Genomic DNA, 288358 nt, shown 5'->3' on the forward strand with positions numbered 1-288358 from the left:
TCAGATGATACAGATACTGGCAGTCCCTCTCACATTACTAGGATGTGAAGTATGATGCCCAGTCCTGTTCTCACGAAATCTGGTGCCAAACCTTTCATAAAATGTTATGAGAACAGGACTGGGCCTCAGAGTCTTAATTCCTTTCTCTGTGATGGCAATTAAAATAACATTAATTTCAGCAACAGAATTAGCAGGTGCCAGACTCTTCTTGTTATCTTCCATCTTCTGTGTTTGGTAAGGCATCTTTCTGACAGTAATTCCATTCATTGAGCTGATATATACAAAATATGGATTCTCCAGACTTTCCTTGGTGTGGAGCCCATGTTAAGAAAGAAAACTGAGGACCTCCCTTCAGTGTACAATCTGCCTTTCCACTTGTAATTGCAAAGCACTCCCATGGCAAGAACAATAGCTGCATAGATGGTTAAACAGTATTTGGGGCCTTTTACCTTTACTTGGTGTGAAGCATTTTGTCCTTTTCTAAAATGTTAATTACTGTCTGAAGTTGTTCCCTTTTTCAGCCGTACCCTACACTTCAGATAATTCTACCCTTTGGGTGAACATTGATATAAAGCACTCTGCACTTCCTTCAGAAATTGCAAATGAAGTTGGATCTTTGCAAGTTGTTTCATTGGAACTTACAACTGGTATTCTTGCATTAATATAATTAYCGTGGTGTCAGTATGCCCTAATAAATACGAGAGATAAAAACCCCGAAAGTTTTACTAGATTATTTATGCAAATGATTTTATCTCAAACTGAGAAACAAACACCAAATCAGATGTGTAGCCTCTTTGATGCATGCAGGGAAGAATTGCAGTGTGTTGTGAGATGCTCCATGATGCAGTCATGGAAGGCAGTACTGGTCATTCACTGGGAGGTAGCTGAGGCCTCTTTTCTCCACATTTGGAAATCTGCAGAATTTTCTGTCTTCCTCTGTCTTAATCCTGTAGTTTTCCTTCCTTTGCATTTCAAATTACAGAGCTGTGATGAAGGACAAGTTGTTTCTATGGATTGTCCTGATGGGAGTCAGCATGTGGCTTCACCCCATGTCTCCCGAGTTGTGGGGTCTCCCCTCGTGCTGAGCAGTGCCAGCAGCAACAGTTTTAGCSAAGAACTTCCTTTTATGATACAGAATCCTTCTGGCTTTCCTTCATAATATCTTTGCCATATGATTTCTGTAAACACAGGATAACTTCTAACATGCCAACCCATAGTTAACATTAATACAGGGAGCTGAAAAGGCCATATCCTACACACATAACCTTACAGATACATATAAACAAAAAGCCCCATTCCTCCCATGCATGCTAAGAATGCCATCAGCAAATGTCACTGAAGTGCATTCACGAGTTGAAAATTCTCCAGATAAATCATGTTGGTAATTATGTTCTGTGGCTCTGGGCAGGGGTGGTTGAATAGCCCTAATTTGGAAAGTATTTATTAGACTGTTCTGACAGAAAGTCAGCTTCAAGGAAGCAAGAGGGGCCTCACTTAGGGGCACCTTATAGAGGCAGCATTGCAGCGGTTAGGTCAGGAGGTTCTGTGTAGGTCACAGAAAATTAATGAATACAGATAACAGCAGAATTTGGACAAAGGAGTTTAACAATTTGTATCTGCTTCTATTTCAGCCAGTTAGAGACATGATTTTGGGAACAATATATAAATACAAAGCTATATAACCACACAAGTTGTCCATTTGCCTTACTGGCGCAGTGTGGCAGAGTAAATGTATATAATTCTCTAGTTCAGCCACTTCAGTGTCACAGRATCCAGACTCACTACTAAAAAACTGGTCTTCCTCTAAGATTTGCCTTTTGTTTTCTACTCCAACATTATTTGCTAAAAAGTGTTTGCAGTTTTTTTGCAGGTGTGCAAAGAACAACAAACCATGTTCTGCAGGACAAGAGGCTCTGTRAATTAACCCTTAAATGTGACCTGATAAGAGGCTATAAGATTTAGCCTTAGAAACACAATGTGTGTGMGGGCTTAAGAAATGCAGTGCAAGAGTCAGAATGGATTAGCTGCTAAATTCGCAAATGACTCCTCTCCTTCAAATATTTTGCTCTTTTCTTCTGTGATTGTTTAGAGYCTGCATCATTCCACAGTGTCACTGCTTTCATATATATATATTCTTCATGCTTTTCTATGCATTTCACCTGTGAAAGTTCATGGTTTCTATTGGCAAAAAGGGAGATTATGGTCAAAATGTATTTACAGGCCTTTGAATTTCTCCCATCACTTGGTAACTGCAGCTGCACATTCATTTTCAGAGGTATAATTAGTCATGAGAAAATAGCTTCAAGTATTATTAGTTACATTGACATTTTCACTTTATAAATGATCATGTCCAAGAAATGTTGTCATTTACCTTCCTATTGGAAGTGTCACAAGTAATGTCAATCTTCAGAGCTCCAGGTTTACATTTTCCTCCATGCCTCGGGGGCTATGAGGGTCTGACATGGATGTTTTCATAAGTCCACRAAATCATTCCCAGAGACCATTGAATAAGCAGGTAACCTACCTACATATTTGCAGAATCAAACCTAAATGAGTAAATGGCATCAATCTTAAGCCCATGCAATAGAAATGCACAATGTCACTGCTGTCCTCATGTGCCAAATATTCCTTATAATCGTTGACCCTTTTAGAAAAACATCCTGCTTCTGATGTAGAGTGGAAACTTCAGGAGTAATTCTCATTTTCCCCCTTGACTTAAAGGAAACATTCCCCATTAATTTGCTGCCCATTCCCAGACTTCCAAGCTGAAAGAGGAGCAGGCTGTCCCAGAACTTCCCATGTCTCCCTAGACAACTAGACTGGGTATCCTATGTTGTTTCTATCTTAAGGAATTTTGGGCTTCCAAAACATGGAACGGACTCCTACCTTACTGGCTATTTAAAAGAAATAATTCACCCTAACTTTCTGCTTTACCTCCCTTGCATCTTACCWGTGAAATGAAAGAGCAGGGAAGAGCCTGACTGGAAAGTATTATGTTTAATCATACATAGGACTGAGGTTCCAGGGGGTTTCATGGATTATATCTTCCCAAGTCATCTTTCTCTGCTCCCACTCATCTTGCTGCTTCTCGCATGGGGCGTGTCACTGCTCTTTGCASTTTCTAGGCCAAGAGCAAGATTTTTTCCCTGTTCTCACAAGCATTTTTATTATCTAAGCAGCTCAGCAAGCAGTGGCAAAATAATAATGAGTTTCCATGAGTTAGTCCAAATGGATTTTGACTCTGACTTAATGATTTGCAACAATGGAGTGCAAGATTCTGCTGTGTCAGCTACTGGATTAGAAAAGGAGCCATTCCYAGCACGTGCCTACAGAAACATCTCAAAGGCAAAATGTTTTAATCATTCCTCACACAAGCTGAGTAAACTGGACTCTGCAACRTGAGCAGAAAGCTAACAGCATTTTCCTGCTCAAGCACCATTGTCCCCAGCCCCAATACTTGCMTAACTTTTGAAAGAATTAAATTATAGAGATCGAGTGACTAAAGAATGTCTTGACAAGGTCCATTCTTCCTTTCTCCTTAACTAAGTTAAATTGTCAGTCCCTACAGAAGAMAGGAGGAAGGGATTTTTCCAGCTTTCATCCCTCCTGCAGTAATCCTCAGTTCTCATCAATTAAAGCCATTGACATAATGTTTCCTCTAGTGCCAGGATCCCCAGATGGGTTGGTCAAGCCTGTTTTGTCAGAATTGTCCCAGTTCTTTAATTTGGTCAGGTCCTACTCATACCTCATGGYCTGCATGAGATACTACCTGAAGAGGTAAAAATATATATTCTTTGCCCCACAGGACATCATTACAGTAATTCCATGGGATGTTCTCCATTCTCTGATGTGTGGGTTACTGTTAGAGACAGGGTGCTGAGATCAGCCAGAGACTATTATMACCTTTCTGGCCTGTCTGCTGAGCCCATTAGTATTATCTAAGAGCTTTCATTCAGCCAACCCCCTGACTTCCAGTGGCCATGAGTGCGCCTCCTCTAACTCCAGCTCAGTAGAATGGGATTGTCTCTGCTTAGCCAATGTTTACATCACACTCTCCAGTCTGGATTACACCTAGGGACAGCCCATCCCATCAAAAACCACCTCAGGCCATAAATGTTCCTTGGTTACCATGGGTTAACATGCCAGCCTGCTCCCACTGTCCAGGTGCCCACCCAGCCCTCTCCTCTCTTCACCAGCACAGCCAAGGAGACATCAGCTGAGTGGGCAGAGGTTGGGCAACGCAGGACAGTCACACCCTCTGCTTTGCCCGGTTTGGCATGATGACGTTATTTTCTGGGGCAGCAGGAAGATCTGTGGAGCACCTGTGGTTCMTGAGGGATGCAATCTCCAATTTTTTCTGCTGTTTTGGGTGCACTTCTGTGTGGTAATCTGCAGCGTGGGGATTACTGAGCTGACTCAGGTCATGGAAAACCTTCTTGCCTCATGACACTTGAAGGTTCCCACTGAGTCTGTGCTCAGGTTATACCAGGTTACACCAGGAGAACCTCTTTCTACATCATCCAGCAAACCAGTTTTTCTCCTAAGGAAGTACTCTTCCTATTTATCCCAACCTTCTGCCAAGCAATGAATGGTCTCTTGCTTACTTTGTCCTGACAGTCATCCCTTTTGTGGTGTGCACTGGCTAACATCTCTGCAATTCTACGGCACTCAGCAGTTTGGATGGTTTGGATTGTTTTTTTGGATAACATGGCCTGGCTACGATCTCCTACGGCTACAAACCTCCAGCCTCAGGGGTGTCCTCCCACTGYGGGTTCTGCCTTGCCATGTAGAGCAAAGAAGGGAGGCCACCCTTTGGAAACTGCCTTGCGCTCCTCCTTCCTTCACCCCATGCAGCAAAATGGTTTTCCTTCCACCTTCAGGATCTCCCATGGCTGCAAAGGAGGAAAGATTTGCCTCTTAGCCATGAAACCAGATTTGCTTTAATTGTAGATTATTCTCCATCTGGTGAAAACAGCCAGGAAATTTGCTTTGGACTATGGAGTTCAGCTTCTCTGCCCAAGATTTTCAGCTACTYATCTTGGCTGGGATTGGAGAGGTAGGGGAGATAGGAGAGACCATCAACTGAATGGAGCCACCAAAGTGCCTCTGACATAAAACATGAGAAAAATCCATAAGAAAGCCAAGTGAAGGGGCAGACACAAACATATCTTATACTGTGCTCTAGTTATCCATGTGGTCTTCTGCAAGGAGGTTAAAAAGACTAGAAAAAAGGGATGGGCAAATATGAAATGGGATTGACAACCATCAACATCATAACCAAAATGGACACTTAATAACACGTAGAAGAAGTGACTCAGATTTTGACGCTGTCTTTTAATTTAGGATCGATGCCTGTGTAGATTACATGGCACATTTGCAGGAGGAGTTCTCATAGAATATAGATGCTAATAGAGCAGGATAATTATTTCTGCTTTKTGCCAAACCAAAAGCCACATTATAGAAAAGTTTTAAATGCAAACTTAACAAAATTATTCAAATGCAGAAATGAGAACAGGAGGGTTGATCAGTGTGTAGGGGATGGTTCATATCAAAGGAAGACTGCTTCCTTTTTTATGTTAGGAGTATCAAATTTAACAAAGAAAATCCTTTAATGTCCTGGTGGTTTTCAACSAGGGCATGCAAATGCTTCAGCTATTGAGAAACCAGTGGTCTCCTGCACAGAAAGAATATGTAAATAGTCCCCACTGGGAATTTTGGAGGGCATTTAGCCACATCCCTGTTCTGGTGTTTCCTCAGGCTCCCTGCACATGATGGGGCTGCTGAAAGCAAGCTCCTTTCTGGGCTGTTTCCGTGTGCTGCAGGGCTGATGCATTGCCCTGAGGTGCTCAGGATATGAGGGGGAAGCAGGGTGCCTATGAAGCCTTTTAACTCTTCACAACCATAAACATTTCTGTTCAACTTCCAGAATCCCTCTTTCCTCAGGGGAAACTGCTGCTTATTTCTCTTTTTCCAGTGGATGTGAGAGCAGGCCTGTTGTCACTGGCACTCCCTTTCCATGCATGCATTTTTCTTGGTTTAAGAGTCTCTGAGTTTTTAAAAGGGAAACCTGAGACTTTTTTGTTAAAGCCTCCTGTATTTTATGTGAGCAGAGCAGTTTTYTGAGTGTGTTTTACATCATCAGGGCTTTGAGCATGAGGGACTCCTTCTTTATCCAGTACTTCATTTACAACTCTGCTCTTTCTTGAACCATGAAATAACCACACCAGTGAGAAAATAGAAGTAATTGCCTATCTATAAAACAAAATTAATAGTAAATTAGCAAAACAGAAGTAAAAGGCAGAGCTAAACAGCTGTTYTTYCCYKKTTTTTTTTATGAGAGATKAATCTTGCACTTAATATCCACATCCCAAAAGTAAGCAGGAAGGAAAGCTGCAAGACACAGATATCCAGAGGGTTTTGGATTGTCAGGTGCTTGTGTGATGATTCCCAGCACGGCCCACACCGTGCCAGGATCATCCTTGTCCAGCTGCCCAAGACCCAGTGCTGCAACTGCTAGAGGGTCTCACCTCCAGGAGAGCCCCTGCCTTCTTCTGGCATGCAGAGCCATGGCTTACACAGGCAGTTRCTGGGTCGGCAAAGGGACTGAAATCTGTGCCTCCAAAGCTCATGCCATGGACCATGCCACAAGCTAAGCAGGTGGAGAAAGTATTTTCTCATCTTGATGGTTTGCTGCCTGGAGTCACTCTGTCAAACACTGCCAAGACCTACCCTTACACTTCTGCTATTCCCTCRAGCAGCAGGATCCTATTCTATTTTCCTTTTCTTCTATATATTTTTTTTTTTTTTTAGAAATATTTGTCCTGAAAACAGCTTTACTGAAGTGGATACAAGCCAAACAAAGCCCAGGCTCTGAAATATCAGAATTTCCCCCATCTGTGAGGGCTCTCAGGTCCTCCCTGTGCTAAGCACTGGGCCCTCTGAGTCCATCTCATCAGCACTTAGTAGATCTCAGAGAGGGAATCAGACCAGCTTTTGTTCCACGTGCCTCTGTGGCTTTGTTGTGATGCATATCATCTCCTGTGCATCAACCCCATTGGGAATGCTGGAGTCTTCCAAACCCTTTTCGGAAATCACACATCTGCTTGGCTTCCCTGCCTTAACCCCGGAGAGCAAGTGTTCCCTGGGACTTTTCCTTGGGGGACTCTGTGGCATAAGGCAGGAAGGAGTCTTAGGGAAGAAAATTTGACATGAGCAACTAATGTGTGACCTGGACCTGTCTCTTCCCTCTTTGAAAAGTCAGGGCAATACTTTCGCCTTGGCATTGTCTGGCTGGGGGCTGCTGGTGCTGCTGAGATTCCAGACTGTTCTGGAGCACTCCGAGTCCTCATCCACAGCTCTTCTCCTGCAGGTCACAGTCTCCCAGGGTAAAATCATGGTACAGAACACCCAGATCCCTGTGGGCCTGGTGGAAAATTTGCAATAATTGAAAGAATAATGGCACACATCAGACATAAGCATGCTGARGAGGGAGTAAAGGAACTTACTGAAAAGAAACAAATCCTGACAAGTACAGGATATTAATTTTAAATAGTAATTCACACATTACTTAGTGCTCAAGGGCAAAAATCATGTTGTCTAAGATACTTTCCCAAGTTTGGCACGTAGGTACATTTTAATACTTTTCGTGTCCACAAAGACGTCTTTGTAACCCATACCACATCASATATCCACAAGGCAGCAGCATGATATGGGAATATATTTTAGTGTTGTAAAGGAGATCCCAGATGAGATTCCTTCCTGCTCTCCCTCCCTAAGGGGTCCAGGCTACCATCAACCACACTGAGCAAGAAGCAGGAGGAGATGTCATTAGCCCCTTAATTAAGTGCTGAGATGGCAGTCACAAGTCAGGGTGTGTCTAGARGAGCCAGATGAGCAACTGCAAAGAGCAGAACTCCCATTTGAATCCCACAGGGCTGTGGACAGTACCAGTGGTAACAACACTGAGTTTTGGTGCAGCTTTCCATTTCTGAAACTTAAAGGAGCTGAAGAAGCTGGTGATTAACCAGCTGAATCTGCCATCAGGAGGCAGAAATTTCTGTTTTGGAGCATGGAGGAGGCAACCTGAGTGCCCTAACATCAAGCAGCTGTCAGCACAGGGCAAGGAGGCAGGTTAAGGGCACCTTTGCCACAAGACCACTCAGGTTTTATCACCATTCTTTTTCCTTGTTTCCCAGTTACAAGCAAACTGTGATCATAAATTCTGCTGCTCTTTGTCCTGCCCAGAGCTATGTGCTGCAGGAGACCACAGTGGGGTTTATCCCACCCAATTTCCCTGCCAGGTACAACAAGGCTCATATGCAGAGATGGTGATGATCTACTAAGCTGTTGTTTTTAGCATCTTCTCCATAGCCTCCCACCAGGACATCAGGAGAACTTTGAACACCCTGGTTCATCACAATCCAAGTTCTCTTGAGGTCCTCACCAACAACCTYTCTCAGCATTAGCAGGAGCTAGATATGTGAGAAAGAAAAAAATCAAATATCTCAAAAATCAAATTATCATACAAATTAGAAGGMAAAGAATATATTGCATGAGATAAATCTCCCTGTATAGAACTGCCAATGGGCAAAAGTGAAACCAGTTCATTTTCTAGAAAACATTAGTGCAAATTTCAGACAACATTGAGAGTTCACCATCAGTTCTTTTCTACTCCCTTTATTTTTTTCTTTCCCATTTTCCCATCTAAATTTAATTTTGGTAAATATTTCTCCCTGCTCCTCAGATAACCATATCTGATTGCAGAGACTTGAAGCGTAACCGATGATGCAAGATGACCTGAGGGATATCGGTGTACACACACTACAGGGGCGTGGATATAAACCCCTGAAATATGCTGGCAGTATGACCAGAGTCGTTTTACCTGTAGGTTAAGTCAAGATAGGAACTTGCTTGATAGTTGCACTCACAGAATTAGACAAACCAATCCTTCATGCTTGTTAAAAATACACCAGGACTGTTGGCTTGAGATGGGRCTGAGCCTGCAGGTTGGGGGATCTGAGTGTCATGTGTCTTTTGACACAAAATTTCATGGCGACCCTTTATCCCAATGGTATGTCCCCAGCTGGGAGAGTGGGCTCAGGTTTCACACAGGAAAGAGATAATCGGAAAACACTGTTGCACTGCATGATCCGGTATTTCTCGCACTTCTTCCTCAGCACCTTCATACAGAACCGTCTTAAAAATCACTTACAAAGACCAAGCAAAGCTGAAGGCACAGCCATGCAAAGGTGGTCATGTGTTTGCAGGATTTTACAGGTGTTGGCTGATGATAGTTTCCCTCTTTGAAAAACCAGGGCTACTCAGATCACCTGGGGTGTATGAAGATCTCTGCAAAMAGCACAGGCAGGAGATGTCAAATCAAAACCTGCTCCCACACAGTGCACTTTTAATCTTGCAGATTGTGTATAGTGGAAAGAAAAAGTAATTTCAAAGTAGCCAAATGCTCTAATATGAAAGAACTTATAAACACCCCCCCGCACCCCCAAACTAATAAAAACAAATATAAAGTGTTCAGTCATAGCTCTGATTGTCAGRTGCTGGCAGTACTGGAGCAGTGTCAGGTGTGTGCAGCTGCTTTCTCATTACGCTGCTTCTCCAGCACAGCCCAGGCAGGGTCTGTCCTGCCCCACAGCGGCAGTGTGGACAGGCACACAGAGCATCTCTCCATGGATAGCTTGTGAGTCTGAGAGACTCRGGTGTCAAAGGGAACTCCCAGTGGGAAACTATGGCCAAAGATATGTTATTTTTAACACGCAAAAGCTATCTAATGTTTAATTCCTCAGTTCCTCTCTCTCTTCTGGTCTGCACCTCTGGCATTAATGCAGCTATTGTTCAGGTGTTTAAACTTTCCTTGCTATCAGTCAGCTCAGGAACTGTAAACACCCACACTATGGATCCATAATGACTGGCTCTCCATCAGGTATTAAGATGTCATGGGACAATTGCTGGGTGTTTTCAGACTTTTGGACCCATTTTTAATGCTGAAATGCTTTATGGTGMTGCTGTTGCTTGGGCTGTGCAGCAGGACAGCAGCATCATCTGCTGCCAGCAGTGACACAGATCGCAGGTCTCATCCACCAGAGCACTGTGCAGGGACTGCTGCTCTAAATGGGGCCATGTTTGTGCCACAGCAGTGGTTATGCACAGCAAGGGAAGGTTTTTTTTCCCTACAAACACGGGGCCAGGGCTTTGACCATAGCTTGTAGCTCCCTGGCTTAGGAAGGGAGCAGGGAGTGGAGGATGACTCACAGCCCAGCCCAGTCCTTCCCACCTGCCAGCCACAAGTGCTGGGCAGCAGATTTCAGAGAGGAAGAGAAGGACAAAGCCACTCATCAGCCACTCCGTGGCCTCCACTGATTCACTCTTTGCTCATCTTGACAAGGCTCAAAATAACAGCATGCAAAAGGAAGGGCAAGAGGTGCAGGTAGCCCAGGTGGGAGGTCTGAGCAGGCCAGAGTTTGGCTGGGATCACCACTGAGCCCTGTKTGGGCCACCCTGGCATGGCAGCAAATCAGTCTGAAGACTGGGAAAAGACACATTGTCTTCACTCCTCTTAAAACAGAAGTAAGCATTGATATGGAGAGATTTAATAAAAGCTAAAGATCTTTGAATAAATTAAGTGAAGTGTGGAGTCCTGGTCTGAAAACAGTACTTGCAGACCTGGACAAAGTGAGAAGCATTGAAGAAGTACAAAAATCAAAATAATTATATACCAAGGGATTCAAAAGGAAAAACATGGCTTATTTAGTCCAAAAAAAGAATATTAGGAACAGAGGTGGAAACAATCCTCCAACACATAAAGCCTTCTTGAGTAGATAATTGTTTTATATTATCTCTGTAGGCAAAGAGATGAAGAAATCAATTTTCCTTCTGCAACAAAGAGTGCTTTGACAACCTACTAGGGAACATTTCCAAGATGTACAAGGCGTGGAGTGTGGGGAGAGGCTGGAGAATCCCTTTYCAGAGAGATTTTTCAGGAGTCCTTAGACAAACCTCACTGTGATGTTTCCCTGCACTGAGAGCATGTGGCGGGGGTCCGGCAGGGTCCCTGGCAGAGGGGTGTCTCAGTGCAGAGGGGGAACCCAGCAATCCTGCCAGGTCTCTTCCTGGTTTGCATTTCGTCACCTCAAATGTGGCATTAAGTATTCTTGGCAAGGCTTGTGACTTGGCCTGAACAAGCACTTGATAAGATCCATAAAGCTAAACACAGATTACTGCTCTATAAGAAAGTGTTGAACAGCAAATATGACCAACTTTCTATGATCTAAACCACGTTAATTCTCTAAGCACAATTCATAACACATCTGGAGCCAACTATTTCTGTCTACTTATAGACAGTGTTAAGTGAGATACTGTTTTAATTTTACTGAGCCAGACAGAGATAATACCCCCAGGAAACAGTCTAAGTCTGTAAAAACTAAAAATGACAATGTAGGTTGCTGAGTGATAATGATTTGCAAAACATAAATACATACACAAAGGAAGTGATTAATTCAGGATGTTCTTTATATATCACGACTATAATCTTTTCAGATGCAGCCCATTATGTACCTTTATCTCACAGCATACTCACTTTGTTTACAACCAATCCTTTCAATCTGCCCAGTTTTTACAAATTTACATCTTTAATTTACCCAGCCTTTTGCCTGCTGCAGCCATCCTCACTCCATGGAATGACACCCATGGATCTGTCACACACAGGATTGGACACRTTTGCACTTGGACACCAAGGAGAGGTTCAAAGAATTGTTCCGTGTACCAGTGTCTGTCCAACACGGGTGGCTGAGCAAATCTCCACTCGTCATTGTCCATGTGGAATTTATGGTGCAGAGTCAATCTCCTGCAAACATGGCATCTATCTGTTATTTATTAATTCCTGCATGACAAAATGTTGCCCTTTGTCTCAGATGAAGACACTGGAGATGAGAGGCTGTAAATCTAAGGTGGAAGAACTGATGTTTGCAGGATGATGAAGGGTTTTGTCACCAATTTAAGTATGTCTGCTATTTGTACTGTCTTACATGCAGTGACTAAGGAACAGCATTCTGATCTTCCATGGGAATACCTCTCCCAGCCCCTGAAWGCCAAATTGTGGCTCAGGGAAATGAGAAGCACAGGAGCTCCACAACTCTTTGGCTGCCATTAGCACTTATCTCAGACAATGGCCTTGTTAGGAAAATTAATCCACAAGCACCAGAGGTTTATGTCCAAAAAGGAGACAGAGAAGTCCTGCAACTTTATTAATGAATAAAGGGAGAGGTAATGGACATTTCCCATGGGGTCTTTCAAATTCATAGAGAACGCAGCYTCTTTTTATCCTAATTTCCCAGATGCAGTTCCCTCTCTCTTTCCCCATTGGCTGAGGTACTTGAGAGGTACAGGTTCCCCAAAATGCCTGATGAAACCCCCCTTTCTATCATACATTGCCCCCTTTCAATATACATCTCTGTGTCTCTGCTCTTGTAGTCCATTAACATAGTCTGGGATAAGTCAATCAAAGGAATTCCTATGGAAATCCTTCCCATTGTTTCCTTCTATCTCCCAGTATCAGCCTTATCTTACCCCCAGAGTCAGTCTGTTTGTAAAGACACTCCCTTCTCATTCCTTTCAGCTTGAAGGTTTGCTAGTTCTTGAAAATCTGGAATCTTGTTGAAAACTTCATTTTGTTTTATGACATCGTTGTCATTTGAGTGTCTGCATGATGTTGTTTACTCTGTGAAGTGCAGCCTCCTGAAGCAGATGCCTCCTGCAAGAAATGAGCATGGCCAGCCCATGGCATCCCCAGATCCCTGCCCAGCTATTGAGGTTGACTGGCTCCTCCTTTYTCACTGCTGCCTTTAAACTGATGTGAATCCACTGACAACAACTTTGACCAAGGCTGCTTCCAAAACTGACTTCCATCATATCCCTAAGAAAGCACTGAGGTGACCTTCCACAAAATCAGGAAAGAGCAGTAAACCCTGCCAGTCAGTACCTATTTGCATTCTCCTAGTTTTGCAGATGTTTTCTGATGTTCCAGTGGCCTTTCCCCACTAATTTCACATCCATGTCCTGTTTCCCTCTTCTCTTACCTCATCCGTCACAGCCTCAGTGTTGACAGTGATTCCTCCTTCCCTGGTTATTTCAACAACCCTGTCTCTCAACTTTATTTCCTATTTCCTTCACAACTTCCCCTTTCTGAAAGTTATGAGTATCCGCTCTTGGGATTTCTTCATTGCTTTGTGCAATGGTGATGTCTCARCAGCCATAGCTTGCCATACCCTTCCGGAAATTATTGTATTATATATTGTTTGCATAGCTTTACTGTGTTTCTGGAATGCCCACCACCACTCTATCTTGGATTGCTTCCTTGAATATTTGTCCTGTTGTTTACAGTAAAGCTTGGGTTTGCATTTTTTTGTGGTTTTGGTTTGGGTTTTTTTTCTTTGTACAATGRCCTAAAATGCTCCCAAAATATCCTTTTGGAAACCACCTTCTCAGAGCTAGACTTCGCTTCCTGTGATCAAGTGTCACCCCGCCTTTCCCTTCATCTTCCTCTTGGTTTCTTTAGATAAACAAATTTGTGGCTGCATGACAATTGGGAGTATGCTTATATTAAGCATTAGGCAATGTTGGATATTTTAATTGTTTCTAATTTGCATGTTTGTAGGGATCAAGGATCTCTGATTTGTACTAACTATATATTCATCATGTCCAAGAGATGTGTATCAATCCTTTCCTAAAAGAACTCAAAGACCTATGCAACTGCTCTAAATAACTTTTTCAGTTGCTTAACTTACACTTGGGAAGACTTCTCAAAAAATCTAAGCTGCGGATCAAACTCTCATGACACTTATATTTGCAGCTGAGGTGAACTTCGCACAACCTTGTAAAAGCTTGAAAAATGTATTTTTAATCTATCTTATAAGCAGTGAGCGCAAGAGTGTAGATAAGTATGTGAAGATAGTCTCCATGCCCACAAAAAGGAGAAAAGCTCACAACCCAGCAAACAGTTAAAATATTTGTCAGCCCAAGTCATGGGCATCAGAAGGAGGAGATGTGGAAACCTGAGCAGCAGATTAATCTGCTTGGCCTCTCACCGTCTTAGGCTGACAGGGGATCGGATCCCAGTCAAGATTTTTTAACTTGCCGTGCTCAGGGCTGAGAACATGGCTTGAGTAAGTGACTTCTGCCGAGGTGCCGCCCTCAGATGAGACTCCTACATCGCTCTTGCAGCTGTTCCCTCTGCTRTCTCCAATCCTGTTCCCCTGGGAGGGAGCATCCCCAGAGCACTGCCAGCCTCCACTGAGGGAAAAATGGGAATGCAAAAGTGCAGTGAAGCATTAAGTRGGCAACTGGAAAATGAGGGAGATTGTAACCAAACTCCAAACAGGCATAGRTTAACAAAAATAAAAATATGGGGTAGTAGGGCAGAAACTGTATAAAGGTACAAATACAAAAAAAAAGGAGGTGCTAGGAAAAGGCACAAAGCAGAAAGAAACAGGGTGGGCCACGACCATTGYCTGTCTTCCTGGGCAATGAAGGGGGAGGCTGACACAGGTCCAAGGATCCCCAGTGCAGCCTTCTTCTGTCTGGGCTGTGCTCAGGGTGTTGTTCATCTCCGTGCTACCTGCTGTGCTGCCTATTAGATWATTGCCAAAGGTGAAACTATACTGTCATCAATTTCTCACTAATAAATTTTCTTTCATTAAGTTAGCTTCTATTTTAATTGTGGAGACAATATTTTCCACCCACACACCCACATATTGTGGTTTTCCCAGATAYGTAAACTGAGGATTTTAGACAAGGATGGGATTGTGTGAACTATAACTGATTCCATGCCAAGCCAAGAAAATATTCACCAAAGTAGAAGCATGTATTAGGTATTTCATAATTTCCTCACAAAAGGAATGGAAAAAGAAGAAGGGTTGTTGCTGATTTGSCATAGGAGCTTTCTCCAGGTGAAATTGTTTGATATACAACTAAAAAAACATGTGAAATTAATAGTTCAAGTAACTAAAACAGTAAGCTGTTCTTGAGAAAACCAAGACTAGAAGGACAATATTTGCCAAACRGGCCTGGAAACAGCAAATATGTATCCCATGGCTGAGGAATATAAAGAAAGAGTATGAAGTGAGAGCTGGAAGGAATGGGGGCTCAGAACAGCTACATCAGTGAGCACTGGCACATCCAACACACATCACCTGCGTGGGTCTCTGCTTCTCAGGGARGATGCAAGGAGTTGAAAAGGCAACAGGCATGAGCCAGGCATTGGAAGAGCTGCTCTACAAGGCTAAAAAGGGGATATAATGTCCCATATTACAGAGACTGTGCTGACCACAAGGGTCCTGCTTCTACTGCCTCGTGCCTTCCAGATCCAAACATAAAATCCCTGTGGCCTAAAAATGCCAATAACTTTGTTTTAAGGATCACAGAGCAGTTGATCACTAATAATCTCAGCAGGCACCAAGCTGACAAATAAATACTGAGTCAGACATCAAACAGGGAGCAGCTTCATCTTGAAACCAATCATGAGATTAAATTGGAGAAGTCAAATATCGCTGTCAACAGAGAGAATTAGGAGAAGGMTGTGTTTGGCACTCCAGTATTTGCAGCACACAGCACTGTCCTGGGAGAATGTGAGTCAGAGGAATTGTTGCCGATGGGCASCTGGGCTGTGCCTGGGGAACTGCAATGTGCTGCTGGGGAATGACCAAAACAGGCTCTTGAGACACCAGCCATGATGAAGCAGGGTCCAGATGGTCAGATCCAGAGTTTGGACCCCATCTACTGAGTGAAAATAATCAGAAGTCACCACAAAGAGATGCTTGCAGGGGAGTGGGAGGTTGGTAAAACATCTGGGTATCGATCTCCTTGTGTAGCTTTGAAATTAAAGATGATCCTCTGAGCAGCTGAGAAATATCAGTAATAGAGGGTCATCAGAAGGAGTGGACAATTCAAAGGAAAGCTAAAAAAAAGGAAAAAGAAGAAATACAACTAAGTGCAGAATATAACCACATGGCTACATGAGCTTGGAAATCATGCAAAGGATCATGTATTACACAAAAGAGGGCTGGAAAATAGAAGGTTCTGCTTCCCTCAGAGAAACCTCTTGAGGAAATTCACACTAGAAGGATGAGAAGCAATCAGAATAACACTCTTCCAATGCCACTTTATCGAAAATAAATTCACTGAGCGTTGTCAAAAGTAAGGGATGGCTGTGGTGTTAATGTTACATCAGTCTTCCCATGGTAGCTGAGTTTTATTCAGTTCTGGTCTTTGTGCTTTCCTGCTGTAAATAAGGTGTTGTTCTAGATGTCTCTCAATATTGCCTTAATTAGGCAGCTTCCAAACTTTCTGGTTCTTACAYTGCTCATAAATCATGAGCATGGCCATGTTCAAGCCCTTCTTGTAGGCTCTAACATCCAGTGGTGATCACCTCTGCCTTTTAACGTAACTTTCAGAGGCTTTGATATGACCACCAGAGGAGGGTCCTGCAACACCTTGGCAAAAGAGACCCTTGCTGCTGACAATTTGATGAATATTCATGGAAAGTTCTCAAGCTTTCCTCAGACTCAAGTAATGCCATCAGGAGGATGGCAGCTGGTGGCAACCCMCTGTAGGGAAAATGAACAGGGATCAGGTGAAAGAGAGCTGGGATCAACGCAGCACAGGGGCAGATTGATATCAGCTATTACAGGTGAACTATCATGGAAGGAAGAAATTTATTTTATAGGTGAGTAGCCCAAGTTTGTTACCCTGGAAAGTGGGTAAAGGAGGATGAGCTATTAACATCCATTTCTAGCTCTGCAGCAGGCTGTGGCTGGCTTCCCATGAGATGGRCAGACTGGCCCATTCAGGCAGTACAGCCAAGGCCCCTTTGCTGCAGAAACAGGGCACCGAGCCACACTGGAGGCCAGCAAAGACTGATCTGGCCCAAGAACTGGAACAAACCCCAGGACTGTGGGCAAGGCTGCCCACACTGCCTGTTCACTGACCTGCACCAGCATGGCCAGCAGCAGGGTGTTGGAGCAAAGTCCTTTTGGCAACAKACTAGAAATTCAGCAGCAGCTTACAGGAGAGGTGGCCACTGGAAATGACTCTTTCTTTTGCTCCTCATAGGCATGGGAACAGGGCTGCCAACAGGGTGGACATGGCAGTACTTACCCAAGCCTACAGTTAGTGGCCACTGTCTGGACAGCTGTCATGGCAAGTTTTATGGCAGGTCTCTCCAGAGGAGTCTGGACTGTAATTTTGGAAGAGACTTGAAACCAAAAGCTGTATTCAGATGCAGTAAGCACTGTTCACACRGTGTAACCAATACTGTATCTCAGTTTTACTGATGATTAAATATGTCTGCATTAATCCCTATCTACTGGTTTTCCTTTTAAACTATTAAGACACTAATACTACTATATAAACAATTAGGACACTAAGATCAGATTGAAATGTAAGATCYGTTTACTACCTAATTAAATCTGATTTTATTTGTAGTAATACAAATAATATCTGCATCTTGGAAACAAGCAGTTGTATTTCCTATTTTTCTCTGCAGTTATATCCTTATCTTTAAAACATTTTGTTTTGTAAACAACAGACAGGAATAGTATGAGATCTTGTCTCAGCAATTGAAGCTATATTCAGACTTCTATAATCACCCTTTACTATGCACTGATACAGATTTTGATTGAGGGGATATGATGTTTGTAGTTAACTTTTCTTTCTAAAAAGGAAAATCAAAAGCAAATGCAAGAAACATTTCTGTTTTGTAGAAGTACACAGTGGGACTTCATGCTACTCCATAAGCTTCAGTACAACATGGACCGGCCACAGGCACTGCTCATTCCATGAAATCACCTGGCAATTTTCTGTCCCCACTAGCCCCTAGTTTGAAAGGRCACAATTGCATCTTTCTATTTATGGCACAATTACATTTTTTCCACTGCTGCATGCCTTTGAAATTATATTGGTAAGTAATATCAGAAAATCTGGTTTTGTGGTTGCAAGATGCTCYGGAATGTGGAAAATGGCACTTCTGTGACCGCTGCCTTTGTGTGATATTGGCAATTCCAGTAATATACTTTTAACTACACAAAAATACTTYATTAGTACTAAGGACTTAGTATGCAAATTTCATCCATTAAATTTTTAGGTAGGGCTTAAAAAAAMCCCCAAATTCCACATCAAGACAGCTTGGAGTAAAGCTGACTAGTAAATGACAARCTCATTTCTTCAGTGATATCAGTCACAGTGAGGATCTTCCATCATTTTCTCCTTGGGTTGCTAAAAAAATGCCTGCATTGTATTCGTCAGGAGCATTACTTGTTTAAGCAGATCAAGAACAAGCAACTGTGGCTTCACGTGGAAAGTATGTACCATGATGGTATTGGAAAAACTAGTGCATGTTAAAGTTTAAACACATGGCCAATGTAAAGGAAGGTTTTCACAATGTTTTAAATTACAGAGCCTTTTTGATGTTTTGTATTGGGAAACATCTCCATTGTGGTAACRCAGAGGTGTTGGACACTTATGGAGGTCTTGGGCAGTCTGTTAAAACTACAACTATGTCATTATCTAGACTCAGAAACAGATCAAACATCCAATTTAGGGCAAATTTACAGCTCTTATGGTATAGAATCTTGTTAAAAGGGTAAGTTCAGCACAAAGCTTTCCTGYTATCCACGTGAAACTATTGACTCTTAACTTTTCCATGTTGGACTATGTTCTACTCACAGATAAAAGTTTCTGGATGATTCTGCATCTTACACATCTCTGTTTTTTGTGAAAACAGATGTGATATTCAAGTAGCTGGAAGACGTCTACCAAGCCACATGTTAAAATCTCCATTTCACACCCAGGTTCAAGGAGAAATCTCATGCACACTAAGTGCTGCTTTATTCCAAGCATCTCTCCATTWAAATGTTTGGGAAAGAGCAATCTATCCTTGCTGAAGGGACAAAGATCATCAGAGAGAGAAGGGAAAATGCTGAGGGATGTGCAACCCCATGGAGCATTTCTTTGAATATGTTAAGAAAATAAGTTATACTGTTCCCTAGCAAACTAGAAAACTGCTAGTTCCTTATGACCTATTTATAATAGAAGAGGTTTGTGTAGCCTTTCTAGAGAAGAAGTTTCTACCTGAACAATGAACTATAACAGGTATCAGTCCATAGGTAACTCCCTGTAAGTGATGTGCTGTAAGCTGCACTCTCGCTCAGTGCATGGCCCTGAGCATGCTGAAGGGAGCAACTCCTTTCTCCTTCTGAAATCGCACAAAAGAACAGAAGGAAATCTTTGGCTGTTGACTTGGTACATWCGAAGCCTTACCAAATCATRWGARMWYTYYYCMSRGGKSWSWKTTTKTSTYYYCMSWCTSYRMWAKMRCMCMCAYRTGYRYAYACACACACACACACACACACRCACACAYGCAAACATTGAAGYTTGAGGGAACAGAGCACATGAGMRGSMRSYWMWRSMAAMMWWWYYMWTTWMMMYWRKTTKSYTSWAMTWRWWYCMAAWTWATTTGTGAAACACTCCCTTTGAGCCTGGTAGGCTTTTGAAAGCAGAAGACCATTTGGTTTTCCTCCTGGCACTTCCAGATATTGTCAGGCTTACAGCTGCTGGGCTCCTCCTCTCATGGAGAGCTCCTATTCCCCGTATCTCCACTCCTGCAAAGGCACCAGTTACATGCTCTCAAACACCTTTTTGTAACTCCATACTATGGCAATGCAATCCTGGCCATGTTAACTATACAGGCACTGGCAGCAGATSTCATCTTCCAAGAAACTGAGACTGACAATGACATAATTTTGTCTCAAAAAGATTTTTTTCTCTTTTTATGCAACCATCACAARCACTTCTCCTGTTTCCCTAATGAAGCACAGTTCATTAGGGAAAAAAAGATGGTATAGATAGGATAACACARTTTAATACCATTTCAATTAGACAATAGTGCACTCAGAGAAATGCTCACATTTTAACTTTCAACCTTATCATGACTTAACAGAAGAATAGGGAAACAGCTACAGAATAGGGAAAGTAACTTAATACAGCTGCTTTGCAAGCTGCATAYTACTCCCATTACACTCAGAGATTTAGGAAACAGAGGTACTGGACTTCCCTCAGTGAAGCAGGTGAGTATTTCCCTGCATCTGTCCTTTCTTTCTATCTCATGCATAATAGATRGTTTATTTTTAATGGCATTAAATCAAAGGCTTTGGTATGAACACAGTGGACACTGCTTCCAAGAAGCAGCAGTAAATACATGGAATAAGGAAAACAAATATCAAGTTGGTGAAACAGAGAAAAACAGAGTGCAACAAAGGCAGTGCTTTGGAAAATTCCCCTAGGATTTTAAAATACACAATTGTACAAAAAAGAAACCACAATATAAATTATTCCAAAATATCTCATTGTCTGCCACAAAATAGTTGACTGAACATTTAGCTACTGCTCATTCTGCTGACAATGAAACAAATATTTGACTCTGTCTGGAGCAACATTTTTGATGCAAAATTATCCAAAATCAAATAAAACTTGGAATCAGAAAATGCAGGCTAGGAGGGAGTTTAGGAGGTCCCTGGTGTAACCTCCTGCAAGTCAGCTCTGAGGTCAGACCAGGCTCCTCAGGRCTTCATCCAGTCAGGACTTGAAAACCTCCAGGCTTGGAGACTACACCACCTCTGTGACCAACCTGTCCTCTGTCTGACTAATCCTCATGGGGCAAAAGTTCCTCCTGGAGACTGGAACTCCTATGCAAATGACAGCTAAGATATACTTTTTGTCAAGACTCTCCCCCCCTCCTCAACTTGTAGCTGTWAACCTGTGTGGGAACTGATGCTCCAAGATGAGATCTGTTGTAACCCTGTGGAACAGCTGCTCACTGGACACAAGTGCTCTGTCTCTAAAGCATCAATCACACTGGAGTGCACAAGTTAATACCTTTTTCATTGAAATATTTTATTAATAAGCAAATAATAAAGACAGCAGCAAATATTTCATACATGATCAAGTTTTAAAAAATCTCAGAGTAAACAGAAGCAATGCAAGTTAATTAGTTATGACAAGGTCATATRCCCACAATAAAAACAGGTCAAACTTCAAAAGTAATCAGAACCTTCTTCAGCTTTGTCTGAAATGCAAAGACTTACACTAAATGAGGAAATCAACCTCATAATTAATTTACTATTGCTTAGCAAGGCCTCAGGAGTGAGGACTGACCTCTCAGATATCTAAATGCAAGTTGAGCCAGTCGCTGTCGCAATAGAAAACAAGAGAATAAACTTGAAAATTTTAAGTCTACATTGGGATAAAATACTTTGAGCTTACAAAGTATTCTAAAAGTATTCTGTTCTCTCCACTGATTATAAAGAAGCACAGGACAACCTCAGCACTATGCCTCCCATCCTATGTTTTACATCCAGAGATGTGTTTTTGGCCCACCACTTGTGTTGAGCAATACAAATGATTTTATGTCTCTTTTACTGTGACCTAAGCACAAATAAGTGGGTTTGGTATGTTCATGCAGACATTTCTGCTCAAAATGATAACCAGTAAAGTCACAGCTTTACTAAACAACAGCTTATTTGTTTGTGTGCTGCATCCTCTACTAAAAACCCTTGAGAATTAGCAGAAGAACAGCCTAAAATTTCTGTATCTGTGCTGTGAAGTTACATGACCAGTTAGTACAAATTCAGAGCTGTATAACTTAAGCAGGGTGGATGCACTGCATTATTTCAAGTTATTCCTACTATCTGCATTAACAATAATGCCCCAAGGTTCCAGCTGAGATCAAAGTCCAACTGTATTACAGAGTACAGACATTCATTGCAACACTTTGTCTGCAGTGGACCAAAACCACTGCAGCACCTGAGCTTGATACTACTTCCAGGTGTATCCTGTGTCCTTGTATGTGGAGATGTTGTGTATCCTGAGGGAAGGGCAGCAGTAAAGCATAAATGCTCCATCTAAGCCACTGCATYTTTCCCTCTGTAGGGGACCAAAAGATCATGGAATCATCAGATTGGATGGGTTGGAAGGGAYCTTAAAGATCATCTAGTTCCAACTCAGATRTCTGGGTTCCTTCAGCTASAGCTGTTACATCCGGTAAAGCTGARTCCTAAAGAAGCAAATCTTGCTTCAGCTAATGTGTAAAACAAATGTGGCACCAGAGAAGTGTCCTGGTTTCCCAAGATCATTCAGAAGGTCATGGAGAAAGCCCAGACAGATGCAGTACGCCATAYTGTCTCCCAAATTAGCTACTATATCAAAAGCTCTTATTTCTCACAGACAAGTCTTAAAATTGAGCATCTACTTATGCAGCAATGCCAATGGCCAGCATCAAGCACTGGTGGGAGAGGCCATGGGCTCTCAAGTGCACAGTCTTGAAGACCAAACATGTCTCTGGCAAGTCTTACAGAACCAGGGGGAGGGCATGAAACGGGAATTCTGCTCTATTTACTCATATTTAGATTTCCATACAGGTACAGAAGTGCCAAGRGGAGGGAAAGGAGGAGCAGTTCTTTCCTTTACATTGTGAAACAGTAACAGATATGAACTCAAGTGACCCTTAACTGCTGCTGAGGTCTCAGTCACCAGCCAGTGAATCCACACTTTGCTCAAATACCACCTTCTCCTATCGGCAGTCAGTGCTTCATAAATTAACCTCACTGTCACAGTGACTGGCGGGGAGGGCTTATTTTCTCCAGTGACAAACAGCTGATGTTTGCCTGTTTCAGATCCCTGCATTAGCAAATATTGTTCAAGTGCTGAATTCCTAAGCAAGCTGAAAAATGCATTATTTAAATCATGACTGTGTTCTGGCATTGCACAATATTAATGCTGCTAAAGCTACTTAATGCTTACACATCTAATGCATTTATATAGCAATTTGATAAATTTTAACTGAACTTTTTAATATCWCTTTCTAGTCATTCATCAATTTGGCAAATTGGGACCAAATGTTTCATTGGTCTCTACTTGTGCACAGGTCATTGGTTGCCTATTCAGTCTTCTCTTCTGCATGACCAAAAATTTCTACTTTTTTATGAAGATCAGTTCTTCATTTTGTCTCTCCTGTTACACAAGGTACACCTCAGTTAGATTTCATTTGTGTTTTCAGTTTGGCAAGACCAGTGAGACATTCATCTCTCCATTTTCTCCTGGCATCCAGGACTTTTGGAACAACTGGAATTTTTTCAGACAGTGCCTGGAAGAAAAAAATTAAAATGATTTAAATTTCACATTCTGAGTGAAAAGTTTTTCACCAGCATTGTTTTCCTGCTTTCCCTGTGTCAGACCAAATCACCATCCACACAAATTATAATTTAGGCTATCACAAGAAACAGGTCACTAATTCTTTACATGAATGACTGGAAAGGAACCAACCTGTATGGAAGAAAAATGCTCCCACTTGGATAAGGTTATCCTGAATGTGGCAATGAAGATGAATACAGAAATAACAAAGCATCAGCCTCTTCCCACATTTTGCTCCACACAGTCACAGTCTAGTCTCTTTGATAATAATCTTTTATTAAGTAGAAAGGAGGCAACGTGGCCATTCATATTGCTGAAAATGTGTTCTGAACCAGATTCCTGTGTGTAGTTCCCCATAAATGCAATGAGGGATATCATGTTTATAAAAAACATTTTGTSTTAAGAATACTAGTTACAGTAAAAATGACAGGGGAAAAAAGTATTTCTGAGTGCACAATCAAAGCTGTCTTAGAAGTGCCAAAGAAAAGTTGTTTTGAGAGTGCACATAGAGACCACAAGGCCATCATTGCCAAAAAAAGTACCTGAGGTCTTAGGCTTAAAAGGCAAGTATTGAGAAATCAGGTAAAACCTGGACCTGCTTCCAATGACAGGCAAGTCACTCCAGAAAAAAATCAGAGGGAGGGACAGAGGAGTAAGATAAATGTTTAATGATTAACAGAGGACCCCTGCAAGCCCATCTTTGGCACTGAAGACTGAAGACAATAAAGAGACATAGAAAACAGATGTTGAAGTAGAACCCAGCCTTCCATAAAGCCAAACTGCTTCATACCAGTTAAAAGTTTCTGATTGTGAATGACTCCAAAATTATTATTGACTGTTATTATACTCAGTCTATGTTGCTTAAGCATCAAAGAATCTCTTTCCTTAAATTGCATTAACATAAATAGTAACATAAAATTCTATCTTCCAGATGGACTGTCTCCATATTTGGAATTAATCTYTGAGAGCTGATCAGAAATAATTCAACCCCTAGACATGTTCTTTAGTGAATCATTAAAAAAGCAACTTTGAAAAGGCAGAGTTAGGAAATTACTTCAGTTGATTCCTATGGTCATTCAAAGTGACTACAYAGTGAGTATAAACAAATTGAGGGCTTAGAAATGTTAACAGACAAACTAGATCCCAATCCAGAAACCACTTAAATATACATTATCTGTAAACATGCAAATAACCTTACCAGACTGCTCACATGCTTATCTTAAATGTGTATGTGCACACATTACAAACTGGAACTCTGGTTTGCAAAGTATGAGAAGAACACCCAGAAGAAAAAAGCTACAGGTTTATGCAGGAAGATGGAGTAGAGGAAGACACAGGCAGAACATTCATTCAGGAAAGGAGGCTGTGCACAATACAGTAAGAAGACACAGGAGAGAAGTGATAAGAAATAGCATGGAGGATTTACTCTAGTTATAATGTTACTGGTAATAAAGTGACTGCTAGGTCACTTGCCCATGATCAGTGTCCATGTACTTTCAAAAGGGACTCACATGCAGTGATTTTTTCCTTACAGTACACATTTACACAATAAATACCGACTACAGATACCTCCAGCAGTAAACTGAAATGGTACAAATGCTAAAATAAAGGCTAACATTTTTTGTTCTGAATGTCACTGTTTTTATCAGCTTCATATTTACCTGATTGATTTTCTGCACAGTTTCACCTGAAAATTCTGGAACTGGTCCAAAGGTGTTCAGAACAAGTTTCATTCCTTCAGCATATCTTTCACAATAATTTGAGACACCTGAAAATAAGAGTGAAAAGTTACATTTCAACCGAAATTCCTAGTTAAGGTTAATAATGCTGCCTGTGCTTATGCATTGTCTTAAATCAGAGACCCTAAAAATGGTCTGCTCTTATGATTAAGACACCTAATTGTCCTCAAGGAAAAGTGGATTCTATGCACTCCATTTCCATTAAGGTCCACAGATAATTAGRATGTGGCTGCATTGCAGGACCAATGAATGTCACACACCAGCAGGCAATGCCATGTGAGGGGTGTAGTGCACAACCACGACTATACCTGCGCTTTGTTACTTGTGACCAGAAACTTCCCTGACCACTGTCCAGGAGGAGAGCRCTCTGACCTTTTCTCTCTTCCTGGTCACTGTGTGTCACATCTGTTGAAGCATCCCTGCTGTTGTTTTTATTTATTAACCTGGAGTGTATCAAGAACAACATGGCTTAGGGGGAAATTTCAAAGGCATGGAGACACAGGTGGCTTCCAGTGAGGGAAAAAGGCTAAAGGAGGAACAGATGGATCCTGGAGAACAATTTCTCATAACCCCTACCTGGGGTTAGAGACAGGGATTTGGCTTTTACAACCCTCTCTTAATGGGYGAGCACTTCTAGGGAAAGACAGAGTCCACCTGACAAAGCGAAGAAAAGGCATCTTGCCAAAACCCTGGCCCATCTGGTGAGAAAAACTTGATATTATGAGCAACTGACTGTAGGGATTGTCRCACAACTGGAAAGAGACACACTGCAGGAAAGACAAGGAGGGGGGTGCTATCTCTGTAATGGGGCAGCTCAGATCTGTGGAGCTATTCCATGGGATGGACAACTGGSTGAGTGACAGCCTGTGGGTCAGCACCGGTGGAGAGACCAGTAAAGGACAGCATCCTCCAAGGGCGAGAAAAGTCCATCCTGATATTCAGGAAGACAAGTCCAYGTATCAAGATATTTGCTTGGATGAGCTCCAGTGCAAAAAGGGGTCATACAGGAGGTAGAAGCAGGGATAGGCTGTAAAGAAGAAGTTAAAACATACTGCCTAGGCATGTAGAAATAGTGTCAGGAAAGCCAAAGATCAGCTCCGGTTGAAACTTGCAAGGATGGACAACAAGGACAACAAGGACTTCTACTGTTAGTAACAGCCCTGCTGCTACTAGCATGCCCTTGCAAGTCTGCTTTCTACTGAAYTTCAAACATCATGTCAGTCAATGCACCAATGTCATCACTTGAGATCTTTAGATGACTGAGGGCAAATACTGCACCCATCTTCAAAAAAGGTCAGAAAAAAAACCCAGGTGGGATACTATAGGCCAATCAATCTCACTTCTGTCCCTGAAAAAATCCTCATGAAAYAAATTCCTGGACATAGGAATAAGAGAGTGTGACAAACAGCACATAGTCTCCAATGGGTCCAACATAGTGTAAAACATGTCTAACTGACCACGTTGCCTTCTGTGACTAAATAATTGTGAAAAATAGGAAAGTAGTAGATATCATTTACTTCATCTTTAGAAAGGCATCTGACATAGTCTTCTATGATACTCTTGTATCAAAGCTAGGAGATTAGGGTCAGTCTGTTTGGASAACTAGATGGACAAAAAAATGGGCTAGACATGTAGGCTCAGAGGGAGCAGTTAACAGACTGCCCTCCATCTAGAGGCCAGTAAAAATGGAGTATTGCAGGAATTTGCCTTTAGATTTATACTGCTTAACAAAACATGCTCAAAATGTTTGTGAATAGTATCAGATTGGGTAGGGGCTGGAGCTACACAGGTATGGATCAGCTGATACTTTGAAGGGCAGGACTGCCCTTRTAACAGTTGAAGGAATGAGCCAATATAAAACTTTAACAAGGACATATGCAAGATCCTGCACCTCAGAAAGAAGAGCTCCTTCCAACAACATAGGCTTGTGAACTCTAGGAACTTCTGATAGTGGCAGGCAGCAAGCTGCAAATAAACTAACAGTGTGCCCTGGCAGCAAAGARGGCTGTGTTAACAGATTGAAGTTAATTAACAGTAGACTGAAGGAAGTGATTAACATCCTTTTCTCAGCAYTCATTAGACTGCATCCAGAATACTGCATTCAGTTTGGGACTCCCCAGTACAAAAAACAAGTAACAAAATGGAGCAACTTCAGCAGAGGCCACCAAAATGGTGGGGCCTGGAGYACTTGTCCTATGAKGAAAGGCTGGGGGAGCTGGGTTTGTTCAGCCTGGAGGAGAGATKRTTTTGGGGGACCCTATCAGCAGCTCCCCAGTGCTGCAGCAGTGCCTATGGGAAGGTCAGTGAGGGAGCTCAGTCACACAGAGCCAGGCTCTTTACGGTTGGTGCATAGCAGAAGAACAAGGGACCACAGAAACAATTTGATATGAGGGGTTCAGACTGGATACTCGAGCACAGACACAGGTTGCCTACAGAGGTTGTGCAGTCTCCATCTCTGGTGCTTTTCAAGGATGAAACCCTGAGAGTTTGGTCTGACCTCAGGACTTGCTTTTAAGATTTTAAACATATGGTCAGAGAACCTGAGAACCAGCTAATTGGCAGTAACAGGTAGAACAGCAGTCAAGCAGACTTTGGCTGAATTAGAGAAAGACCCAGTTTCCATCAGCTCCAGTGATGGATTCAGATGAATCTCAAAAAAATTATTGCTGAAGAACTAGAGAGGAACAAAATCATACATGCAGCAAAAAGAGAAATCAGTCACTCAGCCAGACATACACATCTAACAGAGCTTTTAGTGCTATTAGCTACCACATAATCAAGAAAGGATAAGGCAGCTTTTCCCAATCAGGATGTCAGGAACTGCACCACAATAAGCAAGCTGACGCTGATAAGAATCACAGAATCAACTAGATTGGAAAACACTTTGAGCTCATTAAGCCCAACCTATGTGATTATCCTGATGATCACCCCAGATTTGAGAAGTTCTGGATGTCCACCAAAGGCTTCTGAGAAGCACTGAGACTGATGAATTTGCATCCTTAATTCTATTTTTATTAGCTAGTTATCAAAGCAAAGATGAGAAACATGCAAAAGACAAAGGCAAGCAGGTACAGTCACCAACTCTTTCACAAAGACTCAGGACATTATACATACTGAGAAGTATGAACAGGAATTGCTCATAGTCTTATCAAACCACAAAATGCAGGAAATATATGCGGGTGGGCCTGACCATCACACAAAAGAATGCAAATCAGGTCAAGAGTCATTAAGTGATCTCTTTCTTCAACAGTTCCCTGGAATGCAATACTTACTGTATGATATCAATACCTTATAAGTCACACCTGTCTAACCCTAAAATGGTTGAGGTTGAAATGAATGAATKGAAACCTCTGACTACTGCCAACTATGCATCATAATCAACAACACTTAGACTGCTCAACACGCCTGAAATCGCTGAAGTACAGGGTTTCTGAAAGGCCTCAGAGTGTCAGTRGGAACACTCTTGTTTCTGGGCCAAGGAAGAAGAACTTTCAAAGGACAAAGCTTCAAGGAAGTATTACATTCCTGCAGCACTCTGAAGTAATGATGACTGTCAGATAAACAGCTGAAAGGACTGAACAGGAGAACATGTCCATTGCATAAGAACAACGTGGKGAGATTTGAGAGTATTCAACTCTTAAAAATGGACCAGAAATATTCCCCAGGAAGGGGAGGAATCCAAAGGAAAGAGGAGGCTCTGAGAAAAACAGCAGCCTTGGTAAGTAGCTTGAACCTATATTTGGTCAAGTCAGTCTGCTTCCTTGTGTTATCTATCCATGCAGCATATGTGTTCCTAGAATACAAYCTGGCATGTTCTTATGTTCCCCAACACAAAAAGGAATGCCAGCTAGTCATACAGGTATATTGGTTCTCTAATTATACATAAAATTAGTATTTTGCTCAATTTTCTTGAATGACACACAGCCAGAAACCTCCAGATTGCCTAGTGSGCTTCAAAATATCCCTAGCAGGAAGTGAGATTCAGGATGAGAAGCATTACTGTGGGATGTGGAACAGGCCGTGATATCATCCTATCTCTTCACTGGGGGAAGAAGCAGAGACCACCACCCACTTCCATAAACACTCTGGAAAGAACCAMTGGTTATCAGGGCTTTCTGACCATACCCTGCCATTAGCATAAATGTTTGCCTATTACATTTTAACAGCTGGGCYCACAGACTTTGGCACCTGAAGCCAACCCAGACTGACCTACCCAGAAAAGAACCCAAGACAATGCTGGACGAGATTCATGCACCAGCCACAAGATAAAGATATAGGTACATTTCAACTTTGTCTTCCAACAGTCAGGAGTCTGAGCAAAAACGTCCCCACATCATGCAACATCACAGAATGTTCCCAGATCAGAAGTAGAAATGACTGAGGCAGAACAGTGCAGATTTATTATACCAGCAGCTGTTGCCAGCTGGGCAACGACAAAATAAAAAATGGCAACTCAGTCAAATGTAGCAATTCAAGCAAATCCCCATGAGCAATTGGCAACAGAAGGAATGGTAAAGAGAGCAGTGTCAGTTATCAGTTATTCTGGTGTTTACTCAGCTGACACAGGTCTATGGCACTTAGACCAAATAGTTTGGATTTGATAYTTTTCCAAAAGTCATCAGGAACCTTTCAAACATCTGGCAAGCTTGTGCAATAATACCATAGATCTGAGTAGTTTTGATTGTGGTAGTCAGAAGTAGGTAGAAGACTGTGCACCAGAAATCTTTTTATACAAGTGTCAAGCTGAAGAGATAACATTAGTATCTTGGGAAAGCTGAATACTTGGATACGGCCRAACTATTTCCCTGCTGAATATGAACTCCTGAGCTGGACATGGTCTTTAAAGCTCACTCAGCCAGCTAGACCTGGAAATCAAGCTCCTACGGGCAGTTCACCTACTGCTTGAATGAATCAGAACAATTTCTGTGTGGGTGTAGCTCATCACTGCAGCAGAGACGTGCCAAATGCAGGCTGCRTAGCACAATTCACCCACTGCATGTAATGTATGAATGAAAAGAAACCTTATGCAATGTCAGCAAGAGGAAAAGGTGCAAAAAAAGTTAGGGGTTTAGAGAAGAGCAGCAGCATTAGTAGAGTTGATGTCAACATTGTGGCTGAAATGGTAACACACAGGCATATATGCTGCATGCCAAACAGGGGGTGGGCATTGCAAAACCTTTCAAGTCTCAAGTGAAGGAAATAGACCAAAAGGTAGAACATACACACAGTCTCACAAGGATTAAAAAAATCAATAGTTCAAAATTAATAACTCAAGATAGTTCTTCCAGTGTGAAATTTTAATTTGGTTTTGATCATCAGGTTCAACTGTAGGCTGCCAGGTTCAAGAAGGCACTCAAGTAATGGGGAATATTGCTGAAAAAAATCACTTTGCTTTTCAACGCAAATTCAYAGCAAATATTTGACTCCAGGCTTTTAGACTTAGGAGTCCTTTGGTTCAAGGGTCAGGGCTATTGCAAGTGGATAAGAAGAGCCCTCAGCTGGAGCTTAGGGATAAGAAGAAGGAAAACAAATATGAGAGAATCCCTTTAWCTTTAATCTTTATTGATCCTACCCAGAGAGCAGCTTAAGCTCAAAGAATTAGCATCGGCAAACAGTGAGACAGAAAGGAGCACCTAGGAGATGGAAAAACAGCGAGATGGTAAATGGGGTTGATAAAAACAACCACCTCTCCTTATGTCCCACTGCTGTGCCCATGCTATCTCCCAYTGGAGAATAAAAATTACACAAGATGCATCTGGGACAGAGGAAGAGGATGATAGGTCCCTCTTGTCTATGTGGTTTGCTGGCTTCTTGCCTAAACTTTATCTTCCTTGCACACRCTTGCTCCGTCAAGGCTGGAGGAAAGAGGCCATGTTGCACGAAGGYAGATGTTGCAGCAGGCATCTGAGAACTGAACACAAAACAGGAACACCTCCAGAGAAGGTAGGAGTTTCCTGAAYCTTCCTTCCACCTCTTAATCACATCTATGGCAGGGAGTGAAAGAAGAGCAGTGAGTAACAGAAAGTTCTAAGGGAGCAGTGTATRCAGGATTACAGAGATGAAAAGGGAAATACTCTATCTTCCTTTAAAGTCTCAAGCACTCTCAGCATTTCTGACTCTTACAGTATAGTTACAGGAACATATTACCACAAGCTAGACAAAGGCATTGATTCAAGGGTCTTCAGCTGCCCATATGTATCTAGGACACACAAGGCTCCAATAATGGAATAAGCTGCTGCTTATTCAGTTTCAGTGAGAGTCCAGGCAGATTCCAAAATGACTGTCCCACAAAAATTGTTCTAATAACCATACTTAAGGTTTGCAGATCCTTACCTGAGGACTTGCACTGGTGTGGTGCAAACATGGTTACTGCTGYAATTCTTCTAGTTGCATCATCAAGGTGAACAAATTATTGATGAAGGAAAAAGAACACAGGGCAGATATTTAGCTYAGGAACATGCATAAAATGCTTCATTGCCCTGAGAAGTCACAAATGAAGCTCATAAAGAGAAAGATGACTGTAATAGTAGGAAAAGAGAAGTGAAAACACAGCAGTATAAAATGTAGTATATTCATGCATTACAGTTTGTAGGCATCTTGAAGTGTCTCAGCTCATTGTATGCTGCCTCATCCCTTTCTCTTCATAAGAAAGTCAAGAGGCATGAGGGCTGAAGGATGCAAGCAAACTCAGTAAACCAGCATGGCAAGGAGACAGCACATGGGGCAGAACAAGGAAAGCACTGAGACACTTGTGAGAGACAGCTGGAGTCAGGAGCAAGGGTTACTGGCATGGACATGGAACATGCCAAGGAGAGGGTGCTTCACGATAGTGAGCATTAACTTGATGACTTTCAACCTGATGAGCAGCATATTAAGATACTGTAATGACTCAAAGAGAGTAGGCAYGATGGTCAAGCCATTGATGCAATAGCATCAACAATTTGAAAAGATTGGGGTGGGGTTGACTTCAGCACATAAAATCTAAGATGCTGCAATGAAAGATGAGTRTGGATGAGAGCAGAAAAGAAGGTGTATTTAAAGGAACATCATGGAGGAATCTAACATGGCTAGATCATGTTCAGAGAAACTAAAGTCCCAAACTTTTTAACTGATAGAGGGATTACATTTCTAGACATTACAGCTCCAAGGGCAGCTTTCTAGATGCAATCCTGTCTTCATCAAGGGTGTGTCTGAACACAGATGCATGCTCTGAGTTAGGGTGTGAATTCACAGGATGTTTTGCACACTGCATTAATTCCCCTATGAATTCACCTAAGTCTCTAGTTGCACAAATACTTGCAACTACACTAAAACAGTGGTAGCACCAAAAAATTTTACTCTCACACCAGTGTTATCATCTCAACAGCAATGCACAAGTATTTCTGCAGGCCTGCTGTGAGCTGGATCAAGGAATTAAACTGAGTCATTATGAACTGCTTGTTTTGTTAGATCAGTTTCAAACCCAGGATGAATTCCTCRGTCTGAGCCACCTGGTGATCATATAAATTCTTTCATTACCATAAGGCAAAAGATGGGTTCTTTGGGACCCCTCTATAATGACTTGAGGAATAAAGCACTAAGAATTCCTGTGCAAAGCTGTGTTTTCCWTCCAGAAAGCAGAGGGAACTACTTTGCACCTGAGAGCCCATAGARGGAAACTGGTGCACAGCAGTCAGGGTCCTGAAAAATTCACATCTTAACCCACTGCATATAAAGTCTTCCATAAAGAAAACCCCTGCAGCTCCACAGAGGCAAACAGCAGCTCTAGACAGGCTACACACTGCTTTCTTCAGCCTACGGGGAAGGGAATTGAACACTTGTAAACACATATGAAATATATGGTGGGTTTATGRAAATTAAAAGGGTTTATATGATTATATATCACTGTAATACTTCATCTCCATAGTACCCTCTTACAAGTATCCTAAATTGGGTTGAAAATTTTATTATCCTATAACATAATACATAGGTTGGACAGAAAGAAGGCAATCTTCCTTTTCTTAGATGTTACTACCTTAGAGGTTCTCACACCTGCTGACCAGCTTGCAGTACAAAAGTTCCCAAACTGGGTTAAAGTTCCATTTGCTCCCTGTACAGCAGCACTGAAGTAGCGGCCAYAGCAATGGAAATAATCTCTGCTCTTGAGCCAGCCAGCACACCTGTTYAGAGTAATTCTTAGATACCACGCTTGGCTATGTCTCACCCAGCCAAACAAGAAAAATCTCCTCCCTTTGAACTATGACTTAYGATTCCCCACTCTATCCTTTTCATATTTTGTGCTTTTCACACAGCACAATCATTCTGCTCCTATCATCCAAAACCAACTCACCTGGCAGATGCTTCTAARATGAGCAACTATTCCCATTTTCAGTAAGAGAAACACAATTTTGATTATGAAGACTTATTCCTGGCTTACTGGATATTTGTACTTACTTTATGGGGACCATACATCAGCCCAATTTCCACACAACTCCTGTAGACACCTGTRTGAATACCCCAGTGAGTAACAGGAAGAATATAATCCTGGAATGGTGTTTACAAAAATGCAGGAGAGAAAACAGCAACAAAGATCCTTCAACCTTCCCCATCCTGCTCTTCTGCTAATACTGGCAGTTTAGATCAAGTTCCAATTATAGCTCACTAAATAACCTACTAATAAAAGAACTGATCTAAGCCAATTGTGAAACATATATGAAGAACTTTTGCTGCAAACCTGTAAAACACAGGATATGACAGTCTAGCCTCTGCTTCTACAGATGATTGACTGCAAGAGCTTAATAAAAAARGGAAGAAACAAGAGATTTCTCAAGAAACAAGAGATTCACGAGGTACAATCTTACTGAGGCTGGACCATCTTCACTATATTCACAGACTGCCTGGTACATGTACGATGGGATGTTGTGTCTGCTAATGTAATCCTACAATAGTAAACAGGCAGACAAAGTCTGAAACATATACCAACATTAATTTTATTTGCTGAAATCAACAATCAACTTCATAAYATTATTCAATTTGGATATGCTTTTTTCCTGCCTAGAGCAGTTTCCTTCCTGTCTGTTGCAATTCAGTTCTCRAACTGTTGTTGCTGTTTCTGCTCCTTTTAATAATTTGACGCTGTCATTTTATTCCAGGTTCAAGGCTGTTGGCYCACTGCCATGTAGTCAGCATTCCTAATACTCATGCAGTGACTGAATGGCAATCTAAAGTGGCCTAGATAATAGATTTGATAGGATGTTTTATGAATATGGAGGAAAGGATATAAGAACYAACACAGGCAAAAAGTGACCTTAGCCCATGGGAAGTTCATGGGAGGATCCTGATGTATGCATTCCCACAGGGAAAGAAGAAACACTGATCTCAGAAAAAAAGAATTAAAATAAATTTATTCAAATCCAAACAAAAATGTCACATCACCCAAACAAAACAAAACAWAACMAAACCAGAGACTCTCCCACAAATAACACTATTTTCTCTCACATGCTTCCTTCATCCTTACTATCCTTCCTCACTGATWAAAAAAGAATTTAAGACTTTGTGAACTAATATCTTATAGCTRTAAAAAAAGGCAGCACTYGATTCCTTCATCCAGATMATCAAYGAAGATATTAAAACRGARTGGGCCCAACACTGAACCCTGGGGGACACCACTAGTGACTGGTCCCCAGCTGAATGTAATTCCATTCCCACCACACTCTGGGCYTAGCCATCCAGGCAGTCTTTCACCCAGCGAGCAGCCAGTTTCTCCAGGAGAATGCTGTGGAAAATGGTGTCAAGGGCTGCACTAAAGTCCGGGAAGGCAACATCCTTTCCCTCCTCTAAGCAGATCATCTTGCTTTAGAAAGAGATCAGGCTAATCAAGCAAATCCTTGGCAAACAAGAGGAGGTCCATATTATTCCACATTATGTGAAGCAATACTGGGCAATCAAACAGAAGTTGGCACTGGCATGGAACTATGAACACAAGCCATCACATGTCCTGACATCAGCAGTTTTGATTAAACTGTCTCTGATGAGTGCAAGAGCCTGAGTCAGTCTGTGAGCACATAAACAGGAGCAGCTCCAGAGTCAGTGACAATGCATCTGCAAGGGCAGGAGTGAAGCAATCCCTCTCACGATCCAAGTTACTGAACAAGCCAACAAGGTGCTTTTGTGGAAGCGGTTCAGTGCAAAAGTGCACTGCAGCATTGCCTAAAAGATCCAGCAGAGCAGGAGCCTACCATGTCAGGGACCAAATAAAACCACAATAAAGACACAGCCCATAATATAAAGAACCAGTATTTAATGAATCTTAACTTGGAAGTTTTTGTGTTTTGTTAAAGTCTTTGCTCAAATCTCTGTGACACTGATCCATAATTTTTATTTTGTTTTATACAATTCACTTTTTATTTAGCTGGGATTTACATACAGTATTMCAAAAACATCTACAAATCTGTCTTAATTATGCAAGACAGATGTCAAACTGCTACTTGACTGCTTTGTCATGTCAACTTTGTATGCACAGGACTTTGCTGACAAAAGCAATTTTATTTCACTTAGGATCTAAGCTCGAAGCACAGCAGCTCCGGGAGTATTTACACTGAAGCTTTGCTACCAATTCAGCATCAGGGCGGCACTCATCTACGTRAAGTGATCTGTTGACACTAGATTATCAGCTTAACTTTTTCAAGAATTTTTTTCCTGAAACTCCAACAGTCCTGAACTGTGCATATAGCAATGTTATCAAAGTACTGGGATGACTCTTGGAAAAAAATACCATTACACAGTGCTTTAATGACTTGTCATCTTTCATGTAATAATTTATAACAGGATAGACAATGTCTATATCCTTCCACTGACCTCGTGTTTTAAATAAGTCTTYCTTTTCTTATCATTACAGTAAAAAAAGAGACAAGTCATAGTTGCAGCAATTCTAACCCAGTTTGTTACATGATATTTCCAGAGTCTTGTGCAATGCAAGCCTGCCCTTCATATTCATCACATTTTATGCTACCTACCTTCTGCATTAAGATGCATGGTTTCCAGAGGTCCAATAAATGCATATCTCATTCCCAATCCATCAGACATCACAAGGTCTAGATCAGTAGGAGATACTACTCCRTCCTAAGCAGCAAAAATACAACAGGAAGAAAGACTGGTGAATGTTTGCTTTTAATGTAAAATTTCCCATTTTTGTAAATAATAAAAAATTAGAGATGTAATAAAAACTAAGGCTAGAAACAGCAGTTAGATTGCAAAGAGAAACACACAGCTGTTTGCCAGAAATGTTCATCTACCATGCACGCCTTCCTATGGTTCAGTAGAAGCAGTCACTCATATCTCCAGGACTACGGTACTTCATAGTCCCAGAAACTGAGAATCAGAAAAGAAAGCAAGCATGACACTCTTAATAGCACATTACCAAAAGAGTTTATATCAMATCCAAGTACTATACCAACCCTTTTAAATACAGAAGTTTTGGCTAAATGTTAGATCTCTCTTCATGTTCCCTTAGTTTTGGATTTTTRGGCACAGTCCTAATCAGCAGAATGGTGGTGTACCAGGAGGTACTGCCCCTGAGGCCACCCACAAAAAAGGCTGGATCCAAACACAGAGRCAACACAGCTGCCACTCCCTCCCACAAAACTCCCTGAACAATCAACCTACCCAGCAGCAACTTGCCCAGGGCTCTCGAGTATATTGCCAGGCTCACACCTCAAGAGCTGGCAGGGTTCAGAGCAAGCAAAATGAAGCATTTCTTGTGAAAAAGATGAGCACTGCTATTCCACCCTCATGCAGCACTTACAAGAAAYCCTCCATCAGGTTGGGGCAAGCACAGAAAGGCTTGTAAAAAAGTTACTTACAGTTCTTTACCTTAACAGATTTACTTGAGAAAAAAACTATTTATCACATGAGGTTGTTCTCCACCTACTAGAAAAATATGAATTAATGAAGACTTGTTTTAACCACTTCCATCAGATAAAGCTTGGTCTCAAGAACTTGTCCTCTTTATTCCCAGAGACATGAAAACATTTCCTTCTGGTTAGAAAGGTGGAAGAGATGATGAACTGCTTCTAATTAGTGTTTTTACCTTACTTTGAGGTGCTCTCCCCACTCAGTGTCTCTTCCTTAACCAACCCCTTTGAGCTTCAGAATACAAGTACACAKACTCATCTGCTTGGCCAAAAATACATCATTTCTGTCTAATTTCTCTCTTGAAGGGCCCTGTCTGAATGCCCCTTTGTATCATTCAGTCATGGGCTAGAATTACAGGCATGCAGGACAGCTCTTCTCATCTGTGGTAGACATTGACATCTGAGCTAGACATCTAGACTCTTTAAAATCACCAGGGAGGAAAAAGAAATCAGCRTCCTAAAGCAGCCATGTAGAATAGGTGAGTTCTGTCCTAAAAGGGCCTAATTCTCCTCACCGATTGAAAGATGAGTAAGGACCTTAGATATGACTGTCTACGCTGTAGATATCCCATCTTAAATGAGCCCAATCTCACCCATAGTACCTTCCTRCGTCCATCACATCATCTACTGCTACTTTAAAAGAAGCTTATAAGCCATGAACTAATGTAACTTCTACAGCTGGCCACAGACATCGAGTTTCATCACCTCAGGCTYAAACTGAGACTTTTATAAGACAACCTCAAGCCTCAACCTTAGGCATTGTTAGCAGGCATTTTCCTATGAAAAACAAGCCTGTCTGAATCCCTGTTGCAGAACTCTGTCTTRAAAAGGAAACACTGACATAATTAAGATCTATGCACCATACATGGAGCTCACAGTTCGCCTAATAATTTAATTAGCCACAAAATGGCAGGGGTAACAAAGCATTATTTTCTTCAAATTAAAGGCAAAGCACAGACATGGTAAAGCAACTCATCTAGAGGCAGATAGAAAGGCCTGCATAAAGACAGAACTAAACAAAAACCTCAGACAGAATTCAGATTACAGACCAGCATCAGGGTAACTAACACAGGCACCATAGTTTCCATGAAAGCTTTTTCCCCTGACATGGCAACACAACTTCTCSGAACAACATCAGCAAAGTCAACAAAAGTGTTCTTCTGTTGGGAGTGCTTCATCCAAACAATGAGTTGTGCTGGTAAAGCTGTGCTTGATGAGTGGTTCCCCCCGGCCCCCTTGGTTGACATGGATTTRTGCACAAAAGACTAACCACAAATTCCAGACAAGCATTTAAACCACAGCAGCAGTTAAAAACTGTAAACATAATGTTAAAAGAGGCTCTTGAAGCACTTCAAAATCATGGCAAAATAATTTTCAAATTAAAAACCTGCTTTCTTTRGATACCATAGGCCTCAGCTATTATATTGACATTTGAAGACCAGGTGCCCTCAGAATCATGACAAGAGTGCTTTGCTCTTGGCCTTTTGATTATAGCTGCAATTTGATGTTTGCAGCTGCTAAAAGGCTAAAGTTATTGCTACCGGAAGGAAACCATGACAGATCCCTTCAGCTGAGGGATACAGTATTCYATACAAATGAGCTCAGCTTCTTCCTTTTAAAAAGACCCTCTTAAAGAAAAGCTTCTTCTTCTCTTCAGAAATTAAAAGCACATAAATGATAAACAAATTAGACCRTCCTCCCCTAGGGAATAACTCTACTCCCATTTATGATGAAACCATAAGTTGGTGGAATGATTCACCAGGGTGCAAGGGCAGCAAGGTGTTTTCCACAAGGATTGGTATTTATGCTAATAACGAAACAAGAAAGAGTTCCTATCCAGATTCATTGTCTAGGTATGAAATAATCTTCCCAGGAGGATTTTTCATCCTGGGTTACCCTTCTGGTAAGCCTTTGCCTCCAGCACTTTCTCACAGAGAGAAGAGGAGTATGTTAAGAGTTCAGTAGAAACTCTCATAACTACAGAACTAAGATTTAAAATAGATTCCACCAAAATCCTCAGTGATCCCAATGGCCAGTCAAATTTCAAAATCTAGACTATCTCAGRATCCTCCACACTTCTTACGACACTATTTATATACCACAATCTCATTTTCCTAGTGATTTTAACCTCCACTGATACCACAGGATTATCCTAATGAGCCTTTGGTATTTTATTAGGGCTTCTCCTTATGCAGGGACCCTTTTCACCTTTCCAGAAACCCTTGGTGGTTCTGCAGTCTCCACCTTTAGGCTCTGACCCAACCTGCCTGGTTTTAATCACCAGTCTTTCCATCTGTGAGTCACACCAACATCGCAACTTCTGTCACGGACTCTGTTTGTAATCATATCAAATGTAATGGCCAAAAAGCCCCACAATTGTACTTTTTTCTCATTCCACCAATTCATCATGCTCTCCTACTCACTCCAGCATCTATTACAAATTTGTTTTGGACTCCACTGCCTCCTGGACCACATACTTTCTGTCTGCAAATCTGATGCTTCCTCCTCTGTATCTCTCAAATCCAGTATTCTATTTTTTTTCTGATTGTCACTAATATATGCACTCTCTTTCAGCAGTACTTATTACACCCTTCTCATGACAATCACTTCAATCAAGTCCCTTCCATCCACATCCTGATGAGATCTTTTTCCAGTCCTGTMATTTTGAGCATATGACTTTTCTCCTATATCCCTCTAGCACGTCTGTCCATTTCATAATGTTTAAGAAACTTGTTGTCCTACACACTTGGCACCTCCTTGTTTTGTTGGCCTTTATCTTCCTTGTTCCATGGCACCCTCATTCACCTCACCCTGCAAGAAACACTCAGTATCAATACTATTTTTCTTCTTGTCCGTTTAAACTTCCTTTCTATGATATTCCCCTTTTTACGGGGCACTGTAACTAGATGTTTAATCCTCTACCTTATCTTCAATCTTTTGGAAAAGTCCTTTGAATAACAATGTAATATAATTGCTAGGAATTTGGACTTTAAAAAGTCTTGACAGCATTAAAGACTGCCAAGCTAGTCACAATAAAGTGTTGGTGAAACTAGTTGTTATTTTCTGGATTATGTCAACCAAAATTTTACCTTCAGAACAAGACAAAGTCAAGCTATTTAACCAACACTCCTTTGYAACATAATGCCACACTACTCTAGAATGTACTGGTACTGGTAAAAGTGCAGAAGTAATGACGTCTACAGTGCACAGTGTGCTCCCAGGCAAATGAAGGCAGGTAAGCTTCTGCTCCAAGAGTTATGAACAAAATCAGACACACCAATGACCACTGTCAATGGAGATGTGAGAAAGCAAACAAATGGTAACASAGAATAACAGAGAAAGCAGTTTGAGATATATTTCCCGTTACTGGCTAAAGGTTATTCTAATGGTTCCAAACTGGTAATATCATAATTTCGGCTTGATAAGAGACGACTAAGGATCTTCAACATCTCACAGTATATCTTTTACTCTCATCATTATCAGCTTTGCAACTTTTCTACCAGAGCCCTAAAAATTAAAAACATAAATARGAAACCTACATGAATGCCACTCTCAGACAGGCTGTGAGGTCCTACAGAATGTTACACCTCTGTAATGACATATTTAAGAAGAAWATCAAAACAAAGAAGSCACTCTTTTTTTCTAGCCAGAGAACAKGAGGAGGTGAAAACACATGAGGAGAACAGMATGGAGACACCAAGTGGAGAAGGAGCAGGAGGAGGTGCTCCAGGCTCCAGAGCTGGAATTCCTCTGCAGGCTGTGCTGCAGACCATGGTGGAGCAGCTGTGACCCTGCAGCCCATGGGGTCCAYGGGRGATGCAGAGATCCACCCGCAGCCCATGGGGGAGGTGCYCACACCATAGTAGGTGAATGCCTGGAGGAAGCTGTGATCCGGTGGGGGACCCGGTGGAGAGAGTGGGTCCAGCTTCTTGGAGCAGCCTGGCCTTGGAGGACTGCACCCTGTGGATGAGTGASCCAYGCCACAGCAGTTTTGGGAGGACTGATGCTTGTGAGATGGACACATGTTGGRGAGGTTCACAGAGAAGTGTCTCCTGTGGCAGGGACCCYATKGGGCAGCAGRGGAAGGACTCCTCTCCCTGAGGAGCGGAAGAAGATCTCGGTGATGAACTGACCAAAAACCCCTCGTCCTGTTCCCTGCACTGTCAGTGGGAAGAAAGGAGTGGTTGGAGGGAAGATTGGTGTTTTAAGGGCTTATTTTTACTTATCATCCTCCTCAGATTATGTTAGTAATAAATTCACTTTGTAACTTTCAGTTGAGCCTCTTTTGCCCTTGGAGTGTTTCCTCYAAGTCTTTATCTCAACTTATGACCCCTTCGTTTAATTCTTTTATTCTCTCCTCTGCCCAGCTGTGGCAGGGGAGAGTGAGTTTGTGGCTGTCGTGGGTGCCTTATGTTTGGCCAGCGTCTAAACCACGACAATTAGTATTTAATCAACTTCATAGATCAATTTATGATCCTTGGGTAAATTAAATTTCTCCTTCACAGTCATTTAGTCTTTCCTGCTTCAAAAATCTTGTTCTTAGCAAGACTTATTTTATATCAGATCTCTTCCTTTCATGGAAAGGTTACACTATGGGAACCTCTTTAACAGTGAATGTTGTAGTTCAGGAAGCTTTTTCCTCATGAACTTAACCTTCCTAACAATTTTTAGCAGTTTGTTTTACATTTTTATTCTTGAGGATATTTTTTCACCAGTGTTTTTATGGTTTCTAAAATAATTTACAGGCTAACTTAGATAGGGACAGACTCATCTGTGGTGCCCAGCAACARGACAAGAGGACAGGCACAAACTATAAATTCAGAAAGTTATTTCCGAATAGGAAGAAAAAAATCTTTACTTTGAGGGTAACAGAGCACTGGAGCAGGCTGTCCAATAAGGATTTTCTGAAGTTATTCAAAACCCACCTAGACAYGACCCTGTGCAACTTGCTGTAGTAGGGGGGTGGGACTATATGATCTCCMGAGGTCCCTTCCAACCCCAACTATTCTGTGAWYCTATGCTACTGTCTTTTCTATCCTGTGTCTTCCAACAYGACTACAGCTTTCTGAAGAGGTTTTTCTTATCATAAACCTGAGACTTTGTAATAAAAATCTAACTACAGAAGCCATTTTTAAAATTTAAACAAACATCTCCAGTAGCAGATCAGCTCCTTCCTCACAATGCTGCTTTACTTACTGTTACTCACTACCTCCTTTACATTGTTGTATTATGTCGCTAGTGAAAGATACAGGTAACCAAAATCAATTCAGCAGCTGTGTTTAAATACTTCTTTGGAAAAAAGTGTTGCTTTGTTTACAATAATATTACTTTAGTTTTAAGATCTTTACCTATATTTGTGTGCATGGTTGTTTTAAACAGCTTGAAAAATCAAGCYCATACAACACTCCCTACAACAAAAAAGTAAATCTATTAAAGCCCAGTTGAAACTCTTCTCAACACAAATAGCAACAGACTCAGAACTAGGCTGCTGCTGATGAAAGATCAGACTTTTCAGCACAGTAACTGTGGGAAAAGACGAAGGGACACAAACAAATGATTCTCATCTAGAAGTCTGAATGGGCAGGAGGAGGAGAAATCTGTCTTTACCTACAAATATCAAGTAACAGTTGAACCTACGAGTTCAGTTTGTGAAAGGCCACAGAGAAAACCATTTAAAATATTTTCATGACCTCTGTACAGTAGGCCAACAACACTGTGAAAATTATGAGAAGCCTACAAAAAAAMATTCCGTATTTTGATTCCTGTGCTTTTACGATTATTCTTTTGATTGTCCTGAAAATAACAGTATTCTGAAAAAAGAAAGCAGGACAAAGAATATTTGTTACAATTATGTATCACCTTGTTTGCCAGTCTTTGCTTTTTATAATTGACATCACTTCTTACTGGGTTTAATTTATATTTAAATATACATTTTATGTTCATAAGGGACAGCTTAACAAAGATGACACAAATTTACAGGAAGTTTAAATACACAATCTCACTTATCACATTTACAGAACTGACCAAGTACTAAAAAAAAAGATTTACATACATCCACAAGTCTCCAAGCTTCACTTATCACTGCATACTGTAGTCGATTCAGAACAAACCCTTCGATTTCTCTGTTYAGTTTGACAGGAGACTGACCAATCTTCTTCATCAGGGCATATGTCTTCTCTACAGTTGAAGGATCTGTTTCTGGATGAGGAACAATTTCAACCAATGGCACAAAGTAAGGTGGATTTACCTCAAGAAGAAACASAAAAGAAGAACATCAACCATCAACATAAAACATCTTTATAGCTGCCACTAGCTTGGATAATTTCCAGTGAACACAGTAAGCCTGATATTCAGACCTTGAAAGACTTCACCAGTCCAATAAAAGCTGGTGCARCATGAATTAATTTTTTTAAAAAACTAAACTTGCACTAAATCAAACTCTGTTTAACCCCAGTAAAATTAATGGAGATTCACTCAAACAGTACTAGAAGACTTTATATTGACTTCAGTAACTTTTCTCACTATTCAGGCTGCTTGTTGTTGTAAGACATGGTCACCACCTGTCTTCAAAATAAAGCAAGGCATTTCCTGTTACACAGTCSGGAGCTTTAAAACAAAAGTATTGCTAAACACCACCTGTAAGATGAAACACTTAACAGATAAGCTGCTACTGGCCCAAGCCTGTAAATATATGCTAAACACAGTAACAGATATGACATAAAACATACTTTGAAAATGTTGCAGAACAGGTTACCTTCAAACACTGTASTTAGAAAAAAAAATTACCTCTCCCTGACTCTTTCCAAATGTAATTTCTCATCAAGTCAAGACTCTTGTGTAATGTATTTTCAAAGTAAAAACCAAAAAAAACTAAAGAGCATCCTACAAACAGCTAAAAGTTCTTCGGGTCATAGTGYTACAGACAATATTGGATGCATGCCCTTTCCAAAGAGCATAACTGTCTTTCAGCTGTACTCTTAAAGGTGTTAAATTCAGCTCTCCATCTAGTTCCAGGCAATAGAAGGAACAAACATACAATAAATTTCTACCAGGAATAACACTAACATTTAAAGGATGATAATTAAGTCCTGATWTTTTCATCATGTTCCCTTATAGTCAATTACTCTCAATTGTGCTCCTGTAAATGCAAGTAGAGGACTTAGTGACAGCAATGTGCAAGCRACCTTTCCTCTCTGCACGATCTTTCTCTGCAGGATTTACATGGTTCCCTWTCCTGCAGGGTCTGACCAACACATAATCTGACATATGTCACATCTGCTCTAACTACTGATGTAACACACTTCGTTCCCTTTGGAGGCCCTTGTGTCCCAACACAGCCTCTCTCCCATCAGTCTCTTTGGCAGTTGCCACCACCAGTGCTGAGATCAGTGTGGCAGATGGACACCATTCAATGGTCCCAGGCAACTCAGCAAGACCCAAAACACAGCAAGCACCAAAGCACTGTCTGAGGTTTTTCTAACCCTTAAGTAGATCACAGGTTCCAGTCAGAAAGAAGACAAGTTAATTGTTGAGAGAGACTGAGTCTATTAAAAATTTCTTCAAAGATTAGCATTGACAGTGATCTTATTGAAATATTCCATTTCATTAATTTGGCACAGGGAGTACATGGGTATGTTCATACGCACACTGAGGAGACACAAGAAGAGAATTTTTTAGGAGTGAGATAACAGATGTAGGCAAAAAATGAAAGTGGTAGAACATAGATGAAATGGGGAATGAGGAAATTTTCTAAAAATGAGAAGTATATCAGGAAACAGAAGGTCACCTTAGTCTAACAAAGTGACAGCTAAGAAAGGAGACAACAAAGAAAACACCAAAACAAATTTAGTTGCACAAAAGCTGACAACAAACAGAAATATTAATTTTAATGGAATGTTAATAGACTGGAAAAAAATAAGAACACACAAACAATTTCTAACAGGAGTAGCGTAGTTAAAAAAAGTCTAACAGAGAGAGTTTAATACAGTTTTAAAGTAATTTGATTACAGGGTTTCCTGTACAACAGAGGACTCCAGTCAATGGCACAAATCTCCTCTAGCTCTACATTTCTAGTTGTGTGACCTACTGTACATGACAAGAGAACCATTCTGCAGTAGACCTCTACACTGCCTGAAACTGCCTTCAGAGAAGGGCTGTTTTTCATGGTAATATCTGTTTTGCAAGTATTGTGTGCATTTCTATCATGCATCTATGGGATTTCATTTCTTTTTTCTAATTTCTGAACCATGTTAAACAAAGGGATGAGCTACTTCTGCCCTGTGAGCACTTCATTTCCTTTCACCTCAACACCCTCACCTGCAGCAGAGGCTCTACAACTTTAGCTTTTAATTTTTCTGTCATTCAAATTCCACACTTGTTTTCAGTGTCTTCCAGAGCTGCTTGCTTCCTGCAGCCACCAAATCCTACTATTGTGTTCAAGATTTCAGTAAAAACCAAACCAAACAAAAAAAAAAAAAATAAAAAAAAACAAACCAGCACCCAAAGCCAACAACTCCTACAAACCAAGCATGTTTCCTGATGCAGATGCAGTAACGCCTCTGGAAGAGCACACTGGGTCACAGATTCTTTGGTACACTCAGTACAGCTAAGTAAAGCTGAGATTACTGAGAAAACACTCTCAGYTGGACTGCAAAGACATTTTGGAACAATTAGACATTTTAAGACACTCTAAAGAGTTTGCTTTGAAAAAATATATATCCTTGCAACAGCAAAGTAGAAAATGTTCATACAGAGACTAGCTACCTTTCCAGATCTGATAAAACCTGGTTTCAGGAGTGGATCCTATAAAGACTGCAGTTCAGACTAAACAAAGTCAACTGGTACAGACCAACATGGGAAAACAGTAACAAAGAGTACAGAAAAATCAAAGACTGACAGTCAAACAGGAACTGGTCGAAAAAAGAAATTGTATCATTACTTAATATAGAAATGTTATGAGACATTATATAGAAATATAGAAATGTTAAGACATATTATCTCTTCTCTTGCACTAGAGAAAATTACAACCCTGGAAATAAGAGCTAAGGAACTACTGAATTTTAGACTGGAGAAATGCTAGATCTAGGCACAGATACATACTTCGAAATTTTATTATTTTTATAACTGAAAGGGATTGAAAACTTACTATGAAGAAACAAACTAAACTAATCCTTTTCTTCCTCCTGCCACCCAGTCAACCCCAAGGCACAATGGTGGTGGTGGAGGAGAGGTCTCAGAAAGGCACTGACCAAATGCTTTGACACTACAGCATTTGGCTACAGGCAGCTGTAGAGACACTACACTAAAGTGCTCTTGAGCATGCCCAGGGAATTGATATTTGCTTTACACCCTGAGGGATGCCCTGGAGAGACACCATGCAGTTACCAAATTGCAGAGACCAGAGACTTGCTTCACCTTTCTTCAAACTGACCTTTTAGCTGATCAGTTGACCACAAACTAACACTGGGCTAACAAATTCATTAGCTTACTGAGTAGTGGAAAACAGAAGCAGTAAGAATTACAGTGATCAAGATAAAATGCTCTTTCATGTGATAAACTGCTGTCTGGCAGTTCCAAACAGACCTCTACAGAAGCTCACAAGTGCCCTTGACCATTCTGAGGTGCTGCTGCAACTTCTAGTCATTCCATTTTTGCATCACTGTCCTGTCCCAGTTGGTCACAAAGCATGCAGATTCATCTCCAAGTCCAATTTAGTCCCTTTCATCATTCCTTGATTCCTCTTTCAGGTATACTGCTTCTGCATCACAAGTCTAAAGAAACCAGAGTTTAAATTTCCTGTCTTTAATCAATATTACCTGACAAGCATGTGCAGTTCAGTGCTTGGATTCTTACTGCTACGCAGCACAAGCTGAAAAAGAATACTAGAAAAGGCTAACAATGACAGAAGAAGAAAGCAGCAGTGTTACGAGTTTGTACCCAAAACATAGAATTGCTACATTTTGAAAGCCAGTAGTGTGAGAAACACACAATATCAGCACAACAGCTCACACAGAACATATCTTGAGCCAATACTATGCAACATGCTACATCCTCTCAATTTTGTAGATTAGTGCTGCTGCTCATAGAATAACCAATCTACAAGTTTTTTTAAAAGTTGGCCCTTGCACACTAACTATGTCACACAAGTGCTCTAAACACTTCTCTGTGTCTTTCAGTTGGCAGGAAGGAGCTTGGGATGCAGTTTACACAAAAAGGAAACATGCCATCATACTTACAGGATGTGACACGATGCACTGCTTAACATGTTTAAGGCCWGTGAACAATTTGCTGGGTAAGAGACAAGAGGTCGAGCTGCTCAAGACAACATTGTCACCCACAATAAGATCTAGCTGACCAAAAATCTTCTTTTTCAGTTCCARGTTCTCTGGAGTACATTCCTGGAATAAAACAAACAAAAAAACCAAACAAACCAGTATTAGAAGTCATGCTGTTCAATAGCATCTATCCATAAATTTCAGACTTCAYTGATCCCACCTTGACACCCAGGAATTCAGCACAAACCATCTATTTTAATCAGCCTGGATATACCAATGACCATTAACACAAAAATATCKTTCAGCTAAAGAAATTGAAAGCCCAAGAGTTTATGTACAGCAGAAGATTGACGACCATACCCCACAGGAGATCTAACACAAATGCAAAGATTCTGTTTTGTCTAAAATAACACACTTTTACTCACACAGGGAGATAACAAAATACTGAGGAATAGGACCTGGTCTCCAATTCTTTTTTTGTTAAAGAGAATCTCACAGGATAAAAGTCAGTATTCTCTCTCAGACAAGTTGGAAATGAACAGGTGTATTTCAAAAGAAGACAAACTTACAATCTCCAGAACTATGGCAGGAGATTCCAAGGTACAGCTCTGCAATTTGTGCTGAAACAATTCYCAGAGTTGAAATGAATGAAGATACTTAAGCATTTTAAGTGTGAGGGTCACTGAGAAAGATTTCTGAAGTAGAATGGATGGTATCAAAACTTCTCCCAAAGCTATTGAGCACGTTCAGCTCTACATTATTGTGTGAAATTTCACATATAGGAGCCAAGACCCACAACTAGCAGTCTGCTAGATTTCCAAAATTATCTYCAGGAGCTGCCTGAAGGAGAGCATGAAAAGATCCACTAGTTTAGAAGGAGAAGGATGTGGGATAATAACTATAGTGGGTCCCACAAAAGACTTTGGTTTATGAGAAGAAAATGGAGGAACAAGGCCAGCTTGTTTTCTAGAGTTTTTGGCAGAGTTCTAAAAAATCCAAACAGGATCCCAAAGTTGCAAAACCTCAGCTTTCCCTTTAAAACACATAGAAAATACCTGTACTTTTCCAACTCTTACCTTCTCTCACTTGTTAGTCCTTGATTCTTTATGCTGAACTGCACATGGCAAGTTTAGGGAAAAAGACTGCATATTTGACACAATCAAAAATTTACATTTAATATTTTCAGCTTCAGACAGACTCTGTGGCAGGAATGCCCAGGGCCAGAGTTTTTAAATCAATAAATGGGTTAAAAGTAATTTGAAGTCTTAAAAAATAAGCTCCATGGAACAGTACTAAAGGTTCYATGATGCAGAAGAGATAAACAGGGTCATTTAAGAACTCCAGATAGAGCCCAAAGTATTAGATGGCCTTATCAAAACGAAATGATACTCTGCTGATAGTTCCAGAATCCCTGCTTGTTGGTTAGGTGTAAATGGTTTCTTTTAGTGAAGCCAAAGATGACGAGAACGCTRCAGATACTGTTCAAGCTAATAAAAGAGCTGCTCTGAATAGGTTTGTGAACTTGAAACTCTAAGCCTGCTCTCACATAAGATGATAATCAAAAAAGGCAAACTCAAATCTGCTGGAAACTCAAACCTGCCACGGTTACGTAAGGTTTCTGAATGGGCCATTTGCTTGGAGTTTCTTGTATAGTGTCACAATTGTATTCAGGTTGTTGGACCACTGCAATAAAGTTTCTGTTCTCAAGCATGCAATTATTTTCTCAGAGACACCAATTCCCAGAAGAACAGGAGGAAAATTAAGCTCTAAACAATCCATTAAACAGGAACCTCACTTGTTGTCAGTTATGGAGCCTGGAGAGGTCTGAAGCTATTCTGTTTACCCTGAGAAAGAGAAGATCAAACAGAGAGCAGATAAGATATGGGTTTAAAGCTACCACAGTTTCTCTCAAAGAATCAGTGCAAAAAGGTTAGCACGCACCAGTACACATTTTAAGTGACACTGTATATTCTGCGCCCTTTTCTTAGGGGAGATCATACTTCTCATTTGCAGTGAACAGTACACCTTTATTCCAAGGCTTGGTCACCTAAACAAGGTTGCTACTAATCTGACTTCCAATAAAACTTTACTAGACATCTCTTAACAGCTTAATTAGAATATGACAGCTGTTAATTTTTAAAACCCCATCTCCTGGAAGTCTTGTATTGAATTAAAGGCTTAAAGGCAACAGCAATTAAACTATTCAAATACATATTCAGAAAACACATAGCAGCTACTTAAACCAGTTTATGAACTCTTAAGGAACTACACAAAGATAAACACATACTAGACTCCCTCCCTAGCAAACTGATACACCACATGGTGACTGAGATCTAGTCACCCCTAATAAAGAAGTTACATTCACATGACACAACCCCTGAAATGCCAATACATGGAAAGCCAGTGAGCTTTACCTGTTTAAATCCAATGTCTCTGTGTTTTTGTATAGGCTTTTCTCACCATGTCATCCACCATCTGTGCTCCCACACGCATCCACGCTCATCTAAACGTACAACTTCATTTTCCTAGATTTAAATGCTGGCATCTACTGAGGTTCTTCCCATCTATTCTCAAATACACCAAAGTAGCAACTCCTCTGTACCTTCTAGGAAAATACTCCCCAAAACACTATCTTGCAAAACACCTTTTTCYTATACTATCAATGAGAATCACTACTAAGCAGTTTAGTACTGGGAGGCAAAAGAAACAAAACATGGCCTAAAGCAAAGCCCCGCAACACAGTGGTATGTGTAATAAGTAATAAATAAGTAAACATCCTACACAAGCAGTATAAGATGGCAGTATAAGATAAAAGCCAGATATTTTAACTAGCATGCAGAAGGTCAAAGATCAGCAACCACTCAGCAACAAGCAAGCCACTTTCTGTAAGATCATCTAGAGATGCTTTCACAGGGAGCACCAAGCCTTCCCAATAATGAGTATGAAGTCTGATGGTAGCCACCAGCATCAGGAATTGCTGAATAAAGTCCAAAAGCTACAGCTGCACAACAGTTAATTCCTGCCTCCTGACTACATGTTGTCTGCTGCAAATTCAAAACATAAAGAMGAAAGTATTTCTTCTCTGGCAATCTTAATATGAAGATTTATGATAATATACATTCCTGCAAGTGAAGATACACCCATCTTGAGCTGTCCTAGACCCCTCTTCGTTCTAGGACTGTATCCATATCATGGGATTCAGAAGGTCTTTTCTTCCTGATCAAGTGGTCCATAGCAGACATGTACGACAATTTCTCCCACACTGGTGGTCCTGCTATCCTGACCGATAGGTGTTCAACTGGCTCCTCAATTAATCTGAGAAATTGCACTGTGTGCCAGAGCACCCTAGGCAGCCATTCCCCCCCCAACCTTCATCTTGTACCACCTAATAACCCCCAAGAACTGCATTTCACTGACATCCTGCAGCTGCTACAGCAAGAGCACTCTGTGCCCTTGCCCAACCATAACTGAGGTAAAAAATTATTTTCAAGAATTCTGTGACTTCCCTTTTCCCAGTAAATTCAATAAGGTTTTAAGCAGCAGGTAAATTGTTTAGAAGCCATGACCACTTTGACTGCAACAAGAATGATCCTCATCTTCTGCAGTTAAGTGAGCRTCTCCAAATGTGCCACATGCCCCTGCTCTGTTTTACACACACATAAAACTTACAGCATTTTAAGGAGCCTCAGTTTGTCRATGCTGTGATTTAGCTGACATTTTTAAGGCACTCCTGCAGAACAGTTCCCAGAATCAAGCAAAAGCAATCCTCTCCTCTCATGGAATGAGGCTGTAGCAGCWGATTTCAAAGCACCAAACTATCCCACAAGCTAGACCCAGACTGTCAGCACTCCTGCAACAGGAACCACATTATGTCCAGCTTTTTGTGGGAATATAAAGAACTTCACAGGATTAAGGGACAAAGAGTTCTGCATCTCAGAAAAGGAGAATTTCTGAAAGCTTGGTACCTAATACGTTTCTACAAACACTTCCATTATCTTATCTAGTTATAATCCACTGGAAAAAGAACCTCTCAGAAAAGACAGGCTTAACTGTTTTACTTTCAATCTAATAAGTGACTTCAGAATGTTTTATTTCTAAAAGAAAGCCTGATTAACATAACACTACAAAAAGCTGGGACCTCTAGATTTTTATACACATAACCTGAATGCTGTTTAAGAGACATTAAAAACACCTGAAAAGCAGAGCTGCAAATTTAATTAAATGAAATAGAGATGTCATAATCATTATGACCATGTATAGATAGCAACTGCACAGTCAAATACACCTATTCCATAGAATTGTACCACATCTAAATATTACAATAAAGGATTCTTGTAAAAGACTCATTGAAAGAAGTATATGCTAAAATCAGCTCTCTGCAAATGAAACCATGCAATTTAACAACCAGTTATGTTTCCCCACTATCACTGGCCAAGTTGAGGTTACTGAAATTATTAAAACAAAATTCCATCTATTTGGTCCATCTTGCACACAGACTGCTGTTTCAGTCATTGCCACCATTTTATTGAATCCACATCTAATTATATTTTAAGCAAAAGAGTGTTTGAAATGCTCGCCACTATCATTAAGATTTCAGTCCTAACCATTATGGTTTCTGTTCAGGTTTTTGTGTTGACATGCTAGTTTGTTCTGCTCCTGCAGGGTTTAGGTGTGTATTTCCATTCTGGAAGAGTAAAGATCCACCTTCCACTAAGGAAACCTGAGCTTTTTTCTACTGTATTCCACGTCAGACGCTGAAGTGCACTCTACTCAGTAAACAAGAGTCACACACATGAACTGGGGAACTACGCCACCTGCAATTAAAAAACATCACATTTGGACTGCAGAGGCTGGAAGTTCACCTACTGAAACAAGCAGAGACATATCACTGTATTTTTAATATCAGAACAAGTTATTAAATCAGAGCATCAATTTTGCTTSTGATGTTACTTGGCTCAAACTTGGCTCAAATATCTATTTTTGCATACATTGAAGAGGTYTGATAGTTTCACAAAATTCAAAATCATTACATATTTAAAATACAAAAACTTGACTTCAAGTATTTTGGATTTTATCATCATGCTCCTCTAGAAAATAGTTTCAGATGCATATTCTGAGGCACTTTAGAGATGGATAGTGTGTGGATCTAACAGTATACCAAGACATTAATTAAGACAAGGTGACAAACAAAAAATAATTATTTCAAACTTCAAAGATAGTGGAGGGAAAACATATGTACTTCAGTTTYCTTTTATAAAGTGTTGCTTCCTTCCTTGAGGGTAAGGGCAGGGAGAGCAGCTGGGCAGGAGACACACGCAGTCCTGCATGGCTTTGGGATGAGACACACACACAGCTGTTACAGAAGGAGGCCCCAGGCTGTTGCACACCTTTCAGTGCAGTGTCAGGATTTTGAACACTTAAAATGAGAAACCAGAAAAAACCAAACCAAAACAAACCACCACAAAACCCCTCAAACACCTGGATGTGATGCAGAAACCAATCCAGTAGGATATACAGAAGCTTATCAGGCTGTCTGCCCCTTTCCCACAACAGATTCTCATTCCRCTAAATGGGTACACAACTTCCTCTGAGAGGGTTTCAAGTTCATAAGCAAATTCTAAATCATTAACAAAAATATCTTTGTCAACAAAAGCCTCCTTAGGTGTAAACCAGCTCTAGTTAGCCCAAAAACAAGCTACACAACCTTGTCAACCCTTGTCAACCTTCTCAATACTTTTATTTTGAACCTGAACTGCCTTTCTAAGTACTGCCATCCTGCAAGCCAAGGATAAGAAAGCATAAAGACAGCAACTCCTTTAACTGAAAAGGAAACTGGCCATTTGTCAGAAAAGGAATGGCAGGGCCACATTATCACCCTGTGATACAATTATAAAAATATTAATTAAATACAGGCATAGAGGCTTCACAACCCAGGCCTTCAGTTACAGACTTTCTATGGATTATGTATGCACTGGAGTAAAATGTTGAATGTGGGAGGAGAAGGAATCACACCACAAGAGAATTTCAAGAACAGGTTAACATATTGTTGACAGCTGTCTCGGTTTGACTGATCCTGCCTGACTTTGGCCTCATCAGTAGATGAGGAAGCTTCTTGTAAAAACAGTTGTAAAATCATCACTTTCAGGCTAATCTAATTAAAAAAAAATAATTTAGGGCTATAAATCACTTTAGATCTAGAGTGATGACTCCTTGTTTGTCTTGAACATATGAGCTCATAGGAGTGTGAAATCTGATGCTTCATAAATCACTACCTCTTGAATGACATGAAAGACTGTCRACCACATGATACTGCACAAGCAAACAACACTGAGGTGAAATACAGCATTTGGATGGAAACATTTTGTACTTTCCTACGTTTCATAAACATARTCTGTTAAAGAATCTGAGCAATAAAAATACCACGTTGCTGCCATTTTATACTGTTCAGAATTAATTACTGAATTCCAAGTGTCTGTTCAACCTTTAGTAGAAAAAAATCAGGATTTGCAAAGGTACTAGTATTCAGAACAAAATAGGTAGAAAATGTATGTTAGAAAATTTGAAAGGACCTAAGTCCTTTCAGCAGCAGTACCACTGCAGTGACGTTGGCAAGCTGTTTACCTAAACATCATGTCTCAGTTCAACTCAGACAGTGACTTCATAAAATGTTTTACAGCAAAGAGATCTGATTGTTTCAATCCCTAAAATTAGAAAGAAATTTTCTCAAAATGTCTACAAAGACAGCCAGTTAGGTCACATGCTTAAAACCTGTTCCCTCAGAATCCAAAACACAACTTTTGATGCTTCAGGCCAGCATTTAAGCTCAGTAGCGTAAAACTAGGCCTAAGGTTATATTTGCCCAGCTGAGAGCAAACAGACCCATGTTTGTCTGTCCAGGGCTCAATTCAGAAGAAGCCATGTTACTGCAATGCTTGCACACTCTGCCTGCCAGCAGTTTTGTTTATACACAGGTATGTGACTAACACAGCCTCCAAACCGGTATGGTCTTCCAGCCTATGAGCTCAGGGMAGCTGAAGACATCTTCACCACGGTCTGCAGACATGCCTTCATTCCCAGAACTAAAAGGGCTCTTGAAAGCTGTCAGGAAAGTCAAACAAAAGCTATGAGTAGAAACCAGTAACAGACAGTCAAAGACTAATTTTTATGACCAGAGACACAAGACACCTGTTGTCAAAGCTCCAAAACCAGTGCTAGTTTTGCACCCCGAGGCACCACCAAGCTTTTTGAAAGCTGTTAACACTTTTTTTTAAATTATGTCTAACTGGAAAAGATGAAAGAGCTAGCAAGATCTAAAAGATACCAGGTTGAAGATCTCTTAGTGTCATTATCACCAGATCAATAGKCTGTCTGCAGGTGTCTTTGGGAGGAAGAGGAGACAGGGCAGAATATCCTCTCTTTTTTAAGGGGTGGGCAGGAAATGAAGATACTGTTCTAAGGCTTTTAGGCAGAGTTCTTGTAAAAGTAAAAAGAATAAATACTTCAAAAGCACAAGGTGTAAGTTAAAAGCTTAACTTCACAGTCCTCTCTGTTCAATGCCACCACACAACAGAGGGGTTCAGAGATCACCTCTCTGTCACCTTTTGTGTCCACCTTCAACCAACCCAGCCAGTCCTCACAACTCACCAGAATACACAGCAGCTAAAGTGTCAAGAGTAACATCTTACCAATAGTTAGTCATCTTACCTTCCTCTGACAGCTAGTAAACTTTATTGTTCAGTTAGTAAATGATTCAATTAAAAAGGCTCTAGTTTTGTTTTACTAGTGCTGTGGTAAGAGCCCACACCAGTGTGCTGCACTGACTTCYACTCAGTTTATGTTATTTATGAACTAGAAGCATATCCACTCAAATCTGGTTTTAATATTCAAAGGAGTACTAAGATGTTTAATACCCAATAGCCACATAAGGACAGAAGACAAAAGTCATTATATATTTATGCAGGAAAAGCTAAAAGCACAGTAGTAAAAAACATTTAGCTCAGCCATGACAGTCCCATGCCAGGGAATTACAATACAAACATATCCAACAATTTATCTCCATGGAATTTTCAGCTAATGGGAAAGTTATTTCAGAGTTAAAGCTTTCAGTGATGTAGAAACTTSCAGTGTACATTCACCTAAATGCTACAGATTATGCACTTACTCTGAGTAGCATACGCAAGTTCTGAGAACTTGTGTGAATACTCAGGTTGAGAGCAAAATACGGACTGATTTTCTTCTGAAGCTTCCTTCTGATGCAAAGCACACTAATCAAGACAAGCTACTTCATGGAAATGCTCAGGAGAGGGAGTATATAACCTTTTAAAACTTCSAAGTTATGCCCTATGAAAATTACATAGAAGGCAACTGTCTGAAGAATTTACTCACGGAGAGCAAACATCAAAAGTTTTTTAAAGCTTTAAGTGGACTTACTCTACAATGGTCAAATTTGAAAAGAAGTTAAGGTTTAACCAACAGAAATCCAGGGTAAAGAAATGCAGTTCTCATGAAAATTTTCAAAYAAGCCAATCAGTAGGATATACCATTAAGCACGAAAATTGAGTCCTCTATAGTCAACTAACATCAATGCAACCAATATTTTATTTTCTAAGTAACTTACAGTCAGAACACTCACACTTGTAAGTTACAATTCATACATTTTATCCTTCCGGGTTTAAAGCTCCACTAAGCAACATTTCTTATGATTAATATGGTTCAGCAAGTCTGCTCATTGCTGAAATATGTCTGTGAGCTAGAATTAAGATTGTTTCATTCTATTCCACCACCYTTCTTTCAAGAGAAAATTAAAGTCTATTTAAAATAAGTTGCTGGCCCACTTCCACTGTGTATTTGCTAACACTTTGAATCAAATGGAACTTTAATGCTATGACTTGATAAGTTGATACAAATAGTGCTAACCATATATCACACATAAAAGTTGTTATCCATGGGCATACTGTAGCTATTTAGTTTATTTCTATTTATATACTAGAYAAATACATGCTCAGAGACATCAAGTGGGCTAAGGAACACAAAATGGCAGCAGAAAGCTGGAGTTACCCAGGTACCTTGTTGCTGTTTGGTGACAACCAACACAACACCACTGATTTCAACTACCTGAAAGGAACACACAGGCTCTCTGAGGTGCAGACTGGTAGGACAGAAGGCAAGAGACTGAAGTTGCGAGAAATTCCAATTAGACATGGGAGAAAAAGTTGCACAACAAGGGTAATCAAACATTTTAACAAGTTACCCAAAGAGAGCAGAAGTGTTTATCAAAACTCAACTGCACAAATTATGTGCAAGTTGGTCCTGCAATGGGTTGGGCCAGATGACATAAAGGTTCCTTCCAACATAAAATTATTTTGATTTTGCAACATTTGCCCAATGCCCATTTCAAAGATTCACTGATAGTGGCGGGGAAGGATGCAGCCCTTATTTAATCTGATGTGGCATGCAAGACCTTGCTCAAAAATCCTACTGCCAAAGAGCCTCTCTAGCAGGACCAATAGCACACTAAAACTCAACATCCCTGACAGCAACAAGAGCCAGGAATTCCATCACAGCCGTGTTCAGCTTTAAAAGAATATGGTAAAATAGAAGTCAAAATGCGAAAGAGATACAAAGTTGGCACTAAGAAGGATCATATCCTTACAGGTACCATACAGAGAAAGTAAAGACATTATACAGATATACCAGGTAGTAAGAAATGCTTGGAACAGCAAAAGAAGACAAGCAGAACTCCGAGAATACTGAAAACAAGAAGACAGCCTTCACAAAGTTGATGTGGTACTCAAATGAACATAGCCATGCAAGACTGTTAAATTTGTGAAAATAAGGCAAAGGAGACACCATCACCCCCTCACAATTTATAGATAGAATAATTAAAAAATTATTTCTCTTTCTTCAAAATGCTTAGAGAAGAATCCATAGGATCAAAAGATAAGAGTACAGAAGGATCATCTGGAAAACAAACACAGAACAGGGATTTCTTTTTACCTGCTCTGCTTTGCCTTCTCATCCTTGTAGGAAACTGAAGTCTAAAGTCTTGGAGACTGCCATGATTTGTCTGAAATTGAAGGAAGCTGAAGAACTCACAAAGCAGAGGAGAAGGGAAACAGAACTATGTAGTGAGGCATGTTTTGATATGGCTAAAATACCCAACACAGTAATAATAATACACAACCTCTCACTTGAAAAGAAATTGAATGTACACTGTTTAGGTACTAAAAAGAAGAGTGGCAATCATGATTCAACTTCTAAGGGAATTTCAGAAAAGATCTCAACAGTAAGCCTGTAAGCCTCATGTCTTTATTGAACAAGAGAAAAAGGTAGCTCCGAATGAGTATCACATAAATCAGAAGAATCAAAGGGAAGAAACATTAGGGAAGAAAAAAGCAACTTTACAGAGTGATTTCCCAACTCAGAGACCAAGTAGAATTCTYTAAAGGAAGAAACAAGCACAGGCATCATGCTGCTGATGCAGTTTGTGTGAATGCCTACAAGTACTGCAACAAAAGACTTCAGAAAGTTAACCAGGCACATGGCAGACAAACGATCCTTTCACAGACAGTAACTCGCAAAGAGAGAGCAAGTAGAAGGTAGGAAGAACAGTCAGTTCTTACTCACTGGAATAGGCTGGCCAGTGCTGTTTCATAGAYAGCTGTGCCTTTTGTTGCCTCCATTCCTAAATGACCTGAAAGTTAGCTCATACACTTTGAGTGGGCCATCATTATGACAACCATAAGCATTTGTAGAAGGACTTTACAGGACTGAGTGATTAGACAATAAATTTTCAAATTAAACTCAGTAGAAGTAGGAAATGCAATGAACACAAAACAGTGTAYCACTATAAAAATCTAGAGTACATTCACATTTTGTCTTCTGTGTGAGGCTTTGTCCTGCCTCCCATTCTCTTCTCCTCACTTAACCAAATTGGGAGGAAGAAAAGGTCTGGAAGTTTGTGCTCTTTGAGTTCAATTTGTTATTAGGGTTGTGTTGCARCTGATCAGACTGTGAGATTTACAGCCTGAAACAGTGTATGTTGAAAACTCTTGAGTACAGCACAAACACATACAGAGACAGGTAATGGTACAACACGGGAATAATACTGGGGAGCCATGTAGAGTAGAAGAYGCCAATCCTAATAAAAACTCATTCATACACWATCACAGAAATGGCCCCAGATTAGCCTATTCTCTGCACTATGTCCARTCCAGTGCTTAACTAAATAGTTGTTAAGCAGCCACAAACCATAAGGTAGTTCAGCTTGTTCCTCACTCAAATTTTACTTAGCAGCACAGRTTCCAAACCTGTGTATCAAACGCTGGTTTTAGTACTCTAACACTCTGGGATAGCTGTGTTTTGCTACAGCACTCCCTCAGTCAGAACAGAAGTCACTTCAGACATAGATTCCCTGTCTTCTCTAGGTACCCGGAGAGGAGAAAACACATTTTAGACCCAGCTCTACAGTATAAGGTGTTCCCTAAGCAATAATCTGGCATGCCCACCTTCACATCACATTCATCTTTCTAACAAGTACAGTCTTTCTATATGGAAATCAGCAATTCCCTCCCATCTTAGCTAACAGCCTCTCCCCAGAACTCAGAATAAACTTGCAARGGCTCTAGTGTAAGAAATCCTGCAAAGAGGCATGATCTCCCAAGTCAGGATACTAAGCTAGAAAGAGCAAGCACAACTACATCTTTATGGGGGTCAGGATGTTGAACTCTCCACTGCCCACCTACTGCATAGCACAGCTTTTGATCATCTTTCTAAACTGTTTGCTAAGAGTTGGCAAATGGCAAATCTTTACTTACCTGAATGAAAGTAGCACCCTCTACTGCTGCCTTCAGGTCTGTACAAACGCTAATGAGAGCCAACTGCTGTTCCGCACTCAAAGCTCCTTTCAGGAATCCCGACTTCTCCATCTCTTTCATTTGTTTGCTGACAGAAACAACACAGACACATTTAAACACTTTATCATTGTTAAGCCAATATTACTTAAAAAAACCTACTTCACAAACGAGGTACTACACTATTTGCCATGCTGCTGCACACATTTATATTCAAAAATACAAAGCTAATTTCAGTCATTTCTCCTTCCTCCCCCATCTTTTTTTTCCTCTTTTCAAGAACAGACAGCTCTAAGATTAACTCCTAGATGCAAGATGGTCACCACCTCAAACTTGTTTTAACTGGCGCACAATCAGCAAGAGTTTTTTTCTGTTCATATTTAATAGGAAGCAACGTCCCTTTAATRTATTTCATTGAGTTTTACAAACAGCTCTTTCGATACAAAGCCTCACTACAGGAACAGCTCTTTACCTGCACAGAAATAAATAAATACATTCAGTACAGCCAAGAGTCCTTCCTATAAACCCCACGCCACTACATTTTGGGGTTATTTAATGACAACAAAACAAGTGTCAAAAAATTCAAGTAGATACTAAACTTGAAATGAATGCTCAAGTACACACCACAGCTGGGACAGGACATGCCACTTTCTCAGAAAAGGTCTCTACAGATTGAAGCCCTTGAACATCCAGAAAAAACAAGCCATTTTTCAAAACCATTATAAGCCACTTAGAGGAACAATTTCCACAGAATTTAAGGGGGATTAAACTGTCTGATCACAATCAACCTAAAGCTCTTTTATGTAGCCATTATCACAGTTAAACCTGTTCAGTTACCTCAAGTCTTTCCTCTGAGCCTTTGGTTATTATTCAGCAAAAACTGCTCATCCTGAAGAAATGAGGAAATTGAGCTAATGAATAGCAGCAGGGAAAAAGAAATCCTTTCTTCTTCCTACTTGGCTTCATTAATGACACAACAAATGGATGGCTGAAAAGCACAGACTTCTACCTCTTAAGCAATCTGCATGGCAAGGAACAGGAAACAGGAATCCTCAGCTCCCTTTCCCAAGCTCACAGGGTATACACACCACAGCTTGCTGGGCAGAAACTTCATCTGGTGTTTAAGGTTTCTCGCAATAAAGGTGCCAGTGTTTCATATGTAAAGAAACAGGTGCACCTAAGCTAGAATATCCAAACTTCTGGCTCCCTCACACCTTGTGTGAGGCAAGATAAGGCACCAAGAAATCAAAAGGTCTTAACTATCTATTCATTAGAAGTTATCACTTCCTAGGTGCTCTTGCCCAAATCCAGCATATTCTTGCTCACAAGCTATATATATTGCTTAAGAAAAACCCAAACCAAACTAAAAACACCAAAAAAAGAGTTACATCCTTTGAAAAAGAGGGTGAAGTTCTTGTTCACTCTCATTGCAACACTACATTTGTCTCATCCTCCCTGGTTCTCCAAAATGACAGTACATGATTGGTAACTGAGAGATTAAAAAAAGCTAGAGTCATAAGAGACCTAGCTTCTTTTTTTCTTCCCCAAGTCTTACAGAAGTTTGCAGCACCCATCTCGTGTTTCATATCTTTCCTCCTCTGCCACTCATAACCATCCTGTCATTTTTGTTTCGCTGTCATAAACTATTAACAATACACYGTGCACTGAGAATACCATTTCCTAGTTAACCTGCAAAACTAACCATCTTCATCTTTGGAACTTGAAGCTGGATTGATTTTTTTTTTTTTTTTCCTTCCTAAACAGAAAATGTTCCTATTATCCTGACCACTCTCCATGTTTGCCATGTATTTAAATCAGTTAAAGCATGAAGTAGGGATTATGTGCACTACTTCAATTTTGGTCTTTCCTCCTGGGAAATTTTCATTTTTCACACCCTTTGCCAATTTACTAATTGTGGAAGTTTTATTCCACATATAAATGTTAAGTCTTTCAAATGCTGAACCATATTTATACTCCCCTGGGGTATTAGACTGCTACAGAACTGTGAGAAAACAGTGTTCCCTGATACTTACCATACATTAAGGCACAAAGGTTTGCACCCAGAGCAGTGCATCACTGACCTCTACTGGATGACTTTTTAGTCAAGGCAGCCTAAATTTTTAGGGGAATATCCCTGGGAAAACCCGAGACTGAGCTCATTGCAGCCATGTCCATAGCACACAGGGCTTCACTCAGCAGCTGTGCTGTGTGTGCRGCTCAGAGAGTTTCACTCAATACCTGTAAGGTCTTTAAAGAATGAAGAATTCATGTCCATAACAAAATACTATTTCCTCTTTGAGCCTATCTATCTCCAGAGTTTTACTGCTGTACTTGTCTGCCAACGTCAACACCACTCTGGAAACTGGGCTAGTATTTACTTCAGGATAAGGCATCCAACCTATGGGAACACTCCCAATCACAGAAAATGCCTGGAATGCTCCTGGTTACAAACTCTACTCTAAAAGTCTTTACAGAAGGACCCTGAAAACAATGCTGACAGTTAACTTGTTCACTCTCCACTTGCCTCACCTTTATCCGCAGCTACTGGGCAGCCCTTGTATTCAACACAGTTGCAAAAAGCAAATACTTACAACATTAAACACCCCTTAATCACAACCATATTGCCCACAGCAACAAGATGGGAAGAAAGAGAAGAAAACACCAATACTATTCTTCACAAGTTCAGACAGCACTGTAGCCCAAAAACTAGAATCTTTCACCAGTTACAGCATTACCATCTAGTGCTGGGTAGTTGAGGGCAGTTGGCCTGTAAGACAGCCTGGAAGAGTAAGCCAGCAAGCCTTGTAATTAACCAATCTTAATCAGCAGCATAATTATGTTCACAACAATAGCACAGTAACTACTTGAAAAAGTTTACACATTGTAAGAATCATAAATTTATTTTTGGCAGAGGGGCATGCACTAAAGCATTTCTGAATCCTATGTTTCAGGACTAAGTTCAGGAACAGGACACTTGTTTTTCTAATTCTCATTATTTCAAAACTTAGCAATCTTGCATTCAAACCAGAATCACACTGATGCAGAAAAAAGCATGCTGGATATGAAAAATTACATTTCTCAAGGCAGACTACTACAGCAYGCATTCAATAGATCCAGTGTGGTACAAAGGTGTTCACTAGTTTGTTTCTTCAACAGAASAGAAGGTTGTTCCATTAGAGCAGACGCTGGTTTGCCACATCACCGGTACATCCCGTTCAATGCAATGTGCAGTCATTCCACATGTCCAGGCACTGACTGCTACATGCTGCTCAAAGGGTAGATCAGTAGAGTAAATACATCTCACCACGTTAGATCTTAAGAAGCACACTCTCCTTTCTGCTTCTGGTCTAYTGATACTGTGGTAACATGACACGCATTTTCACTTGTTTCAGTAGATCCAAATTCCATACTGTAATCTTATCTTTTACCCATAACAAAGTGTTTCAAGTAAATTTACAAAGTACATTTCAGATTTTCCATACAGATATGTGTAGGTTTTCACAATGATCTTATGTMCATCTCAGACTCATTCCAGTCCTCTTGCAGGATTACACAGTCCTGCTGCCTACCTGCTGTTCTCTGAGGTATGAATTAATTAAGGAACCCYGAGTTGTTTTAAACTGATACAAAAGGCAATGAGTTATGAGTCAACTATATAATGTGCCTTTTAGTATGTTAAGTATAATTTCTGCCATCGAAGTATCATCTCCTTTCAGAAGTGAGTGTTGCTTACTACTCAAATCCCACTTTTCTTTTTTTTGGAAAAAGGAAACTACAAATAGTCATCTGTGCACTCCAGTTTCTCCTTAATAAGCAGTACCTCCATACASTAGAAGACTGTGGACTGCAGACTAGAGTGGAATAAATATGTTCCAATACTAAAACAAACYGAAGCACAAAACTCCTAAGCCTAAAAACTTCCCTAAAAGTATTTGCTGTTTGGAGGGAAAAAGGAAAGCAAATTACATCAAGCTCAGAGAAATAGTCACCAGCTCTATCAAACAGCTCCAACAGACATTCCCTTCTGCTCTCCCATGTGCCCACATTACCTACTCAAGCTCCAACTGTTACAGAARTATCATTTCAGTAACTCATGTGATTTACTGCAGGTTGTGTGCTATGTAATCAGTGCAAAGAGGTTTGAGCATATTTTGATAGATACAACTATTAAAATAGTGGTTGAAGAAATGGTGTAGTTTGTATTCTTATCACAAAAACTGTTTGCCTGAAACTAGGCTTTTTAACTGGAGTATCACAACAGACAAAATACACAAGTTAATTATAAATTAAGAACATCTTACATAAAAGGCAAAACCTGCCTTGAACTGAACTTGCCGTCAGTGACTTGGATGAAGGSGCAGATGCCTCCTCAGCACATTCACTGATGACACAAAGCTGGAAGGAGAGGCCAACACCCCAGAGGTCTGTGCAGTCCTTCAGACGGACCTTGACAAGTTGGAGAGATGGGCAGAGAGGAACTTGCTGAAATTCAGCAAAGGCAAATGCAGAGTTCTGCACCTGGGGAGAAATAGCCCCAGGCACCAGCACAGGCTGGGGCTGAACGGCTGGAAAACAGTTCTGCAGTAAAGGACCTGGGGGTGCTGGTGGACATCATGAGCACCAGCACTGTCCTTGTGGCCAAGAGAGCCAGTGGGATCCTGGGATGCATTAGGAAGAGCTTTGCCAGCAGGTTGAGGAAGGAGATCCTGCTCCTCTGCTCAGCCTCGGTGAGGCCACAGCTGGAGAGCTGTGTCCAGTTCTGGGCTCCTCAGTACAAGAGTGACATGGAGCTCCTGGAGCGGGTCCAACAGAGGACTATGAAGATGATTAAGAGACTGGAACATCTCTCTTACAAGGAAAGGCTGAGAGAGTTGAGCCAGTTCAGCCTCAAGAAGAGACAACAATATCTATCAGTATCTGAAGGCAGAGTGTCAAGAGGGTGGACCAGGCTCTTCTCAGTGATGCCAAGCAATAGGACAAGAGGYAACAGGCAGAAACTCGAATATGGGAAGTTCCATCTGAACACAAGGAAGAATTTCTTTACTGCAGTTAACTAAACACTGGAACAGGTTGCCCAGAACTCTAGGGAAACCTGCTTGAGCAGGAAGGTTGGACTTGATCACCCCCAGTGCTCCATTCCAATATGACCCGTTCAGTGATTCTGTGCACTCCTACAGAACACATGTAGGCACAGGACAGTACAAATCCACTCAAAAAGCACTCTATCCTATTACACATGACATTCTATGCTTCACGCTTTCAAGCTGAAAACCTTGTAAGGCTAAAATTCTCATTTTGCTGTTAGATAAAGAAAAAATTGGGACAAGTGCTGGCTTTTGTAATGAACACCATAAAACTGCCACCTAATAATCCAAGATTTCATCATGGCTACCACTRTGGCAGCAACTCTGAAGAAAACCCAAAAGTTTGTGTCATCTAGGTGATACAACAGAGATGTTTGGTCTGATTAACATCTATCCAAAAAATTTAAAATAAAACAAAACAAGATTTTCTCCGGCTTTTTTAATGAAGCATTTTTTAGCAAATCTAACTAGACATCACATCCTCTTTAACTTCTGAACCCCAACAAGTGAACTGACATACAAGGCTTTCTTGAAGTCACTCCTGTTTGCTTTAAGACTTGTTACAGAAAGCAATTAGGATGCAACACACTAAATCTTCTTTTAGGAGCACCTTACACCCTATACACCTGACACACAAACTGACATATGTCACTCCCAAGCATAATGAATGGAGAGCTGATGCATTTAGGTTGATGCTAATTGTGAAGTCATCTGAACTTCAGCATTAAATGCCAATACAGCAACCTAAAGTTGTGCACTGAATTGCTTTACAAGTGTACTTTCACCCTGTCTCACAGGCAGATAAAAGCTGTATTTCCATGCCCAGCAAGAAGAGGGTGCATAGCACCAAACACACATGTTCCTTCTAACACAAGAATTAGGGGTCAATCAAAGTAACTGAGGAGCCAGGTTCAAAACAAACACAAGGGAATGGCTGTTCACAAAGCGAGCAGTAAACCTGGAGAACACAAAGTCCTTTGGCAAAGAGGCCACAGAAGGATTTATATCACTTCAAGGGAAGGTTAGAGAAATACTTGGAAGAAATCTAGTTAAGAGTAATTTTACAGAAAATTAACTTGTAGGCATTGAAGGTTGGGGGAGGGGAGCAGACAGGCAAGACTTGAACTTGTGGCTCTTATAGTGCAAAAAGCATGAGGCTTTACTCMCAGTGCCATGGGCAACAGAAGAGGGCTGGAGGCCTGCTGGCCTCAACCAGTGCAAGTAATGTCATGTTCACACCGTCAAATTTGCACTCCTAAAGATTCTTCCCACTTCAACTATAACTGATCAGTCATTGCATCTTCAATGACATTAGCAAACTGTTCTTTCAGAACTCAAAAACAGCAGTATAAGGGTTTAAAAACTAGTTACAAAATACTAATAATTGTAGCAGTAATTCTCAGCAATCCATCTTAACCTAACTCCACTTTGAAAGAGACTTTCTTGCCTTTCTATGCAAAAACTCTTATGTTCATATATTTTAAACCTAGCCTATAAACAACCTAATGGTAGCAAGCATTATTTTAAAAGAAATTAATTTAAACTTAAGCTCTTGAATAAATTAAAAATTAAATTTCTCTTCAGAAGTGTCAGTGACACTTGGAAGCACAGTTCTTCTGATCTTAACAGGATCTGCACTTCTAAGTTAAAGACTTCTTCAAAGCTGAAAATCTGTGCTCCCTGAAATAACGAGATATGGCTATTCATTCATAATTACAAAAATCCCACCGTTTCATTCCAACCCCAGTTATTTCAAGTCAGGTGACCTACCGAATATTTTCCAGGGCACTTGTCAGCTGCTGTTGTGCAATATCATAAAGTTTCACTTTGAAGCCTCCAGCAGCAAACACCATGGCCCAGCTGCGACCAATGAGTCCACTGAAAAGAAAAACAAAAAAATCAACCAATTAATAAACCATCATTTAATTGGGGGAAGAAGTCTTRAAAGCATTGCAAAAATGAAAACAGAGCTTGGACTCTTTAATATTTGATAAAAAGATCAGTTACATATTGATAAGAAACAAATCTTTCAAACAGAGAAATCTCCTTTGTTGGCTGTRTGYAGCAGCTTCTCTGAGAGCTGARAGTAAGATAATGGGGAAGAAAAAAMCAAAACAAAACAGAAAAAGGAGCACAGAATTCAAACAGGAGGAACCCAACTTTGGGACACTGGACTCAATTACCATCAGTTTTGTCAGCCACAATCTTAACCTGGAGCTGGTRCATGGAATTACATTAAATAAAAGAAAAAAAATGAATAATTTGTTCAGTTCATAGTCTGAAGACAGTCTATGGCAGCAGTCCACTGGTCCGAGAGTGCAGGACACCATTTCAGAGATGATTAGAAAACCTAAGGCCTGGCTACTGAAGTCACAGGTCCTCAGCAATTCAGAAAATACCACAAGCACATGAAAAGGGAAAAAAATCTCAGAGCATGGGTTTGATACTATTTTTCCATCTAGCCATTTCTAGCACTACCTTTATTTTTAGATGAAGCACTTTATCATGCTGGATACACACAGGAACAGTCTGCCTACATCTTTTGGTGAAATCATATTATGGAGCACTACATASAAGAAATTTGTAGTAACTGACAATTTTATTAATTCTCTTAAAGCAATGCAGGTTTTAACTTCTACTAGATGTGCAGCAGACAGCAGTCTTTTCAAATGGAAGCACCAAGGCACAAGCTTAAGTGTCACAAGCTTTAGTAACCTGAAATCACAAAAAAAGGGGAAAAAGATCCATAACAGAGACAAGATCAGAACTCCATATCCACGACTATTTCGGTGAGGTTTTGATAATTACATGCATTTTCTGTCATTTCCAAGACAACAGTCATTGCAGCACTAAACTTTAAGTGATCTCTGGCAACTGAAAAATTCAAGGCAATTAGGGCATCAATAAAAGATTAAAAGGGGAGCAAAAGTCAGAGATACAATAATAGGGCAGATGAGAAAACAAGGAAGAAAAAAATAGGAACATGTTCAGCCTTTRGTTTCAGCATGCATTTTAAAAAAGGAACAAAACAGGAAGTTCCAGGAAATAGGAATCAGTGGAAATAATTCAGACCAAAAAAAGGGCAGTTTTATGAAGCAGATAGTAAGGCTTCCCTCAAAACGTATCATTTAAAAGTAAAAACACACGGCTTCTCTGTAGAAAGGCATAAAATCGGAGGCAAGCAACAGAACAAACTTGCAGAATAGGCATGGTCAAGGTTTGTTAGCTACTGTAGCCCCCTGGYTAACAAGTATTTATAAAATAAAAGCGTTTGAATCAATTAAACTGACATAAGCATATCTGAGCTACCGGTATCTTTATAAACTAGCATAATCTCTCTAAATTGCACTTTTAAATTAAATTTCCTTAAAACACACAAAAGAATTCTTGCACTTCAATACAGTTTTTTAGGATTGTAGGGTTTTTGTTTAGAACTACAGAGCACACAAAGTAAGTCGGCAGTAGGTATAAGACCTGCACAATTACTCCATTGTATACAACAGCATCATTACAACCTGTTAACCTGATGTTAGCATATTTRACCCAAGACAATGCTTTTTGACACTTTAAGCACTGTTCTTTCAGGCCCACCGATAGACAAAGTATTAACAACCAGATCTGCTCACACAACTTCTGCAGGTGCTACCAATACCAGGTTTTTTCCTTCAGTGCAATAGTGTCACAGCAGCCACAGTTGGCAGGCATCCAACTCTCCTGACCTTTCATACATACCTACAGTGAATAAAACTTCCTTAAGTGCCAACAGTAGGAGCCAGTTTGGTCCTTTGGTCTCTGTCACACAACAGCACCGAGACTCCCAGGCTGAGGCTTCAACTAGTCTCACTAAAGAAKTTTGCTACAGACAAAACTTGTAGTACCAAGGTACAGTGGTGCACAGGGGACTTTTACTGTCTGGCACGTATTTTCTGTCTCCTCCAGAACACTATTCAAGTAAAGAACTTTAGAACTGCTCAATGAGAGAATGAAGCAATGCATTCCCACACAAGCCAGAAATACTGAATTTTGTGGCAAGTAAATTATTAAAAAGTGTCTGAGATGAACTTAGCAGTTTTTTGACATAGTTGACAAACAGGACGGTAAGCTGTGCTTGGATTTTTCCACTGCTCTTGCACTTACACACACACAAGGCACAGCAATGAAAAGCGACAGCAGTCTTTCAGACCCAAAGGGTGATTTACTTCGGTAAAGATGTTTGTTTGCTGTTTGTTTTAAAGCAGCACAGAGCTGTCAAAGCAAAGGCACTCTAAGGAGCCGAACAGGTGCCTCTGCCCCACTTCCCAAGATCCAACAGCAGCACGCCCCCGAACTGCCCAAAACCCACGGCGTGCCCCGAGCCAGCACCTCGCTGACACATGCACCGGCTGCAGCAGCGGGGACCGACACGGTGTCCCCAAACCCCCTCCCCGCAGGCCGGGCCGAGCCGGGCGACGGCGACCGAGCCCCTTCGCACGCCGCGGGCATCCGTCCCACCCGCGCCGGGCTGGCACCTCCTCCGCGGGACGCTGCACCCGCCCGCGGCGACGAGRGGCTTTACCTGCCGATGATGGCAACCTGCGAGGGCTCCATGGCTGCGGGGCCGCGACCRGGAGATGCGGGATGGGCAGCGGAATGAGCCACCTCTGCCCTGTGCGGRCCCGCCCCTCCCGCGGCTCCCGCCATGTCACGGACACCCATTGGCTCCGCGGCCGCCACCGCCCCGGTGAGGCCGAGCCTGTCCCGGGGACGGGGCGGGGCCAGGAACGGGCGGGGCGGGGCCAGGAATGGGTGAGGCGAGGCCGGGGCGGGAGGGGCGGGGCCAGGAAAGGGAGGGGCGGGGCCGGGTTGGGGCCGCAGCTCTCGGGTGTCGCCCCCGCCGCTCCCGGGCATGGAGAGGTGTCCCAGCCGCTCATACCTAGGCTAAGAGCAGCTCACCTCTTCATTACCAGAAATACATCAAACCCCACTGCTTGTGACACGGACACAAATGGATTTCAAAGTCCAAATTTCAAAGCAATTCTCTCCTTTCATGTTAAGCAAAGCCCTATTATTCTTAAAAATACTCTCTAACTGAATGCTGAATTCATTTTTTTTTCTGTGCTTGGTGTCCATACAAACTCTTTTTAAAGTTGTGCCAAAATATGATGTTGCAATGTTAACATAATACTGTAAGCTGCTTTATGACATGTACTATAACTTTTGTCATGCTGCATTACACACTTTTTCCAATTTGGTGTAGTTCTTACTCATCTGCATATTGCTCTGCAATCATGCCAGATATTCCTGAAAAGAAACAAAACATTTTAAATGCTTCATTATTCTCAAAGATTACACTACTTTACTATCAATATAGCTGAGAAATACTTAGAAGTTTCTTTCCGGAAAAAAAAAAAAAAAATCAGTTTGATCCCAGAATAAAGGTTTAATAGTTACTGATCAAGTTCAGTTAACCTTTGTTTGGCTATCTTCTGAACCTTTGTTCAGCTTATCCTTTCTTCTAGTTTCCAAGAAAAACAATATATAAGGCCAACATAATCCTTTGGTACATCTGTCCCACTCACTGGCACTTCCAATCACATTCAACAACAAGATRGAGATGTCAAAATCATAAATTCCTGAAGGTTTTTGCTCAACGGATAGCAGGTGGAAAACCAAACTTGTATCTCTGTGGCTTCCTGACCTTAACATCACCACGTAACCTGAGATATGCCACTACCTGGGAAGTGTTAGTGGAGCAAAGTGCCGTTGATCTGGGCGATGGGAAGATTTAAGGCAGTGGGACAGAAGAGTGCAGGATGGTGTGCCAGTTCTGCTGGTCAGGGCTTGTGTAGGCTGGTTTAGAAAGCAGTGTTGCAAGATTTTAGTCGGTAAAAATTTTGCTTCTTTGAAGACAAATTCGAAATGGCATGTCTTGGCACATATTCTAAATACAAAGACCTTTGAMTAGACAGAGCATAACTGAAGAAAACAATGTATACCTATTTTGTGAACTCAGGTTTTTTACTTCAAAGAAAATAAAGATAAGTTCCTAGAACATAAAACTAATGTCACCTGGGCTTAAGAAAAATTATTTTCAGAACAACTTTACCATCACTTCAATTTTAAAGTGCTTATCAGTTATTTTAATAACTCTTTGACCTACTGAGATGTATATTTATACTTTATTTGTCATCAGCAATAGACTAAGAGACAAAAGCCTTTACAGATACACAAATGGATTCAGAGAATTAAAAGCTCAATTTAGGACAATTGCTTCAAGGGTTTGAGAGCTAATCACAGCTAAAAGCAATTATAAGGCCTTTTAGTTCTGGGGATGAACGAAACAAGTCGATGGCAATGAAATCTAAACATTATTATTATTATTATTATTGCTGTTGTTGTTGCTATTATTATTATTATTATTATTATTATTATTATTATTATTATTATTATTATTATTATTATTATTATTATCAAAGCCCTATGGCTCTGCATTACTTAATCAAAATTAGGGTATGACAGGAGCCATATTCCCCAGCATCTGCAGTGACCAGACACACTGTTGAGTCCAAATTAGATCAAAAGAAGAGAGAGAAATTTGCAAGAAGAAAGGAAAATATGGATGATTGAATTCTCAGAAGTGTAAGTCAAGGGAAGAAAATATGATTAAAAAAAAAAGTACAAGATTTATTTTTGTGCAATAGCGTAAGAGATTTACCCCCAGTTCTTGCAGCATCCACAAGTTAGGGATGGTGATTCTCCTCTTTTCTGCAATTAACATGGGAAGGACAGAAGGTGCTGTAAGCCCAGAAACATCATGTACAACCAACCAATAACAYTGTGAAAGGACTTGGGCTCCATAAGGGACTGAAAAGTAGGGCTTGTATGGTCAGCAGGAGAGGCCCAAGTGGAGCAAAAATGCACTCAACAGCATATATATTTTTTTCTTCAAAGTGAAATAAACATAGAGGCAGATTTGACTTGTGTTGGGAGCTGCAGTTGATCCCTCTAAGCCTCTTTTCTTGGAGTGTGCTCCTCTGCTGCCCCACATACAGAGCTGAAATCTGCTACAGAAGGCTGGATTTACTGCAGAAGAGAAGCAGGATGGTATGAAAGGTTCATGTAATAAGCAAGAGGAAATAATTCTCACTAACTCTGAGCCATGCAGAGGTGGAATATGAAGGAGATGTTAATTCCCCCTTAGAGAAAATAAAGGAAGGGTATGCTTTTAAATACAGAGAATTCTAGTCCGAGCTTTTAGTGTGTAACAAATAAGAGAGGCATAGTTCACATTTGTTAAGAATTAGATCTGTTTAATACATTACTTGTTCACCAGAGCAGCCAGAAAGCACATTTATTTGGTAATGTACTATGTTCTTAATGGTTCAAGAAGCATAATATCTTAAAATGATAGCTTTAATTAACAACTATATTGCTGTTCTGTAGAGTTCTAGCTAATGGTCTGCGTACTGTAGACCATTAGTGATTGTATTGAAATTACATTAATATTTTTAATTATTGTTAATAGTTTGTGCCATTAATTTGGGTGGTCTTTCAAAGTGCAGATGGCCTGATGCAAATACTACTGATATTGTTAAAATTGCTAAGGAAAAGATCTGCTGGAATCAGAAAGAAAATAATAATAAAATAGATATTACAAAAGCAAAACTAGATAGAATTATATACTTCAATAGTAAAAATACCTGTTAAGAAGATAAATTTCCTGTTGCAAATGCATTTTAAACCCCAACTATAACATATGATACAATATAGAAAGGCTATGGTGTGATTCTGGGGTGTCCCGTGCAGGGCAAAGAGCTGGACTTTGATGATCCTCATGGATCCCTTCCAATTCAGATATTCTATGATTTTATATGCATCATTTGCAACATATGTATCATTCATAATGAGGTTATTCCATTCATTTTCTTTTCAAATTGTATGCTGACAAGATGCATTACTTCCCCAAGGAGCAGTTAAATGCAGCTTCACTGTATGGCAGTCTAGCTACTTGAATGGTTTCTGCATGACAGCAGGAAATCCTGAAATTACTTTTTAAAAGATTATAATGGGAGAGTTACATTTTGAATTCAGGAAAACAACAGTGCCTGATCAGATGTACAGTTCAACTGACAGAGCAAGGATAAGGTACACACTAAAAGTGATTATAAAAAGTACACACTAACAGCAATTATAACAGGTAGACARTAGCCAGTAACCCCTGAACCCAAGTTAGTAGGTCCTGGAACAGCTTGTCTGAGTCCTTATTTGCAGAGTTACTCCTGCAAAAAGACAGATACACCATGTATTGAAAGAAAAATAAATTCTTATTTAAGAGTATAGATTAATGGTCTCCTTAATCTGTCCTAAGTTTTCACTGAATTCACTGGATCAGTACTTGAGTCTTGAATGGTAACTGAAGGAAAACCTCATCATATTAGCAGTTTGCTTCAGCTGCTTCTGGAGCCAGTCAGAGAACTGATGTGGGGCATTTAGTGATAGTCRTGGCTTAATCCAAATTAAAATGATCATGAATTTGCAACATACAATGCTACTTGGACCATATACTATCTAGGTTGCCCTCTGGATTTAGCCAATAAAGGCAATTACATCATCTTACACCATTACAGCATTTCTCCCTGCAGCATCATCATGTTATATGATGGCTTATAATCATAGCCCATGAGAAAGGCCCCGGTTGCCACAAAGGATCCTGAGATTTTGAGAGTTTGTGGGAAATCTTCATGCATTAAGGTCTATTTATACTTCATAGCACCAGAAAAAAGAAACCCCTGTAAACACAGCCTCATATTCTTGTGAGGATGTCAAAAGCAGTAGCTGAAATGTAGGGCCTCGGGACCTGGGCCAGGGCACGTTCCCAGTACGGTCAGAATCCATACAGGCCAGGGGCCACTTAAGTCTGAGTGTATACACTCAGTTTTGGAGGGTAAGGAAGTTTGGCAATACAAACATGGTCAGATTCCAGTGATGCTTTGGCACCACCTCATTTGCAAATTAGATGTGTTGCCTCCTTAACACAGTTCCCTCTTTCCACTGCCCTAGATATTTGGGCTGAAACATCAGAATAGTGCTGGGCACCAGTATGCCTGTATCCCTGATAAGGACAAGCTGGATAGCAGAGCTAGGTCTCTTGCCTGTTGCTAGGGTACCTATTAATGCCTCTGGGGTCAATGAGAAAAATCTAAAAACCATAGGTTCAATTATATCTGAGGAGTCACAGGCAGAAAAAGAGAGGCTAAAAATGTATAAATATTTCTTATGCTGAAGTTCATAATTTGTGGCTAGTAATGCACCTGAAAACTTTTCCCACTCTAAGTCTGTTATTAGGTCCCCAGAAAATTCAGGTATACTCTCATGTCCAAAGGTCTCAAATCTCAAGTTTCTGTGTGAAAGTGGTTCATGCATGGACCACGAACAGGTTACTGCAGGAAGTGATAATGTCTTAATACTTCTTTATGTTATCTTTGTTTCTCTTGTTGGGAGCCAGAGTAGAAAGACCTTTCACTCATATCCTGTGCACTTATCTCTTCAAAAAGGACTTTGAGGCAGAAAGGTGAGCAGCAGAGGACCCTGGCATTGCATAATGCACGTAAACCCTGACCATAAAGAGTATTCTGCCTGTACTGTATATTGCCTTTGCAGCCTTCTTATGCTGTTAGCATAAGGCAATAGGGCTAAGTTTCAACTGGTCTCAAAATGTTTTCTCTCTCAAAAATACTGTAGGGGTRTTCAGAGATGCCCTGCTCTCTTCTGTTTCCCATTTAGGCATAGGAAACTTTCCCCAGAGTGTAATCATTTGCTGTAGGCATATCAACCAACGCTTGTTCGGGTTTCCAAAATAACAAGAGAAAGTAGTAAAAACAGTAGGAGGAGTCATCTTTTTGAAAGACATTCAGGATTTTAATTTTTTTGTTTCAGAAACCATGGCATAAGGGAAGCTTTAACAACTTTTTTTTTTTTTAATTGAACCTTTCAGTTTTGAGAGCAGATTCTCAGCTTATTGTAAGAACGTTCTGCATTGCGACTGGGGAAATGCAGCGCGTATTGAGACACTTGACGGAGTTTTCCCGCTGTTTAATTTCCAGAGGCCCGCAGGGAGGGACTCTCCGTTCCCCCGAGGCCCAAGGCCCGGCCCGCCCCTCACGGCAGCTCCGCCCACCGGCGGTGGCTCCGGCAGCTCCCGGCCCCGCCCGCGGTGCATGCGCGGAGCTCCGCCGCGTCCCGAGCAACGCCGCCCGGCCCAGAGCGCGGAGCTCCGCCGCGTCCCGAGCAACGCCGCCCGGCCCAGAGCGCGGAGCGGGCCGCAGCCGCAGGCGAGCGAGGACGAGAATCCCATCCATGTCCTGAGCCGCCCCCGCTCCGGGGCGCATCTCCGGGCCCCGCTGGAGGAACCGCGCCGGGAGCGGCTCGGCCGCGGGGGCACCACGCACGGCGGGGGAGCGGCGGGGAACATCGTCCTCCTCCCGCTGCTGTTGCTGGAGAGGAACCGTGCGCTTCGTGCTGGCTGAGGCTTGCTTGCTGCAGGGCATGTACTTCATGTTATCCATGAAATCAAACGTTGCCTTCTTTAGGTTTTTATGAAAATACGTAGACAGGCAAAGAGAGATGACTTAGTGTCTGCCCTCCGTGAGGGAAAGGCCACCGGGTGAACGCGCCGTATTAGACAGGGAAATACTGGTGGACAGCGACTTTGGAACCCGGGCTTCTTTGATTCTAGCTTCTAAAAACCATTTGAATTGAAATGGCTTTGTAAGTGTAGCTATTTGATGTTAGAGTGCGGAAAGGGAGGAAAGGAAAATTCAAAGCGAGATGAAGTATCTTTCATTAGACTTACCACTGTGGTTTGGCCTATAAAGACTAACTTTAGAATATGAGTTATCTTACACCTGAGTTAGCTGAAARTGGAAAGATAGCATTCTAGAAATAGCAATGTGGTTACTGGTTATTATAATTTGGTTTTAATATCTTTAAAATAGTTTTCACAACTGGTCTAAGTACAAACAAAAAAATAAATTGGTGAAATGSTGCCATTAAATATTGTTCATAGGCGAGTCCTAGTTTTTATGACTAATCAAAYTAMTGCTGTTTRTATTTTGCATTTTKAAATATTTATGTAAAACCACCGAGATAACATTTGGCATGTGAATTATTTCACAGCAAAATGATGCAAAATGTGCATCTGGCTCCTGAGAATACTGAAGATGATYTATATTCTGGCTACAATGATTACAACCCCATGTTTGACACAGAGGTAAAATATTTRCTGTTTCCCACATTTCCCATACATAGAATTTTAACTTAGAAGTATAAGTTAAGAACTTACGGGTACAGTAACATACAAGTTTACAATTGCTTTGAAATGAAATTKATTTTATTTAGCAAGAAACATCTAAAGCTTCTCCAGGATCTTTTTAAATAGTTAATTCGTTGATAGTTTTCTATTCCAACTAAATACTTGTTCAGATCTCAACGTGCTTAATGTAATGCTTAGAATTTACAAAGTATAAAATCATAATTATAYGTAGGCACATTCAATGTGGTGTTTCCCAGGTTGTGTGCAGCAGCARGTTTTCTGACAGAGGAGGCTGCTGAGTGGCCAATAGGTCATTGATCCCCTACTGTGCTTCTGCTGGAGGAGCTTGCAGTAGAATGGAATCCTGCAGGTCTCTGTGCAATTGGGTAGAACATCTGGGATGTCTTAAAGTAGCTCTGCAGACCCMTTTTGGGTAACTGCTGGTGTGGTGGAATTGAGACAACGTGATGTCATGTTTGTCCAAACCCTCTAGCAGGACTTAGCATCCTGTGTGAAATCCCAATGCCCAATTCATGRGACGTGCTTCATGACCTGAGAGATAAGATTACTGTCTTGCATGGCAGTTGTAAATGTCAAAATTCAGAAACAGCATAAGTAGTAAGCATTTGGATGGAAAAAAATTCATGTTACATTTTATGATTTCGGCTCTGTTTCCTCTTTGTGTTTTTAGAAAATAATGAGGTTTTACATTTCATAATCTAAAATACCAAAAAAAAAGATAAATAATATCGTTGTCATATATTGTCAGTAAAACCTGTTGTTCAGTTATCTTCAGGTCAAGTATTTTGTGAAGGATTTTTGATTTTTTACCCATCTGCTCTCAGTAGTCTGAACGTTCTGGAACTGTGACTTTCCGTGTTACAGTTTTAAAAGGGTTGATGTCTTTATCTTATCTTTTCCAGGATTTAGAAAATGATGCAGCTTTTCAACAGGCAGCAAGAACAAGTCATGGAAGAAGACCCCCTGTAAGTATCTTGTAAAACACTTTGCATTAATGTAGTGTAGTATCTTATTATGTAGAAACACTAACAATTGACACATATGCTTTTTAATTGGCGGGGTTTTTTTGTTTGGTTCTCTTTTTTTTCCCACCCAGGTGACAGCCAAAATTCCTGGTACATCAAGTCCAAGACCTCTAGCTACTGGATTTGGGGCAGGTTTTTGTTCTGCTGTATCCTTAACTAAAATGTCATGTACCTAAAAATAAATGTACCATTTAATTCCATGCACAAAGTGAGCCCTTTTAAATTAAGGGTTTAATTTCAGTGAACTGCATCTATTCATTGATTTTAGTTCACTACTCTGCACTTGGTCAAGGCATGGTTGCTGGTTGTTTTTCTTTTCAGAAAGTAAATAGTAGTAAAACCAGTAAACAGTAGTGAACCATGTTGCAAATSTTCTATACTGCATAAGGCATTAGAATCCAAGGTATTAACCAGGTTCATTTGCAGGGAGAACTGAACAGGTTGTTATTTGGGCTTGGGAAWATTTTCTGGAAGATGAGGTGAAATCAAGTCCTGAAGAATATGGGCTCTGAAACACTCTATTTGAATCAGAAAAAGTTGGTTGTGTTTTTTGATATACTTAACCTATTTTAACTTTTAATAAACCAAATTAAAATGCCCAATATTCCAATAAATTTTATGTCTGTTAGCCTGATTCAGTAAAATTGGAAAAGCAATACTTTTTGGCTATAATGTTCCTTAAGTTTTATGATAAAAAAGGGACAACAAATGGCTGTAGTTCTCATGCAAGTTAKCTGGCTAACAATTTCAAGAACACCTAAATTCTATTATGTCACTGAAATACAACCATCACTCTGAACCTTCGGTGACCTGCTTTGAATGTATTAGAACCATGGAATAGTCCAGTCCCCCTGCAACRAACAGGGACATCTTCAAATAGATCAGGTTGCCCAGACTTTTGACATTGCATTTTGTTGGCAGTTATATTTACAGATGTTTAGCATAGTACAAAGCTGTAAGGGGAGAAGCTATCTTGTTAAATGRGTGCACAAAAGGCACTTCCTGGGGATAATAAAGACTGAGATGTTCATCTGCAAGAGCAAAGCTAGAAACTTCCRAAGCATTGTCCACTCCACAGCATTATATCTTTCACTCCATGGATTGTTTCTCCTACACAATAATCCTTGCTAATGTAGGTTCATCCTTAGCAATAAAAATGAAAAACCATCATGATGTGTGTGGATAGTGAATATAATAGTAAAGCACAGGCCTCTGAAAGGGAATTAGGGGAATAATTTTCATGGCATGGAACCCTATATATTGTATTGTATATTTGTAGCAAACATAAGCACTTACTAATAAATATTTCACATTTATTTCTTTACATTTTTATCCTTGACAAAGAAGGACAGTATGTGACATTCAGAAAATGGAAAAGATACCTGCTGGCAGTTAGAAAGTGTATCTGTATTTATAGATAAAATAAATCTGCTTGAAAATATAACTTAAAAGATTAATACAGATTTTATCAGGTTTACACAAAATATTACTAAAGTATTTTGTCTAAATTACTTGTTCAATTTAAAYGTAGCAATTTCAATAATTTAATAATATGAAGTACTGCTGTCTCAGATAATTTTCCATGTACTTCTTTCTAAAAGAGCTGACAAAAATATCCAAGTACATAAAAAACCTTTATTGTGAATTTGTGCTAACTGAAGTATTCAACATCTTTAAGTTTSCCAGGCACTGGCAGTATATTACATATGAGTAATATAAATGGGAACTTRTTATGAGTTTATGTGAGAGTTAGCTGAACTTTTAAAATTTAGTATTGAGAAGACCATACATTGGCTTCTTATGCTTAGTGAATGACAATTTCAAACAATTTACTTGTTTTTGTAGTCGAAGGCGACTTTACCTTCATCTATGGGAAGACCCATGACAGGAAGTATACAGGTAAAAGTTCCAATATTTACATTTTATATTCATTTGGAACAATGAATTTTTCTGGTAAGAGTTAAATACAAGTATTTAGAAGTTCATTGTATTAATACAAATTACTACACCTTTGTCTTTTTTTGAATATAGTACTGTCAGAAAGCRTGTGGTAGTGATGTGTATTTTATTTGAGCACAAAGTTGGAAGCAATAACAGTGTAGTACTTTCTAACACTGAAGTACAARTGAGTAATTTGTCAATAAAACAGTATGTATATAGAGTAAATAGAATATATAAAAATATATATTAAAATATATAATTATTTCTGTATTGCCTGTRATACAATTTTTAGTATGATATTTTAATGTATTTTCTTCTTTATTTGAGGATGGGGTTTCTCGACCAATGACAGCTGTGCAAGCTGCAGGTTACACTAAGGCAGCTGTGAGAGGTATGGTTTGTAGAAATCACCAGTTGCCACAGGGAGATGTTATTTTACAGTTTTCAGTACTCTGTTAATTTTGCAGGTTCTTCATTTGATCCTCTTGGCCAAGCAAGAGGTCCTGCTTCACCTCTGGAAAAGAAAACTTCAGACAGGTTTGTTCAGTTCTGCATTACATTCTTTCAAAGCATTAACAGCAGCCAAAAAACAACCATACACAGAGTTTAAAAACATCCAGGCAGTAACAAAACCTTGAGGGGCCAAACTCTGAACTTAGTGGAATGATGCCACAAACATTTGTACCTGTGGTTGACTGACTTGCTGGAGCAGTTGCTCTGACTCTCAGGAATATCTGATTTCAGTGATTTCTGGGTCTGACTAGCTCAGCAGCCTGGTGTAKCTGTGTTGCCTCACAAATGCTGTGATACTTACATAGAATGTGCAGGACCATGAAAGAGTGTGTTACTGGCAAGGAACACCRTGATTCTTGCAGCTCTTTGGGAAGAGCTGTGGGGAATTTGCCTGCTCTTTCTCCCTGTTTGCTCTGACCTTTGCACTTGAGCTGAAACTTGCACACTGGTGTGAAGGCTGTGAAGGTCACTGAGCAAGCTGTTGAGCTTTCCAATAGTAAAGTTGTGTTCCCCAGATATAGCTATATAGGAATAGGGAATCCTACTGAAATGTTGGGTTACTCAGCAGAGGAAAAGGTCTAGAAGAACCACAACTTTTTGCTATAATCTGCATTCACAAGCAATGCTTTAGAGTTATCTGTGCAAATAAAGGTTCACTTAATTGTTTTTAATGTGATATTTCACTTCATTAATGCTTGATATGAAAGTTCATCTGTTGTTTTGTCGTTACTTCTCCTGAACTAATTTGATTTGTTAAATTTGCCTATCTATACTTTTCTTGTCAGAGGATTTATTAGATCTCTGTTCTCAAATTAAAAATGTGAATGTGGTATCTTTGGACAATCTTCTCTAGGCATTTCACGCAATATTTTCTTTGATGGGAAGACCAGTTAGTTGTGACATCTGATATGTCATTATGTTGTTTTATTGAGAATATAAAACTTGTGTAGAAGCTTAGCATTTCCAGTTACATTACTAGCGTTAATCCTTTTCTTGTTATTTTTATTTTAGTTTAGAAGAGAAGATGAGGCAGTTGGAAAAAAAAGTGAATGAACTGGTTGAAGAAAGCTGTATTGCCAATAGCACTGGAGCCTTCAAATTGGTACTTTTTCTGGATTTCACTTCATTTCTGCTGTGAAGAAAAATTTGTATAGATAGATGTTTCAGACTGACTTGCGATCAAATGCTTACAGTTATTAAAATAATTTTCATTAGAACTTTGTTATGACTCTTCTAGTCTAGTGAAACCTTGCATTGCTGAAAGAAAATGTAGAGGTTGTGTTTCTGGCATATATATTTGTTAAGATTTCAATGTTACAAAAATTCCCCCTATCTCCATTGACCTCTTCAGATGGGTCTGATGAGTTGGTTGTACTGGCACAGTTTTGGCCCAGGCTAGCTAGCATTCAAAAGTTGTATATGATCAAAGGTTTCTATGGATAAGGAACTATTTCCAACAGACAGTTTGGATGTATTTGTTCTGTTACAGAGGATACTAAAGCATTGCTGTGCCAGTTAGTAGTGGCTAATTAACAGGCTCTAAATTTGATTTAAACCTAGTATAGATGTAATTCGAGAGCTCAAGCCATTTGGACTAGTTACCACTTTTCTTAAGTGTTGTCTTGACACAATATTTTTCTATCTCTACCCTGTTTCCGACTCTTTCAAATATCTCTTCAGGTCTTRTGAAACATACATTCAGCATAATTTTATCTTATTTTGGCTATCTTAATGTACTGGATCTGTTGAGAAGTTTACAGTCCATCTTGGGGTAGATCATCTTTGTTGAGATGTCTTTGCATTTGTCTAGAGTTCCTTCAGCTCAGGAACAGCACTGGACCCGGTGACAGTGAGAGCTTTCTTGTTTTGAAGGGACTTTTTGTTGTTTGGTGCTCTCTGCACACAGTGAGGGCCTCCTTTGCTCTCTTTTGCAAAGTGATACTGTGTACATGTTATATCCTTAGAATTTGTATTAGTTTCCAACAAGTCCAGCAGAATATCCRTTTTCCTGTGGAAGTCATCAAAGTTGCTAAGTCATTATCTATAAAATAGCCAGGTTGGATTTGTCTTCTATCATAGGGACTAGGACTCAAACTATATCTTGAAGTACTTCCTTCACCACTGGCTTCCAAATAGATGCATTGAGTAGTAACAATTACTTTCTTAAATCATTGCACCCTTGTGGAGGCCCACAGGACTGCTAATGGCACTTGYTAGGCCCAGAGCATTACTTGGACAAAGGATATTGACACCAATCTGCAGAAGATTATAATTGGGTACATAATTATACAGCTAAGCAGGCTTAGATAACTGTATGTCTGCTTGTTGCTAATTAAAATCTTTTGGTGGGTTATAGTGCTTTTTTCAGGCATTTGGTGCAGTCTGTGCATCTAAAGGAAATATAAATTAGTATATTCTCTTCATACTTCTTTTGGATGTATTTTTGTCATCATGAGTTATTAAGATTCAGGCACTGTTAAATTCTAGTACTTTGTTTAAGGCTCTGGAGAAAGCAAAAGAGGCTGGAAGACAGGAAAGAGAATTGTTGAGACAACGTGAACAAATTGCTCCTCCAGAAAATATCAACTTAGACCTCACTTACGCAGTAAGTGCTTAGAATTCTTCAACGACTGAAATACTGCTAAAAAACCTCCTGAACAGAAATGTCAGTGTTTCCTGAAGTATGCGTGTTGTTATGCTCCTGGCAATTACCTGAGGAGATCCATTATGTCATCGAGTCTATTCCTTTTCAATCTCAAGTACCAGAGAAACCACATAGTCTACATTAACTAGAGAAGAATTCATGTGAATATCTATTCTAGGTATTTACTCACATGTAAAACCTRCATATCAAAATATACCAGATGTAGACCCTGCACTTCAGAAATAAATAATCTATAGAATGTAATATGATGAGAGGAGAAATCAGGATAGATCAGATGCTGCCTTTAAATTGAACTGCAAAGTGACACAGGATATATTACATGAAATAGGATAAAGTAATATTCCTGAATCTTAAAGCAGGTATCTACATTTACACTCTGGTTTTCAAATGGTAAACTTTTTTTTTTTCAAAATAGGGTGCAATATGCATAAAAATACTGGAGTGATAATTCATACCCCAGGTAGTGCTGTAGAGACAATTATTAACAATTCAAATATTGAATTAGGCAAACCTGGTAATTTATTTTACAATGAAGGTCAGAGTAAAGCTGTGGAAAAAATGCACGGGTTTTTACCTGACACCAACAGAACTTCTGTTGTGAAACAGCAGTTTGGAAGAATTCTTACCTTCTAAACTGAGTAACCACAGGCATTAGGACCATTTTCCACATGTTGAGAGTCATAAATTGCAGTTTCTGAGAATTATSTTGCATGAATATTTTTTAATAACCTTGCATTATAACATTGAGTTTAGTTAGATTTAAAGCCCATGTAGCGTGACTTTGAATTCTAGTAATTTATGTACAAAAATAAAAGAATTACCTAGAATAAGTAGCTTTTAAACTTGTTTCCTTATATCAATGTGCAAGAACAAAGTAACATTAAAGATGGGAAGCTTACAACTGGTAAAGACAATAGTTCCAAGGTAAAATTAATTTGAAATTATGATCTGCTGTGAGTTCGAGTTTATTACTGTTTAGAGGACAGTGTATTTTCTTGTACCTGTAATTCTAATTTTTTATAGGTTCTTCTCAATCTGGCCAGTCAGTATGTTGCTAATGAAATGTATGCTGAAGCACTGACTACTTACCAAGTTATAGTGAAGAATAAGATGTTCAGCAATGGAGGTAGGTTATATTACAAAGTGGATTAAAACTGGTAGTCAGGCATTCAMAATAAGGTCTGTATCTGCATGGTGTTGATACACAGAGAGCTCTGCCCTCATGAGTGCCAGTCAGAGTGGGTGACATACTCACAGTCTCTTACTAGGAGAGCCGAACTACTTATACTGACTCATGAAGTCTTTTTCCATAGACTAAACATAAAGAGCTAAACATAAAGACAAATATATAATTTAATCATGCCACACTGTCCTGGTTTTGCTTGGTCCAGTTTTTTGGTGGTGGGGGGATGGGACCAAGAAACCACAAAGATGGCTCCTTTGACAAAGTTCTAGAACTTTTCTCCTTATTCTCCAGCAAAAGGAGCCCTGTGTTTCAGAACCAATCCATTGTGGCTCTGAGGTTGATGGACAGGCTCCTGGTCAGKCCTGGGCCAATTGCACAGGTTGGTTACACCTCTGTGATGACGTATGGTCTTGTACTTAAGAAGAATTCAAAACAAGATAGAGTGCAGCCRCCATTTAGTTTTTAGGTTGTTAGTATCACGCACCAGGGGAAGGACAGAGGAGGAGGGTGAGKAGATGTAGGAAAAATGGAGACCCAAGATCACAGTAAGGAAGAAGACAGGTACTCTTGCTGAGGTGCCCCACATGGAAAAAACAAGCTGTTCTTGAAATTACTATTCTTCAAAGGGAGACCTGTATAGAAAATAGAGGCCCTGCACCCAAGATAAAAACCTGGCCTATGAGGACTGGACTTAYCATAAGCCAAAAAGGGGAAGAGTCTTGGCCCCCCTCTCATGTCTGAAGCAAGTGGATGCTTAGAAGAAACTGTGCTCTGCCAGGAGATTTGAGAGAGTGGCCTTGGAGGAATGTTTTCTTTTCTCCCATGTGGTAAAGGAAAAAAAAATCCCATGCCATCAGCAGTTATACACTGACTGCTTCTTGGAAAAAGAACTTCCACAGCTTGGAGCTGTAAGGACTCTTCTCCTATGATGCTGGATGATAACTGTAATGAGTAGTTTGTTCTATGTTAAAACTTTCATCCCTGCCCACTTTGGGCACGGGAAGGCATGGAGGGGTGGGGAGGGACAACCTGAGAGACAGGTTCCCAGAAAGAATAACAGGTGTCTTAAAATGTCTGTTTTTATTTCTTCTCCTTGTAAATTTTCCCCTATCTCTGTTCCTCTCCCTGGTGCAGTAGKTTTTTRGTAGTTTTTAGTAATAAATCTGTTTTGCAGCTTAAGTTATTCAGCCTGTCTGACCATTTTCTGGAGCTTATATGTATCTTTCTCTCAGTTATGTTATGTTATCTAAAAGCCATAMATTTTGGTGTTAATTGGGCTTTTTCTCTCCCTTCTGCCTCTCTGGTGGCGGGGGGAAGGAACATCGTTTGGTGCTTTGGCTTTCGGCCAAGTTCAAACCATGACACACACACACACCATGTTGTCTTCTCTAGTGCTAATAATTTCTCTTTTGACTTGCCCTTTCCCTCTCCTGAAAGCTTCTTCTAGTATTTTGCTTATCTTTGAGACTCCWACAGAGTGTTTTTTCAGAAATGTTTATTTACAGGTGTCTTCCTGAAGAGCACTATAAATAATTTCTACTTCATCCCTCAATTCATTATCAAAATCAGAATGCATCTTAGATGAAAGTTCTTTTCTAGGTTTCATCACTACTTCATCTTTTTTCTCATCTTCTTGAGTTAAATTCACATGAAGCAGTTCTGTGCAATGCTGCTTTAAAAGTACACTATCCTGTAAGGAAGGCAAATTTGTTCTACTCTGTCACTTCAAAGCAATTTAGAAATGTTGTAACTCACTGACTTCTTTTGATAGGTATACTGAAGGTAAATATGGGAAATATATATTTGAAACAACGTAACTATTCCAAAGCTATCAAATTCTACCGTATGGCTCTAGACCAGATTACTAGTTCCCACAAACAGATGAGGTGAGTTTCTTCTTGAAGTTATGAAATAAAAGTTTTGGATACAATACARTTTGGTAGTTAAAAATATAATCTAAACTTGATTTCTTTACTTAGGATAAAAATAATGGAAAATATTGGAGTTGCATTTATCAAAACTGGCCAATATGTTGATGCCATTTCTTCATTTGAAGAAATAATGAGCATATCCCCAAACCTGAAGGCAGGCTTCAACCTGATCCTATGTTACCTTGCTATTGGAAATGGTGAGCAAATGAAGAAAGCCTTCAAAAACCTGATTGAAGTTCCCTTGGAAGTGGATTATGAGGAAAAATATATTTCATTAAATGTAAGTTAGAAAAAAATAAACTGTGTCTTTATATAGTAAATTGGGAGACAGAGAGAGAGAGACTGAACGCTTGGACTATACTAGATATGGAAATGGATGTGTATTTAAGTACATAAAATAACTTTTTTACCAGTATGCATTTGGTATGGCAATACTACTCAGATGTGTAAAATAATGAGAGAACATTTAAATCCTTTTCTCCTCACATGATGTACATAAAACCCACCGTACATGCTTGTCTTCTTAATGAGTGTGTTGAAATTCATTTGGGTTTACTTACGTAGCTCACTTACTGCTTCACCATCTTCATTTATTTAGAATTTTAATAAAATATTTATAAGGTAAAATAAAGGGAGCAAAGCAATGAGTGAGTTAATGTAAATTTCCTCAAGTGAAGACTAATAAAGCTTTTAATGATTTAGTGTTATTTTACAGAAGAAAATTGTAGTGACATTTTAGTTTATTAGATTTTGTTGGAAACTGGACTTGCTTTGACTTTCCATGATGCTAAGGAGAGGAAAAAAATAGTTAATAGGTTTAGGGTCTCTCTTAGAAAAATACTCTATAGAAAGATCAAGCCTTTTATCTTTTCCTAGCCATCTTTTTTTTTTTTCAGTGATGCAAAGTTTTCATTTTCAGTCCTAAAGATTAAATATGTAATTAATCTTCAAACTCTTTGCAGCTATAGAGTAGCTGTTGTTTCCTGCTCTTACAGCATAAGGGAATAAAATTTAATAGCTGAAACTTATAGATATATTTATTGATAAATATGTTTATATTTTAATAGATTTTATATAATGTCTTATATTAGAGACTATGTAAGAGTAAGGATCGTTAAGCCCTTGAATTAATTGAGGACTATGTAAGATCATTCATTGAAAGAAAGCCGTKAGACAGCGGAAGTTATTTCTAAGGGTAGGCAAGCTATAGTTTTAACAGACACTCCAAGTTCTCTATTTTTTTATGTAGAGGTCAGAGAAAAGATCATGATTTCCTTCTGGTCTTTATTTTGTATAAATCTCTAATCTGTCCCCAATAAATGAGGAAGGGGTGGCTACCCTGCCTTACTTCTTTTAGAGCTGTCAGAGATGTGATAGAATCATAAGATGATGGTGCAAATTATTGTAATGAGGAGGTAGCAGAAATACTTATCTGCTGAATACCACAGCAGTTCAGCAAATGCATATTTTTAAGCGTGAGAATATTCTCACTCTGCTCTCTCACCTTCCTGGTCCAATACATGACATGAACTACATCTGTTAACAAGCTTAATGTGAGCTCTGACAACATACATGAGGAGAAAAMCAGGACTGAAGTAGTTGTAATGCCAAATTTCAGATTAAAGGGTTGGAAAACTAGTTTAAACTGAAGCTAGCTTTTTCAAATGTGGCAAGTAAATAAGTGACATTATGAAGTATGTGTTTTGTAGTAATTTATGTTTGCAGTCATATTGTCTATAAAATAATTAAAATGTTTGTATACTGGCATAATATGCAGTTGTTTTGTCTCCCTCCAGGATGATCTACATACGAATCTACTGATTGAAGCCATTAAAAATGACAGCTTAAGTCAAATAGAACGTGAGAGGTAATGGTGGACTATTCTTTCTTGACTGTGGTACCTTGAATTTTAGGTCTTCAAAGGATTATCGGTCTTGTAACTGTCCACAGCTCTTGTTACAAAAGTGTCTTCTCAATTCTTGGGGAAGACTAAGCTCAGAAGAGTCAGTGTGATCACTCAGTTTAGTGTTCTGCCCTAAAGTAGAGTATCTACCCCAAATGTTATAAATTACATGGCTTAAAACTTGCAGCAATTGAGTATTTTTAAAAAAACACAGTGTGCAGTGACAGAGAAACAATAAAAATGAAGATATTAATCAAGATTCAGGAGAGTAGTGGTAGCAGGGAACTGGTTACATTGACTTCTGAGATTGCCCTGAGTGCAGGAAGAAGTAAGAACGTGTTTCATTGTGGTTTTTTTCTCTATAAGTGTTTTTTAAGTGGTGATGTAGAATCAAATGCAATCATAGAATGGTTTGGGTTGAAAGGGACTTTAAAGATTATGTGATTCCAACCTCCTGTGTCACGAGCATGGACACCTCCCACTAGACCAGGTTGCTCAGAGCCCCTCCAGCCTGGCCTTGAACACTTCCAGAGATGGGGCATCCATAACTTCACTSTTATGTCTTGACAGCCTGTTCTGCTGGCTCACTGCCCTCACAGTAATGAATTTCTTTCATATTTTTGTATTATGTTTTTGTGCGATTTTTTTTCTTTAGGAAGGCCTTGGCAGAAGAATACATCATGACAGCTGCTAAACTCATTGCACCAGCAATCGAGACATCTTTTGCAGTAGGCTATGACTGGTAAGAATCAAGTGGGGCTTCTTTTTGTCTAAACTGTATGTCAGTCTTGTGCTGGTCATGAAGACAGGTCACAGATGGAAGCAGCCTGGGAAACACTGTTCACTGTGTATCTCAAACACAGCATCGAGACTATTTTCGGATTACCCCCAAACAAAACAAAGCATGAGCATGTATTCTCTTTTGAAATGTAATTTATCATTGAAAGTCAACCCTTAATTATACGTTTTGCAGTGTTCTGAATTCACACAAAAAGAGCTTCYAAAGAGCTTCTAAAAGAGCTTCTTTTCAAAACCGAAAAGCTTTTAAAAGTCTCAGTAGGTGAATGCTATACAGAAGGCAATGATTGCTAGTCTTCACTGTAAGGTTGAAGATAACATTATGAAGACTTGGGGTGCCTAAGATGTTTTGATCACTCCATAGAGTCATTATATAAAACACTGGAATCTAAATTTTAAGAACAGTTTGTTTGAATCTACTGTTTCTTAAAACACTTATGCAAGTGTACACAGTGATAGGCTGCTGACTCATTTCATCATTTGGACTTTATTTTTCAATTTACAGCTTAGCTTTTGCTGTGGTATTTTCTTCTCTTTAAAATAATTCAAAATAGACACACTTTCTATAATGACAATATAAAAATTCGTCGTATAACTTCTCCAAAATTTAGTTTTTTTATTATAAGGGCTTGCTTTTATATTTTTTGTATTTTAATAACTTTGGAAAATAACATGTATGCCAATGAATGTTGTGTATTGCAGATACAATATTTCTAACATATATGTTAGTGTTTGGATAGTGAAGAGAGATTGATGGGAAAATAGGGCTGGCCTTTACCTGGGTTTTATGGCCTGTTAGGATTGTTCTCAAATTTTGCAAGACCTATAAGTATAATTTACTAAGAAAGCTGTTCATACTAACATGAAATAATCTCTCACACAGACATGTATTGTCTGTTAGAATCCACAAGGTGGTGTTTGATGTCTTAATAWTCATTATAATTTTATAATTTCCCTACTTCTGCCATTCAGAATTATCAGAACTTAAARAGTATGTCTTGTGAAAAATTAGGTTGTTGTTTTCCAGTTTGTCAGCATGAGGAAGTAAGATTTTTCTTTGCTCTGTGTCTTGTTTTTTGTTCAGAAAAACTGGAAAAACTGGAAAAGTTTGTCAGATACTCAGTTTCCTTAGTGTTACCCACAGAATACTTGCCATGAAGTAATACACTCTCATATCTGTTCTGGCTAATTGAACAACTTCTGCTGAGATGTGTGGGATTGTTTTTTTTGTGTAGCAGGATGGATTTACTCTTTGTTATTTTAGGCTGAAGTTTTCAAGCCCAGTGAAGAAGTTTAACCAGCATCTTGAGCTTAGTTTTTCAAATTATAAACTTTATGGGTTCTCTGAGTATTAAATGTATTTTTAATCAAATGTATTTTATTTAGAGAAATAAAGTGGGGACAAATAGTCTTCAGATTTCMTAACTTCTTACTTAGATTTTGTCATTTTTTATACAGAACAATTGGATAGTTAGATCTCATTCCGTTTTATGGTTAAAGGATGTTAAAAGTAAMAGTTAAAAATATGCTTTTTTGATGTTGCAAAGATGTCTGTAATAAAAGAAGAAATTACTATTTTTTTATTGTAACTTTTCCTCTAATATAAAATGCTTATCTAAAGACTGTCCATGTGCCAAACAGCAGGGAGTTTGTTAAACTAATGTTAAATAATGTTTGTTAAATAATGTTGGCAAAATAGCCAACTATTAGAAGGAAAAAAAGTGGTTTTCCACCAGTTAAAAAGTAGTCAGATTAAGGAGGCATCACACAAGTTGTTAATTGACTGTGCCTATTTTCCAAGTGTTTGAGAGAACAAGATATGCATACAATAAATAAAYGTCTTACTTCAAATGATCAGGCAGCTTAAAGTACACCACATGAAACCCTGGAAGACAGTGGCTGTGAATGAAGATCTGAACTGCCTGCTGCCTTCTGTTCTGCACTCTTGAAAAATTATTTTAGTCAGTTTTTGACACCAAGCATTGCTCAGTGATGGAAAATAAAGTGATATTTAGGCAACTGATTAAAAAAAAAAAGAAAGCAGAGATACTGTAATAAAGGTAGGTTAGGGGACTGAAATATTCTTATAAGTATTTTTAATCAGAGTGCTCTTTGCCACTATGAAGAAGGATTAGCTRGGAAAATTCAGTTCGGAAAGCAAATTACCTGAAAAAAAAATATATAACTTGGAGGCATTTGCACAGATGCATTTTGTTTATCTTTTTGACTTGCTTTCTTTTGCAGGTGTGTTGATGTGGTGAAATCTTCCCACTATGTAGAATTAGCCAATGATCTGGAAATAAATAAAGCCACTACTTACTTGAGGCAACAGAATTTTAACCAGGTATAGTAACTTTTCACATTAGTASTTTTTAATACTGTATTTGCAAAGATACCTTTGTTAACCACAGTGTTTTTTTTGGCAAAGTATGACTTATGCGAAGAACAATTATTTTGATGTTGCTCCATAAAGTAACTTTATAAAAACACTGCCAAGAGAGAAGTTTTATCTAACTGAAATAAATGAAATAAGTGGGAGTTAGAGTGAATGCAGTGCATTTCAAAATCAAAACACCTAAATTTAGTTATCTTCACTGCCATTGCAGTTAATGGAACTGAGGTCAGTACAGTCAACAGARCCTAGCAAGTCTATTGCTAATCAGTGTGGGGATGTTTTCATTGARTGTTTCTCTCAATTAGATTGACTATAGTGCCAGAATATATGGAACTGCACCTGCTATGGATAGTTACTGTTTATGCTCTGGTATTCTTGCTGTTCTGCATGTACTACACCATTCCCTAAAATACTATAAAWTGTCCTTGTACTATAGTTGACTCTTCTGTCGTTTCATTGAATAAAAGGCTTGTTTTGAAATGTGAGTAGTTAGAAAACAACTTCATCTGAAAAGAAACAAGCTCAGATACCTGACAGGATTTGACCAGTTTTCTTCTAATGTCCACTGGCTGGAATATGTGATAGGAATGCTTGATAAATAAGAAGGAATATAGCAATCCCCAGCTATGCAYGAGTGGCAAGAATTACAGGAGCTCATATACAGCAAAATTAGAATTGCAGCTGTGAATACCTGTCTTCTTCTAAGGTTATTCACCTTCCCACAGCTTGGAGGGATGCACACAGGGCCACATGCTTAACTTCAGCCTGCTTTTACTTCTCATATTTAAGCTTTTGTAGTTTTCTGAGMAGTTCTTGCTCCTCCTGTCTGTCTTGTTCTCCTTCCCTGTAGATACAGCAAGAGTTATCCTGTGTTATACTGCATGTCTCACTGTTGTGGTTTAGCCCCAAGTGGCAACTAAGCACCACACAATCACTCGCTTACTCCCTGCCCCACTGGGACAGAAGAGAGAATCAGAAGAGTGAAAGGGAGAACWCTCRTGGGCTGAGATAAAGGCAGTGTAATAGGYWGAGCAAAAGCTGTGCRCACAAGCAAAGCAAAAYCAAGGAATTCATTCACCACTCTCCAYKAATGGCAGGCAGGTGTTYAGCCATCCCCAGAAGAGCAGCACTCCACCATGCCTGASGGTGACTTGGAGAGACAGACACCRTCACTCCAAATGYCCCCTCTTCCTCCTTCTTCYCCCAGCTTTATATGCTGAGCTTGRCACCTTTTGRTCTGGGACATCCCTTTGGTCAGCTGGGGTCAGCTSTCATGGCTGTGTCCTGTCCCACTTYCTTGTGCACCCGCAGTCCACTCGCTTGTGGGGTGGGGTGAGAGGYAGAAAAGGCCTTGACTTTACTGTGAGGCCAGCTTAACTAAAACTGTTATCAGCAGTTTCCAGCAYAAATCCKAAATGGAGCCCCATACAAGTTATTATGAAAGAAATTAACWATCCCAGCCAAAACCAGCACACTGAAACCTTTTCCAAGGTCAGGAAGCAGCTTGAGAGTTTGCAAACTTATGGGCAAATCTGGTCGCTTAACTAATGATAGCTTCTGAAGGGTGAGAGTGTTATTTCAGGTAGGTAAAAAGTCTTATCTCAAGAATTTATTGTTTCAATGGTAATTTTTGTGATTCAGTTATGTTTACTATAGGTTAAAAAAACTAAAATCAGTTCTCAGAGATAAAATGAAATACAGAGATTGTTGGTCGTGTTTTCTGGAGTACTTCATTGGAGGGAGATGGAAGTGTGTTGGAAGTTAGGAGTAAGGGGAGAAGAATCTCTTTTTCTTTGGATTATGTGACAGAAGACCTCTAACCTGCACTGAAACCACTCAGTAGAGCATGACTGCAGGATGGTGATTGCAGAGCATCTTTAGGTTTGTTTTGTTCCAATAAAACTGCAGCTGACATTTACATCCATCCTGTCTGTCTGTTGTTCATACACTTGCTAACTGTCCACCTGTTCAACACACCTTTGGCTGAAGAACAAGGATGGAAACTTTTTGTAATACTCAGTTCCAAGGCTGAAGTTTTATTGTGTTTTTTAAAAAAAAATTACTGAACTAAAATAGATTTCTCTYGTTACTACAATGGGCTTAAGTATCAGTTCATGATAATGAATATGTTATTTTAAAACAGTCCATGCATATAAAAAATAGAATAAAATCAAGGGGTAACGTACCATGTTATGTTTAGTTTTGTGTGCTACATATTTTGGTTTTTTTTTTTAATATTAAAGAAAAGCTTTCATAATTAATTAAAAACCAAAAATCTGCAGGTTAACCAGGCAGTTCCTTARCATCTCTTGCACATTCTGCTAGAGTCAGGCAAGCTGCTTTGAAGTTTGACTTCTGTAAGCAAAAAACTTAGATGCACTGGAAGCAAGTCACAAAGAATAGTTTTGATAGTTTGTGTTTTTATTGTTGAATCTAAGTAATTGGTGTTGTTGGGATTAAAAAGTTAGAAGTTCTTTAGAAATATTTAAATGTAACTCATGATGCAGTGCTGCTTCACAAGGATGAAAGGAATATTGCTCTATTTTCATCCTAGGGCTCATAATTTCTGAAATGGTTCTAGAGACCTGCAACATAATTTACCAGTAAAGAGTCATATGAACTTTTCATTATACATGAGGAGGGCATTTTATTATCAAAGGTGCCATTTRGCAATATAAACAAAGGTAAATAAATCAGAGACAATGGGAAACTTTTCAGAAAGCAACTGAAAAGTACTGCGTCACTTTGAACTCTAAACTCAAAAACTCTAAACTCACTAAAAGTTAATTCTGTGAAGAGACAAATCTTTGCTCAAGACTAGAGTACCTCAGATACACTAGTGTTACATCWGGAAATATTTGGGATCATTCACTTTTTGGAGAAAGTCACAAAGATATATATATATAAAAATAAAATTATCATAGTTACAATTCTTACATTTCTGAGACCACAAAATCTAGAGCCKAACTTTTGAAATGCATTTTTTGATTGAAATTGGTGTATTTTTAAAGAATTTTCTATTATTATGAGAATATTAGGATMATTTGTAGTTCATAGTTCTTGGGTGCAATACAGTTGACTAAATCAATGAACTACATTTAGCTGTGTAGATTTTGTCATTTTACACATCATTAATACAGTTGTGGTTTTTGTGTAGAGTAACTGTGAGCGCTATGTATGAAAGTTAATTAAAACTACTCTTTATGTTTGTTTTGGCATTTGATATACAGTRTCATGCATTCGCTTTGATATGTAAACGGCAGCTTAAAGATTTCATGTAAAGGAGAAAGGAAGCTTTTGAATTGCTAATCTTGGTGGCTAAACTGTGGTTGCCACATGTGTGTTGTAATAGATGATGGAACTGGGCTCACTGTGATAGTCTAACAGTTTGTGTAGTTAATATAAATATTTAGCATAAAGAAGACAGATTTTCTTAATAATTTAGTCTGCAGTTACAAGTGTTATTCCTTAGTCAATGACAAGAAAAAGCTGCCTTTTATTTCAGCTTTTTCRTGATTCATTTGTTATAAATATGCTCAATTTTTGGCTATGAGTATCTTTATTTTTGAGTTTATGAAATTTAGTTTTCATGTAAAAGTTTTAAAAAAAAATCTGCCCTCATGCTTCCCATTTGAATACTTCCTGAACTTAGACAATTGTCATCATCTTATTAGACAAAATAAAGGCACATTGAAATCCAGTCCTACACCAAGAGGTGTATTTTTTTATATAGTGTTCTTTTTTAGCTATTTAATAAAGGTTTTAATGGCAACTCTTTTGTGTTCACTTAAAGAACTAGAAAAATAGGTATGAGAATTTTAATTAGTTGACTAGATTAAAAGCAAATCATTTAGCATTGTGTTTTGTATGTATAGAATTGTCAGATACCTGTAGTTCAGGGTAGCCTTATAATATGAGTTTTGGATAATATGAGTTTTGGATAGGTAATAAATAGCCAATATCATTGAAATTTTGTGATGGAAGTTAATATTTTATATAATACAGATACACTTTYGTGTGTACATGCTCACAAGTGTGTGTTACAAGTTGTAGTCATTATCATATATATAAATATATGAGTTGGTAATTTCAGCTGTTTGTTACTGTGTAGTTYATCAATGCTTTGTGAAAGGATTTTGAAATAAGCTCACTTCAGTGTGAAGTAAGTTGTTTCCAAATTATTTCCAGGCACTGGAGACTTTGAAAATGTTTGAAAAAAAGGATAGCAGAGTAAAGAGTGCAGCTGCAACAAACCTTTCATTCCTTTATTATTTGGTAAGTGTTTACTTCAACAGAACCAGTTCAGAGCTGCAGTCTATGTAGCAACCTCTGTATTTTTGTAGTCATTTTTGTGTCTGCCTCAATCTCTGTAAACAAGAAGAAACTGCCTTAGAGTAGTTATTCTGGAACACCAGTTGAAGTTTGGATTGGGTCTTTTTGTATCCTGCTGATGGGAAGAAGAGTGAGATAGAGCCCCAGGCCACGGAARCATGCCTGAAGTTGGATTTGTGCAGAAGTTCGGGGCTGCATTTAAAACAGGACTCTGGGGACCCTGGCTGAACTTCAGGAACATGTGAAGTATGTAGCTTAGGCAGGTGTGTTTGTGTATGAAGTTTGTATGGATACAGATTTGTTTGTTTGTTTTTTAACTAAGTGCTACTTTATTACAACAAAAAAAACTTGCAGACTGAATGGGATAGAGTGGCAAGACATGTCTCAGATGTTATCTGAAACTTGGAAGAGATGATCTACCTTATGCAAAAACATAAAAAATACTTTAGGACTGAATAATGAGGTTGTTTTTCATCCTCAGTCTTCCAAAATTTCTGTAAGAAGCCATAGCTGCAAGAAAATTGACTGACAAATGATTAATACAATGTTTGTTTTGTCCRTGTAGGGGAATGAATTGGAACAAGCAACTAACTATGCAGATTTAGCTGTAAATTCTGATAGGTATAATCCAGCAGCTCTAACTAACAAAGGAAATACTGTTTTGGCAAATGGAGACCATGAAAAAGCAGCTGAATTTTATAAGGAAGCTCTCAGGAATGATTCCTTATGCACTGAAGCACTTTATAATCTTGGTAAGTCACAGGTGCTTTTGTGATTTAGTTTTTGTCTRAAGGTAACACTAGTGTTCCTGAGACTCTATCTTTGAAAGTTTTCTTGTAGAAATATGTGTGAATGATTATTACTTTATTAATATATGTTATAGCAAGGTATTAACTTATACTACCTGTCTGTTCTGCAAAAAAAAAATTCCCAGTGTTAACAATGTCAACTAGTAATTGCAGATGAATAAGTTTCTTTGAAGATTTATACTACCTACTAAAAGGATATCAGTTTTATCATTATTAAACCATCAGCGTCATTTTTCTCTAAAAGCCTTGCCTTTCTCTCATTTATCGTATTCAAAAAGTGAGATTGCATATGTTCTTGGTCTTTTTGATTGGGTTCACATTCCTTGYCTTTATCAGTTTGGTAGGTCATGATGGCTGGTAATAATTCTGGGCATAGCTCTCACAAATAGGCTCCTTTAAAGTCAAGGCAGTTATGCTGCGTCCAAATACTGTGTTCCTATTTTGCTTTTCTTGGTTATTCTTTCAGTTAATATGCTGAACTAATCTGTTTTTTCATCATATTAATACTGTAACCTTTATTTTTTAGGTTTAGTGTACAAGAAGTTAAACAAGATAGATGAAGCTTTGGATTGTTTTCTGAAACTCCATGCAATCCTTCCAAATAGTGCCCAAGTCCTTTACCAGATAGCAAGCATGTATCTTTTTCTGGATTATGATAAGGAATGGTGATTTTAGAAAATTCWTTTCATCTGAAATGCATTTTTCAATCATGATGGTGATTTAGAAATTTACTGTGGTGTACATTGTAGTAMGAATGGTTCATTACCTGATAGTTGTGAAAATGACACCAGAACTTAACCCTTTTTGAGTATTTCTGGTAGAGCAAGTGAAGAACATTAAGACTGTTCACACTGCAGGGATTAGATTTACACTCAATAATTAAATTGTGTTGTGGAATATTTAAAATGCTGCTGTCTTCATTATGAAAATGATGCAGCAGATGTAATCACACTTAAGTAAAATACTTAAGAAAAAAATTATATAGCTATTAAATGTGAAGTTCTGTTCTGAAATGTTTTCAGATTAGTGTATATGTAAGAAAATAATTGTCTCCCAGCACTGTTTTCAGATTAGTGTATATGTAAGAAAATAATTGTCTCCCAGCACAGCTAAAGCTCAACAGATTAAAAGCTGAGGGAAGGGATTGGCTTTGCACATCATCAGTGGTATTCCAAACTGAGAATTTCTTTAACCATGATTCTGAGGATGTCCAGACTGTAATAAAATCCTCCCCAAGACAGAACAGATTCCAGCTGTTGTACTACACTTTTAAGAATAGTGTAGGTAATAAAAATATATTTTAGTCAGTAAATTGAGTAACCTCCAAAAATACAAAAGGGCTCTGATTCCATGTATATCCCCTTTACAACAGCCTAAATGGCCCGAAACAACTCCAAATGTCTATCTGGGGAAGAGCTTCTCTGCCCCAGAGCTATGTAAACCTGCTTTCCACTGATTCTCAGAAGTTTCTCCCATGACAGGTAGGATGCAGCAGGARCTGCAAAAACAGGTTGGGCAGTAGCTCCAGCTGACACTGGAGAGCTTTGAGCCATTGTGCCACTTGGGGTTGACCGGGCAGGGAAGAGCACACGGCAGGCTGAGTTACAGCTAAAGCTGCCTCTGTTCGCTGGACCAGAATCTTCTGGGTCATGCTTCTTAGACATCCAGCAGAAAACCCTCTGCTGGCAAAAGTCTGTTCTTGGGAATAGCACTTTTACCTAATCACTTTAGAACAAATGCTGTTAGTATGAAAACTAGCCAGGTTGTAAAGGCTGCGAATAAATGGCCTGGTTCTCATGYTTCATTCTTATAAATGAGGAAGTCAAAGCAAAATTAGTGTCAGAGAGAAAAAGGACAACTGAGCCCAGAGTTCTGCTGAGCCCAGCGCGGTAATAAGGTGAAAGAACAGCCAAAGTCTCAGAATACTTTCCTTCTTCTTGCATAGCAAAAGTACTTTCTGATGCAAATAAAATTATGAAAACTAYGTGGAAAAAAAAGTCTTTGTATCTCCATGCTGCAGTGACTGGTATAGTGTTTCGGCATATGGATTGCATTAAGTAAAGTAGTAGGGATTCTGAATAAATCAAACTACCATCAATGTCCATCCTTGACTGAAGAAAACTCAGATATGAGATCATGGAAGATCCCAATCAAGCCATAGAGTGGCTTCTGCAGTTGATCAGTGTAGTGCCAACTGATCCACATGTACTTTCAAAGCTAGGGAATTTATATGATACTGAAGGTGATAAATCCCAAGCTTTTCATTATTACTGTGAGGTACTTGCTCTTATATTGCTTTTTCAATGCACTTTGTAATAAGTAAAGAAAATTTTGCCATAGGTTCCTACATCAAATCAACAATKAATTAATTTAAACTTTTTAATATGTCATCCAAAAAGAGGGAAAAAAGGAGATATTAGGGGAGAGCTAGCAAAATCTGATTTTTGTAGTCAGATCCTAAGGAAATACATAGCTTATGTTTCCATGTGAATATTTGCCTCAGACCTTCTTTTCTTTTTGTTTTAATGTGGTCATTGTTTACATTAACCTGAAATAATTTTAATTTAAAATACAGYCTGGGACAAAACAAAAATGAGATATAATAAATGTCATTTTAGAGGTGTGTAATGTGACTTAGTTGATTGGAAGTTGTGTCTGTATAATAGATATGGAGATACATATATAATGTGTTTTGTTTATGTTTGAAAGTTTATATAYGTATTGTAATAGTATAGCTATACATTATGTATACACAGTTGCCTAAATATAGGCAGCTTCTTTCATTTCAAACCAGCTGTACTACTGCTCAGAGTTTGTAGAAATTCTGCTGTGTTAGAAACAAGAATAACACAGGAAATGTGTGGTGCAATCTGAGGGCTCTCTTTATCTGGCAAAGTGAGGATGACCAAAGGCTATGTTGCAGTCTGAGTTACTAGTTGAGTTGTGCTTGATGATAATTGTGCTGCCTATTTCAGTGGGAATTTCTAAAAAGCTGAAGGTRTTATTCATGTACTTATGTATAAGAAAGAATGCTTTCGGGTGAGTGTTCCAGCAGACAGATASGAACGTGGAATTGTACACATATTAGTTAGCATTTTTTAATGTTTTAGGTAAGCTATTCATGTATAGACATGATTTAAGTGGTTTTGCTGTTGCAAGCTATTTTAAATAATATTTCATATAAGGCTAGATTGAAAATGGGACAGACTCATCTTGGGTAACTTCTAAAAAGTATTCTGCAATTAGAAAACTTGGCATGCCTTTTTTTTGCCCCCCACCAGGATCACTTAGTGTAGCACACTACTTCCATTCATTTATATTACATGTTTTGGGCATCTGGAGAATTAAACATTTGAGTAAGATATTCCAGAAGCAACATAAAGATGTTATTTATCACTAAAATTGTGTGTTTTTTCACCTTTCCTATTTTTCAGTCATACCGGTATTTCCCTTCAAACATTGAGGTCATTGAATGGCTTGGAGCRTATTACATTGACACCCAGTTCTGTGAAAAAGCCATTGAATACTTTGAAAGAGCAGCACTTATCCTGTAAGTAGTTATTTTTTTATGCCTACTCAGATTTCTGATTAGATATCCATTAGTATACCTAGAGATAAATAAGTTGGATAACTTTAATAGTATAAGTAAACACCAGGGTTAAGAATATTTGTGTTATTATTTAATTTCCTCAACTTTCTGTTAATTTACAGTGTGGTTTTGCTCTTACTGTGTATTTTCAGTGTTAAGTAATACCCTCCATWGGGCCAATACAGTCTTAGGCATTTGAACCTATTTTTTTCTATTACCTGCCATTAAACACAGCTGTGAAATGAGGAACAGTTCTACAAAGCCACCAAGACCTCTTTCTCTATGGTTTTATGTGATTATTTCCTTTYTATTGTTKTATTATGTGATRAGGATTTGGTGGTTTAGRTAAGTGCCTGTTTTAGCTGATCTTSCTGCATTTCCTCTTTTCACRTAAAYTTCTGCTTCCATCAAATAAAGCATRTAAKTAAGGAAAAATGTGCAGTGCAGAACTACCAGTGGTCAGTGAAAATAAATTGAGAGGTGGCCAGTGGTCAGTGAAAATAAATAAACTGATCCTGATAAAGGTGTTTGAAATACTGAGTTCAATTCTGCAGCTTAATAGCTGAAATTGTTCTTTAGCAGAGTATGATGCACTCAAGAAAGTATATAGGCCATATACTTTATTTTAGATCTGAAAGGAACCTTACTRGAGAATGGTTCATAAATAAAATCGGGCCAAATTTAAATTTATAATCCAGAGTTCAAAGAGAATTCTAAAAATACATGCATATGGTCTTTTTATGCGAAAACAAATATTTGTCTTCAGGTTCATGAAGAATTTCTGTTGATAGGCCAACTAAAATTCACTCCCATCAAGAGTCAATTTCTCCATTTTGTGTTTTAGGAAACCTGTGAAAAATTAGACTAAGCAAAACTCTTATTGCTTGTCTTGTGATGATCTAAAATTTGACATTCTTTTTGTTCTGGGAGTCTGAATGACATGTATGTACAAGACAACATGTAAACAACAAGTTTGTACAGTATAATTCAAGGAAAATCATACTGCAAATAGGTTGTAAAAAGTCCATTAAAAAAYCCTARTTCTGKTTTTGAGACGYGTGGGTTAGMRTAGRCATTAATTACAGAAGAGAAAATCTRATGTTTAATTAAGGATTAACAATTAAAACAAAAAATAGAAAAACATGTATACCAAATGGTGATATAATTATGAAGAAATAGAGAAATATATTAGACAAAAATACACAGGACATAGTTGACAGAAATCGCAGTTCACAGGTTTTTCAGTATTTTTTCCCTACAGATGCTGGGCACCTTAAAATATTTTATTTTAGTCAAGCTATGAGATTGATATGCTGGCATTCAGGRTCTTCTTAGAAAATTTGGAAAGAAACAGCTGAAACAAAAAAAGAATTATTTCATAATCTTGTTTTGGCAAAGATTTAAATATTTTGTGCTTCATGTCGCACTCATTCCATGCATGAASTATGTGGATTATAAAGTACTTGTGAGAAATTGGCATATGATATTCTTTAGTATTTCTTGTAATTGTAATCTATCTGTAATACAGAAAAATTGCTTCTCTGCGGGAGATATTTAGTAGTAGATATCAGCATAAATGTTTTGCCATTTATTTATTAATTAGTTATGCTAATTGGTAAATATGAATGTAAATATAAATTGCTACTGACTTTAAATAAAGTTGTATTTTAAAATTATGTGTTTTAACTGCATACAGCATTTTTTAGTTTAATTTTTTTTGTTTAGTGAATTCAGTGTTTTAATCACAGTAGCTACTTTTTAAATTGAATTCTAAGATAACATGTTAGATGATGAATTGGGAAACAGTTTTTTGCTATTTTATTTTTACCAGCATACTCAAATCTATCATTAATATAATGAGTTAKTGCAGTTAGCACTTGCTGCTGACAATTTATTCTCTCTAGAATTTTCATACTGAACTGTGTAGTAAGTTCTGTTATGGCGTGTGCTTGGCTGCCTTTGCAGGAGGCACATTCAGCTGAAACTAAAAAGGTGCAACATCTGTATTTCATGAACTTGCTTGGCAACTAGCAGGCAAACAGATTGCTTAGAGTTAAAAATGGCCTGTGCTATGCTTAGAGAGGAAAACTGAAGAGGTTAAGTACAAAACTATTCGGAAAATGTTACTTTAGAGTACCTTTTGGATATGCTGCTMTTCAATAGTAAGCCACAATTGTGGAAAGTGCGTTGGCTGTCAGAGGATCCTTACGCTGTTAATGTGAAAATTTCCTAATTTTCACATAATCTTGGTAAAAGGAAAAAGTCTGACAGTTTTATTGTACCAGCTCAAGCATTTCAAATGTTTTCTCTGACCATACTGTCACCATTATGTGCTAAAAAGAGAAGGACAGGCAGCAGCTAGGGCATCAAGGTGATAGCACAGAGGAGGAGCCAGAGTTCAAAGCTGTAAGTGGGGACTGTGCTCCTCAGAGCACAGTTTAGCATTATGCCCTCCCCCATTTCATGGTTCTGTATCTCTGACAGAGATTAGGGCTTTGCATGTCAGGTCTGTGAATTGTGTCTGGGCACAGAATCATGAGCCCGCGAAAAGCTATTAACATGGAGCTGAAAATGTGTGACATTGAGTCCTGGAAACAGGTGGTAAATTGTCTATGAGCTGAGCAGGCTACATTCTTTGAGGAAGGCAACATGCTAGATGAAAAACTTAGTAGTTAAATAGTAGGTCTTTACCAATGCTGTGCAGATTATTTTGCTCATTCATTGTTTGGCAGTGTGCATGATTGTATTTTATTTATATGCAGGCCAACACAAGTGAAGTGGCAGCTGATGGTTGCCAGTTGCTACAGGAGGAGTGGTAAGTTCTGTAACTTTTTTTTGTAATTGCTTGCCCGTTTATAACGTTTTTTTTGTAATTAGTTGGAGTTGTTCAGCCTGGAGGATAAGGAAAGGGGTTTCTAGGACAGATGGAGACAGACTGGAGTCTGCAGTKCCAGGTCATAGAGCAATGGTTTAAACTGAAAAAGGGTAGACTTACACTGGGCATAAGGGAGAMATTCTTTACTGAGATGGATGGTGAGGCAAKGGCAGAGGTTGCCCAGAGAAGCTGTAAGTGTGGATGCCCCATCCCTGGAGGTGTTCAGGGCATGCTTGGATGGGACTTGGAACAACCTAGTCTAGTGCAAGGTGTCCACGTCCATGGCAGGGGTGTTGGAACTTGATCTTCAAAAGTCTCTTCCAACTCAAATATTCCACAATCCTGTGATTTGTTTTATTTTGATTGATGTTTTGATTTTTTTTCTTCTTTTGATCTTTTCTGATTCATGTGAGTATTSGTTCTAAGTTTGTGTGAACATTCAGTTATGTGTTATTTTGTAATTAATTTTCTCTATATATGTTATAAAACATGAAGTTTCTTTTAAGTCCAGGAAGTATGCCTGCACTTATACATGAAACATTTCTTGTGCTGTTAAATAAAATAAATAGTACAACATAAATGATCTGATAGAAGAATTTTAAATGTAATTATACTACCAACTGATCTTACATAAGTAATTAGTTTTTCRAGTTGCTTAAATCCCTTTCTTTTTCAACAGCAGATATGTTTCTTTGATATTAAAATAGAATTTGTGTTACACAAACTGAAGAGTCTTAATTCCCAGTATTTTCTTACTGGGAATAAGTAAAATATGCTGATAAGCAGAATGAAAAGAGATTAATCTTTTTGGCATTTTTTTCACCACCTAAAATGCATTCAAGATATTTGATGATGTAAATGATACTCTTCTTTCTTGCTGYTCCATTTTGTCACTCTTCATTATGCTTGTTTAGGTCTTTGCAGAGCAGTCTTCCATAACAAATAAGTGCATTTTCTCACTCAGCTCAATACAACAGTTAGAAAAGGAACAGGACCTAGGGGAATCAGTGAATTAAGAACAGTCGGCACCACCCAAAACTAGACACATGAACTGTTTTCTTATCAAAGAAACACAGTGGGCTTGGCTGCTTTTTAGATTGTTTATAATTTACTGGTAAAATTTCCAGCTTACCATGTTAACATTTCTCAACAAACTTTTTTTGTCAAGTATGCTATGGATATGATGTTTTAAATTCATGGGTCAATCAGTCCTTCCCATARTCAGTCTGAGTCAGAATTGAAGGYGAAAGTCTTAAGGARTAATTGCTTTGCTACCAGATCCAAGCAAACGAGAGCCACACAATTTGTATTTTGAGGGGAGGAAGGATATTCTGAGCTCAGCTGTTATATATTTCCATTTAACCAATCCATTCATTTGCAGTCTCAGATAAATCCTGTTAGGCTCATGCATCTCCTCTAGAAGCTGTTTTGTAGAACAGTGGTGTCATAGAGGAAGGTCAAGAAAAAAGCAAAAATCAGGAAACTCCTCCTCATTAATTCTGTTATTTACAGAATAATTTGGTTTATTTTCAGATGCTCTTAATTTTTACAATCAATTAATAAATATGTTAAGTTTGGTCTTTCCAAATTGGGTCCCATAATATGAAATCATTTAGCTAAAAAGATGAATTGATGTTAAAGTTGTCCAATTTCTCATAAAATATTCATTTTATGTTTGAATATGTGGATAGGAGATGTTTGTTTTATTTGCAGGTAACTACCAGAAAGCACTGGAGAAATACAAAGTCATTCACAGAAAATTCCCAGAGAATGTTGAATGTAAGTTGTTTCATTCTGTGGTGTACCTGTCAAAGGAAAGTTTGTTACATTGAATAGGTGTGTTAGTAATCATATATTTTTCATMATATATATGAAAATACTTCCATTAACTATCATTTTTATTCATGCCAATGCTGCACATTTTCTCTGACAACTCTGAAGGGTGATCTAAGAAATATCAGGATAATGCTGAAGAAGTGCAATAAAAATAAACTTCAACTGAGTTACAGTGGTTTGAGTTCTTTCTCATACATGCATCCTAAATTTTATAACTGTCACTTATTTAATCTTTCTTATGAAAAAATATATGTATTTGTATACTTCTAGTTCTGCTAGTTGAAMCTCCTGCTGTAAATTTCTAGATCGAAGAAAATCTTGTTGCTGAGTTTTACCGAAGTCAGGGTTTCTAAAAAAAGCTGGAATTTTGTTGCTGGGTTTTTAACTAGTTGGTCAACCAGTCTCTGGAATATCCATAGAGTATTTCAAGCAAAACTATGGGAAACATAACTTTGAAGAGTAAGATATTTTGCAAAATCAGTCACACCTGCAACTCAAAATAAAAAAAGCCCTGTAGAAAATAAGGGTTGTCAGTCGTTGTGTAAACATTCTCTTTCATCCCACGCTGTGCCTCACAAATTCCAAAAAACAAGGTTGTCGCCAACCAGTCTACGCTTTCAGATGCAATGTGGGAAGAACATTAATTGTATTTTATTTTGAAATTGTATCACTCTCCTTTAACAGATGCATTGCTTTTTTAAAGAGGAATCACACAGCTCCCTTAGACAAGTGAAATTCAGWACTGTAACTCCTCAAAGTTATAAGCAAAATACCATGTTCATGTGGGTCACACATTTCAGAGGGGTATTTAGTAAACCTTTYAGAATGCAAATATGTTTCTGAATGTAGTTTCTACAAATTTCACAAATGGAGGCAGAGTTAGGCAAGACAGYTTAACTGATTGAAGTTTTCTACTGCTGAAACAATAGTTCTTCTTCATCCCTCCCTGATCATGGGCTCCCTAAACCAGCAGAGAACTAATTTAACACAAAATGAAATAACATGTTTGTGAAAGCAGTCAGGAGAGAATGGGTCATGTCCTGCTTGTTTCTGCTTCAGTTCTTTGAAAKGAATGTTGACAAACACATAGGAATACTGCCAATGTTTTTAGAGTTTGGTGGAGTATCTCAGGAGAATGTTTTTCAGGGGTTCTTTTGGCTTGACCCATACAGTTACTGGTGATTTTCATGTCAGCTTTATTGGGGGGTTTTAATTAAGTATTAGTCTTTAAAAAATCAACCAGAGGCAGGGGAAAAAAACATTTTGATTCACTTGGCATTKGCAAAATTGTTTTCAACAAAATTCTCTTGATAGCAGCTCCTCACTAGTATCTTAGTATCATTACTATGCTTTTCAGCTTCCAAAATAATTCACAAATGTCAAGAATTCTGCGCCAGATGAGTTAGTACGTCTTGTGCCTTCCACATGTATCAGTGTTACTTGTACTGTTTACGGATACACACACAGAGAAAACATTGAATTACTTGCAAAATATCACAATTATTTGYAAAATTTATATAGTGATACTGCACTGGAGTCACCTTGTTTGCACAGTTACTTGCACTGTTTTCCATTCTGCATGTCCAGTTCTGTCAGGGTGCACTTTTAGTTTGACCTGATTTTAAGTATTTTTTTAACAATGCTTTGATTTCCAATTAGGCCTCCGATTCTTAGTTCGTCTCTGCACAGACATGGGGCTGAAAGAAGTCCAGGAATATATAACAAAGCTCAAGAAAGCAGAAAAATTAAAAGAAATGAGAGAGCAGGTAAGTTTGTTTCTCTGGTACTATACAGTGTACCTACAGACATAGATTAAGCTAAAATAGTGTTGATGATACCTCAAGATGTGTTAACTTTCTGGTTTACAGAAGCTTGTGTTTTGGGAGGTTTAGTTTTAAATTACTGATCAGTCTTGCAGCTCTCTGAATAGTTTCTGAGAACCAGATTTTCTGTGATTTTTAAATGTTAGTGAAAGATGGACTATTGTGGACATGATGGGAATGCCGGAGCCATTCAATAATTCAATGTCTCTGGAATGTTGTCTTTCCTATGTACTTGCCAGATTTTATTTAATACTTTAGTGTATTTATGAGCCAAGTAATAATGCAACTATAGGGAGAGATGGGAAGTCKAAGAATTTGTTTATGTAGAAGAACTCCTTTTTGTTTTATACAAAACTGCAGCATTGACATAAAGGTAGAAGTAAACTATTCATGTGAGTGCCAATTTTTAAACTGGAAAAAAATTCCATGGAAAAATAACAGGCTGTGAAAGGTATGAGATCATAACTTGTGTTCTGTTCAGAAGAGTGAGCTCACGTTTGTGTGTGTGTGTGTGTGTGTGTGCACTTGTGCATTATTTTCTTGCTATTCTGGTGATAAAGTAAGATTTTAAAATTTAAAACAGCTGCTTGTTTGAAAAGCATTATCATTCTGTTGAGCTGCAAAGTATTCAAGCTTGCTTTGCCTATCTGGAGAATTACCTCAAAGCTGCATAGTCTCATTATGATACATTGTCTTAACTAATTTACTCTGCTCTTAATAACACTTATTGGTCCCTTTTGATGCCAGATGATGTGCACATGCATCCTTAGTTACTTCTACTTAAATTCCAGGGAGTCTGAGTATGCACATGAGCACTAGGAGATTTTAAAAATGAAATTTGCAAAGGGAAGCACTGACTGAAGGATTCCAGATTCATGCTACTACTATACCTTGAGGGGCTAGCTGAAGTGTATTTGTTTGGATTTTCAGTAAATGTACAATTTAAAGCACATGGGAAAATGGGCAAAAAAAAAGCAGTCCACAGCTGTAGTGGGATTAATATTTCTCCATGTCTCCTCATAATTGTATCAGTAAGCAAAACAGATGACCAGGTATAATGCTTCTAGTCTGCAAAATTCATAATTAAGAGATTCACTGAAGTGTGTTAAACAGGCTTTGCTTGGTTTCCAATCAATTCAATTTCAGTGATATACATAGTTCATTGCAGTAACTTTTAATACCTCAGTGCTTTACTTGAGAAAGCTCAAAAACAAAACCAGATCAAACTGGCTAATTGTATAAGATATTATTATATATTTATTATATGATAAAAGAGAGAGAGAGAGAGAGAGAGAGAGAGGTCCCTGGAGATAGAAAGGCTATTTCCTTGCATGTAATTCTGGTCTTTTTTTACACTGAAGGTGTTAATTGTAGCTGGGCAAATGTTCAGGATTTTAAAGATAACGCCTCATTTTCTTTAAGAAAGTTAATATTTGAATACAATTTAATAAAACCTAAAAATTGCCTTATCTTTCTGTTTATTTCTTATGGGAAGCAGGAGCTTTCCCAAACACATTTTTGTACTTCCTGGTGAGGAAAAAGCTACTGATAGACTATTTAAAAGTGTAAGTCATATAAGTAACTGAAGATTTTAGTAACAGAGAAATTACGTTTAAATCACAGGGTTTTTTTCATTTTGTCTTCATTGTGTTGAGGGAATTCATTAAGTCATACCTGAATGACAGAAGTATCAGTGGGATCCAGCACAAGACTCATGGTAGCACAGGTTACTGCATAGCTGGTTTAGACTGCTCAGACTTTAGTAGTGATGATAATTCAGCCATGATGTGGAAAGCTCACTCAGTGTCTTGCATTTCAGTGTTCCTGTTTGAGTGTGTTGACTCTAACCTGTCATAGCACTAATCTTGCAAAGCAGGATCATGGAATGGTTTCGGTTGGAACTGATCTTTAAAGAACATCTAATTTCAACTTCCTTGCCATGGGCAKGGACACCCTCCACTATCAGRTTGCTCAAAGCCCCATCAAACCTGACTTTGAACGTTTCCAGAAATGAGCATCCACAGCTTCTCTGGGCAACTTGTTCCAGTGTCCCACCATCCCCATCATATTTTTTTCTCTTTCTCCACTCTTTTTCAGTTTGAAGCCATTACTCCTTGTTTTGTCACCACAGGCCTTAGTTAAAACTCTRTCCTCATCTTTCTTGTAAAGGCCCCTTTAGGTATGGAAAGGCCACAACAAAATATCCCAGTCTTCTCCAGGCTAAACAACTTCAGCTCTCCAGCCTGTCTTCATTGGAGAACTGCTCCAGCCCTCTTTTCATCTTTATGGCCCTCTCCAAGAGGTCCATGTCCTTACATTGGATGTCCCAGAACTGGACACAGAACTCCATGTGAGGTCTCAGGAGAACAGAGTAGAGGGGTCAGAGCAGATCTGTCTAGAACAGATAAAGTGTCTGTGATGGCACTTTTAATTAGTYAAAGCTTTAGGGTAGATCTGCTAAAATATTTCCTCTAGTATATTACCAAGAAAAGAAAATGTTTTTAGTTCAGCCTTTTAATAAGCCTGATTGTATTGTAATTTAAACCAATTTTCATTTAAGCAGATAAAAATGAAATGCACTACGTTGAATAAACCCAAACAAACCCCGAACAAATACTCCTCTTGCCTTTGTGTCCCCTCAAAACCACCGGCAATAATAAAAATAAAACAGGTTTCTTGTCAACTCTGTCAACTTCATTCCTGGAGACAGGCCAGTGTTTCTAGCCTGATTAAGCTCTGAATGTCAGCAAAGTTCTGCCCCTGTCATTCCTAGTATACTCTCTTCAGAGTCTCTGAAGTCTGATGARTTGCTTTCTGCTCCTTGCAGCTCCTTGTCTTGGCAGGACATGCTCCCATCTCCCTCTTTTGGCTTTCTCTTCTGTCACACTTTCCAAGTTCCTCCCAAAGGAAAGAAACAACTTTTCTCCCCCCAAGGATCCCACTGACACAGTTTTCTTAAAAATGAACGCTTTTGTAGTTGGTAAAGGAACTAAGACTCTAAGAAAAGATGTTTCAGGGCACACTGTAGTTTAGTATGGGGCTGTCCTGCATTAGAAATGGAATATCTTTCTGTAACATCAGTGCTATCTTGCAAACAATATCCCTGCAGTTCCTTTTTTTTTTTTGCTATGGATGTTACATTTGGGTTCCCATCCTCTGGTTTTGGGTTTGGGAAGGTTTTTTTTCATTTGTTTCTTGGTTGGGGATGTGTGTGTGTGGTTTTTCAGTCTTCTCTCTACCATCTGGCTTTGGAAGTTACTAGAGGTTTTTTTTTTTTTTTCCTAATAAGTTCCTTCTGTCATCCATGACCATACAGTCATAAACTATAYTTTCTAGTTCTAAAATTAACAAATTTAATATTTCACCACCTAAATGTCCAATAGCAATACTGGTTTCAGTTAGCAGTACTAGTTACAGTTCAATTCCTGCTCCCAATTTCAGACTAACCCTTGATTTCCCAATTGCACCCATTAAAGACAAAATAGGTAAAATGCTAGTGTAGTATACCTGTGTCTGAAAGTCTGCACACAGACTTTGTCTTCCCATACAAGTTTTTCAAAGTTTTCTATTTGGCATTGTTTTTCCAGAATAAGTATATCCACATGGAGTTTATACCAAAATAAATATTCTGGAGTACTTATTTCCCTCAGTTCTCAAATATGGACAAGTTGTTAAATACTTCCAGCCAAGAATCTGGGAACATCTGTGGAGTTCATTCCCTGTAGAAATTTTTCTCCCTGTTTCTCACACATTCATTTTTTACTGCAACCTTCATATGCAGGAGCATTTGAAGGGGGAGGGGGACTGGGAGCGTTGGTTTGGTTTGATTTGGTTTTGTTTTTTACTGCATTAGTCTTACTTTTTAATGTTTCACTCTAAAAAAGACAGGTAATAGTGTAAAAGTTCACAGAGCCTCCTTGGCGCTGATGTGTACACACATTACTGTTTATTTCTGTTAAGTGAGCTTAATGACTGAGAACGGGCAATGGGGTGTGGTGTGAATCACTGATGAGAGGTGCAAATGCYRGAGGGGCCTTACTGCCTTTATCTTCCACATYCACATCTGGGCTAACCATCCTAAATGTCTTTTGCAGTCATGGGAGAAATAGGCATTTTTAGGGTGGAAACCCATTTTGAATGTCTGCTTTTAGTATGGGATTACTTATGAACTACTCACTTGGAATTTTACAGGAGTTAAGCATATGTTTAAGCTGTAGCTCTTACRTAATATTTTGGGAGGAAAGTAGTAGGATGTAAATGCCAAGATGGCACTATCACATAGGGACCACTTCCTTGGGCAGACAGAAGCTTCTGCTGTCAGACTTGCTGTCAGTCATTCAACAGCTGGCTAGTCTGGACAGGYTTCCTGAAGGACTGATATATGCTATTTCACTGGGCTGTGAAAAGGATATTTAATCCAAAATTCAGAGAACAGATTTTAGACTTGAGGATTTCCCAAAACAAATAAAACAGTGTGAGAAATTCTGGTCCCAGACTGAATTGCTCAAAGACCAGTCCTGGTTTCACACAAGGCTCCATGCTTTCCTGTCTGACTCCTGTGGGTTTTGATTTAACAGTTCTTCCTTTCTCTCTTGACCAGTCTTGAAAGTTCTTTCACTTCTTTGGTATCATTCCAACTTTGCCAGACACCATGATATTTTTCTGGTGAAAAATAAGTGAAGAAATTACAGTAATTGACCTGAAAACATGGTTAGGTTGTGTGCATGTGTGTTTTATCAGATCCTGAATTAATATTTTTAAATAAGATCCAGAGATACTTTAGTAATAGCTGAGTGATTTAAACATCAGTTTTTTGTACCTACCTTTAAAAAAGTCCCTCCCTGAGGTGTCCCTTCTTGTAATTGACAAGATGTATGCATAAGAAATTTGATGTTTTGCCAGAAGAGCTAAGTCTGCCATGTCGTACATAGGTATTGCTTTGATAAACTGTTAAAGTTTTCAAATAACACTCAAAAACACACAGCTGGGAGATGTTTATGGTACCTTTCCCTGTGCAAGAGGGCTGACTTTTTACATACAGCTTTTAAAGTATTTACCTTCACCTTTATCTTGCATTTAACACTCAACAGCAAATTAAATTTTGCTGTGAAGTACAGTGCTGTGCCAAGAATTTAGATTCTAAGATCCATAGGTGAATAGGTCTTTTTTTAGATTCCTCCACTTCTCCCTTTTGAGTCTTTACAATAATAAAATGCTTTTGGTATTTACAAGACGTTAATAGGCAGAGGCTACTTTGAACTCATGCAAGGAGGTCTCTGTTGCCTGTTTTTTCAGCTGTACTTTACAAAGGAGCAGCTGAGCTATTTTTATGCACATTCCTTGTATAAATGTTATCTGAACAAAAATAATTTATTGAGATATTCTATTTGAATTTCACAAACTCTTGTTTTATATAAACATTGGATTTAACCCTCATTTTAAGGACWATTTTGTGTGTTGAAAAACAAGCTTTAGTAAGTCTAATTTAACATTCTTCTAGTGTTTTATCAATAAGCTGAGTTGAATTTTCAATAGATATCTCTAATATATATTACTAAWTTTTTTTTGTTCTCTTCTTTTCAAACCTTTTCCACTGTTGCACAGCGCATTAAATCAGSCAAAGATGGCAATGCACGCAGCCGCAGAGAAGGAAGCGGTGGTAAGTAGTCAACGCCTCTGCTTAAATATCAGTTTTGAYAGGATCCTAAAGAAAGTAGATTTTCTGAAAGTGATTTTAAAGCCTCCTTTCATTCTGAAACACACACAAATATGCACTGAGTAATATGTAAGTACTTCACAAATTTTATTTCATTTTTTTTGATTGGAATATGAAACTKCAACCCATACAGTAGCATGGATTTGGTCTAACATTTTGTGTTTTATATACAGATCTTACTGTATTCCTAAAGCTAAATTTCCAACGGTTTTCAGCACTGTGGACTTGAATATTTTTATCCCATTAACTTAGTAGTTGAACATGTTTAACTTTGGAATATTTACTACAAGGAATCATTTATTATAACAAAAGAGAACACATAAGCCATGGAAAACAGGAATTCATTGTTTCTTTATTTAACATGAAAGAAAGAGAATTTTGTGCCCACTATATAATATACTATGTTAGGTGTTTGTTACAAGTGCAGAGATTGTTCTGCACAACCAGCCTTGTCATAAGGATAACACACCCTTAACTATCTTTGAGCTCCTCCTTCCCCTTTTCCCTTTATAGCAGAATTGAGGTACTGAAGTCTTCCCTAGAAGAAAGCTTCCTCTATGCCTACTCAGTCTGTCTAGTTCTATAGATTTACAGTGCTGATTTCCACAAGTATAAAACTTTTGCAGTGTAAGTCAGGAAACTGCTCTGTTTTATTTTGTCTTCTCTGCCCTAGGTAGCCTGCATATTGCAGAGCTAATGATTTTTCCCTCCCATTATTAAATCTATGAAATTAGTAATGTAAACCTAACAGTCCCCCACAGCTGCTCTAAGGAAACTCCCAGACTTCAGGCTTCTTCAGCCTTGTGGAAAACACAATTAATATTTAGACCCAAAAAGGAAATGGTTTCTWTGTATTTTGCTTTTGGTTTATCTTKATATCAGTGTGTTTCATTAGAAGATAWCTSATAYAAATTCTTSCCTCTCTTCCCTTCYTTTTATAGAGAAATAATTTATGATWTTTTTTTCTTATTTGGTAATTTTATTTCTCCACCTATGTAGCTGATATTTTATTACACTTACCACATTCTATAGGGCCATGAAAAGTCGTGGCAATTACCAGTGTGATCTGAAAATGACCTTAGAATGCTGTTACATTTATAGACTTTCCTGGATTCTCTAAGGGTTAAGAGTGAGTTTTAGGTCCCTGAGAGATATATTCTTTTTTCAGCTCAGTACTTCCACTAGAGAAGCTTTTAAATAATTTCTTGATGTGTGGAAGAAACAACCATTCAGGATTGAATTTTACCTGTTCTGGGCCTCAGGCCAAAGTAATTCTTTATTTAAGTAACAGAGAGGGATGGAAATGTTTCTGGGCTCTCCTTTGTTACTTAAACCCTGTGATCAGGCAGCCAGCTGGAGGTGCCAACAAAACCGCAGTGTGAGACAGGATCGATCCCTGTTCTCTGTCATAGAGGAATCCACTTTGGCATACAGCAAGTAGAAATGAAGAGCAGCATTGGTAGGAGACAAGGGTGTTTACAGTTGTGCAAAACTCTGCATCAGGTATGTAGGCAAATGGCACAAAGGGTCTCTTTTCTTCCAGCTCTAGTTTGAAATTATCCTGACCCTCATTAATGAAAAAAGGGTATGTTTCAGGAGGAAGTGAGTCAGTAATTTAGCAAAAGAAGATATTAATAAGGGTCATGCTGAAAGGATGCTAAGACAACATAAATCCGCCAAACTACCGGTTTTTCAATATTTCTTTAAAAGTATCTATGGAAAGTTGTCTTCTTTCTCCTTTTTTTTTTTTAATTTAAAAAGATAAGAAAGAGGATGAGAGGTTAAGCAGGCTCAGAATCGACCTAGAGTTTGCCTTATCATTAATTCTTAATTGTTGCACAAGATACTTTGTCAAATACATGAAAGAATGGAAAAAAACTGAGTTTGGAAACAAGTCTGTATAAGAGCATGTTTGAGAAGTCTCCATTATACAAATGCAGTGCCAAAGATCCAGCCTTCCTGGAAATGACTCGGCAAACAAGCAGAGGTATAAAGAAAGTCCTGTATTGAGCCCAGAGTTAACTTCCTGCTGGGATTCTTAATTAAAAGTTGTGGTGAGCTGTATTTATTTTTAGAATGAGTCAAAGGTGCTGGGCACATTTTATCTGGTAATGTTGACTCTGGAGAGCTTTATCTATGAAGAAACTGGACACTCACAGCATCAGATACATGTAATTTGTCCACATCGTACTGAGGATAAGAGAAAYCTGAAGACCCATTTTATTTTGTCCAATGCTTGGCATTATTCACCTGGTTAAGTGAGTTTAACCTGGGTTATGAKCTGTAATCTGCAGTTTAATAAATTTATTCATTCCTGTGTGAAGACACATGAAATATAAACATGGGTTATTTTATTTCATAATATTATTATGCTTTTGATAAATTCATGRCTTCAAAAGGAGGGGGGAAGAAAAAGAAAAATTTGTATACATTTTAAGGTTAGTCTTTTCTAGTGGTGTTGCMAAGACCAAAAGGGGTCATTTTCCTACACTGTATGAGGGATTTGCCATCATTACTRAGCCCGGTGAAGCGTGGAGTCCTCCTTAGTTTAGTACTTACTAGCTAAATTAAAGTACTTCCTAGCTAACTGAAGTCTGTATGCCAAAATATTCCAAATATTTTAGGTATGATGTCTGTTTTATTTCTTTTCTCTGACCACTCACTGTCCCCATACCTGCTAGCATTCCTAATAGATCTTTTTTGGACCCAAGTATTTTGTCCCTATATAGTTATTTATATTAAGATTATTAATAATTCAGGTTCCTTGTTTTAGGAAATATGATTTAAAATTACTTTTAAAAAGGAAGTTAAGAAGAAAGAGAACTAAACCAACAAGCTTTGTGCTTCATAGGACATCCAGTACTTTGCCAATATAAATTAAAACTGAAGGTGTATGAGATACACCAAAGCACATTTTCAGCAATATGATTGATGTGTGCATAAATGGTAGACAAAATAGAAACAGAATGACCAAGAAAACTGACATCTATATCAATGCCAGTTAAAGTCTGCTCTTGTCTTGTGAAAAAGATACTCATTAAAATTAAAATGCCTGCCCAAAATTGAACACACTGTCACTCAGTATAAAAAGTAAAATTTTCTTCTCTCCASAATTACCAGTTTTATGATATTCTATCTTACTTGGGTTATGTTGGAAGCAAATGACATTGATATAATACTCTTAAAATTATTCTTATTAATTTAAGTAAGGAGAAAAAAACAACAAAACCACAACACCACAAAACTTGAAGGGAGCTAACGCTACATCTAAATTTAGGCAGTTCTCACAGATTTGCTTTCCAATAATATCTTTTTGTTTTTATACTTAATTTTTTGTGTTTTGAAAATATATGYTTGTAACACTCAGAACTTAGAAGTTGGTGCACTGTGGTTTTTAACTACCTTAAGAGATTTTTCCTGTTTAATAGCATAATGCCTTTATATGTGTAGATAATGCAAAGTATGACGTTAAGGAGTACATTCCCATGGCCGTGTTTACTCAGTCTTTGCATTTGTCCAGCTCTCTGAATGGGGAGTTTTGTGCTGRATGAGAGGATCCATGCAGTCTCGGACAGGAGCCCAAAGAAGCAGTGTTGAATTCAGAAGATGAAAGGCTGACTACTTTGCATTCTCCTGGTTACCTAAGCCTGACAGGATGAATATGGAAAATAAACCGCATGGGAATAATTTAGGTGTCTATTCCCTTTTTCATTTCACTGGTGACTGTGTCAGTTTGTCCATCCCCAGAAAATTTCCCATATTCAAACACCCTTTATCATCCCATAGGGATCTCCTCATATATTATGGAAGTATGTTGTAGATGTTAGAGCTGCAGGCATCCCAGATAATCCTGACTCTGACAGAGACAAGAGATTTTCTTGTTATCCTGCAGCCAGGACATCATAGTCATTTATATTTTCTAGGCTTTGTGTGCCTAATGATGCCTCATTATTACAAATCATTGTGGGATGGTTCTGTTGGCTGGGTGTGCAAAATAGAAAAAAGTTTTCTTAATTAACGGAGAAAGGAAAATCTGTAGAAGTGAAGAGAACATCTGAATCTGTTTTCTGCTCTGAACTCACCTAAGRAGTTAGCTGAACTGACACACCACACAGTTCTCATTCAACAGAATTTCAAATCAAAATGAACAGCAACAAAGTTACAAATTGCATCTACTTCTCAAGCTGTTTCATAGTATTAATATAATATTCTGCCCTCTACACTGGACTCACTCATCTCTTTGGTCAAACCAATGCCCATTCTTCTCCATGGTGGTGTCTGCATCTCAAATACGAAAGATACACAAAGGTGCATTTAAAACACATTCTGGATTTAGTAGAGCGTTACCCTCTGTGTACTTGGTTACATAAACATTTTACTGAGGAGGTAGATTACCAAACAGTCTTACCCTTTGGTGTCTTTCTTTGATGAGTAAAATAGTACTAAAAACTAATTTACRTCCTTTGTGATACTGGAAGAATTACCAATGCAGTAGTCTCATCACTGTAATTGCAACTAGTTAGATTCCTCTAAAAGACAAATGCAATGGATTTTATGGGTTKAAGTGCACATAGGTATCATGTGACATAGGAAGTAGAGAAACACAAAAAGACTGAGAATCTTTTTTGCTAGACATCACTACTTAAAATAGGACTATTACAAAATAGGATTACTTTTGCAGTATGTTGCATTATTCACTGTTCTGCTATATAAAATTAGCTATTTTTTAAAATTAGGTTTTACACTTTGATTCTTTTTAATTCCCGTCCAAATTCTATGTGAAGGAATTAGTTCAAATTAGTTTTTGTAAGATACTGAACAAATCTAAATTAGTGAAACAATTCGAATAGAATAATTTAAATATCCTAAATATAATAGCATGGCCATGACTTTTAAACAGATGAGAGGAAGGAATGCACTGTAAAAGATAATCAGCATGCAGAGTATTATTTATGTCTTTGTGTGCATAGTGCTTAGTTAAAGCTGTTGAACACAGACTGTGAGGGGAAGGTAATGTCAGCATGATAATCCAAGTCTCAAGTGTAATCATTTTACAGAGTAAATGTGTTTATAAATCCGATTTTAAAAATACATTCACCAGCTCTGTTTAGTCAGTTCCTGTTGCTTTTTCAACTGAAGTCTGGAGCTTTATTCCTGTAGTCAGTTCATGTGAATTTGACCAAATTGTCACCCTAAAGTGAGTACAGTGGGACTGGCTTCCACATGAACTACACTAATAACTTATTTAGTAAAAACCCAATAAAGAGTGGGTATTCATTGCACTGAAGGTTTCCTTAGCTACAGAGAGCAATTTAGTGCAGCAGTGGTCTTCCRTTGTTCAAAAGCTGCCTTGAATTAGGAGCAGGTGTTTGTACACTTAATAGAATAATAGAGAGAGAATTAATTTGCAGTTTCAGAAGTATTTACCTGTAGTCCTGTGATTGTAGGTACAATCAGATGTTAATACTCAAAKGTGTGCTTTTAATAGAGAAAAACTATGAATAAAGCTTTTCATCCAGAATTTTTATTATTATCCTTTGTCCAAATGTTAGCTTTCTTTTCTTTGGTGTGCTACTTTAGTGAAAGTTAGTTTCCTTTCCATAATTCAAAAGCTGAAATATATATAAAATCTTTTTCCTAGATGGGGTGAGAGCAGCAGGGAATGGTGAGTAGAAATTGTAAAACTTGCTTCCCAAAAGTATGCATGTTTGTGATAAAATGCTTTAAAAACAACTCCTTCCCTGAAGTTCTCTTTAYTGTCAGATACCAAAATCCTGAAATCTACATTGCAAGCTTATATTCCTAAACATTGCCAAATTATGTGTGAATGTGTACTGAATAAAAACATACAGATGATTCATCTRCAAACAGAACTACAAAAAGCAATTTCAAGATGGGATTTAGACTTCTGGCAGATCATGTTATATGGTCAACAGAATTTTTAATAGCTGCCATATTGGCAGCCAAATCCTGTATCCCATGGCTSAGTGTCAAGAAAACCTTACCCCAAATGGCTCAACAGCTAGGACATTCCTTCTGAAAACTGGAGCTGTGGGTTTGAACTCCCTCAGGTGAAGGAARGTGTTGAAGCCAGACCTCTCGTTTCCTGAGCTGCTGTCTGACATCTCCATGTAATGCAGATGGTGTCAAGCACCTCTTACTTTCCTCTGGATGCACTTTAAAATGAAAGGTGGTCACCTTCCAGGTTTTAGGTATGCTCAGAGCACACTGCAGTCCATAGAGACTTGATGTGGTTTTGCATGTTAGCCCAATTTAAACTAAATGTGAGGAGCTAACCAGATCAGTTAACCTTTCCTTCATTCTTGCTAGATATAAGGGTCATATAGAAAAAGGTGAGCTGTGTAACTTTGCTGACCTACCTGAGAGAAAGTTTTTATTAAGTTAGTTTTAAATGTACCAGGAGCCTGTTCCAGCACAGCCTGCTACAGTTGCACAGCGTGTGGAGGGGGATATGACACAGAGCAAMAAGGGCAGGCTGCTCCTTTCTGTGGTGAGGCAGGGTTAGATTGGTAGGTTCAGAGTAAATGAAAGGGCTTCAAATTTTGGACTCACTGCATCATTCCCTTCTTGGATGTAGCCCTAATAAAACATAAGAGTCCTAGAACATCCAAGGAAGCCTCTGTTTTCAACTGTTTTTTTTTTTTTTTTAGGGCACTAAGAGGGCAGGTAACTAGTGGGTGTTATGTTGATCCCACCCAAACTGGTTTGCCTACCATCCTTTTATTCCTTATTTCTGTTAATATAAAGCCTTTCACCTTACTCTAGTAGTATCACTAAAACCTGTGTGTTTTTCTCCTTTACAACTGAAAACATTTGGTATGCCATCTTCCTCCTCTTTCATTGCATCCAGTTCTTCCTTTCTGGSACCAACCAATTAATTTAACCTGTGGCATTTCTTTGACCAGCTCAGTCTTGCCCTAGTGTAGTTTGCTGTATTGTTCCTGTCTTTGCATCTCTTATTGCTCCTTACAACTTTATTTATAATCTTGGGAATTACTTGTTTTCCATTAGACTGTGCCTACTTCAATCCTACTCTTTTTCTCACTGATTATTTTGTATTTGCCTGAAAACATTTTCATCCACACCATCTTTGAAGCCCAACGTTCTCCTCCTTGTTGCACTGTCCAGAGCCCACTGAAATCAAGGGGAGGTGCTTTTGCAATTTCACAGCTCTTTGGTTGAGTTGCTCCCCAGGCAAACCCAATGTTTTCTCTAATAAGTATTCACTTCTTTCATGAAACCTATCAGTGAGAATTGGYCCAAGGGAGGTGGATATGCATTAAAATATGTTTTCCTTGCTTTGAAATTTSAACGGTAATCTGTATCTTATGAACTTATTAACTGTTGACATCTGACTCTATGTATTAGATCTTTCTTAGGGCAGAGATGTTGTCTTCCAGTTTAGGGCTGGGCAAATGGAAGTTGCAGTAGTATTTGCAGAGAAATAAAAATTTGTCATTTTTGTAAAAGTTGGGGGGGCAGTGTCTTTTAATTATAACAATATTTATTAAAATTTGTAGTAAGACAATGGAAATGTGTTGCAAAGTACAGACTTTGTAATTCACGTTTGCTGAAAGAAACCCATTTTTCCTCCTTACTGGAAGGAGGAAAACTTTTAATAGATGGAATACTTTTAATAAGATGGAAGACTTTTAATACCCACATTGTTTGGTGTTGTAAATGAACRTGTCTCTTATTTGGCTGCATGTCCTGCCTTGTCAATATACCAAGTCAAACTCAAAATGTTTTCTCCTAGGAAAAAAATATTGCATAAAAATTTGTTGTAGCAGATGAAATTGAAAGCTTGCCAYGAATGTGAAAAAGAGATTCAGAGGTGAACAGAATATTTAAAGTGTCTGGAATACTGCTGTGGCAAGAGAATGTTAATCTGATGTTGTCTGGGCAGGAGGCAGCCCTTGGAGCCTACACATTCCTTGGGGCCCTGCTGCAAACCGAGCTGCCAGCRCAGTGTTTACAGTGAGATGCAGGGCCAGGATGGTCTGTACACATGAACTGTSCCTGCCTGCCACGCAGACAGCACATGTCCAAGATACTCTTCTAATTAAAAGCAAAGTCAGTGTTGTATTTAACCTTGAAAGGATTGAGCAGGTGGATCATACTGATATATTAGTAAGCACACAAACATAGGAAATGTCCCATATACATTGTGACAGTGTTTAAATTTATCATGCTTATTTTAACTCCAAAATGTGACTGTAATTTATAAGCAAGTGAAATGTCAGCATTCAAACCYGAAATATTTTAATGTGTTTACTCCAAAGTAATAAGGCTGTATATTTTTTTAAAAAATATTAACAGACACATATGTGGACACAGTGTCCWCTGTGTTTTAAAGATCACTATTACAAGTGAGTACTGTATCTGTCATGAAAAGAGGGTTTTATCCAAATCTAGTTTGACAGATAGTAGTAGCCAAATTTATGTTGTTCTTGTATCATGGTTTCATAGAACATAACAGCATGTTACTTGTCTTTTTTTTTTTCTGTTCCCCAGATAGTGGTGGTACCAAAGGGGAAAGACTGAGTGCCAAACTAAGAACTCTGCCTGGAACAAATGAACCGTATGAAAGTAGCAGCAATAAAGAAATAGGCAAGTGGACATCTTATACGTTTTTTACTTTCATGGTCATTAGAGAAAGGAGAAATAAGGAGAGAGGGAAAAAAAAAAGTTATTGGAAGAGTATGTAAGATTAGATAATTGGGGAAGCATTTTCCTCATAAAAATGGGGCTTTAGCTTCATTGTTCAGAGCTCACGATAAAGTAATTGTAAATACTAAGAAATGTGGTCCATGATACTATTACTTTCAATATCTGCTGCATCTTTTAAGTCAGTTCTTACTATTCTGGAATCACAAGTTCTTCAATAAGGTTGAATTTTCAGAGGGGTTTAAAACCCCCCCTGAAATCCATGTGGAAAGTGGTACTTCCTAAAAAGCCATTCCTTAAACAAGTCATCAATCTTGCTGTTCCCCTGCACTTTTCCAAAGTCTTTTTCTCACTGTAATATAATAAGAAATTTTTTAAATTATTTTTGAAAAGAGGCTTCTATCAGTAGAACTCAGGAACTTTACTCTTGTGCCCTGGCTCAGTTCCTAAATGCAGTATTTTGTTCTCCTTCAGTGTTCATATGCTCTTTCTGGTCTACATTTCAAAGACACAGATGTGTAGTGCTAAATCCTAGACTTGTCTTCGATTTTGTATGTTTRAAACAAGCTAAAGTTAAAGCTAAAATAGATTGTAACTGTTTCACATGTATTTATTTAAACTCTAGATGCCTCCTACGCAGATCCACTTGGCTCACAACCAGAAAGACCAAAAACAGCAGCAAGAAAAAGAATGGAGGAAGATGAATTTGCTGATGAAGAACTAGGAGAGGATCTGCTTCCAGAATAGCATATGGGCTACTCATCATTTTTTTAATAGTTGTAAAAGTTTTAGCTGAAAAGAATTTTCATTCATGATGTTTTTGTAGTGGATTTTTAGAACCTATTTGTGAAATATCTTGAACACRTGGTACCTTATATTAAAAACATGGATTTGTAATTGCAGTGTCTTCTGTAATTCATTTAAAAAACAATGGTGAAGTTATGCTACTCTTGCATAAGATCTACACAGGTACTCAAACACATTGCAAGCTGTATCAAATGTGTAAAGCTTTTGTTTTCAGAGWCAAATACAATGATAATATGAAACAGAGAAGCCTCTAAAATTTCATCTTTCAATGCAAAATACCTCAAAGCAATGCRTGTAAGGTTGAAAATCCCATGTCGTTCATCCAACACTAGAATTTATTTAAGGCTTCTGAGTGGACTTTCTGAAAATATTGGGTAGGACCTTGGTCTTCTTAAGRTCCCAATTCAGCAAATCACTTAGCATTGTTACCAAAGAAAGTGTCTTAATTTTAGTCTATGCTTAGATGAACTAGGAMCATTTTGCAGTCTCCTGGCAACGTCCTTATTTTTGCTTTTGTATTTTGAGGGGTCAGAGTTTTCAGGATTTCAGCTTGGTTTGTTCAGAATTACTAATTAGATTGCAGCTTTTGAGTCTTATTGTGGCACCGACCACACAGTGGTAGTTTTCTACAGCCTAAGTTGAGCGTGGATAAAGAAGTTAGGTACAGAAATCATCATTTTGCTTATGAACTGAACAGGTTTGAGCTGAAGTTACTGAGACATGTTAAATTCCTGTAGTACRAATCACTTTAGAGAGATGAAAAATATTAGTCAGATGTTCAGAATTTCCTAATAATTACTTGCAAAACTAGTCCACTGAGATGGCTTGGTTTTGGAACACTGGCWTGAGTTTGGTTTAATAGTTAGACTTTGGTTATTGCTCTTTGAAATGCAAGGATTCAGTCTTCTAAAATTTTAAATGTTCCTTCTCAGTGTTGGTGCTCAGACTGTTTCCCAACCAGTGACACTGGAAACATCTCTTCATAACTTCATGAAMTGTTTTTCCAGGTTTTAAAAATATCTACCCAGTTTCATAGGATGTCTGGAAGCGGTCAGAAAAGTCCTGTGGGGTTTATGGCACAGCTAATGAGCTGCTTGGTGTGTAAGATGCTTCCCAAGGCCCTGGAGCAGWGCTCCATCTGGGATTGTACCATTTCCACCTGATTGTACGAGCACAGGTTTATCCCGAGGGGCTCACCAAAGAAGGACACAGTAAGGTCTGGGGCCTGATCCTTCTAGGGGATGGCAAACAGCATGAGAAGGAAGTGSATGGCACCTGCTTTGTTTCTGCAAGTCTTGCCTGTTCCTCAGTCCTGCTRTATGTACTGCTCTGTCATAGAATGATGTATCCCTGGATGTCATTCCTGGTCGGTCTTTCTGTCAGGCTTAATCTTGGAAGACCTAGACCACCAGGATGCCAGGCAGGAGGGAGCATTTTCAGCTACAGACTGTGGTGGCATGAGGTATCTGACAATCACAGTGAGAAAAGATATTTGGGAACATGGCAGGGAGCGTTGATAAACCTGTGAAACAATRCAGAAGAGAAGGCAGGCAGGACTGTCATGGTCTTTTAACACAAAGACATTTGAATCGACTGTAGTGGGTTGAGCCTGACTGGATGTCTGGCACCCACTGAAGCCTCTCTATCATTCTCTGCAGCTGGGCAAGGGAGAGAAAATACAACAAAGGGTTCATGGGTTGAGATGAGGATCAGGAGAGATCACTCACCAAATACCATCATGGGCAAAATGGGCTCAAATTAGAGATATGAAGTGAATTACATGTCCATGATAAAGTGGTATGAAGTACCATTAACTAAGGATACAGAGTTCACAGCTTGGTCTGTAAAAACACTCCCATGGACATCAGAGAGATTTTGATCAGCAGCAGTTTCTTGGTTTGGTTTGCCCAGATGTCTGACTGCACATTGTGTAAAATTCTGTGGATTACAAACAATTGCACTTTCATTCCAGCCCTGCACAAACTCCCAGGGACTTCTGGAACATGCTGTTTCCTATAGCRTGAGGATCTGATTATATAATGCTCTGAGTTATGATGTATTTGCATGTTATTTAGCAAGCACAGTTCAGCTTGTTCTGAACTGAYAGAAAGCCATGTGATCCAGCTCCAGCACCGTAACAATGAGTCCTGCTGACAGTTGAAATGATTTAGCACAGGTTCATCTACTTTGAAGCCACGTTCACTATGGCTGCATCTCTACTAGAACTGCGAGGTTGCCAAGGCAAGCCCAGAGCAGAGGAGGGGATGTGTAACCAGCTGTTCTGTAACACTGGCAGCACGGCAGTGCACAGTAGCACAGTTTTGGACCATGACAATTCATCTCCCAGATAATTGCCTGGCATGATCCTAAGGTGAGCCTGGGCCAGGAACCGTTCTTTGGAAGCACCTTCAGTGCATCATCCTYCTTCTTTGGTGCAAGATGTTCTGTGTGAGGGAACAGAAGACTCAAGGTCTGCACTCAAGGCTGGAGAGTAATCCCTGATGGATGTGAATACAACTGGAATTTGTTGAGAAAGAGCTGCATGGATGTCCAGAGTGCTGTGTCACCATGTTGTTGGAAGGCCTCAGGCTGTTGGGTAGAGAACACCACTGCATGATTTGTTGGAAAAGCAGCAGTATTAAACCTAGGAAAATGCTGATTCCCTTGAGAAACTGACTGATGAGGTACTTTAGCTTCTATTGTCGTGAAAAGATGAACTATACAGTATTAAAAAATCCTCAGTTGACCTCTTAGACTTGAGAGCTTCCCCAGGATACAAAGTTACGTATGTAACTTTCTCTTTACGTGTATGAAAAACATCTCTTTTTACAGTGGCCAAATGATAGAAATAGTAGGAATGATTACTTGAGTCGTATTTTATCTCTGAACAAGCCAAGCATTACAGCATCAAAGCATCCTTAACCGCATATTTCATATTTTTCTCTGAAGACCCTTCACTACAAATTAGATGACTCATTACTTTTAAAGCAAAGCTATTGTAGAGTGAAATAGGAATTGAAAATTGTACTAACATACAAGGTTCATAGAATTCATAGAATGGTTGGGGTTGGAAGAGACCTTAAAGATTATCTAATTCCAGCACTCCTGTTGTGGGCAGGAACACTTTCCACAAGACCTTCAAAGTTTCTTCAAGCCACATCCAACCTGGCCTTGAACACTTCCAGGGATGGGGCATCCTAAATCTCCCTGGGAAACCAGTCTGTCTTCCCTGGAGAGATGCTGTAGCCTTTGGTCATCTTTGTGGTCTCCTCTGGACTTCTCCAACAGGTYCATGTCCTTCCTTCTGGAGTTTTGGGACCCCAGATCTGGATGCAGCACTGTGGGTAGAGTCTCAGCAGAGCAGAGCAGAGGGGCAAAGTCCCCTCCCTGCCCTGTTGCCTGCACTGCTTTGGATGCAGCCCAGGACAYATTTGGCTTTCTGGGCTGTGAATGCACATGGCTGGGTCATGTTCTGCTTATTTCAACCAACACCACCCAGACCTTCCTTCTCCTCAGGGTCATTCTCCACCCATTCTCTACCCTGTATTTGTGCCTGGGATTGCCAATAAACAATTTTATGATAAAGGTTCTCTTTGTTTCTTKGCAAGTGTAGTGTGAAATCATAAGAAATTAAGCTAATTTGCTGCTCTTTGATTATTCTTAATGTCAAGGACACGGATGCTCAACTTTATGGTGAAAAGTCCATTTTTAGCCTGTTTTCTCCTCAGTTCCCACCTTTGCAAAATGAAGTCCTTTAAAGATTCTCCATTTCTCAAGAATTYRCTTTTGCAAAGCTAAATTGCCTAACAACTGTAAAATATTCTGAGATTCTTGCTGTAGAAGGTGTTATGCCGTGGAGCTTCCAAGTGGTATTACAATGCTTACAGCTGCAGGGAAGATGAACAGGAACAGAACAGTTTGGGTGATGGGTTATCTGCAAACAGAAGGTGAGGGAGAAGGATATCTTTGGGGAGTAATTTAGTTCTCTCTCTGAAGATTCATACCTGGTGGTATGAATGTCAGTTGAATCTTCATTCCACCCAAAAATATGAGTTGTTCAACTCGTGAAGTTCTGTATAATGATTTTTAAAACACTTTTCACATCATTATTTCAGATATAGAGAGGATCTCATTAATGCTGTAATGGGATGGAATAAGCATTTGAGTTTAGGTCAATTCTGCCACTGCTGTGACAAGAGCATTACTGTGGTACCACTAATAATGCTTTGTCACAGAAATGTGATTTATTTATTTGTGAACCACAGTATCTGAAACCAGCTGTCATGCCAGAGCAGCTATGAAGAYAACAATCCCAACCAAGAAAACATCCTGACAATGCTGCTCGTTTGGRATTAATGTGTCTGGGAAGGGCTACATTTTTACATCCACTGTCAGGTTTTCATGATTATTCAAATGGTTCTGAATTTTTTTTCCAAATTATCTTAATGATCTGATGATAATGTATTTGAATAGGATTTTTTTCTCCTTCTGTGACACATATTTCTCCAGCTTTGGCAACAACATAAGGTTGAAGACACAAACCTGGCGTGTTCTTTGTTAAAAGTGTTTCAGTGTTTAACATTGCATGAAATGCTCTCTGATGGAATCAGATGCAGAAGATGTTTCTTTTTATTTATATGAAGTCACTAAAAATGTCTGCCCTATTCTTTCACAGCTTGGTTTTCTTTTGAACATCCTGACTTTCTCATACCAGACATTTGTGGAACTGAACTGATTAGCTGGCACTGATCACTGTGGTGATAGTCTCAGGAGAGAGGCAGAAGCCACTTCCAAGTATAAATGTTGAATAGCAATCCCCAGAAAGAACATTTAGAATATTATGTAAAAGTGAAAGACATACTTCTGAATTCATTGATTGAAGTATCATATATTACATCAAATTCAGAATAAATTTTGTATTACTAATTTTTTTTCAATATTTCATTTGTATAGATACTTTAAATCCCCATAAAATTCTAAGAAAAATATAAATTAACACCAATGGTGAGGACACTGGTTAGTGATTTCTTAAAGTTGGAAGAACCTAAGCTCCCAAAGTGTATCAGTGGATATTTTTTTTATGACTCAGAGGTCTCTGAGGTAGACTGTGCCACAAGAACTGGCATAKCACTCTTAGTTCTGTGTAATGGAATCTCGTTTGCTGCCTTTCTGTGGTTCTTATTGTTTCAATCAATGAGATTTTCCATAAGGAAAATACAAGGCAACTAATATACAGAATCAGAATATTGCCTATATAAGACACAAAGCCTTAAATCTTATGGCAYTTTAATGCCTATATCTGCTCTGATTTTTTTAGGCAGATGTCTCCCAGAAATGTCGATGCATATAAAGGAACCCATGTTTTGTAAAGCCAAGTGTGACATCCTCACGCAACTCAGAAATCAGAAATTTCTCAATATCTGGTTTCTCTTAGCAARAGTAATATAAAAAGATCTGCCATGATAAATATTTGCCATGTTGCCCCACATASCACTTGAAGGTGGTGAAGAAACATGAGGCTGGTGCATGGTCAGGRGTCAGACTGGTCTGGGCTAAATAGACAGACACCTTGTCCCAGTCTGTCACCTGAGGATACAACTGCAAAGGGGAGTTTTGAATTCAGTTTAAAACTGTCCTCCCTCAGAGCTGAAACCTGACTCAAACCCCACACAGATAAAAGTTAATATACTGCTAGTAAATCATACTGACCTGTGATGCATATTGTATCAAAACCTGAAAATGGTTAGACTTCACTCTATGACTTTCCAGAAACCATAAAATCAAGTCACTTCGTCACATTATGAATGCCAGGCCATTCTGCTTCAATTCCAGCCTACTTGGTGAAGTTCATGTCTTATATTTCTGTGGTACCAAACTGGTGTTTCTCAATCCTTGCATGATTTATGATCCTATTTTCCACTACCCTTATTAGTAGTTTTGTAGTTAACTATCCTTATCCTAAATGCCTCAAGAGACATGCAGGACTTAATTATAGCACACAAAACATTTGATTCAAGTGATGAATTCTAAAGTCTGTTTTTAACGTTCACCATTTCAGTGAATCACATCTTTTATGATGTATTTAGCGTATTACAGATGCTTATTTTCGTAGTTTGTGCCAGAGACCGCGAGTATAGCACATAAGGTGTTTTGAAAAGTGCAGAATAGATGGAGAAGCCATTAGAGGTGAGACTCACCTCAGCCTTGTTTAGGAACGTACTAAACGCAAATTTCTCGTCTTCTGAAGMGGCTTCTCTTGCAGTCAGCAGAGTGACCCCGCAGTCAGTGTCTGCCACAGGCCACCTCGGCAGGAGGAGAGGATTCATCACGTTTGCCAACCCCAGTCTTCATGAGGGACATCAACCACCACGGTACCTGCTGGAGGAACGACACAGCTGGGATGGAGAAACATGCCAGAGGTGCTACCTGGAGTGGGGCAAGCGGSAAATCCTTACGAGCGATAATACCAATTGCTCTAAAGCGCCTGGAAGAGTCCGGGCTAGAGCAGTCCCTTCCCCACCTGAAAACCCTCACGTTTTTTCACATCAGCCTTGACACTTTGACTCCCACTGGGCCAAATCCCCCTGGCTCTGCCTCATTCTCGAGGGTGCCACTGGATGCCGAATGTCCCGGCCGGGATGGGGACACCCCGGCTCCTGCCCGTGCCGCCGGTGCGGTGGGAGGGAGCGCGGGGCTCCGGACGGCACCCTCGGGCTTGTGGGGAGCACCGGGCCGGTGTCTCGGCGGGGTGGCCGCGGCGGGATGGGCTGGCGGGGCCGGAGTGGCCCCGGGGTGTCCCCGGAGCCGCGGGCAGCGGCCCGTGTGGGACTGACCCTCGCCCGGCGCTGAGCGCTCGCCGCTTCCGAGAGCGCCGCGGAACATGTTCCTGGCAGGCGAGGCCAGCGGRGATGCAGTGAGGCGCGGGGCACTTTTCCAACAGCTCCTCCGCCGGGAGAGCCAGTGGCACGGCGCGGCGCCGCAGCCCGCCGCTGTCCCCGGCTCCCTCGAGGAGGAGCAGCCCGGCCGCCATGCAGCGAGGCAGGGTAAGGGGCTGCGGGCAGGGGGGCGCGGAGGGGCGCGGGCGGTGCCGGGCGGGAGCGGTGTCCCCGGTGTCCCCGGTGTCCCCGGTGTCCCCATCCCCGCTGACGGCGCCGTCGTTGCAGGTGCGGGCGGCGCTGGCGGCGCTGCTCTGCGCGGCGCTGCTCCCGCTCCGCCCGGAGGCCGCCAGGGCGCCCAAGCAGCGGCCGGCGCGGACGCGGAGCTGCGGCGAGCGGCCCGAGGAGCTGCTGGAGCAGCTGTACGGGCGGCTGGCGGCGGGAATGCTCAGCGCCTTCCACCACACCCTGCAGCCCGAGCCGCCCGGCCGCCAGCACAACGCCAGCTGCCCCGCCGGGACACGGCCGCCCGCAGACAAGAGGGTCCGGCTCCCCGTCAACCTGCGCAGCGCATCGCCCTGGGCATACAGGTGACTCCGGGCGCCGGGGGAAGGGGGTGCGGCCGCCTCAAGGGGTGCCGGAGGCTCCAGGGAGCCGAGAGGGACTTTGCCGCGCCGTGCCCGGGGCGGCGAGGGGCGAGGGGTGGCCGTGACACCGGGCAGCAGCCCGCGGGAAAAGTGCTAAAGCACACGTCCAAATAAGCTGTTTTTACATAATTACCTTGTATCGCCTGAGTGAGGAATATATCTAATGGGCAAAAAGAGAAATGAATGAGGTGGTTCAAGCCGTGAGATGGAGCTCACACCCACAGCTACACCCAGAAAGTGGGTGTCCGGGAGCACAGACCACCCTCAGAAAGTCACTTGGGCAAATTGTCATATGTGAAGTTCATTCAGAGGACCCTCAGCATAGCACCACCACCAAAGAAACACCTCCTGACTCAGCAGCAGCCATAGAGGGGCTCAAATGCTTTCCCCAAAATGTGACTCCAGACTTTCCACTGTTTATAAAATACATCAGGGTACAGTCTGTGTTCAGGTCACCTACCAACACAGCCATATCTTCACCTACCAAACACTCCCAAGGGCTCGATGTCTCCTTTGCTGTAGGAGCAAAGGCAAGGAATGAATACAGCAATCTTCTACACCTGTGTTCTCAACCTGTGCTTTGCAAACCTCCTTCCCCTGTGGCAGAGCAGGGGGTCACAGACTATTTGTAARGGGGCATAAAAACAACCAACTAAAATCAATTTGTAGTGAGGATAGTTAATATATGGAACTGGATTTGCACTCCTATAGAAAGCTCTGGCAAAGCTTGGAAACCACTGATTTAGTACACAAAACCCAGTATATGATCACATTCTCAGAAGACTATGAATAAGACTGAGTTCTGTTTCCCGCTTTCTGTAAAGGACTGCAGAGAGCAGGAAGCTAAAACATGCACACTTAAAAGGAACTGACTTTCTTACTRCTCTTTATACATCATCCTTGGTATATACTTCGATGCAGTTCCTGTGAATTCAGCAAACAATTATCTCCTTGTTAGTGCTCTCCAATAAATATTTATTTTATGGCATGGTTTTTGCCCGCTTTTAGTGTAAGAAGTAATCCTACTGAGAGAAAGATGGTTTATTTGCTCAGTCAGCCTTTCATAAGCAAAGTATTTTTAGCAATACATTTTCTCTAAGAAGACTAAGGATTTTTAAGCTACCTAAGAATGCACARAGTAAATACCATGAATAAAACACCTACCACGGGGCCCAGGTATTTTACACAGTGGTTTTGCAAAATGCTATGCCATCAGAAAATTGCTCCTCTGGTCTGAAAACAGTGCTTTCCATCCTTACATTTTGTTGGACAGGTATTTATTTTCAGATGGAGTTCTGTATAGGCTTACTTCTTTACAGAGAACCAGCTGCTTTTTGGGGCCTAGCTTACAAAATGTTTAAGAAGCTGTAAATCCACTGTACTTTTCATCAAAAGGTTTTCAAGACAGACCACTAGCCATTCACATACAAGTAACTTGATGACATCTCCAAGCCAGSAATTTTAAAAGATAGAGGAAAACAGTATTACACCATTAAAAGTGAAATCTAAAATTATATTCAGGGGAAAAATGTTTCTCTAGGGTAAAAAGGCCTGAGTACACTGTCTAGTTAACAAATCTCATTTACAGCTTTTTTTTGTGACTGCATTTTTACTGTATCATTAGTGTGCAAAGAGACAGCAACAGGTATCTCAAGATGTGTAAAGTGTAAAATACAAGATTGCTAATGTGCATTAGCTATTACCACCTGCTATCTCATAGATTTTGAAGCCAGATGTGAAAATTTATTTTGTTATGTGGTTTTCAACTGGCGCGGGCGGTGCCCTGAAAGCTCCTTTATCTCATTAGAGGTACTCCATATMTTTGAGAAGAACACACAGCTTTCCATTAAAGACTGTAAATAATGTCCCATTGTGTTTTGTCAGCAGTTAACCAATTTCACCTATGCAATCCCAACAATTTCTTCTCCATGGCTGGAGTGTGAATCTGAAAAGCTGCATAAAGCTCTCTTCCATACTACAGAACTTTCTTGACAAGCCCATTTGCACTTAATTCTGTCCCTTGTAAATTGCTCCCCTTCACAGATCCATTTAGGCTGTCTCCTGAACTGCCTTCTGAATCACCAAAGTTGTTTTAGAGGTGAATGCTCATAAATAAATTCACTGTAGGCAGACCCCTCTTGTATGCCCTAATAGGACACTGCTCAAAGGATGAACTCGACTACTTGAAATTTACATCAAGATGACTGTCCTGTCCCAATGTCTCACAGACATCCTGCGCTCCAACTTCTTTTCTGCACCTAAGGACTTACAGTGCAATYCATTTCTGCTCTGTGCATAAAGCCTCTTTTTTCTTTTTGCCCTGCATTTTAATGTCTGAGATACCTCATGCTGTTTCTCTGTCTTCATTGGTGTTGCAGCAGTTCCCATTGTTACCATCTGCAGATTTCATTAACATACTGTTTATACTCCCTATTCCAGGTCATTAATAATAAAGATATTAAGTCTGGCTCTACTTACCTTCCCCTGGATGTCTCCCCAGGTACCTGCTCCCAGCTGTTTAAAGCTGCTGCTTGTAATTCTTCTGCTCACATGACTGTTCAGTTCAAGTCAACTGAATTTTTTTCATATCAGCATTTATGAGAAAGAATCAAATATATTACTTAGAGAACTGTGTATAATGCTGACCCTACTTCATTGCCTGTATCCGAAGCCTGTCACTCCATTTAAATGTGGAAGAATTAGGTTTGACTGGCTCAAAGCTCAGATAATCCTTGTGTGGCTTCTTTGCTTGTCTTTGTTCTGTGTGCATTATTTATTTTCCATTACTTGGTCTTTTAATTTGGTTATACAAAAATCAAGACTTACATCATTTTTTGCTTGCTAGAACCCAGAGATACAGGAATTGTACGTTGATTGCACCACAGATCCATCTGGTCCCTGACCCTACTGCTAGCAGCAACCAACAGGTATTTCAGGGAGAAGTTARGGAAAAAAATAGGAGTTTGTCTGTCTGATACTGAAATTCCATCCTGATGGCCACAGGAGATCAGTATATAACTCAKGGCACAGCGTTTAATCATGCGAATCACTCTTTGCTCTGCAGAGCTATAAAGAGGCAGCAGAGTTCCCTGAAGTCAACTGAGCATGCTGGATTTGCTCAGCAGTTCAGGAAGCTGGGCTACAAATTACCCAGCTTTTTTTTAAAAATAGAGCCAGCAGCAGAAGTTCTGCCATGAAATCRTCCTTCCATGAAATCATCAGGCCAGCTTGAGACATCTATCCAGGGGTTGCTTGTCCTTTTTAGCAATATTACATGGAATGCATTGATGCAATCAATGAAATGCAGAAAGCCTGCTTGTACAAGGAGGTTCTGGCAAGGGCCACTTGGCTACTGCTATGGTTAGGAGCTGCTTAACAAGAATTAAAGATATAGGTGGACCTTCAGACCCTGCCAACAGCACAGAATGGGTGCTCTTGTCAACATTTGCAGAAGTCACAATCGTGGTGAATCATCACCGGTGCAAGCACAGCTCAGGAGATGCACAGACAAAATGCTCATGGACATTCTAAAAAGGATTAATTTTCAAAGTCTGCCTCAATGTTTGTGGGGTCTAATCATAAAGCTCAGAGCAATGGTTGAAAAATTTGATCCTGCTGAAATCGGCAGCACTTTTACAGGTAGTGGTGATTTGTGATTCCATTCATGACGCTGCAGAGCACACATGACATTCATTAACCAGCTGTATATATCAGCTCTATTTTTATTTTCTAATATCTCAAGGCTATAATAACAATCATAGCTAGTTTGCAAACACACTTCTGCATGAGCTTAGCAAAAATTCTTTATGTGTATTCAAGAAGTCATTTGTGTTTCTATATTTCCAAATCCTTTGGCTTTTGTTTATGCCTCTGGGGCCTAATCCTGCATATACTAAGGGTTAATTTACAGAAATTTAACTTTCATTGTCTGTGTTGCTCTGATGATGTTAGCCAAGTTAGCCAGTCCCTGTTTCAAACATTGCCCCTCTTGGTTTTTCTGTTTTTCAAGGATCAGTTTCAGTTTGTAAGCATCCTTGGTTTAGTGCTTATTTACTTAATAAAAGTAATATAGGCAAGTMATTTTTCACTAGTAAAAGCTAAGCTTGTCTGCAATGTGTTTGAACAAAGCTATACAAGAGGGCTTTCCTTCAAATAATATTCCAGTGATTTTCTAGAAGCTTATCTGAGAAATATTCCAGGATTTGACAGTACCGTGTGGCACAGTGTGCATGTCCCAAAGATGCAGCCAAGGGAAAGAATGCAAGGATAGAGCTGCTATCCTTTTTAGCTGAACACATTTGTACAGCTCTTCAGAAAATCAGCACTGAGCGATTTTTGTGCAAGTACTGATCTACTTACAGTAGTAATACCTATGTTGCTGCCTGTATATAAACTAAAGTAAGCATAACGTGAACAAAAGGACACCTGCTAYAGGGAAATAAATGTCTTGGCAARGGRRAAAAAAAGCTGTTAGCTCTTAATCCTGTAAGTATTTCAGAGTGAGAAGGAAGGGKATGATTATGTGTTTATTAGACTTCTGATAACATCCAGCTGTTAGCCCAGTGCTAACAGTGATTTTCTGAAGAGTCAGCTGCCTGCCACAGCACAGCATCTGACCCCGTGGAATCAGAAGCTTGGAAATTATGAAGTGACAATATTATTAAARATACTACATATAAAAGTAGAGCACAGGAGAAGGCAGAGTAAGTCTCTTCAAGAGTTTTACTTCTGACAGAAAGTTTTCTCTTGAGTTTCCAGGCTTAGTATGTAAATGGCAGGAAGTTTGTTTTTCACTGGGAGCTCTCAAAGCACTCGTAGGGTCATAAGGAAAAGCAGCCGAGTCACACTTCATTAGCAGTTCCAGTTCAGCACAAACCTGCTTCTTGTTCCAGCAGATGGGAATAGAGCAGCCCAGCACAGCTCATTGCTCCTGTCACTTGTGAACCAGGAGTGCTGGCGAGGCAGAGTCAGCCTTACCCAGTGGTGACCTGAGTTCACAGGACAAGAGCAATCCTCATCAGAGTGTCTGGACTGTCACTGCAGGAGTGACCACAGCAAATGACACGAGGCTGCAAGGGACACTCGAGTACCAGTGGGAAGTTGCACTTCTCTGGTTYTCCACCACTCTTCCCAGCCCCGTTYATCTCTTGGGTCTAGGAAASACATAGCAGGAACTTGGAGCATGCATTTTATTTAACCTGGTCAAATAACGTGATCAAACATGTTTACCCTGTGCCAGGAGAAGATGTTAAAACATGTCTTGTAGTGGTTGAAGGAATGGAGAGGAATCAAATCAGCAGCTGAGTGCAGAATTCTCTGCACAGTGTGATTATGCTCAGTTCATGAGAACAGAAGGAAGCAGGTCTAACTGCAATTATGCAGCTAAATGCTGGATGTTACTGGTGTTTGTTAGTAGTTCAGACCCAAACATGTCTGAGCTGCCTAGAAAGACAAAAATGAGGGTTTTTTTTTTATATAGCTTTTCTGAACAGGCTTAAGCTGAAGATGCAGAGCCTTGTATATGGCTCCAAATTTTAGTGACATTTGAGTTAAGGTAATAATTTCAGGAGACATCACTTAGAGKCTTTGGCCTTGAAGTTCTGGTCTGGATGCAAAACCACACCTATGTTTTGAATCCATCATTAAGTTTGGATTCTGATTCCTTCCAGTCCTCACATRATGTATTGACATCAAACTTAGTAACAAAGAGATTTTTTCCCTAGGAAAGTAAAAAAAAAACATGCCACAACCACACCATCTTTCAAAAAACCCACCCCCTTAATACCAGCTTTTTTCCACATGGGAATTTTGAGGAGAAAGTTGGTTGTAGACTGTGATTCCAGTGACAGTGTTCTCCTYTTATGAGTGAAACCTCTTATGTTTGCATGCAGAATCATGTTCATGCTTTCCAGTAACATCATAAACCTGGTGCTAGAGATAATACAATAGAGGAAATACCAATGACTTGACATATGGTGGGTTTAACAATCCACCACWGAAATGACTYACACTTCAGTTTGAAATGGGAGTGTATCACAGTAGAAAGGCCTGTGTTCCCCTTTCTTCCCTTCTGCTGGYTACCAGGCATTTTATTTCACACTGGTGCGAGATTCTGTAACATGAAGGTATTTCCTGGGGAAAGTAAGTGAGTATAAATGGGACAGAGGAGAATTGTAAAAAATATCTGCAACATCACAGATGTCTGGCTAGGAGAAAACTGGTCAGATTTTTTTCTGAGGAAAACAAGCTCTTAAAAAAAATTATACATATATACATACATACATACATATATATATATATATATATATATATGCATATTATGGTTATTATATGTATATTGAAAAGTTTTTTCCTTGATGACAGGGTAATCAAGTTTGTGATTGGCAAAAGCTATGATTCCAGATTTGCTTCAATTTGATAAATTGTTGATCCTTCTGAAAAGGGCAGGTCCCTTCTGACCCTGTCTGCAGCTGMTTGTTAGCTCTGGCCAGTTGGTGTAGAGCTCTGTGTACATGTGGAAAGACAGCTGACACACCAAAACTCAAGTTTTGATGGAGTTACCCCTCAGTGGAATGAATTCCTTGATCAATCCTGTGACCAGAAAAACATCAGTGCCAAGCCAGGGGTGGATGTAAGAGGGAGAGCCAGGGGCCTGTTCTCACAAGGACAGATTTTATTGACTATCAGTGACTGTAGTCATAGCTTGAGGCAGACTTATGCTGCCTCTTCCAATGCTGAAACCTTTTCTCATCTCAGAGATGGTCTGAAGAGATAAAAGGTGAACACTTTGATACCCAAGCAAGCACTGCAAACTCTTGGAAACAATTTAGAAATTGCTATAAATCTATTTAGATTTAAGATCACTTTTAAGGTCTATTAAGAGATCCCACCTGGAGAATTGCATCCAGTTCTGGGACCCCAATGCAGAAGGACATGGATATGCTAGAATGAGTCCAGAGGAGGCCATGAAGATGCTCAAAGGGATGGAGCACCTCTCCTATGAAGACAGGTTGAGTCTTCCAGTATCTAAAGGAGGCCTACAAGAGAGCTGTAGGATTCTTCACAAGGGCATGGAGTGATAGAACAAGGAATAATGGCTTTAAACTGGACAAGAGCAGGGTTTAGATCAGATATTGGAAGAATTAAGAAGTGAGGGTACTGAGACACTGGCACAGATTGCCCAGAGAAGCTGTGGATGCCCCATYGCAGGAAGTTGTAGTTTATCTCAGTGTGGGCATGAAAATGTGCTCTTCTCTGGTTAGAGGGAGSTACAGCAGAGATAAATTAGACAAAGGAGTACAAAATTCTGCTTTCAAGGATAAGGCACCTTTATGACCCCAAGTATACTAGGGAACAAAACCTATTTCAGGAATAATAGTACAATTCAATTCTATTTAAATTACTAAATTCTAAAACATCATATCATGGCTTTAACAATAATAATGTTAACAAGGATTTGTACCAGTTTTTTAAGAACTCCAGGCAGATAAAAAGTTTAGAGACATCCAAGTGTCTTTTTTAATGCTTTGTCTACCAATTCAGTCCAAAATGCAAAACTCATTCTGTTTAAACYGTTGAATCTCATAATAGAGAAAGCCAAACACTTCATAGTTCCATGTGCACTGTAGGACCCAATCAGTTCTGTAAGCTGTTCATGTTCTTTTCATTACACTTTATGAATTACAGGCAGCAACAGCTACACCTATTTTTGTTGGCAAAGACAACAAAAACATGATATAATTATTAYAGTGATATAATAATTATTGTAATAGATAAAATTATAGAATTCCAGATTAATATACCCATTTTTAGAAATACTAATTAATCTTTCTCTGCTCCCCTCTAGAATTTCCTATGATCCCATGAGATACCCTAAGTACATTCCTGAGGCCTACTGTCTGTGCAAAGGCTGCCTGATGGGGATCTTTGGCGAGGAGAGCTTGCAYTTCCGCAGCACCCCGGTGTACATGCCCACGGTCATCCTGCGCCGCACGCCCGCCTGCGCCGGGGGCCGCTACGTCTACACCGAGGATTACATCACCATCCCCGTGGGCTGCACCTGCATACCTGAGCAGGAGAAGGAGGCAGAGAGTGTAAATTCCAGCATAGATAAGCAAGAAGTGAAGTTGCTGGTGAGCCAGAACAAGCCCTCATCAGAATGAAGAATCTATTTGGAGTTCTGTTTCAGTACTGGCCTCACATCATCATCTCACCACCTCAGGAAACTGAACTGCAGCAGCAAACACATTCACTTGCCCTCTTTTTCTGCTTACAGTAATTTCAGATATAAGAYGGAAAGTCCAGTCACCCAGATCATTAGAGATGGCAATTCATTCAACTTCTTTAGTTAATGGAAACTTGTTTAGTTCATTGTTGCAAACTCCATAGTAGCCTTTTTYCCCCCTTAGAGCAGAACATTTTATCTTTGCTTATTCACAATAAATTTTAGAAGATGATGTAACTGTAAGACATGGTAGCTATTACTATAGCAGGCTACTGTTGTAGATATTTTTAATGAATCTCTTATACTCTACTATTAAATACCCTTATATAAAAATCACATACCTGCCATACATGTGCCGAATCTGCAGTTAAAAGGATAACTTCTCAGGCTGGAAGAGCCTTCCTTTATCCTGCATAAACTCCAAGCTTTACCTCTGAGATGTTRCCTAATTTATACACTACAGCAAGTAAACCTTTGCTGACTTGGAGTCATTCACTAAGCAATATTCTATTTGCTTGCTATTTTAAAACTTGCCAAGTTGCTAAGGGTAAAAGGTGCTGAGAAAAACCATTAATATAATGGTAGAATATTGTAAAAATGCACTGGACTTTCTTGATGCACACTAAGTCTAATTACACAGAAAATATCAACTAGAAAAAACACAGTTTTYCTGTATTCGATTTCATCCTCATTGACTGCTTAACTGTTTCTTGTGATAAAAAATTTATTCCATGCAGTCGAAAAGCCAGAACCTTTTTCATTTTAGGAGAGGAGATTCTCCATTAAAAAAATAAGTACTAAGGATACACTTCCCCTCAGGTGCGCTGCAGGCCAGCAAAAAGGCAAGGTCTTAACCTCCAGATGCTACAAGTGGTCACTAAGTTGAATCCCAGCCAATCCAAACTTGTTAAATCCAACTGACTTTTACAATTACTGTTACTCATTTCTCCTGTGCTACATGTAACAGACGATCACCTGCAAATGCTGATGCACTGTGGACACGCAGCCTTCCATCTGTGCAATCTGCTGCTGATGGAACTTGACCCGCAGGCCCTCACCAGAAACCCTGGATATACAAAAACTTAGATTTCCAGAACAAGAGACTGAAGTTGACTCAGCCTAGTGAATGAGAATCAGGAATGACTAGGCGTGCCTTGCAAAAACATAATTCCTCAAAGGGTCACACTCGCCAAAATGGATAAACCTCTGAATTCACAGCAGAAAATCTCTTTTACAGCTGAAAGATCATGACTGCAATATCCTTACAGAATAAACATCACATGCAGCAATGTATCTGCWACATAATGGATCTCAAAACTGGCCTTAATTCATAGCAGAGAAAGCCYCTACACTACACAAAAACACACATCTTTGCAGTGTCTTTGGATGAAAAATGGAAAGATTATGAGCTAATCACAATTAACTGGTTAAAGAGAGAATGGAAGTCATAAGACAACTTCATGTCTTAGTGCAGAGTTATTGACTGTGCTCTYTCTGACTCAGTCTAGCATAACAGTATTTTTAGAGTGGGATCTGTGTAACTTCTTACAAAGCCAAAATAACTTCAAAAACCCCATAAACAAATAAAAGATTCCTATCACGATGTCAGATTGAAGTTTGTAGCTGTGCTCCTTGTACAGATGCTTATCCTCAATTCTCCTTGTCTTTAGATCTGTGTTTCCTCAGATTGTGAGGCTTCTATCTCAAGGGGATCCTCAAAAGTGAGTTCAAAGACAGTCATAAAATGTTTTTACTACTCAGAGAGCAGCTAATTGCCTGGCTGCTGCCAGAAATTATAGGTAGTTACCTGTTCTCTGGAGAATGTAAATACTTACAGCAATTACAACCTCTTTTCCTTCCTCCTAATGTGGAGAAAMTTCTCACCCTCTGAGCAGAGGGAAATGGTTATCAGAGGGGCTCAAAAGGGAGGCAGACACACAAAACTGGAGAGACACCACTCCAGGTGATGTTTTAGTAACCATACAGTTTCAACATTGCATTGTGGAGTTTTTCTCCACACGCACATTTAAGGCAGTGTGAAGGTGAACCATCAGACACCAGAGCATAAAAAGCAAAGTTTTCACCTTAAAAGGCAGTAAAATGACCCCAAACAACAACAGCAAAATATCTAACCATGCAGCCCTTAAAATTTAGTAAGTATCCAGAGRGGCTACCAGCTAAGTCTGGTCAAACACTGCCCTCCAGCAGAACTAACTTGTCTGCCCAAACACTTTTGTTATGGAAATTTGTCTGCARATCAGTTATTAGAGCACATGGATATATTTGCATGATGTGGAGAAAAAATAAATCGCACTTTTTGTTGCAACTCTCTTGTATTGCAGGCATTAATCATGGAGTCATTTTGAAGTTTTCAAGTAACTACAGCATGTTCAGGAAATTCCTGGGAGTTGCAAGCTAAAATCAGGTAAATGGAATATAATGAGTTTCTTCAATCCAGAAAAGCTTAAAGATGCTTTATCTTATATAAAGCTTCAGAAACTGGATAGCTAGAAGTACTAGAGCACTGCAAAACCTCCATGGATCAATAGAGCACATAAGTTGGCAACCTCGTTCTTGTAACACCACAAGTGCAGAAACCTTCCCACGGTTACAGGCATCTTTATGGTATTTGTTCRGAAGCCCRTTTTCCTTTTTTAAYCCTCCTCTTTCCCTGTGACAGACATTTTAGCTGAGCCAGTTTGCTTCCTGATCCAGCTTTCCAGTTAGGTGTCTTTTAAAAGCTGTTTGGTTTAGCACGAACAACAATTTGATATTTGTTCATTAATACTTAACATCAAGAACTATTAACTACACAAACACTTGCTTGCCTTCAAAATATCCTTCCATATATCCTTTCCCTCCACATTACTTGTGGGAAAGGTTGAGTGTTAAATGTAGTTTGCACTTGTTTGGAATTGTTTTGTTTTTTTTTTTTAAGGAGGTCATCACATCATGGATTTATATCAGTTTCATTTCAAATGTGRTGTGACATTTTCCAGCTTCCAGCCCTCTGGTTACAGCTGCCACAGCCTTGCCTTTAATTTGCATGGGGGAGGGAGTGTTCATTGGACTTGCTTCAAGGCTTCACAAACTGTTGACAGAAGGCAGACATGAAATGCCTCACTGAACCAACTCCAGGCSAAATAAATGCAAACAATTCAAAGCTAGAACTATCTGGCAGCTGCAGCTGATTTGAGAAAATTTTTTGTTGTGCCAGGAAAATCTTTTCCTTCAACAAGGTTGTCCCTGGAATACATTACGAGCCACAAAACACAGAACAATATCCTTGGTAAAGAGATTCTTTTCTTCTCTGTAATATCGCTTAAGGTAGGTTGGAAAATTCCTATMATTCAGGAAGGCTGAGAAAAGCCTGAGATGCTAGTTTGAGTTTACTGCCAGTCATCACCTGAAGGTGTCTGTCTGAATAGGTGACGATTAACAGCTACAAGTAAACATGAAATTGCATGGGGGAACACGGACACAAAAGCAGCAGGAGGAAAAGGGAAAAAGGCTGTGATGTGCTCAGAAAGTATAAACACCCAYTAATCTCACTGGGATTAGGGAACAGCCGTGACTGCCTGGAGTAGGGTGATGAAAGGGTTTATGACTGTGCAGTCATAAATGCCACTGGAAAAGTAACATGGTGCTAACACTTCACCATAGTCTGCTCCAACAGAAAGTCCATCCATGGGACATCCCCAGCAAAGTCAATTGCTACTTGACACTGGTATTTTTATTCATAATCCTGTTACAGAAGAGGGATTTTGCTGTCACATAATATTTCTTGAAGTTACCATGCTGTTACAAAACACAAATTCACTATGAACTTTTGTGACTTGTATCCTTCTCAGAAAAAGTTACTTCCTTGGAATCAAGTATGACAAAAATAATTTACTTCACATCACTGATGAAGGCTGTAAATGCCACCAGTCAAGCTCTGCTTAGGCAGCTGCCTGCACTCCCCAGGCTTTTAAGAGGGAAGCTGGTGGACAACAAGCTGCTCTGTTGAGTACATCGGCACAGATTTACATGTACACTCAGTTCTGTAACTGTGCATCTTCAGCATCTTCACAGTGCCCCTTTTCAAAGCCATCTGACCTACATGTGAGAAGCAGCAGYGATTTTCTTGGAAATTAACTTATTGGTACAACTGAACGGTGCACATTTTCAAAGAAATATCTGTGATGAAATTAGCAAAGTTGTCTTTTGATTCTGCTGTGGAGAACCCGATAACACTCATTTACCAAAATGAAGTGAGCAAAGCAGCAAAACAAGTGAAGCTTCGTTTTAAACAGCACATTCTAATTTAGGTAGGTGGCAAGGGCGTAGTATCATCCCTTCTGGCAATCATACTTGTCCCACTTGAAGCCTCTGTGTAGTTAAAAACGAAGTTTCATGAGTTACTTCATTGTATCCATCTGCTTGGTGCACAAGACACTGTGGTAAAAAAAACAGTTTAAAGAACAGAACTGTTTAAAGAACAAAGCTGTGCCAACAGCTGTGCAGTTAACATTCTGGTTTGCTTTATTTTTAAACTGGCCACATAAAAGTGCTAGTGTAGCCTCCTGGAAAACAACTAAACCCAGCTGTATTTCACCTGTGGACAGTCATTTTCAGGGGAATTCTGGCTCAGCAGCAAGGATGGCACCTGCTTTGAAAGGCGAGACTTTATGGGCCCTGGGCTCATAGAGAACTCATCAGGAGAAGCCAATGCCTGTTCTCCCTGTGAGCCCTTCCTCTGCTGCACTTCCCTGGTTTTAACACCTGTGACCAGTCTGACAGTAACCAAGGCATGTGAAAGAGGRAGGAAACTATTACATGGAATCCAGGAACACTACATGCAGGGATGAACCAGCAGGTATAAAATGTGAGGAGGGAAAAGCCCTAGGAAGCAAACAGATCTCTTGGAAAATGGGGAAGAGAGTTACAGTGGCTTGAGCAGGTATTGATGAAACACTGCTGTGTCCAGGTCAGACAGCACCATTCTCTGAGTACTGTGAGGATTATAACCCATCTACATTATTTCTGCTCACCCCACTACATGGGAAAATCTGCATCCAAACAGSAGAAATACACAGAAACATGAGTATTATCTCTACCTTAACAAAAAAACTCATCTCACAAGCAAATTAGATTTATTCCCACGACAAAATAGATTTAGTATTTCATTTTAGGTGATTCCTTTTGTAGATGTAGCATTTCTGTTAGCCTTTACACCATATGACACACAAAGAAAAGTACTTGTGTTTTGTAGAGTGTATTTAGAGATTACAAAACTGTTGAGGGCCTTGAAATTTATGAACCAACTTCTACCCAAAAATACTTCAGCAGTGTAGTCCAAAGATTAGTCAAACCCAGCTTTTAAATTCCCAGTTACCAAAAATCTCAGCTTACCCATAGTTTTTTCCAATGTATCATCTATTTTGACTGAAATATAGTCCAAAACCTGATTATAAAATGTAACATTGTTCTATTTGAAACAGTGGGAATTTATCAGTATGTTATTCCTCAGTGACCTTGTAAGATTCAATGATTTTTAAGATGCTTCTATTCTGTTGCCCTGCTGCTTTCTGTGGAACAGGAGAAAAAGATAAAACCAGGCAACTGGAAAAAAACATAATCATTCTTGTAACTATAAATTTGACATACCTGTAGACCATCTTTAGTTTGATATTGAAATTACTAAAAAGCAGGCACTATATTTAATCAGAGATATTATGATTCAAGATCTAAAGGACATGTATGGGTCATGTTACTACAGAAGTATCCAGTTCTTAGGCAATGATGATTCTGATGCCTGCAAGGCAAACACCTATGTTGTTATAAGCTAAAATCACTTCAAAGAGGTCACTGATGTGTCCTCAAAYGGTAAAAGCTACCATTTTAAATGAAACTAACAGAGAAGTTCCCATTATCCAGCACCTGCACTGCTTGGCCCACATTTACCTAATAAAAAACACAGTAATTGCAAATGCTTACTCATTTAAAACAGGCTATCAAACTGTGTTGATTCCAGCTATCCCAGAAAACAGTACTTAGGGCCGAGTATTTCAGCACTGAGAAACGTGGAGTAACTGATAAAAAACAGTAAGAAGCTCTACTGAAAAGGTTGTAGATTTGTAAATGATCTTAGGAGAATCAGTCCAGTCCAGAAGCATAGTTCACATAACATCGAAATTCATTGGCTAAATTTCGTGAGTGTTTTGGAATAAATTTGCACATCTTCACACCAAGCTGCTTTGCTGCCTSTTCCTCCATGACTGCACCTGCAGCAAAAATAATTGGTATTCATAAGAAAAAACAGTAACAAAACATTGAACTTTTTTAATAGCTCCTCCCAAACGCATGTAATAGACAGCTGGGTTTTTAAGGAAGGCAGCCTTAAAGCAGCTATGCTCTCAGCCTTCCTTAACAACTGAATGTAAAGGGAAATTTAAAATAAATATARAAGAATGGAAGACATTTCAGGGAAATGAACGTCAAAAAAATTTCATAAAAATAAGTAGAGGGTTTCAGTGCCCTTTTCACAGAAAACAAACTTGAAATCAGTCTTCTTGCTACATTCCAAGAAAGTTAAATGGTAGGGAGCCACGGGAAATGCAAACAGATTACATCTACTCTTTAACTTAAATAAACCACAGTGTGATATTTGCARCTACACACTGAGAAATCACTGCCTTGAGCAGTAAACCGAAGGACCAGCTCTCCATTTTAGGGAAAAACCTTCTGAGAACCACCCTTGTTTGTGACTGCCATGTGCACTTAAACCAAGGAATGTATGTGTTATGGCCACATTATTTAAACTTTTCTTTATTTTGCCTGCTTGGTTGCCTTCCTTCCTATTGCACAGAGGGGTTCTGTCCTTTGCTTTTCTGAAAGGTTTCCCAAATGTCTTCAGAAGTCTTGTAATAGCAGTACAAATTAGTTGGACACACATCACTTCTCAAACCAGCAAGAGCATCTTCCTAAAGAAGGGCCCACAAGTACACATATCTAGTTACTGGTTTCAGTGCCTTTATCACTACTTTTTGATTCTGCCTGCTGTATTTCAGTGCCTAAGATAGAAGCAATAAATTGCACCTACGTTTGCTGTTCCTAGATTTCAATCATTGCAGTTATAGAGAGCAATCCTTTTACAAGAAAGAAGATATTTCTGGAATTTTGCAGGATGATCTTATAATTCTTCAAAAATTTAGTAGAACTTATAAATCCATAGGAAAAAAGACTGACTTGAACTATTAAGTTCTAATAAAATTATACTATTGAAACCCACTTGCCTTCTGTTTAAAATAAAGGTTCAAATAAAACACTTAGGATACATACTCCCCCTTAAATTAACGGTAATTCTGCACTATTGAGTAAATATTTGTCTCATGTAAGTTTGTCATTAGAAAGAGAGAAAAAGGTACTTAAGGGGACCTAATCCTTTTATTAGTTATACCTGTGCAAAGCAGAATCTTTCCTTTTGTTAGATATTTGATGGTCTCTGCAGTCTTCTGAAGACATTCTTCAGACAAATAGGGTGGGTCTGCTATTACGATGTCAAAACTGTGTGGCAGGAGATTTTCAGGTAAGTCCAAAGGGTGGTTGTAATCATAGAAGACAAATTCTTCTCCATACACAGAAAACCTTCTGTCATACTCCAGTATACACACAGAAAAATCTTCAATATCCTCTTCTTTCAGTTTCTGGTACACACTTGGTGAACTAATGCATGCTATCCTGAAAAAAAATACACAGTAACTTAAAATAGTAATTTTAAAAGGCAAGCAACAGCAACAGAACTACAGCAGTCCTAAAAGGGGCTTTGGGAAAAACATTTTAAACAGTAGTCCCTAAAATGTAACGTATTCTTCCTTCATTCYAACAACTAATTACTTTAATAAGAGAGTCTTAAAGTATGAAAGTCATTACCTATTCAACCCCATACTACATAAAGAACTTAACTAYACAGAAAGTCTTGCTTCAGAAAAGCAAGGAAGTTTAAAATCAAAGATTACTCTTTACAGAAATAGGAAGAAAACCAAGTTTTTTTCCATCTGTTCTACAGAAACATTGTATAAAAACTAAGCAAAGAATTAAAAGTCATTTATATGCTCTGGAGCACTTCGTATTTCTCAAAAAATAAAAAAGATTTTACAAGRCACAGCCTACAACATACAATGAAAYGATAAACAGGAAGATCAGTATTAACTATTAACTAAATAACAACAAAGCAGTTCTGCAGTATTACAGCTGAACAAAAGTGAAGTACAATGAGTATTGAATTAAAACGCATGATCTGTCTATACAGTAGAAACAAAATATTTACAGAAAAGACATGTTAAATCTACAAGACAATAATTAAAAATGATTAAATTACCTGCCACCTTTTCCAGCTGCCAAAACTGCTTCCTTAGCCAGACACGATGCAGTTTCATCATTGTACCAAAACTGGCTCAATTGCTGAGAAAGATAACGCACAATTACAAACAATACCAAATCTTCTGACTGTGCTATGGAGAGTTAAGTGTGATGAGTCATAACTGAAGAAAACCAGGATCCATAGCAAATTCTCAGTTCATAAACTGTAAATCTGGAAAGGYGACTGTTTTTCTGACAGTCTTTCCACGTCTGTAACCTAGTGACATGCAGCAGGTACCTTACACTGCGTTTCCAAAGCATGAACTGCAGTTTAAGGAAAACCAAGTAATCCAAACCAGTGACATGGTATTTCAAAGCCAATGTGCAGATGCACATTGTTTATGTTCCTTTGAGTTACTTTAGCAGAAGAGGAAGGAAGGAAAGCGCGGAAGGAAGGAAGGAAGGCAGGAAGGAAGGCAGGCAGGCAGGCAGGCAGGCAGGAAGGAAGGAAGGAAGGAAGGAAGGAAGGAAGGAAGGAAGGAAGGAAGGAAGGAAGGAAGGATAAAACTACTGAAACAGAAGAGATCAGAAAAAGAAAGAAAAAAAGAAAGATAACCCAGAGACAAATCAGAAATTAGTCCGTCACAAATAAAAACAAGCAATAAAATAAATAAAGCACAGAAAGAAATTATGTAAAAGGAAAGATCACTTGGTCTTCTTACACTATGTTTGCTCAGACTTAGGGAAGAGTTTTTACTACCTTCACATGCCAGGAGGGACAGATGCTTCTGTTAGCAGCTTTATTCCCTCTCAATGTACTTTCAGTTTGTACCCTATACATAGATAAAGCAACAACTATACTAATAGATTTAATTCTAAAGCAAATCTCCCTACAGTGTTGACATCCACATATAGAAACATCTTGAGTGTTCCCCTTTTTCATTTCATTTCATTTCATTATCCAACCACAAAAGAAACTCAGTAAGGGCTACTCCTCTATCTGTGCTTCATTAACTGAAATTTATAGTTTCTTACCCAGTCTTCTTCTATTGAGCCAATGGAATATTTATTAAACCTCTGGCAAGTCTTCATGCCCTCTTTCTGCTGCTGTTCCAAATAGAACTCCTGGAGGGCAGCCAACGTATGGGATGAGAGCTGGGGAACGTCATCATCAYCATCATCATCCATTTTTCTAAACATCAGCCAGAAAAAAAAAAATTAATTAATTAAAAACAAAAAAAAAATTAAATTAACCCTTTTCAGTGGTGAATGTTTTAAATAAAATCATCATCTCCTGAGGTAGAACAACTTCCACCATGAATGCAACTAACTAGGTAAAACCTCCTTAAAAAACCCACCTTATTCCCTCTACTTAAGCACTCTTAAATCAGTGAGAGGCCAATTAGAAATAAGAAGCCTCCACAGATAATTCAGGAATAACAGCAACACAGTTCCCTTTCTATATAACATGGATTTGGCTTGTATTCTTACTGGGAACTTGTCATTACAGATCTTGGTTTCCTGAATCCTTACACTTCTTTTGCACGACCTTGCAGAAAAAAACTCCTTTAGTGGATCTGGAAAATCCTATAGAAATATTCCCTTCCTTCCTAGAAATAAAAATAGCTATTGGTCACTCCTTTCTTTGTGTTCAAAAGCCAYACAATTTTGATTCCAAATGAAGTAAACCAGCATTCTAGCTCAGCATCACCTGGCTTTAACTACCATTTTGTAAAAAGAGTCCTCTAAATGCCACAAACCTACAAGAAGAAAAAAAAATCAGGCAAGAAGCTCCAAAAAGATATGGTATATACCAATGGAAAAGTGGAGCCATTTTCAGAAAGCTCCTGAAGTSGGTTCTGCCACGCAGCATCCCTGAGCCTTAAGACCCCAGGCAGGGGTCTGCCCAGGGAACGGTGTCACCTCATGGAACCGGGTAGCCAGAAAAGACTCAGCGTGTGAAAAGTACCAGAGAAAACTGAGAAAGTTTCTTCTCTCAAGAAATCCATTTTCTCTGCATCTGGCCTAAGAACCAGCACACGAGCAATGCCCAGAACAGAGCTTGGAGAAAGGAATACACCTGCATTTGTGCAGAAGTCACCAAGAAGCGCCAGCCACCTGAACAGTGCCTGAACATTTTGAGTAATTTGAAGTAGAGCTGCTCCTGGTTTTTCTTCTCCTCATTCCCTGCATTACAAGGAGAGCTCCAGAACTGGGAGTCTGCTCCCCTTCCACCCCTTCTTCTGCTCTAGCAGAGCTTTCAAGATGAAGTTTCCKAAAACAGCTTCTTCCTACTTGCCGAAAAAATGGTACCTTATTCTGCCATTGTAAGATAACTCCCATAGTTACTTTGCCATTCCACTGACATGGTATGCACCTAAGGAAAGCTCTTATCTRGAAAACCTGGCTTTTCAGAGTATCATTTATTGGCTTGCTGGTTTCTCAGGCCAGGCTGGCCAAACAGGGAAYTGTTCAGAGCCCAAAAACTCACCTATGGCATTAGCCTGACACAGCAGAATTCCAGAGTCAAGCTACCTAGTGAAACCAAAATCATTATTTTTTTTTCCTTAGTCTTTTTTTCTGAATTAAACAAAAATGCTTTAAAATATTTACATTTTAAAATTATGTATTATTTCAGGTATTTATTATAGAAATGACTGCATCAAGACAGATAATACAGTTTCCAGTCATAATGCTCTAACAAGACACAACCCTACCAAAAATTATTTTTGTTAGGAAGTGATGGAATTTTATAATAATTTCTTAACCCACAACTTCTTTTTTATTAACTGAATGATACATGTAGTAATCTGGTTTGCTATTATCCCCTAAGCATGGACATATCTATGGTTTGACACTAAGAAACTGAAACAGGTGCAAAGCTCAGTTCTTAAGTAAAAATCTGAWTTTTTAAAAAATTCTGTTCTGAGCCCATACTGGCATTTGCAAGGACTCAATCCATGCCCACAAAATAAGACCCTCACAGATAAAGCTGCTGATGAAGGATCTCCCATTGTTTCAGAAGATAAAACAGCATACAGTCACAGACATCTTTTATCTATTAATAACTTTTAGTTGATTTTTTTATAGCCTTCATTTTGGTTTGTAAATTAGAGTCTTAGGAACCAAGCAGTATTTAACTGTGAGGTTTTGCATGGAGAAGTAACTCAGAACATATGGTAGAAATATTATGTACATCTATTACAWATGCCTCCAAAATTCAAGATATTTCTCTGAATGCATATACTGATTCAGGTCATTAGCATTCAGGACATTCTCATGCTTAAGAACTACATTAAGAAAACTATTAAAGTGAGTTTATGTCAACAAGACTTTTAAATTCCTTCAAGGRAGACAGTTCTACTGTTTGAATACACCCTTATTACCCCTTCCAGAAAGTTCTCTGCTCTCAAGTGCAGAAGCAATCCTGAAAGTTTTGGGAGAGGATGAGAAGTACAGAAWTCCACAGTGCCACTGGCCCATAGGGAATCTACACTCTTAATTCCCAAGGCCCCTGAGGCTCCAGTTGTGCCTGCCTCAGGCCCCATGTCCCTTCACTTGCAGACCGTGCTCTGTTCTTACACAGATGCTTTCTGAAAGCCACACAGGGGGGACTCGAGATTTTAGGAATGACCTGGCATTCAGAACATTCATAACACTGAATGATTCAGTGCTGATTCAGCCAACCTAAATTCAACCTGATTCAACATCAACTAAACCCTTGTATTAATAAGAAAACAAGGTTTAAAACTGGAAATGTGGCAGATCTTCTTTACTATTAATTCTTAGCTTACTTGCGGCATTTGTACCTAACTAAAGAGCAAAACAAGAAAGAAGTCARATCTCCAAGAAGAGCTCAAGAACACTGCAWAAAGTTTAGAAAAATRAGACTCATGGTGAAGTCAAAGTTCACCTAAAGGAAAACACAAGAAAAGGAGGTAAGCTCCCTCAGATACAGTGCTACAGGAACAAGCAGGGCTGTGTTCATAGAGTCAAATGGCAAATTTCAATGCTACTGTTCCCTAAAGGTCCAGATCTACCCATAAAACTGGAAAAATGAGGTGATTAATTACACCACATGACCTGCAGTGCAACAGGTAGGATGAAGAGGGTGGAGGTGCCTGCAGACTCCTTAGTCCCTTCCCCTGTGCACAGCTCAATCYCTCTCTTACTAGCTGATGCACTGTTCAGGCAAATGTCACCATTACAGAGTGAAAGCTCTCCAAAGGAAACAAAAAAGAGAATGCACAGGAGACTGCAAGGTCTTGTCCACACAGGAATATTGTATGTATTGAACAAAAGTTTCTGGCTGTCATGTATGACAACTCTATTTTTATACAGCCAAATTCAGAAAGAGAGGGGGGAAAACCCCCAAAGTTAGAAGAAATTTTTCCACACTATGGAAAAATTAACAGTCTTTGGTCCCCAGTACATTTGTTTCACCTGTAATTATGACCACCAGCAGAACAGGTGATAAGAAAACAGTAGTAAGACTGTTGAAAGGCCACAGTAACAGAAATACAACTGGAAAGCTATGCTGTTCATGGCTGGGTAGGAGGAAGAAGAGGACAGCGTTAGCCCCTTAGATCTTTTACTGAGAATATAAAAAGCACATGTGCATCTTCAGAAAAGATCTTATTCTAGAATGTCTTGGATCAAAAGATAGACAGCATGAAATGGAGTTAAATCAAGTTGTATTTTTTCCAAGCTGCCCAAGTCAGTCTTTGAGACAAGCAGTTCATCATTCACAGTGTCTGTAGCACGCACCAAGAGAAGCTGGCCAACTGTGTGCAACCTTAACAAAAATCACCTGGAAAAGGCTGCAACCACCTGCCTGGAGGTAAAGAAGTCCTGATCTGAGTGACTGGAAAGTTACTAAATGTCTGGACTCCTGCCCCGATACCTCAAAAGCCAGAAGATACTGCACTCTGCTCAAGCTTCAGCTCATYATAYGTACAGGAATTCAAATCCTGTGTCCTCAGACAACAGTCAGAGGGGTGATCAAATTCACCCACACATAGGTGCGGCAGGAGTCTGTCCCTGCCACAGTAAAAGCCTAAACAGAGAAAGAATCTCTCCTACTGGAAGCAATTTTCCAGATCTTTAMATCCTAAAAGGAGTTGATTGTTAATGATTTGACAAGATACTGGGAGTATTGCCAAAAGCACTTTGACAGGAATGACTGACAGAATAAAGTATATGAAATGCATCGATCTAAAGTGATTTAGACAAAAAAGTCCTCCTGATAGCTAGCGTGGTCTAGCCCRAAGAGATGAAGCATTGATAGGCCATATTTATATCTGTCACGTAGAGTTTTCTAATTCACATTGGAACTTCTCAAACACCTGAGAGGTCACTCTCAAGCACAGGTAGGCAGCTTGCTCCCTTGCACTCAAATGGGAAAAAAGTCAGAAACTCAAATATTTGTGGCCCAGGTGCCATGAAACAAAACAGCCTCTGAAGAGGATGGCCAAGCCAGAAGATGTCAGAAAAGCAAAGCTGGCAAAACCGAAACAGTTTTCCTATGTCCTAATGGGTTCTGTGGAGTAGGGAGAGAGGAATGACCAGGATTTGTAGACCAGGAGCAGCTCACCTGTCACAGATTTGAGACAGCTCTGTTTCAGGATTAAGTCTAAATAAATTTTTGTTCATGTCCAYAGCAAATGGTTCACGAAGAAAGCTGTACTAGTTCAGGTCAGGGGTTGATACCACTCATTCTTTTGTCCTGAAGAGTTGATACTGATGGTCATTCCATCCTGAGGGCAGCCAAAAGCAGCTGTCTCAATAGGATTGAGATAAGGCAAATACATGGGATGCCTCCACAATTTCTATGCTCCCAGACTTTAACTATTCAACTAAGGAAGTATTTTCTGMATCTGAATTTTCTGCATCTGATTAATTTCATGAATGCAGCTCTCTAAAGCACTTGTCCAGGGTCCCCTAAATTCCCATAAATGTTTATAATCAACAGTGTTATCTGGTAAGAAGCTTCCTTTGATCAATCACTTTATGAATAAATCCCTCCTCTTGCTGTGACCATGGCTGCCTCACGTAGTACCGTTGTGTCAGAAGAGAAAGCAAGTGCTTGACCCCTACTCTTTTCTCCACATGTAACTTCACAGACTTCTAAATCACCCCGCCTCTTTCCTCCCTCTGCAAATTGGCCATTTCTAGCCTGAAGGGTCTTAATCCTCTCTGATGGATTGACAAAAGTCTTTCTATGCATTCACTGATCCATGCTGAAACTAATATACCCTTTTTTTGAGACTAGAACTCGACAGTGTCTAAGATACAGGTGATCACGCATTTATACTGTCGTTTTTTGATGTTTTCTGTTACACTCTAACTCTTTTCCTAAAAAATTGTAACACTTTACGTGTTTTTCTGGCTGCCACCAAATACTGACATGGTGTTTTTGGAGAATCATGTCTCATAATTCCGAATCTCCTGACTACGAGGGAATTGTGTCTGATAACACGATTAGGGAGAATTTACATAGAAATTTAAAAGCTGTCAAGAGCTCCATGTTACCAACACATACAGAACAAAACGCAATAGCAAGTGTTGTCTCTTCAGTTCAACAAAAATCAGGGAAAATACTAAAACTAGAAAAGGTTCAAGCAGGGTAGTGAGACATCCAAAGACTAGAACAGCCTTTGAGGGGAACGAGTACGAGGAAGAACTGAGAAAGGGTACGACAGAATCTGTAATAATGAGTAGCATAAACGCCATGGGCAGAGATGGAATAGAGTTTTCTAAAGAAAGAATAGGCTAGGTTGTAAGGACCTTAACCAAAACAAAAAACCAAAACAAAAACCAAAAACAAACAAAAAAAATCCAAAACAAACCAAAAAGAAAAAAAACCCAACAACAAAAGGAGCTCGTTCATGACACAAGGTGCTGCTGAGCTACAGAACCCCTCTCGGGGATGAAAGTGCATCACAGTGACACAGAAAGCTCGTAGAAGAAAAGCTCTCAAAGGATTACCAAATACACAGAAACGGTACGGTATTAATAAAGCAAGGTCGGGAGGCCTATTGRCTACTTTAAGGAAAAAACATAATGCGTCCTATCCCCATCGCGTCCTTTTCAGTAAGCGCGGAGGGCGCGCAGGCCGGGCCCGGGACCGCCGGTCCCACCTACACGTGGGTGACGGGACACGGACGGTTCCCGGAAAAGGGCCTTTCTGCTGTCCCCTCCCCGCGTATCGCTTTGAGGGCACCGTGCAGTCACAGAGAACCCCCCGGGAGGGTGGACGGGGTGACCCCGGCCGACCCGCCCGCGGGGCGCAGAGGGGTCGGCCGGCGAAGAGGGGTGAGGGATGAGGGGTGAGGGGTGAGGGATGAGGGGGCTCCGCACCGCCCCGGCCCGGCCGCCCCCGGAGCGGGATCGCCGCCGCCCTCACGGCGGGCACGAGCGGGGGCGCGCGGAGCCTCCCGCGCGCGTCCCCGCCCCGCGCGCGCCCCTCGACCACTCACCGCCCGCCGGATCCTTCCGCGCGCGCAGAGCTCACCCAGGCCCCGCCCCAGCGCCGCGCGCGCCGTGCCGGGAGACGCGCGCCCCCTGCCGGGAGCTGCAGCGGGGGGCGGGGCCTGGCGGCGTCCCGGCCCCGCCCCCTGCGGCCCCGCCCGAGAGCGCCCCGGACAGGCTCCGGAGGACGGGAATTCCGTGCCTGCTGGGAGAGCTGACAGCTACGGGAGCCTGAGCTGGGGTGCGATACAGCCAAAGACTCCCGGCGGGGCAGGCTTGGRGAGCACAGAGACTCCTCGAGGTAGATGTCGAGTGTTCAAAAGCCACCAGCTTGTGCTTTGCACCGCAGCCCAGCGCCCCAAACGGCTTCTCTACATCCGGCTCTTCTTTCCAGGCTTTCCATTTCTGTTAAGCATTAGCAGATTGGAACAAGTTCCCTTTCTTGCAAACAGAAGTCGAGCTTTCAACAGATAACAAGTTTCAAAATACCTTCCTTGTTTAACTTCATAAAATCACAGAAGGGTTTGGGTTGGATGGGACCTTAAAGATCCAGTTTCAACCCTACTTCTGTGGGCAGGGACAACTTCCACTATCCCAGGTAGCTTCAAGCCCGTCCAACCTGGCTTTGAATACTTTCAGGGATGAGGCATCCACAGCTTTTCTGGAGAACCTGTTCCAGTGTCTCACCACTGTCATAGTAAAGAATTCCTTCCTGATATTCAATCTAAAGCTACTTGCTTTCAGTTTGAATCAATTTCTCCTTGTCCTGTCACTATGTGCTCTTGTAAAAAGTTTCTCTCCATCTTTCTTGTAGGCTCCCTTCAGGTACTGGAAGGTCACAATTAGGTAACTCCAAAATATTTTCTTTTCGAGGAAGAACAATCCAAATTTTCTTAACCTTTCCTCATATGAGAGGTGTTCTCTGCCCCTAATAATCCTGTTGTCCCTTCTCGGAACTTGCTCCAAGAGGGCAATGTCCTTGTGCTGAGGACCCCAGATTTAAAAGCATTATTCCAGGTGGGGTCTCAGAAAAGCGGAGTAGAGAGGAAGAATTTCATTCACTGTCTCTTTCCCTTTGGTCATAGAGGAAAATGGGAAGTTCTTTTCTCMTGTGTAGGCACAACATGCTTGTCAAGCACCTCTCATGATCTTACTGCCCCAAGACAAAAAACTCACCTGTTTTTCTCATTCCTTCTTTATAAAGTTTGATGTCTGTAAAAATCTTATTATTGTTTCCATCATTCAATGACTCTCCTATAAACCAGCTCATACAAGGTTGTCCATTACATTATTTAACCCAACACCAGACTGTCCTGACATTCTCCAGAGCGTGTTGTATGAGCAGTGAGCTGAGTAAGAAACTGCTGTTTCACCTATAACCTGCTCAGTCTTCATCTGCCACAACACTGTGGGTGAACAGAAAGCCACAAGCTCAGCACTGGGCATCAACAGAGTAGAACTACTGCCTTGGAAGACAGAAATACTAAATTAACAATAAAATATTTTTGCAGCACAGCTTACGTAAGCAGCAGAGAATCAAATTTTCTTGCCACCATATRATACAGGAACAGGCTGCTTTTTCCTTCAGATCTCCATATTTTTAACCTCTCTCTTTCTCACATGGAGACAAGGCTTTCCATGACAGTAGAGAACTGTGGGCATTTTCATCTGATTTAAAAGATTTCTTTGCAGTCTGGATCTGGCATTCAGTGCATTACCCACTCTGAAAGTTCTTGCCAAAACAAGTCTTTATCCCAGCACAGAAGACTGTCCCATGTGGAGGGCATCCGTGACTATTGATACTATCACCACTGCTGTAACTTAAACCAAGCAACCCCTTCTCCCTGCATTGTGTAAAGTGAGAGGTGTCTCAATACCTGCATAGCATTACTGAGTGCAGCAAGAAATGTGGTTTAGATACTATAGTGAAGTGACACTTCAGTAATTTTCCTATTTCATGCATGCTTGTAAAACATTTTAGACAAAAAACATTCTGTACAAGGCCGATAATGAAAGTATAAAGGAGACCGGGATGACACATACTCAGTCCAGATTTCCCAAAGCAGCAGTCTGCCCCTTGACAAGCAATTCCTCCTCACCAGAAAGGTTAGGCAGATCACGTAAGGACATATGGCTGTGTGGGGGCTTGGGGGTGGGCAGGGTGACATTRCTTAGCTTATGATATCAGATACTACTTGGCAGCAAACAGACAGCCCAAGGCCTTGCTTGAATCCTGTTACAAGACAATTCTAGAAGRAAAGCTCCAAAGGAAGCTCTAGTGACCCTGTAGGAAGGAAAACAGGTTATCTCTTGCTGCGATTTCTTTGAGATGCAAGAACCACAAACACAGGAACAGGTGCACCTGCAAGAAATTCCTTATTAATAACTGGGTTTTATTGTTTCCTAATATTTTTGCAGACAGGTAGTTCTAGTTAAGCTATTACCCCTGTCCTTTCACTGACARACCCATGTCACACATGTGACACCTGTGTCCTTAGACAAACTTGTAACATAGACCACTGCCTCTTCCCTAATGCATTTACTAGATCAGAAACAGTGTTTAAAAACACAGTTCTATCCTAGAAAGCAATAGCAACTTGTTACCAGGATTTTCTGGTTTGGTGTTTGAGTTTTAATTTTTATGCTATTGTATTTTTTCTCTACTAATGAATTTCTATAGTTTTGTTCTCTCACTGTAGCACAAGCCATAGCCATATGAAAAAGYATAACCAGCTTTAATTAAAATGAAAATAGATTATTAAATTCTAATTGTAAAATCTTTCCTGTTGCCATTAAGTCTGAAATACCTCTATTAGCATTTTCCCCAAAAAACCTCAATATGTTTAGGGCTGGCACACCAACTGCACTTTAATTTAGAAGGCAGCCAAGCACAAAATGYTTTACAACCATACAAGGATTTCTCATTAACGTCAACATAATCCTACTTCTGATGATGGAAAATAGCAAAGTGGAAATATTCTACTTGGAGAACAACCTGCAACACCTTATCTTTGTAAGCAAAGCTTGCTGCACTTTCACTACACCAAGCTGTTCCCCTACAGATGGAGAATCAAATGAGTGCTGGAGCCCCATCGGGTACCTGTGCGGGCCAGGTGCACCACAGCTTCCCAAGACCTTGTGGCACAATGGGAGGACAGACTGTCAGTCAGCCTCTCAAAAGCTCGCAGTCACTCCATGAATTCCATGAATTACAGTAGTAAGCTTTCATCTTCAAGCAGTTCATGGAGTCCCAACTCTTTCCCTATGGAGACGCAAATCTTAGAAATGTGACAATGATGATACATGATCCCGGGCACTTCTTTCTATTTTGTCAGGCTTTGTGCATTCCTTGGAAGTAATTCAGRGTCCTCAAAGAGGGCTATAGTTTTCAGATTGAAAAATGCTCTACATAAGTGACCACTAGTCACCTAATACCATCTAGTGGTATTACATTTTAAATGGATTTTACAAGTATTTGAAAAAAACCAAAACCCAACCCTTCAACAGAACTACTACTATCTGTACTTTCATACATTTTCACATCCCCATCGATTTTACCATGCTGACTTACACAGTTCTCTCAAAAAATGTCCCGAGATAAATGGCAACGTACATCTTCCTGGCATTTTCTAACCCCTAAGCCTTCTCATGGTTGTTTTTGCTTTTTCCCCAAAAAGATGTAATCACTCTGCCATCACAAGAAGCAGGAAAGAAAATATATAAAATATATTTAGCAAAACCAGTAAAATTAAAGTGGAACAGAAAATGCAGTCAAGTAGCAAACATGTACAGCAGCAGATTTTACAGTTTTTCCTACACATACCTCTGCACTTATTTCATACACGCTTTTTAAGGAGAAGAAAAYAGAAATCAGATAGTGTTACGAAAGAAAACATTTCTTTTCCTGAACAGTAGATGGGGTTTATTACTGCTCTCTGCTTTTGAAACTCCAATTCAGACTATATATATATACTGCTAAGAAAATACGAGGACATCTTTTTCTCTGTCCCTAAAGCAAAATTACACTGTCCTCCTTTTACAGACTATATTGGTATCTTAAATAGTTACACTTGCAGGATCTAGACATTATCTGGCCATCTTAAGGGATGCAGGTAACAAACATTTTAACCAAGATACAAAACAGGTATCCAATTTTTCCAGCTTTCCTGAGGCTGAGTGAATTGTTTAAACACATGTGCGCTTATCAAAATCCATGTTACAGTACATATTAACAGTAGTTTGTTAAGAAATCATGAAAGTGCATAACAGCCTAAAAGCAGGCAAAAAGTACTTCAGAAGAACAGTCTTTCCTTAAAGTGGCAGAAGAATATAAGCCTTTCCCAGAGTAGTGTTGAGCTTGTGTGAGGACAACAGTGATCTTCCTAAAGATTCCACAGTGTGGTGGTGGGGTTTTGGCTTTGGGGCTTTTTGTTTTTTGTTTTTTTTTTGTGAGTTACAACAATCATTTGAATGAACAAAAGACCATTAGTAGTATTGGTGCAGTCCCAAAACTAAAGCAAATRTCCTGACAGCTTATTAAACCAAGTTACGAGTGAGGCTTTCAAAATAACGCTTGTGTTGGAGTCTAGCGATAATTCATTTAGGGAACACCGAACACAGACACTGGAAGCAGTTTGAATATGCCACAAACCTATAAACTGCAGCATCCAAAACAACAAGTTAACGCAAACCAAACATACATGTCTTTACAGCCATTAACAGTAGGCCAGACACAGAGGGGAAGAAAAAGGGAAATATATCTCACCCAYAGCTTTGCTTTACTCTAACTTGCAAAGGCAACAGCATGTCAGGAAAATCAAATCCGATACCATCTAATAGATGTCAAAGTGAAAACAGCTGTTCCACAAGATTCAAATATAGAAAAGAGAGAACTAGTAATGAATTACGTATCAGTCACAGTGGGTAGCTTCTTTGTTCTCTTTGGATATATAGATTTGTCTGGAATGTTTTCCAAAATAAAAAGAAATTCATTATTTAATTAACAAAACTCACACTGATAGWGTCACATTTCATTTCACAGAATTCCAAAACAGTACTCTCTCTTTCCTCCAACCAAAGTTTTGATAAAATGGCAGACTTTTACTAATCCCTTTCAAGATGACATGGTTTAAAAGTTATGGGATCATACTTGTAGATTGATCTCGTTTATTTTCTCTGGATATGACTGCAGTTATGACTTCCTTCTCCTCCTTCCCTCTTCCAGTGTATATACAACCTGCTCCTCGGTTGGCCGTCCAGACAAATTCCACTTGGAGGGCTGTGCTTTCCTACTTTTCTGCTTGTAAGACATGGCAAATCACTGAAGGAAAAAATTCACCACCAATTGTACCACTCACAACTAAAGCCAATATAATTTTCAAAAAGGTAAAAAATTGATAGGGCTTSCGTATACTTAGACAAACAAGTGTGAATAAAGGCTTTGTACCCAAATCGTTCAAGTTTATTCCAGAACTTGTATTTAAGGTAAAGCAGAATAAAAAAAGCTTTCAGGAATTTCCYCGATATTACCTTAAATGTTTCTGTCCTTCCCCAAAATATTCACTGAACTAAACCATGCCAATATAAATATGTAACTGCATAATGTTACTCTTGAAACCAGTAAAATTCTAATGATATAACAGCCAAGATATATAGCAAGCTGTCACCACCATAGTTGTTGCGTAGTTTTACTTTCAGGATTTGTGAAGGTTTTTTTTTTTTTTTAATTATATGAGTACATGGAAGTAAGAGGGGAACAATAGAAAATAGCTGTAGTTTATCTAAATGTAATTATATGAYAGCACATTAGGAACTGCTGCCTGTAACAGAACTTTTCTGATATCCATCAAGTAACACACTGCTAGATGTTCCTTGCATGGGAACAGATTATGAGCTTGGAGAACATTTGTGTGCCAGATACCATCATAAAAACTGCTTAGATTAAATGCACACACACACGCACACACAAATTAAAGACCCAGAAATCAGTATTCCTTTTGAGTAGATAAATACCACCAATAATAGTGATCTGAAAGTCACTGCTAAAATTTCTACTGGCAGATTGGGGAAAAGATTAATTTGATTAATTTCTGGTAATTGCAATCCAGTGTGAGATACTCCTGTAGCACCCAAATCACACTTCTTTCTGTCAATGGACAAACTCATGTCTTAAGTGCTGATGAAAACTAAAGTTACTCCACCAACTTTTAACCTAATTACTGTGCATTCAATTGTAGCCAAAGAGCAAAAGGTGTAGCCTAACAAAGTTTTCATAATGTTCTTATTTTTGTTTTCACTGTAGGGAAGTATAACAAATGCTTTTTCAGGGATTCAACACAGCTGAGATGCTTTTTCAGAGATTCAATACAGCCGAGATGTTAGAAAAATATTCGACAAGAATACACACAAATCACACATGGCCAAAACAAAATAATAGAAGTCTTTAGTGGAAAACAACTTTATCCTCTTCCTGCTTACGGATCTTAAAAATACACAAAATGATCATTTCAAAATTGAAATTTCAGTTGTGATAAGGCTTGATTACACAGCCATTTCCCAAGTCTTATTGCAATAAACTGTGAAATACTTCTATGCAACTTCGTATCTTCAACTGTACAGGTAAAACAATACTTGAAATCAACTTGCACTTCAATCCCTGTGTTTTTAATATATAAACTCAACACAGTACTGAATGAAACATTTAAAATATTTACACACTTGACCAACAGCAGTACTAGCATTTATGGCCTTAAAACTGCATGTTCACTGCATGGAGGTTCCTTATTTTGAACAAAGAAAAATAAAATAGGTTTTGGGTTTTTTTTTTTCCTAATTAAAAATGGCAGAATAGTTCAATGGGAGATTCAAATGTTCATTCAAAGAGTTCAATGTGTAGGGAATGCTATTAGAAGAGGTCTTACCAATTTCAAGTATCAAGCTGCAACAGACTGGAAAATTACAAGGGAAGTATGTTTCCTTTGAGGTTGGAAAGGCCTTCCAAATCCACTTAAGAATAGCTTAAAAGGACAAGAAAAGCAGGATAGGGAATGGCAAGAAATGAAAAAGCAAAATAAATTTTAGTTCATTGAAGAGCAGGGAAAGACAGGGGTATCTTACTTCTCAGTTTCTAGGGCCCCAAAAAATCTCATACTGAAAAAAGGGTTTTATAAGACAGTTGAGAGTTTGAGGCTCTAGAGAAAAACACACTTCATGATCTGCTTCATGATCAGTGCTAGAAACATTAATTCACTGAAAAAAGAGCACAGTCTACTCAAATGAAAATAGACAGGGGGCAGGGGAGCAGGGCTGGCTCTTTAATTGTTATCGTTAGGCTTTGGTTATACTGAGTGMCTGGAACAGACATGGGAGAAATGAGTGGTGTTTGTTCCTTACAGAAAAATGTAAAAAACCCAAAAGTAAACCAAACAAAAAACCCTACCACCACAAGCAGCACTTGTCACAAGCAGAGGCACCAAAGCCCGAATAACAAACAACTGTCCTCTCCCTGTGTGGATCAGAACTGAGGCACACTGGTGGTAAATTTCACCTTATTTAAGAAGAAGCCGCCTTTTCAATCAGCTGTAAATGAAATAATGACAATTTACAGCAAGCATTACTGTACTGCAGTAGATCAGTCCCAGGAATACTGCACCACTGCTGCCTCTACTTGGCTTTATAATTATGAAAATCTTCTGTTTTCATTACAGTAAATCTTACACCTCACAAAACTAAAATTAAAGTATATAATATTTACATAGCATCTGAGATCCTCAATGCATTTTATAGGCATAAGCAAATCCTCACAACATCCCTGTGAGGTAGGTAGGTGTTAATGCTATTTTAACAACACAGTTCTAGCAATTTGCCAATGGCCACAGAGGATCCAGTGGAAAAACATTAGAAAATTAGAGGAGCCTGGCTCCTACTCCTGCGCTTATATTCATCAAGCTACTTCCATAAAAAACACCCCTTCTTATGTAATTATTTAACCAAACCTGAAATTACTTGGAGTGTTTTACAAGCAAAATGCTGCAAATTTGTATTTTTTTTAATACTTTCACAGATCACAAATTAGAATTTGCTTTCCCTTTTAAAGAACTAGATTTTAAATGGACAACTGACTGCTCTGAGTAAGCTTGTTTTCTAGAAACACATGGCTTAGATATAAAGGGATTTGCCCAGGTAAACACTGGGGCTTTAGTGAGTTYTACTCACTATGAAAGTGGTAAGCCAATTAAAACTCCTCTCTTCCAACTAGTAGGATTTGGACATGCTGAGAAAACAAGTTTCTCATTCCTGAGAAAAAAGGTGAGCCCTTTACCACTAAACCGTGAAACACTAACCTCTGGGCAAAATGTAGCAGATTCTGGTGGTAATTCAGTGAAGCTAATTAAGGCATAAATGCACGTGAAAGTGGAAATTTCATGCGTCCAGTCTACTTCTCGCTGTCCCTGTTTTTTCTGTGCTTTCAAGAAGGTCTTGAATTTTACAATTAACTCAAGGGTCATGCCTGTCAGCATTGAAAACTATAAGCTGAACAACAGAGAATTACTTTGCCAGCATTAGAACTATTACAATGGGGAAGGAGCTGGCAAAATGGGAAAGAAGCTACTTAATTTCTAGTCTCGGAATGAAAACCCTAGTCCATAATCYGTTTTAGCAAGAAAAGTCTAGACAAATACATTTGTTACAATTATATCATGCAGCATTTATAATTCGGTTTGAATTGCCTTTTTTATTCCTTCAAAAGCCAGGTGCATTTTTAGAACTATTATTCACTTTGCACAGTGAATGGAAAAATCAATGGAACAATGCTATAAAACTTTCAGAAGACTTATGTGGAGTCAGCTCTCAGTGTTCACTACAAATGGTCTAAGAGTCTTTCCTGTGGACCTCAGTGTGCTCTCACATCCAGATTTTAGAGCAATTAGATGTGTAGAATATCACAAAAGGTTTTTTTTTTCTTTTTTTTTGGTAGGGATACAGAAGCAGTCATCAAGCCAGCAGGAGTATGAATGAACAGGACTTATTCCCAGAAGCCTTTGCAACCATTTCATGGATGTCACTAAGTAGAGACATCTTAGCATTTGCTCTAAAAGAAACATAAAATGGCATGGAAAGATCCCTGTTGAATATATGAGAATGAAATAAAAAATAAAAAAACAAGAAAGTGCAACATCAACCAGGAAAATTACAAAAAAAACCAAACCCTTATTAGGACAGTTTCCCTTTAACATATAATATTAATTTTAAATGAAGGGCAAATTAAATTTTTAAACCACCTTTAAAACTAGTCTTTGAAAGCAAGTGTTCATACTTTAGCTAAAGTCTTGATACTCAAATGATACTGTGTCTCTGATTGTTCCAACACAATGGGCCTGACAAGAAAAGTAATGAGTATTAACATTACTTTGCCCAGAACAAAACTCAATTTATGCTCCCATTCATCACAATATGCAGGAGGATTTCAATACTTAGAAGTTAATAAATATATTTAAATAGTGAGCCAGCTTTAGGCTTAATAAAACAAGAGTGACAGAGCTAGTTATAAAAGAAAGGATGACTGAGTGTATCAGTTACTCAGTCTGACCCAAAAAGCRGAGTATTTGCTATGATCTCTTTGAAGACTTCAGTCTAGATATCTGACACCAAGCACATCATAACAAACTAGCAGCTCCTACTGCTGCTGATGTTCCCAAGCTTCAATGACCTTCATCTGAAAAAAATGAGGTTTTAGAACTGCTGCTGCATCCAATGTACAAACTCAGAAAAACTTCAGAAGCCGTTTCAAAAACATAGCAAATCCCAATTCAAAAAATAAAAACTCAGCCATCACAACAGTTTGTAACAGAATGACCTACCAGGATCATYATATTTTGCACAAGTGCACAGTTGAGAAGTCCTTCAAAGAAAAGTACTAGAGTTTCAAGAAAAAATTGAGAGCAATACCCGTGTTCTAAAATACTATGCAAAGAATCTTAGAAGAAGAAGTTTTATGGTCACCCTGTAATGTGTAAATCAGCCCTCGCCCAGTTTACTCATTAATTAAAAGAGAAAAGTGTACTAAAGAGGTGGCATTTTTGGCCTTGTGGATCCATGCTTGAGACACTTACGGATTTAATTAAAAAAAAAAAAAAAAAAAAAAAAAAACCCAAAAAACAAAAAAAAAAACCAAACAAAAAAGAGTCTTAGATCACTTATAGCACAGTATTAGAGATTTGTGTCTGTTGTGAGATTCTGGCTATTGTGAGTAATTTTGAGATGAATAGCTGAAGAATGGCACAGAATTGCAAACACAAAGYTATACATAGTCATATAAAGGTGTATACCAGACTTTTTATATAAATTTTAAAAACACATGGGAAATTTTCAACAGCATAATCTAGCAGAAACCTTAAACAGAAGGGYCCACTTCTGCCTCTGTATATTTCCACAAAAATAATTTTACTAGACATGCAGCATTTGTGTTGCTTCCGTTTCCTCTGGCTCATGACAGGAGACAAAGCAGGCCTTGCTTTCATATTCATGTGCTGCTGTCCCTTGTTGGTTCTGTATATGCAGGGCACTATGTTCTGCTATGATAAAAGCTAAAGTGCTGATATAAAAAACCAAGCAAGAGCAGAGCAGCTGGGAGAGCTCTGCAGAAATGGGGCCAGATTCAGCAAAAACAAGTCTCCTACAGCACTAGACTTTCCAATTACCCTTCCCCACTGGAGTCAAACAACATGATGCTTGAGTAAAAGGGTTTGATGCCCCTGTGCTAGCATAATTATTTTAGCTAATGCCCCAACATTACAAAATTWGCCAGTAATTCACAGCTTCTGGGTTGTTATTGCTTAAGCAAACAGTTCAGTGTAGAAATACATTGTAGTTGCGTGCAACCCAGGTGAGAATCAAAACAGATACTGAAAGTAAAACTACACATGAACCTTGCACTGGACACTCATTCCAAAATGACAAGTCAACACGAAGGGCTGCAACAGGTATGCAGCTGCTCAGTGCCAACATCCTAAACCAACTCTGAAGAGTCAAATCTTGCCTTAAATTTCTTACCTAAAGTATATGAGCTTTTTTTATTTTTTTTCTTTTAAATTAAGGCAATGAAATGGCTACAATTCCTAAAGTTCATTTTAGGGGAACAAAAATATACACCTTTTTTTTCCTCTGAACTTTAGGCAGCAGAACATAATGTAAAAATCTGCACTGCATTAAACCTGCAATGTCAGATTGATGTAGAAAAACAGAACTAAACACAAGTTAAAATACCATTTGGTTTTTCTTCCCCACTGGAACACAAACTCAAACTTTAAGAGAGGAAAAATAAAGCTTAAAATCAGCTAAACTGTTTAGAGCTTTATATGTATCTGCATCACACTCTAACATGATTTTCTGGGTAGAAATCTGTATATTTATACTATCACTCATCTTTTAAACCAGTGCAGGGGGAAAGGCACTGCATTTATTTCATTGTGCCCATATCTGTTTGCGCATAAATGGAAAAAAAATTCAGTTCAAATTTTCTGTTCATTCTCTTCCACACCCAAGAATGACAGATTGCAGCTAACACATAATAGCAGAAGCTGATTCAAAGTTGACCTCTCCTATTCCATGGTGTTATGTTCAAACTTCCAGGCTCTCTAGAATCTGAGATGGCTGCAAAGAACCCAGAGACAGGTACAAGATTTAGTCAGCATTCAGCATTTCTCAGTGCATTTTGCAGAAAGGGTCTAAATTAGGCATAGAGTTTTGTTGTTTATTTTACACAGAGAAGTCCACCAACATTTGCCATAAATTCTTCTAAACTCTTTAAGAAGGCCATCTTCTGCTTACGGTCCAGTGTAGGAGGAGTGCTGCTTGCAGTAAGCTTGTTGAAGGCATCCGCTAACCGCTGATAAATTACTGGATCTTGTTGAGTTGATAGCAATGTTTCAACTAACTCTGAATATTCAGCCTGTTAAACAAACATTAAAAAAAGATACAATGTATAAAACTTCTCTCATCAGGACAACATCCAGAATAAAGGCTGTGACAGAAAAACATCAGTACCTTTCCACCTGTCCTCACAGCCTTYCACCTACCTCTAAACCAGATAAAATCCTTCATCCAGGCTGGGTTTTTTAGTAAGGYTAAAGAAGACTTCAAAGCAAGGTACAGTGCTTTGCAGTGCAGAGTAAGATGACAATTTTAAGGCAAAGGGCCTTCTGGTTCTTTCTTAGCATAGGTTTATTCCTGCAAATGGGACTTCATTTTCTTGATGCCTGCCCCACGTTCCATACCAATCATCTCCACCCACAGGTTCTCCATTTTCTAGGGTCCCTCCCCTGGGATAGAGAGCTTAGACTCCTTTCTAAGAGTTTGCTAATGTCTTGGGTTGATTTTGTGCCAATCCTGTATTCCTATATTCATTGGCTTGTAATGCCCCAAAAGGTGYCTGCGCCTTTAAATGCAACCCAGAGGAAGGGGCAAGGGCGGCTGGGTTAGGCTTTTGCTTTTGCAGCTCAGCCCRCTTTGGAGCTCAGCTCGTTGGCTTTTGCAGCTGAACTCGGGGCTGTGGGAGGTCCTTGCTCGCTGCGTACAGCAGAGTTACACTGTTGCCGTGTAGCTAGCTCAGGTTTGTTAGCTTGGGCAAACCGCTTTCCCTGGACAGACTCCCTCTGYGGCTCCTGTGATTCTCCTTCTGGTGCAATTCGGCAGCTCCGTATCATCCTGGACTCTGGAGGAAGCCAAGCCAGTGACAGAAAAACACACCGAACCCTCTGTTTCATCCACAGTGAGGATTGCCACCAGGTTGCCACCAGGTTGCCACTGGAGCGGCCGTGTAGACTCTTTTCTTTTGTTTCTTTTTCCCAGGGACGGAGCCGCCATTTCCTCCGCACCATGTGGCCGAGCGGTTTGTAGGAGGAGGGGGCCGCATGTGCTCCTGAGTTTTAAATATCTAACAGTTACTTTTTATCTGTGTCCTGTGGGCACTGTGTTTTGTTAATAAACTACTTTTATTTTTTCCCTTCACTTTTGCCCGAACATCTGTTTCATATTGGTGGGAAAAAGTCGTCAAATTTTTCACTTCAGAGGAAACATTTACTCTGTAACATTTTTCTCTGAAAACATTGTCTCAAACCGAGACTGCTACTCACTCTCATGCTTACTTAGACAGAAACAAAAGACAAAGAAACATTTCTAACATGACTAGAAGGACACTGCCAAGGGCACATACCTGAAGCAAGTCCAAAGGGTTGGGAGCAAGAGTGAAGGATACAGGAGCCAGAATGGCAGTTCCCTCTATTCTACCCATGAAGGGTTGAGTGAGGGTAGACACAGCAAGAATTTGCCACCTGTGGGTGGTATCAGAGGGCACTTTTCTCTAACATGTTCACAAGTCCCTCTTTGAGGGATAAGGGCTGCTAACAAGAGAGAGGATCCATAGGACAAAGTGGTTTAGGACCATCTTTGCTAAAGGCTTACCAATCTGGCAGGAAGGATAAGGGCATGTTGAGGGATGGTGATAACAACTTGTAGATAAGTACAGGGATGGAAACCAAGAGTACTAAGAACACAAGGAAGTGTGATTGGTTTAAAAGTGTTCATCCGGAAGGATGAAACAGGGTGAAAGGAGGCCAACCTGAAATGCCTGTGTAGAAATGTGTTCAACTTTGGAAACAGAAGGAGCTAGAGCTCCATGTGCTGGTTCGGAGCTGCAACATCACTTCAGGCACTGATATGTGGTAGGACAGGTGACATGACTGGAGTGTTCCAAGGGACACTCTTTAGAGCTCTTTGGGGAAGAAGAGGACAGAAGATTGACATTTCYGTGAAAAGGCAGCTCAAATTAAAGATTTTTTCTACAGAGTGGGTAGCAATCGAGTTGAACTTTTATGGATTATAATCAGAGGAGGAGCAGTAAAGATGACATCATGGTGGGATCTTGTTACAAATCCCCAGAACAGGGCTTTCAGATGACTRAGTCATCTTTAAGCAACTTGAGGAAGTTTCCAGATCAGACTTAAAGACAATATCTCTCTAACATTTGCTCAAATACCAGATGGGCTACCCAGGGATGTGAATTTGCATCCGCTATTCACAGCYAGTAAGAGCTGGTCAGGGATGTGGTAATTAATGCTATCCTTTCAGATRTCACTAAATAGTGGAGTTAAGGATTCCAAGGAAAGCAAGGAAAGAGAGYAGCCAAGTACAGAATCGGGGCATCATGAGAGCAGATGTCACCTTATTCAAGACTGGTGGSTGAAATCCTGTGGGAGTGAGCTCTGAAGACAAAAAGGAGCTCAAGAGAGCTGACAGTTCTTTAAGGACAACCTCTTCCAAGCACAAGAATGGTTTGTACAGATACTGAGGAAAGCAATGAGGACAGTGATTGAGCTAAGCACTGATTGAACTCCAGCACGAGGGCAACAAATACAGGAAATAGAAGCAGGAACAGCTAGAAAGGAGGAATGAAGGAACATAATATGGACAAGAACAATGACAGAAAAATGAAGTTCTGCTAAAGCTGAATTTAGCAAAGGACATCAAAGACACCAAACACAGCTTCTACCAGTACTTTAAGAGTAAAAGAAGGAACAGGGAAAATATGGGTTCTACTGGTGAATGGAATAGATGATTTAATGATAGTAGACAAGCGATAAGCCTGAAATAATGCTTTCTCTTGCCTTGGTCTTCACTGACAGATTTTTCCAGACCTTTGTGACTAGAGACAGAGTTCAAGGAAGAAAGGAACTATGCATAGTAAAGAGGACCAACCCAGGGATCTCTTGAGAAATCTTGATGCATGCAAGTTCATGAGACCTGACAGAATCTATCCAAGGGTTCAGAAAGCTGGTCAATGTCATTCATTACTGGCTGTTCTCTWTCATCTTCAAATGACTAAGAAAATAATGAAGCAAGCACTCCTGGGCACGTGAAAGTCACAGGACCCAAGGGAATGGYCTGAAGTTGCATCAGGGGAGGTTTAGGTTGGATATCAGGAAAAGGTTCTTCACYCAGAAGGTGGTTGGGCACTGGAACAGGCTCCCCAGGGAAGTGGTCACAGCACCACAGAGTTCAAGAAGTGCTTGGGCAATGCTCTCAGGCACATGGTGTGATTCTTGGGGAAGGTCCYGTGTAGGGCCAGGAGACTTGATCCTCATGGGTCCCTTCCAACTCAGCATATTCTGTGATTCTGAGAACAGCCAGTATGGATTTACCCAGGTAAATAATGCTTTACCAACCTGTCTTCTTTGACAAAATGACTCCATCTATGGATAAGAAGAGTCCAGTGAATGCCTGGTGTGAGTCTTTAGCAATCGTATACTGGACCCTTGCAATCAAGCTGCAATTTTATTCTCTAAATGGGCAAATTACTACTTGTGTAAAAAAACACATCTGTACCATCAGACTATAAAGGATTGAGACTAATGGCTCATATTCCACCTGGAAGCTGATTCCAAGKGGCACTGAGAGCTCTCATCTGGACTTTCTCCTTAAATATTTAGTCAGTGACCTGGAGGTGGAAGGGAAATTCATCACCAGACATGAGATGAGTGTAACTGAACTGGAGAGTGCAGCCAGCACATTCAAGGGCAGGACTGACATTTACAGACACTCAGGCTGGAGCAACAACCTGACAGGAAAGTCATGAAACTCAACRAAGACAAATGCAAATACCTGCAGCTGAAACAGGCAGACCTCCTGAGGGTCCCCCCTTCCAACMCAAATGATTCCATGATTTACCAGGTGCACAAGAAATAACCACTCTCCTTTAATAAATTACTTCAGGGTGTTTATGAATGCCATACCTGATGCAAACACACTAATGTGTAGAATGCTTCACCTGCTGCWGTTGTCATTTCTGTATTGTGCTTCTGAAGTACCAGCATATCAAAAACCATCTGAAATTGCAAAACAAAAGTAGTTGAGGAAGTACTTTCTACTTTACCAACATTTGCTGCTGAAGGTCATCTTCACTTCAGGTAATAACAATGAACATGTATTTACGAACATCCAAGGTTTGATGTTTGCTTTGTTGCCGCTTTTTTTTTTATTTTTTAATTTAGGTACCAGTAATTTGGAAGCCAAGTTCTTTCAGAAATCAAGTCTTGGCTTAACAACATAAATTCACATCTCAAAGCACTGAAATATGCTGCTGATTTATATCAACTGTTCTTCAGAGAAATAGGGCATCTCTTGTATTTTTCTCTAAAAGCAGCAGATTTGCCAGAGAAATAACAAAAAAAGCCTTTGCTTTTCCGGAATAAAATATGGAACTTTTCCTCAATTTTTGGAGACTCTTATAGCTCACAGAAAGTCAAACTGCAAACATAAGTAAGAGTAATGTCATAATTTTAAGTGGAAATTTAGAAATAAGGCACAAAGCTACATTAACTTAGAAGATACATACAGACAAAATTTTTAATTTTCTCATTCTCTCAGCTTGTCTGGTGGAAGCTTTTAATAAGAAATCCTGAAAAGTTCAATGTCAGTTTGATAAGAAAAGATGTCTTAAGTAAAACTGAACTCTACACAAAATCACAAGACAAGCACATAAGTTCCACAATTACTTTGTTTCCTAGTTAGTAGGAACCTGGTTGCTACCAGGTTACTCCAAAATTCATTGAAGTGGATGGTCCTAAAAGGAAAGTACTGAATGTGATTTTGAATTAAGAARGTATGTAATTAATTTAATATATTGAATAAATGACAGCATTTCCTTTCTTGTTCCCAGCTATGCTCTTTTTCATGTCTTTTCTTTCAGCACTCTACCCAGCTTCCAATTCACGGAATTCTGAAAACTTACTTTTCACAGCTTCCACAGTAACTGCTAAAACTGTCCATCAGTTCAAAGCTCATATGCAGTGCMTGGATATATAAACTGCATTCCAAGAGCTCAGGTCTTTCGTTTATTGGCAATAAGGATTGCTTCCCTCTATGCCTCCATCCTCTTTTGTACTCTAGTCCAAAATCTTCAGTTCTTCATGCCCTTTTTCTTCTTAAAATACCATCCTTTTTTTTTTAGGTAACCGACTTTCTTACCATATGTGTGATCCTGATTAACCAGGACATGATCACTGTTTGGCCTCTGGATGCCACCTTTATGCAAAAAAACAAAGTAACATGAAACATAGATGCCTTACCTTAAGAAAATGCCTCGTTGCTAGAAAAAGGGTTGAATCTGTTTCCTGTGCTTTTGCACACTGCTCTGCTAATGGTGTTACAGCCTCCAGACAGAGCTGGCAAACCTCTGAGCTCATTCTGATAATGGGTGTTAAAGAATTTGAAGTCAGACTTCAATAAATTGTGGTCAAGCTAACCAGTTGACACACTAGAAAATATCTGAAATGCTTATATGTTTCAAGGTTTCTTTTCACTATGAATTAAAAAAAGAACAAATTTAAAAAACACTAGTAAATGGGGGAAAAAAGGRTTCTAACTTCATTATCTTCTTTTAGTAGCCACATGCCCTAAGGTAACATAACCCTCTCTGACATAACATTTTCAGAAAGAGTCCCTTATGGTCAAGCTCATCTGTTTCGGACACGTGCCACAGATTAGTGAAAATGGTACTCCCATTATGAGAGGGAGAGCACATTGGCACCCTGACAGGAAATGCTCTGGAGCCAGCCCAATAGAACAGCAACAATGTTTTGTATTACCAGCTGAGAGACTAATTCAGGAATGGCTTTGGGATACCAGCTGAAGGCTTATGAAGTTACACACTCTGAAATGAAGTAATGGAGGAGGCAGGAATGGCTGCCAGAAAAAACTTACATGCTAAGCTACTTAAAGGCTGCACCCAAGCACTGCAAGTCAGAGGCAATTCAGCTAATGCTGGAATCTCAAAGGACACTACAGTGAAACTGTCAATCCCCAGAGAGCAGAGTAAGGGTCAAATAGTTATATACAAATATTGAAGCAGATATTGATAGAAAAAGAAAAAAAAAATCAATTATATTTTTAACAGGTCCTTCTAAAAGCAACTTAGATTTTTTTTTTAAATGTTCCCAAGCTCTGTAAAGGATACGATGACATCCCTAACTCCAGTGAGTACATTAGGCTCTTAAAGAGGTCCTCTGGAAGTTGTGGAATTTTCTCAGGGAATATCTCACATATGAAAGTGATTAATTTGTAATATTGATTACATAGGGATGGAAACTGTCAAAAGAAAAACATGGAACATTTAGATACAATCACAAATCTATTCTGGCATAATTTTCAACTGTACAAAGACACAGGACTGAGGTTTTTCACTGAAGAAAAGACAATTTTAGCAGGAAACTTGAGTCATTAGAATGGCTACAACTTTATATAAACACAGACACTGTGGTACAATAAAAGAAGATTACTGAAGAGAAACAGTTGATGGTGGCAGTCTGATATCTGCTCTATACAAATTAAAGGAGTTTCACTTCGACATGAGCAAATCCCATCCTGTGGGGTAAAAGCCTCACGAGCATTCAAAGCACAATTGAGGGGCTGCCAGGGTACATCCCTGATCTTGGCTGGATCTAAAATGGATGCAGCCCTGGCACTCAGTAAGTGCTACCGGATGAGAAGGCATGTGAAAAGGAGAAAGCTGAGACACCCTTCAGAAGTTCCCCTGGTTCAAAGTAAAACATAAACACAGTGCTGTCATCCCATTGTTTCATATTTTACTGACAAGTTCTACTGACAAGTTGCAGATGAATACAATCAAAAGCCATCTGTATTGTGAAAACAAATACTTTGAACTAAGGTGACTGACTATGCTTATTACATTTCTGATACTATCAGAAAAAGGGCTCCATGAGCCACATTTCAGGTTTCATTGTTGACCTGCACAGACTTGCTTTTAGAAAAGAAGTTTTGTTTAGGACCTTCAGAAATACATTTTTTCAGTTTACAGTATTTCTTTACAAAGAGTATCTAGAACTATGGAACAGCTATTTGCATTTATAAAATCTAAAAAATGCAACTTATGGAGATGGAATGCATTTAGGAATGAATTCTGGAAATTCATTCCTATAAAGCTTTCATATTCTAGCAGCTCTGTGTAAAAATATACTTACCTTCAGCAGATCTTGTGACATTAGAGGCAGAACTAGATTAACCCCATATAAGACAACATCTGCTGCTGATACAGATCTATTTGTAACTTGCCCAGGCTCATGTCCTCTAAATACTTCATCTGCACAAAAGACAAAAAATACTTTGTATAAAAGGAGGATTAAACATACTGAAGCAACAGACCCATTTCTTTATAATAATGGCATTTTTAAAAATAGGACTAGTCCCCTCTCTCCAAACAAAACTATGAGGCACTGTATTAAAATAGAAACTTAGTGAGTAGAGGCTGTCACATCACTCTATATTTATATGCATTAGGACAAAGCATTTCATAATCACTTGTACCAGATGGCATGCTAAACCAGAACGCTTCAGATACTCTGAGGGCTCCCTTATTACAGAACATTGCATTTGTTTGTAGTAATAGCTGCTTTGTGCCTGCACACATAAACAGATAGTGAGTAAAATATCACTGCATTTTTATACTTTTAATATATATATATATTGTATTTACATACGCTTTAATATCTTTTATAAACAGAAGGAGAAAAAATTAGGAGAGCCATTATAGAAATTTCTGTAGTTCGGATGCTGCCAAGTTTTCTCTAGTTACAGATTGAGGCCTACATTCTCCATCAATGGGCAGTGGCCTTACTTTTATGATTCCTGCATTGAGTCAGCAGCAATATGTAGAAAACTTGCAGTACATTTGATCTCTGGGCATTGCATCTAGGTTTTATTCATATYACTTAGTTTCATGGTAAGAATTTTACAGTGTTTTACACACAACTAAAACCCAGGTCTCAAAGTAAATACATAGCATTGGGTTATCCATTCAGTGAACAAACTSTAAATCTGGTTCTGTACTTGTGTTGTACATGCATGATGAAAAAATAAAATGATGTATTGAATTCTGGAGTACAAGGTTCTTTCTTTCAAGATGTACCTCAGAAAAGCAATGAATATCAAAGCATACTTGGTAGCAAACTCAATCTGTCTGGGTTGTTACATGAGCAAAGCGTACAGAACATGGTGAAATATGAACCATGCAATTGTATTTTGGCTTATTCAAAAGCGATGTACCATGGCTAACTGGCAGAACATGCTCAGGACAACTGCAATTTCAAGTGGCACATACATGTAAGAAAGTAACAGAYTGGGACACAAGAAGGAACCCTTAACTACACCTACAAACCATGTTCTGTGAAAGAGGAATACAGAAGACCCTCACATGATGGAATTTTAATGAGCTCAACATTCACAGAAGTTGAATCCTGTACTACAAGTCTACTACTGCCCTCTTGCACTACTTTATAACACAAACTTTTCTATGTACTTTTTGTTATACACCTGCTGGTACAACATGTTAAGATGACTAGCAACTTTCAGATTTCAACCTGTTTCATACATGCCTTATTTCTTTTATGACAGCAATAATAATTTCAGATGTTAGAATATTGTAAAAAGTCCTTCCTTTGCTACATTGAATAGAATTTCCACATCCTGATCTAGCCAAGCGTAAACTTCAGCTTTCACTTTATATAGACAAGCCCCAAAATGGTTCTTATACTTTAGAAGACAACTTGTGGTTCATCAATTACCAATTCCCTAATACCTGTATCACTGAAATCTATGAATTCTTTTGACAGAAGATTTGTGAGAAGCTCCATAATAAGGAGGAGATCCTGGTACTGGTCTTCTTCTGCTGTAACATCTATCCGTTGTCGACCTAGATTATTCTTGGAATACACCTGGAGCAGAGTTAGGCAGGCCTCATACAAGTTCATGGCTTTGGCCTACAAAACAATGTTACATAGTAAGAAAACTTCCATATGCTATAAGTGACACACTTTGTTTTAAGGTGGCATTACTYGGCAGTCAACACTTCAAGATGGCAATTTCAGTATATGACTACTTTTGTACCAATCGTACACAAAATCATCAAGGAAACAGCCACCTTAGACAACAAGAACACTTACAGCCATATATTGATGTGCTACTGATTTAAAGAGCAAAGCATTACTTTTTTTGATTCCTCAGTCTTAAAAATAATCCAGGCAAGAGAGGCTTGGGACACACTGATACATCTCACTAATCTCACAAACTACATTACCAACAAAATCCCCTGGGGATGCACTTTACTTATAGAAGTTTGGAGCCACAATACACTGTGCATAGCCAGTTTAGAAAGGCAGGAACTCTTCCAGATGAGAAAACAAAATTAGCCAACAGTGCAAAGATGTAAGTGCACTGCACAAGCTCAAAATTTTAACTGTTAACTTCCTGGTATCTATTAATTCCTTGTCTAGGACCAAGGCAGTGTCTATGTATGCATGTGCCGCATAAAACAGTGCTACAATTCTCCCGGACTAGACTTCAGAGAAGTTTGATATTGTTATAAAAAAGTACTCAGCATGGTCTGTCCTCTTCTGCTACCCATGCATGGAGTTAGACTAGTGATGAACGGTGGTTAAATTTGTTGGTAAAAAAACGGTCTAAATGTCCTACTTTTAATCTTTGCAAGTGTATGTTTTAAAACAAAGGAACTCCTTAACTGATGTGTCCATATAGCTTTTCTTTCTCTCTATTAAAAAAAAAAAACAGTACTTTTTATTTTATTTAAGGAATAGCACTGTACACACATTTACACACATGCACGTGCACACAAACACACTCTGCCCCCTCCTTCCCCCTTCTGGTTGTATTTACCTCTCCAAGATAGCAAATTTGTTTATGTGCAACTTCAACAAAGACTTCTATTATGAGATTAACAGTCTCTGGTGTGTTTTTATATACTTCCATTAATCCAATGCAATTATTAAGGAAGTCCATTAGGAAATTGAAGAGAATTGCTACATTATCAATCTGGGTAGCCTCAGCAATGCCACAGAGTGCTTCTAATGTAGCAGTGATTTCTTGTTTTACTTCCTCTTCCTGACAGATCTGCTGAAAGTTTTCTTGGTTTATCACATTCAAGAATCGCTGCTGAAGTGGCTGAAGAACCTTGAAATTTTTCAAAAGAGTCACATTAAGATAAACATACTATTATATGAGATGTGAGACTTAAATAATTTAGCAAACCCTTTGCTTTTGGCATGGCAGTACAAGAATCAATCACTTCCAGTTTCCAATGGCTCGGTTATGTTATTGTCTGTCACATTTATGTAAGCACAAATGGTAGTGAGTAGTGCTTCTCATTGTCCATCACGGCCTGAAGATGGCTTCCAAAATGAGCACCTCCATAAAAATTCTAAGTTATTTTGTAGTGTTTAACAAATGACAAAGACTTTCTCTAGCTCAAAGCATTCAATTCTCTTCAAATCCAGCATTAGGTGAAAAAATGGTTATGTTTCATTAATGAAACTGTTAACATTAATGCCCACAGTTATCTTTGCCATATTATGATTYTCAATAGTGGAATAATTTTTGTCATCATCTGCATTTGGAACCAATTTACAAACTTCCATAAAAATAGATAAATGTTTTCTCCCAATTACTTCCAATTCATTACAGTCTTACTTTAAATCATTAATTTTGTAGCTCTTCAAATAAATGCAAGTTCTTCTCTGAAGGTCAATGCTTTACAAAGTCATGTTGTGCTTCCTGATGCTATTTCATCTACATTCTAGCACCAGTCTTTCTGGTATTAAATATCTGAGCTTTAATAGAGGCACAAAGAKGTGGTCAAGACTCTTCATTATGTTCTACATCAGCTTTTTACTTAGTCATTATTATTAAGTAATAATTGAATAATCATAACACCACAAAATTAAAATGAAGGAAAAAATGTCCCAGTGCAGGGGAAATTTTTAATCTTCTATAGTAGTCTTTTTCAAACATATTACTCTACTGTCTGCTTCACAAACCCTCCAATAAATTGTTAGTGGTTTCTCTTAAGTTTGAGATATTTTAGATACAATTATTGACCATCAAAGAGAGAATAATTTAAAAAATCATCACTATTAAATATCAAAATATGTTACACAAATTGATTTTGTGCCACTGTAAAATTCCCTGAACTAACTTGTTGTACTGCTTGCTTAAATGGAGGTAGTAGAAGTATCAAAATAGCTTACCTCTGTCCAGTATTGTTGCTTTGTTTCTGTATCCATATGAGCAAAACCTCCTAGAACTAAAGCTTTCATTAATGTTCTCTGAACAGAACTAGACAAATAGTGCAGAGGAGGGCTTCGCCTTGCAAACTGTTTAGCTAAATTCCACCAGTTTTCACATTGAATAACTAAGTTTGCCCTAAAAGAGGGAAAAACAACCTCATTAAAGACTTCACAAAATTGTATGAATCGAGCACATCAGGTTTCTAGCAGCTGACAGAAGTTTTTTTGTTGCTATTTTTAAAAAATTCCTTTATTTTGAGGCTAAATCGCCTTTTGATTTTCATCTTACTAGCTCTCAGATTTCTAAAATATGTACTCTGTAAATAGATCAATTCATACAGGAGAAAAGCAGGGAAGTGCTTTAGTTTTACACACATACAGACAGAGTTAATGGACATACTGCATGGATTAAAAGCTTAGTCTCATTACATCATAATAAAATAAGCAATTATTCCAAAACTAGCTACTGTGGGGTTTAATGTTTTTTGAAAAAGAAGACTCCTCAAACATTTAAAACCCTCAAACTTCAGAACAGTCTCTCTGTGAATATATGATTGTATGTATGATTGCCTGTATAATTTCATGTCAGCTGACAGAAATAAAACATTCAAGAATTTCTAGCCTCACAGTTTGGAATACCAAAGAAAACTTCTTGAAATTTGTCTGAATCCACAAAATCCTGTATTTTAAAAAAAGTAAGGTTTACAAAACACATTTTCTACTGGCTTAGCCAGTATCTGAACTCTCATTCAACAAAAATTAAGAGCAACACAAAAATCCTTGCAATAAGAGTGGAGACCAGGAGAGTTTTCCTTTCTCACTGTTTAAGAGTGAGGCACAAAAGTAAGGGAAGGAGAATGCACTTCTAAACAGTAATAAAAATTAGGTGATATTTTGTCAAATACAGGTCTCACTACTCAGCTTGTCAGGCAAGTTTATTGTGTTTTTTCAGTTATAGTATGTTACTAAAGTAATTTGACTTACAGAGACATGAATATGAAGCACCCTACATCTGGATTACTTTGGCCAAAAAAGTTTAAAGGAAGCAAAAGAAACTTTCTGACTTCCAGAGGTATAGCAACTTACCGCTCTCTCCTTTCCACTAATGTTACTAGCAGTTGTACAGTATCATTTGCAAGGTCCTGCTCTGAACTCCATACTGCCAGGTTACTGATCACTTTTTCTAAAAGGTAACCCACAATCCATTGGGAACCCTCTGTATCAGCACCAAATGCTGTACTAAATGGCAGACTTATCTATAAGAAAAGCATTAAAATGAGTAAGTTTTACAGAAGCCAAAACCCCAAAGCGTATGGCAATCATTGTCAGCAAATTCTTTTCAGGCTGTCACTTCTTTCCTACTTAAATTACACAAGTGTTACATAGACAAAGGCAAAGAATACCTGCAATAGAAAAATCTTTGCCAAATTTATCTTGTGATTTTAAGCACAACATCTACAACAAAGGAAAGCTTAAATCTCATTACAAAATCAGGTTTCAGTATGACTAGCTTTTAAAGCCAATGGAAGTTCAAAAGCTTTAATAAGTAAAAGATCCCAAAATCACCTCCCAAAAGTGTTTCCATGAATTTAAGACTTAATTCCTCAAAAGTCAGTGGTAAAAATTATTAGAAATTAACCTAGTTCTTGATCTAGATAGAATCTTGTAAAAATTAATTTTCACCTCAATTTTTCTGCACCTACTTTCTGTAGATGGTTCTTTCAATCTACACATCTTTTAATAAAGATATCACACTCTGGTCCTGGCATATTAAAATATGCTTCTTTGAAATTGCCTGGTTTTTTATCCTTAAAGAAAGTTTCTTAAGTATGAAATCCAAAGACTTTGCAGTAATTATGGAGGGGCTTTCTGTCAGCACACCACTAACACTTTTACCTTCAAAACTCATGATATATACATGACTGAGCATAAAGTTTAAATAGAGGTTTCAGTCACTTTCACATGTCAGCACAAACTAAATGTGYGCATTTCCTGGCCATTCTGTTTTGTTTCCTCACATTGTTTTTCACGTGGATCTCCTTCTAACATGATCTCCAATTCTTCCTCCACTGGTACCTTTACGAATTCTGAGCTGTGCTATATGTATGCGCAGAATAATGTAACTACAAATATTTACAAGTCCATGTGATCCTTACTGATATTAAGGAGAGGCCTCCTGAAGCGTTAGTATTCTTAGTTGCTTCAATAATGGAAATAAAGGGGAGAAGGAGGAGACTTCTCAAAAATTAGAGCTAACAGGGCCTCCTCAGGATGACTGGCCTCTGTGAGCTAGCTGGATTACAGTTAGTTTGATAAGCAAAATCAGGATCAAGTTCTAATCACAATTAGTGCTGTCCAAGCACGGTAAGAAGTTGCCCTTTACAAAGAACACAGTGTTGAAATCATGATATATACAATGAGAATGAGAAGAGAAAGTGGCATGACATTAGCTTATGTATACTATCTTGTGATGGGGTTAAATATGTAACTCAGAATCATGACGAGGTTACTCACTAAACCATCCACCAAGAGCAATCATTGTATTAGAGATGAAATGTAAAATCTGATGGACAGTGACAATTTATAACATCACTGCAGTCAGTGAGTTTCAACTCACTACACAGCCCAGGAGCACTATGTTATTCTGATATGGCAATGGCTGCCAAAAAAAAATAAATATCACATTTACAGCACAATGTACAAGAAGAGTCCCCTAACAACTTATATTTCTAATTAGCAAATGGAAGAAAACATCAACTTTCAAACAAATTCTGAAACAATCACAACCCATTTAACACTGAAAATACTTTGGCGTTGCACTTTTAAATAGCTACACTGACATGTACAGGATAATATCATTGCTAATACTCACAAATTAATTCATAAAATTTATATCCTTACCTGATCATACAACTTTTCATCTACTAGGAGGTAAGTCTTTGCCCAGCGCTTGAGAAACCATACAATATCTTTGCCCATCTGAGGGCTCAGGAGGTGTGTGAGATTTGCCCTTATTGCTCTAGATTCTACTTCTGACACTCTTAAAATAGCAGATAACAACCTGAAGATTTAAAATACAATGAGGATGTGACAGCAGCTTTTGGAGAAGCAATGCAGCTACCAAAAMCACTTTCGTTTTTCACAAAATATGACAGAAGGATCAGGATAATACAAAACATGTCAACTCTAATCAAGTAAAAAGCACCTGAAATTATTGGTTTTGAAATGTCAGGAGAGAGAGAAAAATACAGGATAGACTGGCAAACATCCTCCATAAAGTAAGATTACCACAACAAAGAATCCTCACAAGCATTGTGACAAATGGTCTGCCTGGGAGTAGTATGAAAAGCTTTTTTGAAAACCTGCTTTTTCCCTCCTTGCACCATAACATTTAGTGGCCAATTGGGTTCTAATTGTACAGTGTTTGCAGTGTGACACATACCAAAAAAACAAATATGGAAATGAGGAGTTATTTTTCTCTATTTCATTACTGCAGGGAAATAGTCTGAAATAGTAAATTACCAGGTGATTTCATTAATAAGATCAGTCCATAAAACTGCATTAAAYACTAGCTTTTGTAGTCTGTCAAATTTAGTAGGAGTGTCACAATACACAGGAAATTTAGGAGCTGACAGTGGCCTATTTCTTGAAGACATTCAGAGTTATTGCCAGAAGGCCTCAAATCTCTCCTTATGTACATCTGGTTTTATTCCCACCACCACACAAAACACTGCATCAAGAATTTGCACCTGTTTGCTGRCCACTTCTTGAAGYGGCCRATAGTATAAATGAGCAATAGTCAARCTTCTAAACAAAAGGCACATACATCATTGCTAATGAAGACCCACTTTTTCTACCTTCTTCCCAGAAGACAACTTTTAAGTGTGCAACAACTAATCTTGGGTGAAGATCTTCCTCCATGCCAGCTAAGAATGGAATCAATCTYCTGAAGTGTGAGGATTCAAACTGAGGAGTCCTCTGTGAGCACCAGGCTTCTTGCAAAAAGAGAAGTGAAATCTCTCCTGCTTCTTTTGTTGGCTGACAGTGATGTGTGTGTGTAACTGACAACAATTCCTCATGCCCTGATAATCAATTTTGCTGCTACTTCCAAGCTTGGGCAGTAACTCTTGTTATAAGTAGAGAAGCTCACTCATGCTCTGGAAAGCATTTGCTTAAGTTGTACGTGTGCTGAATTAATTTTAAAGTATACATTATCTAAAGATTTTGATCTGCCAACTGTTTTTACTTAAGTAATTTAAAGGATTTTCTGTAACAAAAAGATCAAAGATGGGTTTTCAGTAGAAATATAAAAAACATTTCTGTTTATTTCCAAGACTTTGGCTCATGACCTGTGTTAAGACTATTAGGTCRATCTTCCTTTTCAGTGTCCAGTGTTTACATATTGCTCACTTTTCACATTCACAGAAGTCCACTCACATTCTCAGGTTTGTTTTTTTTTCCTCTGAAAAAGCATTTAACACACTTAATAGTACAAGGTGCATCCTTACCTAATTACAGAATCAGTTCTGTTGTACCCTGGGATGGAAGAGGCCTTTTCTCCTGGAGATCCCAGAATCTGAAGTGTGGTATTRATGTCAACCTCAGCTGAATGTTTAATGGAATATTCCATTACTTCTGGAGGTATTAGCGGAGTCTCTCCCTGAGTATCATTAGCCAAGAGGTAGCCTTATATTAAAAAAGAAAGAATGATCACAACTTTCTACCCTAGGTTAACTTATGGCTTTCCAATTAGAAAATCCATAGGCTTAGCTGCAGACATCACACCAGAATCAAATGTTTGTACAAACCCTGACTAACACTGCTTAAATACACACRAGTTGACTTGAGAATCCTTACAGCCATTCAGTAGAGAAAAAMCGAGAGTGACAAGAAACCAAGACTGGAAAAAGAAACCACCAATTGAAACATCAATAAAGAGACAGTTTTGCTTCATGTARAAGTGCTACAGTCAATTCATCTACTTGGGGGAGGGACAAATGTTTTTCTTCTTCTGCTATTTGGTAAAAAAGCATTGATTTTACAGCTTGCCCACTGAGTCCATCATTTGGAACTTCTGTTTTGCTAACATCTCAAATCTGTTAGAGCCTTTCAGACCTCAAGTACACATGCTATAACAGTTTTCCTTGCTTAGCAAGTGCAGATCAGGTGAAGCATGGGTTTTCACACAATACTCTGGTATCTAGATAATACTAATTCCAGCTTTAGTTGTAGTTTTCAATACATGATCTCATAACCATCTGTGAGCTACAACCTCCATCTCACAGTGTTAGAAAAATATTATAAACACACTCATGCTAACATCTGAGAGTAACTAAAACATCAGATCTTAAAAAAAATCCCACGAAGTATTTCCTATATTATACATTTCTCCTAGCAAAGTACAGACTTAGCTGTTATTATCTACATATTTGTAATCCTAAGTAAAATATTTCCCTCTAAAAATCAAACTCAAAAAGGTTCTAATTCAAGTTCCCTGAACATAAAAATGGCAGGGTATGGATCATCAGCACTATGAAATTCTGAGAACTTACTTGATTCTTCTCACCACTGAGTGGTGACACGTTACCCTGATCTCATGTTGGCTCCCTTATAAAGTCATGTGCACCCAGACAACATCACTGGTGCCATGAACAGACTCATTTCTTGAATAGGTTGACTGATAACACAATTCAAAAAATCTATAATAAAATTAGTTGCAGGAATTTCCAACGGCCATGGATGAAACTTTTAAAAGAGGTAATCTTTTAGAGATAATATTCCTGTTACTCAAGGCAGATGATAGTAAGATAAGGACTTTGTAAGTACTATAGGTAAGATGAAATCATCATAAAGGATCAAATATATAGTCAATTGAGAGTAGTTGATTYACAGGGATATTTTTCCCCTGAGGTGTCTCAGCTGCAATGAGACTACCAAAATAAATACTATTTAAAGCTGTTCACTAACCTGTGACTAAAATAAGCCAATGAATATCCTCATACAGGTCATCAAGCACTTTATTGTCAATTGAGCCTGATGCTGGTGAGGCAAGTAACTGCTGCTGATGTCTTTGCAACTGTCCATGGAGCCTTGTCACTCGGTCTTCTAACAAACTGTGGATAAATAAGAAAAAAATAGCTTCACAGTTTTAAATGGTTTTGGCAAAGTCAGTCTTTTCCTACGTGACAGCTCTATTAATTTGCATTCATGACTTTTTCTTTCTTTTGTACTTACCTTGTGAGAAGAGGTATGCAGTGTTCTGCAGCAATCCTCCCCAGCATGCCTACGCTGGCCAACTGGTCACAGAACTGGTCTCTGTCATCTTCCTGCAGCTCACTTATTTCTTCTTCTTCCCGACAGGCCACACCATTGGCAGTCTTTGGTTATTTCAACAAAATAAAAGGCAACCAGTAAGAGTCACATTTGTTAAATTTATCACCACAATTTTCTGCATTATTTTGGTTCTTTCTTTCAAGGTAATTTGCATATATGAACAAGACTTGTACTAAATTAGACACAGAAGAGTTAAACAGAGTCAAAATGGGTTCATATTGCTTTACAATCTAGAAAACAGCAGACTAATAATCATGATTATGTCGGGTTTATTTCTTGCTGATGCAAGAGTTGCACTGTTCAATTTATCAAAGCTTATCTTGGTTGCATTTTAAAAGTATTTRAATTATAATCAGATTTTATTCCTTGAAGAGATGAACCATGATATTTAGAAACTAAGTATGAATATTAGAAGTGTTTCTTATCTCTTTAATAATCATAAAATTAATGCAAGTAACAAAGTAAAATACAGAATCCAGACAAAGCTATCAGTCTGCTTTGTTTCTACAGAGGGCTCAGAAAACTGAATCCACACAACTCCTCATGCAAAGTGCTTTTAACCCATCATTTCTTTATGTAACCCAGCAAATCATTCTCTTTTGGCAACTTCAAAGCTGCAGCTGTTTACTGAAGGGTGAGCCCTTGCTCTCAAAGCAGAGACAGAAAGTTCCTGTTACTGCTTTGATATTGAACAAGCAGCATTCTAAAATGCCAGCTGTGGCTTTTAAAGGTTACCCATGGGATAAATGACTTATCTCACAGAATGACATGAATTAACCTGTGTATACAAGTTATGTCAAGACCGCCTGACATGAATTCAAAGTTCTCTTGTGAAATATTTCTCTCAATTTTGGCACTGTTATTACCATCTGTTACTTACTGAGATAGCAGAATTATGTTTTACATAGTGCTTTTCAGAATGAGGCATCTCTGAGATCTTTGCACAGCATCAAATGAAAGAGAGATTTTATACAGTTATTGAATTGAATCTATGCAACAACTAATTCATCCAACATCTGCATCCAACTTTCTGTACAAGAATCTATTTTAGTAAGATCCAGATTCCTGGCAAATACACTTATCACCTTCCTTTCTCAATGGCTCAAGAGATACTTGATATACTTTCAAGTTTTCTTCAGACAATCAACTGTTCAAAAACTCAATTAGGAATTTATTTTATCCAAAAAGACCACATGATATTCCAAATTTCTTGTACTTTGGGCACASTCAGTCCACATTTTTTCAGACATTTATGTATGTCAATTATATTTCGAAGATAGCGTATGGGAGGCAACACTCATAAAAAAGGCCCCAAATTTCACTGAGGATTTTAACTAGAACTCTAATCCAGAAGGAAGGTCAAAAGTTTAGTCACTGTATCTGCAGAAAGAACAAGATACACATTGATTTGAGTTACACGTTTATTTTTGTTCTTTTTTAAAAAATGATTTCCAGCTTTGCATTCCTTTAGTTCCTCTCCAGGATGACAGAAACAGACTGGGAAATGACAACTGAGTAACAAGTTCAGGAATTTTTTTTATTTCCAAAGTCACAAATGGCAGTTCTATACTAGCTGCTTTGAGCTACATAATACATACACACCAAAAGACATGGGCTAGTTACTATACGTTATCATCAAAAACTATTACAATGAAGGCTTACCAAATTCCTTGTGCCATCAGGAGCGGCTAGATGGCACTGAATGTAGGAATTAAAGACTTGAACAGCATGTTGGGTAAAGAAACCTTTATGGAAATGTTTGTCATCTTGGACCAAAGTAAGCCAAGATTCCAGCAACTTATCATATGCCTCCATATACACCATGTCATCTTTGTCAAGCTGTAAAAGATGAAAAAAAAAAAAMCCTTATTCCTAAACTAAACCAGAGGAACATACTTCCATTCGTCATTATTATACAGATGTTCTTTTACTGTTGAAACAAACAAGCAAAAAAAAAAACCAGCCACAAAACCAACCCATCTAAGGACAGCCAAGAAAATACTGGAATGAACTGAAGTGATGCATTGAAAAGGTCACTGCAGCTTTCATGCCTACTAGGCTTTAAAAACCTGTCAACGTGTTTAGCTATTTCTCTTCAACTGGTGTTGCAWATATATTTATAGGTATCCCACTATTTCTGAAATAAAGAGAGAAAAGACAAGAGGAAATTCCTGAAAGACTGCTAGTGTTCAAGAAACTTTATTACAGATAGTGAGTTTTGATGAAGAATCACAACTTCTCATTCTATGAACAAACCAAAATCCAATGAATTTGTACAGAATAAGCCTGCAGTTCTAAYTACTTGGTGCATTTCAACTAATGCTTCTTGTTTTTAACTATTCATGTGTTTCTATGTAATACATAAATTGCAAAAGGAAATAACTTATCTGAAAAAGTCCTGAGTTGTAGGCAAACTGAAGAACCCAATCAGCAAAGAGGCCGTTTATTTTTAAAAGTATTTTTAATGTAGCTATCAACTTTTTGTTTTGATGCAAAAATTGAACATTTGTAGATACATCCAACTTCAAATAACTTCAGTGTGACTGTGCAGTTAAATAGCCTGCTAAGATGTTAAAATTCTTAGAGGAAGTTTTACAGGATGGCTCACAGAAGTTCCTCTGAGATAGGAGAGCTTAGTAAAATGGTTCAATGCTTAAATAAAGAGATATTAAAGCCTTTATCATGCTCCAGACACAAGAATTCCTGACTTTCAGTGAAGTTACAAACACAGTTGGATGAACAGGCAAGGAAAAGAAAACACTGGCTGGATGACTAATTAAGAGGAAAAACTGATATCACACTGGAAGCATTTCAAGATAGTTTCACAGCACCCTTTTGTAACTGCAAAGTTGTCTTATTTTCAGAAGTCAAAATACAGGATGTACTGAAGTAATTGTGAAAAMRAAACCTAAAGGTAACAAGGAGAGAGGAAAAATTGTATTCAACACTAACATAAATCATAAATTTAAGAAGGACACCACATTTTTAAAATTGGCTAAAGGAGACATAAATTTATAGACAGTCATTCAATGTGGAAGTAGTTTGACATGTACGTAATRTATTTACATCTATAACTTCCATAAATTATTTTTAACAGTTTTTAATAATTGAGAGCATAAACAAATAAACAGACATGTTTTTATGAACAACAAAATACCTTCAAATATATCCAATTCATTTATTTGAAAAGRTAATGAAGAAGTTAATGCCATAAAGGAAAATTATTTTAACACTTGGAGATATTCTCATAAGCAATCTAGGACTAATAAGTGCCTCCATAAAATAAATGCTCTGAACAGTAGAAAGTTTTTATCCATTCTGAATCAATCTGGTCCCAAAGAAACCTTATTTCAGMTTAGCTAGAGCTGGGCTACCAAAGATGTCATACAGACAAAGCGCTGTGCTGTAGACTGGGAGCTGAACCAATCTGACRGATCAGAACCCAGATCTTCAGGAGAGGCAAGGTAAACCAGGTAAATTTAAAGTAAATATGCTTAATTCCTCTAATACAGGGGGGGGAAAAAATTCTTCCTTCCTAGTTTGCTGACCCTTTGAAGAAAGCACACCTCAAAAGTTTGTCGAACAGCAACAAGCTGCTAAGAGTTGGAAGCACAGCAGAGGGAATCAAATTCAGAATGATCTCTGCCTTCACATAATTTAAAAAACATCGTGAAACAGGAATGGTGCATTAAGATTAGTTTTGAGAGGAAGATGCTTTTGATATAATTTCTATTTAACTTCTCATCCCATATCCTGCTCCTACTCTTCACTAATTCAGGTGAATTTGATTTCTACTTCTGCATAAGCGTTAAGTGTTGAGCAAGGCAGAGCAYAGCTGTGGACGAACACCTCCTCTCGCACCCAGTGCCATTAAAGGAAGAGATTACCAGTCCACCTTGCCCCATAAACTAATTCTCAACCTTGCTGAAGCTTATTACCCTCTCTCTACCAGTGTAGCTGCTCAGGCAAATGTTTCAACTTCCTTCAGCCAATCTTCCCAACTCAAACCAGCAGGCTAATGTGGAACAGCATTCAAACATGATGTTTGGATTGTGGGGTTTTCCGCATGGCAGAAAATCAGTATTAGATTCTTTGAARTGGTTTGCATATTTTGATTCAGAACCTCCATATTTTGATAGTTTTCACAGCAGGTCTTCAGCTAAGTAGATTTCATGTGCCTTGACAGGGTTTCTGTCATGTTCTCATGGTATGTTCTGCTGGCAGATGAAGTGGAAGAAATATGGGTACAACAGCTTTACCAACCAGCAAAGCTTAAGGAGTATGCCTGCCTGCATTCCATATGTCTGAAAAGCTCCAGGAATCAAGAGGATTCTACTGAGCCAAACACACACAGTATTTTATCTATCAGAAAGCTCTTAATTACAGACAGCACATGAGCTCACAGAAAATATTAGTGCATGCATTCTAAAAGAAGCTTGGGAACACATTAGCTATGGCTGGGACATTCCTAAGMCAAAAGATTGTTTTTAGGGGTGCAAAGCAGTATTTCTACAGGCACAACACATGGTATCATTGCACCAGATAGTGATACAAGCTAGTGCAAGATCTTGCTGAGAGATTTAGTGTTTTAAATGGCATTATGTTGTGTACTGTTTTCATTAAACATGATTGCATATTCTAGTTCTCAAGTAACAAGACACTAACTGAGGAAAGAACATCCCTTTAGTCCCTTGAATTTAAATGACAGCTGCCTCTGATTTTGCTGAATTTTATAAAGGCTTCAGGAGCATTTCTAAATGKATTGGTGAGCACCAGAACATATATYCAATATTCAACTAGAAAATCACAAAAGCATGCAAATTTTGACCAACAAGGTTTGGAAACTAGTTGTATTTTGGATTCTAAATTTAAACACCGATTTTTTGAATAAGAGATGAAAAAATTGAAAAGTTTAAGTGAGCACTAGGCCAGATATAATACATTTTAACCTTGAAGTGAAGAGATGGCCTAATGTTCTGCAATGAATGCTAATTAATACACCTGTGTTCTCTAATAAAGAAACACAGAAGTATTTCCTAACAAAGTTGAAAGACATAATTATTTTCGAACTCAGGTAATTAACCTCTGTCACTACACCAAACAGGCAAAAAAAAAATCATACTTTCTCATGATAATGGGGAAACATAAGTTAGTATCTTCAGTCTCATTTTAAATCTATAGCTACTGCACATAAATAGCTGAAGTGCAAGATTATTCGCCTTAACTCTTRCAGGGTTTTTTCCTTAAACTATATCTCTTTAGTAGTTTTTATTTTTAATGCAATTTTTAGAAGCAGAATACCTGGGCTACCCCAACTGCTCATTAATGTTACAACCAAAATTTGAAAGAAGCCACCAGAAAAAAATGCTCTTAATTCCTGTGCTACATTTGTACGCACAATTACCATTTGAACTGTCAGCAATGAAGGGATGAGCTGAACAGCTTAGAAGTATGGTGTTAACAACAGATCTTAATGGCTACATTCTCTTAAAACAGAAACTCCTGACTCAGAACTCTAGGCAGCAGTTAAATTTCAGTCTGTCCATATGTTCATGTAGTCATCTTAAACTTTCAGGACTGTAACCTACTCATCATCTACAACARTTTTCAGAGAAGCCCTACAACAGCAAGTCAGCAATACTTAAAACTGTAATATTTTAAGTGAATCCATTCCCTTAAAACATTAAGTCATGCTGTAAATCAAAATAAAGCCTGAAAGATGCACCCAGTCTGTAATTATGCTCATTAAGCTGAGTGAAATAAAAAGAAAACCCTCCTATATGCAATTTCAGAAATATCTAGGACAAAACCACTGAATCCACAACCATTACTAACAAAACAGCCAAATTCTCATGTCACTTATGCTTGTCACAAATAAAGAGAAATGAAAAAGGCCACCCACTCTTTTGAGAGCAGCTACTTACCACTTCTTCCAAGGCAGCACTTCTTCCAAATGAACAGGTGAGRTGTGCGAGGCAGTTAACAAATGAAGAGAAAAGTTCATTTGGAATGGCCGTTAAAATATTACGAGGAAATACAGTTATCAGGTTGCTGATAATACTGGAAATTCCCACTGCTTCAGAGTCTTCTATTTCAATTCTATAGATAGAAATAGCAGGTTTTTGCCATTAAGAAATTTTCTAATAAGGAATTGATTTTGTTGATACATTTTCAATCAATACTTCATAATATTTTAATAAATATTTCAATATTCATAATATTTCAATAAATACTTTGTAATAAGCACYACCTACTTTAAACTGCTCTTTCTCAATTTAAGTAATTCAACAGTAAGCACAAATTATATCCAGAAATAAGCAAGTCACACCACTTCTCCACACAGATATGCCACAGTCCAAACTAAAGATTAAAAGATGCCTTCTAAATTTAGAGAKCAGGCATACATACCCATTGATAGTATTCAGTAATCCCTCAATGAAGTGTGCCAGGTAATCAACTTGTGAACCTTCATCAGGAAAGACTGGCCCGTGCAAAGACGCCAGCTGTGCCAGGCACTGCAATGAATCTTGGGCCATATCTGTATCTTCTCTGATTTTTCGATGTACCTTTCAGGAAGTGAGGTAGTTAATAATACATGAAAACAGGGTGTTCTTATAACAGTCACATGGCTCTCAATCCAAAAGAGCACACACCAAAAAAAGCTTACTATAACTTCCATTCAGTCTGAAATACAGGGGTTTCTGCAACTCCCTAAACCATGGCAAACATTAAAATCATGACTCAGCTCACACAATCTCAAACCATGAATTAACTCACTGAAACTAACATTTAGTTAAGGCTCACCTACATGTTGAGAATTGAACTATTGAATGTTATGTCTTAAAGAGAGAAACAGATGCCAGYCAGTCAGACATGCTGCTCCTTCTAAAAACAGCAATAATGACAGTCATCTCTATTATGCTAACTATGCCTAGGCTACAGTCTTGCTAAAGTTAGTCAACAAGTTCAATCAAGATCATATAGATGCTTCTTTAGCAGAGGTAAACACTGAAGACATATACAAAAATGAATGCATCACTTCCTTGGCAACACCCTTATATTACATGAGGCCACCAGCAATCTTCCTGCATTGTGCAAACTGTTACGTCATTATTTGTCACTGAGACTTTCTAGATTTGAATCTTAGTATTCCAGTAAATATATTCTCACATACTTATTTTAATCAGTCAAGTATGGATTTAAAGAATCTTTTTAAACTCATGCCTCCCATTTTTTCACAGAAGACTTATTGAAWAAATAAACATAGTAGCTTTTTCACCCAAAGTGCAATTTAGTTAAATTATTTCAGTAACAGTATAACTAGAAGCACAGTTAAAACAATAACCATTTCTCTGTGGTGTTATAGTTGCAAGCTCACCCAACTCATAACTAGTTGGATTAGCTGCACAGTTAATCCCTGAAAGATCAAACTAGCAAGAGAAACAAATAGAAACAAGTATTTTCTGCAACAGAAATATCCCTCCTAATATATGTCCCACATGAGGCTGAGATTAGAAATGAAGGCTCTTGCTCTAACACAGTTCTGCCAACTTTTGCAAGGTTATTAAAATTTCTCAGATCAAATAAATGAATAAAAATGACTGCCATTTACTTATATTACTTCAAACAGCAAACTATTACTGCAAGCCTCAACCACTGCAAATCAGGAATCTAAAACCAGAACTGACAGCATACTGCCCTGGCTAGGATTCATTCAAAAAATAATAGAATACAGGCAAGCTTTGGTTGCTATTAAGTAAAATGCAAATGTATTAAAACAAATCTGCATATTATTAAAAATACTTTTCTTATCACAAGTAAGTAATTGTAAACCAAACAAGGAAACAAGTATCCAACTTTGACAATTTCATACTATTAAACAAAGAAGGGTTAACATRCAAGCCAAAAAGTTATTTGTATGTGGAGGTTCACAGCTGAAGTAGCAACTGTCTGGATAGTCTAGACAGCTGTTCAGACTGTGTGTAGCTGCTGAGAGCTCTGCCAGTGATTTTTTTCACCTTCTCAAAACTGCTGGATAAACTTCCAGAAAAAAAAAATTATCAAAAGATCTTATTAAGTAAGGACATATATCCAAACACATACTGTCATGTAGCACTGGAAAGTTACATTTACACTGTTTAAYAACAACCTTGTCCAAGTTTTGAGTGCATTATTTATCTGCTTTGCAAAAATGAAAAAAAGCCTSAGAATGCTGAAWTCTTAGGTCCCAAGAGATGAAACCTAATACAAATTGCATAGCAAATGAATTTACAAGCCAATATATGTTGCTGCTGCAGTRACTCCTAGCTGAGCAATGCGTACAAACTTCTCCCAACAGTTGTAAAAAGAGAACAACATGAATTTTATCTGTTTCTAATACTCTGGGGTTAAGTTACAGAAATTCAGTATTACATACCCTTCCCCAACACTACCTCTTCCTCATCCTTCCTAACTTACTCTATTTTAACTTGTGTGAATTTCCTTTGTGCTGAGGAGGGATACAGAATTCTGTATGCTGAAATTGGCTAGGAAACTACAAAGACATTGCTTATTTTCAGCTGCAAATGCTTTACTGTCTGTAAACACATATTTGATCTTTTCTGAGAGCCGTTACACCTTATCCAAAAGATTCACTCTACTACTGCGCATTGTGCTTGCTTTTGTCTGACGAGCACAGGTCCAGAAGTATTAAATGTATRAAAGTTTAAATAACTATACACCTTTTTTCTGTTGCTAGTGGTTATCAATTTAAAACAACTAATAGGCAAAATATATATTCAGTAACCTAGGAAAAAGACAGTATTTCTGTCTGCTTTGATAAGCAAGCTGAAGTGAACAGAATCAGTCCTACCTGATGAAAAAGGAAGAGTCCGACAATACAGTTTTAGAACAGGAAGGAGCTGCTTTCCCTGTGGTCTGGACTATGAAAGTTGAAGAAAGAAACTTACTGTAAAGAAAAGCTCCATAACTCTGCTGTCCAGGAGGGTCTCACGCCAGGATTCTGTTGGCTTTAGCATCACATTTTGTGAGGATTCAAACATAGCTATATAATGTCTGCCCAGTTATCTGGTGTCAAGGTCAACAATAACATTCCTACTTGGCTTTAAAAAAATCCTAGATACAACAGGATCCATTCAGAAAGAATGTAATGGAAACAAACTTTAAGCCTCTTCACATACACAGCATAATTCATGCATGAGGCCAAGGAATAAAAGGTATTAAGTATTGAAAAAAAGAATGCTCCAGGAATGTTAGATAACAGTTTGATCATAATTATGAGACATACCATAGCGATACGATCACTTTGATAACCAGGGTGTCTAATGTGACACAGCGAGAAGGGAAAAAAGCAACCGCAATTAACAGGTGTTAAAATTTATGCAAAATAGGAAATAATTTTCTAAAAAATTTTCCTGGCAGCTTTTAAAAAGGCCTTACCATGGYTAAAGATAGTTCAGTGAAATCTATATTCTATTTTTCTAAATAGCCAGRTATGTGTTACAGAATGCAGATATGTTAGCCCTGCATTAATCTACATTTTCTAATCACACTGAGAAGAACAAAAGCGCAACTCAGCACAAAGCATTGCCATATTAAACATGTTTGCAAGGTACGCACATGAAAAATGTGCACACTGTAAAGGCACAGTTTTGCTGCACTCATTTCAGCTCTCACCATGTATTTTGGCATAACTTAATTTACAAAAGTCTGCAAATCTTCTAGTACAGAAAAAAAGAGACATGAGCAAAAACATTTAAACAAACAGGTTCAATTCTTTGTCAGTCTGATCACAAAAGAGTTTTTATAAAAAATTTTTGTAAGTACTTCCCTTAGTGACACCCCCCACTCCAAGTAATAGTAAAACTACTTTAACTTAGCAACTTATGTTTTATTTGTCTTTCTTAAACCCTAGATTATCCTCTTTGATCCCTTTCTAACCCAACCATCAGAGTAAGCAACCGCATGTTGAGCTGCACAGTAATTTACCTACTRGTAATGAACTGCACTATCTTTTGTACTGTAAGTAATCCAGTGTAATAAAAAAGTGTGTAAGAAACTATTTCTATGTTTAGAAGGAAATAAATTTTACAATGGAATCGTTCRAAACAATAGAGCCCTTAACTTTTGATGGATTCTGTTTAAGGGAACAATATTTAAAGCAAGCATGTAGTTTAATATGAAAAATTGAGTCACAAAGCAGGAAGCACAATTTCAWTTTATTTATACTCGTCTTCTGAGTTCTGACACAAGACAAAATTCCTAATAACACTGTGCAAAACCACATTCCAAAAAAGGGACTTTTTCCACAGTACAGTACCAAGTGGATCTTCACTGATGGTATGCATGCAGGACTGTTGACAGCACATTATGCTGTGTAAGAACAATCACTCTAGTGCAAAATAAAACCAGTTTCACAATTTTCAAAATTATCAGTGTATGTTGAACTATATCACATCTGCATTATTTCAGACGGGGAAAAAATAAGTCACAAAATATTCTACTTTACTTCCATCTGAAATACTGATGCAATTTAAATGATCAAATATGCTTTGGTTCTAGCCACTAAAAAAAACCCCAAAAGTTAATGAAATTATCACATGCTAGCATCCTTTCTTAGGAGTAATATTCTAAATAAAAACTAATTTTATCTCACAAATTATGCCTTTTTGCATTTTTATTTAGAAGCTTTTAATCCAAATGGTATTTTAGAATTGTTTACTGACAAAAATATCCTTTGCTGTGATTCTCTAATAAGTGAATGGACTATAAATATTATCAGAAGACAATCATAAACACATTATCAATCTCTGAAAACAAATTTACTCTTGGCTAGGTTAAGTCTAAAGAGGGGACCAGCTACAAAATGCTTTTCATGTGGAATGAAAGAAGGGCTATTTTAACAAGACTAACTATCCTGTTATTTTTAGTCCTGTTTCTCAAGCTAACTGACTGATGACACATCTGACAATAGGAAATTTGGGGGTAAAATATCTGTTCACTGAACTTACAAATTATGACCCCACCTATCATGGAGATCTTGCCCCCATTTTCCATCATRTACTAAATGGATGCAAACATTAGCAGAAACTGTCGGTGGAGATGCTTACTGACACAAAGTACCCAGCTTACATTGTTCTATGGTTCACTTTTATTAGCAGAAATCCCATTATGCCAAACCTGAAAAACAGCGCTAAAGTACCTGGCACATAGGTATGCACAGGACAAATGCACTCTTCATCACCCATAATTAACTTTCTTCTCAAGAAATATGAATAAATGAAGAGTACAGAACTAGCACTACACTTCTAAGCACTCGAGTTTGTACTTACGATTTAGACTTACAACATAGATTTATGATAAGCACAGATTAGTCTACTATGACATTCTGGAGAGTTTGGAGGTTTTTTTGTTTCCAAAATGAAAAACAATTGTAAACCACTTCTGATAATATCACAACTATTTCTAACATACCCAGGTTGACTGAGGAATGATTAACTCTTAATACAATTCACTTTGAATGATATGGAAATCCAGTCTAACAAACAGCTATAAGAAGCATGTCAACGTTTCACCCATTTTGCAAGATTTAGGACACTGATTCCTTCAGACACCAGAATCTTCTGCAWGAATCAAATTATTCAATGATGTGAACAGAACTCTATTAAAAAGCGTAAGAACATAATTAGAAGCCTTCATGTATGATAAAGCTCATATGCTGGCTCTTAGTGCCTAGAGAGAAACGGGAGAAGACCATAATGTTAAAAGGTATTTTATTTTACCTTTAACTCAATTTATGCATGTAGACATTAGCTCCATGCTTGGTTCATTCCATAAGCTGGAAACAAGAGCAGTTTTTAAAAAAAATTATACATTTTTAATTTTAAAACTAATTTAGGAAAAAGAAAGGTTGAGATTTATGTGCTATTTTTGAGGAATATACTAAAACAACAAAAATAAAAGGCTAACAAATGTGTAGTTTTCCTCTCACTCATAGCCCTCGTCCCAGGAAGAGACTGATAGGCAAAGATGAATATAAAAATATTTAATATCCTAAGGCAGCCATGAAAGATTATAATTTTYACTTCAGTATTTCAACAAGTTTCAGTATCTGAGAATAAATCCCACAATCTTTTTTCCCAAGACAAACAAGGCTTGTTCTTCCACAAACAGTAAGTTTGGAACTCAAAAACCAAAACTAAGACTTCTACTAGAACCCCATTCATAAGTTTGTGCACAGGAGCAAAAAACATCTCAGAAATGGAGAAAAAACTCCTGGACTGTTGAGTATCTTCCTTAAAAGCTATTTTAATCACTTTAACTTTTGTGGTTTAAAGTATTTCTAAATAGTTTTGTGCCAGTTGTAGACTTGCATTCTAAAAATAAAAACCTGCATTAGAAAGGTAATTTCTGCCCTCCACTGTTATGTTAAATACTGACTTTATCTAGATTTTAAGACCTCCTCTGGCTTCCTAGCTAGTGAGCCAAGCACATGGGATAAGTCTAAGGAGAAACTGCCTAGAAGTGATGCAGAGACTTGCTGCCCCCTATGGAAAAATCCCTCACAGACCTTTCCATACCTTACACTCTCAGCAAATACATCCAGCAACCAGAACAAGGAGCATATGCTTAAATATTTAATTATTAAACACAAGTGTTCTTAACTGTCACAAGAATGAAACAATACTTTGTGTTGGAGACAACGGACTCGGATTGCAGCAACAGGAGTAGGAAGTGTAGGAACACCCAAGCTAATTTTAAACCTGGCCAATTCCAGAGCCATGCCAGTTCCAAGGCTCATGACCACCCATGCAGATTCTGCAGTTCCCAGTACATTCTGCTGCTATGGTTATGCAGCTTATGGTATGCAAGTTGATCACTTCCAGCCTAACTTGCACTTAAAGCACCCATGCACAAGTGGCTGCCAYGCAGATGAGGCTGAGGACTCACACCTTTCCACCACACACCAGCTGCCATCCAGGGTGCTGTGACCAACACTGCAAAACTGGGAGAACAGAATATCAGCTCCCCTTCATAAAAATGGTCATTCCTGGTCTCTTTTCCTCTCCTGATATTAATGCTTTGAAGATGTTCCTACATTGCAAACTGATTACAGAATTTATTCAAGAAAACAGAAATTATGGAAGACTAATTGTTAAAAAGTTCAACATCAATACAAATATGTTTAGGGCAATTATGACTAAATTCAGGAGACCTGMCAATCTTCTTGGGTTTGCCCAATGTTTTGTTAACAAGTTGCTAGAAAGGATTGACAAGAAAACACATAGTATCCTAGAAATAATTTCTAAACATCAGGGATTTCAAAGTCAGGTCAGTTTTCACCTAAGAGTGGTAGGTGATAAAAGTCTGAGAAAAGTAAAATGGAGCTCTCTTAAATACAGCTATTTCAGTTACATTGGATTTTGTTCTGTATCCCAAACAATAGACAAGATAGTGCCCCAACACTTCATTTTTCAGGTAAAAACAGACTGCTGCAGTAAATTCAGGATAAATCCAGGCTCCTAACACACAGCCTACAGAAAGCAGCCACTCTGCTGAAGAAATCTATGTTGTCACTCCTTGGTACAGTAGAATAATTTCTACAGTTGTGCAATTAATCAAACCGGGGGCCACAACCTGCTAAAAAAYGCCACCACATTTTCAGCTAGGTGGTTCCCTGCTCTGCATCATGCTTATGGGAGGTGATAAGGCAGGATGCTTTTTTAGCAGCAATGCCAACTTGAATCATTCCTAAAAACCAGCCTCAAGTGTTCTATATGTTTTTCATGCACTTCCACTATGCACAACAGATGCTACCAATCTGGGTTGGACTGAGTTCAAATCTTAAGAGTCTGCAGAACTACATGGTTCACAGAATCTCCCAGACAGGTGTCTCATTCTGGCTTGAGRTTTAAAAGACATTTTCGAAAGAGAGATATTAAGAATTTTCTTCCTTTGACTGCCAAGGAACACTAAAATGTTCAGATCTGACAAAAGCTTCAGTCAGTTCATACAACTACCATGGCACCAACAATTCCAATAGAACAGGAATGATGTGTATTAGTAGAGTGCAAACCACTAGGTTTACATAACCTGCATTTTAAATCCCCGATTCTACATTCACTTGAAAATTTGCCAGCTTGCCTCTGAACAAGTATAGACATCAAATCCAAAACCAGAACTAAAGCCTCAGTATCTCTTTATCCATGTACCATAAACTGTACATTGAGGAATAAGGATAAGTACTTCTATGACAGCTCCCAAWGAAAGATAATAGACACCTTTCTGCAGATGGGAGACAGATGGACACAATTCTTATGTTCTAAGAACTTTTGCATTTGAGGACGTTCAGCCAAAGTCCATTACAATATGGCTGCCAGGAACAGAAAAATCCTAAAACCAAGACGAGAGAAGTAAGTCTGGAAGTAAAATGATAGAAATTGTAATTACATACTGACTTCAGAGGATGTGTACATCCATGACAAGGTATTAAAGCCCAGCAATATTCAGCTTCTTAACTGGAGACTTTGGATACTCACAATATACTTGAAGGAACTTTTGTAGAGAGCTGTACCATTTAGTACTGATTAACTGCACTTCCTTAGTTAGTCAAAACATTAATTTAAGAAAAGATGCAGATAAAACTAGTTCCATCCAAGAAAATAATATTTAACAATACTGTAAATAGCACTGAAAAAAGAAACCACACAGAAGCCAACACTGCCACAAGATACTATCGCTGAAGCATACACAAACATCGGGTAAACTAATATCCCAAGGTAGCAGATAAAAATAACAATAGATGATTGTTGGAAAATGAAACAGGAGAAACTGCACATGACTGACAGGAGGCCTCCTAGGTCAGTATACCATGTCCTTCCTATTGCATACAAAGAGAATTTAAAAATACCGAGTTCCAATTTGAAATTAGGAAGGTCCCAGAGTTTCCTCTTTTGTTGCTCCAATGAGGTGGGTATTCCAGAATGCATCTTTCATGATAGCAACAGATAATGCAGATTTACAACAACTTCCATTACAATTCATGGCAATACTGTCCAAGACTGCATTAACAATGCAACACTTACCAAGTTGTTCTATAACAGCATAGAACTCTCGAGAAGTGGTATCTTTTGATGCAATTCTCACATCTGGGGGATATGAATAATGTGCCTCTTTGCAATGGTCACCACACMGTTAATGCATATTTATGCTACTTCCCCATTTTGGAGATACAAGAATTTTGCTAAAGACTGCATAAATATCCTACAGATTACTGTGATGCTGCAGGGAATACTGAAAATCCATACTCTCTTGCCAGGGGAAATACCAACTAAAGGGAAAAGAATATATCTGAGAATACAATGAATCGTTTTACTTGATGCTTCGAGTATTAAATTTATGTCTATTGCTTCAGCATATGAACTGTCAAGATTTGGAATGAGGACACCAAAAGGACTCTAACTGATCAATCAACACAGCAATTCTTAGCTTCTCATGTAATGTTCTATTCATAGACTACAGCCAAGCCAACTTTCACTGCTCATGATCCAAMAACCAACAGTTACTTTTAAAAAGGTCATCTTAAGGATAAGAGATTTATGCCACAATACAATCAACATGGCACTGTAAACCCCAATAGCCACCAAATCTTTGGCAGCTAAGACCAACTTTTCTCAAGGATGATTGAAGATGTTGCAACTTCTGTGAAAACTGGCTGATACATAAAGGAAGATGCCAGTGTTGTAATTCTTACAGCAAAATGAAACATCCAGTGGTAGAAAATAAGAAGATGCTATCAGGTGGATCAGAAATTACAAAAATATTTGAAATGGATCCATTAAGAGAACTTGTGGATCAGATTAAAGGTCCATCTGATCTCCAGAAATGGCCAGAACTAGTTTAACAGCTGTAGTACCTAAAGCTTCTTCGGCCAAGAAGCAGAAAATATGATTAACCTTAAGCAGTAGTATGGCTTGCTTTGCTATTTCTAGAACATTTATTTACAAGCACCTAAATCACTTTGTATTATATAAATGCATAAAGGAAAGCTGGAATTCCAAGGCTCCACATATTATCTAKCTAGCTAGCTCCACCAGTGCAAACCTTAGCCTAGGACAAAGAGCTCACAAAGAACTACAGCCTTCACTTTCAAAATATACCATGATCCCAGACACATCTACAGGTTGAAGTGATTAAGAGCAGCCCTGCAGAGAAGGACTTGGGGGTGATGGTTGATGAAAAACTCCACATGAACCAACAATGTGCACTTACAACCCAGAAAGACAACTGCATCCTCAGCTGCACCAAAAGTTTGAAGGAGGTGATTTTTCCCTCTGCTCTGCTTTTGTGAGACCCCACCCGGAGTACTGACTACGATTCTGGTGTCCACAACAAAAGAAGGACATGTGATRTTGGAGTAAGTCCAGGGAAGGCCCTGTAGAAAGTTGGGGCTGTTGAGCCTGCAGAAGAGAGGGTTGTGTGAAGACCTCACAGCAACCTTCCAGTGTCTGAAGGGGACCTACAGGGAAGCTGGAGAGGGAGTCTGTGTCAGGATCTGCAGTGATAGGACAAGGAGTAATGGGCACAAACTGAGAAGAAATTCAGGTTAGTTATTAGGAAGAAATTCTTTACTGTGAAGATGGTGAGGCTCTGGAACAGGCTGCCCAGTGCAGCTGTGGATGCCCCAACCTTGGAAGTGTTCAAGTGTTGGATGGGACTCTGAGCAACCTGGTAGTGTGGGAGATGTTCCTGCCCATGGCAGGGGGGTTGGAACTGGATGATCTTTAAGGTCCCTTCCAATCCCTTAACATTCCATAATTCTGTGTTTAAGGCTGTATCAGAGATTTGTGCAGAGCCAGACTAAAATTCAGAGGGAACCACCACTGCACAATATAAGAACATTTCCTTTCTATTTCAAATCCTAAATCCACATCCAAAGACTTTTATAAACTGCAATAATTTGACTACAGTCTCCATCTTACAGGCACATGCACTAAATTCCTCTCTGAACCCCTGCCAAATCACTTCAGGGATGAATAGAAGTGGGATATTTACTTTTAATCCATGGAACCTTGCTTAAAGCAAATGTAACTGGCATTCTGCTTTACAGATGTGAGCCAAGAAATATCCAGTTTCAAATAAATTTACTTTTGCTGCCTACTGCATTATGAACAGATGCAAAGAAAACAAAAACACAAAGGTATCACCTTCTGACTGTCACACCAGGAAAGCAAATAAAATCCTTCACAGTGGATTTGAGGGCAACATCAAGATTCCTGCAGTATGTATAACTTGGTAGCAATTTCAAAGGTTTTAAGAAAAAGTTTTATAAACCATTTTAAAAATTTGGCTCTTGGAAAGTTTCKCTAAGGCAGTCTGGCTATTAAAACGGGTACTATAATGATTTACTACACATGTTGTCTAAAACCTCTATTAAATAGAGAGTGTGATTGAGTATTTCTACAATATTTGTCTAGCCCATTTTTTTGATTGAACATTTTTATATCTTGTTTTCTTCTCTCCTTCACTTTCTCTTTCTGATTCCTCCTTTCTCTGGACTAATGATCAGCAGATATCACAAAAAATGTCAAAATGGAACCGATGGCATCTGTGTAAAACGAAGTTGACATTTCTTCTCACCTACCAAATACTTTTTTCAGACTGAAGAGAGTCTATTCCATGTTCTAGTATATACCATGTTCTTTTATGGGGAGTTGGTTGAATGTGCATATTCCTACATGATGGGGCATTTGCYTGCCCCTTGCTCTTCTCTGAGGGAGAAAAGTAGGACAGATCAGATCTCTGCATAATAATTGAACAGGGCTTAGACTCTTCACCATATGGTTCTACACTAAAGCAGCATATTACACATTTCCTGTTCCCCACACCAACCAGACAGACCATCAATCTGTAATGCAGGACTGCTCTGTTTGCTTTCTCTTTTATGTAAAATACTTTTAAGCTTTAATGAAGACCAACAGCAGCTTCTGTATATAAGCATCTCTTAGCAAGCATGGTGGGGACAAAAAGCACTAATGGAAGAAAACATAAATCAAGGACTAAACATAAAGGTTTTAAGTTTCATGTTTTACTCTCCTTTTAAAAGACTTTACTCCTCACCCAGTAGAAGTGATCCAAGCCAAGGGAAACAAAGCACCTGACATGGAAAGGATATAATTTGGAGGAAGGAAGTTCCAGCTTAAGACCTGATTGGCTAGTGCAAGATAACGCTGAAACACTGAAGACATCTGAGCACTGAGGTTTTCACGTCTGCTGAATTCCTGAAGTACCTCTACTGTGAGCATGAAGATCCGCCGCAGATCGTCCTCCTACAGTCAGGATCAACACAACACGTTCAGTATCTCAGTCATTAATGAAATGTTGATCAACAAGAAATACTTTTCCAAAGAGGAAAAAAAATTACAATTTCACCCTAGTTTTCATTAAATACAGAAAATACTCTGAAATTGTCAGTGAGAACCCCTTTTTTTATCTAAATTAATTGATTGTATTTGCAAAGAGTATGAACAAGTCCTCACATAAATATTTGTGTTAAAAGATAAAAAAACAATATGTTTTTAACAAGTGGTGGAGAAAAGAGTTGGTCTTTGGCATGAAAAAAAGTTGGTAAATTGTTCCACAATAGTCAGTTTAAAGCAATGCCTTCACAAAAACATTTCTGACTGGCCAAACAATACATCTGAGACAACCAGACTACACCATCTGCAATAACATTTGAAAATACATACATAGCTCTCCCTGGCTTCAAACCAAAGCTATATTTAAGACTATCATTGTTCCAGAGTATTCGTTTTGTTTGCAATTGGTAGCCAAGGAATTAAAGAGTTCAACTGCATAAAGATCTGTAGCTCTTCATTCATGAAATGGGCAYGAAGGGTTTGTACCTTTTTGACACAGTTTTTTAAAAAATACATTATCAATTTTCCTAGAGTAGCCAATATCTTCATTATTTGCAGTATTTGGCCTATTAAATGCTTTTAGGCACACAGTGTACCTGACTGCACCTGGCACAACAAAGTACTTCTGCTWCTCAGTGTTTAAATTTTGGAAAGAGAGGTAGCTTATATCAATATAGAACTAGTTTACCTGAAATATACGTTTACAGTTACCATGGAACTCCATGCTTAGTCCAATGTTGCTGGTTTTACTTGAACTTGAGAACTCGCTCAACAACGCCGTTAGAATGGAACAGGCCAAAGTTTGCTATAAAAAAATAAGGGGGAATAACATAACTAAAGGATGTTCAATAATGCAATAACACCTATAGTGTCCTTCATATTTTTATTAGCATTTTAATATGACTATTACTTCAGTTCCTTCTAACACAAACTAGAACAAGTCAAACTTTCAGGAAAATAGATTGTTGGATGAACCATCACTGGAATCATCAGGCCTCCATCCTTAAAAAAGAAATTTGAGTATTCGAGCAATATAAAAGCTGGAATCTGTGTGATCATCACTACAAATGGAAACCAACTTACTGCAAACCATTTCCCAGCTTTACCATTTCCTTTCTCTTCATGTGCACAGGCCTTTACAAGTAGTAGTTGCAGGGAAGATTCTCTTTCTACTTTTTTCTATTGCTCTAAACAGGTCATTGATTAGATCAGATCAGATCACTTTGAAGTTTTTGACCCCTCTTTGCATCTAGTACACTTACCACGTTGGTATTTGACCATGATTAACTTTATGGTACCAAAAGTTTGTCAAAAACAACACTGTCTACCACATCTATTCCCTCTCTCCCCATCAAAAAAAAAATTAGGAGAGGAATCCACAGAAAGCTCTGATGCTTGAAAGGTCATGGATACTTCCCTCCAAAGCACCAGATCCACAAGCCTCAGAAATTACTTTTAAAATTACTCTATGAAAATTATGTCTCTGAAGTGATATAAAAATTGGTGAGAAAAAGATGTGTTTATTTTAGAGAGACATTCATGAAGACTGAAGGTTTAAGTATCGGTCTCATTCTCAAAATTTAAGATAAGGTAAATCAAATGCTTATTTAAAACACAATTTAAAAGCCAACTTTCTGTAAGAAACACATGGCTCCAGCCTTTGTTGCTGTTTTTTGAAACATAACAAAAAGCTTTTTTTCCTTATGCCAAAGTCCAGTAACCAACATCACCAGTTTTAATATCTTTTAACTGATCCTTGCACACACAGAGGAGTACRTATTGTACAGCGGAGATGCAAGTAGTACCTCAGACTTGTGCCATACATTACTGTAACAAGAACAATAGAAAATGTATACTSTTGAAATGGAAAGACTTTTTGGTGAAGAGATGTTCTTTACAAAAAGCTCCAAAATTACTGGCAATCCTCCCAGACTGTTTGGAGCCAAGGTGCCAGGGATGGACAGAGGGATAGGAATTGTTAAAGGGTCATGCATGCCAGCAAGTGTCCAGGGGTTAAACAGAAATATGCACACTACCTCTGAACACCCGAAAGATTAAAGTGGAGATGATACTATTTATGCAAGCTCATACAACAGCTGAGACCAGTGCCATCCACCCACCAACTGCAACATCTTTGTTCAGAAATGCCTCTGAAGTCAGTACCTTGACCCCCTCAGACAACTAGTTATCTTAGTATATACTAAATTAACATTCTTATTTGCTAAATAAGTTCCACACAGATCAAACATAGTGGCTTTGTGACAAACACAGGTTTTCTCTTCCACTGTTAACTAAAGCTGTGTAAGTATAGCAGACCAGCATRTTGCTGATCAGTTGCTAAGTAAAAGCGTTCCCATTTTAAAGAAATTACTTATTTCAAGTGGATTATTTCTTATTTAGCTGTCAAACAACATATATGACTAAAGAAACATTTAGCCAGTGAAAACCACTATCACTTTAAACTACTCCAGTAAAAGTGCAATTTTGCCATTACTATTCCAGAAGTATTTCTAATTAGCTCAAACATTTCAGTATTTTATTTCCAAATTTCTGTGCAAGGTATTCACACAATAAATATTATTTTTTTAATTTAGAGAAAATGCAGATTAGATCTAATATTAAAAAATCAGTATAGACTAGTATTGAGTTTTAAATCTAACATTAAAAGTTCCACATGAAAAGAATTAACCTGGCTAAAAAAAAAATCAGAAAAACAAACAACTAAAAACCTCCTTAAGTTTGACTTTGGAACAAGGCTTCAGATAAGAATACATGTTTTTAAAGAAATAATCCGAAGTTGTCCCACAAGACTCTGTAAATATTTGAAAATACATGTTCTTATTTGATGCTCAAATTACAGACTCACTCAACACTTCTCAGCTCAAAGCAGTCACACATAAGGACATCACTACCTGCAAATACAAATCTGCACACTTTGATGCTCTGTAACATACCCTGTGGTATACGTGGCTCCAAAAGTACAACAAACAGCTAAAATTAAACTGCTTCTCCTTTATTATGCTAAGATCTTAGCACCAAGCCACCATCAAGACCACCACAGGACAAGCAGAGCAGCAATGAAAACTATCCATCATTTGCAGTTGGTTGCCAATCACTGGAAAATAAATTCCTAAGTTCAAAAGGGCAGGAGCAATAGGAAAAAAATTTTGTTCCCACTGTGATTATAAATACTTAATATTAGTGGCAATGGTTCCTTCATTTTTCTCCAGTTTGTTTATATGTATATAATAATTTATACCTTCTCTTTGGAGAGTAATATGTTGTTGCACAGTAAAAGTGAGTTCCAGATTTTTTGTGTGCTTTTCTCCTGATTTCAAGGAAAAATTCAAAAGGAAGGTTAAATTTTATGACTGATGGTAAAGACATRTCTTTGAAGGTGTAAAGAGCAATGGGTACAGGTAGGCTGACCGAATCTGCTAAGAGCCCAATAAAGTAGCTTGACCAGCGACCTGTCCCCCTGATTTCAATGAGAGCTAGTTCAGATAGTCCTGAGACATCAGTACCTGCTTGAAGCATGACAGGAGAATGATGGTATTAGATTTACACACCTTATCCTCTCCAGCAGACTAGCTCACAGCAAATAACAGGGCACACTGCATCCCTCTGGTCTACTGCCTCCTACTGAATTTCCATCCTAACTTCCTTAGMTTGGTATTTCAATACCTGGGGTGCAAATCCTGCCCCATTCCCTCACCATCCCAAGGGRAACATGTGCAATATTTGCACATCCATAAGCTTCTGTCACCATCTGCACCTGTGCTTACCCCTTGCATCCATAAGGAATTGAATGCAGTCCTGTATATCAAGGTCATCAGGGCAAGAGAAGACCAAAAAGATATTGGACAGTAATTTAAAATTTACAGCAACAACAGGCTAAGGTGAGATAGCTCAAGAGTGGTTTCCTAGAAGGTGGGTACCTGTGCCCATGAGTTTAGCTTTCAGACAAGAGCAAAGAAACAGATCAAGACTGTAACCTGTCCTTGAAATGTCAAGGATTTGCACAGAGCTTGCTAAGCCACCACTGCTTCYCAAAACTGCCATAAGGGTATAGGAATTTATACAGACTGTTGTGCACAGCAGGCATTTTCATGAGTACTGACAAATTATTTGCTAAAAAAAAATATTTGCCCTGCTATCTATTAAACTTCCCTGAATACACAGTAATAATTCAGAAACTCTGGAATAAAGCTCAAGTAAACTTCACTAAAAATAAAATTTGRTCTTCATAAAGTCACTTTACTGAAGGTTAACTACTAATATTTTTTATTCCTTTTCTTAATATACAAGTACATTTGGTGTGAAGACATTAAGTATGTCAACAGAAATACTATCAGAAAAAGGATTTTCAAAAAACTGAAAAACAACCTAATTTCAGAGAAACCAACTCTGTGTGCTCTGTGAGCTAAAATTTCTTCCTCTTACACAAAAGAAAATTGAATGCACCTATTACATACAAAATTCTGGGGTGGAGGTTTTTGGTTTGGCTTTTTTTGTTGTTTTGKTTTTTTTKGKTTTTTTYCYYYTTKGKTTKGGKTTTTTTKGTTGTTTGATTTGGTTTTAAGTGTGGCTTTGTTTCTTTGGTTGATTTGTTTGTTCACTTGTTTCACGGGGTTTATTWGGTTCTTTTCTGAAGGTTTTTTTTAAGGTTTTTACAACACCACAGAAGAGATTAACAATCCAAGTTAGTAATACAACACTGTAATAAGTAGAAAATGCATGTGACTCTGTGCATCATATTAAAAGCCAGATCTGAATGTCTATTGTGCAGCAATGCCATTTAGTTCATACCAGTAAGAGTACACCTCTGAACCTAGTTTGACTCACTCGCTAGCAATTTCACTAGTTCTGCCACAAGTACATACCCAAACAATAAGCCCATCTAACAAAATAAAATCCTTCTCTTGTTGAGAGAACAGATTGTCTCTGAGAATAGCTTGGCACTCACCCCAGTTAGCTTTATTACCAGGAATAAACTTTATGAAAGATCGCTATACATAAAATAGACTCTCAGCTGCTCAAACAGAAGATCAATGGGACTTGTGATAAGAGATTAACTTGGCAATCAGACACCCACTAGTAACATCATTTTAGTGGTTTTCTTTTTACACTACTTTAATAAAACACAGACACTACAGAAAGACCATTGCCATTTTAACAGTAAACAACATTTATGTATCATTCATAAAACTCAGACACAAAAGGTAAATGCAACTTATTCCTCCAAATGGAATGTCCCCTATAAAAGCAGTTAAAGAAATAATGTTTGAAGGGATTTCACACTTGTGCCTGGGCTGCCCATGGAATAAATGAAGTGCTTATTTGAGGGTAGTTAGGTTACAAAGCATCTGAAAGGAAGAAGMGTTCAAATACAGCCTAGGGAAAAATGGACATGTGGTACACCAGYTCTGCAGCAACAATGCCATCAGACAAAGCAGAATGAACTCCAATACCAAAACTGTTTCCTCATTTTGAATTCAGAGCAGAGATACAGTTAGGATGTCAGAAGTTTGATAATTCATTTTACTACAAAACCTAAACTATCATGCAGTGTCTTCTGCAAGTATCATTTATACCTACAGAAAAAGCAGTAAACATATTTAAAAGAATGAACGTCTTGCCTGAATAGAGCAAATCATAACATCTACCCTGTTACATTAGATCACTGCCAGCCTGAATATGCATTTAGTGAACTTTTTATCTCCACAGGTATAATGTAAACTCTGTTACTGAAACTAAAGGGAAGCCATGAGAAGATTTAATAATAGGCCTTATCTATCTAAATTTAATTTGCACAAGAGCAGGAAGAATCAAAAAGTAAATGTATCGGAAGCAGAATTTGTTGTGCTGCTCCTAGGTGATAGAATTCTGTAATGAGAATAYATCAAAAGCAACTTTATCAAACAAGTTGTTTAAAGAAAAGCTTTCTTTATAAAGGCAGTAATACACTTCTCTAACTTCCTTGAATAAGCACAGCTGTATTTGCTATCATTTTCAGAGTATCTAAATCTCCAGAATGTAAGCTGCAACTCCAAACTGAAAGGTTAACAGGATGGCCAGAGGGCCAAAAGAAATAGACTGTGTACTAAGGCCACTCCAATTTTACAACTCAGGAGTATTGCAAGATGGGTGGAGGGCCCAAGAGATGAAGTAGTGGTTCCCAACCAAAGAAAACCAGAACATATTCTGAAGAAGTGGAAGTAAGCACCAGGAAAAACCCACTGATTTTCATCTGTTTGTTCCTTCCCAAATAAACCAACTGGTGGAAAAAAAGCTGTAGAGCACRGACAGGATGATAGGAATAGGACCCACAGCTGCAGCTCTGTGCTGTCAGCAGCAAGGGACTGGCTGGGCAATGCACTCCTTTCTTCTCATTTCCTTTCTGCCACTGTGCAAAGACAGATGAGCAGTGCCAGGTTAGCACATCAGAGCTACAGCAACACAACAGGCAGGACCTTGCTTCCCTCCCTTGGAGGGAACCAGCCAAACCAAGGGAAATCCCCAGGGGTGAGCTGAAAAAGAAAATCAATTCCCCTGTGAATCACCGGGGCCAGAGGACAATGATCTTGTGGCATGTGAAGCATGCAGACTTTAGACAAAGAAAGAAGGGAAATAGCAGTCTCTACTAATAATGGAAGAGGTCCAGGCAGAGTTTGCTGGAGCACACGGTGCACAACATGTTTTTCTTTTTTTCTCTGGAGACAGGCAAAGTTGTGAAGCAGAAATCAGGAGGAGAAAAAAAAAAGTAATTTCATAAAGGAAGCTGAAGACCTGAAAACCGTTAAAAAAATTCACATGTCCTTCACCAGGTCCTTGTCTGAATGACACCAGTTGGATCTTCATTCCKGTCATAGCTCATGAACAAATACAGGGCTTTCAATAAAATTTAAAATAATGAACAGTAAGACTAGCCATGCATCTCACTACCAGCAGCACCCAGCTTTAAACATACTTCATCCTGACAAGTGCTCTTTGGTGGGCAGGTGTCCTTCCTCCCCCCACTTTTCCCAGTACTCATTCCTGGTCTTTCTCGCCTGTCTCTGCTTGCCCTATTGCCAGATACATCAAATGAGCTGCATTACATGGCTGTGCTCTGCAGCAGATCTGCCCAAAGAAAAAAAATGAGAGGCTGTGAGAGAGAGGTGGCTGCTTTTAAGCAGACTGACACAAAGATCCCGTATATTACTGAACACATTTATTCTGAAGGGCAGTACCTTTGAGAGGAAGAATGACTAAACCCTGGGCAGCTAAGGTCAACAAATATCTTAAAGAGGCTTTTCCCCTCAAACCTTTTTATTTGTGTATCACCACTGTAATAAAATAAATACCTGGTGTGAGGCATGGAAACACATTAAACTCTTTTGTCCCAGTGAGTCCATGAGGTTACAGATGAGAGACACCACTGGTGCACATCTCATGAGAGGGCAAAATTGAGGACAGAAAAGGTTTGGCACACAATATATAGAACAAGGAATGCACATCTCAACACTTGGAACATAYCTCCTCACTTCCCAGCTCTGTGTTTGCAACTGTGGCTTCAGTGTAAATAATACTGGGATTTCTAGTAGCTATTAAGCAATGAAGCCGGRGACTTGCTATTTTGCATCTCTAGTAAAGCCAGCTCTCTTTCAACCAAAAGCTCTTAAAACTGCAAAAGGCTCTAGTTAAATTCTAAAAAAAAAACACTTTTAAATAAAAGTTCTCTTACATTTCTACTACTGAACTTTAACCTCACAYGTGGAGTAGTTTCTGGATTCCTAAAATTCCCAAGCCAATCTTTAACACACTAACTTAGGTCTTTATAGAGCACTTATCAGCTTAAATATCCTGGTTCACCCTCTGTTTTTTACACTCAACATGTCTCAAGGGCATGAGGTTCACAGAACAATGAAAYAATTTTATTGCACCAGAAGATCCAGCTGGGGGGGATAATATATATGTCTTTGCCAAAAGACATCAGGAGAGCCTCTTCAACTCCTACCACATGAAACAGTAACAGCTAGACAGGTTTCCGGAAGTAAAATTCCCTTTAAAGAGCAGAAACAAGAACTATAAATGCTAAATAAATATAACCAATTATCCAGGCAGCCATTATAACAGATAGATTAACCTCAATGAAGATGAATGCCTAGAGTTTTGCTTATTAATACTTCCCACTGCTCACATGAAATCCACTCACAGCACATTCCTGGGGGATTGGAAGAAGCTGGATCTTCTCTAGCTAGGAACACTGGGAAACAGAACAACAGATTTACAAATTTTACAAGAGAAGGAACTGTTAGGATTCCAGAGCCCTTCCTGTGAGTCTTGACAAGTCTGGATGCCTMTGCATCTGCCTACACACATTCTGGAAGAAAGTGAAGTATGACCCATATCTCAGCCCAGTTTTAAACAAAATCTATCTGATTGCGTTCACATGCAGACCAGATCGTCCTCTGGGGAGTCAGTCACTTAGCTRCCAGTATTCCTGTCCTGGCAGGGATGAAGGACAAATGAAATCCTTCAGCTATGCAAAAGCAGAATATTCTAACACAAAAAGAAAAGGCCAAGAAATTGAAGGCATTTATAGTTGTGAATAATTTGGCCCATACAATTGTCCAAAATCTTGAAATCAGTGATAGAAAACATGTACTTAACGTTTTCAGATTGGCTTATGATACTGTGTCTACTGCCAGAAACTCTGTCCCCTAGAGATGAAGCTTTTGAAAAGAGATCCTGAAATTCCTATTGGAGGGAGATTACAGACTCTTATCCGTGAGCAGAGGAATGGCTTGTATCAATAACACAGGTGAAGCCAGGAAAAACAAAACCAAGCACTCCAAAGCTAATCCTTGTCCTCCTAGAGGACTACTACCTAAAYTCAGTTATAAATAGGCAGCCAGACTAAAAGTTTGCTTTCCCTTCTCAGACAAAGGTTTCTTCTGTGAGATGAATAAAGGACCAAATGGCAGAGAGCCAGCAGCAGAAGCCAACATTCTAGGTTCTAAACCTGGCTCTAACCATGCATCCTTCCCATCCTTGTAGTATTACCTCTCCTTAGTGTCCTGTTATTTCCTTGACATGTACACTGTGTTTCACTATTAAAAGATTTAAAAGATGGCTTCGGTATTGAGTAATCTCATGACCATTTTATTCCTCTCATCGCAATTTCACTTCTTATCTTCCTTACAATCTCCTTTTTACTTTTTTCATTCTCAACAGTTCATCCATCAGTCTTGTTCACATCAGTTTGCCACTACACTTCAAGTTCCAGCCTCAAAATACATCCATCTCTAAAAAAATTGTTAACCAATACCTTCAACTCAAGAAGATGAGGTATTAAGCACATTAAATCCTGCAAAAGAACACATACAAGAGACACTATCATCTACATTCACTGCCCTCCTTATTACCCCATCTATCACAATTTGATCCTGACAAGATATTACTAAAAAGTGCTGAAGACTTCATGTTGCAGGACTGCCTAATAATCACAAATATAATACAGATGACTGACAGAAACTGAGTGGAGGGCTGCAGGAAGAGAAATGGAAAAGGAAAAGATTAAGTACCTACTTTATTCTTGTAAGGTAAAGATGGATCGAGAAACTTCACACCCAACAGGGAGAAAAAAGTAAGCAGAAAAGAGACAAGAAGCAGACAAGTGAATGCTCTGATTTTTTAAAAATAGACTTTCAATTACAAACTGCTGTAGAAAGCCTTTATCTCAGAATACTCTGAGTTGGAAGAGACCCACAAGGACTGAGTCCAGCTCTTAAGTGAATGGCCCATACAGGGATCAAACCCACAAGCCTGGAGTTGTTACACCATGCGCTGACCAATTAATGGCAGCTAAGAGCTGCTGATAGCTCGTTAGAGAGGTTTGAATATTTTTAAATATAAAGTGACCTGCTGCTGACTTCATGTGTAGTGAGATTCAGGCAGGAGGACACACAAATGTGTGGGCAGAAGGTCAAAGYGGAAGGCTGGGAAGGATACAGAAAGTGACCAAGAGTTTGGAAAAATAATTAGGAGGCACAAAGGTATGACAGACTTCTGCAACTTGAATGTAAAGGAGGCAACAGTGCATATCACACCATGAGAAAGACATGTCAAAAAAGTGGAATGATTCCTTCCACCAGGAAGAACAGAGGACTGGAAAACATGTGCTGATCTCTTTCAATCCTTGCCTCTTCCTTGATTTGGACAGTATTTACAAATAACTAATATAAAYGCATCTCCAGAAACACTGTGACAGTCCATGGCACTGTCCTTAAYCACATCGCAGATCTTGAAAGCAGTACCACTCCCTTCAGGATGTGGGCTTTGTACCCAACCCTGAAGCACCCTTAGCTGACACTCCCCATGGCAGCAAGGCAACTGCACCACTGAGGTCCCAACAGCCCCACAGGCACGACTGAATGCTACAGGGACACTAGTGAAGAAACAAAACCACACAGCCATATTTGAAAAGATAAGTTAAACAATAAGCAATTCATTCTATGAAAGGTTGTATTAAATAATTCAAAGTTGCTATGTATTTATGCAGCAGGCATGTCCTGACCCCCTTTAGAATGCAATTTTGGCAGGTACTGTGTCAAAACACCATTTTATTACTGCTTATTATTGCACATACTAATCCTGGGTGCCGGTACCAGAATCTCTCTTGCAGCAAAGTCTCAGAAGATTAGAAGAACGTTTTCATGAATGAGAACTGGTTTATAATGTAAACCCTCATATATACATGAGAGCATGTGCTTATAACCAATTTGCCAAAGACTAACAACCGTATACTGTGCCATATAGAAAAGATGTTCCAGCAGCATCACACGTCATTTTTATTGCTAGTAAGTCTCATTAGTACACCAGAACAGAAAACAGCATTATACATCCTAGACATTTTCAATACTATTCTTGAAACTTGAGCACAAATATTTTGGAAAAACTATGGAGAAATTGATTCTTATGAGGAAAGGGAAATAAAGGGAAAATTAAATAAAGGGAAATGAAAAACTGAGCTCAACTTGGCAGTGAGCTGAACTTGGAGAAGAGTTGCCCCAGCCAGAGCTCCACTGCAATGTGCCCTGCTGTGCAGCATGACCAGGATGATATGCTTAGAGCAGGCAGTGTTAGCTTGCTGCATGTTSGTCAGAACAATGTGTCTGTGGACAGTGCATGCACAGAATACAACTGCACAAGCTGAACCGTGCATGATTAAGTTCAAAGTCCTTGTTTTTATTTACTCCACTTTTGTATCTTTATACAAAGATCCTGTAAAYTACACGAGCATACACAGTATCATGCATAAAACCTGAAAACCTCAGCTGTAACTCCATTTTAATAACCAGACTATGTTTCCTGGAAAAAAACATTAAATCAGTTCTTCTTAACAAACACCCATTTCTATCCAAATTACACAGAATCAAAAGGCTAAAACAGTTTCATTAAGGTAAATAACTGTAAAATTATGGTTTACGAGAGTAAATGAAATTTCCATATCCTGGGGAGATATTACTTGTTGCTCAGAGGTAACACACTATTTTTAGGACCATGACATGAGCTGGTACAATTTGATTGAATTTTCAGAATTAAATATTTGCCACTCACATCTAGTAGAACTGCTGCTCTAAATGTTCAGCAGTGTTATAAAGCAGTCCGCTTGAGGTTTTTGTTTGAGAAAAGCTTCAGTTAAAGTTTCAGCATGGAATCTATACACTCTTTGATTTTCATTTGGTAGGAGAAAAAATCACCTCTCTTTAATCTCTAGTTACATGCCTCTATTATGACCTATTCTAAACTTATCCCTGGCATAGCAAACGGAATTTCACTAAATGCATAGATAGATATCGGACACCTTGTTTCCACTTTAAGCTTAGTATCGAAGGTAACACCCCTAGTAGCATGACATTAAATCAAGAATAAGTTTTGTATTTCCATTCCATGTTTTACTTCCTCATACCCCTTTCTCTCCACCTACTCATCTCTCAAAGAACAGCAGAGGCCTATGCCTCCTGCTTGCAGTCTATTTTGACAGCTGAGCCACAGCAGAGTGAAGAACTGCACAGATGGAAAGGGAACAGAGTGTGCAAAGAACCTCCCAGCTAACAGAAAATCCGGTTTAGGTCCCGCTATTTGATTAAAGAAAACTAGAGAAAAAAAGAAAACAAACAARAAAACTCACATAAAAAAAAACCCAAAACAAACCACCACAACTATGGCACTTAAAAAAGCTATTCAGAAAATTCAGAAAAACATTCCCTAAAAACAGGGTCTCATTGTATACCAAAGAACTACACACACTATCTCTAGTCCCAAAATATTAAAAAATCTCCAATTTGGTAAATGATTTAATAGCTATCAATTTAATTACTAATTGGATAAGCAAAGTACAAAATATTTTACAGCCACTATGTACACAAATTAAGATGCTGATACAGGCTGCTTAACTTCTGAAGAGAAAACAAGTACTTACCACAGTGGGGTTACCACTGCTGATCAGCTGGCTGACTTCATGAAAAATGCTTTTGCAGTCGATTGATTTGTCCAATGAGCCCCGTTTCACTATCACCGCTACTGCTAATAAAATCTGCTCCCGAACATACTTTTGAAGGCTGTAAACAACATTGCACAAATATAGTTGCAGATAATTCTGGACATCGATACTCAATAAAATTTTAAACAAATTTCTTYTTTAAATGTTTTGTGTGAATTCATAAGGGAAAGCTGACAGAAGTCAACTGCTAAGAATAGAATACAAATTATTCTTAAAATGATTATGCACTGCCACCCAGGGAAACRAGAATGATAATCTAGACTTTATGCAGAATCCTACGTTTCTAGAGGTATGTTTCCTATACTTACTTAGGCCTTTGTAAGACATAGGTTAGAAGGAATGTTCGCAGTGACTCAATGCTAGCTTTTTCCAAAAGAATCCATTCTCTTACAACTGCTTCCATGATCGCTGTAGCAGCTTGAAAAAGGACATAGTCCACTTTACTAGTTTCTGTGGGTAAAAAACAAAGGCAATTTGAGTATGAGAAGACATGTATACTCAGTTTGAGYCTGTTTCCAACAAAAAAAATTTAATGGAATTTACTATTATTTATTATTAAATAGAATATTGCTGTATGAAAACAGATAAAAAATTTACAACTCAGATGTGGGAGAAATAATCAATAATCCAATTATCAAGTTGTCCAATATTACTCAAGTCAATCACCTAGAAGTAAAGTTGCCTGCACTAGGAGGCTGGTTCAAAGAACAGGAATAAGAATGCCAGCACAACTTGGGAATAAAATAAACAAGATGACAGATTCAGTTCCAATACATTAATTCATAAAAGTGATTAATCTTACAGGCATATAAAAAATAGAAATTTCTGTGCTCGTCTTTGAAACCAACAGTGCATAAAAGTACATTTATTTTATGGGTAACAAAGAAGCAAATCCACTTAAAGATAATGTTTGTGTTTAATTATCTAAGGAAAAATTTTACACTGTGGTATACTTAAAGTGTTCTAAGTCATGTTCAAGTTTCCATATTTATTTTGAGGTAATCAAAATATAATTTCTGACCACATTGTAGGAACCATCTGCCATTATTATCTGAATATTGGATTACTATGTATACAGATGCACTAAGGAAAGGAAAATGATACGTTATAAAGAAAGTTAACAGTTTGGGTGACTACAAAGTACAATTTAAAGAGAAATGYCAGAATATTAATATATTTTCTAAAATGATATAAAGCTACAGAGACATTTTTGTTGCTGTTCCTTTGCTTTAAAAAATTTCAGCTTGGAAATAGCAGGTAGTATCTCAGAAGGCAGTTTCAAAACATTCTAACCTCTGTAGAAAACACAGAAAGAATTTTCAGAAAGGGTGCAGCCACAAGGTGACAAAAGCATAAAATATGAAATGATGAAATAAAATTACCACAAAAGAAGCAGAGCTTGAGCTACAGTGGGTGATCTGCTAGGACTAGAAAAAGTGGATTTGTTTGATAAAAAAGCTCAGTCATGAGATTAAGGGSTTTAAACTACTACAAAACAAACTTTCTTCCCCAATTACATACAAAGTTTATAATACAGATTTCCTTTATATGTAAGTTCTATATCCAAGATAGCAGCTAATTTGCTAAAATATTTTAAAGTCATTTAATCAGGCTCCAAATCTAAATGCTCACAGGTAAACATGCTTAAATCAAAATAAAGCACCTTTAAATCTACTTAGCTTAATTTGGAAAACTAAGTAACCACTTATGTAAAAGATTAATGTGTATGTCTAACACATATAAAAACAAATTTAATTATTCCTGCAAGGGAATTTTAATTCTGGCACTTGTTACCTTGGATTTTTGGCTTTTCTAACTGTACAAAGCTCACACAGAGGAAAAAAAAGAGAATCTAAGTGAAAAAGGACGGAGTTTCCCTTTGTGCCAAGTCCTGYAGCCGCACAACTGTGATCCTTGGCAGCACAGACCTGCAGCCTCCAGGGTAAGCCTGTAATTAGCCAGAGCACCATGATTCACCACAGGAGCTTACTAAAGAAAGGAAGGACATATTTTGCCAGAGCAGTGTACAGCTATAAGCTTACAACAGAACATAGAGCTTCGTATTTTCTAACCAGATGGAGTACTACTAYAATATACTAAACCCAGAAGAAGTTCATTTGTAGAGAAAAATTATGGTTGGGGAATGGGTGTAGGAAAAGTATCACAAAGTATCACAGTATAGCATAGAAGTAAGTCTGCAATATGACATCACAATAATAATGATCTGTAAGTCTCTAATCCAGTAAATTTAGAAACAACTGTTAAAAAAATACTGTGGAATGAATTSAGTATAAAAATAATATTTTAAATAGAATTCTTATATTTCTCTGTTCATTCTGGCAAATGCTTTAAAGTAGAAGTTTCCTTTTTGTGGTTTTGGCATGCGYTCTTTTGTGCAAACTTTGAGGTTTCCCACATCAGGTCTCAGAGTCAGCTTTCACTGAAACTTCCCCTCACCTGTCCCCAGCACCCACATCRGGTCAGTACCATGGTGCTGAGCAGCAATCTTACATCCTTACTGTAATTTTCAGATACAGCTGCCAACCTCTAATAAGTCTCTATAGCACCTGTGAAAACATTTATTTTTTAAAACTTGCTACACAACCACATATATAGCATTTCCATTAAAGCCAAACCTTCTGATTAAGTCCTTTCTCCACAGGTATAATCAAAATTTCAAATCAATAATCTCTTGCTTCTACCAGGTGGACCAAAATTTCTTTAGTTTTTTCTTCTTTTTAACAAAACAACTGGCCTTGTCAATGTCAACTAAGCTGTTCAACTGGAGATAAACTCTTATTTTAGCACCAATGAAAATCTGGTAGAATTGTATAAAATTGCATCATTGGCTGATTTAATGGAAAGCACAAAGCCAAGCAACCATACTACTGGCAGTTGCACAAGCTGCACAGACTGGACAGTATCACAATAATCATGTTGCAGGGGAAATCTGGTAAATCAGTTTAGGAACTTAGCTACATCAAGTTATACCTTATAGCTTTGAAACTGACAGAAATAAAACCAAAAAGGACAGTAATAGGCTTCATCCTTTATCAAAAAGAAACCCTCATCAAAATCAAAACTCATGTTCATAGTCCCAGCTTCAAAAGAACAGCACAATTCCAGTTAGAAAACATTGTACACACCTAACTTCATTTATTGAAACTTACCCAAAATGTGTTTGCAAACAGCAAATGGTGATTTTGATTTTCTAAATGACAAGAATATGTGCTCAGCATGTTGGCGTTGCTCATTATTGACCATGGAAGGTGGTGCCTGAAAGAAAAAAAAAACTTATTCAAGCACTGATCAAAAATATAGTAAGAACAATGCCATGAACTTATGTCTCTTAACAAAACTGCTTGCTCTCAGGCATAGCCCCTTCTTATATTCCACTGCATATTTACATCACATGCACATAGGTGCACATAGGTGTGAATATCAAAATATCAGGCAGAGAGTGAATAATTTTAGTTTCCTAATGCTGTTTCTCAATAACGCTAAAAATTTGATCTAAATTCAAACCAATCCTTTCTCTACTCAGACTAAAATTACCACTGCACATCACTAAATGCTGCTATGCACACTCACAGTCCTGGAAGAAAAGCACTACATTTTTCTTTAGTTCTACATTTGTTTTAAAATATTTAATTAACAAAATCAAGAGATTTACAAATTACTACAGATGCAATCTAAAATAAAGTATTACCAGTAACATACTACCCTCTAGTGTTTAATGCTAAAGTTGACATCCTGAGGACCGGGTTTGATTGAAGAGACAAGTAAGCCCATTTGGGAATGGCTATGGTGATTCCTCAGCTTACATCCATCCCTATATAGACCCACCCCGTTACATCCTGGGCACCTTGGTTGCTCAGGTAACACCTGCTGCTCTCCTGTTGAWAGCCAGTTTCATAGCAGTTTCTATCAGAAAATCAGCTAGAGGTAAAGCATAAAACCATGCAATAACCTGGACCCCTGGGAGGTGCCTATGGAGCGCAGAGGAGAGTTGCCCACACTGCAGCCTGACCTCATGGAGCAATTCCAACATTCCCCCCACTGCCCTACAAGGTAATAACAGCCATTCAGAAAGTAGCAGCAGCTCACAGCACCACACTACTCTCCATTTCTGCCACTAATATTCTCTGATCTCTGCTATTTGGGATTTATCTGAATGAGCACAYGGCATAAGATATTCTTGCAGGGGGCTGATACCATAAACACGGTACACAAAACTGATGCACCTCTGAGAAAAGAGCATGCACCCATGTAGAAAGATCACATCCAAACTGCAGAGCAGGATCAAGGTCATTGGACTTCAGCTGAACTTCCAAACTCCACATTCCAGCCCTGTCCCTAGTGGTGTGSGGTGAACATGTGTGCCACCTATCTTTCAGTTGTGATTTATATCCACTGCTTTGGGAATAAAAGTACCAAGACCTTAGCATTAAGACCTAGGTTTTTAACCTAAGTGAAATATTTCCCACTAAATAAAACATAACAAATTTGATTTAACAGACACTTCTGTGATATAGCCTGCTGCATGTGCATGCAGCAGGAGCTGTTCCTAATAATTTGTGTTTTCTGCAATCTGAAGGGCAGTCCTCTTCTGCATAGACTTCAGCCACATTCACTGCAATAGAACCAGCTGTACAGAATGCCAGAAGAATACCTGGAGCAGTTTCTCAAACAGGCAGGAATGACCTATACAGCAAGAGCTGGACACAAACTTCAGCCAGAGCTGTGGCAAATAAACCAAACCAATAAAAAAAAAAAAGGCAGTCTCCACCCCATTGTACAGGCAAGCATTTGTGTAAATGCAGAGAGAACCAGACTGCAGAAATGATTACCAAAAATCACCACAGTTTTTTTTTCACCTGGATCAGTTGAAACAAAAAAGGCAGGTTTTTTTTTTTTTCATCTGGATCAGTGTGGTTCACCATAACCCAACACATAAGCCTAAACCAGCACAGTATGAGACAACTGGTACTGAAAAAAACCAGCCTATCATTTAAGGCACAGTTGATCTACAGCCTCTATTGCTGTGCAATGCCTGGGAATAAGTCTCAAGGAACACACAGCTCTGCCCAATGATATTTCATCAGAACTAAGACTCAAATTTCTTAAGACAAGTGACTTATTAAAATAACATTTTCCTACTAGAAGGGTAGGTCCTACTCCTTTTTTGGTTCCACCTCCATGGTCTTGTTACCTCTTTGCATGATACTGTCTATCAACTAGTCCATAAAAGAAAAGCAATAGAGGGGAGATCCAGGGGCAAGGGGAATGAACATTTGTTAGCCTAGTAAGCATCAAAAAGCCAGACAAACGCCAGAACCGGTGCAATGATGGGGAGAAAAGGACCTCTGAGTGAATTTCCCTTTCAACACTACTTGCAGCTTTCAGCTAACAGCTTTCAAGTCTCATGAAGCCTCACTAATTATAGCCATGTTAGAATTAATCCTTTGGGTGTGACAAAGCATATTTTTTGCAAGTCTGGGGTCATTTATATTCATATCTCTAGAGCAAGAAGACTAAATCAGGGCTACCTGATCCTAATTGAATATTGCTTAAACACATCATATTTGTCATACAGAGATCCTATCTATTTTCTGTTCTGTAATACTTAAGGGCACTTTCAGGGATATCAGCTGCAAACTATGGCATCACTAAAAACACAACTAGAGAATCAAAGCTTTATGGGAAATAACTCCTTTCTGCTTATAATAACTAGAAAGCAGACCTCTTGCTTCATATTATTTTAATTCTTCTAATTCTCTGAAGTCCCGTTACAGAAAATCTTTGACACCTTGGAAAGGCATATCACATTCCTGTATTAATTTTTAAAATCTCAACAACTTAATAATACATTACATACTTTGACTCTCAAAACTGTCCAGAACAGACAAGTGCAACAGTTAAGATTTGAACTGTACTATACAACCACCAGAGGGAGCTTAAAGCTCACAGTCTACTGCCTTCACTGCATTTAGACAGTATTTATCTGTACAATGAAAGTAAAGTCCAGCTAATTTTGGCTTTAAAGAAAAGGCCAGCATATACGTATTCTTTGTAAATTTCACATTATAAGAACACTGGCTTAGTGAGCCCAAGAGCCCTGTTCCCTGGTGCCCAGCACCTCTGTGGCACCACAGGATTACAAATGTACCCAAAGTACTCATCATGCTTGGAAGCTCCCCTAGAACACACACACACACACACACACACACAACACATTCACTGTTTTCTTTCTAATTGTCTCCTCCAAACTCTTCTCTACTATCCAGCTTACAGGGAACTAAAAAACAGTGAGGTAATGAGCATGTTTTGGCATATTGAAACCATTCGCAGCTATATCACTYTCTTTACTGTTTGACATTACTACCTCTAACACCCCTATCTGTTCTCTCTTTTGTCCTACAACTTGCCTATAAAAAGTTCTCCAGAACAATGATCATCTTTMTGATTTTAGCATAACAAGCTACTGCCACTTAAGAAGAGAGCTCCTCTATGACACAATATTATAAATAAAATTACAACCTTTCAGCTACCAAAGCTGTCTGGCAACAGTGCCTAGAAACAGGATTCAGCAAGACTACTGTTTCAAATAGCAGCYATTCACTAAAACAGAAAGAGAAACTGAAACTGAAAGAGAAACTGAAAAAGACATGACTAGAAACACTGTAGCAGACTCGCACTAATCCTTGCAGGACCACTAAATTCATGKGAAAGCCGGGACAACTAATAGGAAACTAATGTAACTGCTTGCCTTTCACGTCAACCAGTTCATTAAAACAGAAAAACAAATTYAAAAGGGAGAGAAGAAAAAAAAAGGTGAAATACCTGATGACTGAATTGTAACMAAGCCAATATGTTAGAAGATCTAAATCCTGCACCTACTTATGGAAGACCAACTCTCATGGAAAGTACACACATGACTAGGAAACATCTGTTGATGTACATGTGGAAAGAATAAGGGCTATGGGATTTTCTCTCATTTTCAACAGGAGTAGTTAGATGYACACAGAGGATCTGAACCTACACATATGTATTCAGAAACACCTGCTTTACACAAGCATTTCCTACCTCAGTAACATACCTTTAAAAATGTGCGTAATTATGACTTACTTGACAGGATAGAAAGTGCCAAGGAATTAAGGTAACAGATACATGACAAGGGAAGCAGACAGSATGCAGATACAAGATATTCATTAAGAATGAATATCTAAAGGTCAGGTCACTACAAGTTGAAGTCACCATTTTGCCACTAAYTGGCTGAAGAAGTAATGCCACATCCATGTCACACATTTCAAGTCTCCTTTTTTAGCTCCTTCCTCTTACCTAAAAACACTTTTTGCTTTAGAAGAAATAAAAATATCAAATTCCACTCTCCCAAGTGATTCTCTTCAGGCAGTTTCATGTTGATCATCACAGATAGAGAAAATACAACATTTTTTGATCATATATTAGAAGGTACATTATTTTCTTAATGGTTTTAGCGCACAGAATAGAATTGTAGCACCACATAATAGTTTTAATTGGAAGTGATCTTTAAAGGCCATCTAGTCCAACCCCTCCCTCCCGCCCCCTCACCATGGGCAGAGACACCTACATCTTCCATCCAACCAGGCTGCTCAGAGCTCCATCCAATTTGGCCTTGAACATTTCCAGGGATGGTGCATTCACAATTACTCTGGGCAACCTGTGCCGGTGCCTCACCACCCTCATTGTAAAAAATTCCTACCTTCTTAAGAGGTCAATAAAAAGGACTGAATTGGCTTCTGACTATGAATCTCRATCTGTTCGACACTTTCAACACCTTGTTGAAGTTGATTGTTTAGTAGTTCCTTCTCATATCATTGTGGATTCCAGAGAATATCACTTATTGCTTACTTAAGACACTGGCAGTATCTTAAAAGTAACAACCATTCAAGTGATAACATTGTTATTAAAATCAATAATAGAGCCAATTTTTATTTAAATATTTTGTTAACCACCTTGCACTACTACTTCTCCATCACAATTTTGGTAAGAAAAATCCTGGCCCTGATYATAGATAAACATAACTAAGGATGGTGTGAGCAGCATTCATTCCTTGCAGAAAAAAAAAATTGCTAAGACAAATTTTTCGCTTTTGCTATGGCAAGAGTGCACTGAATACAACCAAAGTCAGCATCTTTCTACAATTATACTGGGGGAAATCTGCAAATTAGCATGTCACAAAGAACAGTCACGCACTCCTCCAGACTTTGCTGCTGGGGAGAACATGGAGAGAGCACAGTGGAGTGTTTTAAGCTGACACCCACAGTATTCCCACCTACAAAAAAGGTCCCCTATGAACAGTACAGCCTAAACACTAGTAGGATTATGGAAAGGAAAACATGCCTACTAAGAGAATTTTCTTGGTTTAAAAAAAAAAAAAAAGATCAAATTGCTTGTGCCTCCTAGTACTAAAGCAGAGTAGAAGCCCTTCTTGCCAAAGGCAACGTTTATGTCTACAAGTAAAGCTCATTGACAGAAGCAGAAACAAAAATCTGATACCTTTTCTGAAGTGGACTTCATAAAATTCACCACAAACTCTCCAAAYTGAGCCTCTCAAATATGTAGGGGAATCTTGCCTTCCTTGCAGTCAAAAGGTTCAATAAAACTTTTCCCAAACTGGTCTATGGGCCGCTCTTGGCTTATGAATGCCCAGTTAAAGACATTCCTGTTCKTCAGAATGGTTGTCTCTGTGCTGTGGAGAGCCTGAAAACCCAACGGGGAAAAGCACAGGAAATGGATCTCTGTCAATATACAGGGATAAGCAAAAGCCACCRCAGATGGCAATGGCACTGCTGGGCCTGGACCTTGCTGACAGCCACCATCAGRCAAGACATGCTCACAGAAGCAAGGAATAAAGGAAACCCAGATGGCTTGCCAACATGTCCCAGAAGGCAGGGAAGCCAAGTAATAGTGAGGCATATGCACAGGAGAAAGATCATGAGTGAAGTTGAGAAGCATGTGCAGGGGAACACCATGTGATGGTGATAACATAGCTGAAGAGTACAGGCAAAAATAGAABGAGAAAGACAAAAAAAAAAGGGAAAAAAATAATCAACCACAAGGCTGAGCAAAAATTTTTAGCTAGTGAACATATTGCATTTAGGACAGCAAAATATATTACTCCACTCATGTAAGCAATTATAGCTACAACATAACTAAATAATTAAAAGTCATTCAATTTTAAATTATTGTGCTCCTCTACCAAGATGACCAAAACCCACTAAAAACAGATATTTTGGTATCTTAAATAACAAAAACACCTTAAGAAAATTACTCCCCAAAATAGTTCTGCTCTATAAGCAACTTAAACAAAAGGATCAGACTGTCAGAATAAAATTACCGAGTTTAACTCTACCAAAGTCAAATCAAGCAACATGCCCCAAGACTGCATTGCCCTGACTTCTGTGGAGTCAAGCCATAACAAGTTTCCATTCCAGTTTTAGCAGTAACACTTTTCAAGTGTTTCAAATAAGCTTTTTCCTACAGTATATCACAACACACTCAACAACCGTCACTTGTCTTATTAAAGTAGGTAATCAAAGAGATTAAATATAGGGGAAATTTAGCCACACTTTTGTTCTGAGATACTCATCCTACTTATCTAGCAAACACCTAATGATGCAGGGATGCCTGGTCCACTCATGAAGCAGATGCCACAAGCTAACAACTCAGACTAGATGAAGATGCTCAGCTATGCAGCGTTTGGCAAATGATTTACAAGTAGATCAGACGTTCCAGCCCCGGGCACAAGGCCAGAAGGAATTTAGACAACTGGTATCAAGAGCAGCTTCTGCTGCCCCAGTCAGATCTGTCATGACATGACTGCCTAGCTTTGAGTAATAGCTACTACAGAAAACTTCGCATAAAAAACATCTCCAACTACATTCCAATGACTTCCTTAAAACTTACTTTTTAGAACAATCATTTAAATTACAGCAGTAGCTCATCTTCCAGTTTAAAATATACTCAAGATTGTTTCTGAAGATTGGTAAGAAAGATGCAATAAAATCCAACAGACCTGCACTAGGAATAACATGGTGGAGATTTTAGACTTTCTGAACCAAAACTTTTATTGTTTTTTTATTCTTCCCCAAAAGAAATTACAACTTGAATTACTTAAATCCCATAGTGCCCAGTATTTTTCAGTATATATTTGGAACAAATGTGTGACTGCTGGAGGAATTGCCTCCTACACACCTACTCACTCACATCTTGCTTTCTCGCATAAACTTAACAATAGGGAAAAATGGCTATTTTTTCATATCAGCTTCAGCTTTGTATTTTGAAGCTGAAATATGTTATTAAGTCTTCTGCAAGTAAAACAGGACAAATGTGGTTTGTAATAAGAGCTATTCTCAGTTTAGTAATGGTCTTATATAAGATATTATACATATACATTAATTGACTAAAGAGCCAAAGTAAATCATTACCTTCAACAATAAAACATTTTGTGAGGTAAGACTTCTTTCCAAGGCAAGCAACAAACACTACTGAGATTTTACTTCTCTGCTAACAATTTGATCCACAAGTATARACTATTACAGGCTCTCCACTGAAATTACCCTTAATTTACATGCCCAACACACTTCAGATATATGACTTGTGGCAACCAGATTACAGAGGAACTGCTTCCACTATTCATGTCTGCTTCTCAGCCTCAAAACAGGTATCTGAGATCTGCTGCTTGACCATGAGTGGGGGCAATAGGGAAGCAAAAGGAAACGATGCAAAACGCAGTCTTTATTCAAGGAAGCRGGACCATAAAGGAGCAAGACGAAAGAAAAGAGAATGAGGAAAGTATAGCTCACAGGTATCTGTGGTAGAACACKGACAAGTGGATGCCTTTAAGTGGTCTATGGACCTATGTCTGATCTTCATCCACTATTATCTCTGACTGCTGTCAGTGTCCTCACAGGATACATGTAAGACTTTCTCTYTTCTGACCACTGTGCACACTGTTCAACATGAGAATCCACAAATTCAATGAAACAAACATTACAATGACTCATGACAGCCTTCTGAAAGCGGAAGATGAACAAGATCAGCCCAGACTCCATCCACCTCACAGAAAACAGCCACAGTAGAATTTGGGAAAATGACTGAATTCTGCATAGCTCAAGAGTGGAAAGTTTAAACTTTAAACATCAGTRGTGGACAAGAGCCCCATCTAAAGTAAACACGGAAACAGCACACAGAACTATTACAGATCTTATATTCACTATGACCAAAATCTAATTTTCTTTTTTAAATCTTAATGCTTTCTTTATAAGCTCTGGGTGAAGAAAATATTTCAAATTGGTTTCAAGAAAATTCACCATAAACTTTAATAATCTKCTACTTCTGCAAGTTTAGGCAATGAAAACCAGGATACACCATGGCATGACAGTGAAGACAAAATACTTTAGAAAATTACATGTGCACTTTATACCTATTTGTTACTGTTTCCTCCACAACTGCACTTCAGACATCAGTTTAAACACACTGAAAACAGATAAATCTGAGAAATAGCCCATAATGGATATTTAGCCTACARTAGTCTGGCTGTGGACAGTGAGAARATGAAYGATKACATGTGGCTATTCRRACCCTGAAATTAAATGTTATTTATTTTCTAATCTCTACATACACTGTTCTAACATTTCAAAGCACAAGCGGGGTCTGACATGCAGTTCTGTTTAGCAAAATAACTTTTCTAAAACACTTGACTGACTGATGGCAATGGGCAAATCTACAGTCCCCTGAAGTCAGTAAGATCCAACAAAGCAACAAGAAGTCAATCCACACGTACCAGAGAAAGCTCAATCAAGACAGAAAAGGTGTGACTCACTATGTAAGAGAAGGACAAAGATAAGAAAAAACAGCATAACTACACAGAACAGTTACAGAAAACCTCATTGTTCCAAATCCAAACCTTTTTAAAGCATTTAATGTTTACAAATAAAATCAACCTACTTCAACTTCAGTAAAAATGGCACATCACTACTGTAGTAGCACAGGAACCCTAAAAATGTGTTACCAAAGGATACAGAAAGTCAAAGMGCCCCTACAACAACTGCACTCACAYCAACCYCAAGTACTGCTCTCCRGTTTCCTTTCATTGTGTAAAGGCAAAATCTTCCTGTTGGGAGATTTAGCAGAAAATAAYGCCCCCATGCATTCTAGCTACACCTCAGGTATCATGGGGCTGGTGGTGGCTGAGTGATAGCCAATTGGGCAACATCATCTTGTGATCTCCGAGAGCTGCAGTGAGCTTGGTCTCCTTATCCTTGAGCAAGAAAAAGAAAAGTTGGTGGAAATGAACCCACCAACTCCAGCTGCTTCCCTCTTTCCCCACAAGCAGGCATGGAAGATACATGGGAATGGGTAGAAAGGAGTCTCAGCATCAATGCACACCACAAACCTCATTGAAGGAATGGCCAATTCCCAYGACAGGTCCTGGTTCTCCAGCAAGAGAGAGATCTAAGCCTACCCACAGCCTCTGAAATCCTGATTGCAACTTGATCATGAGATACAAGTAGCTCACCTCTGTATTGCTCATTTCTGTGCCTACAGGATAGCACAGAGACCACTTAAAAAAAGTGCCAGCATAGTGACAGTGAATTTCAATACAAAGTTTTAAGTAAAGAAAAAACCACTGTGATCCCTCTACCTCTAGACAGATCATAATAATGCTGGTAATAGCAATACACACTTTCCAAAGTTCATAACTTGAGATGTACATAATACATGACCCATTTATTAGGCTCACTATACACCAAATACAGTCAGCATCTGCTCTCCTTCTGCAAGAGAAACTTTTATAYTGTATGTGAAGAAGTGTCTTATACTAACCATTTTTACCTGTTGCCCAACTTGGAATAGTACTTGCTGAAAGAACAGCTATAACCCATTGCTGTAAGGGYGGCATCACTTTACTTAGCCTGCTACAGCAAGCATGTGCAGGTGGAGTGAGACATCACAGTGGTAACCCCATGCCCCTCACATACAGTCTCCAAAATGCAAGTCAAAAGCCATCACTACATGAAATATTTAAATGGAGATAGTGATAAATTTTGGTTTCTGAGCATTTTAGGCTTTGACTCCTATCAGAAAGACATTTCCTCCCAYCAAGCTAATGAAGAAAGGCAGACACACAGGGCAGCCAGTTTCCCTGCCAAAATTCAGAGTTTAGCACTTCCTTCACCATGAATCTTGTTAAAATGTGAAAACCATTTTGTTCTAKCACAGTTATTTAGGAAGAGTTGATTAAAAGCAAGATAAAGAAGTTTTTAAAGTTCATCTAAATTTGATGTGGAAGATTCCTTTGGTTTAGTGTACTTTCAAAATGGCATGCCTAAACCACCTACCTTTATTAATGGCTTTTAACTGCTAGGGCATTAATAAAAACTTACAGACACAAGTCAAACACACATGAAGTACCATATCTGAATCATGTAAGGAAACAGATAAGATACAGACAGATAAAAGGTACAGACAAGAAATAAAGGTTAAGCAAAAAAGAGAAGCAGAATAGAGGCCAGAGGAGGAAGTTAAACAACTGCATTAAGGGGAAAATAAGAAAGCCAAGAGAAATTGAAATTAATTTTGTGAAGAGAATAACAYCTTTCATTCAAACCCAAGAAAAATTATGAACTTCCACTGAACACACCTAGAAAAAGGTCCTTCTCCATTTTGCCCATACTGGGAAACAGCAAAAATACATCTAGAATTGTATATACTTGAGACAATAGGATGTCTTCTACTTTTACCTTGTTTCACTACTTTGTCCCATTCTTGCAAACATCACCTGAACCATGATACTGAAGAAGCAACACATCTCTGTATTCATCCTGCGATATTCAGAAGAGCAGACATGACGTGTTTTGAGAAAACCTCTTCTAAACAGGACTCTTTAATGGAAAAGTTTGGTGGTTTTTTTTTTTTTAAATTCCATATAGAAACATTTTGGGATTTTTTTTAGAAGACGCAGTTTTTAGGATTCCCTTACAGTGAGTGCCTGAGCTCACTCTAAGAAATCTGCACAAATTAGCCAAGTCTSAAGCTCTGAACAGTCACCAGGCTCCACATATTCAGACTGCACTGAAAAATTATCATGAAGAAATGTGGTCATAATTATATATTTTATTCTCAGCACTATTACAAGGAATGTTACTGCAAAATGAACAGGAGATTAGCTCCYGAAACAATACTGTAATTTCTCTTGACATTAGAATTTAATATTTATATATCCTCCACTAAACAATTCATTATCCTGAAGCTACCTAACATCTGTTCTTAATCCCACCTAAAACAACCTCACAAAATAAAGGTTTTGCATCTTACCCTCCCTAGTTATCTCAGGAAGAAGCATGTTTGTTTTTGTGTTTGGCCTTTGGTAGCTGTTGTTGACAGGTGAGGAAAGCACTATTCATGCCCTCATCACCAGAGAGGAGTGTGCATGTTTTGTAAACTTATTTGCACACTTCCTCAATAACAATGCAAGATGTAGCCACCTGGGAAGCTACCAAGACTATGGTTGAAAGAGAAGTCAAATAGCAGCAACATTATTAGCAAAATAAACAGTAGAAGCTGGTGACCCAGGAGATGAAAAAGCTAAACTTAATGTGAACAGTTAAGACCCTGAGGAAAAACAAAGCAAAACCCAAAACAATGAYGCAGAAAAACCAAAAAGCTCTCTTTGCACAACATTAAGATCAGTGAAAGTTAGTGTAATGCCTTTCTGCCACTGCTTTAACAACACACAATTCAGCTTTAAGGCACTGGGGAACATATTCCTCCCATCCCAGGAGTGCAGTCCTGTGACACAGAGATACACGTCCAGGCTCCCACCTGGGGATCTCCAGTTCAGGTACACAGAGATGCTGCGAAGATGTCCACATGAAATCTACCAGTGCCAAATGTGTAAAATGTGGTTTTTAGATGAGGTGTGTAACATAAGAGGAAACTAACTGAGCTGTAAGGTGATACCCAAGGCAGGCAGGCAGGGTCTGCCAACAMGGACAGCGACTGTGAGAAGTCATGGCAAGATGTGTGAGGAACTGAGTTAAGGGACTATGAGAATGCCAAGTCCACCAATTCAAGACCAAGCTATGGCAGATCATTTTTGGGGAAGTTCATAACAAAACCTTGAAAACCATCCATTTGCAGAGCAAAATAAAATAAGCAAAATGAGAAAAGCCTTTGCTGCTTGCCCAAGGCAGAGAAACATGTAGATGCTGGGGCAGAGACAATGACACTTGACCCCACATCTCCAGGTTGGATACCCTCCACCAGTCCCCAGTCAGTGCACAGAGATACAACTTCTCTTGTGCTGCCACAAGACACAGGTGGCAGCTCTGCTGTAACTCATCGATGAGCATGTCAATGAGCCAGTGTGCTTTGTGCTTATACAATTGTTTCTGCTGCTTATTAGCTTCAATACTGTTTGCATGCCATCACKAACGCCACAGTTAATGATAGCTGGAGCACTGTTCACAATAATAAAGGAAGGCATAACTGAATGTTGGTCGCAATCCAATTGCACCACTGATCTCTGTGCAAACCCGTGCTTAAGCCCCAGAGCCACAGATGCTCCATGGCACAGGTCARTGCATTAGCCTCTGGAGTACACACAGATATTGGATTTTCACACTCTGTTAATGGTGCTACAACCTATTTTTTTAATTCTACAAACTGCCCCTGCCCTCCTTCACATTTAGCTGAAGCAAAAACCTATGCAGCCAGGGTAATTTACTCGTGATGAGAAAGTCAAATTCAAGGTCCTTCCAAAGCAGCCTGAAGAATTGATTGAACATGACTCAATCACTTCCTGGTGTCTTAAAAGCCATCAAGCTACCCATTTCTGAAAAACTGGAAATACAAAGTTGAGGAATATACCACTCACTCCAATACAATACCACATAGTTTTTCTGCAGCTCTTCCAATGAATGGATTTCAAAACAAATTTGTGAAGGATGCTGGTATTATTTTCCATCACTACAACATGATCCTAGTCTAAGTTGACAGTAATGAAGAGGGGCCGCCTCTCCAGAACTCCAAGGCTATGGTGCTTGGAGATTTTCCTCTGGTTCCAGCCATGCTAATTCCTTTCTGCTCCTAGACCCACATTATTATCCTGTGCTAGCTTTGGCAACTGCTCAATCCTTCTGACAGCCAGTCTAGCTCACTAACCTAACAGATAATCAATCCAGCAAAAAGACAAGCAATGTTTTTTCTCTTCTACTCACTGTTTGGCTGGTTTAGGCTCCTATGAAAATACAGCCCATGCTGCTGTCACACACTGCCTGGTACTGCAGATGTTCTTCACTTTAGCCAAGGCTTTTGAAATCCATGGGACTGCCATTATAAACCATAAAATTCCATGGCAAAACACCTTTCTGCACTTCATTGATTTCACAGCCACAGATTAATTATACAAAGCCTTCAAAAGACCCTGGCACAAGACATATTTTCAACACTACCACAGCTGTGTCTCTAGCATTTTGCACAGCTGCACATAAAACAGCTGGCCTGTATGACAACAAAGACTGAAATTCATAATTTCAGCACCAATCATAATATACCTATGGCCTTTCTTCATATTCACTTTTGTACTTCTGTAAATTTTGAATTTGTTAGGAACCACTAAACCAACTTATCTGACTTACGAAATAAAAGCAAAAATCTGCATTCACTTGCTCCTACATTAATTTAAATAACTTTTACTGCATTTTCTACTAAAAAAAATCAGTCTTGATTTGAAAAAAAAGAGAATGGTACATGCTACTTCCTAAGTGGTTTAACAACATAATTTGACCAAAATTTCTCTCGGGAGCATAGGCAAGCTCTCTTATCTCAGTCAAGGTRGCAGAATTGTCTCTAATGCAACACAGTGAAGATTACTTTAATTAGAARACTCTCTTCTCCCTGCATTCACTTTCCAATCTAGTTCCCTATGCAACCACTCAGGTGGGTGTGCTATTATCCTATGTTTTGGCAGAGCCAAAGACAGCACTGTACAGTAGCCACTCATTGTTATATCTCTGAAATAGGAAAGTTCAGGGTTTTCCTTTTTGGGAGACCAGAAWGAGGAAGGACTTTTCAAAATACGTCCTCTGGTCAGTTTTCCTTCATTCCCTATCTAAACAACTACTCCCTRTTCAAAGGATGCTTTGGATTTTAAAGTCCAAAGGACCAACATCGTCTACAGCTCAGATCTGACACCTTCTCTTGTATGCCACATCTGCCAGCACATATGTGGGTTTATGCCACTCATACACCCCACTATGTATCAAAATTGCAGAGATCTTATGTACACCTAATTCAGACAGACTTTTTAGAATCAAAACACTGTCAGAAATTGATGAAAAGGCATATTTTACTTATCTGCTTGTGACAGGATCAGCTCAACTTAATAATCAAGAGGATTTCTTCCACCTCTCCATAGGGAAAGCTGTTAATTAACTAATGAACACAGATTAGCATAACAACGATAAGACTCTTAGGAAGCAGGTTAAAGGGAAAACAGCAGTAGCTATTGCCTGAAGAAGAATTATCCAGATGGAGCTATGGACTAATGAAGCTCTCCAGCAGACGAATGTAGAAGAAAGCACATAGTATTTACATCGATTACTCAGAACAAAATATAGAAATACGCCAATGCACATAGTATTTACATCGATTACTCAGAAAATAATATAGAAATATGCCAGTGCAACAGTGATATGTTAAATGTGTGTGAAACATATTGATTCAAAAAGACGAATACTCCCTCTGTGAAACAGTCAGGGGAAATAAGCCCTAAGCATGCAGAGTCCCATTTCACTAGATTTTAATTTCATCAAACATGTTTATTTTTCAAAGGTATCAGAATCTCTATCAGTTYTCACTTCTCTAATCTCAACTCTTYACCTTACTACAGATATGCTCCATGYACATTTGTTCTTGGTTCCCAGGKAGGAGTTTCACTAGCATGGTGCACACTGCATGCACTTACCTCCCAAGCTGTAATCTGAACTGTGTGCCTGCAAAATGCACCAACCATACCACTTCTCAACCAAAGAAGAAAAAGCTATACATATACGTGATGGACTCCAAAGTTACTCAGTACTGCTCCAAAAAATTATCTGGATGGCTTGGGTATGTTTCTCTAAAAATATCACTTTGCTGCTGTGAAGCAACAAAGGAAGTTACAATGTTAAGTATTATAAGGRAAGGAATACAAAAGAATATAAAGAATTTACAACCATCTAAAACTCTCAAGCACCTACATCACRAAAGAATGTAGTTGTGGTCAGTTCATTCAAAAACACTATCATAAATCTAAAAAACTACAGAGRGATGAKTTGAGGTAGGGGGGAATATTCCATRTGAAAAAATAAYAAGACCCTTCAGTTTAGCTAAGAGATGACTGGAGGAYGCAATATCATAGAGAATTACAAAGATCACAAAGGATACTGAAGAAGAAAAATCAAAACAATTTATAGGTATTTCTCGTAATTTAGGAATTATTAAATTATCCAACAGCAGGCTTCCCTCAAATAACTATGTTAGTTTTTTTTCAAAAACACTTGTAAACCCCATTGCACTTAGACAAGCGTGTGTATATATATCTATACATATATATATATATATATAAAGACTAAATGATATATAATAAAACTAAAAGAAAAAAATGCATTCCAAAAACAACTGGACATATTTGTGGAAGAAAAACAATGAAATCATTTCAAACTTTCGAAATTGCTAATTCAAATAAGATCAGGTGTCCACTAGTGAAAGGATTATCCTTATTTTTCAGACCTTCCCTCAAAATCAGCAGCTAGAGACCACCACTGGAAAAAACTCATCTGAGCAGATTTTTTGTCTATTCCAGTCATAATATAGCACACATCCAGCTTGTTTTATGGGTGACAACTTGGAGAACTTCCACAAATTTTCTCAGCACTAGAATGATTCATTTGTCTGATTTGTTCCAACAGGCAACCTGCCATAACAAAAGCAGAGCTAGTCCATCTCTCCCTTTCACCCTTACTATGAGCCATGCTCAACAGTCTGAAAAATTGCCTTGCAATGAAGACAAATTACAACAAGAAACTGAACTTCCTTGAGGAATAGGTATTGTCATGGCCCTTGTGGAAAACAGACTGGCTGGTTATGTCCAGATGTGAGATGGTGGAGAATTGATGAGGTTGATTCAGCAAAACCACGAGCCAAGYCACTTGCTCATCTTGAAACTGGGCTTGAGCAAGGCTTAACAGCTGARTGGTGRCTGGGCTGAAGCAGAGGCCCCACAGCCTCATGTTGTCTCAGTGAAGTGCAGAAAAGCACCCATATCCCTATGCCAGCCCTCAGCCTCACTGCCCCTTCACTGTGCATAACAAGCYTTGGTTTAGATCTSTTCCTCTGAGGMGACTGTGAGGGCAGTAAAGACATGGCAAAGATTGTTATGGCCRCCACTGCTGCCTCAGCCATGYGGAAGAGCACACTGAAGTACTGCAGTTCTGTGCTGTCTTTTCTTCAGCCACAAGTTAGGTAGCTCGGTTTGATGAAGATAACCAAAGATCTTCATTATCCCCTTGCTTATATATTAAAAACCACGCCCACCGAAATGAAAATGAGAAAACAGATATCCCCCCACCCCACATCTATGATGGCAGCAACAGGCAGACAATGATTTTTAACTGCAGCCATTCATCCATTTGTCCAAGAAGTATACAACTGGTATTTGAAATCCTACACTATGGAAAGACAAGAATACAACCCCACTCTGCAGACAAGACAATGGGCTTACTCCTCTCCTCTCCCCAAAGCAGGGACAAGACTGCATTGGAGCTTACCTGGRAACACTTGTACACAGAGCTCTGCACTTACAGGTTGRAGGTCTAGKGCAGTTATCAGCAATCTAACAAGAATCTATCATCTGCTGCTTCAAAAAAACAGGCTGTTCATGACTCCGCAACCATGGAAGTTCTTATTCAAYGGGAGCAGACTTCAGTGTCTAACTGATGATAAATGAGAAACTAAGCCTATCTATACCCAGCCACTCTGATTTCTAAGGACTGGMTAGAAGGCAAGGGAGTTTATTTTTTGACAATTTCATACACTTACCACAACAACCCTGATCTCCAAGAAAGAGCCAAACATAAAACTGGTTGATAGTATAAACAGTCTGGACTTACTAATGTGCACCCTTACACTCTTATTCTGTAACCTTATTTGAACATCTGAAAGTGAAGTTTGTAGGACTACTGTCAGACAACCCAACTTTAGCCTGAAACCTCCCTCAGTATAGCAGGATAAGTCACAAACTAAGTGGTACCCTGAGAAGGTGGTGATGTGAGAATCCACATCACCCCATACACACACCCAACATCCCCCAGCCTTAAAACAAACCGTAGTCAAAACAGAACATTTACAAACTTTTAAAGAATGAGGTTCTTCCGCAAAAGCCTTTGATCAAATGTTTTTTGAACATTCCAAGAACCACACCACATAGAACAGCATAACAGGGACCTCTGGACCTACTTTGTTCAGTCCCCTGCCCAAAAAAAGAACTCGGTTCAAAGTTAAATCAAGTTGTTGTGAGATTTGTTCAGTCAAGTGTTAAATATCTCCAAAGATGGGAGATCCCATAGAGTCTCCACACAGACTGCTCCACTGCCTCCACCTATCACACTGTGATATTTTTTCCTTGCCTCCATCTGGAATGTTCCTTTCTGAAACCTGTTACCTCTTTCTTTTCAATGCGCACCTCTAAGTGAAGTCTGGCATTTCTAATATCAGGAGAGTCTGAGTTATCAAGTAAATTGTACAATGAAGGTATATTATACACTTGAGCCAACCTGACAGCTCACCACTGACGGGGGCAGACCAGCTCTGTACGTGTCCAGCAATCTAATTTCAGTGCCCCTGTGCTAGCTCTGCAACCTAAATGGCTGCACAGATAGCCAATACATCTTGCTAACCTGACAAAAATCCATTCCCTTGTTTAATTCCTATGTCATCTCAGCAATATTAATATCTTCTGCACAGGATCACAAGGAAGAAAGTGGAAMTGCAAGTAAGAACAGAGCACCCCTTTCTGGAAAGAGGCGGGGTGAGCAACCTATAACCTGTGAATTTACATTTAGGTGTCAGAGCACACTATATGCTACAAAATTTCAACCTGCTTTAATAAAAACTCTCAGCAATAACTAGACAAGCGTTGGACATGCTTCCTACTTCATCCTCTCACCTTTGGGATGAAATGTACATTTCTTTCCATAATAATACAACCAATGTCTTCTCTAATCCATGAAGACAGCTATTAAAACAGTGCTTAACTAGTATTAATTATATTTGGCATTAATTACCACCTGAGCTAAACAGAACATAATAGATAGGAGACACATRTCAGGAGATGCCAAGCCAGTAGGAAACGGAGGAGGAGTAAATCATTTCAGTTCATTACCAAGCCAAAGTCACACAGGCCAAAGGTGGATACCGTTCTGTGGCACTGAAAAACTTCACAGCAAAGCACTAATGGGGCTCTTACTTCAAGTAAACACCATGTAGCTTTGCTGGAAAGGAATTACATACCAAATTTTTATAYTGCAAGTACTTTCACACACATTAAAGAAAATTGTCACAGTACCAGCCTTCAAAGTCATACTTGGTAGCTAATGACAACATAAGTTTCATCTTTTATAACAACTCTTCAATTTTAACCAAATTCCAATCCTTACTCAAATTAAGGCTTTTGAATGCGAGCTACGTAGAGCCTGTTGAAAGGCATAACCAAGGAAAAGCATTTCCAAGCAGCTGTAGAAGAGCTTGGTGAGAGAACAGATTGAACCTTTACAGTGTTAAAACATGGTACGCTATGGTTTGTAAAGTCCATAAAGATCAGCAGTTTAGGAGATCAGGACTGGGGCATACTTTTTCTGATATCTAAAAAGTAAATTTCCAAAGGAAAACTCAGCTAACCCAGAGCAATGGGAAAAAAAAGAATTACGAAAAYATTTATCAAAGATTTAGAGAGCTCACAGTACTTATGAGGCTCCATACTTAGCCTCAAGGAAAGTTAATTAAACACATTCAGGTCTTTTTATTAGCATKCCATTATTCTCCTCAAGAGTCAGTATTTCAGTCTGAAACCAAGACAAGTATCAGGTAAGCCACCACCACTCCCTGCTCTGTGTTTTGATATGCTGAAACATCTTTGATCTATCACTAGCCATCTGTATTTKGCAAGGATTGCCACCATCTCAGCTGAGACACTGTCACAAGAACACCTTGCCAAATCCCTCCACAGCTCCCTCCCTACCAGTTAAAACCTTCTGCCATCTATTGTCAGACCATTCACAGCTCTGCCCTCTCCCATTACTCCAGGTGTGGCTCCACTGCAAGGTGCTGACCTTGACTCACAACCTCCAACAGTTGCACCAGGTTCATCACCCTCCCAACCCCAAGTCCTCAGATTTTTACATAAATAACTTTCTAAGCGATCCCACAATTTTGCTTGTTCAGTTCACCCATCCCATCTGCCACACAGAGGTAGCTTCCTGCCCTCATCCTCAAGCAGACCTGTAACCTAACAGTGCAGCTCTCTGGCTAAATGAAATTCAGATCATCACTGTCCAGGCGCAGTCCTGAAACACAAGTAAGCTCTTCTTTTTGCAAATTTGCTAGCAAGACATAACAGGAACAGATCTCATAAATCTTTCAGTCTCTAGGGACCCACATCTACCTTTGTGAAGCACCCACTGAGCTGCATTCCTCTCCTGCATCCCTCCAAAGACTCAATGAGTTTTGAGAAGGAACAGAGCAATAACACTCAATAGTTCTCACAGTTCTTCCATAGCCAGACTTGCTTAAAGCCTGATTCTGGGTCCTCACCCTCATGGACAGCTTTAGAGAATATCTCTGTTTCAGGCAGCTTCCTCAGTAAGAGCTATCTAACTAATTCTTCTCAGTTTAGTGTTGTCGAGGAAACTTCCAAAATCAGCTGTGGAAAAGAAGTAAAAAGAAAAAGCTAAAACCACAACAAGTTTGGTTTCATATTTTCAGAGGCTGGAGAGAGGAACATAAAAATTCAACAAGGATCTTAAAATCCATGTGCTTGCAGATCCAAGGCATAGTTTTTCCAGCAAGTTCAGCAACTATTCTTCAATAGAAGCACAGACATAACCATGAGAGGCCTGCGTCTTTTCACTATATTAACATTTTTACTTAATTCAACTCCACAGTAAGTTACTTTTACTTTTCCCTCTCTGTGCTAGGAGGGCTATGCTAGGGAAACAATGCCCACACAAGTTACATTTAGTCTTCAAGCACAGATGCAAGATTTTGGAGATGCCACTCCACATGGGATCGGTTTGATATTGAAAATCACCTAACCTCCAGCTTACACTGCAAATACGAATTCTGTTACATAGTAATACTTACTACCTATTTTCCTTATGCCATCAAAAGCTCCTGGCAATTATTGCATTTGGGTTATTTTTAAAACTGATATATACAGAYTTTACCAGAAGATCTAACAAGCTACACAGTCATGTTTTGCAAAGCATGCATGAATCAAAAGCAGCTCAAAGTCTGAAACCTATCACTGGTGGCATACTTTGAAAAGTGWTTTTTCTGGAAGCACTAGTGCTTGTTGCCAAGCTATTTACCTTTACTGTCCTGCCTGGAAACACAGTCAATCTTTCTCAGGCTTTGACCTCACAAGGAGTAACACACATATTCTAATGGGACACCCATAAGTAAAGCTGATCACCTGTTGCTTTACAGTCAGGCTGCTACAGCGAGACATTAAACTGCAATCAGTCCAGTTGCAGCCATTGATTAATTATTGATACCAGAAAAACTCCGCTACTATTTATTTGGTTCTTTTGAAATCCCATTAATATCAACAGCTTACAAACTTTATTTCTGTTAGAACTGCTTTTTGACAAGATAAATTCCRTGGGGAAAGCTTTCAGGTAGACATTTACAGAAGATCTAAGCGAAAAACCTGTAAACTATACCAGCCAACCTGGAGTTTTTCATTCAAACAATTTTTTTACAAGGATGCAAAACCAGGATGACACCAATGGTCATTACCGGTATCCAATTCCATCACATTTTCTGATCTCTGCCATATGGACTTCCTTTCCCATTCAATTATGAAAACAAGATAACATACTCACAATCAGCATGGCCTGYTAATTGATAATAAAAAGACCAAGTGCGAAGCACCACTAATGGCTTTGCTTCAAGGCGGCAGCATCGTGAGCCTATGACTCCTCGCTGCTACCCAGTTTAAAGGAAAACTCTGGAACCGGATCGCRCCATTCCCGAGGCCGCTTCCACTCTGCCCAGGGAGCTTCGCTGTCCCCGCTGGGCTGGGGACGGCCGCGACCTCCGGCCGCTCCTCCGCCGCCGCGGGAGGTGCCCGGGGCCCCGGCCCCGCCGCCGGGAGAGAGGGAGGGAGAGTTGCTCACTGGCAACTTCGGCGAGGGTCTCTGCGAGGGAGCGCGGCGGTGCGGGGGCTCCAGGACGGACACCCCGCAGCCGGGGCGGGCAGCGCGGAGCGCGGGCAGCAGGCAGAGCCCGCTCGGGGCGGCGRGGAGCGGGCGGCACATGGAGGAGCGGCGCGGCGTGCGCGGCGGGGCCGGCCCCGGCTGCGGGGCCACAGGGACCAGCCGGCGCGGCGGCGGAAGGACAGGAGGGGAGGGAGCCCGGCCGACCGGGGAGCGGGACGGGGCGACGGGGGCGACGCGCCCCGACGGGCTGCGCCCGGAGCGCCACGCCCGAGGGGCGAGGGCGGCGGGAGCGGAGGTGGGGAGGGGAGAGGGGTCCGGCGCGGGCGCCCCTCTGGGGGCGAAGCGGCGCTCCAGGCGCGGCGGTGCCGCCACCCGCCTCACCATGAGCACTTTGGCCGCGTTCTCCAGCTGGGCGATCACCTCGGGGGCACCCCCCGCCGCCGCCGCGGCCGCCGCCATCATGGTCTCTCTTCAATGACGCGCCATGCGCTGCATTCTGGGGCGAGGCGGCCGCGCGGCCAATCCCGGCCCGGCCCGGCCCCGCCGCGGAAGCGAAGCGGCGCCGCCGCCGCAGCACAGCGCCYGCCGGGCGGAGACAGCGCCCGCCCCTCGCACCGCCCGCCGGCCGCCCCTCGGCCCCGCCCCGCCCCTCACGCCCTCCGGCCGCCTCTGGGGCGGGCCCGGCCCGCAGCACGCGGCGCTTCCCGAGCCGCTGGTCCCTGCTCGGCGCACTTGTCCGGCCCGCAGGTTGTTGGCGATGGAAGGGACCTCTGGAGATCATCCGGTCCAACCCCCTTTGCCAGGCCAGGGTCACCTAGAGCGGGTTGCGCAGGAACGCGTTCGGGTGGGTTTGGAATGTCTCCAGAGAGGGAGAYCCCGCAACTACCCTGGGTAGCCTGTTCCRGTGCTCTGCCACCCTYCATRGAAAAAAGTTCTTCCTCGTGTTGAGGTGGAGCTYKTTGTGTTCAAGTGTGGCCATTGCTCCTCGTCCTGTCGCTGGGCACCCGTGAAAAGAGCCTGCCACTCCCTGGCATCCGCCCTGGAGACTCATGCATTTCCTTGTGCTTCCCAATGAGCTCAGGCGCCAGCGCGGCCGCAGGCGCTGGGTGCTGGCAGTCCCTTGTGCTCAGCAGTGCTTACAGCTCTGATGGGATGAGAAGCTGAGTTTATAAAATACAGGTTAGAAAGAGGTGGGAAGGGGACAGGGTAGTCAGCGGCTTTACAAATGAACTGGTTTACAGCAGACAAAAGAAAAAAAAAACCCAAAAAACAAAAAAAAAAAACGGAAAAAATCCCCAAAGCCTTATACCCACCAATGTTTAAAACTGTTCTAAAATGCATTTTCCCCTATGTAAGTCCACCTGGAGCTCCTTTCATTATGTTGGTTGTGAGTTACGARACCACATCAACTCTGAAAGATATGCTGAAGGGAACATTGTTGTGCACCCATAGGAGCAAAAGAACTCTCTGCTTATGCTTTCACTGGTGTTTCATTTTGGTAAAGGGGTTTGCCTTTTAAACAAATCTGRTGGTTTCCACTTCATTTCGCACACTGGAGCAGACTTGGAGCTTTGATGTCTTGATGTCAGCCAAAATGGAAGATCTACAATGCCAATGACTGTTGAGTGCCTAGGACCAGGCCAGATCCCCTTTAGAACATGTCCCTCACAGTGTACAACACTGAGCACCATCATCTGTTTCATTCCTCTGAGCACATGGACCAGTCTGCCCTTAACASAGTCAGGTGTTTCCAGCCAKSGTTCTCCCAGCCTTGGGGAGGCATTAGCTGACCTCAAGTGCTGAATTTACCTGAAATACCTGAAGGTTCGGAATTTATCAGCTAATTGAGCAGGTTGATAGGAGTGTTGAATGCTTGCAGACTATTCACATAATCTGAAAGTAAATGGACAATGTTTCCATACAGGTGATACAGTGTAATAGCCAAAGGCAGGGGTGGGGAGGGAAGAATGACAGAAATCAATRACATCAAGAAATCCATCTTTCCTATTCCAAAGAAAAACACAAACATTTTTCTCCAAAGAAATGACAGCTTTTAATGCTGAAGAGGGCATGGAGTGCTCATTACTAGACAAGTTTAAAAGTAGCAATAATTGAAAAGTAGCAATAGTATCATATAAATTATTGATTTTGGGGTTTACCTAGGAGGTAATGTAATTCATGTTGAAATATAATGTGCATTTCAGGGTAASATTCAACTTCAAAGCTGAAGAATGTTGGGACATCATCAGGGCTGCACTGAAAGGAGGGATAAATAAAAGGAAAATTGAACAAACATCAGAGATGGAGCAGTTCAAAGGTAGTGAGAGCGTGACAACACACTTTAGTCCTGGAATGTTTTTATTGGGCAAACAGTGCAATGTACAATGAGCCTCATTAAAGAACAGTGAAATTAAAAAAAGACTGAGAAGTTTATGTACAAAGAAGTAAAATGTAAAAAAAAAAAAAAATCCCTAAAGGGTATGGAAAAAATTAAAGAATTCTGTGTTCAGTAAAGGACTATTTCGTTTGAGTAATTCTGTACTTGTAACTTGTAATCAAAATGAGATTCTTCAACAACTTTTTCCACATGCYCAAATGTCCTTCATTCTCCTTTGGCCTTGTCTGTTCAGCAGAATGCTTGAATAACAATGGAAGTAATAGAATAGTATTGTTCRGATTGGGGTGACTCAAGAGGTCTCCACTCCAACTTTCTTTTTCTTCAGCCTTCTTTGTTCAGTGGGGTCTTGAAAACCTCCAAGAATGGAGTGCACAACTTTTTTTGGGCAACCTATGTGTCAGTGCTTGATTGGTGTCACAGTGATCTTTTTTCCCCTTGAATCAGGATGTCCTCATGTGACTGTTGCCTCTCATCTTGTTGCTGTGCACCTCATTAGAGAGTCTTGCTCCATTTTCTTGATWGTCTCAGGTACTGGAAGAAAGCTCTTGGGTTTCCCTTCAAGCCTGGATGCAGTTCTCCCAGCCTTTCCTCGGAGGGCATATGCTCCCACCCCCATGCCAATTTGATTGTCCTCAGCTGCACTCACTGCAATTTGTCAGCTTCTTTCTCACAGTGCAGGCTCCAGAGTGTAGTGTGGTTTTCCAGACGTGATRTAACAAGTGCTGAGTAAAGAGGACTAGTACTYCTTTTGATGTCCTGGCTGCATGCCTGTGAAAACAATCTAATATGTGTCTGTAAAGGTAGCCTTGCTCACCACCGTGCTGTTCTGCTCACTTATGTTTTGCTTGGTACCTGTCAGGCCAAGTAAAGCGCATGGCTGGGCCTTAACTGTCCTGACACCCTYGCCTGGGACTTTAGCTGCACAGAAGTTTAGTCTCCTGTCATCTTTTCTCATCAGCTGTCCTTCCTCAAYGCACCTATGTGGTATACAGCCTTGTCTCCAACCCTTTCTCCTGTATGGACCTTTACTCTGACTCTGGCTTCTGGCTTCTGGCTTCACTTTCTGTCTGGACTCTGGACATGACTCATTACCTTGCCATGTTTTGGACTCTCAAGAAGACCTGTCACCACTCCAGTCCTACCCAAATCCTATGGAACTGCACCCTGTTTGGTGAGGATACTGCCCTGCCTATCCTGTGGTCAACCTTGTTTCCCAACTTATCCACCCTCATGGGGTGACCCTGCTCATGCTGTCCTTGCCACAGTCCACCAGGACCTCCAGATTCCTACTTTGGTCAGTCTTCAGTCTATACTGAAGTCTATACAGTCTATACTGTGGGGGTTATTCCATTTTACCACAAGATCCATCTGTCAGTTTCCTGAAGAGGCATGGTGGTTTGATCAATCTGTATCTATTCCTTCCATCCCAAAGCTCTCTATTCGGGCACACTTTAGCATGTTCACTAAATCCACTCCTCTTTCAGAAGTGATATGATATGTGCAGATAAAATCATGTATTTTACCATCTCATCATTGGGTATATCTTGCCCTCATTTTTAGTGGGAGGACTGAGTGGAATAATCTTCAGTAAAAATTATATGTTCAAGTAGGCACATTTTCTCTCAGTTATATTACWATCTTAATGTTCTCTTGGCTAGTCTTAGAAAAGCTGATTGTTCATTTRTCTTGTCAGAATGAATGCTGAAGCTATTTCGACTGTTGGCTAAAAAAGATGCATCACGTTGTTCCTTCATGCTTTCCTCTTTTGTGGTGCTAATCCCCTTAAAATAGTTCAAAGCTTTTGGACCCGTTGCCAGATAGAGTGTTGTTGGTAGTGGAGCCTGGGCTTCCTGCTCTGGCAATCCTTCTCTACCTTGCTTTCCGCCACAGCTCTAACCAGCCAAGTACTGCTAGTTTGGGCTAAAGATAAAAATGTTAAGGAAAATCAAACAACAGTTGGGAGTAAACCAGTAGTGAATTTGGGTTTGTTTTGTTTTAAATGTGTTATGTGCACATAACTAGGAAAGATCTGTTGTAGTCAGGAGCATCTGACAAAGTCTACTGCAAGGAAATAGAGGTGACTGAGCAGTGAGTTAGATGAGGTAAGGAAATCACAGTCAACAGGGAAATGGATCACTGGTATGAAAGCATAATGACAGTTGCAAGCATGCAAGTGTCAAGCTTGAGGAGGAATTAATCTTTCATCACTGGTTAAGTAGAAGCTTTAGAAACCATCCTCTCCTATAAGAATTATACATCTTGATTTATTTTCTGTGCTTGATTTCCTGGTGTTCTAGAACTGGTTCTAGGGCTGGTTTCCAACAGTGTTCAAGAGATCTCTTCCTACATAGCCTGTGCTTATTTTCTCAGTAGATCTCATTTCTCTGGTTGGGATGTCCAGTTTGCTTCCTTTCCCAGGCTCATTTTTCCTAATACCTATCTTCACTGCATGTATTTCTGCAACAATTCCTGCAATACATTCTGTAAATAAATTACAAATAAATTCTGCAATAAATTTCTGCAATATTTCCTGATTTATTGCTGGTTTTTCATGAGCACCTAGCAGAGGTCTGATCAGAGTACTAATCAGTGTTAGCTATTTCACTTGTGGCAGTCTGTGATTCTCATCTCCAGTGACACAGAAGATATCCCATCAGACACTTCAAAACAATTCTGATTAAGTCCTTCACACAACCTGGCTAGACTTCCATATAAATGGCTTCAGTCAAGTTACCTSGGCACAGTAAGTCATTATTCCCCACTGGAGAAAAAGCTTCTACCAAAATTATTGTAATCAAGTTTGATGGCACCACCCAATGCTGTTGGTCAGTTGCTCTCAGTTTGTTTCTTGCAAAGCAGCATTAAACAGTGCTGCAAAGCTGGATTAGTCATTTGAGTAATTAATTTCCAAGTTTTCCATTTTGTTAAGAATGGAGTTTGACTAGGAATGCAATGTGTCATAGGTGAGTTTAACCGAGAAAAAGTAAAATATTGGGTATTTAAGTGAACAATCTCCCCATTGTAAGAGTGGGTCTTACTGGAARCAAGATTCAAACCAATTATTAACCATATTACACAGACAGAGATACAGGGACTAAAAATGAGGTTATAGAGAATTGGTGTGTTGTGTAGTCATGTGATTGCAGGACTTGTGACACTGTCAGAGCACTAAGCAGTCACAGTGGCCAGAGCAGCCACAGCACCCACCAAGCAGATGTTGAGCTGCCACAACAGCAGCCTGCAGAAGGGGAATTCAGGAGGATGTCAGACATGCAAATGACTGAGTCACACTCAGTATTTATTAATCTAGTATCCTGCCCAAGAACTGCGGTACACAAACTCGCACTTAAACTGGCTTTTCACAAGCAAGGCCTTACCTTGGAGTAGAGTGACACTGGGTGGCAAAATGTCAGTAGAGTGAAAAATGCAGTGTTATGAAATCTAGGCTTCTGGCATCTTGTGATACTCATTCCTGTGTTTGAAGCTGTAACAGTAAGAGCTTAAGCATTGTTTAAAATAAGTGAGTGTGTTAATTGTTTTACAGGAAACCTGTTGTATTTGGTTTTGTATCTGCWTACATTCTGTTTCTTCCTGACTTCACTAGTCTGACAATCACCGTGTCAGGGTTAGCACTGCAGTGTGCCGAGAAAGGGGGAGCTGAACAGGACAGTCACTAAGTTTAGCTATTTTGACCTTCAAAGTTATCTTTAGGATTTATGACTAGTTGACCAGAATATATTGCTTATGATTCACACTTGGAAGTTTATCAGTGATAGCTTACATGAAGTATTTTGAAAATGTGTATGCTTTCCTCCACACAGCCTCTGTGCTGCCTCTGCCATGGACTTCTGGAGTATCTGGGAACACTTTCCTAGTACACTAGATTGTAGGATAATAGCTTAAGCTTGCCTGTTTCAACTTGTCTGTAGCAAATACTTAAAAACCTTCATGCAGCAGGTATCTGTGTTGAAGGACACAAATGCCAGCTCAGACTGCCAGCTTACTGCCTCTTTCATCTCAAGGCTGTTGCCAAGGGAAACTTACCAATCCAAAAAGGATCAATGCAGCACCAGTGTATTTTAGGCTACTGTCTCTAGACACTTACTTGTTTCATGTAAGTGTCATTCACTTTGGATTGAGTCACTTTTGATTAGCATAGACTAGAGTACTGATGCTTCAGAGTCTCCGCTGAAATTGTTCTGTTCTGACCCTGCTCTAAAGATGCCTGCAAAGGGCTTCCTACTCCYATTAGTTTATTGCTAAGGTCATCTGCTTAGGAGGTAACTTTTCCTTCCTCTCAATAACTTACAGGTCACAGCCAAGTTGTCACTGGTCCTGCATAAAAAGCAAGCACCTAAGTGGAAATCCTCAGCAARACCCTTAGGTAAAACTTATCACCTTAGTACTAGGGGATTGGTGGGCCTAATCTGGATGTGTGAGTCCCCCTGTGTGTTGTATAGGTACAAGAGGGTGGGGTTTGGAGAAGCTGATAGGTGAAACATCTGTGGTTGTTCACAGAAGGTGCCAGTGAAGCCTTTGTAGCTTAACAAGGGCAYACACATGCATGAACACCTACAGGCTTGTTTTACTTGTGGTTGGAAATGCTGCCATGTACTTTGGAGGTTTTCCCTTAAGCAGCTCTGGCACAAACTTTTGCTCAAAATTTTTCCTCCTGTATACAGAAATGCTGTGGAGTACTCTCAAGTTTGTTCATCATCCATCCATTATCTACACTGAAGGCAGACCAGGGAAAGAAAAATAATAGCTCAGCTGACCAGTCCTTGGACAATCACCATCAGTGTGTGCCATATAATGAAATTAACTGCAGTAAAGAAAGCAAGGTTCAGCAGTTAGCTGTACGTAGGCTATCTGAAGGTGGTTAACTTCTGGAGTTGCTGCAGAAATATGCAACCAGACTCATCATTTAGTTTCTTTTTAYTTCTGTCCCATATACAGAAGAGGCAAGTAGCAGAAAGCACCAGCTCTGCCAGTGACATTCTCCAGTAGCTGAGGGTCCTGACAGAATGATCATTGCATAGAACTATTTTACTGCTTCAGTTTGCATTTGTAATTTGCACCAGCTCCCTGAAAAGCTTGTCMTAAGGATGAGGAGATTTTTCGGATTTGGCAGTTCCAGAATAAACTTGGATTTTCAAAGAACTTCTTTCTCCTTTGAGTTATATRGAGGGAACATGATGGTGTACATTAGAAGGAGATTCCTGGGGGATGGTTTAGTATGAGCTGTGGCCATCACTCTTACCTGCCAAGTTTGCAGTGGGGATAACTACTGGCACCCTGATTTTGAGTCACTGAAAGCCTTGCCTGGATTTTGCACCTCCCCTCACCTCCTGCAACACATCACAGCACTGCACTCCTAAAGATGAATTCTTCTTTTTAGCCTGATGTGGATTTGACTGTTTTATTGAAAAAAATTAGCATTCATTTTCATGCTGTGTTGAGAAAGATCCTTTAGCAGGTCCAATTATACCAGATAGTCCAAACATTTAGTAGCCTTATCAGAGATTAGTATTGTCCATTGGATAGCTTGGTATTACCAGAACTGTGTCAGCCTAATGAAGTCAAAAACGGAAAAAAAAAGTTGTCTATCACCTACTATTGGAAGCTTACCGACTAAAATAATAATACAATTTTGATCAATCAGATAGTGATAAATCAGAAGTGATAACAGTTTTAAGAGTAAGCCAYTCACTTTGCAGAGGCACCTGCAGCCATGCACAAGCTGATAGTGTCTAAGATGAGTTAATTTTCTTGTCCTCACATCTCTTGTTGAACAGCTATTTCATAGTTTGGCTTGGAGAATAGTAAATCCTTCTGACTTCAAGCTTATTTGCTGGCATAGGGGCAGATACTATTCTTTATCCCAATTAGATTTTCTTCCTTCCTTTCTCATGTTTTTCCTAGGTATATTTAGAACATCATCTTGCCCTGATTCTTCATTTTGCAAGTTCATACAGAATGGAAGAGATTTTTCCCATAAGTGACTTCCTTTCCATAAATAACACTTCTACTATTCTGACACATATTAATCTTTCTCAAAAAATGACCACAATCAGAGTGGTGATGCTCCAGACCACATTTTAGAAGGGCATTGCTTTTTCTGTAGCTGTTGGAAACACAAAGACCAAGATGGTAAAATATCTCCATTAGTTTCACATTTGTATCATTTTAGTGGTTTAGGCATCCCCAAACTAGTTGATGCACATACACATGCAGGAATACACATACTCCCAGGTGTACAGTAAAAAACTACATGGCATTTTTATTATTCTATGTATCAAAGAAATTTAGTTTTTCCTTTTACAGTACTGTTAATCATCTTTTACTGAATGTGCCTGAATACTATTTGCAGCTTTCATTAGTGTGTTCTACTTTTTGTTCTCAAGCCATTTATAAAAGTATTAAAATTGGGTCTATTTATAGGCTCTCCAGCCCTYGACACGTCCCTTTGCAATGCAGTCTGTGTGGCAGAAACACCATYTCTGTTCTTCAGCAGCAGCTCCTCAGGGACTTCTTCATAGATTTTTTTAGTACTCGCATCAACTTTGCATAGGGCAATTAATATAAATAACTATAAATAAATTCCTAATCCTTCTGATAAACAAGGAACAGGAATTCTCCATCTTTCAGATGGACCTGGAAGTCTCAAGGAGCTGTATACAAATTTTAGATTATATCTACATCCCATGTATGTGTCCACCTCCTACTTACTTAGCCAGCCCTTCCTAGGAGGAGTTCTAGACACCCCCAGCCAGTCCCTCTGTCAGCAGCTSAAGTCCCTAACCCTGCTTTGCCTTYCCTGGTTTGAGGTTTGAAGTSGTAGCAAATGGATACCTTAGTGGCCAACCCAGTAACCTTCGCTGAAGAAAGTGGTCRGCAAATCCTTTTACTGCCACCCAATTTCTAGTATGAGCATAGGGGAACCAGGGGATAATTCTTTGAAGCTGGTTTTCCTGCATTAGGTTTTCCTTTGGTCCCCAGACATGGTGTTCTAGTTCTGGGAGATCAATGGCCAAGTCTCTCATCTCATCTAAAGCCAAGGAAGATTATAGCAAGATCACAGTTCTTCCCATAGGTATTTCTCTTAGTTAATGGTTTTCCCCTGGAAGTGGCCAGAGAAGACCAAGTGGCTGCTGCTGCTTGCTTGCCATTTATGTGCTGTCCACCTGGTTTTGATTGGTCCAGCTGGATTCCCTGACTGCACTGTTGAGACACTGTATCCACTGTATGGCAGCTGTAAGATGCCACTGACAGGCACATGGGAGGAAAGCTGTCARTGGATTGATCATTATGGCTCTAGACAATCCTCTCATTCCATTTTCATTCCTATACAATCCATTCTAGTTCTTTCTTTGATAATTTCTATCCTAATGAACTTAAGTTTATCTTTAGTTTAACTAATAATTTTCTGTGGGACAATGGAGCAACTGTTTTTGAACTSCAGAACATTTAATCTGGAATAAAATAATAGTTTGACTCTGTGGTTTTCTGTTGCTATAAAATAAATGTGCAGCTATATAGGCTTTCCCATTCTTGATTAGACTTTATATAAATCTAATTACTATCTTTTCTTGTATAGAAAGCATATTAGTTAAACATTAGCATAACATTGCATGRTTTTCTAGGCATTTTTGCATCCTCTCTTTAAGTATCAATTCAACAAATTTGTCAGATACATATAAAAGGTTTGCTGACATATGCATTTCAGCCTAGAGTTATTTTAYAAAGCAAACACAATCATGGCCAGCCCCTTAAACCTTTAGTGCTGCAGCTGATTCAGGAGATGGGTTCACATAATGATTGGGGTTGAAGATGAGTATTCTGAGCAGTATGGATATATGGATATGAAGATTTTATGAGTCAATGCACTGTCAGAATGTGCTTTAAGTCCTTAAAGCCATCTCATGTCACAACTTCCTTGTCTTCCTTCCCAGTRAGTAGAGTATTAAAGGAATGTGTAGTAAAAAGGATTTCATTATCAGTTGTTCGTGTATAATGTTGTCAGTGAAGTTACGCTCAAATGACAATGCGGATAAATTCAGGGGAAGTTGCATTTGTTTCTTCAGATAAAGGCTTTGATTTATTTAACCACACAGTAGTTTYATTCTGTGATTACATTTACATCAACCAGAAAAGCAAATGCATAATAATTTGGTTAGCCATAAAAAAATTGAAATACTACATTCTATCTCTTAGATAAGCAGCCTTGACTTGTCAAAGGCATATTTGTAGTAAACACTGAAATTTGCTGGGAACGCAGATTCCCAGACTAGGTCTGCTAAAATTGCTATTGCTTGCAAATATTTTTGTGAAAAAAGAAAATTATAAAGTTGAATTTAAGAAACAGTATTTTCTTCTTGGTGAACGCCTGGTCTCATAGGTGCAAAATCTTTAAACCTATTCCAGGTGTAATTCCCATGGAAGCCTGTGCACARGGCAGGGTTAGAGGTGAAAGCTGATGCCCTGAAATCAATGTGTGATCTGTTCCAAAAGAAAAACAGTAACGTGGAGACTGATGACTTGTGACAGGCCAGACTGTACTAAAGGATTTTCCTGCAGTGACAGAGCTACTCTCAATAGGGTTYCACTGACATTTTTCAGCAAGAGTTACTTCTGGCAGTCCCCACCCTGTCCATCCTGACACCATCCTTCTGTTCCCTGCATTTCCTTGTGCTCCTCCACTGTGCTGGCATGACTATCTGTGTCACCATGCACTGAAGTGGTTGAGACAAATCAATCCAGCTAAAATTAGCAGCCGGCGTTTCACTGGGCTGTCTTTTTGCCTTAGCTCTCTGCTCTCAGTGTGCTGACCAGTGGCTCAGTTATGCCAGCAAACCAAGGGGACATGGCAGGGTCAGTGGGCAGCAGTAAAKCCAACAGGCAACATTTGGATCCTGCCATTGCTTCCTCTCTGCTGCCTCCAGCACTGCTCTGGCACAWGCATTTGTGAGGCTGTGCACTGATCCATGCTGGGTGGCTTTCCTAATCAAAGCAAAAACCAAAACCAAAACCAAAACAGCCTACAAAAAAATAGAACACAAAACCAAAAACAAAACCAAACACAAGCAAAAAAAAACAAAAACAAAACCAAAAAGAAACACCCACACCCACTCAAAAAACCAAAACCAAAACCAAACAAAAAAAACACCAACCAACCAACCACAACAACAACAACAATAAAAAATTACAAAAAAAACCCAACAAAAACCCCACCTATCATCCCTCCAGATTTTTTTTCAGCAAGATTAATTCCCTGATATGGAAGGTCCCATGGTCACAAAAACTCCTCCCCCGGGAAGAAAATGACATGGGGCTGAAAAGTATATACAAAAATGCAGTATAGAAAGAGTGAGCAGCAAGCACGTATTCAGCTAATGCAGCTCCTGAATGTCACATCACAGCTATGGGAGCCCAGCAGTCTTATTAGTAGCCTAGTCTGCCCCCCAAAACAATACCCATTGAGGAAAGAATAATAGCAGTCTTATAATGAAGATACATTTTGTATCTTATACGTTTTTAAAATTTGCTTCCCAAATACCATGGGATTGACAGAATCACTCTTAATCCTCAGGGACTGAATTAGGTTTGACTCGGGGGATTTGGAGCATGCATTAGTAGCATGCTTCATTATGAATTTATTGTATGAAAAAAAGATCAAGTTTAAAACCAACTTGAATTTTAAAAAGCCAAAACAACTTAGTGAATGAACGACCAATGTCAAATTTAAATATTGGGAGTAATTGTCCTATACAATCAAAAATAGTTGGTAAAGATCCTGCTTTGATGAATTGAAGATGGCAAACCTAATTTATAATCAGTACCTACACATCATTTGTAAATGCTGTGACAGTTTATCTTTAAACTTGARTTTTCTAAAACAAATTGATAATTCATTCATAATTTGCCATAAGGAAAATATTCCCAATTAGGAATTTAACTGAAGAAGAAATCGTTTGTTGTACTAYTCATCTTCCTAAGCAGTTCTCCCCATGAAAATCACTTGCTTCATGTTATTCTTAGCTGTARTGTCTGCCAGTGCATTTTTCAGTAATTTTACGTAATATGTCATTTGAAAGTGAGCATCAGAGTAAAGAGTCTTGCCTAAATCACTAGGACAAATGAGATAAACAGTTCTGTTAGCCTCGAGGAGAGYAGTATTGATGATTTACTCAGAAGATGGTTTTCCTCAGACTCTAATTGTTCAACAGGCTTGAGGGGTCAAGTTTTCAGGGTGTCACAGGAACATGCAGTGAAACAAGACATGTCTAAGGCTTGGAAGTGACATTTTGCACACAGAAATACCTACTAAAATTGTCTTTTACCTTGTCTTGGACAAAATGGTGTCATCCAAAGGAACTTTCGTTAGAGATAAAGGAGAGACAGATGCCACATGTGTAACAACAAGGTAACGTTATGCTGAGTTAGATTTGGTCCGTTTATGTTGCGCATTCAAAGGACTTGTGCACTGAACCAAGTGCTGAAGGAAGTTTCTGTTGGGATGTTGGGGCAGTAAGTGTGACAAGAGTCAGGTTAAGACCATGTTTGCTTTGTTATATGGCTGCTGTTTTGAATCCCTCCACTCCTTTAAGCTGTTAGTACAGAATTTGTTTTATTTACTAGGTAGTAGGTATAACTTTCTGTCAGCAACTGCATTTAGAACTAACCTCTCCAGAATAATCTAAGCAAAATTTGTATTACTGYTCAAATATTGGGAAATGGGAAGAAACACAACACAGCAAGCAATAGCACATGTGTGGGATCCAACAGAGGGACATTTGAACAGTTCAACCAATGTAATGCCCCCTGTCTTGTTCCTTTGCTAGCTGGAATTATGAAATCAGGATATGTCTGAAAAATTAAACAAACAAAGAAAGAAGAAACRCAAGAGCATTGTTTTGGGCTGGATGAACTCTGTAGAGGAAGGCCAAGGTGATTAAGGCAAATAAAATACAAGACTGTGTTTATTAGCCAGGAAGTGGTCATTACTAAACTGTCAGGAAATGCGCTCGAGGCTGATACACCAGCTCCAACATAGCTGTATGTATCAGTCATCTTTTCTCAGTGTCGTTGAAATCATAGAATAATCACGGCAACTGCATTAACTTTTGTTTGAGGACAAGCAATTYCTTTTCTTTCCAGCCACTCTTGCAACTGCATCCAACTTCACTTGGAAGGGGTGCACCTGGTTTCTCTGTTGTAAATATTTTGGTAAAGACGATGCTCATGAAACAGGACTGGCCACCACTGTCACAGAGGGTGTTTGGAGCTGTTCACAGCTGCACTGTGTCATGATGTGAAATAGCAAGAGCAAGCAGGAGAGGCATGAGGAGCACCCGAGAGATCCTCAACAGCTGTCACTGCTGGAGGCAGCTTCTTAAGGAATGCCATGAGAGTGTTGGGAGGAAAGTGGGGTCCCAGAGGCACACACCTTCTCTCTATTTCATGAAGCAATTTTGGCAAAATGCCCCATCCYATGCTGGTAGCAGCCAGGCAGCCTCCCAGCTGACTAACAGCATCCTCCACTGGAGGGATCTCTTCTGGAAACAMCAGCACCGTTCAGCCTCCAAGACCTGTTTAAGTCAGGACTATATCCAGACACTGCCAGTAAACTTCTCCACGGACTACCTGAGGCTGCCTGAGAGAACACCAGCTGCCTATTTTTTGGATCCMATCCCTCCTTTCCTCATAACTTCTTTCCAAGTAAGACATTGCTGCACTTATTCCAGGGATGTTGTATATTTGCAATGGTGAATGGAGGTAGAACAGCTGTTCAGCCATAACGAAAGCAAAAAGAAAAATTGTCTTCTGTGTCTGAGCTGAGCAATGATCCTGTGCACATTCCTACTCACCTGATGCAGTTGAGCTTCTCCCCATAATCAATCCGTTCCGTCATATGACCACAGATGGAAAGGGAGTTGGATGGGTACAATCAACCTTAAACTGGGATCCAGACTGGGAAAGAGCAGGGTAAGTCTGACCCATCAAGCAATAATAGTCCCCAGAGCAAYACAGTGATTCATCCAATTTCTCTGGCATATAGAAAAGATGACCTTTCAGTGTGCTTTTTTTCTGATTTTTTGTGTGTGTGTGTATGTGCTGTAACTACTCTTCAAATCTTTTGCTGTCACCAGTTATTTGAAGCAGAGGATTACCTTATAGTCAACTCCATGAAAAGATGCTCTTTTGAAAACTGAGTATTAAAAATCAGATAAGTAAGTGCCCCATGTTAGACACCAATATTAATTAAGCAAACAATGAGAACAATATATGAGTAATATATAATGTAGTTCACAGTCAAGACTTCATTAGTATAAAGCAAGATATTAGATCAAAATAAGAACTCTTCTTATTTGATGTACTATTTGGAAAATCTCAGAACACCATCAGATCACTGCTGGTTACAACATGGCATCACTTCATTATAAGCACCTTTTGAGGTAATAGCTATCTTGGCTTTGCTTCAAAGGACACTGAATGTGTGCACACGTCTGCACRTTGGCCAAAATGTGCAGCAATGGAGCATCTCCATTAGAGTTTACAAAGCTTTGCAGGTCTGGCACCACCATGTTCAGTTCCCTGACTGGCTGTACAGCAGCCTGCCATGCTCTGCACTGGCATGAAAATGATGTCCTGACTGAGGCAGCCTGTGTTTAGCAGATTTTTTATAGTCTTGTTTTAGCGTATCTGTGGAGTTGTCACAACTATGGTATTTATTTTTAAAAGCATTCTTGGACATAATTTTTTTAAAACTGCCAGGCAATTAAATTTAAAATATGAGACATTTCTAAAATCTAGCTCAAAAAGATAAAATCCATTTTTCTTTGCAACTTTGCTTACCCTGTGACTGGGGCCAGACTTAGTCACTCATCTGTATTGTCAAGCCCTTGCCCAGTATGTATCTACTGGAAAATGTCATCTTCACTTTTAGGTTGCTAAAATGCAAGAAGGTTGGAGGTGGCTCAAGTTATTCCTTTTAACCTAAGAACATCTCCTAATGGACTGTTTTTAAATTATTACATGAGTACCTCACCACAAGCTGGCCTTTACCAACCACAGCTTTGGCTTCCATCTCCTGCAGCATCTGAGGATTATTATCATCACTGCATTCTACTCCACAAAATGATTTTCCAATGTAGCAAGCCGGTGGGATGTGAATACCCTTGGGCTCCACAGTTACCAAACAATTAATCCTCCTCTCTGCCYAGTTCATGAGGGAGTAGACATCATGAACGTAAGTTTTTACACAGTTAACTTGGTTGTAGTTATCTGAAAGCCAAATAACACMTAGAGGGATCACATTTAGAATGAGATTTCAGCACAGAATCAGCAGGTYCCTCAAAGTGACTGAGGCATTCTGTGAGAAGACAGTCCAGCAGCAGGGATGAGCYTCACACAGGACACTCATGCTGAGAGATTAAATTAAATTTCCAGAGCATTTTTCCTGTCCTTGGCTGCTGGACTGGGAACATTTAGATCAGCAGTTATTAAGGTTAGCACTTAATCCAATGAATTCATGGGGTGCTTTCAGCTCTCATTAGCTTCAGTAGATGCTGAGGACATCCAGGTCTCAGCTTTAACAATCACCAGGAGTAGATCAACAAAAGGAGCATCAGTGCCCGAACTTGTGGTGTCAYTTATTTTATATATCCTCAAAGCACACAGCCAGGTCTCATAAATAATTCTTAGGGTGAGCTGGATATCTTAGCAGAAGCTTATAATAAATGCAGCCCTTTGCTGAAAGAACCACAAGAGACAGCCAATTTTGGTCTAGAGAAAAAAAAAACAAGCAAAACCTACATCACCTATTTGGCACCTCTGATGAGAGATCTGCATCAGTTTGTGGGCAGGAGACACCCAAAGCCCATCTGTCTCACCTGTGAACAAACAGGAGGCTGCTTGCACTTAAGCATGGTCAGTGGCCTCATGGCTGGAGCGGGGAGAGGGTCTCRGGTTGGACCTCAGATCTCCTGGAACCAAATGTTTCTCTCACCCCTCTTGTGACAGTCCATCTCATCAGACCACTGTTTTTCATACAGTGTCAACTCTCTTGGTTTCACAAGTTAAAGATGTTTTATTTTGTATAAATGGCAATACCAAACTAGAGAAGGACCAACTATTTCCAGTTAATAAGGCACTCCTTTAAAAGATTAATATATGCACTTGCCAAAAAAATCTCTTGCAGAAAACTCAAATAAATTTATACAGATTATACAGTTGCATCTGTCTTCAGATATAGAATAAATAAACTGAAAAATTGTGCAGGAAGTTGACCCCACACCTCACTSCAATACCTCAATGAGCAAGACACAATTAGCCACCCTTTTCCTTAGAGACACCCAGAACATATCCAACAAACTCAGCTCTCCTGCTCAGGTAGGCACTTCCTTGTCTACAGTGAGAATCTTGTTTTGTGCCAACCTGTCATCAGCTTGAAGAAGGATCCTCAGCAACCTTTAAGGAGGGAGGCAAGGTGTGTTTGCACCATGAATTCAGGGACTCCATGGATTTGGACTTGGGAGGGAGAAGGGACAGTTGTTACGATGGCTGTGTGGCAAGCAGAGAGTTATCAGACCTGTCTAAATGAAGGAGAGGCAACTAAGAAATCAAATACTWGTAAATATCTTTTAGGAATTGTGTTTCAACTTCTTTCATAGATTTGACATATGAGACATTAATCTTTCAACCTCAAGAGTCTGTTAGGGAGAGGGAAGGGAAAATAACCSTAGTGAAAAGCCTTTGCATGCTCTCTGCTTAGTCTCAGTGCTACAATTGAAGCCAAAGGCAAGTGGAGGCTGGAGGGACCACAGAAMAACACATTTTCTGAACCTGCATCTTCCTTGTTTCACTTTTTTTCCACTGAAAGGAAGGAATAGTGACACAGGAAGGAAAGCATGCCACCCAGGCACAGGCATTTTCCCAAAAAACCTCCACTGATTCCATACTGGTCACCTCTTGCTTCTTCTCACTGATCAGCTATAGCTGCCTGTGCAGGGACTCAGAGGGGAATGTTTCTCCTTTGACTCATATCCTAGGATTTAAAAATAAACTAGAAGATTTGCAAAGGCACAGGTGTTCTTTAATGTCTTTTCCCTGAGCTTTAAACATCCTTTCCCACCTCTACAATTTTACTGCTTTTGTCTCAGGACATTTACCAGTATCTTCTCTGACAGATTCTGGTATCCCCCTTGTGACCACTTAACTGCTGTAACTCGCTTTAAAAATAAATACAGACACTAGAGGAAAGAATCTTAATAGAAGCACAGTATGTTCATGTTAATATAAGTACATATTAACTCTGGGGTTYCCAGCACAAGAGAAAGCCATCTGAAAATCAGGCTACAGAGACTGGATAAATCTGCACTATTCTCCCTGGTATTCTGTAATTCAGCTGGTATTCTGTAAGCAATTAAAACTCATGCCTGCAATCTGAGTTTGTGATCCRCTGTGTCCTGCAGCATGGAGTTCTTCAGTGCCCACAGGAACTGTAGAAGAAAAACAGAGGGAGAAAGAAACGACCACTGACTGCATAAATCCTTCATAGGCAAGCCACTTTGATTGCAAAGTACAAACAGCACGTGGAATTTGGGGGATTCAAGGATATTATGTTGTGTACAGAACCATTCCACCGCTGTGCTCCCGGCACAGAGTTAATTCCGCTTTCTGTTGGTGGTGGAGTATCCCGACAGAGAAGAGCAGTAATTATSGTACCCAAAAGAGGGCAGCAGTTAAACTTCTACCGCGCAGTTCGTGTTATTTTCAGAAATGGTTTTTAGCAATGACAAATGTTGTTTCAAGTATCTCAATGACTGGGAATTGTGCCAGAGGCCGACAGTAGAAGTTGTTATTTTATTGATATTTCTCAAAAGGAAGTCAAGTCTGATTATGCATGTTGACAATCAGAAAATGCAAAGTAACATTTAAATTCRTAGTAAAGGGATGAGGATGCTTTCTGTAAGAGTGAGGATGTTAATCAWTTAATTTAAGTCAGTCATTGAATGCAAAGTGAATTTCAATGTATCAGAAAAGAGCAGCCAGAACCAGATATYTGCAATTGGTTTTGGAAAGTTTCCTGCCTGCCCCTTGAGCTCCAGCTGCTGTTGCTGGGGCTGTCCAGTTGCTGTCTGGGCTACACCMCGATTTGTCTTTATCACGAAGATCAGCTCTGTTTCCTTTTTCTTGCTGGTTACAGCCATGCTGCATTTTCTCTTCTGCTACTCAGCTGCTAGAAAAGTGATTGTCTCCTTCCAGATAAAGGGCTTTCCATCTTATTTATTGGTTGGTTTTTTTTTTTCTTTTGTTTTTGTTTTTGTTTTTTTTTTTCTTTTCTGCTGTTGAGGCTTCCGCCTTCTGGTCAGGGGAGCTTCTTGAAGCTTCTCACCATCTTTAGCCCAGAGCCTGTAGAGTCCAGAAGCTGGAAGGGGTCCTGCAGGTCCAACTTCCTGTGCTGAACTCAGACCAGAGAGTGTAAGGTCACCTCAAGGTGTCTTACAGCTGAGGTAGAGCAGGAACCAATGCAGGAATGTGCTGGAAGCAATTTACAGTGCTTTGGCAAAACCATGTACTAAATCAGCTGATTCCTGAGCCGGCTGTTACAAAACTCTCCAAGCTATCACCACACCAAGCAATTAGAATTTTTTGCAGCTTGCCACCAAGTTTCTCACCCTGTGCAGGAGATGCTGAAGTGGCCTGAATTTAATAGAAACCAAACACAAGAGTAAAGCGCTGCAGAGAGGCGCTGCCGTCACGGCTGCTCAGCAGGCTGCCTTCAGCTCCCTCYGACCTGCTTGAGGTCATTCATTTGGCCGTGACTTTGAGTAACAGGCTTCAAGGTTGTGAYTGTATTTACTACCGATGCCAAGTGAAAGGCTGCTAGAAATATGGGATTGGCTTTGGCTGGGGAGCTACATTAAGTCAGGGGTTGGTCTTGATTGCCATGACTATGTGGAATTTAATTTCAGTCAAAGAACACCAGGAGGCCCCTCCATCAAACAGCACCAGTTTATGGGAACATTAAATATGGAGGCACCCCAGAACATCTTTTCCTGTAGCAGCATGAAGACAAATCTCCTGGACCATGACCATCTGTGCTRCTCAGCTACTCACTGGCTCTGTGTCAGGCTGTCCCAACTAGTGGGGACAGAAAAACATCCGTAGGGACATCTGTCCACAAGTGCCACCAGTATGGGCACAAATGTTTTGGCAGTGCTGACTGCTCACTGGCATCACACTCGCTCCTGCTGCTCTGCTCAGGTCATCAGGTCATCAGGTTTAAACCTGCCAGCCCTGAAACACTTTCACATCACTACATCTGGTCATCTACACCGCTCTTTACCTTCCACTGGGAAAGCCACGAAGCACATCTGGGCTGTGGTTCATTTTGAAAACAGCAACAAGACATTCCTGCATTGCTGCAAACATGCAGCCACTTGGGACACCAGTGTTTCCATTGTTCCCACCACCATTCCAGCCACCACTGTTCCCCGGAGTCAACAATAGTGGAAAAGAATATTTACAAATTAGCAAACCACAGCATTTCAATAAACTAAAGCAAACTGTGAGCGCAGCAGTGTCAGTGTCCCAGCTACGAGCGGGGTAAATAACCTTTGCTTGTGCTGTGTGGGCTCACAAAGCAACGCTTCCCAGCCATCAGCTCCGCCAGGTGAATGGGCTGTGTGGAGCAGACCCAGCAGCTTGGGCAGCCCCCCATCAGGCAGGGGGYGCTGCTCTTGTGCTCCTGCTCTGTCCCCAGCATGTGACACCCTCCACTGACAGCACTGCAGGCACTGGCTGGGACCATCAAATCCTCAGTACCCCTCCTGCTGTGATTCCCATTCCTAGCCCTGGCTGGAATATGGATTAAACTTCAAAAGAGGGCAAGAAGATTGATAACATGAGAGCTACATGCAGGATGAGGCTGTCAATTAAGTTAATTTCAATTTCAGATGCTAGTTGGATTTGTTTGACCTCTTTTGTTATTTTTAGAGCTAGTTTAAGTTGGCAGGTCCTGCTATGCGGGAAATTGAATGTTAAAACAATCCTTCAGGCCTAAATTGGAATGCACAGTTGGAAATTTCCAAGAAATTATATTTCCAAAATCTGTTCTGGAAACTTCAAAATTACATAGTCACAGCAGTTCATTTTAATGTTTGCAATTCTGAATATAGTGTGTTAAATATAAAACATAAGTGCTTTTACTTTTTATTACAGTTTTTTGGTTTGATTTCTTTGGAAACAAAATATTTTTGTGCTTTAGATATATGATTGCAAATGCTCTGGTAAGTTCCCCCCAAATATTTCCATTTTGTCAAACCAATATTTTCCTATGTGAGGTGTTTTCTTTGGAAGAAGAAAACCCACTACGGATTTGAATTCACCTCCTTCTGCCCAGGGATTTGGTCTTCAGCAACACAGATAGAGTTCCCTRAGGGAAACAGCCTGTCCCCACCCGATCCCTGGGAACAGAAAGACAGCTTTCTTTTGGGAGATACTATTATATAGACAATTCTTCCAGAACTGAGCACCTGGGGGGCAGAGCACTGCCAGCGTTACAGTCCCTCTGCACAGTGAGCATGAATGAGGTGCACATTGAGAAGATGGATACAGAAAAGGCATTATTACTTCTTTTGGTGACATGCCATGGGTGTCCCACCATGCTTGCAGAAGATCATCATCATTCTCACCAGTGTTCTGCCATTTGTTTGGCACCTCTGTTTGTGAAAAGGTGCCTGATCTGTGACAGTCACCTCATTTACGTACGGCTGGGTGCACATTTTCTGAAATGGGCTCCTTTCAGGTGRGAGTTGTGTTCTGCCTGTGCAYGGCTCAGTSGTGRGCAAAGGCTGGGGAACAGCCGGGTRGTCTGTGCCCTAGCACCTCAACAGCTCCAGAATCCTTCATGCAGCCTYTTAGCTGCACTTCTTTAGGATCTTTTGGCTGGGCACTGTCTGTCCATGCATGCCTGCAGCTATGGTACAATGATTGATGGTGATATGAGGCTTCTGTGCAGGGCTACAATGCCAGGAACAACTACAGAATCCCCACAGCCAGGCTCCCAAGGGCTTGGAGACCAGCAGATCTGGTTGGTGGCACCCATCTCCTGCTCCACTCAGCATCAGGCCCTTGCAGGAGGATATGTCCTCCCTGGAGGCTTTTCCTGGACAAAAGGCTGGCTAGCCAGACCCAGAGCGGGCTGCAGCCCATGGTGAGTCGGAGGTTGGACTGCAGATCTCCAGAGGTCTCTGCCAACTGGCATTTCTGTGCTCCTATTGTTTATTCATCCCTGCCCCCAGCCAAAGCAGATCCAACTGTAAAGCCAGCCTTGATACCCACTGCACTTCCTGCCAGTCCCTGGTCGACTTGGGCATTGCAGTCTTCCTGGTTTCCACCCAAGTGAGTTCCTCCTTTAAAAAACCTTGCTTTTGTCAGAGTTCTGTCATAACATCAGGTTAAACCACACACTGCACAGGCGTCTTTCGAAGCTACCTGTAAATCAGTTTTTTAGCCTTTCTTACCTGTTAGATTTGATGCCTAGAAAACCAAACTAGAAAACCTCTTACCCATCCTTCAATGCTGAGGCAAACCCAAACATAGAGAGGAACATACCTGTAAAGTGTTGGAAAACTGAGTCTTTTGTAAGAATGAGCCAGTGTACACTTTTGTCCTTGTGCCAAGGTCCCAGTAGCAAGATTGGACACACAACAGGTGTGTTACCTATTTTCCTTTTTGCTGGCAATTCTATTAAATGTGACTTGGTCTCATTTTAGTGAAATTAACCACTTTGAAATTGGCATCAGACCAGAATAAGCCACAGGCAGTTGCTGAGCTGAGCTTACTGCTGCTATTGAGGCCAAGAATGACAAATGCTACAGAAAGCAGCTGTCAAGAATACAGTCAGTCATCAGAGCATGAGGCCATCGCGAGAGGCTGAAGAGAGGCTGCCCTCAGGAGTGGTGATTTAGTTTTCAGACTTTATACTACTAAAGATAACCCCCCTTTACTGGGTTACCTTTGCCATGTTACTGAGTGACCTGCAGATCCTTCTCCTTTCTAGTTCAGTTTCCCCCCTGGCCATAGAAAGCTATCAGCACTCCCTTTGKAAAGCAGCAGAATTGTGCAGCCAACTGCTGCCCTGAAAAAAGAAAGGAAAATTCCTCACCCATAGCTGCCCAACAGCATAAAAATGGAGGAAAAAAGGCACCATTACTTAAGACAAGCATATTTCTGGGACAGTTGACGCAGCCTTCAGAGGCACAGCAAAGAGTTACAGGGAAAACCATACATCTGTAGCTACCCTTTATGGCACACGGTGAGCTCCTTTGTGGCACTCGGCTGGGCAAACCAGCAGCATCGTGCTGAGCTATTGCTCCGCTTTCCTCTAAAGCAGCCCAGGCATGGAGCCACCGTGGGGCTGAACCATCTTTAAAGTCTTTTCCTGGCCACTCATGGACTAACAGGATCAGCTATTTCCCCTTGCCCATTCAATTTCCCCTTTCCTTAGCACAGCCAAGGGGGCCAAGTACCTGGGRCTTTCTTGGATGATGATGAGATGGGGTGTGCCCCATGTGAGTGTGCCTTAACTCTATCCTTTGAGCCCCACTGAAGTTAAAAAAGTCCTCAAGATCCAAGGCCTGCTTTATGAAGCCCCATTTTTTTCACATATTTAAAAACAATAGATGCTGTCACAGGTATTTTTCACCTCAAAGCACTGAAGTAAAGGCACTTTTAAAACCACAAGACCTGCATGTTAGTGCATCCATCAGTCCATTCAAATTTCTGTTGTCCACGTCACCAGGCTCCAATTTCTTCTACAAGACCTGGAGCTACTGTTGCAGTTGCAAAAGGTGACCCCAGCTTTACCAATCAGATTCGCAGTTTGTTTTGGTAGATGGAGCCCAGGACTCCGTTTTTACAAAATGCTGCCCACTGCTCATTCACTGCTCAGAACAGAAACACGAGGAAGGCACAATTTCCATGTTCTTGCTGCAGCAGATTTCTTTGCCAGGAAAAACATTTTTACACTTTTTTTTGTGGGGGTGTGTGTGTGCGTGCATGTGTGTGTGTTTTAATGGTTGCTATTTCTACATTATCTATTCCTAAGATTATTTCCTGTGGGAAAGATTTAGTATTTTTAATTCCAATAATAAATTTAGTAACAGTTGCCATTTTCTGCCAACGTTGTTGCATTTTGGGATAGTACCAAATTATATGTTCTAAATTCCTCTTCTCATTACAGTTTGTCTAGGAAAGCTTTTAAGACAGTTATTTCATACCTCAAAAATTACAGGGAAAAGAATTTTGTTATGCTCGTGAGACCAATTTTCCATCCAGTTCCAGGCTATCGCCTGCTTCCTGCCTGGCCTCATTCTTCCATTTCCATTTAAAAGTCAAATGCTTCTCTCCCTCATTTAGGTTTCATGTTGTTCAAGCTAGGCACCTGGTTGTAACTTCTACTGCCAGTTCTTTTGCCTGCCAGTTCTTTTGCATCCAACTAGGAATAATTTGCATATGAATAATTGTTGCTGCTGCTGAGCAAACCTGGCCCCACTGAAGATTACAGGTATATAAGGCTTGCAGAGGCTCCTTTCTGTTCCTGTGCCACTGGCAGCCCTGCTTCATAAAGTTTTCTGGTTTTTTTTTTTATGGTTATCTGGGGTTTTTCTATTTATTTTGTTTTTGAGGAAGAGGTTTTTTCAATACTAACCCTGAGTTTTTATAACCTCTGAAAAGAAGATACTAAATGCCTTTTGCAGGAAGATCAGCAGAAACAAGAATGCTTAGAAACAGCCTCAGTATGCAGAGCAAGGTTTACTTGTCCAAATTTCATAATATTTATTCCCAAGTTTCTTTTTACCTCTGAAATGTCTACAAAGGATGAGAGTCTTCGACAGAMAGTGCCCGATAAGCTTGAAAGATTGGCTTTTCAAATCAGCTCTTCTTTAGGTGAAAAGGGGAGTTTGCTTCTGCTCCCTGTAGCACAGATTGCAAATCAGTAATACACGCACGGTGGAAGCACCTGTTTCCTTCTGGGCCAGTTTCTCTTGTTCTGCTTAGCTGGAAAGATTCTGTATGTACAGGCGAATTATTTACATTTTAGAAATAAATCAGAGGCAACAGCCAGAGGGGGCAAGCCAGGGATGTGGCTGCCCTGGCAGCACAGCAAGTGACTGTTCAATTCTATTCCATTCACCCACTGACCTGGTCGCACCAAAGCAAGTTTTACCTGGAATTCTGCTCCTTATTCTTAAGGGCCATGAGGACAGAAGAGATTGTCCAAAAGCAACCAGAGATACCACAGCAAATGATACAGGAGAGACAAGATTTGATATTTGTAGCTCAACCCCATCAATAACATTACAAAAAGAAACCCATTAAAACAGGATGAAGTTGTCTGTTTGAAGGATATATAACACATTGTAGATTTTGATTCAGATTTTTAATAAATTCTGCCAGTAGAAGCTTTCAAAGGCAATGATATATCAATAAATAACAGTTAAATTGAGTTCCTGAGAAAGAACCTACCACATGAAAGAATGTCAGATAGATGTAAATAACAAAAAAAATGGCATTACTATATAAAAAAGCAGTAATACTGAATCTTACATGAACTGTCACAACACAAGCACTGCATACCTCAGAACATTCCTTTCACACAAATGTAAACAAATACACAATCATTTTTGTTTCATTTAGGCTGATGAATTCATATGTTGTTGCTTAGATAACTAAACAATGGATAGGATAGGATATGCTAAAACATTAAGGAATAATACGTGGAATAATATACGGAAAAAATAATGAAGCTCCAGATTTAAAAATAAAATAAAGCAAAAACACATTAAAGGAGTGTTTTCCTCAAATGTTATTARGTCAATCACACTTTAAGTAGGACTGTTACACTAATCTGAATTAAGGATTTTTGTGTGTGTTTACTTATTTAGTTATATATAATATATACGCAAATATGTATGGCTTAATTGTCTTTAGTATTCTGATATCATCTCGAATAATTCTCACTTATACATACAAGAAAAATGCATATTTTAACRTAGTTAAGAATGGATATTTCAAAATAGCCTATAATTTGAATTAAGAAATGAAGGCCTATTGTGCTCCATCACAGCAACATTTTAACCTCCAGACAATAGGACAGAATGACCTACCAACCACACCRACATTTTCTGATGTCAGTGCCTAAAACACTAGGATCCTAAATGGATACACAGCCAGTTACRTGTGGGGGTCTGGTGTCTGGAAAGCCACGTACCTCCAGGTTCTGTCGGTGTCCGTGGAGCTGCAGGCACCCAGCATCAGCCTCACTGCACCCGGGGCCTCGAAGTGTTACAGGAGCCCTGTGCTGGGAGAAGCTCTGGTTTGTAAGCTGCGCTGCCTCTGCCAGCTGGTGCTGAGCCATGGCCACTGTGCTGCTCCCTGCCTGAGCCATGGCCTCCGTGCTGCTTCCTGCCTGAGCCAGCCCCATCCAGGCTCTCCCCACAAATCTGCTCCGTTGTAATGGTCTGGCTGCTGATCCTTGGTGGGGGAACGTGTGTGCCCGTGACTCGTGCTTACTAAAACCATCTGTTACGTCAGACCACAACAGCACTACTCAGGTATAACCTTTGCAATCTGTTTTACAAAATTAATATTGGATACAATCAGAAGAGGAAACCATCCACACAATACATTATCAACACACGGTTTAAATTAGCCTAATTTTAGACCCTTAGAAAAATGAAACCACAGGACCTGCCTGTGAATGGCAAGAAAAGGCCATTTCAAATAGAAAAACACTGCTCATGCAACATTCTTCACACACTAGACAATGAAATCACACCCAAGTTGCCACTTGCTCACACTTTCTATTACACTCCAATAAGCAGAAGGAAATAAAGCAGCTTTATGGTTATGTCACAATTTTGAAATGTGGAAAATACATATAATAAACAAAAATCACGGTGTGAATACAACGGCATCAGTAAATTTAGAAAATTAGAGAGCAGTTTTCTCTTTTCATTTTTCTTCTTTTTTTTTTTTTTTTTTTTTTTTTCTTTCTTTCTTACATTATTGCACAGAGACTTTTCATCACATGTTCTTCAGCTTTACGCCTCTTCCTAAATGTGAAGTTAAGTGCTATGGATAAAATAAAAATGTAGACAAGAAGAACAGCAGCATGATTTGTCAAAGTTAATCCCTATAATTTAGTAGGAAAAAAACCCTGCTATAAACAAAATATAAGTGCTCTTTATTCATTTAAAAAATAACGCTGACAGTTGCAGAAGTCTGTAAATGTTAATCTGAGTAAGGGGGATGCTGACCTCAAACAAAAATAGGCCTAGAAATGATAGACTGCTGGCCTTGCAGATTTTGGTGAAGACCAGGATTTCAAGTGTACTTATCAAYGAAGTTATTTACAGTAGAACTGACCTGAACTTTCAAGAGTGCCATCTTTAGGACCTGGCCCTGAAAGCTTCTTACTCCCCAGGATGTCTCCAGCCTTGGCTGAAGGTACACCTGAAAAAGGGCTGCAGGATCAGCTCCTAAAGAATCAGTTAAAGGCCTTATTGTATTTGAGATTAGTTGTATCTGGAGTACTCTATACAATAATTTACACATATACAGGCTGACAAGCTCCAGTCTGATCCACCACACCTTTGTCTTCCACATCAGGTTTCTCAGACTGGCATACTTCCATTCCAGAAGGTTTGGGATACCTGAACGGATACCCGTTGTCATCAAAGAATCTTCGGAAAGTGAACTCGTAGAAAGCGTGTTCTGTGTGTTTGCTGTTGGAAGAGGCTAGTGGATCCCAGGTCCTGGTGCTGTCACCACTAGCATCGTTCCAAGGACTCTCTTCTTCAACCGGATCAAAATTTGAAGTGTCCATTGGATGGCTGATCTTTGGAACATAGGGAGCTGGCTGCCTACGGATATCGGTAGAGAAGTCCATAGAGTGAAAGAAAGAATGGGCTTTAATATCATCGGCTCCATTTCTTCCAAGCCTGTCCTCAGCAGCACAGCAGAGCTTTGTGATGAGATCAGTYGCCTCAGGGCTCAGCTTGATCTGTGAGGGAATGTGCAGTGTGCTTTCCCAGTTTATCACCTGCAGGTAACAAATGTATTAACCAGCTTCCAATCTGGAAACAGAACCCTTCCGACGGCCAACATGAACTGTGCAGAAGGGCACACCTAACAAGTCATCTCACAGTGTGCACAGTTCAGAGCTTCAAGAACCCCATTATTAGACTGCATTGCCTGTTAGTTAYTACTTTAATGAACAAAAAAATTTGTTGGTTAGCACACAAAAGGAGCAATTCAATTTTTTAAAAAGGCAAATTCTTTTCCAAGTTCTCCCATAATTGGGTTTGAGAACATACTCAGTTTACACATGATTTTGTGGAATGACTTCAAGGAATTTTCTTTGCCTCCAAAACATAAACGAGAAAAAGTGGTCACAAGATAGACTCTTTCGAATAAAGAATGATCACAGCTCAACCCTGAAACAAATTGCCAACTGCAATTGTCACTGGCGTATCAGCTTACTGATAAGACACCGTAAGGAATTTAAATGGATGAACTTTTGCTTGAGGAATCACAATTCTGCTGAGAAGACTCATAAAACCAATATCTATTTATGCAGTTGGACAAGTCAGCTCCAGTCTGATACTCAGTGTCTTTACTGATTGGCAAAGGATWTGTGCTTGCACAGTACTACTTAAAATCAGGCCTTTTTTAACTACTACTCCTTTCTTTAGCAAAAGAAAGGGAAATATGTCTGTGTATGGAGGAGAAGGGAAGGAAAAAGTTAAAATTTTGCTTCCCAGATTGGAACTTTACTTCAACTTACCTTCAGCTGGGTTTCCGTGGGTGTAGGAGCCAGGAAAGGAGGCTGTCCCACTAACATCTCAAAGAGGATCACACCAACACTCCACCAGTCACAGAGCTGCGTGTATCCTGAAAGGCAAGTCAAAAAGTTGACTTCCACTAGCCATGGAGAATGTGTTAAGAGCTACTTGCATTAAAGTATCAAAACATACAGCATGGACTTGTGCCTTTTCTCAGACAAAAGGTTTGTGACAAACCTTTTGTGACTTCTGCTTGCTGACATAAATATTACTGCTGTCAGTTAAGATCTAACCCTGTTGTCCTGGAACTTTTCTGAATAAATTTAATTCTCACAAAAGTGAAGTTGTGAAACTGTATCATTAGAGAGAATTAAGGAGGTTTTTATGTGCCCAGTCCCACAGATACACAGCACAAAGTGGACCTCAAAGAATAACAAAAATGTTTAGTGACTGATGTCCACCCTAGGTTCAGTGGAGGTAGCTCCACAACTTTGAAAAGCTGCTGGAAGACATAGCCTGGCTCTACAGACAGAAGAAAGCCACAGATGACTTTCTGTGCAAGTTCCAAGCAAAGGAATTCCAATCACCTAACTGCTGTGACAAGACAAATAACATAAACGTTTTAGATCTCCAAAGAAGATTTAAACACTGACTTCAGTGGAGATTTGTAACATCAGAATATGTTGGATCCAATGTGAAATCTCTCAGTTAGAGAAGATCAGGCTTAGAATCTAGCTTGGAGACAACTCTTAACACCTAATCTTACTACAGTAACCATGTCAGTTGTGCATGGATAGTCACCAAGTACTGTCCAAATTCCTCAGGCTAAGCTTTTGAATGTAGGGTGTCCCATRTAAATTGTGGAAAACTTTCTGCTGGGTTCCATGGGTTCTGGCTGGAAATGTGGAGGACATATTTCCACAAGTTTACATCATAAATATTTAAGTGGCCCATCTGAGTGAATCCAGTGATCCAGAATCATCAGCTGGCTACTCATTGGTCCATGTAAACTTGATAGGGGTCAGAGTTGTACTCCATGAGGACAGATGATCTGCTTTATGCTTGAAAAATATCAATGTTAAAATTATCCAACATGTTATTAGCAGCCTCACTCAAAGGCCTCAGAGTGTGGACATACACAAAGTATGACACCAGTGTCAGTGAGGTGATGCAAAACACTGAAGCATGGTGAGTTCTCCTGAATCTGAGCTAAGTGTTTGTGGCCCTCAGGATTGTGGCTTCCACAATGGGAAAAAAAAAAAAAAAAAAAAAAAAAGAAACAGGAGAAAAATACAGATTTACCCACCTTTACGAAGCAGAACTTCAGGAGCAATGTAATTAGGGGTTCCAACTAACGAGTGGGCCAGACATCTCTGGTGCTGCTTCTTAGCTCTTTGTTCTAATGTCTTCAGCCTATCTCCACATCGACAGTTGGACACATCATCCCAAAGATCACTGGGCTCCATGCTGTCTTGTCTGATATGGCTCCCTTTCAAATGTGAGAGAAAGTTTACRTTCATGGTCATAAAACATGACACACAAGAAGTATTTACACAGATCTAGTGCCATCTCCTACTCTCAGTGAGGAACAGCATTTAAACTTTAAACCCAAGGTACTGTCTTATGCCTTCCCATTCACAGTTGGTTTTCCATACAAAATGTCCAACAAAATGTCTCTGTCTCAGCACAAGGAAGTGTACCTCTATATGGGGAATACACAGCCATAGAGTATATTTAGCTTTGTCTGTGACCTTTTTGCCAACAGACACCAAACTCCACAGCACACGCAGGAGACATGTGGACTACTACACATCTGTGATTAAATCATTTCACCACCAAAAGAGACCCTCCAAACAAATATAAACTGAAAAATTGCTGCTGCTGCAGTGGACAGCCACATTACCTAGAGGATTTGGAATAGTATTGAAAACAACAGGACTGGAAACCAGGTAATTGAATGAGGCAGAGAGACAGACACAATATATTGCCATTGACTCATTGTCCAGTTCCTGATCTGGCATTTCTGCCAGGAAATAGGTRCTTGTTTCAAAACAACACAAGACCATTCCAGAAAATGGCTAAAAATATTACCTTTCTGATAGTATTTTGAATTATGAGTCCACCTGAATCCAGTACACAGTCCAAAGTCAGTCAGTTTGATATGCCCATCAAGGTCTATCAGAATGTTGTCAGGCTTGATGTCTCGATGAATAAATCCCATTTTGTGCACACTCTCTATGGCCAAAGTGAGCTCTGCAATATAAAATCTAGCCAGGCGCTCTGGGAAGACCTCCATCCGAATCAGTAGGCTCATCATATCCCCACCRGGGATGTAGTCCATCACAAAGTACAAATTGTCTTTATCTTGGAAGGAATAATAGAGTTTAACCACCCACTCATTGTCTGCCTCAGCAAGTATGTCCCTCTCTGCTTTGACRTGAGCCACCTGATTCCGGTTTAGCACATCCTTCTTTCGCAGAGTCTTCATGGCATACAGGGCATGSGTGTCCACTTTGCAGGCCAGGCACACTTCTCCAAATGCACCAATACCTAGAGTCTTGATTTTCACAAACATAGATTTGTCCATTTTGGCCCTTTTAAGTCTGTTGTAGTTGGACTCCTTCTGGTAGAGAATTTTCCTCATTTGTTCCTGCTCTGCTTCACAGAGGCCAGCCTTTACAAAGGAAAACAAACCACAAGAGCTAGTACTGTTACATTCATCACAGGAGAACAATAAATGAGCATTCCCAATACACATTTCTCAGAAAAATTAACCAACAATCAGAAAAGATGTATCCAGGAGAGATATACTCTGTCTGTTAGGTATTTCTGAAAAAAAAAGACAAACTCACTGTGCCCAAACTTGTTGCCTGAATTTGCCATATCTGAGATTGGTCTGCCTGTCCCATTTGGCTGAACAAGAAGGCATAGGGCAATACTGTCAGAAAGRGGAATATAACATAACAAACCTGACMATGGGGTTTGAKTTAYACTTTTCAAATGTGCACTTTGCCACTGCACTTAAGCCCAGGTTAATTTAAACTGAAACGTAAACCTATGACCAGCAGTTCATTTTGTTCATGAATGGTTCTTYAGGGCAACTCACATTAACAGTTCCTACCTCAGCTGCTCTTCGACTGTTTGGTTTTGTGTTATAATTAAGAACGTGGTTTTGACCGACACATTTCCAAGGGCCTTGGAACCTTCTTCAGAAATAGTGTTTCTACCTCTGCCTTATACAGCCCCAACTCTCAAGGTTTTTAAATCCCTTGAGCACCTGTTCCACAAACTTCTCTTCTTCCCCTCCCAAAATATGTGCATATAATCCTCAGGTTTGGTTTCTCCGCAGACAKTGCAGCCCAGACCCTGGTGCTATTTCCCTCCTAAATGTATCATTTTCCCTCTGCACCCAAGCTGCAAAACAGCTGACTTGTCCACCTCCTGTCTCCAGCAAGCCTCCAGTAACTGAAATAACATTTCACAGAGCTGTGGGGAGAAACCTCCTGAAAATGAGAGAAGCAGCAGTATCCAACCAGATTTGCCCCATCTTTCAAGACAGAGCCAAGAGAACTTCCAGTCAAGTATTACACACTCATCTGAAAATACAGCATAATGACTACACTGCCAAACTGAACCATGGCTTTGGTTCTGCCAGTGCCTGACCCTCTGCTGAGAGCCGCTGGTGGCCTCCACCAGCAGAAACCCCCAGGCTGAYCCCCTGACATCTCACTTACTGCAGCATGCTCTTTTCTTTCTGCATACCTCCCTTCCAAAATCCTGAATTAACTGGCATCAACTGAACCACTTTTGAAAGAAAGATCAATGCCTGGTGAGAAGAGGCCATTGGGAGGATTGAGGGGGCTGAAGCTGACTATTTAGCAGGCTAGAAACCCAAGAATACACCCACAGGGCTGCTGCCTAGTTTGATTTAATTTCACATCTGTAGTCTAGGTATCTAAAGATGAATGTGGGCAGCCAGACTATGCAATGAGATCCCCATGGTATAAAAATTAAATCTGTATGAATAAAGGATGAAGTCTACAGAAACTTGCAGAGCAGGTAGGATGAATTTTCAGACTGAATGAAACAGCCAAATCAAAACAAGTAATACTGTTTYTAAAATGAAAGATAAGTGCATCAATCAATAATAAAGGAGGTGTTTATTTTTTAAGATAAAATAGTGTGTGCGCTCTGTTCTTGCTACTTCTAGAATAATGCAATAATCAGAGAACCTATGTGTGTACTTTCAGTCAGTGATTAAGTTTCTAAGGGYGGGAGTTGTTTTTGTTTATATCCAAATTATCTCTGAATGAGGGAAAGAAGAGTCTGAAGAGTCAGAAGAGAACTAACATAATTAGATGCTGTTATACTTCTCTAGAGATCATTCCCTATCTCAGTCTGGGGAAAATATTCACTAAACTCAAGCAACACAAAACAACCTGTACTTGCAGAGAGGACAAGCTATTRACAGAAGCTAAAATGCCAACATTTCAAGAATTTTTCCAAGCATATTCTTYTAATTCTAACCTCAACAAACAAACTCCTGCATTTTCTGATGCAATGTGAGCATCAAATTAATTGACTCTGGAAACTGACTGTGTTAGGGAAGACTGGGTAGTTAATTATTATCCAYTATGTGTTAATAACAGCTTTCCTTAGAGCTTATCCTTCAATGCAAAAATGGTCTAGTCATATTCCAGTCATGCCTAGGAAAAAAAAATGCTCTTCCTCTTCCACACTTGAAAATGAAAAACAAAACTGCCAGACCAACCATCAGAGCTTGGCAGCATGTTATTAAGAAGTACTATCAGAGAGTCAGCTTAGATTTGAGAGCTACAGTTAGGCATGAAAGAAGTTCTATCACCCAAAGTGCATGTCCCCAACATCTGCCTCTAGAACAAGTTGCAGCAAGAGTCCCCAAATCAGCTCAAGCTGGTCCAGATACGGTTACTTGCACAACACTATTACTTACATGTGTTCAAAAGAAAACTTCCAGTCAAGTATTACACACTCATCTGAAAATACAGCATAATGACTACAYTGCCAAGCTGAACCATGGCTTTRGTGAATGAGCWGMAATCATGRAGCAGCAYRGAAAAACTAGAGCAAAGAGTTTTGCAAGGGCTGCCAAAGCATTTTCTGATTACCTCAGCCTCAAGCCTGCTTACTAAGTTCTTACCTTTGCAAACATAATACTCTTCTATTAATACTCTTCTATTAACAGTCATAATACTATGAGGGGGTTTTGCTTCATTTTACATTTCTGGTATTAAGAAACACCATTTCACATCTCAGGTTTTTCAAACAGCYTCCCAGACCYGCATCTATCCACACTTCTWAGWGGATACAGTCTGGTATAGGGAGGCRTCTGTTACCTACTACTTCAGTGGATTCTGCCCTCATAACTTATTTTACAAATTAAAAATAGTAATAATCCATTTGACCCCATTAGCTTTTATTATAACATAACAAGAATTACTTTTGCCATTTCTTGCTCCAGTTGTAGCCTTCTGTTAATTTTCTGCTGGTAGGTCTTTATGACGTTCTCTACATGTTGCTCCATGTAGAACTTGAAGGCAAAAGGTGAGTAGCTCTTTATTCGTGATTCYCGCTTTTCCTCATCTTTGCCATTTTTTCGCACAGGCACTGGAGATGTCTGAATCTGCTTTTTATCCTTGCTTGGTTTTTCAGCTTTAGTACTCTTGCTGCTTTTATCATTTCGCTCACTGCTCTCTTCAGCCTTACTGCTTGTTGARCTGGGGACCACACGCAGGGTCTGCTCCACGCCCATGCACAAGCAGTTGATATCAAACTGCTCAGAGGTGCCGGGAAGTAACAAATGCTTGGGATAGGGTGGTGGTGGACACCGCAGTTCCTGGTTACCATAATCCACATCAAGCTGATAGGTATTAGCTGCTCCAGGTGGTGCCACATGCTGCTCCATCATCTCCAAGCCTTCCACAGCCGGTGCCTGCGCAGGCAACCACCCAGGATGGGAAGGTCCCACCGCAGTCTGAGGCTCAGGTCTCATCACCCGCATGCTTTTCACTGGCTGGAGGATATGAGCAGATGTGACYGCCGTGATTGTGTTTGGAGACGCAATGGAAGGATCAGGTTTTCCTGGAGGAACCTGTCTCATAGACACTGTCACTTGTGGCTGTTGCTGGTGGTTGTTGAAGGAGTTTGTTCTGCTTGGTACTGTGGCATCAGGTCTGAAGGATACRTGTTGCCGTGGAGATGTTTCTATTCCTGGGTTTTGTAAAGAATCTCGGCGTGACGGTGTTGTTGCCTGCCACTGCTGAACTTGAGGATTACTCATGTCATAGAGGTCCATGTTGAGGCTATTTCTAGATGGAGTTAATAGATTTTGTGGTGGACTGTCTGAAAAATCATTAGCAAAAGCTGGACCTCGGGATATCACATGCATTTGATGAGAAGAAGGACTTGTCTGTTTGTGATGAGAATGTGAGATRTACAGGCTTGCTGGTGCCTGCTGAAATGCATGACCAGTGTTGTTCTGAACAACTGCCCCTTTATTTGGGAGATTGGAATAACCTCCCTCCTGCTGCATCTTGTTTTGGAAGGATGGACTTCGCTGAACACCATATCCCATAGGCTCCCCTTGCACCATCATGTGCTGCCTACTGTAATGTTGGCTGTTGGAGCCATGGGGAGCCTGCAGCTGCAAGGCTTGACTGCTGTGATTAGCCACTGGATAATTAATCACAGAAGACTCCATATTTGCAGGGTATGCTTTCTGCTGATGGTTCGCTGGTGTGCTGTGAGTGCCTACTCCAGAGGGTCGCTGCACAGGAGCAGTCATGGCTGAAGACTGTGAAGTAGAGATTAAATAGTCCATGTATGGCCTTGGAACTTCAGCAAGCCTATTTGCACCTTCTGCTCCAAAGCTTGTCCCTTCATAGGCTGCATTACTGATCTGATGGTAGGACGGAAAAGATTCATTTGATCCTTCAAAGCTTGGCCTGCGCGTTACATTATTTGGCACAATACCCTTTCCTTTGTAAAAAGAACACAGAAGAATGTTAGGAAACAATTCAGGTGAACCAATTACTTTGTATTACTCATCCATCTATACCTAAAGACACACACACATGCACACKGCATAGGGAATATGTGTTAAATAAATACATAAAACATATTTCAAAATCTAAATTGAGCACTCTGAACATTTTAAGTTTTAGGTGCCAAGTATTCCTACTGATAGCAAGCTACTGGCCCACAAGATTGCTCATGCCAGGAATCATCAGGGAGTCCTATCAAATCATGAAAATAGAAACACAAATTCTCTAACGATGAACTCATCAGATTACTCTACAGCCTGTTTTTTAAATCTGGACCAGTATTGCCAGTCATTGTTCTCAGACAGAGTATAAAGTACAGGAGCTAAGGGAGGAAAAAAGGTCCTGGAAGGATTTTCTATACAACCTAAAGTCAACATTGCTGTAAGTTACTAGGCCATCACATAGTCCATCTTCTGTACAGTGAGCCCACTGCTCACACTGGCTTTCTGTTTACATGTCTCTCTTCCATCATTCTCAAAAATCCTTCTTTCCCTCTCCTTCATTTAAACAAAGGCATCATACAGCTTGTCCTGTATTCCTTCCAATATGCCAGACACAGAGCACCCCCTTATATTACTCATCTTCCATCTGCTGGGAAGGAAAATCACTCAGGGTGTCACCATATTGATCTTAGCTTGAAGAATGTGCAGGGACAAGATAGCAGCATTCCTACAGTGGAAGTGTTAATGGCACTTTTCATCAGTTCTTTGATCTGGGGATAAATTGCAGGTGTATAAAGCATTGGCTGTGCTAAAAAGACAAGGGGAGACTCTGTGCCATTGTTATGTATTTGTTCCCCTTCTGGTTCTTTAGKTTTCACAAATCACGGGACTTGGCCCATCAATGCCTGAACAATTTCTTTTAAAAATCCTGACTTCACAAGGCCTATAAGCATAGTCACACTGAACAGGCTTGAACACTGGATTACAAGCTTTCTGCAGTCCCRGCTGGGCCAGATGCAACACCTGAGCACAGCTGCTGACTCCTCGCCTTCACACAAGCCCTGCTGCCAACAGACACAGGGACGTGCACAGCATTAAGACAGGTTTATGCACCTTCTGTGCACACTGAAGAGGCTGCTCCCACACTAAATGTCATCTTCATAAAGAAAGCAATGTTTTGAAATGGAATCAGGTTGAACAAATAATCAGAGTACTTTAAAGTGAAATCTATAATTGGCAGCTCTTTCTTCTGCGATAACACAAGGCCAGCATTACTCAGGCTGTTCTTTTAACAACACCCCAGACAGCTCATCAGTGAGATGCACTGATGAGGTTGTGAAAATTCCAAAGCATCCTAAGAAATGGGTAATCTGGCCTGGAAGTGGGAAGTATCCACAAGACCCATTTGTCATCTCTGTCAGTAGGATTCATACTAAGCCTTGGGGGACAAGCTGACTTTGCCTTAGCTTATCAGAAGCCAGTAGCAGTAATAACTGTCCTTCTTTGGGACATATAACCCAGCTGTGCAAATAATCTTGAAGCCAACAGAGATATGATGTCCACCTCCTAGATTTGTATGCCAGTAAGTCTGTTCAGATCTGATGGAGGAATATTTGGATTTGAGTAGAACATTTCTGTTTGAGAAGGTGGACTATGAATGTGTACACAGACAACTCTTTGGAAGCAGSTGAGTTGTACTGAGATTCCAGCCCAGCTCGCCTTGCAGGGCCACATTCACTTCACTGTCTCCTACAAGACTACCATGGAACTCTGGTCCCCACTACACCGCAGTGACGACCSTACTTTAAAAAGAAGCTTATTGCAAGAAAGAAGAACACAATTTAGAAAGAAAGTTCTTGCTTACCTGGGGAGGTTTGCTTAATTACACGTACTATCTGTTCATTTCTAGGATCCAAGTAGCTCATCTTACTGATGTACTCCAGGGCTGCTTCAATACTCCTGCTCCCTGTCTGCTTCAGTGCTCGAACAGCCATCTCCTGTACGAAGCAAAGAAGAATTGAACCCCATYGGGACTGGATTGAAACCCCAAGCACTGGACTGCAAGCTGGAAAGCAGTAAGTGTTCTTACATTAATAAGAACATTTTAAACACCAGATCACTGCTGCCTGACGYGAAACGGATTCCTATCTTGAAAACACTTGCATGCCTTACACAACTCAAAAATTATAATAAGAAAATAACAAAACACACAATCTACCCAGATTCTGGCAATTAAAGAGGCCTCAAATTAAAATGTRTACTTTGAGATTGTCTTGGTTTGAAAGACAGGTGCTTGCCAATGAAGGCAGGGACCCTCCTTGAAGTGGTGGATATGATCCCCCCCTTCCCTCTGAATTATTAYAGCTTYGAAAATCACAGGCTTTCAGGCAAGAATATGGGTAAAAGGGARTAACAGTTTTTACTAATATGTATAACAAGGTGAAACAAGTAACAATAACAATAGCAACAACCARCCCAGTCCCAAACCCAGTGACAGCCTCACACAGACACACCCTCCCCTTTGGTGCAGTTACAGTCCCGGTCGGCAGGGGCGCTGTTGGCTCCGGGCAGGGCGGGTGCGATGATTCCCCGGTGGCTGCAGGAGGCGCTGTGGCGCGGGTCCCGGCTGGTTCAGATCTCCCAGTGGCCAATGGCGGACACAAACCGGCAGAGGTGGATGGAGAAAAAGTTCCTCTGCAAACTCACAGCGGAAATGCCAATCTYAGTGCTCCTCTGGACAGCAAGAAACCCCAGAATGGCCGGATGAGCAAAGARACGAGCAGAATTCCGCAGCTGCAGACGGGATGCAGCAGAACTCAACCACTGCAGCTGGAATCCCAGGGGTCCCCSRCAAGGCACAGGGGAAGAAGATCACAGCGGCAAACAGGAACCAATGAGCGGAAATGCTGGGCTCCCCAGCAGGAGCAGGCGAGCTCTGCCCCGCAGACAGCAGGTCCACCGTCCGCCCCCGAGCCAAGCAGGGCAGGAAGTGAAGCTACCCCAGGCCCCACACACACACACACACACACACACACACACACACACACACGCATGCCCTCCCGGAACCCAAAACTCCCAGGAGAACTTCCCTCTCTCCAAAGAGAGCAAGGAAAAAACCTGCCAGGCAGGAGAAATGCCTAGGGAGACACTTCGGGTGTGGCTAGGTTCTTTTTGTCTTCACCAATCACCCAGCCATCAAAAGGATGACTTGGCAATCAGTGTATCCCAGCAACAAAATGGGAAAGAAAAATTCCCCAAGAAAGGAAACAAAAGGAGAAACCTTAATCCTAAAAACAATCTTTGAATCAGGTCTGAGAAAGAAAGCATAGTTTGACACTGGATGAAAAGAAATGAAAATTTAGCTGTTAGTGTCTGAGAGCAYGTCTCTTAGTCACCCCCGAACACAGTAAAAACTTTATCCTTTCACAGATGCCACAAGAAGCCAATTAGGCAGGGGTTGATTTCTGCTCACTAAAGTCAATAGGGAAGAAAAACTGCTGTTTTCAGTACAGTTGGGACATCATCTACCATTTGTTTGGAAAATAACTGGGCATCCCAAGCTGAAAGTCACACTGTCAGTCTTTTTAGCTGTATTTTATTGGGCACATGTCCATGACTGAGAAGTTAATATGGGTGCCAGACACACAGCCTGCAAACTAAAACTGGGGCAAATATAAATGCTCCAGTTAAACTTCAAACACAGCCATGGTTAGCAACCCCTACTCTACAGCCAGCAAGGYACAACCCCCTGCAGTTTATTTATACTTCTACTTATAGCTCAGGTGTGTTAAACACCTTCCAACGATGACTCTGGCACTGCATGTTTGCAAAGCAAAATTCACAAATCCTCATGAGCTCCACCRTCTTTTCTGAAATGATGGAGAAACTGAAATCCAGGGCTTTAATGCTGAATTCAACTCACAGAACTTTACCCATCAAAAAGCTGGATACCTSCTCAAAAGTAGTTGCTGAGAATCTTTCTATAATCACTTCCAAAAGGCAATTCATAAAACAGATATAACTGGACATAAACTTGAATGACAGATGATTAGAGAACTAACTTGAGCTGAACTCCCAGCTCGTAGATGGCTGAAGTTGGATGAAATGAACTCCACCACCAAGGATTTGTCTGCAAAGGCCAGTATCCTATTATCTTGCCAATTTACTGCTATTTTTAGGGGAATTCTGTTATCACAACCTGCCCACTGAACACTGAATCGGGAGGTTGTGCCCCCCTGGCCTGGCTGGCTGCAGATGTGGCAGCTGGGCTGGCACTAGCACATGGCTCTCCCACGGGTCACTTCTGGGCACTGTCTGGCAGTCAGGAACCCCAGCTGGAGCAAAGGGCAGCTGTGCCTCACTGGACATGTCACATCCTTACTAATTGTTTACTTAGCAAGGGAGGATAATCTCAGATGACACCAATTCACACTTAGCACAGAGCCAAAGGCTGGCACTTGGCATCTTGTTCCATTTAACTCAGACCCCTCCCACTCCCCCCAAAATGGCAGCAGTTTCTCCATTAGTCAGAGGTTCTGCTCGGGGRACAGCTATAGCAAGCTGAATTTTTTCATACAATTTATGACTCATAATTCATAGAAAGGCAGAAGTTGGTTTCACATTTCCTATAGCTGAAATACTTCACTGGCATCAACACATTACTAAGAGCAATTTTAAATCAACAGAAAAATATTATSTATGAAGGAAAGAATTTCCCACAATGTTTTTTTCTCCTTTTTTCTTCTTGTGGATACATTTCTAAAGTATTAGCAAATTCACATCCTAGTGCTCAGGATTCTCATCATCCAGGGACTCTGGGCTTTACAGCTCTGTTCCACACAGCTGCTAATACACTCTGTCTCATTTACAGAAGTTGGATTTAGCCTTAGGTCACAAGTCTTTGCTTCCTAAATTAAATGTTCTCTATAAGCACATTTGGGCTGGCTTGGATGTTGGGTTTTTTAGGTTTTGTCTGCAATGGAGTACCAAGAAAATAAATGCCTAGTAAACAATTGTATTAATGATTAATAAAACAGCCCATAAAGTCAATTTCTACTTCTCTTGTCTCTGTTGGGTGTATAGAATTCCAAAGGAGTAAAACAGGAGAAATTTTTATCACCAGCCTAGTGATAAAATCTTTGAAAGCAATGTTCTTCCCTCCCATACTAGGACAGAACTTTCTCCTCTTTTACCAATGCCTGCGTCTGAAAAGCGGAGTAAAACTGACACTGGCCTTTCTGAGGATGCATGTTCCACCTTCAGCAATGTTTATGGGGCTCATATTTAAACTGCAGTGGGAAGAATGTGAGGGGACAAGCACAACACATTTCACTGTGCACAGCTGGATAACCTAAGAGTCCAGCGAGAGTTTGGGGCCAGCAGGTGTGTCACTGGCAACCTYRCCCTTGCAAGCCCTCAGTGCAGCAGCAGCCCCTTGCTCCAGCTCCCCGCTTCTCATCTTTCATTAGGTCAGCTCCCACCCTCCAAAGGGTTTCCTCATTACTCACCCTGTTTGCTCAGCATTTACATTACTGCTGGAAAAAAAATCAAGTAAGTTTTTTTGTGGATCAAAAGAACACCYGTGATTCTCCTGTACAGCATCCCGCAGCTTGGGCCCTTTCCCCGTAATTCTCATGAGACACCAATATCCCCATTTTCTGATATTAATTCACAAAACCCTCACATCATCTCCAAGCAAATGCAGAAAAAAAAAAAAAAAAAAAAAAAAAAAAAAAAAAAAAAAAAAAAAAAAAAATCTTAAAAACCACATACAAAAGGAAAAGCTTTTCCTCACAGGCAGGTCACATATAATCATAATTCTCCACCCAGGAGACAAATCCCTCTGGGGGCATGTGATACTCAAGGAGAGTGGAGAGCAACAGGAAGCTCCAGCACGGTTATTGCTGGCCTTTGTCCTCCTCTGCATTTTCTGCCATTGCCTCTGTCTGTGCCCACAGCTCTCTTCTCTCTGGCAGTCACCTGAAAAGGGTGCCATTACTTCCAGCACCTTTTCCTGAGGGACAGGGGACATGCTGATGCRTGGCTGAGGATCACAGAGGGTGTGATCTGCCAGGACATGGTGGCCCTCTCCTTCCTATGTGCAAGACAGAGATGAGCTCTGCCGAGCAAGGGAGWGTGGCTGGGCTGAGGCAGCCAAGGGATGGCCTCCAGGAGCCTGCTGAAGGGGAAAGCTGGCCCCCCACTGGCAGCTGGGGCCAGAGCCTGGGCTGCATTTGCCAGAAATCAATATAAGGACTGTTTTAAAGTTTAGGAACAAGGGCAGAAGGTGGATTAAACAGTGTCAGTAATTACACTTGTTGGAGAGTAGGTGGATGGTGTTTATGAGAAGCAGCAGAATGGCTCAAAAAGGAGAGAAATCAATGCCAAAATCTTTTAAATCAATACACAGGCAGTAGAAGGACTGAGGAAATGAAGACAGAGACTGGGTCAGGATAAAGTGCACAGCTACACTGACACGGATGCTGCTGTCTTGATTTTACACCACTTGAAGGTAAGTATATTTTAGACAGAGAAGGAACAGAAAGAACCAGAAATGAGCCAGGGGAAAAAAAGACACTGGGAGCTGTAGCCAACGCCAAAACACTCAAATAGGCACAGGATCAAATCCAGCTCCCACTGAGGTCAACAGAGATTTCCATTAACTGCAAGATACACTGCATCGGGCCCTCTGCTTCAGATTGTTTCCTTTTCAACAGGCCAAGMGCTGTCAGCCGCAGCATGGGCTGAGAAACCTGGCTGTTGGCTGTCCCTGCTGCCCCACAGCCAGCTGTCAGCCCCACGGACAAACACGAGCCACTGGCAGCGTGTACAGAAACCACAAAAGAAGAGAGTGCACCGGCCCCAACTCACCCTCTCTATTCACTTTGGAGGTTTTCAACATCTCTGAGCAGGGCTTTTATGCACCTTTTTGCCTCCAGATACCAGTAAGTATTGAGGGAAAAAAATCAACCAGGAAAAGTAAGGGTGAAGATCTACAGGGGGAAAATGTGCATTTACAATTAACTCTCAATAACTCTGTAATTAATGTAACAGCTGCAATATTAAAATGAGGTTTCAGTGGTCAGCTACGGTTCTGGACAGATCTCATGGAAAACCAAAGTAAGGCCATTAACTACAAAGCAGATTGAGGAAACTGCAGGATCCCAAATTTGTGGACTCAGAAAAAAATAGGGAGRGTGGAGTTTCCCAGCTAGTTCCTACAGCGGGCTACTTAAACCCAACTGCTGCATGGTCCACATGCTCTCTTATTTCCCCAGTCTTGCACTTGTATATGGCAGCTTTCCAACAGATTTCAAGATTTTGCTAGAAGGAAGGCCACCTTTGAGCTCAGATGCTCAATAGGAAAAATCCTTGTTTGATGGTAAACAGACATTTGGATGTGTGCATATAAAGACTTCATCTCACTCTGTGCTCTGCGGGCAGTGTGAAAGGTTTTCCCCATTTTACCCTCCYGCCTGGCTGCACTCCACCAGCATTGGCAGAGGTTCGCGTTCTTGCTGTACTACAGGGTTGTCCAGCAACATTTTCATTCAGAAAGCTCCTCGTTGCCAAGATGTATTTATCATCCAAGTGAAGATTGCACAAGAGGTTACAATAAGTAAGATTTTTTCCCAAGAACATTGTGTCTGAAGGAGACAATAGGTCCTGCAAGATTTGGCAAGGGTAATTAATTGCTAACAACAACAAAAATTAATTACTTGCTTTCCATTCACTAAGAAGGACGAGTGACAGATGCAGGAAACAGATACAGGTTCCCTGCAGAAGGGAAAAAAATAAAGCTCATGCCAAAAGAGATGATCCAGCATTGACTGCAAGCTTTTCTGAGATAGCCCCCCATTGTAGGATTTTTCATTCATGATTTTAAACACGYAAAACCCAAGCAGTTCAGGAAACAATGTGTACAATGTACTCGATCAGAACTGCTGCAGCCCCATAGAACAGAGACACCTATTTTACAATTTTCTCTCTCTGTAATCATTCTCTAGTCGGACACTTCATTCACTTTTGTGCTCTTGTTTTGCCTGTTTTCACATTGCTAACAGCAAGGGCTAAATTTTGCACATAAATTCCCAAGCCTACCATAACCTTGATGAAAATATTCTAGCCACATAATTAAGATATTATCCTGAGTATCATTAGTGCTTTTCGGTTTTGGTGCACCAAAAAAGCAGGAGGAAATTAGCAGTGGCAGAAAGCTACTGAGTGCTGCAGCATCACTTAATTCTGAAAACATGTAACCCATTCAGAAACTAATGGACATCTACCCCATGATTAGTTAAGGGTTTTCTGCYCCTACTGCTCCTGTTACAAACTTCTCCAAAGCTATCCTTCTTTRGCAATAATAAACCTTCCTCTCATTTTCAGCCTAAATTATACAGGGTCAGTTTATTGCCTCTGATTTTAGTTTTGACTGTACTTTTCAAAGCAGTTCCACAGTTACCTACACAGTGAGCCCCCTTCACACTAAGGGATGCTCACAGCTGGGCCTCCCGGGCTGAACTTGTTTGTTTTTTATTAAACAGGATTTTCATCCCCTTTATTGGTATGCAGTGGCCCTTCTCTGTATCAAGAAAGATCAGACTGGGACTTGATTTTGATAAGAGCTGCACACACCATTCTTGATGAAATGCCAACAGCAATGAAGAACTCATCCTTGTGGTAAAGTCACTTGGGGCTTTAATTCTGGCTTTTAGTCCTTGCTTACAGCATTTCTACCTTTTGTGCACCTGAATTATCTACAATTCTGCTAGCACATCAGCTATGAAAGTAATTCATTACTTTGGTCAGATGCTCTAGCTCTAGCTCTGGTTTGCACTGTGCACTCCCACGTCACACTGTAAGAGGGCTTTCTTTCTTTTCTTTTTTTTTCCTCATATCAGGCTTACTGATAACTAGGGGTTAAAGTATGCAGAAGAGACACACTGTAGTACATAAAATGGGGTAGACAGAAACAGCATATAGACATATGAAAAAATATAAGGCTAAGTTAAATCACATCAACATAGGAAAAAAACACATGATTGTAAATTAGGAATGGGGAATTGCAGGTAAGGAGCACCTTTAACAAAAAGGTTTTTATATAGCATTTTTAAGGGATAGTGGCAGAACTAACAAAGTGAGTATGCCCAAAAGATGGAGGAAGGATTTTGTAAATGATACAGTGCTCCAATAAAAGCCCTATCAGAAAATAAACAAATAGAAATAAATCTAATGTGACAGTCACTGCTATGCCACTGCTCATTCTGTTTGCCTTCCAACTCTTCTAGTACTTATTTAGCCAGTCACCCACAGAAGACTGGTATATTTAACCACTCTTTTTGTACAGCAACCAGTACAGTGAGGTCCTGTTATTGTTGTGTTTATGGCACCATGATAACTTATTACTAAAGTAAAGTAATTAAGTCTAGATCAAAATATGCAACTTGGAGTAAGAGGCACAAAAGGTTTTAGAGGGTTGAAGTGTCAATTGTACTGGGTCCCAGCACAGAAACCCTTGTATCATGACCACCACAAACAATTCTGAAATAAATTACCTTAATCCTCAAAGCCACACTATATKGCACATTCCACAGAATCACTAAAGTTGGAAAAGACCTAGAAGATCATTGAGTCCAACTTTTAACAGAATATCACCATGTCAGCTAGACCCAGCGATGGAGACTCTACCACCTCCCTGGGCAGTCCACTCCAATGCTTAATCTCCCTTTCTGTGAATAAATTCTTCCTGATGTCCAACTATATTTGTTCCATAGCTGTATTTCCTATTGCTATGGAAAGAATGAGACAAAATAAAACAAAAACTAGRTCATCTGGTTACATTTTTTGAATTACAAAAACCATCTTTGGTGATCAAAATGTTTCTAATATGTGTTTGGATTTAAAAAACTCTGGATGGTTAAAATCAAACAAATGAACCAGATAATATTAGAAATCTATCACTTTAGTTTTTGTATTTTACTAGCCCTAGAGTGAATACAAAGTTCTTTCACAAGTATCATAGAAAAGACTTGTCTATTGTTTTTTCACAGCTTCTTGTCCTTAAGTTGGTGCCTAATCAAAACTATTGAAGTTCCTCCAAGAGAGAAGTTCTATATAAGTTTAGCAGCAGGGTACTTACAAAGAACAACCACCATAACACCTTCATCARCTTGGAAAGGGTAAGAGAGAAAAAAACAGAGAGAACAGTGACTGCAAATACGACATAGCTTCTTGACAGGTGCCTCCAAAGGTACCAGTTRCAACAAAATACTATTCAACACTATGCAACTTAAACTAGGTAGCGGCATAGAACTTCTTTTCCCTGGCACTTGTTTGTTTGTTCTTTTAACWGGGCCTGTAAGGTCCATTTCCCCACCACAGCTCATAGCAAGACACGTTGTGTTTGGCCATGGATGTTTCACCCATGGGATGCCTCCCATTTTACGCTACAGTCCTTGTGCTCCATGAGTTGCTCAAACATGGCTCTTCCCCTGAAAAGGAGAGATATGAACAGCAGGCTATAAGCCAATCCACAGTCCTGAAGTTAAGACATTTGGAAATAAACCAAGCACTGCTGCTCAACATATTTCCAAACAAATGCCTGTAAAATGAAGGAAGTATTTATAACAAGGCATCTCCAGACAAAGAACGCGTATGTAAACACTTCAAGAAGCTCTGATGAACTATTCAAGAGATGCAATCTGTTTAAAGAGAAAACACACAAGCACTGCAATGTCAATTTTCAAATCTAATCAGAGYGTTTCACCAGACAGCTCCCGCTGATGTCCCAGAGAGTGTGTATGTACTGACATGCATATAGGTAGTATATAACGTGTGCACATCTTTAAATTCTTTAAATTAATCTAATTTCAAGTGAGCCCCCTAAAAGCAATATGTAAAAACAGACACAACTTCTTTCATGATGAAATAAGACTCTTATTTGTGTCATCAGTCAGAAAAAACAAGTAATTTCATTATATTTACATATACRTCTATTGTACCATTTCTGGAAGCACATCAGGCACTCTGGAAAGGATTTGGAATGGGRGAAGCCTGAAGGAAGGTGGAGGAGGTCCTACCCTACCTTTCTGAAGGCACCTGCTCACTCCCCCAGCTTTTCAAAGAGCACACGCTCCTGGTTTAGCAACCATACTTGCCCAACATTAATAGGCAATAGTAATAGTTCCCCAAGTACAGAAAATTCTCATTCTGGAGAACACACACTTTGCTTCAGATTCCACATCAACAGAGTTGTGAGAAGTGAGCACACAGCATTTCATTTTGAACACATGTAGTACTTCAGGACGATCTATATGCCAAAATTCACAGGGGTCAGGTTTACATTAATGATAAAATAAAGGAGAGGGGGGAAAATGAGTGTTTTTACATCTGCAGTGCTTAAAGTATCTCCTAACTGCATAAAATCCTTTCTACTGTGATGGCACCCCATAGCCTTCTGCACTGTGCTGACATAAGACACAAGAGAAGAATCCTATTTTGAAAAGGATTTCTAATTTAAAACAGAAGCAACAATTGTATATACAGCCATAACTGTTCCTCATTACTCTTTAAGTATGCTCATCGGAGAGCTATTTAAACTATTTAGAGTTCAAGTCTAACCAAATGACCCATGGTGGGTCCATCAACAGACAAAAAGTGGGACAAATCTCTTCTATTCTTTCCCTAGCACTAGAGCAGGAGCACTATTATGTRCTGATCAGAAACCTTATAGTGAGGCAAACCATGTTATAAACAGCATTTACAAATTACTGCACTGGCAGGTTTGCATTACAGAGCAGCAAGGAAGAGCTTTGCTTACTTCATGCATGAGTAAATGTACAGGCACACGTGTGCAAGAGTGTACATAACTCCTTTTCAAAGATGCTATTTTACTTCCCTGAAATTCTTTCACTTTGGTTAGAGGAACTTCCTACCCTCTGGACACGATCTGTAGCAGTTTCAGCCTGGGCTCCAGTTCACTTCTGTCTGGCAGCCACTGCCTTCAGGAATTTATTGATTCCACTGGAATCTCACAAACTCTCAACTCACATAGAACATAAGAAAGAGCTTTGCTCAGAAGGCATCTTCAAGGCTGAGGTAGAATTGAACCCAATTTTGAGGGGAAGGTGCAGCACACAGAACAGCGCCCTTTTCAGAAAGGTGCTCCGGGAGAGCTTTCCTGCCAGCTGTGTGCCAGGATCCTCATATATAAAATCTGGCCATGAATAAGAAATKAATCTGCCACTCTGCACTCTTGAGTCCAAGTGAAAGTCTCTACACACAAGGTGAGGCATCTTAAAAGATAAAACCTATTCCTGATACAATGCATCTTACATCACTAAATACATTAAGATGGCAATTCCTGCAAAAGCAACAACTTGCTGTGAAAAGGCCAGATGTCTTTTAATAGGCACTATATAATCTCTTTTAAGTATATTCTTGGAATTGGGTTCTTTCATGTTCTTTCTCTCAGGTGGGATATTTTAAGGTATTAGTATTTACACTTATTAGCAACCAGGGCATATTTTCTGCAAGAGCAGCAGGCCATCCACACTCTCCTCCAGACCCAATTTGCACATCCTGAGCTGTCAGAACAACTAGGATGTACTAGGACACATATCKCCCCTTTCTTCTTAATTTTTTTTTTTTTGGGACAGTAGTTTTTTACTCTGTCCGGGCAAGTAAATCAAACTGGATAGAAGAGTTCAATGAAGGTTTCATAATGAGCTTATTCCTCTTCATTAGCAGCAAGTTATGTGTTTGCTAATTTTATTGCTCACACATTAGCCAAAAATGCATTTGGCTGGCATTACATTTACAATAACGCTGTTTGTGTATCAAAGCATTTCTTTTCAGTGTCCACAGACACCAAGATGAGGGTTCCCATTTCTCTTCCTTCTCCTAAAAAGACACATATATATTGAGTTATGTATAAAACAGGATTTTTACAGATATTCACAGACTTYACAAATTATTTCTTAGACAAATTGGATGCAAGGAACTTGTAAACTGGGTATTCAGATTCAACAAGATGAGTTATAAGCATGTTTGCTGYCCAGGAAAACAGCCCCAAAGCATAGAAAAGAGTTGTGTCAAAAACTGGAAGAGTTTTTTTGTGCTGCCAGAGATGGCTGTTCCCCAGAAAGTTSCATGGTGCTGCAAATTTGCAATGCTATAGTACTGTTTATTGCATTTCTCTCTATTCAACTCTGCAAACTGAATTTTGCATCTATTCCTGTTAACAGTGCCTCTGTCATTTTTACTGAGTGCTGTCTACTTAAGACATTACAAATTTTCTTTTATTTCATAAAATTTTAACATTTAAAGAGTGATTTTAACATTTAAACATTTTCAGGAAGAAATCCTCTTCCTGCATTTCCTTGTAATGTTATATGGTGGTTTGTTCAGTTTTAAACCACTGGAACTCTTTCAAGTGTTGTTTTAAAACCTCCAAGGCATGGAAAATTCAAGTGAAGACAGCAAAATTAAACTGTCCATTATTCAAGGTCAAGTACTAACAATTTTTCAAACAAGGTTCCAGTGTATTCCTGATCTGGCCGTTAGAAGTTTACGAGAGTTTTGCACCCCTAATTTTTCACTGGGGAGTACTTTAATAGAACTTATAAAACCTCCAGGATATCTGGTTGGAATGCATTACCACTGAGCTGTTCTCTCCTTTGAGGATTTGCACCACAATGGGACCCCAACTGACATCAGACAGTAATGCAGAGTCAAAAAGAAAAAAAATGTAACTGAAAAATGCAGCTCTACTGTGAGACAAATGAAGGCTACTTTCTCTCTCAGACTCCCAGTGCAACATAACACACTTCACGTGACTGAAGAAACATCTGGGTTTTATCTTGAGATAATAGTCCTAATATTTTTCTGTAGAGACACACAGACACACACAGAATGCAAGTGCTATGCAAGTGCTATGCAATTTGCTGCATTTATTGTTCAGAGTAGGAAGAGGCAAAACTTCTACAAAAAAAMCAATTTAAAAATTTTGTTGGCCTTTTGAATTTCATTTGTTGATTGTAATGCTATCTTTCTTTTTTTTCCCCCAAATTCTCATTCAGGAAATATAACAAGGCCTTCATTCAGCTTTCAACATTTTAAAATCAATACGCTCAACCTTGTAATGCAATATACTCACACAATGCAGCACCAGGGATCTCATTAGACATTTTCCAGAAGTCTCCACACAGTGCTTAACTTAGTTTCACTAACTCTATCAAATACACATATATAACTACAGGTCCAAAAGCAAGAAATGCTAAACAGCGCTGACTGGCATTTAATGATTTTCAAGACTACAAGAATATCTCTTTGTACTAAATGCTTTATCTGACTCAAAGTTACTGCAGCTTTCTGCAGCTGCAAGATAAAACTGTACCAGTGGTAGAAGCAAAAAAGAGAAAAAGAGAAAGAAAAAAACCTCAGCTGGATAAAATTTCTTAAGGTCAGGCTTTTTACATGTAAAGCAGCCGCAGCAAAATTTTTCACATTCTTAGCACATAGCTGACCAGGACAAGATTCCACAGAGAGGTAAACAATTCCCCCAAGAGAGCAGCTGCATCTTCTTCAGATTGGGAGCTACCAGTGGGGGAGGGAGAAATGCCCACTAAAGTCCGCAAAAGCGACAAGAAGCACGAATAAGACTGTTTCTGCTCCATGAAAACGCTTCACTTGACTGCATCTTTACTGTGTTCCATGAGAATAAAGAAGTGTAAAAATAAGTAAATAAATAAAACAAATGAAAAATAAATTGCAGSCACTTGGTAACACACACTTTAATTAGTATCCTAGAGGAACACTGTAAGCAGGAATCCAAGTCCCGTTCAACGCAGAAGAGTAGCGGATAAATATTAGATACTATTGGACAGAACTGAAAGAACKAAATCATCCAGCTTTGCTTATATGGTATAATTATTTTCAAAAGTGTACTTCGAAAGTATAAAACTATTTCTTCGTAAGCTTTCACTTAATCTCTGAAATTGTCCTTTTAAAAACTTTTTTCCTTAACAGTATCTTTATTTAGTTCACCTCAATGTTGTTTCTGATGGCTACCAGCCAAATGGCACATTTTAATAGTCAATACACACAGTACTAAAGAAGCATCTTTTTCGTTCCACTCCATTTACATGCAAAAGCTGTGAGATGTATTTTAGGTCGTAAGAAAATAAATCCTCTAGGAAAATTCTCCTCCATGCCATCCCCTAAATATTACTATCATCTCACAAACCTGCCACAAACCATCAGTGATATCAGTCAGCAGCAATATAGAAAACTACCACATCACTACTTTCAGCATTCATAGCTTAGTATTCACATATATTTTCCAGCTGCAAGTGTGYTGGCAGAAAACTATTTCTGTCTTGTCCCTGGCTGCCTGTCACGTCTCCCTGTGCCAGAGATATCGCTTGCTTCCTTCTTGCCTGACCACACTGCTGTCCACTTGCCATCAGAGACAGCTGGGTTAGCACAGACCTGTGATTTAGCTGATGAWGCATTTTGCCCCAAGACAGCTAGGGTTAACTCCAGCAGCAGCTCAGCTGGGGCAATAAAACCTCGGTGAGAGGAGGCGTAAGATGAGACAGCAGCGAGCAGATGGACCTCTCCAGAGCACAGCTGGAAGGAGGAGAGCATGTGAGCACAAGRCTGAGTTTCTCTCGGCATTTCCTCTGATGGTGGTTGACAGCCAAGCCAGCTGCCACCACTGTCAACTTCTCTGCTGCTTTCTGTGCCTCCCCGTTGTACCCCTCAATTGTGCTYATTGTCCCTCCCAAGATGGAGCCAGGTCTTCTCAGTGGTACCAAGAGGTTATTTTTAACCTCCCCCATCAGTCACTGCTCAGCTCCACAAACACCGTGCTGGCACAGCGTGCAAGAACCAGTCGGGGAGGAACAAGAGGGAAGACSGGCAGCTCTGGCAGCAAAGAGCTGCTCTCCTGGAGTTCCAGCCCAGGAGTCTCTTCTACTTCCTTCACTCCAGCCTACAGACTTCCCAGGTAAATGGAATATGCTTGTGATATCTCAGACCATAAAGTTTTCCTTTTTTTTTTTTTTTTTGGCTCTATGCTGCCTTAAGAAAGTTTTTAATTGCCATATTTTGTATGTTGGTATCATACTAAGTTTAACAAGCTAATCCCTCTCTTACTTATGCCGTTTTCACCTAATATTTCAAGGCAAAACCAGGACATTTTTCAGAAATATGYTTGATCATTTAAAAAGATACAGCCAAGGGGAAACAGTGTTACATGACAGGCTATAAATCAACATGTTAGACRAGTAATTTTAAACCACAGGAGAAG

General features: G+C 39.5%; 6 protein-coding genes across 9 annotated transcripts in view; 2 read left to right on the top strand and 4 right to left on the bottom strand.

Annotated features, from left to right (window-relative positions):
* Positions 1–20943: 20943 nt before the first annotated feature.
* CRYL1 (crystallin lambda 1) lies at positions 20944–68768 on the bottom strand. Its single transcript, XM_057368508.1, has 8 exons — positions 68649–68768; positions 65864–65971; positions 58974–59100; positions 47119–47280; positions 42936–43130; positions 35987–36092; positions 24915–25021; positions 20944–23206 (listed from the first exon to the last, which is right to left on the bottom strand). The coding sequence occupies exons 1-8, from the start codon at positions 68678–68680 to the stop codon at positions 23093–23095; spliced, it is 951 nt and encodes a 316-aa protein (XP_057224491.1). The 5' UTR covers positions 68681–68768; the 3' UTR covers positions 20944–23092.
* Positions 68769–74325: 5557 nt separating this feature from the next.
* On the top strand, positions 74326–120326 carry IFT88 (intraflagellar transport 88). Of its 3 annotated transcripts, XM_057368509.1 has the most exons (27): positions 74326–74615; positions 75248–75341; positions 76307–76369; positions 76501–76557; positions 78275–78328; positions 78698–78761; positions 78838–78907; positions 79895–79985; positions 81384–81488; positions 82572–82674; positions 84506–84620; positions 84714–84945; positions 86462–86532; positions 87224–87310; positions 89611–89710; positions 93950–94036; positions 94659–94845; positions 95429–95537; positions 97029–97179; positions 98337–98452; positions 101254–101306; positions 103080–103145; positions 104862–104968; positions 110630–110684; positions 116383–116406; positions 119277–119372; positions 120055–120326. In XM_057368509.1, exons 2-27 carry the CDS (start codon positions 75252–75254, stop codon positions 120174–120176), a joined length of 2475 nt encoding a protein of 824 aa, XP_057224492.1. In that variant the 5' UTR covers positions 74326–74615; positions 75248–75251; the 3' UTR covers positions 120177–120326. The 3 variants fall into 3 exon arrangements, with proteins under 3 accessions (XP_057224492.1, XP_057224493.1, XP_057224494.1); XM_057368510.1 differs by lacking the exon at positions 116383–116406; XM_057368511.1 differs by lacking the exon at positions 76501–76557.
* Positions 120327–127264: 6938 nt separating this feature from the next.
* Positions 127265–137651, top strand: IL17D (interleukin 17D). Its single transcript, XM_057368531.1, has 2 exons — positions 127265–127701; positions 135605–137651. The coding sequence occupies exons 1-2, from the start codon at positions 127265–127267 to the stop codon at positions 135918–135920; spliced, it is 753 nt and encodes a 250-aa protein (XP_057224514.1). The 3' UTR covers positions 135921–137651.
* Positions 137652–140475: 2824 nt separating this feature from the next.
* Positions 140476–151878, bottom strand: EEF1AKMT1 (EEF1A lysine methyltransferase 1). The gene is made up of 5 exons (XM_057368512.1): positions 151804–151878; positions 145361–145517; positions 144345–144427; positions 143424–143704; positions 140476–142248 (listed from the first exon to the last, which is right to left on the bottom strand). Exons 2-5 carry the CDS (start codon positions 145511–145513, stop codon positions 142121–142123), a joined length of 645 nt encoding a protein of 214 aa, XP_057224495.1. The 5' UTR covers positions 145514–145517; positions 151804–151878; the 3' UTR covers positions 140476–142120.
* A 10074-nt stretch (positions 151879–161952) lies between these two features.
* XPO4 (exportin 4) lies at positions 161953–237320 on the bottom strand. Of its 2 annotated transcripts, XM_057368513.1 has the most exons (23): positions 237150–237319; positions 215412–215517; positions 212550–212691; positions 212161–212299; positions 200380–200496; positions 199448–199601; positions 190224–190336; positions 187684–187841; positions 187200–187374; positions 182938–183114; positions 181177–181319; positions 180910–181055; positions 179451–179628; positions 177844–178003; positions 176029–176198; positions 174904–175078; positions 173537–173830; positions 172443–172623; positions 170830–170948; positions 169806–169936; positions 168919–169036; positions 167584–167676; positions 161953–163745 (listed from the first exon to the last, which is right to left on the bottom strand). In XM_057368513.1, exons 1-23 carry the CDS (start codon positions 237228–237230, stop codon positions 163548–163550), a joined length of 3468 nt encoding a protein of 1155 aa, XP_057224496.1. In that variant the 5' UTR covers positions 237231–237319; the 3' UTR covers positions 161953–163547. The 2 variants fall into 2 exon arrangements, with proteins under 2 accessions (XP_057224496.1, XP_057224497.1); XM_057368514.1 differs by lacking the exons at positions 190224–190336; positions 199448–199601; positions 200380–200496 and having other exon boundaries at positions 237150–237320.
* A 23492-nt stretch (positions 237321–260812) lies between these two features.
* LATS2 (large tumor suppressor kinase 2) overlaps positions 260813–288358 on the bottom strand; it is a 49211-nt gene continuing 21665 nt past the window's right edge. Inside the window, exons 3-8 of the mRNA XM_057368515.1 lie at positions 273911–274043; positions 270502–272039; positions 267114–267696; positions 266329–266511; positions 265025–265131; positions 260813–264280 (exon numbers count right to left, since the gene is read on the bottom strand). Of these exons, the coding sequence (XP_057224498.1) occupies positions 263786–264280; positions 265025–265131; positions 266329–266511; positions 267114–267696; positions 270502–272039; positions 273911–274043 (3039 nt within the window). The 3' untranslated portion in view covers positions 260813–263785. The remainder of the gene's footprint in view (positions 264281–265024; positions 265132–266328; positions 266512–267113; positions 267697–270501; positions 272040–273910; positions 274044–288358) is intronic.

The sequence above is a fragment of the Malurus melanocephalus genome, unplaced genomic scaffold (genome assembly GCF_030028575.1).
Source record: "Malurus melanocephalus ecotype Western Australia unplaced genomic scaffold, MMel_1.1 scaffold_93, whole genome shotgun sequence".
NCBI classification, from domain to species: domain Eukaryota; kingdom Metazoa; phylum Chordata; class Aves; order Passeriformes; family Maluridae; genus Malurus; species Malurus melanocephalus.